Source organism: Pantherophis guttatus, chromosome 8 (assembly GCF_059756535.1).
Source record: "Pantherophis guttatus breed Tessera chromosome 8, ASM5975653v1, whole genome shotgun sequence".
NCBI lineage: Eukaryota > Metazoa > Chordata > Lepidosauria > Squamata > Colubridae > Pantherophis > Pantherophis guttatus.
In genome coordinates this window covers 39,920,720-40,209,077 of record NC_142070.1, presented here as the reverse complement: position 1 = coordinate 40,209,077, position 288,358 = coordinate 39,920,720, and the positions used below count along the sequence as shown (strand labels likewise).

The 288,358-nt window shown below is 37.0% G+C and overlaps 2 protein-coding genes, 2 long non-coding RNA genes and 1 other non-coding gene across 11 annotated transcripts in view; 3 read left to right on the top strand and 2 right to left on the bottom strand.

Moving 5' to 3' along the window:
• Positions 1 to 69,982, top strand: part of SGCZ (sarcoglycan zeta) — a 579,653-nt gene extending 509,671 nt beyond the window's left edge. Inside the window, exons 5-8 of the mRNA XM_034442790.3 lie at positions 29,171 to 29,293; positions 50,549 to 50,621; positions 66,971 to 67,094; positions 69,536 to 69,982. Of these exons, the coding sequence (XP_034298681.1) occupies positions 29,171 to 29,293; positions 50,549 to 50,621; positions 66,971 to 67,094; positions 69,536 to 69,733 (518 nt within the window). The 3' untranslated portion in view covers positions 69,734 to 69,982. The remainder of the gene's footprint in view (positions 1 to 29,170; positions 29,294 to 50,548; positions 50,622 to 66,970; positions 67,095 to 69,535) is intronic.
• Positions 69,983 to 151,157: 81,175 nt separating this feature from the next.
• On the bottom strand, positions 151,158 to 231,572 carry LOC148112599 (uncharacterized). Of its 6 annotated transcripts, XR_015729101.1 has the most exons (7): positions 231,491 to 231,572; positions 223,119 to 223,186; positions 194,158 to 194,312; positions 190,330 to 190,383; positions 154,736 to 154,851; positions 153,092 to 153,246; positions 152,046 to 152,436 (listed from the first exon to the last, which is right to left on the bottom strand). It is a non-coding gene; the product is annotated as an uncharacterized LOC148112599 (long non-coding RNA). The 6 variants fall into 6 exon arrangements; XR_015729102.1 differs by lacking the exons at positions 190,330 to 190,383; positions 194,158 to 194,312 and adding an exon at positions 151,158 to 151,379 and having other exon boundaries at positions 152,264 to 152,436; XR_015729099.1 differs by lacking the exon at positions 190,330 to 190,383.
• Positions 231,573 to 231,631: 59 nt separating this feature from the next.
• Positions 231,632 to 236,159, top strand: LOC117680220 (uncharacterized). The gene is made up of 2 exons (XR_004595575.3): positions 231,632 to 231,765; positions 234,233 to 236,159. It is a non-coding gene; the product is annotated as an uncharacterized LOC117680220 (long non-coding RNA).
• Positions 232,258 to 232,391, top strand: LOC117654695 (small nucleolar RNA SNORA24). The gene has a single exon (XR_004588371.2). It is a non-coding gene; the product is annotated as a small nucleolar RNA SNORA24 (small nucleolar RNA).
• Positions 236,160 to 237,397: 1,238 nt separating the features above from the next.
• Positions 237,398 to 282,666, bottom strand: PRSS12 (serine protease 12). Of its 2 annotated transcripts, none has more exons than XM_034442835.3 (13): positions 282,540 to 282,666; positions 268,205 to 268,343; positions 264,710 to 264,888; positions 262,219 to 262,369; positions 254,812 to 254,990; positions 253,699 to 253,840; positions 251,994 to 252,190; positions 248,251 to 248,392; positions 244,788 to 244,987; positions 244,535 to 244,613; positions 242,718 to 242,840; positions 240,581 to 240,858; positions 237,398 to 238,058 (listed from the first exon to the last, which is right to left on the bottom strand). In XM_034442835.3, exons 1-13 carry the CDS (start codon positions 282,649 to 282,651, stop codon positions 237,751 to 237,753), a joined length of 2,229 nt encoding a protein of 742 aa, XP_034298726.2. In that variant the 5' UTR covers positions 282,652 to 282,666; the 3' UTR covers positions 237,398 to 237,750. The 2 variants fall into 2 exon arrangements, with proteins under 2 accessions (XP_034298726.2, XP_034298725.2); XM_034442834.3 differs by lacking the exon at positions 282,540 to 282,666 and adding an exon at positions 277,224 to 277,732.
• Between the last annotated feature and the right edge of the window lie 5,692 nt (positions 282,667 to 288,358).

Here is a 288,358-nt window from a genome sequence, read left to right as displayed (position 1 = left end):
AAGAGGACAAGGAGCCTATAATCCTTAGATAACAGCTTCCCAAATCAGCATATGCCATACAACATGTTCAGTTCTATAACTATGTTCAGGGTCAGTTGCTGTGATTCCTAGCAATTTCTGTCATAAATCTTCCTTCATTGGTAGGCTTGTGTTGTTCTTTACAAATTAAAATTTGTGATTATCCTAGCTCAGCTGCCACTTTTTTAAAATGATAAAACCTTCCATAGAGATATTGTGATTTATTATATTTGATTTCCTGTGCTGAACAGATTGATATGTTAGTCGATTCAACTAAAACAGACCCGCCATTTTAAAAGGTGACTTTCTAATTGGGAAGTACTGTATATTTTTTGAAATATATTAATAGTTTTGAATTCAAGTGTTCACAAAATATCAGGGGGAGTAAACTTTTTCCAGACAGATCCTGTGTCCTCTGTGTGAAATAAGAAAGGTTTTCTTTAGAACAGTTATTTTGTTCAAATTTAAATCACAGTTACTTAAATATATAAAGAGATAATATAAAGAATTTCAGCTATGGACTTCCTGATGCTTTTTGAGATTGGTTGTTTACTTGCAGATACAGTATTTCATTACCCAGCTATGTAACATCTTCAGTGCTAGAAGTGAGTGGTGTTTGTTCTCTGTTTATGTACATGGGTATCCAGCAACAGTGACAGGAAACGCTAACAAATTGGCATTTGAAACAATTAAAGCAAAATGTAGTTAAAACCATGTTTCTCTTGTACCTTGTCTATCTGTTATCTATGAAATACAGCTTGAACCTACAACATTAACTGATTTTATAAAGAATTGTCCTGTTTACAGAACAAAGTAACTAGCTTGAATTCCTGTAGTAGAGAAGAAAATATATTTAGTTTAGGGTTGAACTGTGGGGTCCTTGGTGCTCTATGAACTTGGTTGTTTGCCTGCAGATTTCATTACTTTACTTGGTAACATCTTCAGTGCTAGAAGGGAGGGATGAAAATTCACTTAAGTTTAGGGTTAGACTCCCTTAAATTCAGAGAGGAAAACAAACATCACTGAGAGGTTTGCAGAGGCTAAATAGGCATGGAGGCTTCTTACATTTATAACCCCCCCTACTATTCAATTCCTAGAAAACTACATGGAAAAATCCTAATGGGATGGAAATCTACTCAGGGTTAGTGTTAGGATTGGGATTGCAATTAAGATTAGGATTACAATTAGGGTTAGCCTTCCTTGAATTATGAAGTAAAACAAACATGGCCAAGAGATTTGTAGAGGCTCATTATTCTTAGTAGGTGTGTTATATTTTCAATCCCCCTTATTTCCAACTGCTGGTAAACCACATGGAAAAATCCTGTTGGGATGGAAATTTGCTTAGAATTGGGGTTAAACTCCCATGAATTTTGGGAAGAAAAACATCACTGAGAGATTCAGAGAAGCTTGTTTTGCTTAGGAGGCCCCTTACTTTTATACTCCCACAAATTTTTGATTCCTGGTAAAGTACATGGAAAGATATTATTGGGATGTAAATATATTCAGGGTTAAAGTTAGTTTTAGCATTAGGCTTTCTTGAATTCTCAGAGAAAAACAAATATGAAGAAGAGGTTAATAGAAGCTCAATATGTTTCAGAGCCATTTTACATTTACAATGCTACTAATTTTCAATTCTTTGTAAAATACTTGGAAAAATCCCATTGAGTTGGAAATCTATTTGGCATTACTGTCAGGCTCCCATTAATATATAATGGAAAACAAATATCACTGAGCAATTCAGAGAGGCTTGTTATGTTTAGGAAGCCTCATACATTTACCAGGGATGGGATTCAGCCTATTCGGTCCGGTTTGGGCTAACCGGTTGCTCTGACAATCAGCTGAGAGTGAACCGATTTGCTCCAACCATCAGCTGGGCCCGGCCACCTGTCCCTGCGCTATACCTACCTTTATTTCGTTCATTTGAAGTCCAGCTGATTGGTGCAGCAGAGCGGATTGTTGCACCTCGGCTGTTTTTAGTGCTTTTAACACTGCTTGTAATGGTCTTTTCTAATGGACTGCGCGCACACTCAGTGAACCGGTTGTTACACTGGTTGAATCCTACCACTGACATTTACAATCCCCTAATTTTGAGTCCTGATAAAATACATGGAATAATTGTATTGGGATAGAAACCTACCCATGGTTAGAGTTAGGTAACCTGGAATTTGCAGAATAAAACCAACATGGTTTATAGATTTGTTGAGACTCATTTTTATTAGCAATCACCTTACATTTTATGTTTACAATCCCCCTAATTTACAATTCTTGTTAAAATACATGAAAAAATTCTAATCCTAAAAATACAAAACATTGGCCGCATCTACACAGAATGGTAAACTAGATTCTGTTGAATCTTTTTTATTTGATGGATAGATATGAATAGATAGATAGATAGATAGATAGATAGATAGATAGATAGATAGATCATAGATAAGAGAGAGAGAGAGTTCTCATAGGAAAGAACCATCTAATACAAATTGTCCTGATGTTATCGCCATGCAGCTGTAAGTCCAATTTCTATCTGTATTATTCCTTTGAGCAAGGTAGGTAAAGAAACAGCATTGTACAGATAAGATATGTGTTGATTGTTATGCATTAGTAATAAAAATTCTGAGAAGTATTTAAGAAGCCTTCAATTTGTATAATAAAAACCTGACTTTAGTTTATAAGCATTATAAAAGTCACAATACTGCAGAGATTAGTTGCAGCAATTGAACAGAATAGGCAGAGAGAGTGAATGGAAAATAACAATTCTCTTATGAGTGAGCCATTGATCTCTCTGTGGCTGAGTACATAAAAAGAAGGAAAAAGAATCATAATGTGGTTCCTGCCATTTTTTTATATTATTATTATTATTATTATTATTATTATTATTATTATTATTATTATACACAGGACCACTGAATTTAAAGATTTTCTATTGTGGTAGGCCTATTATCCCATAGCCTATTGTGGTAGGCGGTATTTCTCTTGTGGTAGGCTGTATTATCCCATAACAGGTAGTTAAAAATATCAAAATGACCCCAAAGACACATTTCTGCAGGTAATTTTTTAACAGAAGTGTGAGGGAGGAAAATCTGCCCTTTTCTATACATTTTCTGTTTACCTGTACATATTGTACATCACATGTGACAAGGTGCAGCTAAAAATATATTATGCATGCTGAGCATGTGGGCAGTGGTTTAATTACATCCAATTTGTTCTTGTTCCATCATTTTTGCATGTTGTAAGAGACCATATTAATACCTCCAATGTCAATAATGAGGACTAGAGACTTCCTGTCTATTTCACAATGCTCCAGACTGAGAACTGAAAAATTCCTAAGAATTCCATCGCAGGGTTTGAAGTACCATAAGCCAGAAAGCACATTGAATTCTTAAATACTTTTAAATGTGAATCATGTACAAGGAATTACGTTATTATGAGGCATGTGTTAGAATGCTCACACACATGTATGATTTTCATCTGTACTTTTCATTTTTTAAAAAACTAATAAAGGCTGACATTAGAAAAATGAGGTTGGCAAATGAGAAATGAAGTGAAATATAACTAAACCTCAGAAAACAAATGTTACCACAATCTTTTTTTTTCAAAAATGATCTAATACATTATTTCTTTTACTGTGTATTTTCTTCTAATATTTCACTGCTATAACAAATGCTCTGTGACTGTCGCGACATTCCCAAAGCTGCTGTTGGCTGCAAAGCACATTTATATTATTTGGAGCATCCGGCCTTATAACAAATCTCTCATAGGACATTAAATTTTTATCTTTGCTTTCTCCGTGCTCTTTCAGACATTCAGATATCTCATTTATTTTTTTCCCTCAAATTGTATCTTGCATGCAGATTGGATGGGAAGGTCACTAAGAAGGGCAAACAAATTTAGTGGTGTTTTATAACCTGGGTTATAGAAAAATAGGCTGACATTCTCACATTCCTTTGACATGAGCTTTAGCCATATCTGTATTGGCAAATTGTTCTGCATGATATTAAACTCGGAGAAAAGAAATATAAAAATAAAGCCTCCATCAGTTTTTGGAGCCTTGTGGATATATCAAGAAAGTTTTCATGGCAATAATATAAAAGTAGTTTGCAACTTTTTGAATTCCTAGTCTAGCCTAAAGCCCTGGTTTACTTGATAATCTCCCATCGAAGAACTAAACCAGGTCTCATTATCATGAGTCCTTAAGAGAGGCCAGACAAATTCAGAATGCAAGGTCATTCTTTGAACTGTATTAACTTTTTTCCTTTATTGTTAATGTAACAAGTGTGGCAAGACATCCGTTTCAGAATGATTTTATACTTATCCAACAGAATGCCGCTAAGGCATACAAACAGATCTTCTTTTCTTCCCTCTGCCTTCAAAGGCGGACTTAATCGTGTTTTCTTAATATCCTAAATATTATTTTGAGATTAAACAATCCCTCTACTAAAATGACAGTGTGCTTCTTCTACAATGCAGCTGTTTCTAAATTCCCCAAAGAGATAATCAAGGACTCTACAAGAATCGGGTCATTTCTCATAGTTTAGCAAAACCTGGATTGAACTTCTTGTGCCTTTAGATCTTCTTTCCCTTTAAATCAAGATCCAACATTGTGTTATCCTCCTCAGGAATTCCATGCTGACTCCTCTTTGGTGATCTTCGGTTATCTTAGAAGTTTGCCAGCACTACCTAATCCCTTTCTTTTCTTTCTCTCTTTATTCAACTTCCCATCTGCTACTTTGAGACTCTGTCTAATTTCAGAAGTTCCCAAACTTTCCAATTCACAGCACCCTAGTGGTTTGCAGACTGTGTGCCTGGTTTTCTGGGCACTGTACAAAACTCACTAACAGTTGCATTTATTAAGTAGTAGCATCAATTTGGTGTAGTAGTTATGGCACTGGGCTAGAAACCAGGGAACTATGAGTTCTAGTCTTTGCCTTTGGCTCAAAGCCGGCTGGCAAATTTTGGGCCAGTCACTCTCTTTCAGCCCATGGAAGAAGGCCATGGAAAACGATTTCTGATATCATGCCAAGAAAGGTGTAGAAACCTGTCTAGGCAGTTACTGAAAGTGGCTTCTTCTTCTCCTTCTCCTTCTCCTTCTCCTTCTCCTTCTCCTTCTCCTTCTCCTTCTCCTTCTCCTTATCTATCTATCTATCTATCTATCTATCTATCTATCTATCTATCTATCTATTGGTTCGATTTATATGCCGCCCTTTTCTGGAGACTTAGGGCGGCTTAAAATGCGTTAAGCAATAGCCTTCATATTTTTGTATATACCTGCTTAGTAGGGCTTTCGCCCCCCTCCCAAAGTGGTGTAGTTTTTTATACAAAGTCAGATTATTGCCCCCACAAACCGGGTCCTCATTTTACCTACCTTCGAAAGGATGGAAGGCTGAGTCAACTTTGAGCCTGGTGAGATTTGAACTTGCAATAATTGCAGGCAGCTGGTGTTATCTTAACAGTGCTTTAGTCTGCTGCGCCACCAAGGCTCCTCCTCCTCCTCCTCCTCCTCCTCCTCCTCCTCCTCCTCCTCCTCCTCCTCCTCCTCTTCTTCTTCTTCTTCTTCTTCTTCTTCTTCTTCTTCTTCTTCTTCTTCTTCTTCTTCTTCTTCTTCTTCTCTTCTCTTCTCTCTCTCTCTCTCTCTCTCTCTCTCACACACACACACACACCTTGCAGCACTCTTATGAGCTTGCTGCATGACTCAGGGCACCATGTCATAGTTTGGAACTGTTTATTTGGTTCTCTTCCCAGCCTCAGTTTATCACCCACAAATCTGATGTGTGTGTCTGGGTGAGGTTACTGTATATGATAAGAAAGAAGATGGTATAGGCTTCCCCCCTCCCCCCCCCCTTTATCTTGCCATCCTTAATGTCTGGCAAATTTGAGTGTTGCCACATAGAGACATACATCTGTCTGTCTGTCTGTCTGTCTGTCTGTCTGTCTGTCTGTCTGTCTGTCTATCTATCTATCTATCTACACACATACACACACACATTCTGGGACACCTGCAAGATTTGGTTAGTGCAATTTACAATAAAGTAGAATCAGTTCATCTTGGTGTGCTTCTTGTATGGACTACCTTGCAAGGCTGACATCAATCTTATAAGTCTGAAAGTACATCTCCCCCTCACATTTTTATGCCCCCAAATTAGGAAGAGTCTCTTCTGAGTCATTTGCCACACACACATTCCTGATGAGGGCCAGTTTGCCTCTTATCTGATTGTTGCCCTTAGCTGTAGCTCTTCTTCCTGTCTCCCAAGATAATTTCCATATACTATTACACCCATTGAGTTTGCTTCAAATTTAACCAAGAACAGATTTAAAAGGAAGAGATTGCAGGAAGATAAGAAAGGAAAGGTCTGTTGTCAGGAACAGAAGTGTGGTCTAACACAACTATAATTTCATATCTCTTATGCATTACTTATATTTACACTGGAAATGTACGGAGTAGCAGCCAAATATTGTAAAGTTGATTGTGTCTTTTGCATTTTTTAACTTTTATTTATTTATTTTTATTTATTTTATTTATTTGTTGAATACGTATTAGATAATATATATAAGTATAAGCATGAACTGAATACATAAAATGAATACAATTAAAGGGAACATTAGGACAGGGATGGTAGGCACGCTGGTGCTCTTATGCACACCCCTTACAGACCTCTTAGGAATGGGGTGAAGTCAACAGTAGCCAGTCTAAGGTTAAATTTTGGGGGTTTGGGGATGAAACCACAGAGTCAGGTAGTGCATTCCAGGCATTGACCACTCTGTTGTTGAACTCATATTTTCTGCAATCGAGTTTGGAGCGGTTCACTTTAAATTTGTATCTATTGTGTGCTTGTGTATTGTTGTGGTTGAAGCTGAAGTAATCACTGACAGATAGGACATTGTAGCAGATGATTTTATGAGCTACAGTATGCTTAGGTCATACCCAAGGCGGTGTAGTTCTAAATTTTCTAAGCCCAAAATTTCAAATCTGATGGCATAAGGTATTCTGTTGTGAACAAAGGAGTGGAGGACTCTTCTTGTGAAATATTTCTGGACATGTTTGATTGTATTAATGTCTGATATGCAGTGCGGGTTCCAGACAGATGAGCTGTTTTCGAGAATTGGTCTAGCAAATGTTTTGTATGCTCTGGTTAGTAGTGTAATATTTCTGGAGAAGAAGCTACGCAAGATTAGGTTTACAACCCTTAATGCCTTTTTGGCGATGTTGTTACAGTGGGCTTTGGCACTTAGATCATTAGATAAGAGTACTCCAAGATCCTTGACAGAGTGAGGGTCATCTAAAAGGTTGTGTCCACTCAGCTTGTATTTTGTGTTCTGGTTCTTTTTGCCAATGTGTAAGACAGAGCATTTGTTGGTTGAGATTTGGAGTTGCCAATTGTTTGACCATTCTGACACAAAGTCAAGGTCTTTTTGAAGGGTAGCAGTATTGTTGGTGGTGTTAAATAGTTTTACACCATCAGCGAAGAGAACGCAGTTACTTATAATATGATCACAAAGGTCATTTATGTATAGTATGAAGAGTGTTGGTCCTAGAATGCTGCCTTGGGGGACACCGCTATTAACTTTAATTTTATTCAGCTCAATAAAAATAATTGAGGAGGAGATCTTCAGAGGAGAAAATATGTTTGAGAAATTTCTTAGGTGAAGCAGAAAACTTGCACTTCTCCTAGTTCTTATAATAGGTGAGAATGTTCAGTTTGTAATTGTAACCAATCTACAACATGTCTGCCTTTTCATGTTTTAGTTAAAACCCACGAGAAGATATAACAGAAGTAGTCCTTCCATGCACTTATTTCAGATTAGGAATAGTGACCAGCCAGGAATAATGGGACACTAATATATTTTTTTTTAATCGGCTTGCAACAATAAAGGTTCAAGATAATTTTAATTCTGGGCTTGATTATCAATGGGATTATTTATACCAGTACTAACCTGTCCAAACATTACCAAATCTTAAAGATGTCTGTTAGCAATGCAAAAAAAAAAAGGAACTGAATTAAGCCAATTTGCTAATTTTTGCTAATTTCCTGACATTCACTGGCTCCCACTTTTAATGGGTAATCAAAGCTGTTTCAGAAAGTGGAAGCTTCTCTTGCTGTAATTATTTGCCCAACCTGGCACTCAGCTGACATTACAGATGATGTAAACAACTTACCTCTGTAAATTCATTAGCGTGCTGATGATAGTGGAAAGCTACATAGTGATGAGATTTATTTATAATTGAAATGCTGATTTCTGTCTGGATTTTTATGGGGTGGTTCAGACAAATCCAGCAATCTCTCCATAATTTCTTAGTGCTAACAATAACAAACTGAAGGGAGAAACTGACTCTAAAGGAGGTGTTACTGTGAAGTCTCGTGAAGCTTTTGTTTAAAAAAAAATCAATTCAATTCCGATTTGGAATATTTACTTTAAAAAACTAATTTCCTCTAATTTCTTCAAAGGTTTCATTCAACCTTAAGTTTAAAAATATTTACAGAGTCAATATTTTCATTTTATTACTTCCAACGTTGATTCATTGATAGGCTAGAAACCAGTCGTCTCTGACTTCTACTGCTGCCTTAGGCATGAAAGCCAGTTGGGTGACTTGGGGCCAGTAACTCACCCTTAGCCCCATTCACTTCATAGGGTTGTTATTGTGGGGAAAATAGGAGGAAGAAGTATTATGTATGTTGAATTACTTATAATGTAATAAAGGTGGGCTTTTTAAAAAAATCAAATAAATAACACAAAAATATCTAATTCTATGCATAATGAGTAAATAAATCTGTGTAACGTAATTGAATTTTGCGAGAAACTAAAAATAGCACCCATATTTAACTCATGCAAAACAAAAGAATTGACTCACACAACCGCTAATCGATTATGTAGCTTGTTCGGTTTTAGTTCTAAATGTTTTGTGAATACAACCATTTTTGCTTTGTTTACAATTGTACATACCACAGGTTACAATCAGTGGTGGGTTCCTCCCGGTTCGGCCCGGTTTGGCTGAGCCGGTAGCGGTGACAATATGACATCACCGAACCAGTTCTCTTTGTTTGGGAACTGGGCCCTCCCGCCCCCCCTGTTATTCTTACCTTTTATTTGGCCCCACCCCCAATCTATTCGCTGCCTCCCGAGTCCCAGCTGATCGGCTAGAAGGAAAAAAACTGTTTAAACTCTTGCTGCGGAGCTTCAAAGGGCCGCCCTACAGCTGATCAGTGTTAAAAGGCAGTGTGGTGGTAGACCAGTGCCTCCAAAAGCAAATGGGTAGACCGGTGCCTCCAAAAACAAATGGATAGACCAGTACCTCCAAAAACAAATTAGTAGACCGATGCCTCTAAAAACAAATGGGTAGACCAGAATGCTCCAAGAACAAATGGGTAGACTGGTACACCTCTGCAAGCAGTTAAAAGCCTGGTAGACCAGTACCTCTGCTAAATCCTAAAGAATTGGCATATGACCATCAAACCACGCCCCCAAAATAAGCCACACCCACAGAACCAGTAGTAAAAAATTTTAGAACCCACCCTTGGTTACAATGATCTATTATGTAATTTTAATTCCAGTTGTTGTTTCTTCCAATCTTATAGTAGAGTAATTGTGTAAAGTTAAATAAATGTGGGATAACCTGCACCCATATCTTACTTTCTTCTTATTCTGAAATACTCCAATTCTTAGAATAACTATTTATTCCTTGAAAGATTTTTTTTTCAGAAAAATAATCAGAGGTTCTGGTAACACCATTAACCTTACTGTGTTCCACATTCTGGGATGTGGAACATTCAGGCCTTGCTGCAGTCAAAGGAAGAAAGAGAAATCTACTTTTTCATTCCCTTAGGTGGTCCGCTGTTCATCTTTTCTTAGCTAACTGAATGTACGTCTTTCTTAAAACATTCCTTTTGCCATTTTTCTCTATATTCTTCATAGTAAGTTCTTCAGCAAAACTTTTATTGGGTGAGGAATGACTGCACTTCAGTGGTGGGTTCCTCCCGGTTCAGTCCGGTTCGGCCGAGCCGGTAGCGGTGACGATATGATGTCACCGAACCGGTTCTCCCCCTCCGTCCTCCCACCCCCCCACCCTCCCACGTTATTCTTACCTTTTATTTGGTCCCACCCCCAATCTATTGCTGCCTCCTGAGTCCCAGCTGATGACTAGAGGGAAAAAAACTGTTTAAACTCTTGCCGCAGGGCTTCAAAGGGCCACCCTACAGCTGATCAGTGTTAAAAGCAAACAAATGAGTCGGGTCATAAGTGCGAGGACTGGTCGTAAGTGCGAGGACCTTCCAGAAATGACTCTGACCAGCTAGCCACGCCCACCTAGTCACATGACCTCCAAGCCACACCCACAAAATAAGCCATGCCCACAGAACTGGTAGTAAAAAAATTTAGAACCCACCCCTGCTGCACTTGTTTGTGATTTTCTTGCATCTTCTTTTTTCTTTATTTGCAAACACAAATCTTTTCCAGTCTCTAGGACACTCAGCCTAATTCATATTTGCTGACACAGAGCTGTTAGCACTTCAACTGCGTTTTCTCATGCAGTTTTAAACAGGTCAATGGATATGTCATCTGCTCTGGTGCTTTTCTATTTCCTAGCTGGTCCATTGCCTACTGTGACGTTGGTTCCAGAATACATTTTACCTCCGCAGGTGCATCTGACATTATATAACCCATTTCAGTAAAGCCTTTTCATCTTCCTTTAATCTCTGTTGTCTCTATTACATCTCTTCTGTTATTCCTCTTGAGTATTGCTACTTGTAACATTTTCTGTGATTTCTTAAATCTTCTTTAAACAGCTTTCCTTTCTTTCCCTTTTCCCCTTTCCTGTGTTCCTTTTGATTTTACTCTGTTAATGACATTCTCGATTGATATTGTTTTCCTTATCCTTTTTGACTCGAGATGGAGAATAATATTAGTAAATCGTAATAAGTATTCTAAACTTCACCTTCATAAATGGCATATTTGCATACTGTTTGATGGTCTGCAATACAGCTAATTTATATGGAAGTATGCTTTGTAGAAGTTACTTTAAAATGTCTTTGTGTTGGATGCTGAGCTAGATGGCAGCATCTAGTGAAGTTTGGCCATGTCAAAAGAAAAGCTAAGAATGGTTAGATTAGCATTTGAATGGGAAACATCAGGAAATCTTAGACTGGAAAGATTTTTGAAAAATCTTGGAACAGGACAATAGTGTGCCACTTTCATACAGTTGCCCAGAAAAAATTCTACCATACATCAGTTTACCCACAAAGTCACCAGGAGTTGAACTCTACTTGAACAGATTTTTTGATGATGATGATGAGGAGGAGGAGGAGGAGGAGGAGGAGGAGGAGGAGGAGCAGGAGGAGGAGGAGGAGGAGGCACAGAATGAGAAAATCTCATATAAGGTCACTCAGAAACCTTCTTGAATTGAAGTCCTTCCTGCTACTTATAAAGAAATAGGAGGCTAACTATTTGAAGTATTGTGTATAGTCTGCAAATAGACAAGCAACTCTGATTAAGCAAAAAGCTTAATCAGACACCAGGAATGTTGCTTAAGGTAGATGACATCTCCCCATGTACTGTATATAATACTTGGAAGAGTAGTATTTATCAATAAGAGACAAATTCTCTGGGACATTTCGCATAATAGGGAAATAAGACAGATCCATGCATGCACATGCACAGACACACACACATACAGCGAGAGAGAGAGACTTACACTTGATCGGATCTTGTCTTCATTAGCCTCTTTTTCATCCCATAGCTGCGGTATGAAGACAAAGTTAAATAGAAACCTCTCAAAGACAACAAAACCTTTCAGAAAATTGGAAGACAGATTTTGACATGGTATTAATTCCTGCACATTTATCTATCTCTGTTTTCCCCACAAATATTAAACCCAGTGATGTGGTATTGTTATCAGCTTCAAGGATTTTTATCATTGTGAATGAATACCTGAACATCTGAAAACATGTAAAATGGTTTAAACAAAAGCATTCCGTACTCTTTTAGGTAAAACTAACCATGTCCAGGCCAACTAGGGCAAAATTAGATGATACGTGGATATGTACAATATATGCAGATGTGTCATTTGTTGCTGTAATGCAAATATAAGGAGCAGCAGATTAATAAAAATATTAAAATGCTTAACCAATTCTCTGCATTTCAGATGTTGCTTTGTTGATCACAGTTAGCTGCTTTCTCCAATTATTTTTGTTGCTGTAGAGGTAGATATATAAGGTTCATTGTCCCCACTTTTGTGGCATTTCCTTAATCTTTTGGGTGGGAAAGTCTTATGGAAACTTTCTCAGTGGAGAAAGAGTGAGATACATGGGTGGATAAGGTATATTTGAAGCATTCTTGTTCTCTACTTTTCCAGTTTTTATCTGTAACTTCCCTCTTCTTTGAAACCTGGTCATTTTGCAGTGTTTATAAACATTAAACCTCTTGTATTTCCCTTGATATGTATGGGAAGCATTCTAGTTTCAATTTTATTATAAGCATGGATCTCAATATATTCTGGGATTATACTTAGTAAAATGTTGTGATTTCATTTCAAATTTAATTTCTAAAATTTTCTAAATGTGCTAAATGTTACTTCAGGGATTTTTTTATATGTTAACCATGTGGTAAAATGTTATTTCTGTTTCATGGCATTTCCATTTGTTACTATATGTTTTGCCTACGCTGAAACTTATTAATGAAGTTATATACAATCTGTAAAACATTTTATACCAGTTTTCTTTAAGATTATAATTTGAATTAAATTTTATGCATTTATTCATTATTTCTTCCCATTGCTGTGTAGTGACTGTTTCTTTAAAGTTTTGTATTCATTTAATCATGCATTTATTTATTTGTTCTATATCATATCTAAGTAGGAGTGTGTGTGTGTGAAGATTGCTTAATCTACATTACCTGATTAAGGTTCAGTCTTTCCAGATAGAATTATTCAGTCTCACCAAAGTTTATTTAAGGCTGTGTAGTAATTTGGATTTTTTTTAGGAAATGGTCCTTTGAAAAATGCTACACAAATACAGCAATTGAAAGAAACTCATTAAAGCAGCTACATCTTTTTTCTGTGTGTTTTGAATAAACTCTTCCCTCTTGAAACACAAATCATTGCAATAATTTTATTATATTTATTGCATTTTAGCTGTACTGGGAGAAATGATTTAAATGTATTATTTTGTTGATTTTTTTCTATCCTGCTCTGTGGAGTGGAGAGTTGGGCTCTGATAGAAAGCCACTTGAAGAGTCCAGAAGCATTTGAAATGTGGATTTACCGGCGGCTGTTACATATAAATTGGGTTGACAAAATCAGAAATAAGGAGGTGATAAGCCACCTGGGAAAGCCAAGGGAAATCATTAAAACCATAAAAAAGTGAAAGTTAGAACATTTTGGACATGTGATGCAACAGCAGTAGTGGTTTTCAATTTAGTTTGCTACCAGTTCTCTCGTACACGCGTGCACTTGAGCAGAAGCATCCAGATGGGTGGGCGGAGCCTCCCTCTGGCACCACTACTGGTTCGCCTGATTCGGGGCACACCAATAGCCACCCACCACTGTGCGACACCCAGAAAAATATGGCATACTTCACTTAATCCTCCAAGGAAAGAGAAGGCAAACAAGATCCAGGCAGAAGAAGAAAATCATGGCTTCAAAATCTAAGGGACTGATTTGGACAAAATTCAACAGTACTTTTTCATGCGGCTGTTAATAAAAATAGGATCACCAACATAATCACCAAAGTCTGATGATGGATATGACACAAGAAGAAGATGATTTTGTTGATTAATAATGATGACCTAGTTTGCATTTAACAGAGTTAGAAGTGACTTTGGAGATCTTCTAAACCAATTTGCTCAAGCAGGAAACCATGTACCATTCTGGATAAATGGCTGTTCAATCTTTTCTTTAAAACGTCCAGTAATAGAGCACCCATATCTTCTGGAGACAAACCATTCCACTAATTATTTATTCTCAGGAATTTTCTCCTTAGTTCTAGGATGGATCTCTCCATGATAAGTTTCCATCTGTTATATCTTGTCCTGCACTCAGGTGATTTAGAGAATAGGTTGTCCCCTCCCCTCTTCTCTGTGACAACCTCTCAAATACTGGAAGGCTGCTATCATGTCACCCATAGTCCTTCTTTTTGTTAGACTAGTGATACCCAGATTCCTGCAAGCATTCGTCATATGTTTTAGTCTTCACTCCTTAATTGCTCTTCACTCTTTCTAGAGCCTCAACGTAGGGTTTTTTATTATGATGACCAAAACTGCATGCGCTATTCTAAGTGTCGTCTTACCAAAGCAGTATAAAGCAGTATTAATACTTCTATAATCTTGCTATTCCCTCTATTGAAGCAGCCTACGACTGCATTGGCATTTTGATAACTGCAGTATACAATAGTTCTCAGTGAAAGAAGGATAAGATACACAGACACACAATTAAACAATAATATAAAGTTCCAGATATAAAATATAGATAAAAAGATACAGCAAACAAGATGGAAAATCAGTGTTCAATCTGTTATATTTTACCAACTTATTCTACTATGTTATTATACTTGAATGTATCTTTCTTTTATCTATCTATCTATCTATCTATCTATCTATCTATCTATCTATCTTCTATCTATCCCATTTAAAAACAATTATTGAAATACATAAATATTTGCCCCATTGCAGGATTTTGCTTACAATTGGAAAAGTCAAAAGATAGAATTGGGAAAGCAACAGTTAAAACTGTTTCATATAAGCATATTTCAAATCCTCAGGCCCTATGGTGAAATTCATCTTCCAGTGTTAAAGCAGATAGGAGGAAAAGGGATTGGCACCATTAGCAATTATTTTTGAGAACTTGGATGACAGGTAAGGTCTCAGAGGACTGCAGCAGGTCAAACTCAATGCCTATTTTTAAGAAGAAAGGGAGGGAATCAAGAATCCAGGGATTTCATTCAAGTAAGTTTAATTTAACACCTGGGAAGTTTTTAGAGTAACTAATAGAGCAGTCAATCAGTAAACAGTACAGCCAAAGGAAAATAAGATAAAGAAAAGTAAGACAATGTGGCTGAGCTTTGTTAAAGAATGGGTATTATGGCTGATCATGAGAACGTTTTTTTTCCTAGTTTTTTCTTCAGTTTAAATAGCAAGGATACCAGCATGTACTGCTAGAATTGCATAGCTGTGACAGAAGTCTGAAAAACTGTCTGAAGGATTTGGATAATATGCCTAGTTCAGGAAATCTAGGGGCACAGGTTCAAGGGAGTGTAACAAAGTCAGCTTTTCTTTCTCCATTTTGATTTTAAAATAGTCTTTATTTTTCAGGCATGTCTATTAAAAATAGGTGGGGCAGATCAACATTTCCTGAGCTGTTTTATTGCAGGGGTCCCTAACCCCTGGGCCATGACCCATCACTGGGCCGTGTCCCATTCAGAACTGGGTCATGCACGAAACGGGTGAGTGCATGTGTGCAGCTCCACTTGTGAGAGGGGCGGGCACTTGCGTTCATACACAAAGTTCCACTTGCACAAAGCTCCATTCCACTCGCTCGAAGTGGGTATGTGCATGCCTGCCCCTCTGCCTCTCCATGCACCCGGCTGTCAAAGTGGAAAGGTTGGTGACCACTGTTTTATTGCACAGTTTTGCCAGTTTGCTACATTGTCCCTTGATGTGGGATGATGGCAGCTAACATTACAGAGTAGGAGAAAGGTGTTCAGACGGCAAAGAGGAGCCACATAAGTCTCTTAGAAAGACTTCATCTCTTCTTCCATCCATGTTAACATAAACTGATCTGCCAAGGTTTAGCATGGGAAATGAAACTTTAGGGAAGCCATAGCCAGGGTTGTGAGATATCTCACGTGTATCTGTGTATGCCTATAACAGAAACAAGTGTTCTAGTGCAGTGATTTATTTACAACTAATTATTAAATGCATATTACTTTTTAAACTTGTTAACAAGCTGTGTTTGCTACATGTACAGTTCCTTAAATACCACATTTTTTGAAGTATAAGACGCACTGGAGTATAAGACGCACCTTAGTTTTTGGGGAGGAAAATAAGAAAAAAGCTGATTGGCAGGTGGATCGGCCTCCCAGAATACCCCCAATCAGCTGTTCCCAGAGGTGAACTTTAGCAACAGGTTCCTTGGTTGTGAGCTCTATGCCTTGTTTTTTTTTCTGTCTCTGAAACTTCTGAAACTCTGTTTCAGAAAAAACTTTTTTTCTGCCTCTGAAAGCCTCCGAAACAGAGCTTCAGAAAAAAAGCCTCTGAAGCTCTGTTTGGGGGCTTCTTTTCTGAAGCTTTGTTTCTGATGCTTATTTCAGTCTCTGAAACCTCTGTTTGAGAAGCTAGGTGGGGCTACATTCAGAGTATAAGACCAACCAGATTTTCACCCTCTTTTTTGGGGGGAAAAGGTGTGTCTTATACTCCAAAAAATACAGTATGTACACTTACGTCTAATTTTTATGCATGTGTATATGTATACACACATGCCTACACACTCTATATGTATATTTGTCTTGTTGTCTTCCTTGATCATTCTTAAAAACGTTCCTACCCTCCATTTCCCCAAAGGGGAAATCTTGACAAATTGGTTTGTAGGCTTCTGTCCACAATGTATAGCACTGACTCTGTGTATTGTATAGGTTATTTTATTATTAGTTATGGGTGATAAAGGTTAATCTTGTTGATCATTTCAATAAGAAGCACATGACATTGTGTAGTGTGATAATTGTGCTAAAGGACCTGCAATCCTCTCTGAAAGATAATAATGCTTGAGCACTGACCTTATCTATACTACATAAACTAATGTACAAATAAGAATATAATTATCTTTTAAATACGTCATTTTCTCCTGATTTTGCAATGCTGTATTTGGATTAAATACATATTCAGATGCTTTTTCCCACTCATTTTTAGGAATTTAGAAGTTTAGCAATGATGGACCTTTGTCACTTTGTCTCAAAGGCCAGAGATCAGTCATTCTATATTATTCTAGTTAGGATAAGTGTGAAAGAATCCCATCATGATCTAAAATTATTTAAGTCTACTGGGAGATCTAACTTCTTACATTAGTGGAGAGGACCTGTTAAAGTGATTATTCTTGAAAGATGAAAAGTTGATGATCCTATGGAAACCCTAGTTAATCTGCAAAGGCAAGTGGCTGTCAAATTGATGTTGTTGTCAGTATCTGTTTCCTTCTTGGGTACGGAGTACTGGTTTCTTGATTTTCAAAGGGGATTATGCAGTAGACTATTTATAGCAGCAACCAGAGTAAAACTGGAAAAAAAACTTGGTCTAAATTACATTGATATCTTTTTCTTCCTGAGAAATAGAATTTTAAAATGGTCTTATACTTTTTAATCTGTTTGGATTTGGAGGCTGTTTGGATGCCCTCTTTTGCTAGGCTTTGGGAATTGAAGATCCTCAATAGATTTGCTCTTGGATTTTATATATTGATTTTATGTTGAAATGTTTTTTTAGAACTTTAGAATTATCTGATAATTAGATGGACCATTAATTAATTTTATACACACAGACACACATATGGATCATACTGTATTTATTTGATTTTATATGTATAGCATCTACGTTTTGGTGCTTATAATAGCAATGCTACTAGAATCTTTTTAGTATCTACTTAAATTTCTTAATTGTAACCAATTTCACTGAAGGGCTGTCTTCCAGATGCTCCGGCACTAGGAGGATGAATCTAACATCTATTAAAGACTGTAAGGCAAAATCTAATTGCAATGAATGGGAGTCAAAACAAGCTCAAGAATGCGTTTAGAAAATGCAGCCTATACTTTACAGATTCATAGAATATAGTAAGGTATTTGCTGTGATTTCACAATGCAATCTCAAGAGGATGTGTGTACTTGGCAGGGATGTTGCTGCATTCAGCACTTCTTATAAATGTACAAGTGATACCCTTCCTTAATTGTTCAGAATTCTTTCTGGGATTGTCTGTTCCTTACTCAGGCATTTGCAGTTGCCATATTCCAAATCTTGTTGAGTATATAACTAAATCATAAATGCTGTAACAAGAATGCAGTCATTCAAGGAGAGATTTGATGTGGAAATAACAGCACTATTTAATATCTTGCAGATGGTGCTGAGACTTTGAGATACATTTTTTAATAAATTCTTACTACTGGTTATTCTTATCTAATGCATTGCAGCTTGAGACTGATTATAACTTTTTTAAAAAAGTTAAAATTGGCCAGTAGAAATACAGAGTGGCCTTCCATTTACTAGTTCTTGATGTTATTGTTTTGGGGCACTCCTTAACATTTCCATTATATTGGCTCCATGGAAAATTGCCATATATTGATTTTTAAAAAATTGTTTACTATATTTTAGGATCTCTCTGTGTGTATACATGTCTTTCTTATTACATATAGAATTCTGGAGCATGAGTTTCAGTACATGCAAGATCAAGACCTAAACAAAGAATCACATATGCTTTAACTTCAGTTAAATATTAATGAGTACAGTAATTCTGGTTTAACCAAGATATGTTGCATGAATCGTCTGGATGATGAAATTGTTGAATTGTAAGCATTCATTTGTTCATTCATTCATTTCATTCATTTAATTTGTATCCATCTCAAACAACTGAGGTGGTGAACAATCATAAAATCAATTAAAATTACATATAAAAAAATATACTGTATATATTGCCAAGAAAAAAAAATAACCATAGACGTTAACATAACCAGGAAACTGGGCTTTAATACATTTGGGCCCCCAAGCCTGGGTCCATAACCAATTCTTCAAGACCTTATAAAAAACCAATAGGGTCATTGTCACAAGCTCTGGAGGCCAGGGCTAGAGAAGAGAAGATGTGCCTCCTAGTCTCATCAGACAGCATAACTTCACTGATGGGATCCTTGCCACATCCAACCTGTCAGACTGAATTGGACTTGTAGAAACAACTGGGAGGAGAAGTTGGTCCCAAGCCATGAAGGGTTTTAAAGGTGACCAGTACCTTGAATTGCACCTGAAAATGCACTGGCAACCCACTGTATCCCAAGAAATAGTGGTGTTATATGTGTTGAATATCCAGCACAATTTATTGTTTCTGAATGCTCCTCACAGGCAACCCCATGTGGAACACATTGCAGTACAGACAGGAGGTCTAGACAGGAGGTCACAAAGTCATGAGTGATTTAGAAGTATGCCCTTCTAACATTACCTGAGACCTCTGGTGCCTGACTATCAGAGACGTACAATGTTTGCATGGCCAAAAAAACACATTTTTCTTTTTAAAAAATCTATAACCAAACTGGATGCAGTAATGATAGAAAGACATTATGACAGCAACATAGGTATAACGTCAGAGCAGCCTACTTAAGAAAGTTGTGGGTTTTTTTAAAAAGAGAATCTACATCCACCTTTCTTGGCCACAGGGTTCTAAGCTCTTTTCAAATTTGTTCTATTTCCTGGATACTTCTTTGCTATTTACTTCTTTTATTGTTATGTTGTGATTTATCCAATATGCCAGCTTGAGCAGTTCATTGATTTAGGATGCTTTACCTATTCAATAAATAAATAAATGTATGGTTTAATTGATTTTCCTACATATTAAAGGCAATTGAACTACATGATCCTTTTGGTTCTTTCCAACTTTAGAGTTGTTTGCTTTTATGCTGTGCCAGCAGGCAGACAGGGGTTTAAAGTACAGTTTTGTTTGTTTAGAAAAGTGTGAAGATGCCATTTTTGTTTTCGTGGTTTGCTTTTCATTTTTGTTTGCAAGCTATGCCTATCACAAAAACTGATCCATCTTTTATCTTATCTTTTGACACACAACTGGAAAGTGTTGTTAGACTAAGGAGAAAAAGTCACAAAAATTTAACACTAAATGTTGCCTGTGGATATATGTTTGTTTGTTTATTAGTTTGTCAAACATGTACAAGATAGCAGGTACGAATATGAACATGGACATGGACATGGACATGAACGAAGGAAATGAATACAAATAAATGGGGACAGTAGAACAGGGACAGTAGGCACACTGGTGCGCTTATGCATGCCCCCTTTACAGACCTCTTTAGGAATGGGGTGAGGTCCATGGTAGACAGTTTAAGGATGAAGCTGTGGGGGTTAGAGGATGTAACAATGGAGTCAGGTAGAGGATTCCAGGCATTGACCACTCTGTTGCTGAAGTCATATTTTCTGCAGTCGAGTTTGGAGCCACCCACCCAAACTATATATGAGTGTTCTATTACAAAAGAACATCTAGTTCACCTATAACTTAAGCAAAGACTTGTCCATTTCTATCCACTAACTTACAACTCTACTCATACATATTCAGTTTATACAGTGTCTCTTGCACTATTACATTACCTTTCCATTGAGGAAAAAAATTGCACTAATTCTCTGATGGCCTGTAAAATTTGAAACTTCATCAGTGTTAATCTGAAAAAGATGTGTCTGTGTGTGTGTACACACACACTGTGATGGGTTATTGGTTTATTAAAATAGATGTATAGTTTCTGTCTGCAAAGAAACACAAGTTCTACTATAGGGGTTGGAAGCCTATTGAATTCCAGATGTTGCTGACCTATAACATCCAGCAGCCCTAGGAAATATGGCCAATAGGTAAGAATGCTGGGATTTGTAGTTCAACAACATCTGGAATAGCACATGTTGCCTACAGTTATTCTTTTAAGCTCATTTGGGAAGTACAGGAATACAAATTAAGTTTCATACTTACAGGAAGATCTCAGACATTTCCTTAAATCTATTGCTTTTAGAGCAGATGGCATTTACTTGCTTGATCTACTTTCTTTGCTTTAATTATATATTATAATTATATAATATATACATATACATATATATTCTAGTAATTCTACAAACAGTAGTGGGCAATAATATTTCTACACATTATTGCAAATCTTAAAGGACTGAAAAGTTTACTGATGAATGGTGCATTAATCATCTACCTCTATAAAAACGTCAGCTATATTCACAATCCAAAAAATGTTTTACTGTTTAAAGAGTATTCAGTTTTGAATTTCTTCTGTTCTAAAACTTTAGATGTATTTTACAGAACCTATTGCAAAATTCAGATAATTTTGTTTCTGTGCTAAAATGAAAGGAAAATAGTGTTCATCCATGCACTGTGTTTCAAGGTACTTAAATATGAATCAAATTAAATTCAAGACATATGCTTAGAAAATTACTAACCTATCCATAAACCAAAAAAACTAAGAATTACAACAATCCAAGTAGAAAAAGATAAATCTGAGATTAAATAAAATTGCTTAATCCCTTTGCTGCTCAAATGCTATCCTAATCTAATAGAACCATATGACCTACTTTTAAGTATGGTACACAATTCTGGTTTGGTTTTCTTGCAAACTCCATTAGACAAATTTGGATAAAGAAAGATTGAATACTAAATGATATCATTCCGATATATAGCTACCTTATTTAAAAAGAAAAAAAGCATGCTTAATTCATAGAAAGCTCTTATTTTTTTAATCTGAGTGGATGTTTTTATTTTTCAATATTTCAGTGTACAACTCAATTTTTCATACAGTTCTCCTAAATATCTGTGGCAATTCTTTATATTTTACTTCTTATCTTCACTTTGAAGATAGCATTTCTTTGAATATTTGATTATCATAGGGGAAGGATCTACTAATTAAATCATAATTAGAAGATTGTGCCTGAAAATTCATTTTGCTGTTCATTATGAAGCTTCAGGAACATTTTAAAAAAATCTGAATGGATGCCAATATTTGTGATATAGAGTTGGGTGAAATTCTTCATTTTATTTTATCTCATTGTCATTTTTTTCAGCCTGAGGCTTATTTCGTTTCTACCTCAGGTCTTAAAAATATGAAAATACCCCTTTATAACATTTCTTTAATATAATTTCCTAATATTTTGTAATCACTTAATTTTGTAAGTAAATTTCTCTAATTGTATGCCATTTATAGATTCATACATACACACATGCACACACATATATAATACATTTATACATACATACAAATAGACTGTATATAAATAAATTTCAGGATAAATCATTAATGATGTGAATTTAAGCTAGTGAAATAAATTTCCTTCATATACTTCTGTGTTTTCAACATGTATATATTCAACCGAGTAAAGACTCGTAATAATAAGATTTATCACTCTCTTCTATTTGCACTTCTCCCTTTGGTGAGATGTCACCATGGCCTGATGGCCTCTACGATCTGCTACACAGTTTGCATTTGGGTGCTACAAATCTGTCATTAATATCTATTAACTGTTGGTGTAGCAACTGTGTTCTAACCTTCTATTCCACATTAGCCACTGGTCATATGGATTAGAGCAGCGGAAATGACTGAATCATAGCTTCACCCATGCAGTGTATTGACTTTCACAATAGAAACTGCATGTTAGAAAACTCCAAATAGGAATGGCAATCCTTGGAAGAAGACTAAATCCACTGCACTGAAACCATATCAGTAAAGAAGTATGTAAATCATCCACTGCTAAATATCTAAGACTGCATTATTTGAATCTAAGGTAGCATCTCTTAACACTTTCAGGCAGAAGCCCTTTCCACCCCTATAGTATCAGATATTTTTACATTCAATGTTTTATGCTTCCAAACTATTATTTTTCCACTCCAGTGAGTCTTTTAAATTGTTTCCCTTCTTTGTTAATTGTTTTACTAAAACAAGGCCAGGATGCTGTCATATTCAGAAACAAACACTTAACCATGGATTAAATTCCAGTACCAGCTCTTTGACATTAAAGAAGAATTGTTTACACTGAGAAGGCAAATTGGTATACACTTATAGTATGAATGTGCACGTATGAAAATTTAACTAAAGCCCCATCTGAGGTAAATTCACAAAGCAATATCTGCTCTACCTCCCCCACTTCAAAACAAAGACTATTGTGTGAAGCATCTTGTTAAATTGAAGCATTTTGCCTCTGAAGTTTCAAGTGCCATTTTGAGCCACATTACACACACCTTGTATAGTTATAATCCATAATGTTGGTCCCTTACATTATCTGAAAATTGTATTACCTTATCTGGCAATTATCAATAAAGGTGTTCAAATATAGCTGAAAAGCTTGATTCTTGTCTGTTTGGAAAGGCAACATAATGGTCTTTGTAGAGTAAAACTCTTAAGCCCCAGTACAGAAACCCAGTTTGAGACTTTTTCTACCTTACTGAATATCTATTTATTCTCCTTGACTTCACATCATCATCAAAAGGTAACAAATGGCATATAAGTGAGAATGGAGAGCTATAACGTTACATGCATTTTCACAGTTCAATTACCTTTTATTGAAACACTGTCAAGGTGCAATAGGAAATTCAAAATATTTACGTAGGGTATTAAGTGAAAATATGTTGCCTTCTTCTCATTAGCTCTTTGGCGACATCAATAAAAATAAATAATATAATTGAAATTATTTCAGAGGGACCCAGGGAACATTGACTGATTTTATATGCAAATTATAGCTGCAATGGATTGCATCTACAAAAGGGGAGGTGATATGATGGACTATGTAAAACTATAGTTTCCTAGGAAGGAGGGAGCCAATTGCAAGAAAGGTGATGAGACAAGAGGCAACACAGCTTAGAACTGTGTCATAGAAAAAGGAAGACATTTAGGATAGCTACTCCTTAGAATCTCCCAGGGTGTACCATTGGGGTGAAAGTACCATAGGTGGAATCTGGCAAGATTCTGTCTATTGGTGTGAGCAAATAAAGAACTGAACTTTAACTGAATTGTTCTATGTCACTCTTGGGCTGCATCTGGCAACATCCTATCATCATTCATAGACTTCCACTTTAAAATAGAGAAAGGTTATGGATTTAATATATACAGCAGAATATTATCAAGAGCTATAAAGTAAATTATTCTAAAAGCCCTTATCTGTTGCTTTGTTTTTAGCCTTGCTTTGCAATCAGTAGATCTAAATGGAGAGAGAGCTAGGAAATCAATCCAAAAGAAAGCTTGGTAACACCATAAAACACTTACAAAACAATTACTATCAGAATTAATGGATTTACTGAGAGATGATGAACAGTCAGTATCTCATAGTGTAAATAAATGTTCAGTTGAAGCTTTCAAACAAAAATAATAATAATTGTAATTGTGTTTAATTTTCCCAAACTACTCCAAATGGCAATTGAGGTTCTGTGATCAAAGCCTGGCTCTTTATATGTGTGTGTGTCAATATTACACGTATGCAGTGGAGGGGTTTTGTTCATGTTGCCATGTCCATTATCTTGACTTTTTCACATACAAATCCCACAGACCCTAATGTTCTAGTTTTATAATTCCACAACATAAAAGGAGTCAGATATTAATTCCAACAATAAAAATTGCCAAACTCTTTCAGATCAATCTCCTGTTTCATAGAACTCAAACAGATCAGCAAAATTTTAGTAACAAGTGTACTTTGTCTTCTCTCCGCTCGTTTTAGCATTGTCAGTTCCTAAATCTTTTTTGGGTGGAATTATTTTCACAAAGTATCCTCAAAGTTCATAACTTTTGTGAAATTGGGGGAAGTCCTTACCAACTCCTCTTTTCCTTTTCAATTTTTAAAGAAAAGGGAAAAGAGATCTTAGAGAGAGGCAAGTAAATTGTGGGTCTCATGTCTAGGAGACTAGATTCAAGTCTACCCATCCATGGTCATGATTTATTGAGTGACTTGGCACATCAGGTTTTTTAGGTATAGGAATAAAATCAATCTTCACTTTGAACTCAATGATGAAAAGTAGGAGTGGAAAAGGAGGAGAAGGAAGAGATTAAAAGTAATAATTATTGATCCTGCTGTCTACCCAAACCTCTTAGCTGGATCTTGCATGACCTGGTGCTTTTCTTGCTGCAAAAGAAATATAGAGTTCCAGATCATTCCAAACTCCGTGAAATGAACCAAGATAAGAAGAACATTTTCTAAATCCTTTTCTGTAGTAGATTATCTGCTAAGCATTCACAAAAATATAAATGATTTTTCATCCTCTAGTGTTACTGAACACCACACAAGTTTCTTTACATGATTACACTTTAGAATAGAGAGGTAAAACGTTCCTCAATCCTACAGATTATTTCCTGGCTATCTGCATTGAAAAAATGATTTCCTTTTCATTCCTGTACAACTGGAGGGTGAGAAAGAAGCATTGTGAAGAAAGGAATCTAGCTAACATTTGGCAGGATTGGGGAGAATCTCCCAGGTTGTCTTGGTTCCATAGAATCAAGGTTCCCAATCTCTGTTTTAGAAAATAGGCTACAATTTTAGGAAAGGCTGGCCTGTGTGATGGTGAACTGGCACTGAGATAAGTCATGTTTAACATGCCTCAAACTTGGAATTACTTGACAGTTCTCAGTTCATTAAGCCTACAGAGAAATTTGTTGGTCTTTAAATAGAAATGGCAGTTTCTTGATTAGTGTGCTCTCACTTCCCCTTTTGTAACACACTTTCAGTTTTACATCTTCGTTTTTGATTTAAAGTTCCTATTACTTCTCTTTTATGTTCATTCTTTTAAATTGTGTCAAATTTAAATCTATTTCTCACTTCAGATAACAATGTCTAAGGAGATAATCTAAACATGCAAAAATCCCATCCCATCCTTTTTCTTGTCTTTTTTTTGGGGGGGGGAGATAGTATCTGGTGCAATGTTACTGTTGATTTGTTTTGCTAGCTTGTAATGCATTTGAAGCAATGGAGTTTGAAAGTTCTTTTTTGATTGATCTGTCATTTCATTTTCTTTCTTAGGTATATATTTATTAAAAATGGCTTGGCATTTTTTTTCCTCCTGATTATTGAATGCATGGATATACATGTTTACATTCACAGGTTTCTTTGTTTGTTTGAATTTTATCCCATCCTTATTTTATAAGTAACTCAAGGAGATGAACATATTTATTACTCTTTCTCCTCCTCTTTTTCGCCACAACAATCCCAGAGAAAGTGAACAATCCCAGAAAAAGTCACTGGCCCAAAGTCACCCAGCCAGTTTTCATGCCTAAAGTGGGGCTAGAAGTCACCATCTCCTGGCTCCTAGACCAGCACTTTAATCACTACATCAAACTGGCTGTAGGACATACACTACCTCTTATTTGTTTGCAAATAAACTCCTTTTTCCATGACTCCAGTTCTAACTGCAGTTGTGATCTGAAATGTTATCTAATAAGAGATGGAAATGAGAGGACTGTTTGTAGTCCATTCTCCAACAAGGAAAAATAAACTCTATATTCCTATTTCTGAATGCCATAGACAAAGAACTATCCCAGATTAGAGTTAATGAAATATAATTAGGTTACGTTAAAGAGGCAAAAATGTTTTTGTTTTATCAAGATAAAATTATTGCAGGATCCTCTTTGGAACCATTAGATGAAGTCCCATTTAGCACCTGCACACACATACTTATAGACAGAAATTGGTATCTCTTAATTTCACTGAATGGGATTCTTATCCCAAATAAATTGGATTATTTTTCTGGATTAGAAAGAAATTCTGTGAGGAGGTGATTCAAAGTATTTTCTGTTTGAAATTAAGCTCCTGTGTCTTTAATAGCAATTGCTGTCAGTCATGAACAATGAAACCCACATGTAAAGGTTCCAATTTAGCGGTTTATCACTCAAGCCTATACATAGGAAGCTTCACTAACTGTTTGCATCTGAGTAAAACTAGGTAAAGTTCAACCGCATTCATGAGGGTTGGACTTCATCATTTGTATGACAAAAAGAATTTAAATTAATTCCCCACTTGACTCTCTCCCTCACCAGTCTCTCACTGACATCTACATGGATTCTATAGGTCTGGCTTTTCTTCAGTGGATGCAGGGATACAAAATTTTGCTTGTTGCCTAAAAGCAATCAATATATACTGCTCAAAAAAATAAAGGGAACACAAGCAGAAGACATCCGAGATCTGAATGAATGAAATAGCCTTATTAAATACTTTGTTCTTTACATATAGTAGTTTATATACTGCTCAAACAACTAAAGGGAACACAAAACTACTGTATGTAACAAACAAAGTATTTAATAAGGCTATTTCATTCATTCAGATCTCGGATGTCTTCTGCTTGTGTTCCCTTTATTTATTTTTTGAGCAGTGTAGTTAAACAGTTATTTTTAAGTGATGGGGAGAAGGGGGTGCATCAGAAATCATAGTCTCCAACAGACAACATGGAGAGAAGTAACATTCTTCTTTGTGTTACTATGCCTTGCATTATCCTTGATGATATTCTCTTAGGGGGGAAAAAAACCTTAACACTTTTTTTTTTCATTCAATTGTGACTGATTCTCAGAGAATGCCTGGACAATTCCCTGCAGCTTTTTTAGCAAGGTTTTTCACAAGTAGATTGCCATTGCTTCATTTGTAGGGCTGAAAGTGAGCAGCCAAGGTCACCCAGCTAGCTTTGTGCCAATAAAACATTTACTTGCTTCAGTTTATTTTTGTGCAAATAAATTGTGCAAGTAAAACATTTACTTGTTCCAATTTATTAAAGCTTTAACCTTGGCTACAACCATTGTACAAAGAAATGCAACACAAGTGTTTGCGATAAATCAAATGACTAGAACCCTTATCCTTAGATTTCCTCAACTACATGAACTCACCTGGCAAGTGTGGTCTTACATGGATTTTATCAGCTATGTGGGATTTGGTAGCCTAATTTCCAAAACTAGAAATTTTTCCTATTTAAAAGCTCATAGGAGCAAACCAGGTGGTGTACTTTTCTTCATTAAAAGTTGATGAAAACATAACTTCTATCGTTCCTCAACTTTTAAATCCCAATTGATATCCATATTTCCCTTCCCCCTTCCACAACAAAACCCAGTCTAAACCAGTTGAGTGATTTTTTAATCCACTGGCTATTTCAGATGGAATACTATGCCTCTCTGCCCTTTTGATATGGATGTAGGATTATTGCTGAATGATTGTAATCCTTAGTCCATAAAGAATTTTTTTTAAATCCAAACTTTTTGGAATAATTATCTTAACAAATTTTTGTTCTGCTATGGCCCTGAATATTATTTCTCATTTATTTATATCGGTTTATTTGTATTTATAATTTTAAAACTTTAAAATAACGTCTTAGCAAATAAAAGGGCAACATTCCCACCTTTCCTTTATTTCCATTTAATAATGAATACTTCATTTTGAAAAAAACAGGAACATTTGTGTATTCTCCTTTCATAGAAATTATTTGCAAAATATTAAATCAATTAAAGGGTAAATTTTAAAAAGAGGCATATAAAATAAATTGTTAAAAAAATGGTTTAATAGCATGAAATAGAGAAATCTGATTTGTTAGTACTCAATATGTATAGTACAGGGTGGATGGGTTCTACTTACCTTTACTACTGGTTCACAACGGGACCACAGATCACCCAGGATGATGTCGTGGTGGGTGGGTGGAGCCTCCCACCGGTTTTACTACCAGTACTATAGATCTGGACTAAACCGGGAGCAACCCACCACTGGTTTATAGTAAATAAAAAATATTGTTGGCAACTTATCCAGATCATTGTCCTGCCCGCTAAAAGGTCCAGTGAGCACCCTCATTATTCAATGAGCAATTTATTAAAAGTAAACAATTTGACTTTGATTATAACTAGTATTTAACTTTCAACAACTAACATGCATTATTGAAACATAAATGTTTATTTGGGCCATTATATTAATTTTGTTCAGTATTTCTGTAGATTGAAAGGAGAAGTGTGTGTGTGTGTATGTGTGCATGTGTGTAGCAATTTAACAAAAAATAATAGTTAATAAGAACAGTACAGTTGATAATTTAATAATATTAGTAAATAATATTATTACAGTTCTTAAGCTTAACAGACAAACCTCTATACTATACTAATGTGTTGCAAGATGTTTAATATACATATTTTTGTTGTGCAATAATCCTGTGTTACAATTTTGGAATGAAATGTCATGTAGAAATAATTTTTAGTATTTGAAGTAGATGTAAAAACTGTAATTAATAAATTGGTATGACATATAGCTAAGTCACATATATCGAACAATGAATTTGGTTATCCCTGGAAGATCAAGTACAAGATAATTCTCAGCATGCACAATCTGTAAAAGATATTCATATAGAGAATTAATGTAAGTTGCCCCCCCCCCCCGCCCTCAAATTTGAATCTAAAAGAAATATTGGGAAAAATTATGAGAATGTGCTAAAGATCTGTTTTCTCTCTTTTAGGTGCTGAAAGTGTAGAAGCCCAGTGTAAAAGATTTGAAGTTAGCTCAAGTGAAGATGGTAGAGTGCTTTTCTCTGCTGATGAAGAAGAGATTGTCATTGGAGCAGACAGACTGAAGGTCACTGGTAGGTAGTAAGAGTGGGGTTGCTAACCCTGAATGCATTTCACTTGCAGGGGGAAAAATTGGGAAGATGAATTTATAATGTGTTTTATGTATTTGTATGTGTATGTGTATGTGTACATAAATTTTATGTGCAATGTATGTATATATGCACAAACACACATTTGTGTATGTGTGTATGCATATGTGTATATATATGTGTGTGTGTGTGTGTGTGTATATATATACATATACATACACATACATACACATACACACATCGGTATATGCATATATACAGATATTTATGTACATATATACATGCATACATATATACACATCATATATTGTATGCAAGTTCTATACATCTGTGGAATCTTTTAGAAAGAGGGTGAATGCTGTCCATCATTATTACATTCAAGATTTGTACCAATAGATATATTTCATGACTCTGAATTAAGAACTGTAATTTTCTTCTATTGTAGGAGTACAATTTTATCCTTCAAGTTACAATTTTCATTTCTTGTTCTTTTGGCCATTAAAAGTTAAGTTAGATAGTGCCCTTTGGCATCATAAAAGTTGTGATTATATAGTCAACTATATAATGTACTCTGAATGTCAGATCTAATTTCTCTGTGATTTAAGACTAATATAGTTATAGTACTCAGACAAAATTATTAACGAAGGAGCATTTTCAAACAGTAAAGTCAGAACTACTGAATTTCAGGAATGATTTTCTCTCATAATTTTAAATTATTTCTAATGAAAGATTATTTGTTCAGCATACTATTTTAATTCATTGATATATATTCATCAACTTGATAGTACAGATGGTGTACAATTTTTTTCTGCTGAAATCGATTGGATGCCTTTTGTTACAATAGTTTTTTACCTAGCAGGTCGTCATCAGAGTTCCACACCCATGATTGAGACATGGATGTTAAACCTCTTACCCAAAGTAGAGGGTTTAATAGGACCATAATTGTATCTTTTGGAAGTACAAAATCTCCACTGAACATTGCTCAATTCAGATTCCCACTTACAGAAACATTTCACTTAAATATACATAATGCTTCAAACTGTAATATACCTTCTATCCATATTGCTATATTTTTTTTCTGTATTTTTTAATAATTTTCAATAATTTTTTTTAAAAAAACCTAATATACCTACAAACTATTTCTGCATGGGATAGTCTGTTCATCTTTATAGGAAATAGTGTTGAGGGCTTGCCCGTAGCGGCTATAAAATATTTCTACAGGGCTGGTGCAGAGGAAGAATACAATTATTAATTATAATGTCATCTAGCAGAAAGGATTAAAAGATTAGATTGATTTACAATAAAATGAAGCGTACGTGTTTAGACATAATGAGAGTCTTTCCCATAATTTACAATTATATAGACTTCCATTAAATTAACAAAATATATAGATATTAAATATTTATTTTCCTTTTCATTAAAGAAATTGAGATTAAACATTTATAAAATCCAAGCAGCCAACCTGTCAGGCCTGGTCTAACTAAATAACTATTGTATGTTTTTCTGTATTATAAGCATATAAGATGTGTATCTAAAGAGATGGAAGTCTTTTTTTAAAAACTCAGTGATATTTTTTGACAGAATGTCATGTCACAGGACATATTATAGATGAACTGATGCAAGACATGGACATGTAATGTAATTTGAGGTCAATGCTCAAGGGCAAGTACAAAGACAGTTCTATCTGTCTTTTTGGCTTGGGGAATATAATGCCTTTTGGCAGTGTTCTAGTTATACCTTGCAATCGTAATTCATTCTTTTGTAACCCCAAGGCTACATGACATGGGTCATCCCTTGATGACCACTAGAGAACTGACACATTATAGAAAATGGAGGCCAACATCCAACATGGCCTATGTTTGGTCCCCTGTAGAAAACTACTTATTTTCTGTTGTCTATATATCCTTGGGCAGCTTGGCTTCTACGTATTTAAAAGAAGATTTTCCTATTTTAGTTCTGTCACAACCTTTGAAGTTAATCCATCTTCATCAGACTGTGAATTGACTTATATATTATCATTTTAATATCTTGCCTTCCATTAAAAATTCCAAGCAATTAAGAATGATCATTTAACATCAATGGGAGAAGAACTTTTAGTTATATAGCCTAGTTTCAATATATTCTGGGACACTTAAGCTAAGCAACATGACTGGAAAGATTTTACTCCCAAATCTAAGTAACAAAAAAAAGCTAACCTTTTTTAAACCTTAACTGTCAAAGAAAATACCCTTGTGCATTGTAAAAAGAAATGCTGTCCAACTATTCTGGTGATGCTAACATCAGACAAGAACAAAGCTTTCTAGTCAGATTTCCTTCTCGGTGGAATATGATTGAGATCATGAAAGAAGCTTTAATCAAAGTGTATGAAAAATTGTTTTGAGTTGGATAAGGAGATGGAGGTCTCCATGGCTTATATCCTGGCCAATTATTCAGACAAGATCAGGAGAAAAAGAAGGTGGTCTAAGAAGATCTAGAAATGCCTCACTTTCTTTTCTAACTTAGACTAAACCTCTTAGTTTCATCTTCCATCTGCAGTGGAAGCAGCTACACATGATCAGTGACTTCCAAATATTGTCCTCCAGCATCCAAAATAAGGCACCAATAAAATACTATTAAGATAAAATACAATTGCAAGCAATGTTTTCACCAGGAATATGTCAGTTTTAGAGCAAAATCGAAACTTGAAGAAACTCTAAAATACCCTTCAAGAGGGGGTAAAAAATCATGTAAGTCTCTTTTAACTAAAAAAGAGCAGGTACCACATTTGGGTAGCAAAACCTGTCCAAATCATCCACCAAATGAATTCTTCTTCATTTTAGCATTTTGTGGAAACTGTTCTCATAAAATATATATGTATATATAATTCATCTCTTGTAGGAATCCTTCCAAAAGTATAGACCAATTGGTTCAGTCCAGTAACAACACCAATTAGATGTATACTTCAGTTTACCTTGGACATCTAGAAAGCTAGATGAGAGTCCTTTCCAAGACCTTAAAAATTACTATGCAATTGGAACTCAATGGCTAACCTGGTTAGAACACTGGGTTGACAATCAGCAAGCCTGTGTTCAAGATCCGAATGCTGCTGGGTGAAAGGGTGAGCTCCCATCATTCATTCCAGCTCCTACTTGCAGTTCAAACATGTGCAAAAGTGAGTAGATAAATAGGTACAATTTTGGTGGGCTTATTATCAGGGACATGAAAGGAGCCTCGAACCCTTGCCCTTGCTGTGATGTCCCGTTGCCTGGAGGCCGTGCGGATCTGGATGGGGAGAAACAAGCTCAGATTCAACCCCTCCAAGACCGAGTGGCTGTGGCTTCTGGCATCCCAGTATAGTCAGCTGGTACCATCACTGACAATTGGGGATGAGATCTGGCTCCCCACAGAGAGGGCCCACAACTTGAGTGTCCTCCTGGATTCACGGCTATCTTTAGAAGATCATTTGATGGCCGTGGCCAGGGGTGCCTTTTATCAGGTTCGCCTGATCCGCCAGTTGCGTCCCTTTCTGGATCGGGACGCCTTGCGCACAGTCACTCATGCCCTAGTCACCTCCCATATGGACTACTGTAATGCTCTCTACATGGGGCTCCCCTTGAAAAGCACCCGGAGCTCCAAATGGTCCAGAATGTAGCCGCGCGGGTGATTATGGGCGCAGCTCGTTGCACCCATGTAACACCTCTTCTACGCGAGCTACGCTGGCTCCCGGTGGTCTTCCAGGTGCGATTCAAGGTGATAGTCATCACCTTTAAAGCGCTCCATGGCTTAGGACCTGGGTACCTACGAGACTGTCTTTTGCCACCAATAGCGTCCCACTGACCAGTTCGTTCTCACAGGGAGGGACTACTCAGGGTACCGTCAGTCAAATTATGCCGACTGGCGACTCCCAGGGGGAGGGCCTTCTCTGTGAGGGCTCCAACCCTTTGGAATGAACTGCCCCCTGAGATACGAAATATCCCTGATCTCCGTGCTTTCCACCGTGCCCTCAAAACCCTGATGTTCCAACAGGCGGGGCTAAACATATGAACATGTGAATGTTTTTAAAATGTTATCTAATTTTAAGTTCTATTTAATTGGGCCAAACTATGTTATAATAATAATTTTAATTAGCAATTTTATGATGTTTGTGTATCTATATTTTTCTTGACTGTACACCGCCTTCAGTCCTACGGGAGAAAGGCGGTATAGAAATATAATAATAAATAAATAAATAAATAAACCTGGAGTCCCCCAGGCAACAGTGATGCCACTACTAATTCTTTCAATCCAGAAGCACCTTGGTGCTTCCAACTCAAACAGACGAGATTATGCAATTGGAGCAAGGCAAAACCCCCAGGATTTAATCCCTGCAGATTAATGTCAAATGACAGGCTTCTATCTTGGCCAATTAGTTTACATTAAGGAGATTGCACTTTTCATATTCCATCAGAATGGAGCAAATCCATCAACCTTTCACTAAATATAAAGGAAAATAAAAATAGTCAATCAAATTATGACCCTATTACTTTGCTAATCTTTTTTTATACAAACTATATGCTATACATCTTAATGGGAACTGACTGATTAGCTGTCTCAGAACAGTATAATGATTGCAAAATAAAATGGCTTAACAGAGAATCTGGTTGTAGCCAGATGATAGGTAGGTAGGTAGGTAGGTAGGTAGCTAGGATAGATAGATACTGTAGATAGATGTATATGTATATGTATGTGTGTGTGTGTGTGTGTGTGTATGTATATGTATATGTATATGTATATGTATATGTATATGTATATGTATATGTATATGTATATGTATATGTATATATGTATATGTATATGTATATGTACAGTGCATTCAGAAAATATTCAGACCCCCTTCACTTTTGTCAATTTTGTTGTGCTGCAGCTTGATTCTACAGTTGTTGAAATTCATTTTTTTCTCATTAACCTAAATTCAGTACTCCATAATGACAAAGTGAAAACAGAATTTTAGAAATGTCTGTAAATTTATTAAAAATAAAAAACTGAAATATCACATTGGCATAAGTATTCAGACCCCTTGCAACAACACATGAAATTTAATTCTAGTGTCTCCCATTTCTTTTGATCATTGCTGACACATTTCTACACCTTAAATGGAGTTGACCTGTGGTAAATTAAATTGATTAGACATGATTTGGAAAAGCACATGCCTCTCTATAGAAAGCCTCATAGCTGACAATGCATACTGTAACAGAGCAAAAGCCATGAGGTCAAAGAAACTGCCTGCAGAGCTCACTGACAAGATTATTGCAAGGCACAGATCTGGGGAAGGCTACAATAAAATTTCTGCTGCACTGAAGGTTCCTAAGACACTGTGGCCTCCATAATTCCCAAATGGAAGAGGTTTGGTGCAATCAGCACTCTTCCAAGAACTGGTCACCCGGTCAAACTGAGCAATCAGGGAAGAAGGACCTTCGTAAGAGAAGTGTCCAAGAACCCAATGTTCACTCTGACTGAACTCCAGAGATCCTGTGTGAAGATGGGACAGAGTTCCAGAAGGACAACCATCACTGCAGCCATCCACCGATTTGGGCTTTATGGAAGAGTGACTAGATGGAAGCCTCTCCTCAGTGCAAAACACATAAAAGCCCACTTGGACTTTGTGCCTCACCGTCTGAGAGTCCTTCAGGTGCCTTATGCAAACTCCAAGTGAGCTCTGCTAGAACATAGAATAATGTTGGGGTTGGACTCTACTGTTTCCTGCTACCAGATTTGGATTAAAGCTGCATAAACGTGCATGTTATTGCATTACATACAAAGCATGTTAAAACAGTTACAATAGATGCCCCAAAGATACTTTTTCAAGAGGCAAACAGATTTTCTTGTTTTTCTTTGAAGATCTTTTGCTTCTCATCCAAGAAGCTTCTTCAGCTCTGATAGTAATATAATAGATGATAATATTAAATATTTTTATGGATTGGAAAAGTAATAAAAATGACAAAATAAGGAACATGTACAAGTTACAAATAAAGTTAGAAAAAGATAAATAAATCAATGGGAACATACTTAATAATATTCAGAATATAAATGATGAAGTGTGTTTGAGAAAAAATCACATACTTCCTGCAATGACTGACAACAGGGTTTATTGAAGATGTGTAAAGTGGTTTTTGTGTGCTGATTTATAAACCAGTTAAAATTGAAGATAGACAAAAACAATATTATATATCTAACTCATTCAGCAAATTTAAGCATAACATTTATAATGACCACATTGCTGATGGTTATTTAGTAAACTGTCATGCATAGTTTTCTGGAGCGGTGATGTCATTTGAGAATCCCAACCTGTCTTAATAGGCTTTTATACTGATTATGGAAAATTTTACATTCTTTACTCTTTCTTTCAATATGCCAGTACATTAGCAAATGTATTGCTAGAGACCAGATATGGCGACTTCAGTTCACACTAGTTGCTTATTCAGGGTGGCACAAACATTCATTTAAATGTAGGCTTGAGTACCTTTATCTGCATACCAAACTATCTATTCCCCTAATTCTTTTGCATGCACATATGTTCACACAAATCCTTTTTCCTGTAGCAATCTGTTAGCAGATTGTTGCATTTCCCATATAGTATTTCTATATAATATGAAAACAGTGGGTTTATGGATAATTGCTACGTGAGGCTGGGAAGCTTAAATCATTCTCTCTTCCATCAATTTTTCACTGTATTAGTATTATAGTCCATGAGAATAGATTGATTCAGTTATTTATCTGAAGTAAAAAGTAATTTGTATGTTCTATTGTTACCAATTACCCTGTTTCCCTGAAAATAAGACATCCCCTGATAATAAGCCCTCCCTGAAAATATTTAAACTCAGAGCTGGAAATCAGGTAAGAGGGCAAGAGGAGCCCCATCTTGCTCCATGCACCCCAAAATAATAAGACCTCCCCGAAAATAAAGCCAAGCACTTATTTTGGGGTTCAAAAAAATATAAGACAGGGTCTTATTTTCAGGAAAACACGGTAGAAGACTGTTAGGCATGGTGTAGTTAAGTATTATTATTATTATTATTTATTGAATTTCTATACCGCCCTACTCCCGAAGGACTCAGGGCGGTGCACAGCCATGAAATAAAACACATAGATATACAAAATTTAAAATCGAATAAAATGAATTAAATAAATTTGGCTGAATTAATACCCAATTTAAAAGTATGGGTTAATTATCCCAAAAGGGTCCCCTCTGACAATCCAAATGCAATTTTTCAATATTTTTCTATTTCTAGATGTTCAAGCCATTCTCCTTTAAAAAAAGTATCAAATGTAAATGTAAAATAAATTTTCTTATTTTCTGAATGCTGTAAACATTTATCTACTTTTCTTAAATGGCATCATTCTTAAGGATTATCTTATTCTGAAGATGCAGTGTAATGTCCAAGCAGCATAGAAGCAAGATACAATCTAATGTCCAAAAAGGATTTCTGTCACAGGATATGTGTTCTAGAATGGGTGGCTTTCTCATGCATAGCTCACTTTTATTGAGTTGAATAAACAAAATGACTTTATTCAACTTTGATGAACATATCAAATCAGATCTGATGTATAGGAGAATCAACAACTTTTTTACTGTCTTAAATAAAACTAATTTTAAGTCCAGAAAATATACAGTAAATGTGTATGCATGTCATGTACATTAGATATTATTCAGACAAGTTCAATTCACTTGTCATGCTTTTATTTAAGGACTGTGAAGAAGAGAACACAAGAAAAGTGATTTATTTATTTATCAAATTTGTATGGCCACCTATCTCACAAGAAGTGACTCTGGGAGGCATACAACAATTAAATAAGAACAACACTTACATAAATTGATTGCTATAAAAATATAAAGCAATCATTATTAAACATGTAAAATATACAATCACAGGAATGAAAAGAGTGAATATATCAACAGTAGAGGTATATTAAAGGGTTACTGGTTCCCTGGGACCCCAAGTCTACTGACATAGCAATAGCAACAGCACTTAGCCTTATATACCACTTTACAGTGCCTTACAGCCCTCTCTAAGTGGTTTACAGAATCAGCATATTGCCCCCAACAATTTGGGTCTCATTTTACCCACCTCAAAAGGATGTAAAGCTGAGTCAACCTTGAGCCTGGTGAGATTTGAACTGCCAAATTGCAGGTAGCCGGCAGTCAGCAGAAGTAGCCTGCAGTACTGCACTCTAATCACTGCACCACCATAACCAGTTCTTGAGTGAATTCAGAAACTTTAACAGGGATGGAGCAAACCTGACTTTGTGTATTGGGAAGTGGGGGTTGAGGGAGATTGACTTCCCTTTCAATCCACTGGAACTTTCACTCATAAGATCACATCTAGGGTTAATAAGGAGATATTATTCTATATATATTCTATATATAATATTTATAATATATAGAATATATTCTATATATTCTATATATATAATATAAATGCTATTCACTGGCTGCATCACTGCCAAAGACCATTATAACATTTTTTGCAAGAAGTCAAAAGAATCATCAAACTATACATACCGCTAATAACTCCCCAAACCAAGAAAAATATATTACCCATAACAGTAAGGAAGCTTCAGACAAAAAAAACCCCTCCTCTTGGCGCAAAAACAAAAACTGGCTACATAGCTAACTTTAAAAGTCGCTACAAAACCATATGCTGACAGATAAAGGCAGAATGCATCAGTTATCACAGCAAACAAGAGGAAAACCTAATACAAACTAAATCCACCTGGGCCTTCTACAATTATGTAAACAACAAATTTAAAGACTCAAGATCCATCCCACCACTAAAAGGAACAAACGGGAAAGACTGTAATGCTGAAACCGTTAAGGCCATGCCCCTCATTTCCCAATCATACCACAACTACTCACAACAATCTACTACATGTCGATTTCACAGAAGATGCCGTTGAAAAGGCATTACACAACCTAAAACCATCTCTATCAATTGGCCCTGATGGATTATGTGCCTACTTTCTAAAGAAGCTCTCACCACCATAGCAGAACCACTTAGCATAATCTACGAAATATCTTTCAGAACCAGCTCCTTACCTAACTTATGGTCACTAGCCACAGTCATCCCTATCTTCAAAAAGGGTGACCCCAGCCTAGTTGATAATTACAGACCAATCTCATTATGTTGTGTCACCTGCAAAGTCATGGAATCAATCATAAATCAATCCATTACCCTCTACTTAGAGACTAACAACCTACTCTCTAACAAGCAATTTGGCTTTAGAAACAAATTGTCCTGCAATCTGCAACTATTACACTGCAAAAACATATGAACTTCAAAACTCGACCAGGATAAATCAATAGATGCAATTTATATAGACTTCTGCCAATAGATGCAATTTATATAGACTTCTGCCTTTGATTCACTGGTACATGACAAGCTACTTCTAAAATTAAAATCTTATGGCGTTTCTGGATTCCTGCATAAGTGGATAGCTGGATAGTTCCTATCAAACATGCAACAAGTAGTCAAAATAGGGAATGCCTTATCTAACCCTGCATCTGTTAACAGCGGTGTCCCCCAAGGCAGAGTTTTAGGACCCACACTCTTTATACTTTATATAAATGACCTTTGAGATCATATTATAAGCAACTGCGTTCTCTTTGCGGATGATGTAAAACTATTCAACACCACTGACAATGCTGCTACTCTACAAAAAGACCTCGACTATGTGTCAGAATGGTCAAACAATTGCCAATTCCAAATCTCAAGCAACAAATGCTTTGTCTTACACATTGGCAAAAAAAATCAGAACACAAAATACAAGCTGATTGGATACGACCTAACAGATGACCCTCACTCTGTCAAAGACCTTGGTGTACTCATCTCAAATGATCTAAGTGCCAGAGCTCACTGTAACAGCATTGCTAAAAAAGCATTAAGAGTTGTTAACCTAATCTTGCGTAGTTTCCACTCCGGTAATATTGAACTGCAAACTAGGGCATACAAAACTTTTGCCAGACTAATTATTGAATACAGCTCATCTGCCTGGAACCCATACTGCATATCGGACATTAATACAATCGAACGAGTTCAGAGATATTTCACAAGAAGAGTCCTCCACTTCTCTGCTCGCAACAAAATACCTTATGCCACCAGACTTGAAATTTTGGGCTTAGACAACTTAGAACTTCGCCGTCTTCAGTCTGACCTAAGCATAGTACATAAAATCATCTGCTACAATGTCCTACCAGCCAATGAATACTTCAGCTTCAACCAAAACAATACAAGAGCACACAATAGATACAAACTCATGGTAAACTGATCCAAACTAGACTGCAGAAAATACGACTTCAGCAACAGAGTTGTCAGTGCCTGGAATGCACTACCTGACTCTGTGGTTTCTTCCCCAAATCCCCAAAACTTTAACCTTAGACTGTCTACTGTAGATCTCACCCCATTCCTAAGAGGTCTGTAAGGGGTGTGCATAAGCACACCATGTGCCTACCATCCCTGTCCTAATGTTTTCTTTTATTCATATCCTTTTCATGTATTTATAAATATGTTTACACTTGTATCTGTCATAAAATACATGCTTGATGAAATAAATAAATAAATAAATAAATAAATAAATAAATAAATAAATAAATATTTAATAATATCTCCATTTATATAGCTGTATCATAGGGCTGAATTTCTCCTTGATGAGGGATAATTATAGCATTATATTTTTCTGGTTAACTTCTGCAAATTCAGTCCAATGCAATCTAAACACAATAAGGTCCTTTTTAAATGTCTAAAGCCCTGGGATTTATATAAGGCCATGATGGCGAACCTATGGCATGCGTGCCACAGGTGGCACGTGGAGCCATATCTGTGAGCACACAAGCATTGCCCTAGCTCAGCTCCAGCACCCATGTGTGCACCGGCCAGCTGATTTTTGGGCCTTCTGAGGGGTGGGGAAGGCCGTTTTCACCCTCCCCAGGCTCCAAGAAAGCCTCTGGAGCCTGGCGAAAGCGAAAAACGGGCCTACTGGGTTCACTGTGCCATCATGTGCCAAAAGCAGGGGGAGTGTGGGAGGGTTGTGCACGCATGCGTGGGGGGGAGGGGTGCATTGAATTATGGGTGGGGGCACGTGCACACGTGACCCTCCCCCGCACTCCCCCACTTTTGGCACGTGACAGCAAAAAGGTTAAATAAATAAATAAATAAATAAATAAATAAATAAATAAATAAATAAATAAATAAATAAATAAATTTATTATTTCTATACTGCCCTTCTCCCGAAGGACTCAGGGAGGTATACAGCCTATTAAAAGCACAAAGATAGACATCAGTTAAAAATAATTAAAATTATTAAATAATTTCGGCTCAGATTTAAAACCCCAAAAATTTAAAACACCCAATTTAAAAATCCATGAATGATATAAGGTATCTGGGTTTTATTCTGTTTTATTTTTACATTTGGATTGTAAACAAGAAGCATGGAGATGGGCATGTATTGATAAGATTCCCAATTCACAAAAGATATTATAGCCATGTTTTAAAAACATTGTTTCTTAGAAAACTCTGCTTCCATCCCCAGGCCAAGATTTTTCCTCTTCTTCCTCCCTTCTGTTCCCACCATATATTTTTCTTGCTTGCATAAAGCCCTTTCAGCTATTTTACTTTCTGGGCTCCCTCATCACTGCAAAACATGAAAATACTGTACCATCCAACCAACAGCTGCTGTCATGTTTTTGCTCATTTCTGAGTATTGATAAAATATAGGAAACATTGTTAAAAGCATGCCAGCAAATACAAATATAATCTGGCCAATATAGCACTTTTTAAGATGGTCTGATCTCTGGACCTGAATTAATAGTCTGTCTCCAGTGGTGTAATTAATCCCAGCCTGTGTTTTTAAAGCTTATTCATTTCTTTATTTGTTTAGATTTTACTGTTTAATCACATACGCATCTGGAGGCTTCAAATTTTAAACAGAATACTAAAATAACTATAAAATTAACATTATTTTTTTAGAAAAAATAACATTAATTTCCTGCATTAAAAATTAAATGATGTCTTATAAAATCATTTAAAGTAATCAACTTTTGAAGCTTACCTCAACCATATAACAAGGGCCTAATGAATTCTCCAGTCTGGAGCACAGAATGAGCAGGACATATTTCTGTTTTTGGGTTTTCCTTCCATTAGTAATTCCAATCTATTAATTGGTCTATAAATTGCACTTTAAAAAAATAAAATAAAATCCTGGAAAATGATATTGGCATTCCTCTACAGTTAGCAAGACAACAGCATGAATATTTCCATAAAGCCATGTGTTTAACTTGATTAGCCAGCTGGAAGGGAGCTGTTCAGCTTGGGAATAGTAATAGTAAGGATAGTTCCAGACTGTTGGCTTTTGCTACATGGGGGAACTCTCATTGTGACTGTGTAGAAATGCCCAGTGGGATAGGCAGTAATGAACAACCAGTAATAATCAAAGGACTGAGAAGATAGTTTCACTTCTGTTTTTGTATGTTAGATAGCTGATATCTCCACATGAAAATGGAAAAAAATAGCTAATTTTCTAGAATTATAGTAGAACATAGCTAAGCAACAATTTAGATAAGTTCCAAAAAATCTATTCAGGTTGGATAATTTGAGGGGTCCTTGGTGCTCTCTGAGCTTGGTTGTAAAATGTGAGGAATACATGAAAGCTACATTCTTTGAAGGTAACTTGTTTTGCTCAGTCAAGGACAGTGCTCCATCAATGAGGTCTTAAATATAAAATCAAATCAGAAAAGTATCTAGTGGCAAAATCCACTTTCTGACAAAAGGAGGTAGAATTACAAAGGCATCATTTAGTTTTCACCAGTCACCCTGTTCTATAAATGGAATTAAATGAGAAAAATTTGAAGGAGCAACAAAAGCTGAATTCATCTCTTCTGACCTCTTAGCATGAGGTCAATTTTTCAAATGCTTTAGGAGCTACAGATGGATCACACTAAAGACTAGAGTTTGTCACAACGCTTCATGCTACCTTGCCATTTTATTTTAACGCCATTTTATTTCTTCATTGCTCCAGGATTATTTACAGAAAATTGATGTACAATAATAGAAGAAAAAACTTATTCAACGAAATAGAAGTACATTTCTTTTCTATAGGCTCATGTTATTGCACCAATAGTATAATAGTGTTATGAGAAGCACAAGTTCCTTCTCAAACAAATTTAGACATAATTGAATGTGATTGTCTTATAATATAAGCATTTTTATGAGTATATAGGTTGGTTCACAGTATTTTTATATATGTCCTACAGTATTAAATATAGAAATGTAATACTTAGAAGAGGAATACATGTGAGGGTTTCAGTGGCATTAGAAATAACTGAGGACAAGTCCTGAAAATAAATCAATATTTAGATTGCACTCATCTTTGTCATATTTAGCTTTATACCAAATGTTGAAAAATATTCCAGACCATCCATCTAACTCTTTTCATTGTATTAAAAATGGTAGCATTAAATTTATCAATTTAATCTTTTAACACTTCTGGAAATTCTTATGCCAACATCAGGGTGTCAAGACACAGCCTAAATTTCAAATCCTTAAAAGTTTTTGAATTTTAACTGTGAATTACAGCTAGGGAATAATAATTGTAATGTTTAAAGTAAAAGCCACTAGCTGTGAAATATTTGTAAAAGCCTTATTATAATAAAATAGGAGGTTAAAAATCTTCTGTCCACATGAGAATTGACAGGAACAAAAGTCTCCCCAAATTTCATAGATTAAATTTTAATGACAATTTTTTGAAGCAAGAAAATAAAAATTAGGAAGTTATTAGAAAGCAAACATTGTCATTAAAATTTGATCTATGAAATTTTCCCCAATGTATCTTTAGGGATGGGGGTGGGGTTTTTACATTTTTGTTGAAAAGAATTGCTGATTTATCTATCTGGAACCTGTATGAATGTTCCCATTTGAATCCTGAACATATAGTAGAGTAGAGTATTATATTGCTTTATTTGTTGAAGTCTAAAAGTCAATAATTTATTTTTTTCCCTTCTTCCTGATATTGTTGCCTTATGCAATGTAATACAAATTCTCCTTCTACAATTATAAAACGTTAATCTGGAAAAGGATAGGGTGCATAAAATAATAATTCTTTAACAGTCTCGTGTATATTTTAATCTTTAGGCAATTGTTGCTTCCTTTTAGTTAAAAAAATGTACAATAATGAATAAATGCTTCAGTGGGCTCCCATGCCAAAGACAGGCGGGTAACTGAGTCCCTACTCATACAATTTATCTCTATTACTCACTCTGTCATTCTCTTAAGAAAATCTTTATTATTCAACAAATATGTATTCAAAGGGCACTTAAAGAATATACATAATTTTTCATCAACTAGAACAGTGTAACATGGGAGCATGATCTGAGATTAATCTATCTCAAATCAAAGAATGAGAAATCAAGAAACAGTGGAGCCCAAAGAAATTGTGATAGAAAATAATCCAAATGTTTTACTAGTGCTTTGTAAGCAGTACTGTGGGATGCAGATCATCATTACAGGTAGTCCTCGACTTACAACCACAATTGAGCCCAAAATTTCGGTTGTTAAGTGAGACATTTGTTAAGTGAGTTTTGACCCAATTTGAGACCTTTCTTGCCACAGTTGTTAAATGAATCACTGCAATTGTGAACTTAATAACACAGTTGTTAAGCGAATCTGTCTTCCCTATTGACTTTAACTGTGTTATTAAGTTCATAATTGCAGTGATTCATTTAACAACTGTGGCAAGAATATTGTGAAAAGGCTTGTGAAAAGGTGATTTCACTGCAACTGTCATAAATATCAGTCAGTTGCCAAGCAACTGCAGTTTGATCACGTGACCATGAGGATGCTGCAATGGTTGTAAGTGTGAAAAGCAGTCATAAGCCACTTTTCTCAGTGCTCTTGTAACTTCGAACAGTCACTAAATGAAATGTTGTAAGCTGAGGACTACCTGTATTAGAAGTAACGCTTGCAGAATGAAGCTATGCCACTGAGTTTAAAGATTCCATTTTATGACAGCACTTAAATATGGCCCTTTTCATCTTTTTTATCTTCAAGAAAAACAATGCTTTTCACATACAAAATAAAACTATTAACCAGATCCAAAAATTAAAAGAAAATGGAAAAACAGAAGTGAACTTGCATCAGAAGGGGAACAAATAATATAAAACAAAAATCTTAGTTTTTAATAAAGTAAGCTTTGACCACATGGAATAATATTGTTCAGAGTTTCCACATCATTAGAAATCCAATTCATTTATACAAAGTGAACACATATCTTCTATCCAGAGTTAAGTCAGGTGTAAAATAGTCTAGCAACTATTTAACTGCAACCCACTCATAAAAAAGTTCTTAATAATTTGATAGATTCCAATCTTTGACATTTTTTCCCAGTATTCCAGCAACCTTATGAACACTAAACCAGAACAAGCCAGAAACATGAATCAAGGTCTCCTCAAAAATATACTTCTAACATAGAAGTATATTGAAACCAGAGGTGGGCTTCAAAACCTGTCGCTACTGGTTCGCTCGTGGGTGTGCGTGTGCTCACATGCACATGCAATGCTTCTGCACATGCACAGAAGTGTCCAGGTTGGTGGGCGGAGCCTCCTGCTGCCACCGCTACCGGTTCTCCCAATCCGGGTTGAACCGGTAGCAACCCACCACTGGTTGAAACCCGACCATTATCATAAGCCTTGGAATATCCAATAAAAATCCGTACTTGATCAGATATAATGAATTATTCTCTAAAACTTTATTGATTGCTTAAATAGAATATTCTTGCTCTTTCTTCTAAATTATTTCCCTATCTATCTCAGTTGTAGTTTTCAATTGTATGATAATACCTTGATCTTGCAAATTAATTAGAGTGGGGAAAGGGGAAGGTGTGTGATTCTCAAAAGTTTGTTAAATTGGAGAGGACTTCATTCACCGCAACATCATTATATAAGTTACATCACTTGTGCCATTTTACATCATTTGTGCAATTATGCAAATAACAGCATTTCATAAATGAAACAAGTGTTTTGCTCATTATATCTGCAGTCCACTAAATTGAGATTTGCAAAAATTGAGTGTAAATGTGGGACTCATAAACCTCTTTCAGACGCACTAATAGCATGGAAGTTTCAGATGCTGTTAATGCATCAAGACCAAATTGTCAGGTGAAGAGAAATGTTAATTAAATATATTCCCATTCAGTAGTTTTAGTCGATCCAAATTTATTTTGCAAAACATTGGATGTTGTAAAAGACTGGTTGATAGTGAGCAGCACAAAAAAAATGAAAAAGATTTTCCAGCTATTTCAGTTTATAATTATTCCATAATATTAATTTGTCATGGGACTTAAGATCATATTTAAATTTCCTTCTCTACATTATCCATATATTGTAGTGCAGGGGAGAAAAAATGACTTCCGGCTAAAATTGCCTGAAAGTATCATCCTAAATGAAGCATCTTATGGTTTTTATTTGTTTGTTCATTTTAATCAGTCTACCTCAGAGCTGTCAAACTCATGGCCCACAGGCCAGATGCATCACATGCTGGCTATACCTATCCCCAGTTTAGCGAAGGGGGAAAAGTCGCAATACGTCACATGACTCCGCGTGATGACACGAGTTTGACACCCCTAATCTACCTGATTAAACTGATTCAGTCAGTTTAGAATTTACCTAAAGGTAAATTTCACTCATTTCATTCCATAGTCATGTCTAACAATCTTTCATCAAAGACATGAACAACTAAAGTTTCTTTTGATTTTTTTTTTAGTTTCATATTTTTAGCTTTCATCTTAATTTTTATTTGTTTCACTGAGACCAATTCTTGCAAGATAAGAACCACTGTAATTCCCATCTGATTTGTGACTAAAATCCCTTCCATTTGCTTTTCCTGAGAAGCAAACCCACATGATTTCTAGGTTGTTGTAAATTAATTTCAGCAAACTCTGCAATCATTTTTTTAATTCCCTTATCTGAAATGAACAATACATTCCCCTAGAGCTGAGTTCATTTACTCTGGCCTCAAATGCTGTAATTAAATTAACAGTCTCTCTCTTAAATTGCATATACAGTTCTCTCAATAGAAGAACGTAATTACCTAATTTTGCCACTATTTGCTACTATTCTGTGTGTTTGTGTGCATGTGTGTGTTTTCCTTTTGAGAGCAAGATGCTATATAGAGAAACTCTTTCATTTGCTATTTATATAACAAGTATCCTCTTGCTCTGTTCATTCTCTGGATGCATAGCTACCAACATCTATCACCAAGCTTTCGACGCTGTAATTTATAATATATATTTCCAGTGATATTAATGAAACCATGTTCATTGTCATTTTCTAAAGGTTAGATCTCAGTAACTGGTAAATTGAGCAGAATAAGTAGTTTACCCCAGTCAGTGTCTGAGAGCGCTACATCTTTAGTTTCCATAGTTTCAAGGGAGGACAATTTGCAAATGCATGACTAGATGTGGTTTGTACTGAATTAGGATGAATGCCATGTACACAGAGCTCTGCATCAGATAAATATCTTTTAGAATCATGCCATTTAAACAGCTCCATTTATCCTGCAGGGCATTGCTTGCTTTATTGGAATGATATCTCTTGGAAGATTTTCAATGCTCTGTCTGCTCTAATCTCTAATCTCTTTATGGCTGATCCCTCCATCTTCAGGGTCAGGCAGCTTAAGAGAAAGTACTGCACCTTCATTTTTTGTTGTCTAATATGGGAGGCTAAAATTAAATTCAATTAGTTGGTTGTAATAATTTCAGTGATGCATATTTTGTACTCTGTATGTGTCTATCTGTCTGTGTGTTGTATGTGTATGCATGCAATTATATGAGAGAGGGGGGAGGGAGAGAGGAAGAGAGAGAGAGGAAGAGAGAGGGGGGGAGAGAGAGAGAGAACACACAAATCTCTTTTAAAGCCAATCACCAAATTTGGAAGGAGGAAAAATTGCCCCAGTCCTTAAATGCCCTTTCAAATTTTTACTTACTTTCACAGTATGTTCCCATCTTCTCTTTACTTACATTGCAAGAAGTATTGAAAACTGAAATATTGAATGGGCAAAAAGGAAGCAGATTTCTCTCTTTCCTTTCTTCCTTCTTTATGCATAATGATTGATGGATTAAGGAGCAAAACCCAATGTATTGGGAGACATGACAGTGCATTTAAAGTGCATGTAAAGACAGAAAAAGGAAAAAAGAAGGATGTCTGGTCCCTCACAGATTATGCTCCTGTCACTTGCAATATCAAATAAAGAGAAGAGGAAATGTATTTAGCAACTAGATGGGAGAATTGAATGGGAGGTTTTTTTTGTTTTTTTTTACCATGGTAAGAACTGGGGGCACAAACAGGTTCAATCTGGGGACTTTGGAAATTCATCTTTCACTGGAAGTTCTATGGTCATTTTAATGTTGTTATCCAAGTCTTGATCAGGAAATCTTTCTCAAAATCCCTACTCAAAATAACAAATTGATTCATTACTTTCATTGGGAAATGTGGTCAGTTAGCATTCAAGTAGTGGACTTGAACCTTACCTAACTAAAGCATAAACATACGTGGGTGACTTCTTTCTGCAACATGCCCAGTGTTTGAGTGAGATAAGCTTAAAACACTATTAATTATTTCAGTATTAATGAAGTTTTTCCCCTCTTTTTTCAAAGCCCTCAAGAGTAGCCTTTAGTATTCATTAGGTTTCTCTACCATTCCACTGGAATTTCCTTTCTCCTGATGTAATGGTGTGCAGGAATGACCTTGCCAGACAGTGGAAAGAGCCACAGCCAGGAAAACGATCAGATAAGAGGCAATTTAGCCTACATAAGGAATGTGGGCAGGGGTAAAATTCTCAGAAAGGATGCTCCATGGGTGAAATGCTACTGGTTTGCACCAGTTCGGGTGAACTGGTAGTAATAAAAGCTACCGGTTCGGGTGAATCGGTAGTAAAAAAAAAAACTACCGGTTCAGGTGAACCAGTTGTTAAAAAGCTACTGGTATTTCCAATGATTATTTATTTATTTATTTATTTTTCGTATTTCTATGCCACCTACTCTCCGAGGACTCTGGGCGGCTTATACCAAAGACAGTATACTAAATAGCATATTGCCCCCAACAATCTGGGTCCTCATTTTACCCACCTCAGAAGGATGGAAGGCTGAGTCAACCTTGAGCCGGTGAGATTCAATCTGCTGATCTGCTGAACTAGCAGTCAGCTGAAGTAGCTGCAGTACTGCACTCTAACCACTGTGCCACCTCGGCTCTTTAGGCCGAGGTGGCCGCGTGATTTATATTCACTAGAAAGCAGGAAATCCTGCTTTCTAGCAAACTTAAATCATGTGGCACAACTGTCCCCCCCCCTCGCTGTTCTACTTACCTTAAGCCTCCTTTTTCTGTGCGCAGTATGCACTGAGCATGTACACGCATTGTGCATTTGGTGTGCATTGCACATGCCCACGCATCATGTATTTGGAGTGCACTTTGCATGCATGCACAGCGTGCATTTGGCTGCACTGCACATACACACACATAGCATGTATTTGGTGTGCATTGCGCATGAGCGGGCAGTGAATGGGTGGCAAACCATGGAAGATTTCACCACTGGGATGCTCCCTAATGTGGGAGTGTGGCAAATATCTCAGAATGGACCTTCTCTAGTTTCTTGGGTTGTTATCAGTGACAGGGGAGAAATGTATTTCCAGACTTGCAAAATTCTGTCAATTTAATCTTACAATAAGATAGAATTAATTCATCTTGGTTTGTTTCCTGTCTACTTGGCAAGGCTATCAATCTTGCAAGTATTTTTCTCCTCTGTTTCCTGTATAACCCAAAACATTAGGCAGGGTCCTTTCTAAGATAGTTTGCTCTGCCCACATTCCTTCTATGGGTTAAGGTTAAGGGTTAAGCTGCTGCTTATTGGATCAAATGAGCTGTAGCTGAAGCTCATTTCACAAGGTCATTCTCACATGTCTTTATATCAGGTGAAAGGTTGACTTGTACCAGGCAACAGAGGCAGGATGTGGATTTATAATGGAGAGAGGAAAATTCATATTTACCAATGAAAAAGATAGTGGCTTTCAGCTCAGCCATGAGGAAAATCTAGCTCTGAGGAGCAGAAACAAGCTTTATGAATTGCTGGGCTTGTGGGATTTGTCTTCCCCTTTCATTGTATACATTGTATAAGAATCTTTCAGGTTTTTTAATGACCATTTGTTCTTGGTGTGGGTTCTTGGGTGAGAGAAAATTACTGTTAATGAGCACCACAACATGCTTTTTCTGAATAACAAGCAAAAAAAAGCTAACTCTAGTTTGCCACAAACATGAAAACAATGCTTCTAATCTGCTTTCTACCTGTTTGAAAATAGATGACTGTTGTTTTTCAGTGATTGGTTTTTAGCAATCTTCTAGAGCAGTGGTTCTCAATCTGGGGTCTGAAGATCCCCAGGGGGCAGCAATGTCATCACAGGGAGTCTGTGAAGGCATGAAGAAATTTCATGGTTTAAATCTTGAGTCTTGGGGGGGGGGTCCATGGCCATGGTCCATGGCCAAAAAAGTTATTTAAACAGGGACCGTGGTGAAGAAAAGATTGCGAACCACTGTTCTAAAGCACATTAAATGGTAACAAGAAAAAGTTAAGATTGTTAGAAAAGAAATAATTTAATAATGTAAGATAATAATTTTTATTGTAAGTCATTTAATCAATTTGTATTTTATGCCAAAAACATTTTCTTTAAGTTGTTTATCTTCACTTAAGTATTTTATAAGATATTGAAGATCTGAATATGAGCCAGGCTTGGGTGCAAGGGGGTTTTATACATTTTTAAACAAGTATAAATATTACACACCTATTACAAAGATAATTCAGTCATTGCTTTCAACAGCTGTATACTTTGTAGACTTATAGCTCCATGAAAGGAAAGGATTGTTTACAAAACTGCAGAGAAAGTAGATACCTTAGCAGGTCTTGTCATGGACCTCCTGCTTCTGTGGAAATAATGGAATAGGAAGAAGTGCCCATTAATTTTACCTATTTACAGGCTGTTACTTTTAGTGAGATTAATCAAAATGTTTTCATGTGTTGCACTGTCTTAAAATTCTTCTACAATAAATTTCATTAAAATAAATCTCATAAATATTAATTTACCTTATTAATATTAATTAAGCTTGTTTTTCAGAAAGGGGGCTTCATTACTTTTCAAATGAAATGTTGACATGGAATGTAACAATCCTGTATTCTATTCATGTGTTTTTTGTAGGCACAGAAGGAGCTGTATTTGAGCATTCTGTGGAAACCCCCCATATCAGAGCTGAACCTTCTCAAGACCTCAAGTAGGTGCCTTAAAAGCAGTTTTTGGGTTTTACTTTGCAAAATGATTAGGCAAGAGAAGTTTCAATTTGTATTATTTTGTTCACTAGAAAAGTTGAAACCTATTTGCATTCCTTGTACATAAATAAATATCCCTAGGATACTGGTCAAGTGGAGAACATTACTCGTTAGCTCCTTCAGTGCCCCATTTACAATGAGATCACGGCCAAACTGATGATGAAAAATGAGCTCAAGAACTCGGATCATAAAATTGAATTGTCTTATTCCAGATGTGTTTCCTACTTACAGTAGTCAAATTGCTATTTTTGCTTTGTTGCCATTAAAAAAAAAATAGATTCTCACCTGTAGTACTCATCTTGATCATCTTATATCTCCTATTCATTTTACTCTTTTTAAAATATTATTGTTACATAGTTTTATTATTTTTATGCTCTGTTGCATTGTTATGGAAACCAAGTTTGATCTAGTGGTGTTTTTTCACACAATTTTATTAAGCCTATCAAAGTATAAAATACAAATGTAAATAGTGGGGAAATGGGGAAAGGGAAAAAAGAGATAAAGGAGATAAAGACAATAGAATAAAAAGAATAACATTACAGCCTCCATTTTTTACTTTTGCATACTTAATATGTACTAGATTATTTCTTTAACCCCAAATGTGTCTAATCATAAAATCAAAGTTCCATTCTTTTTCTACCCCAAGCACAAAATCCAGAACTGATTTGCAAGTAGAAGTATGGATGTATACTTTTTTTTGTTTAATAAAGCAATTAATTTGGCCATCTCTGTCAATTTCATCAGTTTGTCCAGCCATTATTGTGGGAATTAGTGTATCTTTCCATTTTTGGATTCTCATGACTCTTAACATATATAACAAGGAAGTTCCAGAATTTTTCAAGTTCTTTGCCCATTAAACCTAAAGGAAAAGTCTCTGGTTTGATTTTTATATATATATTTTGAATCTCTTATGTATTAAAATATGAATCTTTTTCCAATATTTCTTTGCTTTGTCACAACTTCACCAAAGCTGATAAAAAGTTCCTTCTTTGCATTTATATTTCCAACATACTTTTGAAACACCTTTATATATCTTTGGGAATTTGTCAGGTGTTAAATACGATCAGTACATCATTTTATAAAAGTTTTTCTTTAAGTTTTAGTCAAAGTAAATTTTAAATCCTTCATCCATGTTTTCCGATTATTCAAGCATTAGATTATATCCAGAATTCTTTGCTCATTGAATCATACAATGCTTCACATATTAATTCTCCAAATTCAATTTCAATAGCAATTTAAAACATTTCAACTATATGCTCATCATTGCCACACAGTACAATTTCAAATGCCTTTTAGTCTAATAGTTATGGCATCAGGCTAGAAACTGGGAAACACTGAATTCTAGTCCGGCTTTGGGCACAAAGCAAGCTGGGTGACCTTGGGCCAGTCTTCTTCTCGGAGCCCTGGAAAAGAGGCAATGGCAGACCATGTCTGAAAATTTATTGCTAAAAAAACTGCAGGCAGTTTTTTGTCCAGGCAGTCTCTGAAAATCAGATCCAGTTGAATAGAAGAAGGAGAAGGAGAAGGAGAAGGAGAAGAAGAAACATTGTTATAACCTGTGGTTACAACTAAAGCTTTATTTTATTGTTCATCAAACTATTTTAAGTATTTAACGTACAAATGAAACTTCATTAATTGATCTAACACACACACTTTTCAGCAACAGGAACAAGAGAATGGCAAAGCTTAACTGGGTGAGTTAACTGAGACCTCAGAGTACAGGATGGCAAAGGCAACTGCATCTGGAACTGTGATGGGGTAGCTGTGACTTTGCACCATGCTGCTAAGATGGGATGGGTCTGGGCTTTGTATTGTAAAAGGCTTCAATGCACCAAGAAACCCCTGTACGCCATGTTGCTGGGCTGGGCTGGGCTGGGCTGGGCTTTGTGCTGGGCTGCAACTCAGCGGCTTCTTGCAGTCCCAAATCCAGGTGGGTTGCTGGAGCTAGTCTTCTGAAATTTTGGACTCATGCTGGAGCCCATCTTCAGGGAACTTCTCTCTGGCAGAGTGTGTGCTTTGTATGCGGTATTTATATGGTGCCATTGTGTGCGGCTTTTTAGAAATAGATTGGGGTGTTGATAGCTGCTATTAAGGCATTGGCTGTTATTTCCTTGTGCTGCCAAGCCCTCCCCTGCTAAGTACTTGATAAGCTGAAGGTAAACCAACTTTATATTTCTTCGTTTTGCTTCTAATAATCTAATCCTTCAAATAATGTCATAGAACTTGGTTTCATTTCATTTTTTTTCTTTGCCCCTTTTCACAACATTCTTCAAAACTTTAACAAGCCTCTTTTGTAAATCAAAGTTAAGAAAATGATTCAGGTTACTCTCTTGGTTTGTTATTTGTATATCCCATTTTAGGATTAAGACATAAACCAGTTTCTTTTGTATGCCCACTGTAACATCTATTTCCATGTCATTCTTGTAGTTTATTTTTTAATTCCATTTTCAAAACAGTCTCAATGTTGTCAGGTAAAACTTGTTTCTCTTTCATAGCATTTTTCAAACCCAGTGTATCTGCGGAGGCAGATTTACAATTAACTTTGGGTTTTTTTTTGTTCAAAAATATCCTTCAATATCTCCAGTTTTAAAAAAATTTGCTTCATTCTATAATTTTAAATTGAGTTTGAGAGTTCTTTTCCTTTCATTGTAATCTTTAGTTCCCTCTAATTCCTGGTAATGTCCAGTTTTTTTTAAATCTTAGATATTTGCATTTTAAAATACAAAACAAAAGCATTTTCCCACAGGAAGGATTATTTACAATTAATTCCAAAATCTTATTTCAAATTTATCTGGACACTTAGTCCAGCTGTAACTTTCTAAAATTAAGATTGTCATCACTCTTTTGCTGCTTATTCAGAAAAAAAGTTAAATCTTTAACTTTTATTTAGTATTTAAAACTTCTTTCTCTAATGATTGCATACAACTCATCATGTGCTATAAAACTTGCTCATCCAAAGGTTTCTAATAAGTGAAAAGCTCCCTTCCTAGAGTGACTAGAAAAGGAGGTATGTAAATCATCCTTTTAAAGACACCAACCCCAGTTTGAGCGTGATGGCTACTCCCACGTCTTCCAGAGTTCACAACCCATCAGATATTTCTATCTTGTGATCTCCTTGCGGGGGAAAATTGTCTGGAGGACTTGTGGCTGATCTCAAGTTCTTGCTGTGTCTGGAAAGAAATTCCAAAGAACCAATCTATTCACCATGGTCATCAGCTCCACTTTTCACACTTTTCTTCAGTTCATCATTTGTTCCTTGGAAGTCTACACATTTAAGAGCCATTTTAAAGGCTTCAGGAAAGTTCATATTATCTGTGCTGCTGTTGTTTTTATGGGGATTTTATGTGTTACATTTTGATTATTATTCCAGCCACAAATGTTTTCTTCTGCTGTTTTTATTATGTATGCTTTAACTGCACTGAATACCATTCAGATAACCAAGTAAGTGGGTGGTTTTAAAGCTAAATAAATAATGGAAGGAAAGGTTTTTGAGTTTATTGAGCATTGTTTGTGCCCTACAGAACAAAGGTCTTGTTCTTATTATGAGCTATTTCAGCTAAAAAATGTCAGTAGAAGGTTAGATATGTTGAGGCTTCTCCATGAAAAGAGAACTTGCTTTTCTATGTTGTTTTTTTCTTGAGCCATACTCATTATTCATTTGAATCGCCAAAGTTATTCAAAAGCCACAAATGAAAAACAACTCACTTTTGAAGTCCATGAAACAATATGCATTAAAAGTGTTTAGGACTACTACTGAGAGCAGTATGCTCTCCCCAAAATACAATAAATATGGGAATAAAGAATAAATATCATATCCAAAAAATTGATACAGTGCTCTAAGTCCAACTGAGATTTTAAACACAATCAGAGCCTTTTGTAAAGTATAGCTCTGACATTGCTGCAGAGTCTGAATTGATATTTTTCAAAAAAAAATATCAAAGATACTTGAACAAATGGTTACATCTCATTTTAAAGTTCCATATCAAATCCATCTCCAAAGACTTGGTAATCCAGTTTTCAGATTCTATATTTGATTCTCTCTTTCTTTGTTGGTGTTGTTTAGCATTCCTTACACATCACATCCAAGAATGTAATCGTGAAGAAAAATTCATTCAATTCAGTCAATAAGTGTGAACTTATTCATTTGTCTGTACTTTTTCCCATTTTTGCTTAGTAGCATTCATAAAAAAATAAAGGCACATAAAGATGGATATATTGGTAAAAAATAAAATGTTCTTTGAAATTGTTTGGTTAAAAAAAACATATATTAGGAAATTTATATAATTGCTTCCTGGGATTTTTCAAGAAAATTTGCAGACTAAATAGATAAGTAAAGTAAAACCATACATTAAGTATTTAGCTAAGAATGAAAGGTTTAGAATGTGAAACAATTGGACTATTCAGTTTTTTAAAGATTTTTCTTCCATTATAGAAATATACCATTGCTTGAAATGACATGAATCCACAGTATGAATATGTGACTACATTGTCCTAAAGCATATTAAATACAATCTAGCTGTTATAGGACACTATTTTTTACTTCTTACTAGAAATCAAAAGGGATCTAGGAAGACAGCCAAGAGCATAAGGAATGGGGAGATAACTAAAATAACAAGAACAGACATATAGCTTTAATTCCTTAATCCAGATGAATAACCATAAACCAAGAATAGGAACAGATACTATATATCACACCATATTCTACACACAGTGGCCCAGGACTAGTAAATTTACAATAAAATAGAATAAACCACTGGACATTATAAAAAAGGAACAGATGAACTCTAGAATATGATAATCTGGGGTGTAGTGACATTTCCAACAAAAAGAAAACTACAAAAAGATCCCCTATATTTATATTAATACTGCTCTGTGGCAGCTTGTATCACCTTCCTTTGATTTGTTTTTTTCAGAAAAGGCAATTTTACAACCTGATGAAAGCTAGTCCATTATTGTAGTTATTTTGTCAGTAAGTGTAGTGCACCGAGAAAATGGTCTTGAGGGGCATAAGGGAAAAATGTTACCAAGACAACAGTCAGAAAAAAGAAACCCAAGTCCAGGGCAGAACTGTAACCTGAGAAAACATCTTAGACAAGGCCTTCTGTAGTTCTCACAAAGATAAAGGGAGCAAGGGGGTAAGTGCATTCAGTTTTGCAAGATTCATCTGTCCTTCAAGGCCATTCCCATGTCCCACTACAATGATGCTGAGAAACTTATTTCTTGGTCTTGCAGTATACAATCAGAGAGCGAGGGAGGACCCCTTAAAAGGAAGCCCTGAGGACTTTGTACAATTTCTGCAAGACAAAGTCACTCAGATCCGGATGGGTTTAGACTCCGACTGGGCAGGATCTGATGAGGCGGTGGGAGCAAGTCTTGAAGGTAACATCTGGGTTGACTTTGACCCTGTTTCCATAGATGAAGTGGACAGGATTGGGGGCAGATTGGGGGCCTCCACATGTTTGTTGGACCCATGTCCCTCCTGGCTTGTTGCGGCAACCAGAGAGGTGACTGGAGACTGGATCCAAGTGATTATCAATGCTTCATTGAGGGATGGGATCTTCCCCGCCATACTTAAGGAGGCGGTGGTTCGTCCCCTTCTCAAGAAGCCTGCCCTGGATCCGGCCTCCCTGAACAACTTTCGTCCTGTCTCCAACCTTCGCTTTATAGCAAAGGTTGTTGAGTCTGTGGTGGCATACCAACTTCCACAATTCCTGGAGGAAACAGATTATCTAGACCCATACCAATCGTGTTTCAGGCGTGGACACAGCACGGAAACGGCATTGGTCACCCTGGTGAATGATCTCTGGCGGGTCTGGGATGGGGTTATTCCTCCATTCTGGTGCTACTTGACCTCTCAGTGACTTTCGATACCATCGACCATGGTATCCTACTGCGATGGCTCTGGGGATTGGGGGTGGGGGACACTGTTTTACAGTGGTTCTCCTCCTACCTCTCGGGCCGTACGCAGTTTGTTTGGGTGGGGGGTCAGAGATCCTCCCCGAGGCCCCTCACTTGTGGGGTGCCGCAAGGGTCGGTTCTCTCCCCCCGCTCTTTAACATCTACATGAAACCGCTGGGTGAGATTATTCGCAGCTTCGGGGTGAGGTATCATCAATATGCTGATGATACCCAACTGTACATCTCCACCCCGGATCAACCCAGAGATGCCCTCTCTGTGATGTCTAAGTGCCTGGAGGAGGTACAGGTCTGGATGGGCAGGAACAGGCTCAGACTCAATCCCTCCAAGACTGAGTGGCTGTGGCTACCGGCATCTCGTGATCTAGTATCCCCATCACTTTGGATGGGGAGGGAGTTGCTTACTCCCTCTGAAAGGGTTCGTAATCTTGGCATCCTCTTTGACTCACGTCTGTTCTTGGTAGATCATCTAATGGCTGTGACAAGGGGGGGGCTTTTGCACAGGTTCACCTGGTGCGCCAGTTACGCCCTTTCCTAGACAGGGATGCCCTCCGCACAGTCACTCATGCTTTCATCATTCCTCGGTTGGATTACTGCAATGCCCTCTACATGGGGCTGCCCTTGGAGTGCACCCGAAGGCTCCATCTGGTCCAGAATGCGGCCACGCGGGTTGTTACGGGAGCTTCCCGCTACTCCCATGTAACACCTCTCCAGCGCGAGCTGCACTGGCTGCCGGTGGCCCTTCGGATCCGCTTCAAGGTGCTGGTACTTACCTATAAAGCCCTTCATGGCATGGGCCCGGGGTACTTGCAGGACCATCTCCTACTGGCCTCCCACCGCCCAGTGCGCTCACATAGGACTGCCCTCCTCCGGGTGCCATCAGATAGACAATGTCGGCTGGCGGCCCCCAGGATGAGGACGTTCTCTGTGGCTGCACAGGCCCTCTGGAATGGGTTACCCACTGGGCTCCGGATGGCCTCATCCTAACCTCTGGATGGCCTCATCCTGACCTCCACACTTTCCACACCGAGCTGAAGACATGGCATTTTCAGCAAATTCCCTGATATGTTGCAAGGTTTTTTAATTGTCTGGGATTTTTAATTGACTAATTTTAGCACTTGGATTGTTGTGTTGTTTTTATTTTGTGAGCCGCCCCGAGTCCTACGGGAGAAGGGCGGCATATAAATTTGAAAAATAAATAAATAAATATACTACTGAGGTAAGCAGTAACATTTCCTTTTATGTGTACATGTCAAAAAATTGGCTAAACCATAAATGGGTTACCATTATAATGAGTGAAAATTTCACAATTTACTCATTTACTCTATGTAAACCTTGGGAATAGCATTTCTGTCAGGATGAGTGGTTATATAAATGTTTTAAAGAAAAAAAGAAATGGAACCAATTCTAATTAGCTTTGAATTAGTAGTACTCAAGTACTCAAAAAAGTACTTGAATTGATTTGGGCATGGCATTTCAGAAGGGACGGGAACTGAATTTGAGCTGATTCAGAATTCTAGATTCTAGGAGCCTTGGTAGTACAGTGGTCTAAAGCACCCTGTTATTAAGACCAGCTGCCTGCAATTACTGCAGGTTTGAATCTCACCAGGCTCAAGGTTGACTCAGCCTTCCATCCTTTCTAAGGTAGGTAAATTGAGGACCCAGTTGTCGGGGCAATAAGCTGACTTTGTATAAATATACAAAAGAATGAAGGCTATTGCTTAGCACATTGTAAGCCGCCCTGAGTCTCCGGAAAAGGGCGGCATAAAAATCAAATTAAAATTAAAAAAAAATTAAAAAAAATAGATAGGGATAAGATTTGTGCATAGGCTACAACAAATACAACACAAAATGCTCAAAGCTGGGATTTTGTCCCCGTAAGAAGACATTAACCTTGCAAAGCTCAGTTTCAATGGTTTTAGCCAATTTCTTTTCATTTTTTTAAAAAAAAGAATACTTACATACTTCTTCATTCAGTGCAGAGAGAATTGGTGGAGTCCTTGGTGCACTCTGAGTTTGGTTGTTTTGCTTGCAGACATTTCATCATCCAACTAGATATAATAATAATCATTGCTAGTTAGTGTGGGTTTGTTTCCTGTTTATATATAGTAACTTACCCTGCCAGTGTTGGTGGAGATGTGGTTTTCTCCTGGTTAGTTCTTTGATTAGGGTATTGTTTTCTGCTTGGTTCTTTATCTTAGTAGTTCCTTGATTGGGAACTTCACTATATGCTCCTTTGAATATATACAAACTTTTAAAACACCTGGTGCAAAATTTTCTCTCAAAATTTTGTACCAGGTGTTTTAAAAGTTTGTATATATTCAAAGGAGCATATAGTGAACTTCACTGAAACAATCTCAGGGGCTGCCACAAAGAAGAGGGAGTCCAACTATTCTCCAAAGCACCTGACTGTAGAACAAGAAGCAAGGGGTGGAAACTAATCAAGAAGAGAAGCAACTTAGAACTAAGGAGAAATTTCCTGACAGTTAGAACAATTAATCTGTGGAACAACTTGCCTCCAGAAGTTGTGAATGCTCCAACACTGGAAATGTTTAAGAAGATGTTGGATAACCATTTGTCTGAAGTGGTGTAGGGTTTCCTGCCTGGGCAGGGGGTTGGACTAGAAGACCTCCAAGGTCCCTTCCAACTCTGTTATTCTATTCTAATGCAGTATCCTACGCCAACTATTAAATACAAACTTTAAAAATTAAGTTCTTGTTTTTCTGGGGTATCAGGAGGGCTGGCCTAGCTGATTTGCAAGGATCCTGGACAAAATTCTCTTATCCTTATCCAGGCTTGATTGTAAACAGTATTGGTTTTCTGGCAATGTCCATGTTAGTTAATTAGCAAGGTCAACAGAAACAGACTCACACAGCAAGGAACACTGCTACAAAATCAGGCAGGCCACAGAGAAAGACTTTCATACTTCCATACTTCTGCTGCCATTACCACCACATTTTCTTTAAAAATATTCAATAGTACAATGCAAGCTTGGCATACATTCACTTACCATAAATATGAAGTTATTTCAATCTGCTGCAGATTATGAACGTAAGGTTTGAACCCAAAGTGTATTCTAGACTAGGGGTCTCCAACCTTGGCAACTTTAAGCCTGGCAGGCTTCAACTCCCAGAGTTCTGGAAGTTGAAGTCCTCCAGGGTTAAAGTTGCCAAGGTTGGAGACCCCTGTTCTAGACCAGTCACATATTCTTGACTCCTGAGTGGAATTCTTACTTGTGCTGACAGGGACAGAATAAAAGAAAATTAACCTTCTATTGGTACGAGAAAAAGCAAATGTTAAGGTACATGGCTGGCTGAATAAAAGAAGTTGAGAGTTGATAAAGTGAATGAAGCAACGTTAGCCTGCCCACCCAGTTCTGAAAGACAGAGAGTTTCATAAGGTGATAAGGCCTTTTGGCTGATGACTGCTCTGTGAATGTCAAGGAGCCCATCACACCATTCATTTTCATGATGAACTGAAAGAACAACAACATTGTGTATTTGTCTGGTAGGATCTCTGAAGCAGCAGAAATGCTATTGAATTTTCATTTCAGAAGGCTTCTAATAAATACCGATCCAACAAATTCCATTTGTCTTTTGAATCCAGGGCCCTTTTCAGTTCATGAATCTGTGTTAAATGGATGATTAATCAATGTTGATTGAACTGAATCTCCAAACTGAACCTTGCATGCCATGTTATTTGAATCATTATAAAATTTACTGCAATGCTGCATTCACAGCTGAGGTTTATTGTGCAATTATTTCAGAAGCATATAATAAACTACAGTCAAAATATGTCTTAAAATGACCAAAGAATTGCAACGATATTCTTTGCAAGTTTAACATCTTTGTCTATTGCTATTAGTTTTTCTATTAATTTTTTCTTAGCAAAATTGGTTGAACCTCTGGTATTTAATAGTGTGAATGACATTGTTTAAAAATAAAGGCTTAATTTATAATCTGAGCACTGACAGTTTATTTTATAAGGCTTTTATTGCCATCTTTATTTTAAAAAAAAACCTTACAGCTCAGTTGACTATACTCTAAGCTTCCAAAATACTGGTTTTAATGGTGGAAATGTACCATTAAAACCAATTTTTACCAACAGTTATTCAATATTCCCTTTTAAGTTACTTATTAAGGGACAATATGTTGAATATACATAAGGTACCCATTAAGATTCAATATGTTCTAAGGCATTTGTAGCTATGTGTGAAAATCTGTGCTATCAATCACCTTCCTAATAAGAAAGGTAAATTGCTTTGCTGTTGTTCTGTGCCTTTGGGAGAACTCAAGGATCAAATTTAATAGCTTTTTCCCCCTGTCATCGTCAAGGCTATTGTGCCATTAACTATAAACTAATGCTGAAAGCCAACACTCAGCATAATGAGATTTAAAAAAAAAATTGATCAGGCAGTGCAAAGTTGTAGGAAGTTTCATTCTCATTTGTCTCAAAAAATACAATAGTGAGTAGTAGTAATAACAGAAGTAGCAGTAGCAGCAATAATAATAGTAAAGTTGTAAATGTACAGCTCTAATAATAATTTTTCTTTACAAAAAAGGAAAAATAAGAAGGAATATTACTATAGCAAGTTACTTTTTCAAAGTTAGACTCAAAATGGCCAACTTTGGTTTTTCCACCCACTCAACCACCACCACCCTGCATCACATTAAAAGCATCTCAGGCTGGGAGGAACTATGAAAAGAGTCAACAAAATAATTTACATAGTGTATATTTGGGTTTTAAGTTAATATAAACTTATCAAGAACTTGTACTTTTCAATGTGACTGAAAAGAAATATGATTTACTACCTCATAGATGGCAAAATTGGGTAGTTAAACTACCCAAATGCCAATTGCTCCAAGTTAGCTGAAAATGATAAAAATCCTTGGAGTCTACTGTTCATTTGCTGAATGTTGCTTATAGTTGCTAAAGGGCTTGTGTCTCTTTTTGTTTCATCCTGGATCCCTAAAGTCCAGGAGAAGCTGCAGAGAAATTATCTATAGAGTCAGTTACTGATAGAAGAGTTACATCCTTAAGTTGGAAAGCTGAGAAGCAAGTTTAGAGTAAATTTGTCTAAAAATGTAGTTGCCAAAAAATGTAGTTAGCCTTGGGGGTGGCAGCTGTTGCAGGTTCTTACAATACCTCAGTGACAGTTCCATAAGTTTCTGAAATGCTCTTTTATCTTGAAATTCCATCCCTACTCGGAGGATTCAGGCATCATTGCTTGCCCCCACCCTTCATTTCACTGCCTATCTAGACCTGTTAGCATCAAATACTGGAGTTCATTACTTTTCTGTAGCTCCTACTAGGCTAAAATGAACAGGCTACACTAAAAGTAATAGCATGCTCTATTTAATTAAAGTTCGGCTTTCAGATGTCTCAGTTAATGAGAGCTTTAAGATTGATAATAAGCTGACTGTTACATCTTATTTCTCACATAATAAGGTGAGAAAAATATGTTCAGTAGCTAGATATTTGATGCCAAAATAACTTGGCATGGAGGCTGGGATGGCAAATACTTTTTGTGTTTTGTGAGAGGCAGAAAACGCGACATGTGGTGAGAGACTATACTCTGAAAAGGCAAAGCAGTCAAGAAAGATGCTCTTGACCCTTTTCCGAGGTCTTATTTCTCACCTGCAAGTTCTGCCATTGGTTGCTTTTCCCTGAGAAAACAGGCTCTAGTTCCCAGGAGAGGGGGGAAAATAGCTGCAAAAACTGAAGCAACAAGAAAATCATGCAACCTTTTTCTCCTTGATTAGATGTCTGAAGCAGAAAGATGAGTAGCATCTTTCACACTCAACAGTCAATTTTATTGCTATATTTTTATAGTTTGCAGATTTCCATCAGTATATCTGTTTTCTGCTAAACTCAGAAGGTAGGCAGGCAGGCAGGCAGGCAGGCAGGCAGGCAGGCAGGAATTTTAAAAATATGGAGAGAGAGATAATGCTCCTAAGTGAGTTTCCTCACCTCTCCAGGGATATGCCCATCCTTCAATCAGAAAAGAATGTTCCCCACCTTTTCCTTAACATTCATGTTGCTCTAATACAGAAATGGAGAAGCCCTTCTGGCTTGAGGGCAGAATTAGACACCGAAGTCATGCCCAAAATGGACAGAGCCTCCTCATTGCTGGTATGGAGACACAGACTGTAATTTTTTTTGATCTGTTCATTAACACATCCTATGTGCCTATGCACATCCCACACATATATTTTCATATATTGTCCTGCCATGTAGAACTCTTTTAGAGAACATGCAACTTGTCCAACAAGGCTTCCTCCCTCTGCTCTCGCGTGCAACAATAAAGCTCTATAAAACTTCCACCAGCCCTACTAGGGCCATATAAAAATTTGGTGAAAGACAAGCAGATTATATTTCCTTATGAGGAAATTGTGGGTAGAAGGGATTAAACTTCCTCTTCCTAGTTATGAACAACCAAAATGCTGTCTGATCAGCAAGTATGTTTTGAAAAGTTTCTGACATCAGTTAATTGGATTGTAATGCAATGCAGGAAAAATATCATATATCTCATCAGAGGCAGGTTTTCATGGATGAAACAAGCTTCCTCATTGCCTGGACATTTTCCATTCCTGTTCTAGCTTTTTAAATTTTCCAGCATAATTAAGAATATACCTAGCTTGAGTTCCCTTTCTAGGTCCAGTGATAAATTGACAATCTTGATTCTCTTTCTTATTATTCATGATTTATCTTTCCTTACATAGCTAAAACAGAGAGCCAAAATTAGGGATTTGTCCTGCTTTTTTAGCTTTGCTTGGATAGGCTCTCGGGATTCAAAATAGTCCTTTATATTGTTCAAGCTGCTTGCTTTGGACAGAATGCCAGGACCATTTTCTGTACTATTTATACTAAAAATATAAATATGAGTGGCATTTCTTTCTGTTGGCTTTCAATGCCTATGGATGTAAAAAGAATCAACCCACTATCATCTGGTATTTTGCAAGTCAAAGTGTCACTCCAACTTAATGAAATTTAATAATGAATGTAAAAGACTCCCTATTTTGGTTTCAGAAAAGAGTTGATGTTTCTTTTGAAGCTAAATTTGGCTCGTATATTTTTGCCAATGGAACTGTGATTGAGAAGGGCTTAACTTTTGCCCAAGCATTGACACTACCAGCACCCTTCTGTAGATGTGTGAATTAATGTTTCCTATTTTTGTTCATGTTCTAATTAATTGGAAGATTAGTAGATTCTTTTAAATGAAATATATCAAGATATTTTGCATCCTTACAGCCATCCTTCCATTTCTTTGGGGAAAAATAAAACAATATATTAATTTGCCAATCCTGAAATTGGCCATGCTAAGCCTTATTAAAAGGCATTCCAGAATTTTTGGGGAGGGAGGTTAGAGATCACAGCAGAGAGCATCAGAGGCATATCGGAGTTATCTAGGGGAGCCTGCACAAATTTTATCAGAGCATGTATAGAATTACAAAACAATTGAAACCCTGGTACAAGAGGAGACATCAGGAACTGCCTTTATTTGTGCAACAGTACAACATTTTGTGCAGCTTTCCAATCCAATCAGTTTAGAAATGACAGATTAAAGCATTAAAGAAACAGAATGTCAGTTTTCAATATTAATTTTGAAATGTGCTGAGTTCTTGAACCTCCAACTTCCTATACACTCTAATCTGATTTCCATGGGGGATTAGTTCCACATTATCAACCTACTATGGAGTTACTAGGAGCTGAGTTTGACTCAATGATATCTCTATATTTTATCTTGACCCAGCATCCCTTTTTAAATAGTTTTAATGTTTTCCTAAAATGTTTAACCATGAACACCTGTGTCAATCTTCATTCAAATCATAGGTGCATGAGTATTCAGCATGGGTTGCTATCTCTGGTTTAGTCTGGGAGGTTCTCTGAGAAGGATCCTGTTAGTAGGCTAATTTTGCCATATCCTCTCCTGTGATACAAGGCAAATTTCGTAACTGCACATCCAAATTAAACTAAGCCCCTGACCTGCAGATTTAACAAGGTACTACTCCTGTAATGCATGTTCTACCAACATAGCTCTACAACCACTGCAATGGTGTCTTCAGAACTGGAACATTGATTAATGTTTCAGTTTGACCTGCAGCACAGAAATAATAGCAAACGAAAATATGATTGGGCTGCAATATTTCTGAGTTTTCTTTTGATTGTTTCACTCAACTTCTTTAAAACCCTAGGTATGTCCATTAATTTGTAGACGTCTCATTTGCTTGCCTCCAGCTTCTTCATGCAGAATGCTACAGATGTCATATGCATTGACTTGGATTTTAAGACAATGTGATTTGCACTTCTGTGCATGTTCCCTGATATATTCTCTATCTGGCAATGCAACACAGCAAATAACTCAGTAGCTCTCTTTAAAGGAGCAACTACGGTATTCACCTGATCTTAAATACTTGGTCCTTTTTTGGAACGTTTTATAATTGTTGGTTACCTGGGGTTTGCAAGACAGGTAACATTAACAGGACTAATGTTATTACTGCTTAATTAAAATGATCTTCTCCACAAGATTGGAATCTGTGATCTATAACAAGCATGGGTCAATCAAATTTTAGTGCTTTCCCCATTGATTTCAGTAGAAAGTTAAGCATCTTCTTAAATCTTTGACTACAATCAATGCAATTTAAATGCCCAAAACAGTGGCTGGATGATATCCATCATATACCCTAATGTTTCTAACTTAGCATTAATAGCTTTGAATTCAAAATAAAACCCTTTACTTTTATAAGTAAAAGTCTTCCTTACCTATATAGCCAAGGGTAATTTTATTTTAAACCATATGTATATTAAATTTCACAAGGATTAGAAAAGCATACAAAAATATGGTCCATTTCATCATACCAGCATTTGCCTGAAGAAAATAAATAAACAAGTGGAGTTTGTAGAAGTGAACTAAAAATTAAGATGTCTAGAAATTTCCTTTTGAAAGAAAGGTGGTTCTTAAATAATATCTGTTAAAAATATAATTTTCCTGAAGTTTAAACTATATTCTTTCCTTAATAAGATGGCGCATCATTAAATAATTCACAGTTCTTCAAAGCAACCACATAAGATAAAGGGTCAATGTTCCTAAATTTTATTGATAACTATTTACATGATAGGCTATTTAAAACAGAGCTTTAAGAAGTTATTTGTGTTAAACCTAACTTGGAACATAGTTAAATAAACCAATAAATGACATATTTTTTAAATTATATTTTTCAGCTTTGGTTTAATATTTGCTGTTTCATAACTATGCCATGTATAAGCAAGAAAATAGGTCTACAACTACTCAGGTCCCCAGCTAGACATGATGGTATATAATAAAATAAATGTGCTAATGACAAATTACAAACTCTACCCTTTCCCACTTGTGTTGCAGAATCATTCACAATACATTAGTGGCAGGTTTGCATTGTAGCATTGCAACACATGCTTTGTCACTTATACCACTTCTGTAGACACCCCCAATCTACCATTGAGATGACAGACCATTTAGAAAGCTGGCCATAATAACAAAACACAAATTATTAGAAAGAAATCCAGTCATTAATTATTGTCAATATTTATGCAAATAGAGAAGTAAGCCTATAACAGATCTCGATAAAGAATCCTGAAAAACATGATATTGAAACATTTGGATAAGAAATCTTTAAATCAGGAAATATCAGGATATAATGTTTATTAATAATTTTTCCATTATTTATTTCTTGGAATCCATATTCATTGCCTTTCTGCCAATATTCAAAGCAGGCCTGTTGACAATAAACATGACAACCCTAAAGATTGATATCTATAGGACAGATTTTGTACTGTGGTTTCTGGCATGCCTATTGGCTGGATCTTTCAAATGCCTGAATTTTAAACCCCTCATTTGGAGTAAGCAAATATATTTCTAATAATACCCAAATTAGTTTCAGGACTTTCATAAGCTTCCCTTTTACTATGATAGTAATTATATATCAGCTGCTAAAACGTTGAAGAGTATACAAGGATCACCTTCATAAGCAACAACAAGCAGCAGGTGACACCTACACATGGATGTAAAACAGCACTCACCAGCTTCAACTTTTATATAAAATTATTAGTCATAGTTAAACATTGTATTCTGATAGACCATTCACAGCAAAATAACTGACTTGAGATAAAATAGACCTTGTTCTAGAAAAAATAACATTGTACTCTAGAAAATATGAATTGATATTCAAAAGAACTTTCAGTGTATTAAGAATGTTGTTGTTGGTATTTTATTTCTATTGTGTTGTAGAAAAAATACCTAGCGGATGAGCAATACATAGGGCATGTGGTATTTTATTTTATTTTATTTTATTTTTATAAATTTCCTCACTTTCCTCATTTCCACCCCACCCCCCATTTTCTAGGCTTGAATCGCCTACAAGATCTTTGATAATGGAAGCTCCAAAGGGAATACAAGTGAGTGCAGCTGCAGGGGACTTGAAAGCCACTTGTAGAAAAGAACTACATTTGCAGTCTACAGAAGGGGAGGTAAGCCTTATTAGAGAACCATATTCATTAGTGAAATCCAATGCATGTTTACTTGGACACTAGTCCATTATATGGTGTTTAGAACTGGAGCCTTAAATTAATTTTATTTCTCTCTATCTTGCAATAAAGTCCATCACATTTAATTGCATGTGCATATTAAAAAAATGTGTGCTTGATAGCATCTTTACCTTTGAGCAGCTGATGTTTGATCTGATTCTGGAGGACATTAGATTTATGGTCACATCAGTTCTTGCTCCAAATATTTGTTACTGTTTATTATCTCTGGAGGAAAGACAAACCCATTAAGATGTTCTGTTCCAGGTACCTAATGGGTCCAGATGGATACCAGATGGACACTGGAGGGAGTTTTGTTAAGAACTTAATGTATTACTGGAATTAAAAGGCAGGCATGATTTTTCTACGTTCCTTTCTGGGAAACATGTTGGTTTACTAAGAACCTCTGGAAAATGATGTTGGAGTTCACACTACTTGACATCTTCTATGGCTTACTTTGACATGATCGTTTCTGTTCCATTCTGATTTGACCTTATACCACTCAGATTCCAGAATCCTTTCTGGCTGCCGAGGCCTTTACCTCTTCCTTTCCTCTGTTATTTGGCCACACTGCACAGTGCACACTTGTGCACACACAAACATAACCTTCCCATGATTCCAGTTGCAGGATCTTTTCCCCTACATCTTCTTTGGGTGCCTTATTTCCTTACCTTTAACAACTGTTCTTCATCTTTCTCCTAACGACATTCTGAAATCTAGCTGCACTCCAGCAGTTTGACATGCAACCAAGACTCCTGCTCAAGGAAACTCTTTAAGGAAATGGCTTCATTTTGTCTTAGGTGAATAAAATTTAAACAAAAAAATCCTCCTACATTTTGGCTTCATTGTCATCCTCTCATGAAGGTCATTTTGTTGCAATGGTACCAACAAAATACATTTTAACCTCTTCTGGACTTGCGCCAACTTTACTATAACCACAAGGTTGTGTGCAGATGTTATGTATTCAATTTCTTGATCATTTTATGTTTCCGTAAGCTCATTGCAACTCTGTGAAGTAGTTAAGAAAAAGGATCTGGCCCATAGTTTTCCAGTTTATTTTCATGGCTTAAGATGAATGGAATATTAGATATAAATATAAAAACACTCCAAATCCTTACTCCACATGTCTCTGGGTTCTTGAACATTTAATTAGTGTATTTTAGCAGCTGTTTCTAGAATCATTTTGTAAAGAATATGTTGAATCCTTTAGGAGTAAATGGGATTCTGAAGCATTTTGGCTACTGTTATATATCAAGACAAAAAGTATTTTAACTGAAGATACTGGCAAATATTATATAAATTATAATTCTACAACTATCAAGATAACCATCATTTGTTCCTATTCCATATTCTAAGCTTCATACTCTTTATACAATTTTTGTTGGTTCTCCCACAAAGTTTTTTCTATTTCCAAATTTTGATTCCCCTAGAATATTAATTCATCACAATCATAAGAATCAAACAAAAGTTGAATTCCACATTACTGTATTAAAATAATCATTAGCTCTTCAGTTTAACTTTCCTAGCTTTCACCACAATGCTGATAGTTTTAGGGAAGGTGGGGCAGGTATTGCGGCTGTTGGATATGTTTTTATCTCTTCTCTATCATTAATTACCAACTAATCTCTTCCTAACTACCCAACAAAGGTCTTCAGCTAATAGATGGAAATCTACCTTTGCACGTTCTTTCAAATAAGCAGTTTTATTGACCAGCAATCTAAATCCATATCAGTAGCTCATAAATTACAACCCTTTCCAGACTGTTCTTTTCCTAGGTGATATTAACAACTGGGAGAATGAACAAATGAACAAATGAACAAGAAGAAAGGGAAACAGTTGCAGAATTGTGGGAATTACATATTGCCTTCTCACTTACAGTGCACTTTTCAAACTTCATTATGCTGATGGACACTAATGTAGGAGTATAATTGCTACATTAGTAATGGGAATATGCATAATCTCTTCTCTAAGTGGAACTGACGAATGGCTACAGTTAAATCAGAATCACCAAAGAGTACAGTGTTGTATGCTTTTTATTTTTCAGAGCTCAGACCCTTATGTCCTTATGCACTACTTCAGCCTTTTGCTCTATTTCAACACTTAAACACCGGGGAGGGGGGAGGAATTGTATGGTATCAAAAATAAGGACAGCTGGGATTGAACAAAGAAAGGCATTCCTGCCAGCCACTGGGTTGCCATGATGTCCAGTTAACCTGTAAAGAGCCTGATTCTGCTATTTTGTAATAACTGAATTTCATTCTGAAATACAGAGAAGGGCATCATCATCTCTATTTTAGTGGTCTGTTTTAGAGAATCCAAGAACATATCAATGAAGTCCTGCAGTAAAAGTAATTCATTTTCCTCTTTTCTTTCTTTTTTTCCCCTAGATATTTTTAAATGCAGACTCAATCCGGCTAGGAAATCTACCGCTGGGGTCTTTCCCCTCATCCTCCTCACCAAGTTCATCGGCAACAAGACAGACTATCTATGAAATCTGTGTTTGTCCCAATGGCAAACTCTACCTATCCCCTGCAGGAGTAGGATCCACATGTCAGTCCAGTGGCAACATCTGCTTGTGGAGCTGAAGACACCAGAATCCTTCTCCTCCTCCTCTTTCTCCTCCTCCTCCTCCTCACACCAGAATAGCCTTTTTGTTACTGTCCCTCTGCTTCACGGTTCTGCTTGATTTCCCTCGTTTGATCATGAAGCTCTACGCGGCCTCCTGGATCTCTTCCAGCCCAAGCAAGGAGCCAAATAGAGCCTTCTCTTCTGGCTTATGGAGCTCCATGATGGAAGATAGAAGGCCTAATAAAATGGTTGTCTTCACCAGGGAATCTGGATCTTCGTATCACTTTTTGTCCAAAAGGGAGAAATACACAGGTGCCTTGGCTATACATGAAGTGAAGCACATTGTTTTAGAATTTTTTTGAGCAGGAACTGTATACGAGAAACTGCACATATATACATAATTATATAGAGATAGATATACTACTATAGAAATTGGCCCAGAATCTAAAGTTGAGATAAATTGGTATGACAAATAACTCTACTGTCTGAAAGCACAATTTTCATACACCCATAACTTTTGGATGTAAACTTTTATCCCAGAATTTTAAGACTTCAAAGCATTGTGTAACATTTGCTTTACTAAACAAGTAAACTTCATATTTCATATTTTAAACAGCAAGAGACAGAATCCCTCTCTGAGTGATAATCTTTTTCCCCTCCCTTCAGGGCATTGTTATTATTTGTCTCCTTCATACAGGTTTTGTGAGTTAGATACACACTTTACAAGTCATCAGAATTGTTACCTATTCAAAACTTTTATTTCTGTGCTGATTTTGAATGATTTGTTTGTGCATGTGAAGTAACATTTAACAACAGTTTTCCTCTCAATCATTTGAATGCATCTAATGCAGCCACACTATTAAAGAAAAGGGAGTCTGTTGACCTGATGGCCCACAGAGCAAAATATACATATGATTAATACATTTTGCTTCTCAATGAACAAGAAAACCCTAATATATATAAATGTCTAGAGATGGAGAAAAGATGAGGTCACTGAGGGTGTTTTCTACAAAGAATATCTTAGATACTTTGCCCAAAATATAGTGACTTATAATGGGAACAAGAGCCATGTCCTGGTTTTAAATGAGAATTTCTTCATTTCTATTTCATTACAGCAAAGGAGGCAAATCTATGCACGCATAAATGTTCCTTTGATTGAAATAAACAAAAGAGTAATGCCAGAGTTCCTAAGGAACTAATGGACTGGACTGCAGTAGTTTCATATTAACAAAGCCATTAGATTACAAGGTTTGGTAATTAATACTATATAGAACAACTGCAGTGATAGCCAGTTGGAATGTTAATGTTGTCATTTTAAACAGTGATTATACTATTTGTAATGGCTAAGATAACTTAAGGTGGCTAAGATAACTTAAGATGTAATATAAAGGCTAAGATAACTTAAGGTAGTTCACAGTTCTAAAGTTCTTTACTTCTTCTTCCCTTCCTTCATCCCTAAACATCCCAAAAATCTTTCCAGGAAACTGTCCAGGTGGAATGTAAGTGGAATGTACAATAGGAGTGATGAGTGCAGCAGAACAGCTCCAGATTCATTAGCTGTTTTTAGGTCATTATCCCCCCCCCCCCACAAGCAGCTCTCATAATATATTTCACATTACTCAATGGTGATCACCAAACGTCTCTGAGAAACTTTGGTGGTAGTGAGGAAGTTTTTCCTTCTTTGAACTTCCCTACAAACATATTTAAACTAAATATTAAAAGAAAAAAGTAATAAACAGATTGATACTATGTATAGCCCCTCAAGTATATATTTACGGAATGTACACATTGGAATTTACAAAAAACAGTTAAAAGGTTTTATGGAAACTGAACCCTAAAAGCAGTGTCAATGAGATGGCAGTTGGAGATACATAAGCTACAATACAGGAGAGTAAAAATATAATAAGCATATATATTACCATGTAAGGAATAGAAGACTATTCCTAGTCTGTTTTCGGCTATTGATTAAAATGGAAAAAAAGAAAGGAAGGAAGGAAAGAAAGGAAGGAAGGAAGGAAGGAAGGAAGGAAGGAAGGAAGGAAGGAAGGAAGGAAAATAAATAAATAAATAAATCACAGTTTCAATAAAGCTATTTGAAAATAACAAGTAATCATCATATATGCAAGGAGTAATAGTCTACCATTGTATGAATGCGTTGTGACAATGCACTTCTCATTTTAAGCTCTCATTGAATAGGGAACTGTTTTGTTTTATTTATACTTTTAAGAACAAACCAGAATTTAAAATATTGTTGATCCAAATTTATTCTTACCATAGTTTAAACAAGCTACAGTATGTAGTACATTATTGGCAGGGGATGGGAGGAACAAATGTACCATGATTTTCTATCACATTAAGAATGACCCATCCTGTTTAAAACTAAGTACATATTCTAGTGCATTAAAAATGATGTGTAGTTACCATTCGGGGCTTGCCATCCATAAGCCTTGAAAAAAGCCATTTTGTGAGAATGCCGTCATGCTCTCCCAAAATGGGCAGCAGAGCAACAGTTGATTCCTGGGAAATAAAAGCTCACCCCTATATCCTCTATATACATACTGTATAGCCTTAATTTTATAATCATTTAAATGAAATGTTTAGGGTGCTCGGTTATTTCAGCTAAACTGTGAAAATTTTCTAAGTAAATGAAATGTCTTACATGGATTCTATTTAGCTCATATTGTTAATTTTAAACTGCCAAATGGACAACCCAAAAATAATGAATATGGGTATAAAATACTGTAAATCCCCCCTCCCGCCCCGCTCCTTTCCTCTTCTTTTCCTCAGGCAATCAAAACTAAGCTGGAAAGCAGAAAATTCCCCCTTCTTTTTCTCTTGTGCTCATAAACAGAAGAGCTTAAAATCAGAACCACATTATTTAAGAGAGCCATATGGCTTAGCCACCGAGCCAAGCTATCAGCTCTATAGTTGATAACCAACTTTCTTCATTTGGTTTGTGTAGCTCAGCACAATTTCATTCTGATGTATGAAATTCATACATCAATCATGAATCTAAAGATGTATGAATTTCAACTCTCAGAGTTCTTCAGCCAAACCAACTGAGGAATTTGGGGGGTTGAAGTCCACACATTTTCAAGCACTGGTAGAGCTGTTCCACCATTATATTCCACTTACATCAAACCCTTATAAACCTAGCAATTTGCTAGGTATGCACTTATGAAAATTGCACTTATGAATTTCCCACCACAGCTTCTGCAATATACCATTTACAATAATATTTTTATTTAAATCTGTCTCCACTGTGATTTATAAATAATTTCATTTTAACAAGAGTGCATCTTCCAGCAATGTCCAGCCATTAGATTGTAATTTTTTCAGCATCTACATGTCAACATGGGCCATCTACAACCTTTTGTCATAGGATATAATAATAATAATAATAATAATAATAATAATAATAATAATAACAACAACAACAACAACAACAACAACAATAATAATAATAATAATATAAATAAATAAATTTATTTCTATACCGCCCTTCTCCTGAAGGACTCAGGGCAGTGTACAGCCTATTAAAAACACAAAGACAGAGATCAGTTAAAAATAATTAAAATTATTACATAATTTCGGCTCAGATTTAAAACCCCAAAAATTTAAAACACCCAATTTACAACAATAATATTGATGATGATGATGATGTCTGTAACACCATCAAACAATCAGATCTCAGATCCAATAAGTAGACAAAAATGCCAAATTCAGTCTGAACATCTGGTTGACTCTGCAACTAACCATAATAATAACTTGATTTATGGACGTAAGTTTTAGTGGATCACATTACAACCATTACAGAAATACCAGTTTCTAAAATAAAAAGATAAAAGCATAAGATTGTTGATACTAGATAAAATTTTACATTACTCTTAGAGGATACAACAGAAAATAGAGGGAAATAATACAAACTATTGTTTTGACTTTTTTTTTTGTAGGATAATTCGGATTAATTAACTCATCTCTAAATCAAATTAGATTTTACATTTTGATTCAATGTGTTTGAGCAAAGACTTCCTTCCAGTGCCTGAATTGGATTTTGATCTGGTTTGGCAGCAAAATTAGATTTATTTTCTAGCTATGTAGAATTTATACAGATACTTATGAAATACAAACTACAATATTTGACAGCAATTTTTACAGGTGACATTTTAGATTTCCTGAGGGTTTTGGATGATATCAAGATTCCAACATTTTCTCATTAATATATTCTATCCCCCCTCCACTGCCAAACATCCCATGTGATGTTAAAAAAATAAACCATAATTATTTTTAATAACTGAATAATAACCAGAATATTATTCCTGAGGAATCACTGAACAAGTTCAGGAAAATCTTCCCTAACTGAATTGTCTTTCTTCTGTTTTCTTTTAAATAAGAGATTATAAAGACTTTTCTATGCTTAAAATGCAGTTGTGTTTCACTAAATAATTGATACATACTGCAGCAATATGTAATTCAAGTCATATAGCATCCAATGGATTTTCATGCAAAATCTTAGAAATTAGAACACAGTCTAATTTTAAAGTTTTAATTTTTCTGAAACCTTTTAATGCAGCTTCACTTTTTAAAACTTTGCGTGCCCACATCTTAGTCGTACATCATGAAAAAGAAATCTATTCTTTCATGCAAATCTTCTACCACTTTGCATGCATATAGCTTCTAATGCCTGTTTCTTATAAGGTTCTCAAACTCCTTCATTTCAGGCATGTATTAAGAATAATAATTTATTAAATTTATATGCTGCCTGAATCCAGTGACTCTGGAGTATTCCAGTCCACATGTAACTCACATTAAAGTAAAGGAATAACTAAGCATAACGCCTGTCATATTTTTAACCTGCAGTTTTTATAGGAGGAGAAACATGTTAGACTATGATAGCCTAATATCAGGGAAGTAATGACAGCTCATGCCTTTTAATAAAATATATTACTCTGAAAAATTGCCACCAGACTTCTTCTGATTTTACACTTCTGGTTGTATTCTTTTATGACCAGGAGCCTGAAAATTATGGTGTGGATTGGCTGAATGGTGCAAAAGAGAGATTATTGCTTTCCTGAGGTAACAGACAATATGAGGAATGAATTCAAATGCAAGGGGTTTCTAGAAGCCCACTGTAAACTAACAAGAAATTGGCTCTTCACATCTATTACATGGATTCTGGTCTTTCTCCTTCAAAGTGTGATCTAGACTACTAATCCTAGAGTCCCTGTGCAGCAAGCTCTCCTAGGGTATTTCAGCCTACCATTTGGTTATACTGATGCAAGACAAAATGAAATATGGTCTTCAACAGAAGTAAATAGAGAGACCCCAAAATTACTAGCTTAGAAAACAGTATGAAGTTGTCAAGCCAGGATTGTCTGCATGGCTCAAAAAAGTCAAGATGGCAAATGTAGCCCCATGATCCTGTTTTAGAGCCATGGCACATGGTGCATGCAAAAAAGGGGGGGCAGTAATTACCATCTTAACTTTCTGCCTTCTTTGGTGGATACCTCTGGTGGCATCTGGGAATAGCTAGACAAGGTAGGGGAAAATGGCTTTGATGGAAATATGCTTTAGACCTTTTTTCCTAGGCAACACAGCTTTCATATCTCCATCAAGGTCATCTTCCTACTCTTTGCAGATAGATGGTCACTTTGAATGAAACCATAGGTTGGAACATCTTTTTTTAGTTAAAGTTTACATTACATTCACATATAAGAGAAGGAATGCAAATTTGACATTAGATGCTATGATTACAAGTTTCAGTTAAGGCCATTTTAAAAATATTGCCCTGTAAGTGTGCAGAACACTATGGAAATGGTAGCTCACTTTTCCAGACTTCTTGGACTCTTCAGAATCATCCCAGCTACACTGTACACTCAAGACATACTTTAGTACATAGTTTTTTGTGTGTGTGGGAGAGAAAGAAAGAGAGAGTGTGGGAGGGTATGCACACACACACACACACACCTACCCCCCCCTCACACACATACACAGTGCAATCCAACAAGGTTAGTGGATACTGTCTCTTTCTTGTCTTTAAAGAAATAAATAAAACAATATAATGACCTCATTGAGCACTGTTACTTGTATGTTGGGTTGATACATTGTTAACTGTAGTTCATATATTGGTTTAATATTAAAGACCAAAGAGTGATATTTCTGTTATAATTAACATATTGACAATGCACCTTCATGGACTGAATTATGTGGTATAACTGGTGTATGAGGTAGAAATTAGATCTCTGAGAATTTCTGTGTACTTCAGAGTTTTTTTTCATTTTTACTAGTTTTGAAGAAAATGAGAGTTGGGTTCTTGGATCATCTATTTTGCATGCATCATAGATATTTCATTAGCATAAGGATTAGGTTTTGAAGTTTGGAAAATATGTTACCAAGTTGTTCATTTAAAGTCAATGTTATGAATATGATTTTGATTTTTATGCTTTTCTCCCCTATGAACAAAATGAGCTTCCATTAATGAATGGACTATTGCTTTCATGAAGGGTCTTTTGGCAAAGAAAAGTCTTGCAAGAATGGGAAATCTTTCAGTCTGTAGAGTAAAAATTTACAATCCCAACTTTTTTTTAAAAAAAAAATATCTGATTTCACAAGAATGAAAGAAAATAATCAAAATGGCAATAGGCAAATATGGATTGTATTATTTGGGATCAATCTATCAAGCAAATCAAGCAAATGGCTTGTAATACTGGAAAATGGTTTAATATTTAAATGTCCAATGATTTCATTGTCTTTTCAGAATCTGACTGCTCCCTTTTTGGCTGTTTTGTTTTCCTTTTTTTTTCATGTGAATGTTATTCTTCTGTATATAATTATATAAAAAAGATGAAACTATTTTCTTACACACACTATGCAATATATTTGTAAAGTTGCAATATTACCAAATTACAGAAGCTGTGCTTTTGTATTCTCTCTTGCTTTATGTGAAACAAAACTTTTTTCTATTTAAATGGATGGATTGTCTTATAAACTGTAGATAACCTATTAATTTCCATGCGGTATATGAATATCTTGGATTTTTTTGTTGCTATTCCACTTAAACTAATTAACAGCAAGGTTTTGGAAACAGGAATGTTTTCTCATCAGAACAGCAGAACTTTGGGTAATTTGATTATGATGTTGAGATTCTCTCATAATTGTGTTTGGTATATGATTTTCCCCTGATACGATACAGAAAAATGAGCCTTTCCATGCCATTTTTGATGTATTATTAACTTTCTGCCAGATCTTGCTGTTATTCAAAGAGATGTTTTTTCATAGGCTAAAGACAACTTACAAATGATCTGAGTTTTTAGAGGACAAATGAGTCTCTACTTTTGTTACCTGGCAACAAGGAACAAATAGCCACAGCATTTGCCAAGTATATATATCAATGTTCATACAACAGAGTGAGAAAGCCAACAGTTTCTACTATAATGTCACTGTATTGACCAGCAGTGTCCATGGGGCAAGTGTTTGTCTGTGTCAAAATTGGCAAGATGGTGGGCAGAGCACCCCATGCATATAGGAAAGGAATGGGATTTGCATCATGCTGGTCTGTCCACCATCTTGCTATAATCTTCCTTGTTGGTGCTGACACTGAGAATTCCACAATCTAGATTTCTAATTCAAGAATCTGGCACATTACACTACCCTTCTCAACTTGAGACTTTGTATTTCCAACACTTGTCCTGCCTGGGAATCTTGGAATTTGTAGTTTCATTTCCATCAAATCTGGGGGGCACAATGTTGAAGCTGCCTTAGTATTGTCTACAGCATTTGGGCTAAAAACCATCAAGTAGCCTAATAATTTATTGAGCCCAAAGAATATAAGAAGATATTTCTTCAATAGCAGCCTTTTTCCTTTCTCTCCCTCTCTTACCCACTTACCCTTGCACAAAAATAAATGACTGTCAAGAGAAATTAAAAATTTAGTCTGCCGTGATCATCTGTCTAAAAGAGCTCTTTATTGTAATCTGTGGTAAAATATTTTTCTGTATTTATATAAAAAGTTAAGTGTCCTTTCAGTTAACTTCAACCTTGGGCAACTTCATAAACATGCACATTGTGGTTTTCTTGGCAATAATGTGGAATTAGATTGCCATTACCTTCTTCCAAAATGTTTGCTAATTTCCCAGATTATATGGATGATGATTTCTGAATAGTTGCCCATTCAAGGATTTAGATGGAAATACGTATTTTAAAAGCCCACTGAATTTTAAAGGTCTTTACATTACATCAAAATCTGCAAAGGTGGGAGCTAATTGAGCTAGGAACAGGGCTGCAGAATTTTGATTATATAAATATATATACCTAAAAAACAGAGGTCTTTAAAGCAATTTTGTCCCATGACATTAAGGTTTTAATTAGTAAAACAAGCATTTTAAATTGGACTGAGAAATAAATCAGCAGCCAGTGCTGCTGCTGAAGAACAGGTCTTATTGCACTCAAAATATGCTTTCCAAAATTTTAGCTCTCTTCTGGGCCAAATGCAAGTCCCAAAGCATTTTTATAATTTTAAGAGCATCCTTACATATAATACATAATCTAAATTGTGCATAATGTGGATATCGTCAATCTTTGTTAAGTTAAAATTTCAGATGGGTTATCAACCAAAGTTCATCTTTTTCAGCCATAAAGTTATCTTTATAGCTTTTGTATTTCTCTACCCAGGCAGACTTGGAGTAATCACTGAACCCCATAATTATGTTCAATAGAGGTAAATGCAACAGAATGCACAACTTAGAAAAGCACCTGTAATATATTCTTAAAATTATGATTCAGGTGGCTTTGGATCAATGCATTGACTTCCTTTATTAGTGACCCAGCAAACCATCACCTTCCTGGTTTCCTTCTTCCAAATGCTTCCTAGTGGACACAACTTGGCCACTCATATGAAACATATTTTGGTTTCAACAATGTGCATCAGATTTATCCAGCTTTCTTAAAGTTCAGTTTATGTGATTTTTTAAAGTTTTCTGGGGTGGGAAGAATAAAGACAAATCACACAGTTTCCTTACAAAGCACTGTATGCTTAATTCCCCATTAAAATGACTGTTTTATCTGTTTCAGCATGAAGATGGGGCAAGAACAAGAAAATAGTGAAATTGAATTTTCCATCATTTTGGTTTCATACAAGATCTTCAGTATTTCAGCTCAAAGCTTAAGAATTTGTAAATATGAACTAACCAAATTAATGTGATTTTTCTCTCTTCTGTTTGCCCCATTTGCAAATAATACAGACCCTGGATTAATGTGCTGAACACTGAATTGTCTTTATTCTTTGACAAGAAAATTTTGCTACTATAATACATTTCACAGTCAGAGAACACCGTTAATAGTGTTTTTAACCCAGTGATCGCATGTTATCTGCTAGGTTCACAGTGGCTTGTAGACACCTGCTATAATGAAACTATTAAATTGCAAACTATGTAAGTGAATCAGTGGTGGGATTCAAATAATTTAACAACCGGTTCTCTGCCCTAATGATTTCTTCCAACAACCAGTTCACCAAACTGCTCAGAAAGTTAACAACCGGTTCTCCCGAAGTGGTGCGAACTGGCTGAATCCCACCACTGAAGTGAATGCTTCCTTTATCCAAAAGTTACCCTCTGTATGTGTTCTGGAACATATACAATAATGTTAGGATAACCATAACATTACACTGATCACAACCCAAGAGTGTGCATCTTTTGGGTTTAAATGTGGTAGTAAATGGTTGGATTTTAATGTTTTGTTATTGGCTATGACATTATTTCTGATGTATTACATCAGTGGAAGATTGTAGCCAATTGAAATATAAGTTCCTGGAGCAAATCACAAAAGAAATTGATTGAGACAGTTTCACCATGGATTGCATAATTTTTGAAATTATTGAGGAAGAAATATTTAAATATTTTTTGCAATTTATTGTGGCAGCAAGAACTGGACCATTTATTGTCCCAAGACTGAGTTCAGTCATTAGTATTTTAGAAAAAAAGCTTGCTCTGTGCACTATAATTTATTATGAATTTCCAAGAGCTATCTTAGGCCCTACTACACAAAGATTGGACATACAGCGGCTATAAAATGAGACACACCCAACAGTTTTCTACAATAGAATGTATACAGAAGAGGTTTACAATCTAATTCATGTAGGATATTTATATCTACAGAATACAGTCTCAAACTTTCAGACATTTAGCCAGTTATAAACATACAGATCAAAAACTTTCTGAAAATCATCTGTTTATTTCTTAGACATGATTCTTCTTTTGTCCTGGTCGTTATGATATGTTGGGATTAAGAACAAAAAGCCTTTGTTAAAATTTTCCAAAAAATGGGTGTTTTTTTTTTTTAAAGTATTCCGTCCCTTTAAGAATTTGTTCTATTTTGTTTTGTTTTAACAATGGACTTTTTTCTTTTAGTCCCATTCCTCATTAATGAACAAAAAAAAAAATCCATTAGGACCAGGGAAGAAAATGATAGAAACAGAAATAAGAGCACATCTTCTGAAACCACATGTACAGAGTTTAATATTACCCCAAGATACATCGCAACACACACAAGCCTGTTTGTTTGTCTTTTAAAATCAAACCCAAGAATGTGATGGTCTCTTACCCCAGGGCAGGCTATTAATATAAAGCTGCAATCATGCAGAGAACTCATTTGTTTCCTTGCATTCAAGGTAATATATCTGTTATTTTAAAATCTGATTTTATGCAGCATTGCACATTAAAAGCTTCTTCTGGATTCAACGCTGCAGAACAAGACCATTAGTCATTATACTATCTCTGTTTTCCAAAATCTTGCATGGATTTAACACATTAGATTTTTGACAGCGGGATGGGGAGATTAGTTTTTCAGTCTAGTACATTATATACTTTTTAGAAAGCTGAAATTATATATCTAAACAACAGAAATTTACTAGTGGCCATATATTTCTGATAACTGAAAGGGAAAAATACATTGAAATCCTGTTGCCTCGTTTGGCAAGGCAATGTAATTCATTCTTCCTATAAAGGCCTCCATAGAAGCCAATCTAAATTTGATACTGTATAGTCCATCGAACAAGTTTTACTTAGAACAATTGTGATATTTACATTCCAATGCAAAATTTCTAAATGGTGTATTATTCCCTTTTAGAAGAACAAAAGAATTGTTTATTACTAGAATTGATTTTAAAAAAAGGTATATCAATGTATGACCATGTTGTGAAGTATGAAGAGCTATGTTATATCAATTTTTAAATATATGTAAATAAAATTATTTATTATATACAGCGCTTATATGTGAAACTTTCTTTCATTAGCCAAGTCAGCTGATCCTTTGGCCAAGAATGAGTTTTTATTTATTTATGCATTTTTTTATTTGTTTGTTTGTTTATTAAATTTCTATAGCTGTCCACTCAGTGACTCTGGGTGATTTACAATTATAAAACAATGAAAACAATATTAAAACAATAAAATCATCCACAAAACAAATAAGTGTTAACATGTAACCATGATGGTTGATCAACTAATAGGAAAGTCAAGTAACAGAACCCTTCACAAATTCCGAGCCTCAGGCCTGGATACATAGCCAAATTTTTAAAGCATTGCAAAAAGCCAACAGGGTTGGGACCATTGTAATCTCTGAGGAGAAAATATTTCACAAGACAAGGGTTACAGCAGAAAAAGGCCTTCTTCTAGTTCCTGCTAGTTGAGATTTTGGATGATAGGATCTGCAGCATGCCCAATCTTTTGGATCGGATTTGATGGGTAGAAACTATTGGGAAAAGATGGTCCCTGTGGTAACTTGTTACCAAGCCATTTATAATAAAATCCATTATTCAGTGAATCAAAACCTATGTAGGAGAACTTTAATTTTATGTCTTTTCATATGTAAGAAAGGCCCTTTTTTTCAAGTTCTTTATTTTATAGCAAAGTCAGACAGAAAGTATGGAAATATCTTCCTTTACAATGCCATCAAAATTTGGGGTTATCTATTGAGCATGATTGTATATGCAGTTGCAGCATGCAACATGCTTTAATTTGTCACTATATGAGGAAACAATTAGAGAAGAGCATTTGTAAGTGATCATATATTAATCATAATCATCTAGTGGATTCTTTAAGCTTAGAATTAAGATACTTTTGAATGTCAACTGCTAGGGACCATTTACTTTATAGATAAATCTGATTTAATGGCTATCACAATTGCCGAAGCAGTACTGACGAAAGAACAATGGTACAATAGAACTAGATGAAAAATATTTTTTAAAAAACCACCACAACAAACTAAGAATAAGAAAGAAATATAAACATGTTGGGGAATGAACAGAGTAAGGATGCAGTATACAAACAAGCATCCCATATTGGGGGAGAGGCTGTTACAAAGCACCATCCATGGGGTCTGCTAAAAAGCGGCAGTGGTTACATCATTTGTCCTCAATGAACAAAATTAAACCTGCAAACTTCAGTTTAGATGCTCAAGTTTTAAGCAGGGTGTACATTCTGAATTCGGGTGGAAGTTAGAAAATGGTGGTATATGCCCTTTTTTTTCCTGATTGACCTAAACTGGTGCTGGCTGGTCATTTCTGGGAATTGAAGTCCACCCATCTTAAAGCTGCCAAGATTGAGAAACACCTAGACAATCGATATCTTTAGAAGAAAGGATAGAAAGCATAGGAGCAGAATAAAGCAGCAATTGTTTCTGATTGGATTCACACAGGAGAGCTCTTCAGGCAGAGAATGCCTTCAGGAGACAACCTTTTGACTATTCTCTGCAAGGCAGATTCATGGCCAGCCAGCCACCTGTATGGCCTGGGAGCAAGGTCACTAGCTCATGAGGAACTATTAAAAAATAAAAAGGCCCAGACTGTCTTTTATTTAGCAAATAGTCCCCTTATAGTTGCCCATCAAACTTTGTTGAAATATACTTCTAATGAGGTAGCAAATGTCCTGTACAAGAGATCAGCAAGCTTTTCTGCTTCTGTTTTTGCTTAAGTTTGTCATTGCTTTCCATTAGTCCCCCAGGGGGAGAGCCTTCTCTGTGGGGGCACCTACTATCTGGAATGAGCTCCCCCCGGAGATACGGAGGATCCCGGATCTGCGCACCTTCTGTCGCGCTCTCAAAACTTTTTTATTCCATCAAGCCGGCCTGGCCTAAATCTTTCCCCTTTAAAATGTAAATTTTAATTTGTTTTTAAAATTATTGGGTGTTTTAAATTTGTCTCAGCCAAATTGTTTAATTCAGTTTTATTCTGTTTTTAAATTTTGTATTTATGTGTTTTATTCTGTGGCTGTTCACTGCCCTGAGTGCTTCGGGAGTAGGGCGGTATATAAATCCAATAAATGAAACGAAATAAATGAAATGAATGAAAACAAGCACATCAACCTTTATTTATTCTATAGCCGAAGAAAATATATCTATCTACTAGGGAAAAACCATACACTGTAAATTCATAAGCACTCTTATTAATGTTACCTATTTTTTAATATTAACCATTACACTAGATTTTTCACTTTCCTTTTGACTTTCATAATGAACAATAGTAGGTTTTTCTTTCCTTTAACAAAGCTATCTCCATGTCTCTGTTGGTTAATGGTTTCACCTCCGGTTTTGATTCCAACCAAGAGGTCTTTAAGGGATCAAAAAGTCAAGTTGGCAACTTCAAGCCATCATCAAAGTCCTGCCCTTTTTTTACATCTTGACTTTTGAGTACTCACTGTGGACATCCCTGATAGTTATCATGCTAGAGCAGTTAGCACTTTAATTGCCTCTTTATCTGCTGCTAGAAGAATGCTTTCTGACCTGGAGATGTCTACATGAATACTTATACATAGAAGTTCTTTTAACATGCCCAAATCATTATTTTTTGCCATAATCATAATAGAACAGAATAGAATAGAATTCTTTATTGGCCAAGTGTGATTGGACACACAAGGAATTTGTCTTTGGTGCATATGCTCTCAGTGTAAATAAAAAGATAAGATAAACTCGTCAAGAAATTAAACATTGTGATAAAATTAAATAATTTAATTATATATGATGTTCTTTTTTTGTTCTGAACCTCTAGCAATATTGTTTCACTGGTTGATTTCACTGGATGTTACCTTCTCCATCTGGCTTCCTTTTTTTTTTAAACCTGTTTTTATCACATACCCCTTACCTTAAGTGTAGTATTTTACTGCATGAGTAACTTGATCAGATCATGGCAGCCTCTTATGGTTATTTATATGAATCAAAAGCATCACCAATAAAATCACAAAGATTTAATTATTAAAACATCTTCAAAATGTAGCATAAAACTCTTTTAAAAATGCATTTATTTATTATAAGAATCCAGGACTCCTGAATTAGGATCAAATAGTATATTACCATCAACTTAAAAATACAGGGAAGGGTCTTCAAACAAAATTCTGAATTACATTACATGTAACATTCATAACTTGAGGGTTACGTGTATAATGAAGGGGAGGGAGAGTCTCAAGGAAGTCCTGTCTTAGCACTTGGTCACCCCTGGTGCCCCCCCCCCATGAGTCCCATGCCACGCTCACCATGGCCATGCCCACTATGCTCACTCCCCCCTGGGCATGCCCCACACCTGGCCCTCTGAGGTCAAACACAACCCTTATGCGGTCTTCAAAGAAATTGAGTTTGACACCCATGGGATATAGCATTTCATAAAACAGTTTGTTGAAACTTGTCCAAACCACATTTGTTACTTATATCATAATTGCAGTTTTAAATGGAAATGAAGAAGCTAGAAACTTAATATTGTTCTCCAGATATTAGGCACCAACTGCTATTAATCCAAGATTCCCTGTTCAAAGTTCAATGAAGATGGGAGCAGTATTCCAGCAAAAATGTGTTTCACAGACCTCTGTCACCCATCATAAGTAATGCTTGGGTTTTTCGTGCACTCCCAACTTATCCCAACCGATAATTGAGAGTATTTCAGAATGCTTTTTGTCTTCTAATTCAGGGCAATGTTTTAGGAATCAAATATATTTAATTAGGAATAATATATCAGAATACATGGGAGAGGAAAATTGCTGGGGGTTTTTCTAGCAGAGATTGAAAACATAATGTGACCTAAATTCGCAATCTAAGAAATGAAGCTCTAAAAATCCTTGCAACTGACTATATATATAGTCTGTTTTATGAAAACTGTGTGTGTGTGTGTGTGTGTCTGAGTCTGTGTGTCTGTGTGTGTCAGAGAAAAAATGAATTCTGAAAATAGGATCTAGTTTTATGAGGAAATGAGACTGGCCAAACCCCAGGATTTGTATAGCTATTTATTTCCGGGGGGGGGGGGAGGCTACTAGGAACAGACATTGTCAGCAAATGAAGGCGATAAGAGATGACAATGAGATGAAAATTCTGTGTAAGACAAACTGGAAAAAAAGAACATATATTAAAAACATGTGCTGAAGGAGGAAATGGCAGAGTCCTTTGTGACAGAAGTGTTTTTATGCTGGCTGTGGAATTTTAATTTTATTTTGCATTCTATGCAAAAGCTTTATTAACAATGAGATGACTGTCTTGCCACCAGCTTATATGGAAATAAATGTCTCCTGGTGATTGTAGAGAAGAACCAAAGAATATGTAAAGTATAATTTCAGTTCAAACCTTCTGATCCTGTTTTGGTCCCTACTTTGAGGAAAACCTGCTTAAAAGTGCACCCCAGTCAGAACTTTCTTGCATATTGAAATCTAGCACACCAAAAAGAAAGTTTCTTGAGATAATCATTTTGATGTAGGACACTTCTAAAGGGAAAAATCATCATCATTTAAAATGAATAGGTTGGCTTTCCCCAAAAAATATAATATATGACCAAGGATATTTAGTAACCACAAGGGAGTGTGCTCTCCTCATGACAAAGTCAATGGTTTCAAAGTCACAATCATGGCCCATAATGCTTATTGATGGCCTTGAAAAGGTGACTGCAATGCTTAATGTAAAATTAAATCTAGGTAAATAATCTGTTCTACTCTGTTTTTACCTGCTTAGTCTGAACATTTAACCAAAGATCGTCTTTTGTTTCACCTGCAGAGAAATGATAACCTTTTAAATTGGGTTACTCAACATTGGACTGAGTTTCTCATTGGTGAATTGGAACATGCAACTGTACAACACAAATTAACTTTCATATAGAGTTTCTTTTTTTCCTATTTGGCAAAGGAAAAAGCAAGTGCTCAAATATCAGTGTGACAACCTTAGGAAAAAAAATGTTACTCACAAAAACTGCCTTTACAATTGTTCGTGCTGTCACTGAGTGTAAGTCGGCCAAGGAAAATTATTTTGGAAAACTGAAATGAGAGATGTTCTATGTCATACTACAGTGAAATCAAAAGGATTTGTAATTTTTACTCCAGATTGGAGTACCGATGAAAGAACAACAATATTTATTGCATGCTGAGAATTTTTTTCTTTTCCATCCACTATCTTATCATCTGATTTTTCCAACTTCAAAAGGAGTTAACTATTTAACCATTTTTTTTCTACTCATAATGCAAAGGGTAAATGTAGCTTATAGAAATAAGTTGTTTCAAAGATGGCTGAATTTCAATCTGTAGGAAATGCAGCTGCAGTCTAGCCCCATTATGAGAAATAGAGCTGAATAACCTGCTCCCATTGAGTAAATATGTGTGCCTGGAGAGCATTGTATGATGCTGGAGAATAAATAGGAATTAGGTTTTCCACCATATTACATGGGAAATATGAAGCCAGTGAGAAGAGATGGAAAGAGGAAATGGTAGAATAGGCACCTATGGAAGGAGGACCACTGGAGTATTAGCAGATTGTACTTTGATTTCAGTTAGTGTCCCAGAATATTTATCAAGAACAAGCCTCATTTTTCATGTCTGGACAGCAGCCAGTGCCTGATTGTCAGCAGAGGTTCTCAACATGATTAACGTTTCCCACAACAGATATTCACTACATAGGGACAATGAAATGAATCAATGGATTAGCTCACTTCTAATTGCTTCTCTAACAACCAAGTAACTAGTAGTGGCTTTTTATAACACCTGAAGACTAGAGTAGACATAATAAAACTGCTCCTAAGTAAACGATAATTATGGGTGTCTCCTATGCATGTTGACTTAACAATGATTCTGAATGAATGCAATGAGATTTCCTGCCAGATAAATACCTAACCTATCTTTTCAGCTGAACAGGAGGCGTAACAGCTAAAAAACACCTGCTTTGTATTTGCAGGAAGGAGATGGAATCAAGGGATTGAAACCTGATATTTGCCCCAGTTAGAATTCTAGTTGTGTTCTATTATTTACTGGGGGAAATCATTTCTGTTGAGACCCTGCCACCAGAAAGAAAAGTTGGTGCTGCATTAGATGAAGTTTGCCCTCCGGTAGATGAAAAGCACTGGAGCCCATAATAGCTTCACATAGGATGAGTGCATTATTTCTCATCTCCTTTCACATTGTTCTAATTGTATAAAGCCTTGAGGGCTACATGTATTGAAAAGTATTCTCAGAATATGCTACTAGCTGATAAGGACTGACTTACTATTAAGCAGAGCAAAGCCAGACCAAAGCTACCTTAGAGGTAGCTGATGACAGGCTTTCATCAACAGGTAAAATTCCTTACCTTGTTATTGTAATTTTATTGCCTGAGAGAAGCAGAGCTCCGTGTGCATTATTTTTGAATTACTCCTTCATGAGTCACAGTCATATAGATGGTCTTGAGTCTTATGAAGATTGTGGGTGGAGGACAGAGAGGAGAAGACTTGTTTGCTGTTTCAAACCATCTTGAGCCAGCCCTGCTGATTGCTCAGGTTGGTCAAAAAATGGTCACAACAAATAAACAAAAAAAAGGAGGGGAGGAGGATATATCTCTTAGTCAAGCTGGACAAAATTCATGTCTTTATTTCAGTTCTTCCAGTCCATAGCCTCCCTTTGGAAAGCAATGAGAAACTACTCATAACAACAATTTATCTCCCATTGGACCTTAGGTTTTATACCATTTTGTTTTCATTCAGACATTAAATTACTGCCTATATTTCAAATAACAGAGCAGGTAGCATAACCTCCCTGACCATGGTTGATCTTGAAAAAGCTAAGCAGTGTCAGAGCTAAAGATGGATAGCTTGAGAATGAATAGTGAGAGATGGGTAGCTAAAGATAGCTTGAGAATGCTAGGCTACAAGCTAGAATTAGAAATCATGAAAGCAATCTGAAAGCTGGTAATGGCAGCCCACTTCTATACTGTTGCAAAGAAAATGCCAGACAAATCTATGAAATTGCTAGAAGTTAGATTCCAGGAGATTTTCTGTTATTATAATTTTAGGGAAGAATATTTGGCTGACTGAGGAATTCTGGGCATTGAAGTCCATAAGTCTTAAAGCTACCCAGTTGAAGACCGCTGATCTGGAGTTTACTATTTTGATGTTCAACATATTGATGGCACTATATCTTTGGAGAAAATCTTTGTGGACATGAGTATTTCAGTATGAGTAGTGAAGAGAGGATGACAATGTAGATTAATTTGCTTCCTTCCACCTTCTTTATAATTGCTAAAGACTTCTTTATCGGGATTTGATGATAGGATTTAGTTTCACGGATTTAGGGACTAAATCTGAAAGAGTTACATAAATTACTTCACCAAAGCTAATGCCTTCTAAAATGAATTTGAAACTGGACTGCTTTTGTGCAAACTTGAATGGCAGAATTAATTCTAAGGTGTATTAATGATTTGATTTAGGGATGGGTGAGATGATAGTCTTTCTGTTACAATTAGGTAAGAAGAGTGAGGTGGGATTGTTTCACTTGTGCAATGTCAATCAAAGCAGGCAATTGTTGTGGCCCACTAGCAGCCTGCACAGATCATGGCTGATCCAGATGACGAGGAGGCTGGTGTGGTGTTGCAGCAGCAGCCGGCGCAGCCGGCACTCGCGTCGGACAGTGAGGAGGCTGAAGAGGATGTGGTGCCAGAGGCAGAGACTCAGCCAGGGCCTTCAGAACCCCCAGAGGCTCCTTCAAGTGGAGAGAGCGAAGTGGAGGAGCCTCTTCTCAATGCTCGAGCACGCAGGGCTGCCAAAAGGCAGGAGTGGCTACTCAGGAGGAGGAGGTCTCCTCAAGAATAAGGCTTGAGGATAATAGACCACTCCCTTAGCCTATTTAAGTCACACGCCGTTAGTAAGTTTTTTGCTGGAAACAACTTGTAATTATCATCAGAGCATTTTGGGAAAAGTCTTATCATATCTTGTTTTCTGGGCTGGTTGCCAACCTTTGCCGGACTTTGGTTTATTCTTGCTACTTAATAAATTTGATAAGGATCGTTGGTGTGTGTCAATATCCTCGGGAATCCGGAGCTGGGGCAAAACAGCAATTTGCCTAAAGGTTGTATATACAAGCCATTATTACTAATGATTTCCTTCCTGCTTTCTCATTACTGAGTCTGGATTAGTCAACTGCTCATTCTTCTGTTATATGGACCATGTGATTTCACCAAGTCTTCTGCTCCTGTATCACTTTTTGAGGCCTTAATTTCCCTTGATAAAAATCAATTTTGTTGAGTGACAACGAAAGTAATTAAACATTTCCGATTCATTGCTACCCAGTTTCTAAATATCCAACAAGTTGAAGGCAGCAACAACATCACTTGATTGTTCATCTTTTAAAATACAAATAATGGGGAAATAGGATCATTTCACTTGTCTCGGTTGATTGGGTTTTACATAATAATTTGAATTTAGAGCTTGCTATTGCTGCTATTATCAACCAAATGGAAGAAAATAGAGCATCAAAAGATATTTAAATTTCTGGAACCCAAGCAACATAGGCACACAAAATCAATACCTTTAAAGTCTCTTAGCCTTTAAAGGCAAAATATATATCATTTATCTACCATAGCAGACTAATCAGTAATGAATATTTGGCTATGGCATAAATGATCAAAGCCTAATTCCTAAAATAACATTTTGTCTAATAAATAGTCCATAATATAGATACAGATGTATGGAAGCCTCCAAAAACAGATCTACAAGTATATCATTTGTAAAAATTCAAATATGTCTTATAAGTTGGTATGGCAGGTTTGTGTAATCACAATTTTCTTCATTTTTCAAAAGAAAATGAATTCTGAGTCAAGGCTCCTACAATGGTCATTGCTGCTGTTTTTAACATTTGTCCAAACAAATGTAGAATCCAACTTATTTTCCACTTATAGAATGGAATGTAGAATCCACCAATGTAGAATCCACTTATTTTTGAACCGTAGTCACCTAGTTCTTACAGCAAGCAATCAACACATGGTGGTTTGTTTATCAGGTTTTGTTGTTGTTGTTGTTGTCTGGCACTGATTAAGCCTGAGAGAGATGGTGACTGATCCTGCTGGCTTCCATGCCTAAGGAAAAACTGAAGCCTGGGTCTCCCCACCTGTAGTCCAGTATTTTCACCACTGCATCATGCTGTACAGACTCCTACCGTAATTAGTGAAATTACCTTGTGAGTTTTAAGTAAAATTGTATATCATTTGATAATTTTTTTAAAAAAATACCACATGTAGCTGTGTATGCAATTTGAAAGACAACATGCTGATCTGCATTAGCCCAATTCCTCCTGCAACAAGTTTGAAAACAGATCTTAAGTTTTTCCAGTCTTAAATGTTTCTGAGTTCCGAATGCAACCCTAACGCTGCAGTAGAACGAGCCCTTTCCTTCTCTTCAGCTGAGGAATCTGCAGATTCAGTTACTGTATGGTGAGATCAGCAAAGCAGGACAACAGTCTAATATAGTTGTGCTGTATCCTTTTCTTTAGAGTGAGGAAGATGTTGGAGGTGCCCTAGGTATAAGCTAAGTTATATACTTCATGCCACAGTGGAACAGAGAAGGAAATGTGTTCATATACATATCTATGACACCAATTGTCAATACCGATAGCCCTCAATTTACAACCAGTCATTTATAGTGACTGTTCAAAGTTACGATGGTGCTGAAAAAAGTGACTTATTATTTATTAGTTTGATTTATATGCTACCCTTTTCCAGAGACTCAGGGCGGCTTACAATGCTTTTAAGCAATAGCCTTCATACTTTTGTATATACCTGCTTAGTAGGGCTTTCAGGGGGCCCCAAGCAGTGTTCTTTTTTATACAAAGTCAGCTTATTGCCCCCACAAACCGGGTCCTCATTTTACCTACCTCGGAAGGATGGAAGGCTGAGTCAACCTTGAGCCTGGTGAGATTTGAACTCGCAGTAATTGCAGGCAGCTGGCAGCTAAATACTACTTTAACAGTAGTTTAGTCCACTGCACTATCAGGCTCATTACAACCTGTAATGCTACTTACAACCATTTTTCACACTTACAACCATTGTAGCATCCCTGTGGCCCCATGATCAATATTTGGACACTTGGTAACTGGCATGTATTTATGACGATTGCAGTGTCCCAGGTCATGTGATCATCTTTTGCAACCTTCTGACAAGCAAACTCAGTGGGGAAACCAGATTCACTTAACAACCGAGTTACTCATTTAACAGCTGCAGTGATTCACTTAATAACTGGCAAGAAAGGTCATAAAATGGGACAAAGTTCACTTAATAGCCATCTTGCTCAGCAATGGAAATTTGGGGCTCAATTGTGGTCTTAAGTTGAGGACTACTTGTACACTAATGCAGCACCTGGGAGCTGCACTTCATCATTACCATTATCACCATCACCTAAACTTCCATGTTTAACTTTCATGAAGTAATCTAAAAATATTATAATGTCAGCTAAGGATAACCAAACTGTTTTTAATACATTAAGGTAGAATGACTAAGCGATCATCAGTGTGGTTTGCAATCTACTTAACTGTCTTCAAGTTTTGAAAAAGAAATCTCAAAAATCTTAAAATATATTTTGCTGGAAGAAATAAACCGTATAAATACTGTACTTCCCTAGTCAAATTAATTCTAACATAACTATTTCTGCTTCTTGAAGGTTTTTTCCCTTATTTGCCATTATACTTTTGTTAATCAGCTGTCATCTGTTTTCAAGGAACCGGATAAAGTGCAGATTCATTGACAGTTGAAATATTCTTTAACCTGTATAGCTGTCTGCTACTAAAGAACAGTAAATTATTATAGGATTTTGCTCTGTTTTTAGTTGAAATCTTTTACCCTCAAAAATTGCATTATCAAAATGCTATTATTTGCTCCAGCTGGGACATGGAATTTCATTCCATTGCGTTCACTTTAAATTCTCTACATATATTTCCTGCAGGCATAATATAACCAGATTGTTTCATTTGAACAGCCTTTATTATCACATTATTGGTGATTGATTGATTGATTGATTGAAAATAAAGGAGTCCCTGGAAATTTTACTCTGCAAGTCATTTCCAACTATAGAAGGCGGTGCTCATCTCCATTTTTATGTGGATTGATTATAGGTCATCAAATTGGTACTACTTCTTAGTAACCTTGTAGTTAGATTTTTTTCCAAGATTATTTGTCCTAACAACAGCACACCCATCACCACTGCATCTGCTGGTCAATCTACCTTGCTGGTCATTCTTTTCTTCTATTTCCTTCAACTTTTTTACACATTAGGGACTTCTCAAAAGAATTGGGTCTTTGCATAATGTGGCAGTAGTAGGCTAATTTCAACCTAGTCATGTGTGCCTCAAGGGAGAACTGATTTATTCAATGATCTATTTGTTGTTGTTGTTGTTTTCCCTTGGCTGTCTACATTGTTCTCAGAAGTCTTTTCCCATACCAAAAGCATCAATACTCTTTCCTATCCTGGTTCTTGAAAGTCTGACTTTTGCTTCCATAGAGTGTCAAAGGGAATAACTTACACCCATTTAAAATACTGGAGACTCCTTTCTGCTAAGGAAAACAATAATGCTGTTAAAATATATTTCATATGGAGTGATATTTGGATGAGAGAAAGAAGTTACTTTTCAATAAATCTAGAATCCAACATTTGTTACATGAAATGCTGTTTGTATTCATGTCTCTAAACATATAACAAAATAAAAATTTTCACTGGCAAGTCTAGAAAATCTTATCAGTTTAAGGAATACAATGATGATTGCTATGCACATTTTCCCATAGTGATCAGTTAATGTAATGTGCAGTTAATGTGCAGTTAAAGCTAGCTATCATCAAGTCAAGCTATCGATCATAGCTGTCTGTTTTGACTTGCAGGGGTTTTCCAGGGTTTTGAGGAAAAGTTCTAGAGATGTTGAAAGTATCTGAAATAATTAAATTAAAATTTTCTGCATGGATAGAGCATGTACTTATCTTTAAATCTCATTCCATGCCTGGAATTATGAACATGAAGTTTACAGTTGATATTTCAGCATTTATTTTAGCTAGGACAGGCATTCCAACATGATTATATAGTTATGTGTTAACTCTATGTTGCTCTTTGATGTATGTAATAGTAAAATGGAACTTTTTCACTAGAGGCTGTTCCTGCTGAACCTAACAAAACTAATTTAGACATCTCAGTAACTTGGGAGTATACAAATTAGGAATATTTATCCACTTTGACCAAAACCTGGTCTAAATCAAGATGATCCAAGCAGAACTAGTAGTGGGTTAGCAAATTACTGTTGCTGTCAGCTGCTCATCTTTGCTTGTTTTGAAGCTCGCTAGCAACTGCCATAGCCAGGGGTGGAGGGGGCATCTGGGAAGGGAAGCATGCTGGAGGTGTGAAAGAATGCTATAAGAAATTGGGGACTATGGCCACTAACAGGAAGCAGAGGTGCCAAACAGAGCCATCTGCCAAGTTTCAAGGACACCAGTCCTGGGAAAGGGAATTTACACTGGTACCTGAGGCATTGAGTTCCCAAAATATCAGAATGAGACCTGATCGCTCTGTTCTTCAAGGGGGGAAGGATTTGGACATTGGGGTTTGCTTTCAATATATGATTTTCACACGATTTTTCTCCAGAGCTTGCCTCATTCATGCTGCCCTCAGCATCTCTAGTAAAAATACCTTTTTTCTAAAACCTATGGAATCAAGGATCATTCTTTCCTAGGGAGAAGCTAGGAGCATTCTGACAGTTGCACTATTGGATATGGCTGAATAGTAAACTGGGCTGATTCTAACAATCAGTTCCTGTACTTTACTACAAAGAAAGCAACACTACTCACCTCCTTTCAAAGTGTGTACTTTACAACCAGTCACTAACAGGCAGTACTGGCATTCTTCTTTGTAGAAATGTACTACATGAAAAATACATAAGAGACACAACTGAATGATTACATAATTATTTTAACTTAGCTCAAATTCTAATGCAACGGACACTTGGCTAGATGTAACCCAATTAACCAAAAGAGATTATCTCTGCCACTTTAAAAGCTGTTTTCTGTGTAACTATATATACCTAACTACAACCAACGAAGGAACCTTTTGATGTTGTTTGCTTTTCTAAATGTCTTGTTGGCCTTGTTCAAGCAGCATGAGAGAGCACATAATTGTCTGAGGCTTGCCAAGATATACTAGGTATGAAGAATAACTTTCAGATGATAGGTGAATCCTGTTAAAATTATGCCCATATTTTTAATTACATTGCTGAGGCAAACAACCATCTTGCATGCTACATGTTAAAACAGAGCATTTTTCCTACTCTCTTTCCCTATTTTTTTAAAATAGCTATCAAAAACAGCACTAGTCTTTGAACTAAAAAAAACACACAGCTGCAAAATATACTGATGTAACAGAACTACCTCTCTGGCTTCAAAATCTTGGCATTCTCCACTAACAAGCAAAAAAATGAAGTCAGGACACAAAAGATCATCTTCAAACTCAGCTCTCACTTCTTCAAGGAAAAATCCTAAGGGAACCTGCTGAACCTCAAAAGACAACTAATTTTTGACAGTTCGAGCTAGTGTCAGGTTAAAGGAAAATAAAACAGGGACCCTGGAAAGTAATTCAGAATACTGCAATTGAATTCAGACAATAGGGTGCATTGAACCTACAGAACTAAGCAGATTTTAAGCAATCTCTACTGTTGATGTATATATGGGATAACAGGACAGTTAGGGGCCACTATATATGGGATAACAGGACAGTTAGGGGCCACTATGACAAAGAAGGTGATATCTTCCATGAAAATAAATTTGAAGAAATTGACACCGCTGTTTTAGCAGCAGGTGTGGTATGAATGTTTCATAGTTTGGGAAACATGGAAGTTCAGACTCAAAGGCATTAAGTCTTAGAAAAGGAACAAAGGGTGCTTGTCAACAGAAGCAAGTCCTTGTACTCTAAACAAAATATCTAGGGTCATTTAGTTCAGCATATACAGTCTACCACCACCTAGATGATTCTATTTACATCATGTCCTTTTCTCAAAAAAACCTGAAATCAATCCATAGGAAATACAAATACAATATGTCTCACAAGCTTTTTTCATGGACGCTTGCTACTAACATTGTCTTCAGATCACAGAATTTGGTTCAGGGAATGAACTTAAGAGTTTTGGAAATGGGCAAATTTGCTCTGACTGAAACACAAATCTGAACTGGTCTACTGCCTGAATCAGAAATATATGTCCTCATTTGGCCCCAGCACCCCTTGAATAGCCATGTTAAGACAATTCCTGTAATCTCTCCGTAGTCCAGTTATAGACTGAGTTTAACTCTGCAAGATTATCCAGGACTCAGCTTTAAGTTCCTTCTGACCCTATATTTATATTCTCTACCTATATTTGTTGTACAGACTATAGTGATTGTGATTCTGTGTATTAATATGAAAATGTCAATAATGTATGTGTATGTTCAGAATTGTTTATTTACTGATTATTACACATTTGAGCAGATATAATCAGAAAAAATATGAACTATGTTACTTTATTTTAAAAGTAGAAATGTATTCTTCAGTGAATCAAATCCCTGGTCAATTGTTGTTTTAACTCATTGTATATTTTGCATTATATATGCATGGATATTTACACATCCTCCTTCCAGCAAGACCTCAAAAATCAATTATGAATAGTCCCTGTTTGTGCTTGTAGATAGTCTATACTAACCTTAGTTGAAGAAGTGCAAATATATTTTTAGCATTTGAGACTGAGCCACTTTAATGTTTGAGGCAGTTGTGTCAAACTGAGTCAGACAAAAAAAAATCTCTAAGATTTTAAATGGGATATTAAAAGCCTTTTATCCTCAGAAAATAAAATTTAATCAGATTGTGCCAAGATTGTGCTTAAGCAGTGGTGATAGCCAATACTATTTATTGACAGAAAATTCTCATTAATGGAAAGTACCAGTACAATCTAATGTTATATAATATGACATTTTTAGCATGGTTTGTGAAGAACTGTTTCCTAATAATTTGGAATACAGCAGTGTTTGATTTAAAAAATAAAACTTGATTGCACTGTTTTTATCAAACGATTTGTAGTATGGCACAATTTACCATCTCATTTGGGGAGATATTTGGAAGTAAAGGGAGAGTTGTTTTGATCTGTTGAGTCTTGCCATTTGTACTGCTCATGTCTATAACTCTTCGTGATAAATGAGGGAATAATAAGATAGAAAACCAACTTCTCACTACATTCTCTCATCTTTCAACACTGACATTTGAAATAGTTCAAATATTTCTTCCAGGTTTCTGCATGAATGTATTGGAATGAGCAGTTTCATTTCACCAATCAAGGTTTGAGGCTTGTTATTCTCAGACTCAGGATGATATGGCTGTTGTGCCCACATAATCATTAGACTGAGAATAATAATTGATCTATATAAGGGATAAGGGACTTTTGGGATCTTTCTGACCCACTGGTCTGTAGAACCTCACTGGCAATCTTTCTCATCTCCTAAGTCTATCTCTCCTCAATGCAGAGAACATCAGGAAAAGAGGATTTATCAGTCTGTCCCAGTCCAGACCTTTTCCTCAAAATTGGTGGGGAAAGGCATGCTCTACCAAGATTGCATATATTTTTATATGTAACTACCCCTAAGTACTTATTTAAAATGCAGTATTTGAGATACCCAGTTCATCATAAAATTCAGTGAAGTCCAGAATATGAAGGATGCTCTGTTTTGTGTAGAAGTTGAGAAATATGAAATGAAGTCACTTCATTCAAATGCCATTCTCTGTCCCAATTATTAACAGTCAAGGGCTGTGAAATTAGAGAAAGCCTGAGGATAACCCATAAGAAAAGGGTTGGCCATCATCCTTTATATGATAGAACAGTGATATAGGCTTGTCACTCTCCTGCCATTTTGCTTTGCTAACATGGTGTTATAAAATCAATACGGTTTAATAATGTGGATACTCTCTTTAATGCTATACCCAAACATCAGTACTTATTACTATGTGAAGGGTTACAGCATTAACAATCAGGACAAAAAAATATTTCAAGACTGGAAAGACAGTGTGACCCAAATTTGTAACCTATCCTCACAGTGATATTATCTTTATGGTTATTATCTTTGGGGACGGTACTACAGTTTTGAAATTTTATCTGTATTATCAAACTTTAAAATATTTTATACTGCTGTTTGATGACTAATTGGATTAGAGCCAACTGGATTAAAACACTAGGGGAGAATTTTAGTGCAGATAATTATCGTACCAGCCTGCAGTGAATCAGAGAGAAGCTCTGATATGTGTAATCACCAAAACCTCCTTCTCCTTCCACATGTCCTGAGACATTCTCACTCGAGAATCCTAATACTGTATCATTTTGAGCTTGTACAGAAGAAAGACTGTTTCTGAAAAAAGGCACAGGTTACCCCAAGGTCATCCTCAGAAATCTTTCTTATTTCCTCTCTGCTTGAAATATATAAAATGTATTTTGCTCTGGTTTAATGCTTATATTGCTTGTAGAGATAAAATTGTGAGGAGATGGAGTAAACCCATAGGTATCTTGTTGAAAGACTGATTTTGTTACAAATCACATCAGTGCTGATCACTTTGAATACATTAGAAAAGAAATATTTTATTCAGAACTGGGAAGGCTTTAGGAACATATCTTCTAGGAAAAGGGCAATATGAATAGCCAATATTGGGTAGATCTATAATGAAAGCTCTATTCTTTCTGGCCAAAAGTGTACATCATTCAAAATCTTTTTTTCCATTGAAAATGGGAACTGCAAAGTAATATGATTCACTCAGTTCCCACAAGTCTCTATTTATTCCAGAGAGAAATCTCTTCAAGCCAATTAACAAAAAGTAGTTTTGATGAACTCTTTGTCAGAGTTCAGATGTGGGTACCAAGATATAACCTTTTCCATAGAAGAGAATATATATAGTTCAGGATTGAAATGTGGAGTTCTTGGTGCTCTCTGAGCTTGATTGTTTGCTTGAAGATGTTTCATTACTCAAATTGGTAACATAATCAGTACATCACCTAGTACCTGATGATGTTACTTAGTCAGATAATGAAACAGCTTCAAGTAAACAACCAAGCTCAAAGAGCACCAAGGATTCCTCACCTTCATTTGCTTGATATACATTGTCTCTAAGGAAACAGCCACTAATCTTTAAAACCTATGCTACCCATATTGTTTTAAAGTAAGACAGTTGAGGGAAGCAACTGTAGATTTCTTGGATTCATCTCCCTTCCCAGGTTAGATAAACCTGCTGCTGGATAAGCCATGCAGATTATTGTTCCTTACCTGAATAGATGGCAAGGTTGGGTAAGTATAGGCAAATTTTGAATAGCATATTTAGCCATCTACCTCAGTCTGATTACATGACAAACAGGTTGTGGATATGGAAATGTTTCTGAACATGGATCCAGAACTCTTCTTTTAAAAAGCACTAAACAAATATAGATTGATTGATTGATTGATTGATTGATTGATTTATTAATAAAATTTATATGCCGCCCTATCTCCGAAGACTCAGGGCAGTTCACAACAATAAAACTATCAGTTAAAATTATAAAATACATAATGTACGTATATAAGTTATATTAAAAACCCCAAACTCTAAAAATCCTCTCAATCCAGATTGGACGATGTAAACAACCATGTTTTTAATTCACAGCAGAAGGTGCGAAGGTCAGGGGCCAACCGGAGCCCCAGGGGGAGTTGATTCCAGAGGGTGGGTGCGCCCACAGAGAAAGCTCTACCCCTAGGTGTCACCAGCCGACACTGTCTAGCCGACGGCACCCGGAGCAGGCCCTCCCTGTGAGAAAGCACCGGGCGATGGGCAGCTGTTGCTGGCAGCAGATGGTCTGCCAAATATCCTGGGCCTAAGCCATTAGGGCTTTATAGGTCATCACCAGCATCTTGAATTTCACCCGGAGGGCAACCGGCAACCAATGCAAGTCGCGCAGGAGGGGTGTAACATGGGAGTATCGGGACTCTCCCATCACAATCCGCGTGGCCGCATTCTGTACCAGTTGAAGCCTCCGAGTGGTCCTCAAGGGCAGCCCCATGTAGAGAGCATTACAGTAGATTAACTGACATATTTCAGATATGGAGGAAAACAAAGAAATACTGGGGTAAGATTCATATTTTAGAACAGAAGATTCTTAAAGTGAATATAAAAATTAAGCCAGAGACTTTTCTTTTAAGCTTAATAGATAAAAAAAAAACTTAACAACAATATCTGAAACCTTGCTGTTATATAAGTTAACAGCAGCAAGAATGCTTTATGCATAAAAATGGAAAGATATTTTGATTCCTACAATGGATGAATGATTGGAAAAACTGATGGAACTAGCAGAGGTGTCTAAATTAACTGTTCTAATCAAATAAAATAACGCATCCAACTTTGTTTCTACAAAGTTTGGAAACCACTTCTGGATTTTGTGCTTGAGGTGGAAAAAAAAATGAAACCTTGTCTTCAGGATTTGCTGATTAGATAAATTTGTTATTATAGAAATGGCTAGTAAATATTAAGTATCTAAAAGTGAAAGATTGAGGCTGTGATATTATGACTTTATTACTTTATTCTACTGCAATAAAAATAGCTGTAAGTCAGTGCTTTTCTTTTTTTTCCCCTTTACACTTCTTTCTTTCCCCTTTTCATTTCCCATTTTCCCACTCTTTTCATCTTCATTTGTGTTTCATATTTTGATAAGTTTAATAAAATTACTTTTTAAAAAGGCATGGAGGACAACTTATAGTGAAGCAGAAAAGAATGGTCAATAATGGAGTTTTACCCTGACTAGTTATATAAGGAAATAACAGCTTTGGCACCAAATCCAATGTTGTCCAGGTGCCAGCAGCAATGAAAAGCAGCAGAATGGGGTAAGCAAAATTGTGCCTTATTGAAATATTAAAAGCAGTAAAAAGAATTGTCCCACATGCTGGTAGAAGCAGCAGAAACGCTGAAATTCACCCAGAAATTATAGAAACAGCAGTGCAGAGTTGGCAAAGCCAATCTCTCTTTTTACAAGTATTTTCAGGACCAGTTTGGAAGGTATATATTTCAAGTTTGTCCTATAGCCAAAACCAAAATGACAAAGAAAGGTCACTTGAACTAGCCTAAGACAACCACTTGGAACTGAGCAGATTCCACCCCTAACTATATCAGCAATCATTTTGTCTGAAATTGCTAGTGAGATAGTTAAGGTGCTTCAGCTGTGTAACAATAACAACAATAACAAGTTGGAAGGGATGCTTGAAGTCTTCTAATACAACCACCTGCTCAAGCAGGAGACCCTATACTATTTTAGACAAGTGGCTGTCCGTTCTCTTCTTAAAACTTCCAGTGTTGGGGCACCCACAATTTCTGAAGGCAAGGCATTCGACTGTTTAATAGTTCTCACCATTAGGAAATTTCTCCTTAGGTCTAGGTTGCTTCTTTCCTTGATTAGTTTCCGTCCATTGTTTCTTGCCTTGCCTTCTGGTGCTTTGGAAAATGGGTTTACCCGCTCATCTTCGTGGTAGCCCCTCAAATATTGAAACACTGCTATGTCTCCTGTAGTTCTTCTTTTCACTAAACTAGACATACCCAATTCCTGCAATCATTCTTCATAAATTTTAGCCTCCAGCCCCCTAAACATCCTTGTTGCCATTTTCTGCACTCTTTCCAGAGTCTTACCGTCATTTTTTATATTGTGACAAAATTGGATGCAGTATTCCAAGTGTGGTCTTATTAAGGCTTGATTCTCTTTTCCAATCTCTTCCCAGATATTGCTGTCAGGCTGATTCTGGTAGCTGGCTTGGGGTCCTAACAGGAGAGCATCACAGTGGAGGTAGTTGATGAACTAAGAGAAAATCCCACCTCAAACCCTCCCCTCCCCAATGCATCCTGCTCCTTCCCTCCCAATCTTTTAACTGTAATTTTACTTTAGAGTGGAATTCTATTTTTATTGCTTTTAGAAATATTTATCTTTTAAGGTTTCACTGCTTTTAATATTTTGAACCACCTCAGTTGCCTCTAAATGAGAAGGGCAGCAAATACATTTAATAAATAAATATGCTACAGTGCTATTTTTTCTTCTTTCCGTGATCAAAAATAACAAATTACGTATTTTATTGTTATTTGGTGACACAACTTCTAAAAGAAAACAGCAATGTAAATGTGCTCTATTACAAGTAATAAGTGGAACTGTTGCCAGCATTTTTTCACTTACATTTGTTGGCTTAAACTGCATTGCAATACCCTGGCAAAGGGAAGAATTAGCCTTTGTATTTCCATCAGCATTGGCTGGAGGTTTATAACTTCTTGATTGCTCTTGACAATGAAATAAAATATAATCAGCAGAAACCATCTCAGTGGTGGTGTTTTTCATAGCTAACAAACTCCTGCCACCATTCCAATAAGTTTTTTAATTAACACACTTTATTGAGGTCACCAAAAACATCTGACACTTTTGCTCTTCAGTGACACAGGACTCTCATTTCAAATCTTTCATTGGCCTTGTGATCCCTGGTTAGTGAATTCTTGTTTTACTTCTGTCCCTTCCTGATTCTGATGCCTATCTGAACTTTTTCATTTAGCAGGGTAGCAGATATCCTCACTAAACTTTTTTTTTTATTCTTTCGAGAGGGTGAAAAGAACAAATAGTTCTTGAATAGGATGGAGATGGATTCTTTGCTGTTTCATTTCTGATTTGTTCAAAATTGCTTGAATTATATAGATCTTGACTTTCAGATATACATTCTCAGTGTTCTCCATGAAGCTACCAAGTTGAACTTGGTAGACTATAGGTTTTTGCTACTTACATTAAATATCAATTCCTTTTCAGGAGCCATAATAGCTGAAGAGCACAGTAAACTTCTTTTGGCTATAATACCGCTCAGCTTTCAAAGATTAGGTAATGCGTATTGGCCACATCACACACATCTGACCCAAATGACATAATTCTAGTGCTTCCCAACAGAATTCGCTTTTAAAACCTGGAAAACCACAAGACAGAGAGAAAAGCTACCACCTAATCGCCCTTTGGAGTTCTTGCTACAAACTCCTGGAAATATAAATCATAAGCAGAATAGGTCCCATAATGGATGAACATTTGTTTGTGGAGCAAGCCAGCTTCCAACATAACTGGAGCTGCGTAGATCAGGTATTAAACCTAATAGCCCATCCTGAAGCTGGATTCTAATGAGGCCTAAAAAACATGGCCGTGTTTGTGGATCTAAGTGCAGCACATGACACAGTCTGAAAAGATGGATTTATTATATAAACTGTGACATATCATCCCCTGTTAAAATCTTTAATAACATGCTGAGCGATAGATCTTTTCAGATAATAATGGGGGCTAATGTAAGTAAGGTAAGAAGATAGAACAATGGCCTCCCGCAAGGCTTTGTAATGGCACCCAAATTATTATACTTATATATATTAGATATGCCAGTGAGAAAGGGATGTAAATTTGGAAATGCTGATGATTTGTCCATCGTAGTGCAAGAAAAACAGATGAAGGTGATAGATAACCTCCTCTCCAAAGATCTTAAGATCTTGGGGAAATTCTTCACTGACTGAAGTGAAGAATTTACTCCTAGCGTCAGCAAAATGGTAAGCATATGCTCCCATTTTAATAACAAACTAGCAAACGAAGCCCCAAAAATGTATTTAAACAATAACTTACTCCCCTACAGCTTTCATCCCAAGTACCTTGGAGTAACATTAGCCTAGACTCTCTCCTATTAGACACATCTAGAGAACACAGTGGCAAAATCAATACTAGGACAACTTACTCCAGAAATTATGCAGAATTAAATGGGGAGCTTCAGCTGCCACCCTCAAAATATCAGCACTAGGACTGATCTACTTCCCAGCAGAATACTGTGCCCCTGAATGGTTTAACAGTGCCAAATAAAAACAGAAAATTCTTTTTTAAAAAAAAAGAACTATCAACTCTACAAAGACAAGTGAAAGAATACAGAAAAATTCAACAACTCTCTCCTACCGGACTTTCCCTATTTATCAATTGGAAAGCTCAAATTTAGGAAGCCTTCACTTGCACTTGTACACCATCTGCTTAAGAACTTTAACTTCAATTCCCAATGCAAAGCCAAATGGGTTGCTGAACACCCAGACACAGGAAGATATATAGATGATCCTGTGCAAAAGGTGCCAAGCTTTAAATTATCTCGGCAGCAGTAGACAATCCTGAGTAGGATTCACACCTACCCAGGTGGATGCCTATTCACACGACATCTGCTGGGATTCACTGAATAAATGGGGCATAGCATCCTCCTCTCAGTATGACATCATAACTGGCTGTAAGCAGAGGGCATATACTGGCCCAGCAACTGATTTTTTTCATATAAATCAGGGGTGTCAAATTCAAGGCCCCGGGCCAGATCCAGCCCATGGGGTGCTTAGATCTGGCCCATTGGGCCACCCTGGAAACAGCAAAGGACCAGCCCGCAGTGCCTCTGCCAGTGAAAACTACCATTCCAAACTCCGGTTTCGCTGGCAGAGGATTGCAGGAGGTTGTGGCAGCTGAAAACGGAGCTTGGGAGCCCCTATTCACTGGCAGAGTGCTCAGGCCACCACAGGCGCCCCTGACATGAGTGATGTCGAGTTGGCCACGCCCATCACTGTCACACCCACCCTGGCCCCCTTAGGTCAAAAACAACGCTGATGCGGCTCTCAATGAAATCAAGTTTGACTTCCCTGATATAAATTGTGATGCACTTCAGTGATTAGATGGCCTAGACATTGGTATCTGAATATATATATATATATATATATTAACAATCATATTTTACTATGTTTTTAATTTAGGTGAAATGCTAATATACATTGTAAGTCCATGTATGTTATACCATATGCTAAATAAATAGATACTAATCAGTATGTTTCACATGATATCATGATGTACATGTCACTTCTCTCCATGCCTATGGGAGAGTTCACCCTTATCCATGTTTTACACCCAATACATGACACTGGAAAAACATAGTTCTGTCTTTGAAAATTGTATGTCAGGACAACCCTTGGCAGGTAACTGAAGAAAATTTTCCCTCTGAATATTAATCATTGTACCAATATCAGCAAATAACCAATTGCTAGGAGGTTGCTCAGTCTTCCACTGTTCAAAATATGCTACTGTTGGAGGAACCCAGGTGTGCAATCACTGCCTAGCTATACAGGCAGATAAAAGCAAGAAGCATGATGCAAACTTATGCACAAGGCTTAAGTAGAAACAAAGAAACTAGAACTCCCTTCCTCTCCAAAGGGTAAGGAAACGTCTCTCTGCTGTTTACAAGCTTCAGACTCTAAAGAAAAGAGAAGGGGAAAAACAAAGAAAAGTGGAATTATCCCTGGGATTTTCACTAATCTAACTGAAGTGTGTTTCATTTATTGAAGTCACTGAATGCCAAAATGATGCTCAAGAGGCAGCTAAGAAAAAGAATCTAAAGATAATAAGCAATAATAACAACAACAAGCCATTAAAATTGCTCTCCCAAATTTTCCCAACAGGCAAACAGGATTAAACGCTAAAAGCAGCTTTAACAGATATTTAAACTTGGCCACCTTCTTAGCATTCTCCCACAAGAAGATCTTATATTTTTCAGAGTTTTGAAGCTAGATACAGTGCTAATATTGTTAAGAAAATGCATCTTTCTTCCCTGAAATATTTCAAAATTTAATAGCCTTGGATTGTCAGGGTTGCTTTTATTCCAATCCAATGATGAAGGAGAAGGAGAAAGAGGAGGAGGAGGAGGAGGAGGAGGAGGAGGAGGAGGAGGAGGAGGAGGAGGAGGAGGAGGAGGAGGAGGAGGAGGAGAAGAAGAAGAAGAAGAAGAAGAAGAAGAAGAAGAAGAAGAAGAAGAAGAAGAAGAAGAAGAAGAAGAAGAAGAAGAAGAAATAATAATAATAATAATAATAATAATAATAATAATAATAATAATAATAATAATCATCATCCATTCAGTCAAGTCCAACTTTTGACAATTCTACTTGCCAGGTCTCTCCATATCTTCTGATTTTTCACTATTATTTTGGGTTTTTCTATGCTTTGGCTGGTGTCAGCTTTGGTAGTGTCCAGCACCATGTTCTTTGATGGCCTGGTTTCCTTTTACCACTAATTCTTCCAAACATAATTACTTTTTCCAGTGAATTCTCCCACTTGACATGTCCAAAGTAAGTGAGATGCTGTTTCGTGATTTTGCCTTCTAGTGACAACATGTCTCAGAGTCTTGAATATGGTGGAGAAAAATTAAAACAATAAATAAACTTCCTCCTGCTTGCTTCATTAACAGTTTGCTTAGGACAGAAGTCCTCAGTCTCCAGTCCCCAGTCTGGTACCAGGCCTTGGCCTATTGGGAACCAGGCCAAGCAAGCAGCAGGCAAACACATGAAGCTGCATTTGCATAAGTGGCACACACATACACAAAACCATCCCTACCCCCCCACACCATCACCACCATCAGTCCACAGAGCTGGAAAGGTTGGGGACTACTGGTCTAGGAACAGGTGAATCCAAGTGTTTCAACCATCCCTGGCCCACTAGGAAGGCAACCCCACCATCTTCTCCTGGTGTACAGTCAAATGATTTCAAGGATGACTTCAGCTTCTGCCGCATTCCAACCAGGATAGCATTGTTGAAATGCTCTAAGATAAATTTGAGTGCAGAGACCTACCCTTCTCCTCGTAACTATTTAAGCTTATTGGAATCTCTGTTCTCTGGTCTTTCAGAACTATTTGCCTAACTTCTGTTGCCAATCCATGGATGACAGGAAAACTGAAAAGGGAGAGAGGTCAATTTAGTGCCAGATGTTCCTGCATCAAAAAGCCCTGCTTCCCCCCAATGAAAAGATGGTTTCCCACAAGAGCGATGCCTGCAGAGGAATTTTCCTCTAGAATATATCAAAACATCACCTTCCTGACTTGTAGGATGCAACCCCCAAGCTGCATGGGGAGCCTGAGGTGTTGTGGGAAAGGTGAAAAAATTGTTTCCCACCTTATTTTTCCCTCTTCATCTGCCACCTAAGACAAGAAAAAGTGGAGGGGGGAAGGAGAGAGAGGGAGATGGTTTTCCCCTTCCTACACATAGAGGAAGGAAAATTAATTTGATATGCATCTTCTGCTACCAACAACATCCATCAAGGGCTTCTCCAACTCTATCTTCTCCCATTCATGCATGGTGATCAGAATATTTACTGCTTCACTCCCAAATCAAAAGACAAGGTCAAAGACTGGTTTGCACTCTTTTGAGTTGGAACATTTCTGTCCTTTCTGTGAAGAGCAGTACTTTAATGCTGCTATGCAAAAAGTCCTATTTCTTAAATTTAGGTTGCAAATGTACTGGTGTATCTTTATTTATTTTTTTTCTTTCTGAGACAACTCCTAATCAGAAGTCTCCCAATTCAAAGTTGGATAGAATAGGATAGAATAGAATTCTTTATTGGCCAAGTGTGGACACACAAGGAATTTGTCTTTGGTGCATATGTTCTCAGTGTACATAAGGAGAATAAAATGCATTCATCAAGAATAAAAAGATACAACACAGTGATAGTCAAGGTTACTAATAAGCTATCAAATTGTACTAGGAAACAAAAACAATATAAATTGAAAGATACAAGCGACATGGTTATAGTAATAAGTGGGAAGAGACAGATACTAGTTAGGAAGAGAAGAATAATAGTAATATAGTCTTAGATATTTTCACAGCCCTCTTTTTGACTCGTGCAGTATACAGATCCTCAATGGAAGGCAGTTTAGTAGCAATTGTTTTTTCTGCAGTTCTAATTATCCGTTGAAGTCTGCGTTTGTCTTGTTTGGTTGCAGAGCCAAACCAGACAGTTACAGTATGGAGGTACAGATGACAGACTCAATAATTCCTCTATAGAATCAGCAGCTCTTTGTGCAGTTTCAGCTTCCTGAGTTGACACAGAAAGAACATTCTTTGTTGTGCTTTTTTGAAGGCATTTTTGATGTTAGGTGTCCATCTTAACATTGGTAACATTGGTAAAGTTGTCCTAGTAAATAATTCACCAACAGCAAGTGAACATATGCTGTTGTTACAGCATTCGTTTGGAATGAATATTTCATGGTCAGACTACATTCTTCCAATAGAAAGATATATGATATAGCATCTTAACTGCTTTTCATTGTATAAGATCTGAATCAGGAATGTACATAAATGGCATTCTTTGTTGGGAAGAGAAGAGCCCTCCCCTTTGTTATACTGAAGGGAGGGAGGGAGGGAGGGAGGGAGGAAGGGATGGAAAGAGGGAGAGGACAAATCACAGCAACTCAGCCTTTATTATCTCTTGTCTTATATTAACTGTCCTTTTTAATTTTTCAATATTAACTACATAGGTTTTTTTTACCATTAACCGTGCATCCTTTCAAGGATTACAATTGAGAAATGAATCTTGTAATGAATTTTGCAAATGATTTTTTTTCTCCAACCATACTGTACATGCTGAATATTATAAAGATTATAATCGCTGAACTGAATTTAGATGAATTCAACGATCCCGAATGAACTGGATATGAATATTTATGTATTGAGTGATTCTGAGAAAACTGAATGATCATTTATTCAAGACTTTGTTTACACTATAAGGTTCTATTTACACTATAGTTTCTCTGGCTATTATAAAGCAAGGCTTGTTTAGACTAACCACAAAGCAAGAGTGTAAATTTATGAGGACTGTAAACTGATTTACAAGGATTATAAAACTGCTCTAAACTGCAATAAAACATGGCAAATTCTATTTATCTGCAATTATCACTCTACCTTCTTCTGTGGATTACAAGCTATAAAGGCTGCAGCATTTTTAAAAGAACGAGCATCTTCAATATTAATACAAACAACTATTTTTCTATAATCTTTTACACTAACTGCTAGCTGATATTTCATTTTTTACTCTAAGAGCTAAGATACAATTTTTTTCTTTTCAGCTGACATTTTATTTCTTTTTTTATCTTTTTATTTATCTGTCATTTTTTAACATATATCTGAGGATTACAATCTATATCTGGAGGGCAAACTCACTTGCTGTCCTGTCCTGCTCATACTTGCACACACCTCAAAGGGTGAAATCTTTATTGAGGTTTCATCAACCCCAAATAGTATTCCCCAGGATTCACCCTGCACAGGAACCAGCAGAAATTCAAGGAGTCCAATTCTCAAGTTTGGGAACAGAGAACAAGTTCATAAAGTTCCCAAGTTCAACGTCAAAACAAAGTCAAAATGTGCATTCACATTTTCGGAGTTAGAGCGAACCGGTTGTTAAATTATGTGAGGCCCGCCTCTGCTGGGAGGGTGTGATTGTTTTTCCACATACCACAACTCTGATGTGCAATATTTGCATTTTGAATTTTAAAAAGACATAAAGAGCTTCATGCCATGACGTATTTTATAAAGCATCTCCCTGTTCAGCTGATACATCCTACCAAGATATGAATAATTGTTGAATGAGGTGGGAGGATTAGCTGCAGTGTGCTACAAGATATTGGCTCTGGCTCTGTTTAAATAGATAAGAGACTGTATCTGTTCAGACTTTTTTTTAAAAAAAATCTTTTTTTTCAAAACACAAAGAAGCATAGTCTGAGAAACACCAGATCGTTTAAGAAATCAGCAGACTGCTCGTATATCTGGGGAGCAATAGAGATATGATCAGAGCCCTTACAAGTGCAGGTTTGACTGAGAAACTATACGAATTTCAATATTTATTTGCACAAAGCAGTCCTACAAATAGAAATGAGAAAAGAATGTTAAGACGGCTGCCAGCCCAAGAAATGAAGGGATAATTGACTCCTGAAAAAGTAAAAGAAGAGTGAATTATATTTGGAAAAGGGGGGGTAGAGGAAACACATGGGAATTGGTACCATCAGATCAAAAAGTAGTATAAGGAAGAGTCGTTTCTTGGTCATGGCACGGTAAAGTCAGTAGAAATTTTTGTTTAAAAAAAGAGCATTCAAAGCTACCTTTGTCACTGCAAAATCATTTTCTGGACTCCTTTGAAATATGCAGCAACAGGCAACCCAGCTAAAAAACTTCTTCAGCAAATTGACTGTCAGTACGTCTATGAAAGACACAGTTGAAACACTCTGGGGACGCTTCTTGAGTTCAGAGGCAGTGTCATCAAATGAGGCAGTGGGTGTGAAAAAGAGCAATTTCATTAACACAAGACAGAGTTGTGCCTGCTTAACAAAGGAGAGACAGTCCCGAGCAAGGTAGGGCTCTGCTGTGGTTCCATGCAAAGTCCAAACCCAGCAAAAAGTCGGAAATATATTTTGAGATGATTTCTACCTCAGCTTCTAACTTGAGGGATGGAGGCATCAAACAAATATTCTCTGTCCTTGATTTAAAATCCTCTGTGGAGCTTCACCTCCAATAGATTCTTCATGAGTCAATGAGTTATTGCCTTTTTCAATGCCATGGATCCAATTTAAAAGGCTTTTGGTGCTTGCTCAAGAAAAAAAAAAAGCCACGGGAGAGAGAAGGGGGCAAGTTTCTGCACATTAGAGAGAAAAAACATACTTATATAATTGGTATTACTACAATCACACTTCATTGTCACCCAAATGAAATGGGTGGTTGCATATTTGATGACACAGTTGCAAACAACCATTGATTTATTTCTTTTGATTCTTTTCTTATTCCTATTTTTGCTTGGCTCCAGTAATCTCCAGTAACCTTTAAAGTAATCTCAATTCATAATTGCTACAGTCAAACGATCAGGTGTGCTGAAAACTCTTGCACTGATTTATACTGAATTTGGCTGTTTCATCATCTCACTATTTTCTAACTGTCTTTTAAAAATTCATCATGGTCTGAGAGATATAGGCATTTTCACAATGGTTGATCATGAGACATAATGGGTAATCAGGGTTTCATGTTTCCTGATTCATACTCCAGTTCAAATAGATGGGACCGATTCATGCTTAGGGTATTTCCAAAGCTATCCATGTGGCTGCAAAATGGGTTTAGTTTCTTCTCTTTCCCTAATCCAATATACTTCTGGTAAAAGAAGATCTAAAATCTCAGGGTTCCTTCTTGCCATTCAATATGCAATTAAGGATTGAATTTAGACAGAAACCCTCTTGCCTGGTGACACAGTAGTTAGAATGCAGTATTGCAGGTTACTCTGCCCACAGGATGAAGTTCAATCACGATGGGCTCATGATTGACTCAGCCTTCCATCCTTCCAAGGTCAGTAAAATCAGGATCCAAATTGCTGGGGGCAATATGTTGACATTGTAAACTGCCCAGAGAGGGTAAGTGCTATTACTATTGCCATTGCCATTGCCATCACTATTACCTTTTTCAATACAAAATTTAGGCCTTCAGTTTCAATAATACTTAATCTTTACCCTACTCTGGTAAACCTCTTTCAAGCCTACCTTTCAAACAAGCTTTATTTAGAGCAAAGATAATAATAAAAGACCAGTTAAAAACGGAGGTAAAATAGTGTTTCCAAATCAGACTGCCTGAACTTTTAAGAGTTGTATGGAAGAAGAAACATAAAGACAGCTGGCTCTCAAGGAGGTAAAACAAGATATCTGCTCAGTTTCCTATTCTACCAAATATTAAAGATGTCAGGATACCTTGTCCTTTTTTCCGTGCCATCTGGTCACCCAGCAAGGATGTTGGACTAGACATGACTGTTGTCAGCTTGAAGCCCAGAAAAAGAATAAAACCACTATGTTGCGTTATGTCCTAGACTTTTTTATATCCTAGGTGGATTTCATTAATAAAATAAGAGGAAGTGTCATAGTTAATGTAATTACTATCAATTATACTTTTTGTAATGATTGTGATAATTAAATTACAGGGTCATTTATCATTCTGCAAGTTACTATTCCACCATACATTTCCCAAAACTATAAGACCTAATACTTGAGAGGAGATTGAAAGAAACTTTTTCTTTTAATTGTAAAAAGAGAAATATTATTAAGGAAAGTTTTACCTTATTCAGAAAACATACCTATCCACTAGAATGGATATGGCTCTTTTTCAATACAAAGGTCTAATTTCTGTGAGCAGGGGGTTGGACTAGAAGATCTCCAAGGTCGCTTCCAGCTCTATTCTTGTTAATTAAATGTGGCCCTCAACTGAAACAAAAACCTGGATGGTATGAACCCACTTAAATCCCCAAAGTATCTTTAGAAATAAAAATAGTGACTCACTGCAACTTAGTTCTTTTAATCTATGCCCATCTCATGAGGGTGGATGGGGATTGTGTGTGTGTACATATGTACACGGACATCTTTGTTGGTGCAAATTAAATGGTTGTAAATCTTTGAAAGTTGTTTGAAACTGATATGAAAAATGCATAAGTCAAATGAGAAAATAAATGAGATATTGCAACATTTGTCCCCAAAGTCCTGTGTTCAGGGAATTCTGATGAACTTCCTTACTCATTCTTTCATTTATTAGATTTATTATAATGTCAACCATCAATGATTTTTTACCATTTTCAGTCAACCTGTCTATTCACCTGCCCCTACTCTGACAGATTATGTGGAAACAGATTCTAAAAGTAACATATTTGCAAAAACATGTGCCGGTTTTCTGCAGTGCTCTGATATATCAAATCATCCATGAAGCCTCATTTCATTGCATCAGAAGCTCAGTTTAGCTCTGTTCCCTTGAGAAAGATTCCACTTCACCTCATGGAGACATAGAATCAGTCCAAAGTTGCCTAACCAAATTGGAATTTGGTTTGAAACTGGTACCTTCTCCTCTAGACCAAAGCTTTCCAAACTTGGCAAGTTGTGGACTTCAACTCCCAGAATTCCTTAGCAGCAGAGGTGGGTTTCAGCAGGTTCTGACCAGTTCTGGAGAACCGGTAGTGGAAATTTTGAGTAGTTCAGAGAACCGGTAGTAAAAATTCTGACTGGCCCCACCCCCATCTATTCTCTGCCTCCCAAGTCTCAGCTGATCGGGAGGAAATGGTGTTCTGCCCCAACTACGGACCCCAAAGAACGCAGCACACACAAAGTCTGTACAAACCTTAGTTTACTAAATTAAATCAGTTCTTTTTCAAACAAAGGCTGTTAATTAACTTTCTTAACAGCCTACAAGAATCCAAAGAATAAATAATTGTAATCTTACCATGATTGGCAGAAAGCCCAGAAGCAATTTGCAGGAACTGATAAAAGAACTAAGATCAAGACGCGAAGGAGAGTGAACGTCGTCCGTCCTTAAATAGGCTAAGGGAGTGGCCAATTAGCTCCAAGCTTTACTCTCAAGGAGACCTCCTCCTGAGGAGCCACTTGTGCCTTTTGGCAGCTCTGCGCGCCCGTGCATTGAGAAGAGGCTCCTTCTCTTCTTCCTCTTCACCCATGGAAGCTTCTGAATGTTCTGAATAGTGGGTTGGACTAGAAAATCTCTGAGATCTTTCAAAATCTTATTCTATGTTTTATGTTCTATGTTTTGCTGCTTCACCATTGCAGCCCCATCTGAGGCAAGACCATTTGCAGATATGGGAAAACTTGTAATGGGAGAAGGCAGAGAATACAATTTTGCCATCAGTCCTGATCAAGATAAAGTTAGCGGAGCTTAATGTTGCACTAGGAATGTGAAAAAATTGCATAGTGATGTTATCTCTTTCAAAGAATAGCTATGGAAGCATATCCATTAGTTGAGGAGATGTATGGATGAACCTTTTGTTGCCCCCAGAAGATGCTTTGATTAATATCTTGTTGCTATGTTAGAAAATTTTAGCTAGCAAAGTTCAATCTTAATCCAGAAAAAACACTATTATAGGAACCCCTCAAATATTAGAAAAGTGATATCATGTCTCCCCAGTCCTTCTTTTCCTTAGACTAGACATACCAAATTTCTGTAACTGTTCTTTTTATGTTTTAGCCTCCAGCCCCCTAATCACTTTTTGCTCATCTCTATAGTCTTTCCAGAATTTCAATATCTTTTGTATATTGTGTTGACCAGAACTAATGCAGTCTAGGATGGCATTTTTGTCTCCTGCCAGACATCGTTGGCTCATATTTAAGTGATTGTCTGAATCCCTATCTCTGGCACCACATCTTCTCCAGCTTCCTCATTGTCCGACTCGAGTGCCAGCTGCACAGCTGCTGGCGCAGCACCACACCAGCCTCCTCGCTGTCGGAATCAGCTACTAGCTGCACAGGCTGCTGATGGGCCACAACAAATGGGGATTTTGTAGTAACCTTCCCCTGGAGTGGGGTGGGAATGGAGATTTTACAGTATCCTTCCCCTGCCACACCCACCAAGCCATGCCGACCAAGCCACACCCACAGAACCAGTAGTAAAAAAAATTGAAACCCACCACTCCTTAGCCAGCATGTCAAGTTTGGACACCCCTGCTCTAACCTATCAGGGAGGCTTATTCTCTTACACTATGAGTGTAATTCAAATGGAAATTCAATTCTGCATTTTCTTAGGAAGGAGTATTTAGAATCAACTTTAAGCACACTTTCATTAAAACTTAAACGGGTCCAACAGCCTTAAGGGCAACCCATTCTTCCAAAATTCCTTTAGTGAACATGAACACCTTAATATTTACAGAGCTTGGGCAACAGTCTTTAAAAGCTTTCTATTAAATTAATGTAACTTTGTTAGGCACATCCTCTAAGCAGATACATTTTTATACATCCATTATTGCCAGATAATATCACTATTTTTTCACAGGTCAAAAGCTTCAAGTCTTCCATTTTGATGTGGCTATACTTCCCCAATCCAGCCACCACTGTATAAGCATTTAGCAGCTCCATCAATAGAGAATGCACCATGAAAAGATTAAATGACAGACTCATACGCAATACAAGAAAGGCTTTCATGTTGCCCGTCAGGAACTAGAATAAAATGTCAGGCACACTTGAATGTCCTTCCAAAGGAAAAGCATGTTGCCCCTTACACACCACGCAACTAGAAAAACAAAGGGTTTGTGTGGTTTGCCATTATTTTCTACAGATAACTCATATAAGATAAGACAGCACAACTCCTACAAAACTGATGAAAGCTTGTAAAGAAAAAAAAAGTGAAGAGAAGAAATTACAGAACTGTTGCTGAAAACCAGTTTTTTTAATAAATAAATAAAAGCAAAGGCACCACAGTAACTCGAGCATGAAATTTGCAACCAGGCAAATTTCAATTGCATAATAGTAATTCATTTTGAAAAGTGATTGATAGGCCAGTGGACATAATGATGACTAGAGACTGGGGTAATGGTGGAGTCTTAAAAATGCATAATTATTAAAACTGGAATAGCTATTTTTTTAAAAAAATATTCCTTCGTAGCATCCCCAGGTTTCAGGAAGATATGATCTGTAAATCTGGAAATGTTTCCATTAGGTAATGGCCAAGCTGCTGAACTGCAGCTGAAAGGTTCAGCCTCCATGGCACATGGTAGTTTCCCACAATACATCTGTTCTTGCTATCTTCACATCTGGGACTTCTAAATTAGCCACCACAGTACTAGTTAAGGCCAAATAACTTTCAGAAGTCAGAAAGCTGCTGACAGGCTAAGATGCTTTCTTGCTCTCTCTGCTGATAAAGTTGGCAAAAGAGAAAAATGTCTGCTTTTTTTTCCTGTATCACAAACAATTGTCGGTACCGCAGAGACCAATACATGAAAGGAATAACGGTGTGGGAATGGAAGGACGTTCCGCCAAGTCAGCTTCCTTACTTGCAGAGATGTTCCTGTTTAGCAGAAATGCTGTTTCTTAGTGGCTGCCTCATTAACCCCTGGTGACAATGAGAGAACAAGAAATATTGGTGCAATAATATCGCATCTCTCATCTTCTTTAGCCCTGTAATGTACAGAAAAAATAGAATGTTGTCAAGTTAATACAGGTTTTTGGTAGAAGAACAGTACACGTCTTGTTTTCTAAAAACGGTTTTCTGCTATGGAGAAAACTAGTGAACACCGTTTTTCAGAGGGCTATCAGATTTGAGCTGCAAAAATCCAGAAGTCTGGTTAAATGGAGGTGAAAACACACTGAAAACTCTACTTTCCTGCAAGCTAATGATTCGCCAGTTTTTTGCAAATATTCTTTGCAAATATTTAACCTATGTTTTCCTCAAACATACTGTCAGATGTAAATGCCTTATTCTCTAATGTGTAAATAATATATGAACGGGATATCAGGGGTTAACTTATTCTTCACTTCTTAATGTATTCATAATTCACCACTCCCACTTATAGCTCCACCCATTGTATATATAAGGAGCCACCTACACCCTTTTCCTGGCTTCTATCTGTGAATATTCAGTGAATATAGAATGCCTATTGTAAATAAAAGGAAATATATTTAAACCTTTAACTCTTACTAATATTATTGAGTCTGATCCTGAAAATATTGCAACAAGCTGGTAGCAGAGGATGGTTAATTGACTCAATAAAAAAAAACTTAAAAATGTCTAAGAAAGATAGGCCCAACACCAGGGCCTACAGCAAAGAAATGGAAACAGAACAAGAAATAATCAACGAATCCACAAACGCAATTTCGAGAGAATCCGAAGAATACACCACTGAAGACGAAGAAATAATAGATGAAATTGATGACCAGAAGGAAATCGAAATAGAGAATAACGAACTCAGGTCAGAGATATTAAAACTATTAAAGAGCCAGAAGAATGATGAAAGCCTCATCGCGAAACTCCAAGATATGCTGAAGAACAGCGGAGCAGCGAGAGAGAAAAACATCACTAATGAAAAGTCTAAAGACCCAAAAATAGTGAGTGATATGACTGCAGAGAAAGTCATTACGAAGAAGAAAAACGGTGATCCCGCGCGAAATTTTGAATGGCAGCCATCTTGGTTTCAACAGGCCTCCAGGGTGAGCGAAGCAGAGCCAATCAAAATGCTCAATTCAAAATTTCTGGCGCGAAAAACGTTACCAAACAACGAAAATGAAAAAGAAGATTCAAACTCCTCAGAAGAATCAGAATCAGAAAGTGAAGATGATTCAACAAACTCCCAAATAAAATCAGCAATGAAAACGCTTTTTGCTGCATTTGGGCCAAAACTAAAAATTAACAAACAGCTACCGAAGAAGCGAGCGAGCAAGCCGATGCCTCAAGACCTGCCCGCTTCCATCCTGACTACGAGAACGCCGACGCCCGAACCCAGAGAGCCCTGCCGGTACCGCCCTACGCCACAAACCGAAGCAAGCACCAAAGCCCTCAGGGGAAGAGGAAGAGCAGCCGCCGTCGTCAAGACTCCCAAAATTGAACCAGAGACCGATTCATCTGAAGAGGAGCAGAACGAGCGAGCCACAATGGAGAGAACCTTCCACGACGACTCCAAAGAAGAAATGGACAACGCACATGCGCAAAACTATGCAGACAGTCCGGGAAGACATGAACTGGCGAGGAGACCATGCAGACTCGTTGCGAGCATCCCCATGCCGTTTTGCAATTTTCTACACTTGCGAGACCACGGACTACCTCAGGTTGTAAGTAATGGACACAATAATGTCGGAAATTTACCCAGTGACTTCCCAAAGCTAAGGGTTGATGGCGTTAATTTGCAAGAATGGTATCAACAGCTCCAGGTTGTCTTTATGAAGGAAAACTTATTATTTTTTATCACTAGTCCCCCAAAAAGACCTTGGACTCTAAAAATAGATTGTTTACACCATAGAGCATTTTTCTTAATAATATCTAGTGTGTCTCCTGCAATGTATCATAGCATTAAGCCAAATCTGACTGTTTCAGAAATCATTCAATGCATGTTTAATTTATTTCACAGTGACAGTGTAGCTACCACCACAAGGATGTCTAAAGATTTCTTTTCATCTAGGGTAAAACCAGGGGTTTCCATAAGTGAGCATTTAATATATTTAAACAAAATAAGAGCTGAGCTGCATTTGAGGGGGGAGGTGATTTCAGACCAAACAATGAAAAGTGTTATTATCAACTCACTTGATTTATCATGGGACAATTTTATGTCACATTTAGACACTATCAATCTAGGATATTTATCCATAGAAAGTCTATACAATAAACTGATAGCAGAAGACAATTCAAGAAGGAATCGTTCTAGCAATCACACAGAACACAAACCATATAGGAAAGTAGCTTTCCAAGAAAAATATAATGAAACATTTAAATGCCACAATTGTGGATCCAGGGAACACAATAGAAGAGACTGTCCCAAAATTTCAAGAGAAAGGCATAGGTCAGAATATAGAAACAAATACAATTATAGACAGTCTTCCATAGATAGACATAGATATAGGAGCCCACCAAATTACAAAGAGAATAGAGGGGGCAGAGATAATTCAAAGGATAGAAAATCTGGCTCACTGAACGGGCTAAATAAACAAGACAACACTAACATACAGCAAAATGAGAACAATAATTGGCTTATTGATTCTGGAGCAACTAATCACACCACTAATAACAAAAATATATTGTCTTCATTTGCAGAAGATAAATTTGTAATAAAGGTAGCTAACCAAGAAAAGGTGCAAGTATTAGGTAGAGGGAATGTAACCTTGCCTGGTCTAGGAAAAATAGAGGGGGTATTGCTAATACCTGAGATACCTCATAACATACTAAGTGCTATAAAACTAAGTAGAGATTCTGACATTAACATTGTTTTTTCAAAAGGAAAAGCGATTTTGGAGAAGAATAAAATAAATATAGGCACAGTGATGATTAAAGGAGGCCTACCTTATCTGATAACTAAGGAAAAATGGTTGCATAACATTGACTCAAATATGGAAGATTGTATTGAAGTAGATGATGAAAATATTAGCAATAGTGACAATGATGAGTGTAAAACATCTCATGATCACAAAGATGCACACAATGAAAAAAAACCAAAAATAGGTAAGCCAATTCATGATGAGTGTGCTCACATCTTACATAGGAAGTTAGGACATGCCAGTTTTCCTGTAGTACAAAAAATGACTGAACACGCAGAAGGTGTTAAAATAAAAAATTGTGAAAACTATTTGGAATGCTCAGTATGTAAATCTACAAAACTAAAAACTAGCCCCAGACCAAGAAAATCTACTAGATCAACTAACAAAATTTTTGATTTAGTACACATGGACTTAGTTGGTCCATTAACTCCATCAATCACTTATAGAAAACGTTACTTCCTGACAATAGTGGACGATTATAGCCGCTATGGGTTTGTTTATACATTAAAACACAAAGATGAAACATTTCAAAAATTTAAAGAATTTTACAAACGCATAGAAACACAACACAACATCAAAATAAAACAAATTATGACAGATAGGGGATGCGAATTCATGTCTAAAGAATTCTCCCAATGGTTAAAAGACAAAGGAATGTTACATTACACATCTAGTCCATTTTCTGCGTTCCAGAACGGGATTGCAGAGAGGAAAAATTCCACATTACAAACCATGATTAGATGCACATTGGAAGATGCTGGCTTAAGCAAACAATTCTGGTCAGAAGCCTTACATTATTCAAATTACACACAAAATAGAACATGGTCCAGCATTGTAAATAAGACACCATATGAAGTGATGTATAATAGAAAACCAAAATTAGCACACATGCATATATTTGGAGTCACTGCAGACGTACACATACCTAAACAATTAAGAAGAAAGGGAGAAAACGTATCCAGAAGACTCAGATTTATGGGATATGAAACCGGTACTAAAGGGTACAGATTCATTGATAACAATAACAAATTTATAGTCTCCAGAACAGCTGTGTTCCATGAACAGGCTAACTGGTCTAAATTACATCTTAATGAAATATTTCCAAATAAATATAAAGGTACAAAATCTCATGAAGAAGGGATCATAGAAAAGCAAAATATCAACAAAAATAAGAACAAAACCAAAATTTGGACAAATAGCCAACACAAAATTAAGACAGACACATTAACAAAAAAGGAAGCAAGATATTTGCATGATAACGATAGTAAACCTGAAAAAACCATTAGAAACACCAGAAATCAAATGCCAAATAAATACAAAGATTACGTAATGCATATGGATGGTGAGCCAACAACACCCAATACATATGAGGAAGTGTTAAAACTCCCTCGTGAAGAAAAGGAAAAATGGGAATTAGCGATGAAAAAAGAGATGGAAAGTTTACAAGGATTAAATGTATTTACACCTGCAATTGCACCTAAGGATAAAACAATTATTGGTACCAGGTGGATATATAAAATTAAGAACTTAGAGGGAGGCAATACTCTATACAAAGCTAGACTAGTTGCACAAGGTTATGCACAGAAATATCCGGAGGACTATACTGACACGTATTCCCCCACAGTAAGAACAGAGAGTGTCAAAACAGCTCTAGTGGTAGCATCAGCACTCAACCTTGATGTATTTCAATACGACATACAGACTGCGTATCTACACGCTAAACTAGATAAAGAAATATACGTAAGAGCACCTCACAGTCAATACACAAACAAAAATGAAATTTGGTTGTTAAACAAGAGTTTATACGGGTTAAAACAATCTGGTAAACGATGGTATGATTGTTTAGTGAAAGTACTTAGAACCATGGACTTCAACGCTACTACTGCTGATAACTGCTTTTTTGTCAAAAAGGATGATGATTACATTGAATTTGTATTGATTTATGTGGATGACATTTTATACATAGGAAAACATAAAGAGAGAAGAGAAACCTTTGTAACCAAACTAAATGAACATTTCTCGTTAAAATCTCTAGGTAAAGTAAACAAATATCTTGGTGTCCAAATTAATAAGACTAGAAGGGGATTCAAACTTACTCAGAGAGATAAGATTGTAGAACTTTTAAATAAATGCAATTTAAACAATGCCAAACCTTGTGATACTCCTATGCAAACTGATTTTCTAAGAAATACTGATGAATCTTCCCCCGAATTCAAGGATAACACGTTTTATAGATCAATCATAGGTTCACTTCTTTATATATCTAATTGGACTAGACCAGATATCGCCTTACCACTCAATCTATTATCCAGACATGTCAGCAAACCAACAATGTATCACTGGGAAGCTGTTAAAAGAATTTTAAGATATCTGAAAAGTACACTAGACTTTTGCTTAATATTAGAACCTAAAGACAATAAAGAACCAAAGCTTACATGTTATGCAGATGCAGATTGGGCTGGAGACACCTCATGTAGAAAAAGTACATCTGGTTATATATTTCTCTTAAATGACTGTCCAGTTTACTGGTACACTGGTAAACAAGAACTAGTGGCCACTTCAACGACAGAAGCGGAATATGTTTGTTTATCCAAAGCTGCAAATAACCTTGTATGGTTTAATGATTTAATTTCAGATGTTTGGAAAAAACCTGTTTTGCCTTTTGTTATGCATGAAGATAATAAAGCAGCCATTGAAATATCTAGATCTGATGCCATTGGACAAAGGTCCAGACATATAGATATAAAATTTAAACATGTGAGACAATTATCTCAGGATGGATTTATTAAAGCAGTGCATTGTGATACCTCAGAACAGTTAGCTGACATATTGACAAAGCCTTTACCTTCTAAGCAACACAAATATTTAACTTCTAAGTTGTATGTATTGTATTGTCCTGAATCTGAGTGTAATTGGTGTTGTATAACGAATCGGCATTTAGAGGGGGATTTGTCAGATGTAAATGCCTTATTCTCTAATGTGTAAATAATATATGAACGGGATATCAGGGGTTAACTTATTCTTCACTTCTTAATGTATTCATAATTCACCACTCCCACTTATAGCTCCACCCATTGTATATATAAGGAGCCACCTACACCCTTTTCCTGGCTTCTATCTGTGAATATTCAGTGAATATAGAATGCCTATTGTAAATAAAAGGAAATATATTTAAACCTTTAACTCTTACTAATATTATTGAGTCTGATCCTGAAAATATTGCAACACATACCGTATTTTTCAGAGTATAAAATGCACTGGAGTATAAGACGCAGCTTAGTTTTTGGGGAGGAAAATAAGGGGGGGGATTTGTCTACCAGGTATTCATCTGGCTAGCCTCCTTAGTCTGGTCAGCTTCAGCACATTAGTTTGCTGGTTTTTTATCCCCTGCTTGCACAGCTGAGAGGAAGCAGCAGTGAGAAAAGCAGGCAAAGCAGGGGGGGGAGATCCCTTCACTCGGCTAGCGCCTAGTTAGGGCTGAAAAAAAGTTTCTAAAGAATAGCTGAGAGTTGGAGCAAAGCATGGAGATTGCTTCACTCACTAGCGTCTCATTAAAGCACAGCGGAGCAGGCAAAGCTGGGAAGATCGCTCACTAGTGCCTCGTTAGTGCCTTGTTAGGGCTGAAAAAAAGCTTCGAAAAAGCTACATTCGGAGTATAAGATGCACCCAAATTTTCAGGGTGGGGGGAGTGCATCTTATACTCTGAAAAATATGGTAGGTTTAATATTTGCCCTGGAGGTATTGGTATTCTAACTGGGAAAAAGGTGAGGAAAGCTACTCTGTGTTTTTAATATCTTAGACAAGACACAAGCCTTTCAATTATCTCCTTCTGGAAGATAGGGAATCCTGGCAGCAAATTTATGTTTTTAACTCCCTTTGTAAGCTGCCTTTAGTTGTTTGTCAATTCAATGGGCTATAAATTAAGTAGTAAATAAAATAGTAAATTAATTTATCAGATCCTCAAGTGGTCACTTTAAAGATGTTGTAAAATAAACCTAACATTCTAAATTTATGGTGTCTGAACCCATAAATAATTTTGCAAATAGCCAGAAATTTGACTGTTTCTCTCTCTTCCTGATTTTTTAAAGGCTCGCCTAAATATTTCATCCTTTTCTTCCTGGTTGGTTACAAAAAAATAAAATAAGTGGAAGGAAGGAAGGAAATAAGTCATCACTGCCATCAATATAAAGAGTGAAAAAAGGCTAACAGAACCATTTGAAAAGGTTATTCTAGATCTTTACATGGAACTTGGATAGGAATAAACTATTTTAATAGTTTGAAACCATCCTTCTTTAATACTCATTAAAAGATCATCTTACGATTATTGCAACTGAGGAACATCTAAACAAACATTACGAAGAAAACTTCATGTTTTCATCCACTCACTATGACACCAGTGATCCCTGTATGATCTACATAATGCATTTTTGCCCTACATTATTTCTTGGGTGGTACTTTTTACAGATAAATTTTACATTTATTTTGTAAATATAAAATTTATTATTAGTTCCAGATAGTTCCAGATAGACACTGATAGAGAAATACTGGAATTCAACATAATGCAGGCACAAGTAATTGAACAAAGTCAAACTAATGTTCTAGACTTTAAGAGAGTTGACTTCAATACATCTAATGAGAGTTTATTCCATGGTTTATTCTAGAAGGATTCCATGGTTAGAAATCCTAAAGAGGGAAACAGCTCAAGTTGCTTGGGAGTCTCTGAAATATGAGTTTATAAAAGCCCAGTCTAACACAATACCCTAGAGCAGGGGTAGGCAAAGACAGCTTGGCTGACTCAGGAATTCTGGGAGTCGAAGTCCACAAGGTGTAAAAGAGCCAAGTTTGCCTACCCCTGCCCTAGAGAAATACAGGAGATCCCAGATGAAACCAGCATGGTTGCATAAAGAACTGTCTGATAAACTGAGAGACAAAAAGGACACATATAAAAATGGAAAAGGGGACACATAATTAAAACAGAATACCAGCAAATATCCTGAATCTGCAAAAACAAAGTCAGGAAAATTAAAGCTCAGAATGAAATAAGACTTGTAATAAATGCCAAAATTAATTTTTTTAAAAAAAAACTTTCGACATGTAAAAAACAAGGAAACAATTGGCCCACTAAGGAGAGAAGATGGCAAGGAGGTGACAGGTAACGGAAAAAGTGAAACTCCTTAATTCATTCTTTACAACTGTATTTACAAAAAAGGAAAAAATAGTCCAATGTGTCAAAAGCAGTACAGTAGAAGACAGAATAGGAACACAAGTCAAAATAGGCAAAAAAAGTGGTGACTATCCAATCTGAATGAGTTCAAATCCTCAGGATCAGATGGTTTGCACCCCAGGGTTCTGAAGGACCTGGCAGATGTGATTTCAGAACAAAATCTTTCAAAGCTCCAGGAACTGCCAGAGCTGATGTGGTTCCAATCTTCAAACAAGGGGAAAAAATAGATCCAGGAAAGTACAGAATAATCAATACTTGGGAAAATTCTGGAAAAATAATCAAGCAGCAGATTTGCAAGCACCTAACAATGAGCAAGGTGATTACTAGAAGCCAACATGGGTTTTTTAAAAACAGATCATGCCAGACAAAATTTACTGCCTTCTTTACAGAGACTAAATTAGCGGATTGGAAAAATTATATGGACATAGTTTACTTAGACTTCAATAGCAATAGCCTTAAACTTATATACCGCTTCACAGTGCTTTATAACTCTCTCTAAGCAGTTTACAGAGTCAGCATATTGCCCCCAACAATCTGGGCCCTCATTTTATTTATTGATTGATTGATTGATTGATTGATTGATTGATTGATTGATTGATTGTTTAAATTTGTATACCACCCTTCTCCCGAAGGACTCAGGGCGGTGAACAGCCAAAATTAAAATACATACAATATAAAATTTAAAATAATTTAAAACAAAATTAAATCGAATTGGCTTCCCAAAAATTAAAACCCATTACCCTTAAAATAACCCATTAAAATTTTAAGCCAGCCCAGCTGGCTGTAAAGCCCAGCTGGCTTTATGACCTCAGAAGGATGGATGGCTGAGTCAACCTTGAGCCAGTGAAACCCTAACTGTCAAACTGCTGGCAGCCAGTGATCAGTAGAAGTAACCTGTAGTACTGCATTCTGACCACTGTGCCACCGTGACTTCTGCCATTTGATAAAGTAAACCATAGCCTATCTCTTGGTAAAATAAAACGATGTGGCATAAAGAAGCATCACCACCAAATGGATTCATAAGTGGTTGACCAACCACATTTAATGGAACTACATTTACATAGAGGGAAGCATGCCTCAACGGTCTGTTTTAGGCCTAGTACTCTTCAACATCTTTATAAATGATTTAGATGAGGGGACAGAAGGAAACATATCAAGGAATTGCCAACACTTTAGAAGATACTTAAGATTCAAAAGGATTGAGACAGACTTGAACATTGGGCCCTATCCAACAAGATGCAGTTCATTGGTAAGAAAAGTAAAATCCAGCACCTAACCAGAAAAGAAGATATAGGATAGGTGGGATCTGGATCAACAGTAGCAACTGTGAGAGAGATCTAGGAGTTCTAGTTGACCGCCATTTAAATATCTGATGCAGCTGCCATGAAAGCCAAAGCAGACCTAGGCTGCATCAAAAGATGAACAGCTTCAACATCACAGGAAGTGATAGTATTACTCCATACTGCAATAGTGAGGCATCACTTAGAATACTGCATCTAATTGTCATCACCACAATACAAAAAAGATGCTGGGGCCCTAGAAACAATGCAGAGAATAGCAATAAAGATAATAAGTCATTTGGAGGCTAAACTCCAGATAATGAACAGTTAAAGAAACTAGGTAAGTCTAGTCTGTTGAACAAAAGGATTAGGGGTGACATGATAACGGTTTTCCAAAAGACCTATCACAGAGAAGAGAGGGTCAACTTATTAACCAATGCACCTGAGGGCAGGATAAGCGGGGGGCGGGGTCTATGCATGGGGATGTGGCACATGCACAGGGGTGAATGTGAGGGGCACTCGCATTGCATTTTGGGGGTTTGCATGTGCCCTCGTGCCCCATTTTGGGCCTGGAAGGCCTCCTGCACCAACCTGGAAGCCAAAATGGGGTATGGGGGGCTGGGATGCATGCATGGGGGCACTTGCATTTCATTTTGAGGGTTCGGACACATGTGCATGCATTCTCGCGCACACACTTTGGGCACTCAGCACCAAAAAGGTTAATCATCACTGGTATAGAGTCTCCTTCTCAAACAGAGGGTTGAACTAGAAGACCTCCAAGGTCCCTTCCAAATCTGTTATTCTTATTATATCATGGTTTTGAGGAACCACTACCATGAATGATTCTGAGAAACTGAGTTAACTTGATGAGTCAAAGGTGTTAGTCAATATAGGTGTGAATTATATTGTATGTCCAAGACAACAAAAATAACCAACAGTAACCTACTATGTGAGATCTGGTAACCCCATATCCCACCTTGTTCAGATTACTCTCCTGACAGACAAAATATTGCTATTCTATCCAACCATTCTCCAGATTTCACTTAGGAAGACACATATGCCACGCTAAAGAGCTGTATGTCTTGGAGATGATAAAGTAGATGCTCTATTAGAAGTAATAATAGGGCCCTGATCCCAATTTATTCTGACTGGTACAGTTTGAAGCTTGGAGCCAATGTCCCAAATTATAGAATTTGTGCTAGGAGAAGGAGATTCACCTACTTGAGTGGTTGTCCATGAGCCATAATCTCCAGCCTGCTTTTCACAGTATGAACTCTTGAAAACATTATCACTCAACTCAGTCTTTACTGGTAAAGGGTTTCCCAGTTTGGCTCCTGACCAAATTCAACTTAATCCAAATGTCCCACTATGTCAGCCAAGGGGACTGTGAATCAGAAGAAAAGTTGAGCCATCCTACAAAAAAGTCATACTTAACCATCCCCGGAAAAAATTGCAATGTATTATGAGGTTTGAAATGCAATTAGTTGAAAGAGTTCATTAAACTGCAAAACTGAATAGAAATTAAACATTCCAGCATCTCAGAGCTGTTTCAACTACGAGGATTATAAAGTTAAAAAAGGCTTAGATTCCCAAATATTTCAGCTGGCTAGAAATAATTCTAAAACTTGGCACATAAAATCTTTAATTCATTTATTTAAGATCAGCAGACGAAAACCTTATCTACAGTGTAGTAATAGACATATTGCCAAGAAGCCCATTCAATGCAAAAAGTTATAATGAGAATAATAACGGTGACAGTTTTATTTGAAAAAAATGGAACAGCATCCCTTTAATCTGCTGGATTGATTTGCTTCTTTAAAAACCATAAAATTATATTTTGCAAGACTAAGAAATATTCATACGGCAGTAATGTAATTCAGTTGAAATTGGGAAGAACTGTTGTATTTTATAGAACCCAGTCATACTTTACAACTCTTACAGAATTTTCCCCAATCGTACCACAAGTAATAAAGCAGTCCTTAAAGGTGGGGTGGGGTAGGGTGGGGCGGGAAGGGAAGGGAAAGGAAAGGAAAGGAAAGGAAAGGAAAGGAAAGGAAAGGAAAGGAAAGGAAAGGAAAGGAAAGGAAAGGAAAGGAAAGGAAAGGAAAGAAAAGGAAAGGAAAGATTGTAAAAAATATTTTGCTGCCTAATAAATTGTGTTTTTAAAGTCTAGCTTAAAAAAGAAACATAAGCCTTGAGAAAATAGGTGGGACAGTTTATAAAATGAACAGTTCACTCATTTTCTCCCATTTTATGGTGCTTCCCCCCCCCACACACACACCCCATTTTATATGTATGTATGTACCCACTGGTGGGATTCAAATAATTTAACAACTGGTTCTCTGCCTTAATGATTTCTTCCAACAACCAGTTTGTCAAACTGCTCAGAAAGTTAACAGTTCTCTCGAAGTGGGATGAAGTGGTTGAATCCCACCACTGTATGTACTGTATGTAAGTACATGTATACAAACACACATAATGACTAGACCAGAGACATCTAGTTGCCAAGATAAAGATTTGGAATACATACACTACAAGCCATCAGGCCAGAGAGGAAATAAAGGCTTCCTGCCCCACTTTGGTATTTTCAAAATGTCTTAAACCAACTTTTCTAGTTTCCCACTAGCACAAACTCCAGTGTGCAACTGAGATCCTAGGATGAAGTAAAAGTTTAAACATGAATAGACGATTTTTTCTCTATTATTTAGAGAGAATAATAGGGCAGCCTCACTTTGCTGGAAAATGCCTGCAAGTAATTTCCAGTTTAGTTGCCATCTAGCATTCCGTCAGTCAATCCCTGCATTCAGATCAAAGCAACCATACACCCCTCTCGGTAGAACTAGCAAAAAATAGAGTTTGATGTTTGTTTATTTATTGAACATCAGCAAAGATCAGAAACATTTAACTGGTAAAGTGGGTCAAAAAAAAAAAAGCCAAAGCAGAGAAAAAGAAACATGAAAAACAAAGAAAAATTGACATTATCTACTATATGTATCTCTATCTTCCGTATCAAAACTATAACAAAACTTTGTATTGGTCTTCATGCAAAAAGAAAAAAATAGTTCCACCTTTCAAAAACAGCACCATAGGAGATGGTGGTATAGGAATGCAGAATAGGAGCTGTAGTGGTGCAGTAGTTAGAATGCATTATTGCAGGCTAACTCGGCCCATAGTCTGGAATTCGATCCTTACAGACTCATGGAGGACTCAGCCTTCCATCCTTCCTTGGTAAATGAGGACCCAGATTGTTGTGGGCAATATGCTGACATTTGTAAACTGCTCAGAAAGTACTATAAAACACTATGGCATGGTACATAAGTCTAAATGCTATTTTTATTGCTAAAGCAAGTAAAAACAGGAAAGAAGAAGGTAAGAGAACACCTAGGCTCTAGATTAGAGGTGTCAAACGTGCAGCATCACATTGTCATCACGTGATGTATTGTGACTCTTTTCCCCTTCACTAAACCAGGGGTGGGCATGGCCAGTGTGTGATGCATCTGGCTCACGGGCTGCGAGTTTGATACCTCTGCTCTACATGAACACTTGTGAATCTAGATGAGTTCAAATTACCAAGACCAGATGGATTACATCACAGGGTTATGAAGGAGCTGGAGATGTGATCTTAGAACCACTAACCAAAATATTTCAAAGCTCCTGGGACATTAGGGAAATAGCAGAGTACTGGAAAAGAGCTGATGTGGTTCCAATCTACAAAAAGGGGGGGGGTGGATCCAGAAAACTGTAGACCAATCATTCTGATATCAATACCATGGAACATCTTGGAAAAGATAATCAACCAACACTTAGAAATGAGCAAAACAATTATTAGAAGCCAACATGGGTTTGTCAAAAACTGATCATGTCAGACAATCCTTATTGCCTTCTTTGACAAAGTAACTAAATTAGCAAATTGGGGAAATCCTATGGACATAGTTTACTTAGGCTTTAGAAAGGCATTTGACAAAGTAAACCACAACCTACTTCTTGATAAGTAGAATATGGGGCAGACAGTACCACCACCAGAGGATTTGCAAGTGGCTGACAAACTACACTTAGTGTATGGTCCTCAATTGAATTATATCTACATTGAGGAAGTAAACAGTGGGGTACCACAAAGTTCTGTCTTAGCTCCAATACTCTTCAGCATCTTCATAAATGATTTAGGTGAGGGGGTAGAAGGGGAACTGATCAAATTTGCGGATGACATCAAGCTGGGGGGAATAGCAACCGGTAACACTTTAGAAGATAGACTCAAGATTCAGAAGGATCTTGACAGACTTAATACTGGATACTGCAATCAAGTGGTGAGTAAAGTAAGGTTCTACACATAGACACAAAAAACCAAATACACAGGTATAGAATAGATGGTACCTGGCCCAACAGTAGCAGCTGTGAGATGGATCTATGTATCCTACCAGTAGTAGAGAGCCAGCAGTGTGGTACACCTGCATTCCTATACTATACCATACTATACTATACTATACTATACTATACTATACTATACTATACTACACTACACTACACTACACTACACTACACTACACTACACTACACTACACTACACTACACTACCCTACCCTACACTAATCTATAATGTATTGCTAGGCTGCATCAACACAGGGATAGTTTCAACATCACATGAAGTGATAGTATATTGCACTGACAAGACCGCACTTGGAATACTGCATTCAGTTCTAATCACTAAAATACAAAAAACAATGTTGAGATCCTAGAAAGAGTGCAGAGAAGAGCAGCAGAGATAATAAAGTGTCTAGAGGTTAAACCATATGATGAACAATTAAGAGAAGTAGGTGTCTAGTCTAATGAAGAGAATGACTGAGGAGATATGAAAGCAGTCTTCCAGTATTTGAGGAGCTATCACAGAGAAGAGGATGTGAATCTATTCTCCAATGTATTCTTTTCCAAAGGGCAGGACAAGAAGTAACTGGAGGAAGATCATGAAAGAGAGATCCAACGTAGAACGAAGGAGAAATTTCCTGACAGTGAGTAAAATTAATCAGTGGCTCACCTCTGAAAGTTGTAGTTGCTCTATTACTGCAGGTTTTTGAGAAAAGACTGGACAAACATTTGTCTGGAATTGTATAGTCTCCTATACAAGGAGAAGACCTCAGGGACCCTTCCTACCATATTATTTTATATTGTATGTTCTAAAAGTTCCAAAGCCACTGGAAAGAAAATTGTGAGCAATTAGTTGGACACTTCCAAAAGATTGGTCTGTCCATAAGCCTTTTATGGACATATCAGGAGCAAAAGAGTGATGGAAAGTAGGCCACCAAGTGATTCTTCCTGTATTTTGCACCATAAAAGAAGTAATTTGGTAGATAGGAATGATTTAGCCAACATACTTCACACTTACTACTAAAAAGTCAGTAATCTATGAGGTGCCAATGGCATGTGTGGATTACTATACATCTGCATTTTGCTGTTCTCAAAATGACTGCCCTGAAGGAAAGTATATTTACATAAAATGTGTCCATGGTGGGATGATAAATCATACAATATCCAAGAAGTATCAGAACTGACTACCGTATTTTTCAGAATATAAGACACACCTTTTTCCCCCCAAAAAGAGGGTGAAAATCTGGGTGTGTCTCATACTCCGAATATAGCCCCTCCCAGCCTCATAAACAGATATTTCAGAGGCTGAAAGAAGCCTCTGAAAGAAGCTTCAGAAAAAAAGCCTCTGAAAGGCTTTTATCTAAAATAATATGGCAAGCAACAAAAGAAGAATCAGTAAAGGTTCTGTAGGAAGTTAGCACCCACCCCTTTCCTGGAAGAGTGAAATATTTTAGGAAATATGAAAAAGGCAGAATATTATACTTCCCTGGATGAGAAATATGAGAAGCATATTTTACAGACAAAGCAGCTCCCACCTTCCTGCCCCCCACCCTTTGTCAATGGGCCATTAAGGCCTGGGCCAGTCTATTCTACATAACAAAGATCTACCTCCTTCAGGCAGAGCCATAGTAGGAATTGCCAAAGATCCATCAAAGATAGGATTAGCTCTCTACACAATATCAGCAGAAACTCACCACATGTGACCATCGGCTAGCTAAGACCCCCCCACCCCCTAGGAGTCTGACAACCAATCAGAGTACTCTTTCTGGGCCCCAGGAAGTTCAAAGCCAGAGAGAGCATAAAACCTGAAAAACTTGCTGTATCTGCCCTTTTCTGTTCCGGAACTCAAGCCATGTGATCCTGTCCACCATTAAACCATCTTTCCAAGCAGTCTCCATGTCTCCAGTGTCTTTTTCCCCACTTGGAGCAGAACCCAGAAGGATGTTTCTTCCAACAGTTCTAACCAAACTATGTTAACAAATCTGGAGAATAGCTCAGTAACCAACAGATGGAAGAGGTTAATCTACATACCAATACCAAAGAAAGGAGATTGAACAGAGTACAGATACTCCTTCAGAATAAAAGCCTCTGAAAGAAGCTTCAGGAAAAAAAGCCTTTTTTTCCTGAAGCCTTTCAGAAGTTTCAGAGGCAGAAAAAAAAAACAAGGCACAGAACTCGCAACCAACGAACCTGTTGCTAAAATTCACCTATGGAAATAGCTGATTGGGGGGTATTCCGAGAGGCCGATCCACCCACCAATCAGCTTTTTTCTTATTTTCCTCTGCAAAAACTAAGGTGCGTCTTATACTCCAGTGTGTCTTATACTCTGAAAAATACAGTAATTATTAAAGTTACCCAATTTAGCTTCATTTTTTTAAAAAAAAAAAAATTCTCCATAAAATGAATGTCATACATATAGGTTGGGATGTATTACAGAACATTTAACAACTGAGTAAAGCGCAGCCCTCTTACACCTGAGGTGGTCTCCCACAATTTTTTCTGGCAGACCCAAAGATTTCCCTCCCACTATATCTTAGATGGTTTCTTGCCTCTCAAACACATTCTTTCCATTGGGCCTTTGCTTATTCACAAAACCTACTGTGTACAGCTTTAAGTGCTACATTTTCAGGCTTCCAGATTTGGTCTTTATTCCTATTATTTTCTGCAGTAGATGCTTACAGACCTAATAAATGCTGAGTTGATAAAAATTACCGGGTTAACTAGGATGATTAATATTCCAAATTTCAGTACACGAATCCCATTTATCTGCACAATATTCCTCTTTTGTACCTATAGCTGGATTTCTTCTAAGACTAATTAATCCTTGTATCTTCAAAACAGCAGGTTGACAAGAATCACATCACCTTTGGTATCCAAACCTGAATGAGAGTTCATCATTTCACAGATTATAAATTAGACCTTGAGAGGCAGTATCACTAAGTTTCTTCATTCAGGTAAAAATAATTCTTATACAGAAAATAGCTGTAAAATATTAAAAACTGTTGTTACTGTAGGAAGTTAGCACCCACCCCTTTCCTGGAAGAGTGAAATATTTTAGGAAATATGAAAAAGGCAGAAATATGAGAAGCATATTTTACAGACAAAGCAGCTCCCACCTTCCTGCCCCCCACCCTTTGTCAATGGGCCATTAAGGCCTGGGCCAGTCTACTCTACATAACAAAGATCTACCTCCTTCAGGCAGAGCCATAGTAGGAATTGCGAAAGATAGGATTAGCCTCTACACAATAGCAGTAGAAACTCACCACATGTGACCTGGGAAACACATCTGACCATCAGCCAGCAAGACCCCCACCCCCTGGGAGTCTGACAACCAATCAGGATACTCTTTCTGGGCCCCAAGGAATGCAGAGCCAGAGAGAGCATAAAAACCCGAGGACTTTACTGTATCAGCCCCTTTTTCTGTTCAGGAACTCAAGCCATGTGATCCTGTCCACCATTAAACCATCTTTCCAAGCAGTCTCCATGTTTCCAGTGTCTGTTTTCCCCACTTGGAGCAGAACCCAGAAGGATGTTTCTTCCAACATTACCTCACAGCATTCATCAGAGGACAAATTATTTTATCCTTCCCAAATAATTACCTGTGAATTGGTTTGGTAGGGTTCTTCCATTCATTAAGACCCCATCCTGTGGAACATTCTACCACCAGAGGTGAGAACTTCCCTCTCCCTTTTGACTTTCTGGAAGGGTATCCAACCTGACTTTGCCAGCTAGCCTGGGACCCGGGGTGGGGGGGTACTCACCACTAAAGGTGGCTGACAGGATAAGAAGACCTCATCACTATTCCATCCAATTCTTAGCTCTCTTATTTTGGTTTCAGTATAGCTTCTTAACAATAATTTAATTCTGTGTTGCTTTAATCTTTTAACTATTCTTACTTGTTTTATATGCTGCCAATCTTATAGGGAAGATGGGAGGCATAAAAAATTGTTAAATATGTTTTTAAAAAAACAGTCAAGGTTTTCTGTCTGCTGTCTCCTCTCCCCTGCCTTGTTTCTATACACATTTCTCTTTCTGACATTAAAGCTACTCTTTCCTCTTACTCTTTACTCCAACCTAGTTTTTATTTTCCTTTTGCTGTTTACACTAAAAGGGGGAGTTGTGTTTATAATGCTTATGTATCATTGTCTGACAGTCTGTGACACAGAATTATTGTTCAAACTATGTGCAAGTGGATATCCATTAATTTAAAAATTGGAGTACTTAATTTTTTATAGTAATTAAAATTAATTAATATTGTAACTACTCACATCATTAATGTTATTATTTTATTATTTTGTCCTGGCCCAGCCTCATTACTGAAGTATGTTTCTAGTAGATACATACTGATATTGTTTGATTGATTATATGCCATCAAGTCATTGTTGACTCTAAGTAACCATATAAATACATTTTCTCCATGACAATCTACTTGGTCCTTCAGGTCTTCCAATCATCACTGTAACTGACCACCAAGATGGCCACCTTACTGCTGGTCATTTTCTTCTCTTTCTGTCCATCTTTCTGGCATTAGAGCAGTGTTTCTCAACCTTGGCCACTGGACGATGTGTGGACTTCAACTCCCAGAGTTGGCTGGGGAAATCTGAATAGATTTCTTTGATGATTCATTTGTTTTCTGGTAATCTCAAAAATCTCTTCCAACACCAAAGTTTAAAAGTGTCAATATTCTTTTTATCCTCTTTCTTCAAAGCCCAACCTTCAGAGTGTGTCACATATATATTTGCACACTTGTCTGTCAGGATATTTTATCTAGACTGCCAAACTGAGGAAGAGCCTTGGTACTACAGTAGTTTAAAGCACCCTGTTATTAACACAGCTGCCTGCAATTTACTGCTGGTTCGAATCTCTCCAAGGCTCAAGGTTGACTCAGCCTTCCATCCTTTCTAAGGTAGGTTAAATGAGGACCCAGTTTGTGGGGGCAATAAGCTGACTTTGTATAAATATACAAAAGTATGAAGGCTATTGCTTAACGCACTGTAAGCCGCCCTGAGTCTCCGGAGAAGGGCGGCATATAAATCAAATTAAAAAAAAAAAAAAGTTGGTAATTGCACAAGATATCTCTCTCTCTCTCTCTTTCTTTCTTTCTTTCTCTCCCTCTCTCTCTCCCTCCCTCCCTCTTTCTCTCTCCCTCCCTCCCCCCCTCACTCTCTCATACACACACACACACACACACACACACAAATCATACATTTTTCCCAGAACATGGTTTACTTTAAATTCACTTTCCTTTGAGGAAGTATGAAGTGTGTGTCTTAAGGCAATATATCATTTCCATAAATTTATGATTGCGATTTTCAGAATCTTTCTTCATTGCCTACACTGGTTGAGGTTTATTGGGGTTGTAGTCCAGTGCATCCGGTGGAAATTATGTATTTCTCTCATTCAAGCTTCATTTTTACTTTTAGTTGAAAAGAACCACGTGATTAACTTCCCCTGTTGAATTACAAGTTAAAATACAAACAGAGATTCTTTAACCCACTAATATTTGAGAACCAAAACAGGACTTCTGATAATACATCCTTTCCAAAGGTTTGTTACTCATTCTGGGCCAAGGGCAAAGAAGATGCTTTCAGTTTCCCATTATGTAGCTCAGCTTGTCTGAGCTGTTGAAAGAAATTATCTAAAGAGTTTTGGTTCACACCAGGAGACAATGGCATGACAGCTTTGATTTATGAAGGAGATGATAGCTTGGGGAATAGTTGAGAGCTACATCCTTAATTTCAAGGGTTTTCTGTGGGCCACATAAGAAACCAATACATCAGAATGATATTTTGACAGCCAGTGAGCACTGATGGTGTATATGAATTTCTTCACAAATAATACGGAGTAGTGTTGACGTGTATGGTCTCTGCCCAACAAAATAATGTGTGGAAACCTATTTGAAACTTTCTGTGATTTTTGTGAATTAACATTTTTAAATAAATACCCTGAGAGAGAAAAAAATAAAATTCAAATATCGTAACTCTTGCTTATCAACCATTTGATATGCATGTATGTATATACTGTATGTACTGTATGTTTGTTTATTTGTTTATTTGTTTGTTTGTTGAATTCCTATGCTATCCATAAAGGATGCGGTGGCTCAGTGGCTAAGAGGCTGAGCTTGTCAATCGAAAGGTCAGCAGAGGTGAACTCCTGTTACTTGCCCCAGCTTCTGCCAACCTAGCAGTTCGAAAGCACGTAAAAAATGCAAGTAGAAAAATAGGGACCATCTTTGGTGGGTTGGTAACAGTGTTCCATGTGCTTTGGCATTTAGTCATGCCGGCCAAATGACCACGGAGACGTCTTCGGACAGCACTGGCTCTTCAGCTTTGAAACAGAGATGAGCACCACCCCCTAGAGTCGGGAACAACTAACACATATGTGCGAGGGGAACTTTTACCTTTATGCTACCCATCTCACTAATAAAACAACTGTGGGTAATAACAAGAGCACAAGGAGGTAATATGAATGAGATATTTGAGGAAGACAGTAGATTAGATTATAAAAGTGATTGACTTCTGTTTTTCACATGCACTATAGAAATAAAACATTCTGTCTCAATTCCATAGTTACACAACAAAACAAATTCAGGAAAAAGAAACTGCAGCTTTTGTGTATTCATGATAATAGCAGATTGGTTAAAAAGAGAAAGACTCCCTTGAGTCAAGCTCAGATCCTGGTGATGCAGTTTTCTTTTTTTTTTTTTTTTTATTGAAAAAGTTTTCAAATACAAATTTTTCCCCCTTTTTTTCCCCCTCTCCCTCCCCCTCCCTAACCCCCCCTCCCCACCCATCCCCCCCTGTGACTTCTTCATAACAAAAAAAAACCTAATTCATAACAGATTACTTACTCCCTCCTCTAAATATTGACCTTTACTTACTAAAAATATTATTAATATTATAACATCCCCCTTTATCCATACATTTCAGAAAAGAGAAAAGAAAGGAAAAAAAAAAGACATTATACTATAACATTATAGAATAACTTCTCCACTTTAAAACTATACGATAAGTCCTACTTTAACATTTAATCTTCTATATATATTACTATAACATTTCAAAGCGGCCTTCCCCATAAAATCTAGTTTAACATTTATTCCACTCTATCCATTTCCTCCACTCCCCTAAATATATCACTTAAAAATCCCTTTTCTTAGATTAATCAATCTACTAACTAGCTTATTCACCCACTATCATGCACAATTACCATACACAACATTTCTTAATATCTTTGATTCACTGCCCACACTACTTAAAAATATATGTCTATATTTTCCATTATATCTAAATAAAAAAAAAAAGACAATGACTTTAAATTTATAATCCATATAGTATCTTCTTTGAGGTCTTTCCACTGGATTGGTAGAACCAACATCCATAATCGGGTAACATAGCTTGCTGGTGCAACAGTTTATTCAGGATCTTCAATCATATCTGCCCCCATCAGTAGTAAATATCTTCTTATATGTATAAAAGTAAAAACAACCACCCGAGTGACATTATAATTATATTCCATATAGTAATAATTGTGGGTTTCATCAGGATTATTAATTCCCATCATCGTAGTGGGTAACAACCCGATCTTCTGCATGCCCCAGCATAATTCTCTTGCCTTGTGATTCAAGATAATATGTTTATCAACACAAAAAGAAATTCCAAAGTGGATAATTCAAATCCATCAGTTTAAGGCTCGTTTCACGTCCCCAGATTACGGCCATGCAGAGATCTGCCACAATCCTCAGGATGATATTAACCAATACGTCGCCTCTTCTGTGTTTACACATAATCATTCATATTTTAAAGTCACTGGCTTCACTGTTGCCTGATTTAGAAATTTCTATTTTTATGCCACCTATTTCTTTTTTTCTTTTCTTTTTGTGGGTTTGGTTTCCATCCTGGTTTCCTTTCTACAAATTGGGACTTCCGGTTTGGGACTTCCGGTTTGCTGTTCGTCGCTGCCAGACGCTGGTGATGCAGTTTTCTTGACAACAGTATGGAAGCAGATGGTCATTGTCTTCTTCCAAAATGTTACTTTCCCTTCCTGCCAATCTAGTCTACAGTTTGGGATTATCTAGTGTTCTCTATCCAAGTATACTCAGGTTAGCTTAGACTTTGTTATATAATGTTGTATATCATGATATATCATGATTGATATATCATTAAAAGGGCTGGAGGAATTCAAAGAAACACAGTGGCTCCAGTAGGAAAGGTGTCTATAGTTCTGAAAATAAGATCAAGTAAGGCAAGCATGTTAAACAAACCACAAAGTAAGTGGTTGCCTCTTTATTGAGATTTTATATCAGAAATATCCTAAATGTCTTCATTCCATTGAAATGACATTAGTATTCTATCTGTTTTAGCTACCGTATGATGGATTATGTATTGTATGTGTAATAATTAAAGGCACTGGACTAGAAACTTAGAAACTCTGAATTCTAGTATGCATTGGGCACATAGCCATCTGGACATTGTGCCTCTCAGTCCTAGGAAAAAGGCCATGGCAAACCAATTCTGAAAATGTTGCCAAGAAAACTGCACAGGTCGTCAGGAGCCAACAATAAGTTGAAGGCACAAATATATATTAGTGTCTATACAGTTGTGTACAGGCAAAGAATGATGTGATTGGGGCAGTATAAAAATTATATTATTGCTAAAATATTACCTAATTTGCATTGAGCACTATAGCAAAATTGCAACCCCAGTTTTGCTCAAGTAAGAAGATATGCCAAGTTGTCAATCTTTTTTTTAATCCTCCCTGTTCTTTCTTTCTAGGCATTTATTTTCTCAAATCATTAATTTTCTCAGTACGCTTGAATTGTTTGGCATCTGCTTGTTTGTCACAGTAAAGCAGATTTTATCTACTATAATCTACAGTTGAAAGATGCTGAATTTGGAAGCTATATTTGTCATCTAGAAATCATTAAAAATAGCAGCAAATAATAGCATGCCTGTTTCTTTGCACTGGAAAAAGACTGAATTTTGAAAAGAGATTGCTCTTTGTATTCCCCCCCCCCCCCCGAATGTTGCTTTCCCCATAAACAAGTTTGTCTTTAAAGATACTACTCTACTAAAATCAATATATTTTAAAGCAGGATTCACAGACAGTAAGATCATTTTAATGCTATTAATTTGAGTAGAATTACTCAATATACTTTTAGGTTGATGCAAAATTCTTTCCTTAACTTTTTCCACGTTCTCATTGGTTGGTAAATTTAATTTTTAAAATTGTACACATGACAACATAAAGGCTTCTCGGGTAAAAAACCTGCCAAATTACTGAAGAATAGGCACAGGAACATCTGTGTTAAAGTATCAAATGACTTTGGAACTTGAAGGGTTTCTTTCCATTGCCCCCCTTTCTACAACTAGTTCAGGGAAAAGGTTGAGAGACTAAGCCTCTCAGTCACTGAATTCTTCTTCCTTTTCCTTCTCTTCATCTTGGAATTTTTTGATAACTCATCTTCTCAAAGAACTTTTTTTCAAAAACTCTAGATTTGGTGACTGTTAGCTCATGTTGTGATGAACGATGGCTAATAACTGCATAGAAAATTTCAGGAGTGACAGCTGAGCAACTGTTAATAAGAATCATTATTATACTTATGAACTGTTATGCAGAAACTATTTGAAACTATTACTTCTATGTACTTCTGGGAAGAGGTAAAGAAAGGGAAGCAGCTTGGCAAAGAATCTTGAAATAGGACAGTCACAACTGAAATGCAAGCCAAATTCAAGGTCTTTTTAAAAAATCCCATAAATTTAGAATTCCTGGAAAGGTTGCAGAGAAATCATAAAATAATTAATCTGTATGCACCATGAGAACAATATGATAATTACCAAAATCTCTTCTCTTTCTCTTCATTTTTTCAGTCAGATCTGCCTTTCAGAGTTTATACTTTCTCCCTTCTTATTAGTGTTTTATTACTGTATATAAAATTTCTAGTCTAAACCATTAATTTTGTTGATGTTACAGTATCTATCTTTCTTGGCTAGCCTTGTTTTCTAGCATCTCTAACTTTTCCTAGCATACGTGATTTTTGTAAGGAATTTGACACATGACATAATCAAAATAGTTGTAGCTTGCTAATATTAATTTCCAGTGATATTTCTGTCTTAATGCATTCTAAAATCTTACTGTTTTTGCCTTCCATAGTATGTGTGGTAGACATAAAATCATAACTTGAAGAAGTCTATTTTCTATCTGGTTTTTTATTATTATCCAGCTTTCACAATCATAGCTGCTTACACAAAAACAATTTTGTACTATTCTCTACCTGGTATTAAAATGTATGTCCTTGCTTTTCTAGATCTTCTGTATAGTAGTAATTACTATGCACCCAAGGGATATTCAGCATTTAGCTTCAAGTCCAATTTCTTGTACGTAGAGACATTATTTCAAGGAAAATAAAGTCATGGACCAATTCAATTTCTTAATTGTTATTTTTCATCTTAATGTCATCATTTCCAGCTGTTTTAGTCTTCTTGATATTTAGATGCAATTCAGCTTCTTTATTTTATGTCTTTATTTTTAAGAAAAAGTGTTTTATATCCTTTTCATTTTTTGTAGTAGACTGGTGTCACTGCAGATCTTAGAAAGGTAATATTCCTACCACCAATTTTTATTTCTCTTTCTGATTCATTTCAGTTAATATCCCTCAAAACTGCCTTTACTAAATTAATGTAATTTATTTTACACTAAATTTAAGTAGTGACAGAATACTATCTTGTTGTACATTTTTTCTAATCTTGAACCAAATTAAAAAAAAAATCAAATTAAATTTGATTTAATATAAATCAAATTTAAAAAAAAAAAAGAACCAGTCTGTGTCTCAGAATTTAAGCTCTGTGGTGAGAAGTTGAAGAAGCTGGGTGAATTTACAGAAGCACTGAAAAAAGTTATGAAACTGAGCAGATATGACAATGCTCTTCATATTCTCATAGGGAAGTCCCATAGAAGAAGGTACAGCCTGTTCAATCTTGTTCCAAGGTGCAGAATAGATAATAATGGCTTTAGAAAAGCACTTTTTAACTAAATGCCAGAAAGCACTTCCTTGCAGAAAGTGCAATGGAACCAGTTAGCCAGAAAAGTAATGGACACACACATTAAATATGCTGCATCAAAGCTTCAAGAGCAATCAGGAATGTTTTAAATTGGATTATTGCCCTGAGCAGGAAGCTGGACCCAATAATTTAAATGTTCACATCCAACTCTATGAGTTTATATCAAGACTTGTCCACAATACTCTTAAGACTTCTTTCTTTTGTTCAAACATGTCAGCTTTCAGAGGCTATCTAGATAAATTCCTGAATTTTTCTTGGCAAGATTAGCCTGAAGTGGTTTGCCATTGCCTCTTTCTTAGGCTTGAGAAAGTGACTGGCCCAAGGTCAACCAGCTGGCTTTTTGTCCAAGGTGTGACTAAAACTCATAATCTCCTGGTTTCTAGCCTAATCCTTAACCACTACACCAAACTATCAATTTTTAAAATAATTTTACTTAATCTGTATACAGATTAATGTAAAAATAGTTGAAAGATGAAGACCTTGGGATTTCAGGAAAAAATAAGCTCATGTAATTTGTCTAAGAATATCTCCCCAGATGTGAAATAGAAATAATCAAAAAGTTGGGCTGGAAATATCTAACACATTTGCCTGTCCACTGAAGTAGCTCAGTTCCTCTTGAGTGACTCAGATACAGCAGCTGTAGTGTATTGATATATCCATTTAGAAATGTATTACTGTAACTATGACTATGTGTATACTATGTTATGCTGACCTACCCATGTAATCTTTAATATTGATTCTATTACAGATAGCTTTGATTCAGTACAATATTTGTGCTTTTAGTAGAAACATGATTTAATGTTCAATTATTTTAAGAATGAAATCATTCCTCAGTAATTTAACAAAAATACTATATGACTAAGATCCATGAGACACATATTACAGAGATGTCTGAAACTGTAGTTCAAAAACCTAAATATAGTTCTATAACAGGTTTAGTTTTTGACTATGCCTTCTGAAACACCTGATAAAGGTGAGCTGAGGTGAGCTGAGACAAGTAAAGAAATGAATTTCATCTTTCGTTTCTCTCATATTTTCAAACTTATGCAGAGATACAACAGGTGGAAACCAAACTATCCCTTTATAATTCCATCAAGGAAGGTGGACAAAAAAATGAAACCTTAAAATAGTTAACTGAAGAATACTATCATCTCATCTCTTCCAGGGAAGAGTCAAGGTGGTGCAGTGGTTAGAGTGCAGTACTGCAGGCTACTTCAGCTGACTGCTAGCTACAGTTTGGCAGTTCAAATCTCACCAGCTCAAGATTGAGTCAGCCTTCCATCCTTCCGAAGTGGGTAAAATGAGGATCCAGATTGTTGGGGGCAATATGCTGACTCTGTAAATCACTTAGAGAGGCAGTAAAAGCACTATGAAGCGGAATATACGTCTATTAGCAATAAGTGCTATTGCTATTGCTATTAGCTTTCACCTTCTGTAAATTAAGATAAGTGTTTAGGAGATGGGCAGAAAAGAACAGGCCAGATGAGTCCAGCTGTCTTTTCTTCAATGCTCATGTGGTACAACCCTAAAGGAGAAAATCAGTAAATAACAGCCTTAGGATGATGTCTATGATTGATGCCTGCCCTTTTCCATATATTTAGTTTAGTTTAGTTTAGTTTATTTGATTTGTATACCGCCCTACTCCCGAAGGACTCAGGGCGGTGAACAGCCAACAATAAAATACATAAATACACAAAATTTAAAAAACCCGATAAAATCAAATTAAACTTTTTGGCCCAGACAAATTAAAATACCCCAATAATTTAAAAACAGATTAAAATTTACATATTTAAAAAGGGAAGAGATCAGGCCAAGCCCGCTTGATGAAATAAAAAGGTCTTCACAGCACGGCAGAAGGAGCGCAGATCTGGGATCCTCCGTATCTCCGGGGGGAGCTCATTCCAGATGGTAGGTGCCCCCACAGTTTATTTTCCCAATAAACTCTCTGTATACATAGAGATCTGGCTTCATTGGTTTTAGAAGGAAATGTTTCATTTCAATCTACCTTATGAACAAGATGGCAAAGTTGCCCCAGTAGTTGACTGTAACTCTGGACTTTGTGTCAGACAGCCAAACTACCTTCCATCCTATTCTCCTATTTTCTTTCTAAGAAGAATCTCCTAAGAACAAAGAACTTTAAAGCAGAATAAACTAGAGTATGCAGGTAGAATATGTTGGTAGTTCAGCTTTATTAGTGAGTAATAATTATAAATAAATAAATAAATAAATAAATAAATAAATAAATAAATAAATAAATAAATAATTTTATTTCTATATCGCCCTTCTCCCGAAGGACTCAGGGCAGTGTACAGCCTATTAAAAACACAAAGACAGACATCAGTTAAAATTAATTAAAATTATTACATAATTTCAGCTCAGATTTAAAACCCCAAAAATTTAAAACCCAATTTAAAAATCATTACATTGATAGCCCGGCTTGGCGAAACAGCAGGGTCTTGAGGGCACAGCGAAATACACGGAGGTCGGAGATCTTACGCATTTCCGGGGGCAGTTCATTCCACAGGGCAGGGGCTCCCATAGCGAAGACCCTTCCCCTGGGTGTCGCCAGCCGACATAACTTGGCTGATGGCACCATGAGGAGACCCTCTCTGTGGGAGCGAACTGGCCAGTGGGAGGCTGTTGGTGGCAGAAGTCGGTCTCAAAGATACCTGGGTCCTATGCCATGGAGCGCTTTAAAGGTGGTGACCAACACCTTGAATCGCATCCGGAAGACCACTGGGAGGCAGTGCAGCTTGCGCAGGAGGGGTATCACGTGGGCACAATGGAATGCGGCCGCATTCTGGACCAGCTGGAGCCTCCGAGTGCTCTTCAAGGGGAGCCCCATGTAGAGAGCATTGCAATAGTCCAGGTGGGAAGTGACGAGTACCTGAGTGACTGTGCGTAAGGAATCCCGATCCAGAGAGGGACGCAACTGGAGAATCAGGCGGACCTGATAAAAAGCCCCCCTGGCCACGGCCATCATATGCTCTTCTAAAGACAACCATGCATCCAGGAGGACGCCCAGATTGCGAGCCCTCGCTGTGGGGGGCAGAGATTCACCCCCAATAGTCAGCGATGGCACCAGCTGATTATATCGGGACGCCGGAAGCCACAGCCACTCAGTCTTGGAAGGGTTGAGTCTGAGCCTATTTCGCCCCATCCAGACCCGCACGGCCTCCAGGCAGCGAGACATCACATCAAGGGCATCGTTGGGGTGGTCTGGGGTGGAGATGTACAGCTGAGTGTCATCAGTGTACTGATGGACTCTCACCCCAAAACCACAGATGATCTCCCCCAGCGGCTTCACATAAATGTTGAACAGAAGGGGCGAGAGGACTGACCCTTGCAGCACTCCCCAAGCGAGGCGCCTCGAGGTTGACCTCTGCCCCCCTGCCAACACAAACTGCAAATGGTCAGAGAGGAAGGAGGAGAACCACAGCAGAACGGTGCCCCCTATTCCTAACCCCCTCAACTGCTGTAGCATGATACCATGGTCGATGGTATCAAAAGCCGCTGAGAGATCTAATAGGACCAGGACAGAGGAGCAACCCCTGTCCCAAGCCCTCCAGAGATCATCCACCAACGCGACCAATGCCGTTTCTGATAAAATTATCTTTTACTGGGGATCCCTTGAGAAAATGGTGTTGCCAGGGAGGTGCTAAATTGCTAAACTAATAACTACAGTTAATGACTTAACTGTAGCCGGATTGGTTTAAAAGATTTATTAAAACTAGAAAAATAGCTACATGGAAAAGCCTTCTTTGCTTCAAAGACCAATAAAATCTCTCTGACCTCAGGATTTGGGCTAATCTGGTAACCAGCATATAGTGTTTTAAAATACAGGCGTTTCTCACTATCCAAAACAGCTTGCATACTGTCAAAAATCAAGATCTGATAACACCCACTCTCCAAAATTGCATGTAAAGGAAGGGAAACATTGAAAGAAGGCAGCAAGATGTAATCTGAAAGGGAACCAACAGTGTCGTCATCTCCATCGTCAGAGGCATTATTTTACTCAGTAATGTAGATTCATGGCCTCTGTTTTAAACATCCACTGAATACATTGCAGAGGGAAGAAAAAAGCATATTGCTGGACTTATGTTTAATATTCTTTCTTTATTTGTTCTTCCAGGGAAGCAGTGGTGAGGAGAGATGAAACAATTCCACTTGCATCTCTGTAAGACTTGGCAAGAATTCCTGCCTACAAAGCATTTGGCAAAATCCACCCATGATGTGTTTGTTTAACATGGTTTTGTGTCAAATCCTGCAGCGTGATGGTTTGCATGGTGTGCCTCTTCTTCATGTAATGTAATAGTGAAGCTTGTGCATTCTCATCTGTTTCCTATCAGAACAGCAAAGGCTTTTGTTTTCTTGGGAACTCAGCCAGAGAGGCATTTTGACTTTATATTATTAGCCAGTCATTCTAGGATTTCCTTAGGCACAGATGCAACAGCAGCAGAGGCATACAATTACATGTCTTGTTTCTCCATCAATCAAGTTGCACATCTGCAATTATTAATAAGCAATGAAACACAAAATGGATGATGCCTGCTAAAGAAAGAGTTTGGGATCATGGTTTAGTGGCAAGACATGTTGATAGATGTTATACTTCTAGGATAATACTAGATACACACACCAGAAGTAGAAAGAATTTGTCAATTTGAAAAATTTGCATATGTGTGAAAGGGAGAGATCCTAATGATGTTGAAAGGACACAGCTGCGTCAGTGTTCAAAAACATTAATCCAAAGAATGTCAATAATATCATTAACATCAAAATGCACACTGGGAATTAACTGAAATTTCTTTGGAATAGGTAAGTCCTCTGCATCTTATCCGTTGGCATTTATCTGAAGATGCCTGGGCAATTATGAAGATGAAGATATACTCCTGTCCCAATTGACTTAATGTTATTGCATAGTACGTTCAGGCTCAGTGCTATCATGGGTCAGATTCATAACTATTACATAACACCTCATTACAGTAGTGTTAACCTAAAATGTGCATGGAAACATGAGGTCCTAAGAAGGTTCTAAAATCACAAGTTCACTGCTGCTAAATAGAAATAATTGGGATGCAGTTGCTATAATTCAATTGCCATGCCTCTCATAAAAATATCTACTTTGTACATTCTTTTTGCTCAGTGGTTAACTTCCTATTGTATTTTGCCCCATTGTTTCAACAGGGACTTTTCTTCATGGAGAGATAATGTTCTATTTCACTCACAAGTTCATGATTCCAAGCTATGATCCTATGTTTTGATTGGAATTAGATTATAGAAAACATTTCAACTTCTGTGTATTATCCTTTATAATGGATATGGCCTTTGTAACAAGAACTCTGGCCTAAAGGGTTTAGAAAGGAGTTGATACATCTGCTTTGGAATACAGATATAGTACATATTCTCCTAGCAGTCTATTTCTAGAAATGGAAACTATCCAGGAGTTGCAACATGGCTCATTTATTCATTTATTCCTCTGATTTTACACTTTTTAGGATGTAATTCTCAGCTCATATCAAAATCTGCTTTCAGCTGTATAGTTTAGGATATATATATATATATATATATATATATATATATATATATATATATATATATACACACACACACACACACACACACACATATAAACACACACACAGTATCATATATATATATATATATGTGTGTGTGTGTGTGTGTGTGTGTAAGTGTGTATGTATGTATGTATGTATGTATGTATAAAATGTAATGTAACATTTTAAAGTGCAGGTTTCTTTAAAAGTCAAAATATTGTGAAAATGGAAGATAGAAACTAATGATTACTTATAAAACCCTAAAATTTGATGCAACATAATGTTTATTAAGGGGAACTAAATTTCTGAAAGGTTGGAGAATTCAGCAAGGTGAAAATGTGGAAAATCACTTCAAACTGATCCTCTGGTAAAAAAAAATATTATTCTGGTTTTTTATTGGTGATTCCAGTTTGTTCTTGTAACTAGAAATGGCAGGAAAAATCAATTGAAAAATAGGTGGTTTTGATATAGTCAAATGACTCAGGGTGTTCACTTCATTGTAATTAAAGGCTGAGACACACATCCAATACTATTGATTGATGATGACAAGAGTATGATAGAATTTCCTGTTTATATCAAGGGCATATGGAACAGAATCTTTGTATTCAGCTGCAAATTGTCAAGTTGTGCAATCAGGTGGCATTCATATTTGTTTAAATCAACAGAAGAAAGTGGGACATTTATCTTTCACTCCTGATCATTTGAAGGTGCATCCTTTCCTGAGCCAAGATGGTCTGGCTAATTATCTCAGTTTGTCCATCATATATGTAACTGACTTTGAAGATGAAATGAGGATTTACCTGGTTCGGAATTCTACCAGCCAGATATTGACTAAAATTTATTCTCCATAATTTGTACTGCTTGCTGATTTCTTCTCAAACTTACTTGAAGATCTGGATTTTGAGGAGATAAACAATTTGAAGACAATTCTTTTATTCCAATGCCTCTCATCTCTGAAAATAGCCCTTCTCATAGCCCTGGACTTTGGGCAATGCTAGAGTGACAAGAAGAGGCATGAAATAAATACGTGTTATTAATTTAAGAGGCCATTTTGGATCAACCTTTGAGATGGCAGTGAAATATAACACTTTAATCACTATCACAACTCGTCAGGACTAAATTGATATTGCATGAATGGCAAAAGAAACATATTTTTCCCAACCAACATAGGAAACCTATCGTATCTGGTGGATATGAATCTTACTGATATATGAAAATCTATGACTACTGCTCCCAATCCACCCAGTTTGTTTTTTAATCTTCTTTTCTAATGGGAAAATAACACTTCATTTTGTACATGATAAATGAGGATGGGGTCACCTTGAAAGTTGTTGAAGTACAATTCTGAAAATATAAATAACTTCATCACTAATGCAGCTGTTTTTCAGCAATCAATATATATATATAAAAGACACGTTAACACTGTTTCAAACTCAACCATTTCTATAACTATTCTTCAGTGATCCCCATAATGGGCTGTTATTCTTCATTAAAACCAACACTAGAATCCTTACAGTTCATTCTTAGGCATATTGAAATACTCTGCAGTCATTTTCTCTGCTTAATAGCCTATAATTTTGAATTGCCAATATATCAGTTCATCACCAGACTAAAATATATATACTGTAAGAGACATCTAAATGCTGAAGGATGTTAAGTATGACTTGAGGGAAAACATTCCCTGCCAGAACTTTAGAGTAATGGATCTTTCATCTTATGCTCAAGGACTTTATTAGGTAAAATATATATTTGCAACTTGCTTCTCGTGATTTGATTCTCAGTGCATGCTCTTTGCTCATGATTGCAGATTCAAATGATTTCCTGCTTCAATGGATGAGTGGACAAACTGAACACTGCCTCTTATATCACAGCACAACAATGTTACATTGGTAACATTTTCCACCAAAGTCTGATTCATGCTATCAGGGCTGGTCTTTCACTGAAGAGAAATCAAGTGGGATATAAATGCATGAATAAAACAGCCCACTGCTTCACAGTATCCAATTTAATTAAAGTTCCATAAGACTGAGTTCCCAGTGCTAAGAGAAAAATGTCTGGATATGGTTTGGACTCTTGAGTTTTACTGGCAACTCATTAACTGCATTAATACTGTTGTCTCCAATCTCATTTCCAGGAAGTTAGTATTCTGGTCTCTTTCATGGGTTTAGAATTCAGATGTCTTGTTTTTCTTGGCCATGAAAATGAATCCCTTTCTGTATGTCATATTTGTGTATAAACCATTCCATTGTGGTCGTCTTTCCAGCACAAATAAGTCCTCCGAGTGCAACATTAAACAAAAAAATGAATGAAAATCTCCAAGAAAAGATGCAAAGTAAATTTAATTTTACCTTAGCTGTAAAGAAAACAAAACAGATCAGCCTCCATTTCACCACACTTAGAAAAAGTGTTTCTATTATTCATGTAAAAGATCTCCCAAATAAGACAAATTGCAGTAATAATCATGTACAAAAGGTCAGGTGGGAAAAAATGCTGCTTGATTAATCTTTGAGGACAAGGCATTATTGCATTGTTATTTATTTAACCAACTGTTATGCTGTTTTTTAGCAAAAATTTAAACTATGAAAGAAAATCCAAATGCAATGAAGTACCATTTTTAAACCCAGACAATTGAGGATGTACACATTAATCTAAGAGCTGAAATAGGAAATACAGAGCTAGAGTAAAGAATACTTTATGGCTATTAACCAAAAACATAGAATTAGGAAAGACAAATTGATATGGCTTCTGTAGGATTGATTTTTTTGCTTTGCTAAATTTTGGATCAGTTGTCTTTGGAAAAGCCATTGGGAAATTATATGTACATTAATTCACACAATGTATTGCTGTAATTCAGTAGTGGCTTAGAGGAATGACAAATTCTATCTTTTTCAAAGAAGGATGTAGCTGGCTTATCAGCCAAAGTCAAAAGAACACTATCAGAAAAGGAAAAAAAAGGCTTGTTCAAGTCACATAGCTGGTCTTTTGGGAACAACACCATAGCTCAGATATAAAAAGGTGTGGTTTACTGGCATTTTCAGTAGGCTGAGGGAAAAAAATTATGGCCCAAAGTATAGAAAGATGCTACTAATCAGTGGAGAAGGCTAATAGTCGAATAGTTCAAATCCATATATCTCATTTCCCAAAGAGACATTATCAGGAAGAACATTGCTACAAGTTGTTTTCAGGGAAGTAGAAGTCATTAATATGTCATCAGCAAGCTAATTATAAATCACCCAGAAATGCTAATCTACTCCCATATATTTCATTAAAAAACCCAGGAGATGAGATTAATCCTTGTGAAAAACATCTTCAAGACAGAACATTCTGAAGAAAACTATGAAATTTTCTCTGGCTGCATAAATAAAATAATCACAATATTGCTTCCAACCCACCCAATTCTAATGAGATTTCACCGCTACCACTATGTCTTAATAGACTGCTAAAACGCAACAGTGGAAGCAGAAATGATTCCTCCTGTACAGAAAATGTTGTATCCAGCCTATGATTTATCTGTTACAGATGAGGAGCCAAGCAGGAAAAGAAGATGGTGTCTTTAATTCAGCATATGAACTATGTCTGAATACACAGAGATTGATCAGCAGACTTTATTTTTCAAAATCTAATAAAAAGGTGGACCCATCAGTTTTGCTTCCCCTTATAAATAAATAACTTTATTGTCATTGTATGTGTATACACAGTATACCCATACAACGAAATTCACCTAACACCCAAAGACCAGGTCCAACATACATAACAATCCCCAAACACACTCCCACCCACCACAATTCTCCACCCCTAAACATTATATGTGATCTTTAAAAGCAAGTTATTCCATCTTCCTTATGGAAAAAAAAAACCTTTGAATTTTACTAAATAACTTATTATTAACAATAACTAAGCCAGATTTAAAATATTGCCCAATACAAATGGAAGGAAAACATATAATTTCTTTTGGATATATGCTTCCTGGGGCTTTACCTTCTTTCTTAATGTTAAAATTAGCTTCTGTTTCATTTTTAAGAAGAAAAAAAGGAATAAGACACTCTGTGTGGATATAAATGATCCAAGATGGTAACATAAGCTTTAATGATATATGGATCTTTTGCCAACCTTCAAATCACTAAAACAATTTCTTTCTATAGACTTGTGTCATTTTCCTAATTGTTTTGGAGAATTCTTATTGAAACTGTTTGAGAAAGGACACTTTTTGTACTAGGTTGAAAAGCTTTTAACATCTTCTGCACTATTTAAGCTTTGCTAATGGATTACAGAATTAGCTCTGAAAAACTTTTAAGAGCGCACGCACTGCTTTGAATATCAGGACACATCAACAAGGAGGAAGTGAGGAAAAGTGACATATGCATTGATAATTTCATGCTTAAGTGGTCTTTCTTCTACGGAAGAGTGTGGGGACCACAGCCAAAGGAGTGGAGAGCCACAGAATGCAGAGGGTGTCCATGAAAAGAGAGAAACAATTCAAAACTAGGAGGATCTTCAATTATTCATAGGATGAGATGAAGAGGGAAGGATGTAAATGGTCAAATGCACCTTCTTTGCTTTTGTTTTCCCTGGTCATCTCCTTTAACTATTCTTCATAAGATTTGATTTGGACTCTTCCAGAATGATCACTCCACAGCTTGACCTGGAAGCCTGGATGCTTGTATGTGCAAAACTTTTCTCTACGTTACTATTGCTTCCCTGTTCTCCCAGATGACAACCTAAGTTTCCCAGATGAGCCCAGGTAATGAAAAGATTTACTTCAATTTTGCAGAGAAAAAAACCCTCTAAGGATCTTCTTTGCAGACAGTATATGAATAGAATAGAATATTCTATTGGATCTTTCTGCTCAGGCAGGAAACCCTATACCATTTCAGACAAATGGTTGTTCAATCTCTTCTTAAAAATTTCCAGTGTTGGAACATTCACAACTTTTGGAGGCAAGTTGTTCCACTGTCTGTCAGGAATTTTTTTCTTAGTTCTAGGTTGCTTCTCTCCTTGGTTAGTTTCCATCCATTGCTTCTTGTCCTGCCCTTCTCCAAGCTATTTGGAGAATAGCTTGGCTCCCTCTTCTTTATGGCAATCCCTCAGATATTGGAACACTGGTATCATGTCACCCCTAGTCCTTCTTTTCATTAAACTAGACATACTCAATTCTTTATATGTTTTGCCTCCTGTCCCCTAATCATTTTTGTTGCTTTTCTCTGCATTCCTTCAAGAGTCTCAACATCTTTTTTACAATGTGGTGACCAAAACTGGATGAAATATTCCAAGTGTGGCCTTACTAAGGCATTATATAGTAGTATTAACACTTCATGTGATCTTGATTCTATCCCTCTGTTAATGCAGCCAAGAACGGTGTTGGCTTTTTTGGTAGCTACAGCACACTGCTGGCTCATATTTAAATGATTGTCCACTAGGACTCCAAGATCCCTCTCACAGTTACTACTATTGAGCGGGGTACCACCTATACTTGTACCTGTGTTTGGTTTTTCTTGCCTAAATGTAGAACCTTACTTTTCTCACCATTGAATTTCATTTTGTTAGATAGCACTCAATGTTCAAGTCTGTCAAGATCCTTCTACATCACTTTCTCAGTAGGGACTATAGGAATAGCAACCCAAGTCATATCCCTTGAGAGAACACCTGCTCCACTTGTGCCCTGCAAGAACAAGCTGTTCCTTCTGTTGCTTTTCCCTTTTCAGTAGTATAATTGCTTCAGGCCTGGTGCAGGTGATAGTTACATAAGCAAAGCAGGCAGAACTAATTTATTAGGTACACTGGTATTCTAACATAGGTCCTTTCACAAAACTCTGTTGCTCACAATACTCTAAATTTACTTTTTCCTATATAGTTACACTAAGAAACACTCAGTAAAGAAAAGTTGCTGAAACTAATTATGACTTGTTTGTAAGAGTCATGAACATAATATTCAATGTGAAGTGCCTGTTGCAATTTTACTCTCTGTTGTTAATTTTTTAAGGGAACTGCAAGGGGAGCGGCAAGGTGTTAATGTCTATATTGCCCCATACATAACAATTAAGATTGTGCTCTTGCCTTTAGTGATGTTGGAAAGAAGGCTATTAAAACTGGGTATTTTCATTTATTTAATCTGATGGTGAAACAAGTTTTTAATAACATTTCATTTTGTTACAGATATTAAAGTCAGGCCTGTGAAAATCAGTCATTAGTTGAATCAGAAGGGGAATATAAGATGTGGAGAGACCATGATTTGATTCAAACAGCTTCCAGATTGAGTTGGGGGGAAAAAGAATAATCCACAGGCTGTTGTAGGAAGTTAGCACCCACTCCTTTCCTAGAAGAATGAAATATTTTGGGAAACATTAAAAAGACAGAATATTATGGTTCCCTATATGAGAAATGGAGAAGCATGTTTTTAAAGACAAATCAGCTACCACCTTCCTGCTCCCACCCTTTTGTTAATGGGCCAGAGGCAAAAACTCAATCTTTGTCAATGGACCATCATCTGCAACACAAAAGCAACAGAAACTAACACAATGGGACCCATCTAGGACAGAAACTCACCACATGGCACCTGGGAAGATTACATCAGCCAGCAAGGCTAGCTAAGACCCCCACCCCTTGGGAGTCTGACAACCAATCAGGATACTCTTTCGGGGCCCCAGGAAGTTCAAAGCCAGAGAAAGCGTAAAACCCTGGGACTCGCTGTATCTCGTCCCCTTTTCTGTTCAGGAACTCAAGCCATGTGATCCTGTCCACCATTAAACCATATTTCCAAGCAGTCTCCATGTTTCCAGTGTCTTTTTCCCCACTTGGAGCAGAACCCAGATGGATATTTCTTCCAACACTGTAATAGAAACCATTCCAAACACCTGAAGCTACTTCCTTTCTGGAAAATGGGGTAAAAACAGCAGGGATGATAGACATTTAAAAGACAGTAATCCTGCCAAATTTTCAGTGGAATAGCTTCAAGGATTGAGCACAATAAATCACTGAAATATCCCAGGCTTCTCTATCTTTATTTAGGACAAAAATAACAGGATGAAGAAAAGACAACACAATAACTCCGGATTGTCTAACAAGCTGCCTAGTGAGAAATTGGCTGAACCATTGCAGAACATTATCTTCCCCTTATTTTAAAAATTAAAAATAAATAAATCCACATGCTATTTTAAAAAGTACATTGTTACTTTTCTATTTGTTTCTCTAGTTACAGACTTGGTATGCAACTGAAGAACAATTGTTGTCTTTCCACTGGGGAAAAGAATCCTGTGAAGTATCTCATCATTAGGTTTTCATAAGGTCCCAGGAGGACTGGCATAGTTGGTTGACCCTTCTGGGAAGCATCTCCTCATTGATGGTATTGTAGAAAGTTGTCACCCACTCCTCTCCTAAAAGAATGAAATATTTTAGGAAATATTAATAAGGCAGAATATTATAGTTCCCTAAAGGAGAAATGGAGAAACATGCTCTTGGAGTCAGAAAGCAGCCCCCATGTTCCTTAATAGCCCTCAGCAGATGTCAGCACTTAAGAGATAAAGAGCTTATTGAAAGAAGCCAAGTATCTAGGTAACTCTATTCATAAGCAAATACCCTCGCCCAAGAGCCAGAACAGGAAGCCACAATAGGAATTACCCAACACCCTTTCAGAACACAAACCCCTTCATTGCATCACCCCCAGCAAACTTCAACCAAACCTGGGAGTTCAGACAACCTATAGAGACAGCTATGATCCTTACAACAGCCAATAGAATACATATTCTTGCACAGGAAGCTCAAGTGCAAAGCTCAAGAGAAGGTATAAACGGGCCCCCCTCTCAACTCCATATGGTCAGCTGCACCAGAACCCATGTAATTCTGCTTCATCATTAAACCATCTTTCCAGTCAGCCTCCAGCCTCCATTTTGTCTCCAGTGCCTATCTCCCAGCTTGCAACTGAACTAGATGGATAGTTCTTCCCATAGTATCAAATGGGGTGCTGGGCTGGACAGGGAAACATGGGGAAACATGGGGGGGAAGAATTCAGAAAAATGATGATCGACTTACCCTTATGAGGCCATGTAGCTTTGCTGCTTTTATCACTAATTTTCTGAGATTCCAGCATGGCCTATCTTGGAAAGGACCCTTTGATTACTAATACAACTTGATAACATCAGATGGGATTGCTGGGATTAGTCAGCAGAGGCAGAAGAAACAAGCTGCTGCAAGAAGATATAATATCATCGAGGCCACAGGTTACCACAGAACAAATGGCCTTGATCATTCAAATGAAGAGCTGAGGAAGGAATCATCAGCTTTGCAGTCAAACTCTATTTGCAGCCTTACTATGTAATACAATTTGGATTACTTGGGGCAGTGTCAGGCAATTGCTAAATGCTATTCCTAATGGCAATCCCATCATTTGAACATCACCAACCACCTACTTACAGCCTAATCCTTAACCCCAATACATGTTTATGAAAAGCCCTGTTGTGTGCCTGCCCATTTGGTTGATTCTGAATTAAACTCACCCAAACCCATGGGATTAATTCTGGATTGGATCAGTGCCTTGTGCATCCAGAAAAATACCTTTGCATGGTTTATTTTTATGATACAATGCCCAGTGCATCTAAACCCTGAATTTTATAGCCAGGAGTCCAATCTTCTACCCTCTTCCCTTTTTCTCTTGCTTTGGCTTGTCTTTCCTTAGTGGAATGATCCAGAAGATTTCAAATAATGTATATTTAATTATCAGGTTTTAACTTGGCAGCAATTTCTGGATTAATGATTTAAAAGATTGTCCTTTTGAGAGACAGGTAAATATATTTCAGGACACAAAGTAAATGTATTTTATTGACAAGAAGTAAAAGTGTCAGCCCATAGAGTTAGGAGGGTTATTACCCCCTTGCTATAAACTTTATTGAACTCCAACAACAACATAGCACACTATGAAAAACAGAGCCTTTGTCCTCTTCCATTAATTACATTGACACTGGCATTGAAAGGCCATTCTCAGCTTGGTCAGTTTCCTTCCTGACAACAGCTGTACACATTTGCAGCCAGGCTGTTCACTCAGCATCAAGATTTAACTTTGTATCTGCTCTGGGGAAACTCAAGAAACATCTAATGCTAATTACTAGCCCCTGATCTCAGAAGGAGTAAAATAAATTGTTGAGGTCCAGTGACAGCTGTAACAGCCCTCTCTATTCTGAATTAATAACTTCTATCTTTTTAGCTGTAGTTCAAATCTAACCCATTATCTGGCCAAGCCCTAAGCATTCTTGGACAAACTTGATCTCTCTACCACTGAAAAAACCTATGCTTTGGCATTAGAAATTAAGGGTCTAATCCTTTTCCTGTTCAGCCACAGCAATATTACTCAGCAGTAATACTTAATGTTACATGTTCCCTAAAGAAAGATTATTTGGAAAAATCAGAATTGCACAGCTGACAATAGTATATCTCCAAGTTGTTTAACAAAAAAAGTAATAATGCAAAAAAAAAATGCAAAAAAAAATCCAACATTAGTCTGCCCCATTCCCACCCCATTTCAGAGGAGTGAAACTGATGGACTGATCTGGTTCCCATGTGCCAATAATTAAGACTGAAACATTGTTGATGGGACCTAACCCGAGTTTTGAACCTGGAATTGATACATATGAGTTCAAGTACAGACAATTGCCTTAAAGAAAGGATGGTTTGCAAACTCACATTTGTGCAATAACAAAATAAAATTGATGGTGATGATGATGATGATGAAGCTTCCTGGATGAGAAGTGAAAGGTCTTCAAGGAAAAGAAAACTCCAGTTGCCTCTTGAAAAAGCACCTTTGGGATAAGGAAGCAATAGATACACTAAATATATCCAATGACATTTATGATTGAACAAGGATTTAGCATAAATTATCTTAAGCTAAACTTTACATTCGACTATATTGTTTCCAGTGAATTCAGGGCTAATGTTCCTTGAGAAAGGATGTTTGGAAAGTAATCTCATGATGATTTTTCCCAACACCTGTAACTTTAACAGGTTTGTTTATAGATTGCTGTTAGCCTTAGTTTGTTTGATCTCAAAATGAAACTAAATGGTAGTATCTGCTAAGATATGGAGGTTTAAACATATTTTAAATATGTCTTGGGCATTTATCCCAACCTTTAAATTTCCAGGCACCAACTAGTAGAAGCTTTTAAAACTGGCAACACTGTACAGGAAATCTAACTTCTTTGTCTGGACTCCAGTTAAATATTGTCTGCCAAAACTAAATTGGCAGCTCCCACATATTTTATTTGAATAGATAGAATAAATAAAACAATAACAGTGACCATTTATTCAAATATTTGAAATACGTTGTATATGATTCCAAAATATAAACTTTAAAAGATTAGTGTGAAGCATCAACATTCCAAGGGAAATCAGCTGTTCAAGCATTTTGCTGATTTTGATTATTCTCAACATATAAAGATTCATTCATAGGAATCACAGTCACAGAACTATTTGAAATTAGTAACATTTGTAATCCGGCCCATTGTCCATGACTGAGATGACAAATCTTCAGTTTACAGCTGTACAGCTTCATGATCCCCAAACCTATTTTTATAGATTCCAGAGCATCTTTACATCATACTGCTAATTCTCAACTGAGAAAATGTTGATTTTCAATGATATGATATTTATGAGTATTTAATCTAAAATTAAAAAGTCTCATTTTTCCACTTAATTACCCTAATCCAAGCCTTTCTCTGATGTCACCACATCCTTGGCTATGGATCTTTAGAAGATAAAATGTGAAGAGGAGACATTTTTGAAAGAAAAGTATACCTTCACAAACACTTAAGGGAGACAGAAAAGACACTGAACAAGAAAGTGGAAGGAAAAATACATGTTGTGGCCTGTCTGCTGCCGGCCCTGAATTAGATGAGGAGGAGGCGTGGGAGTCAGGGTCAGCATCAAGGCAACCTGAGAACTCTGAGGGGGAAGAGGGAATGGAGCTGTCAGAAAGGGAGACAGAAGCAGAGCCTGGGCCATCTGTCAGCCCTCAGACAGAGTCAACAGCCCCCAGGTGGCTGATGAGGAAGAGGAGGAACAGCTCGGCCCAGTGCCTGAAGCACAGATGCACAGAAGGCAGAGGAGAGGAGAGCAATGGAAATCTGTGGGCCGATCCTTGGGACGGAAGAGACACCGCTGCTAGTGAAGCCCCACCCTAGCTCTGGGGATAAAAGGCAGGGGGCAGAGATGAATAGGTGTGTCAGAAAACTATTCATCTCCCTGCCAGACATACTTGTTAGCCTGCATTGTGAGAGAAACTTTTTGCCGGGGCTTCTGGCGCTCCTAATAAAGGAATCATTGATTTAAATACAGAGAGTTTGTCATGTTTGGGGAGCTGGGTCAGAACAATACATTTAACTATTCATTTAATAGTCACTCAATTCACTTGGTTATGGTTATGATTGGTTATGATTACTTGCTACCTGTTGTGGTCCGCCAGCAGTCTGTGGACCTGGCAGCAGAGTCGGACGGTGAGGAGGCTGAGGAGGACAATGGGCCAGTCCTGGAGTCAGGGGAAGGCCCAGACGAGGGCTCTGCATTGGAGGCAGAGATGGGGCCAGGGCCATCTGGGAGTGATATGTGGACTCCGGAGCCTCCAGAGGCAGAGGAACATGAGGAGCTGCCAGAAGGCAAGAGCAGCTGAAGCAAAAAGGGCAACTTGGGAGTAAAGCCAGAAGATGATTGGCCACTCCCATAAGGCTTAAAAGAGCAGCAACGAGCCATTGGGTTCTTTGTAGAAAAGCAACATTGATTCCAGTGCTTCTTATCAGCGTCTCTTGAACTTTGTGGGGGTTTTGCCAAGAAAAGCCTTTGGCAGGTTGCCAATGACATCAAAGGTTTGTGATAAGGTTTGGACTAAAGCTGAGAATGAATTAATTCTCAGCTGTTTTAATAAAATAAATTTGTTCAGCACTAAATTGTGTTTGGTAATCACTACGTGGGCCTTGGTCACAACACTACCAGTATCCCATTACATCTGCCCAGCCAATTCAATTCTGCAGGGTTGGTACAGTCCAGGCTCCTTTATTTAAACAATGTTATCACTCAGGATTTTCTCTCCTCTTTGTAGTTGTGTCTTCCCTCTGGAATGAGGGGTTCCTCCTACAATCTGGATGACACACATACATCCTTCTGCTGTTGTTTAGAAAAGCTGTGAAGACCTGGCTCTTCACCCAAGCCATTGGCATGGGAGAGTGAGACCCCTCATTTCATTGCACTTGCCATCTTTTATCTTTATTTTTTGTGTTTTGTTTTATTGTAATTTCTTTGTTATGGGCCATCCAGCGTCTTTGAGAGTTGGGCAGCATACTAGTTTAGTAAATTATTATTATGTGGCAGTGGTATGTAGCAACTGAAAATAATGAATTAGTGATGTCTTGACCATCATTCTGTTCTCTTCCTAGGCATTTGCAGAATGCTGCTACATCATTTTGCTAGTACAGCTGCTTCCAGTAGTTTCTAATGGCACCAGCTGCAAATTTTTATACCCAAGCAATTTTATCAGTTTGGATTGCCCCAAACTGACAGTCTAATCTTCTGTAGTACACATTCTGTGCACAATATTCCTATGATATTGTGAATTTGAGTGGCCTATAACTGTGATTTAAAAGCAAATAAGCAAATAAATAAATGCATGTATGCATGTATTTTTTGCAAACCCATCTATAGTAAGATGAGTAGCAAGCATTTTGCATGCTCCTACCCTGAAAATGTCATTACATTTTTGTTATCCTTTCAGCCTTCCTAATGAAAACAGGCTATTTCAAGTCACACTCAGTGAGATGGGGGGAAAAAACTGCAGAAGGAACCTTCTCCATAGCAGTAGTTCCTTTACTGATTATTCCTTTGGAGTTGAAAGCATGGAAACTAGTACAGTAATAACGATAGAAACAGGTAAAAATAAATGCAACAAAATGAGGCATTAAAATGATATGCCGCCATGATATTTTATATAATGGTCTCTCTCTTAATAAATCTACTAAAGCTGGAGAAACAGCAAGCTGTGCTTTTACTTTCAAACATTTTCAATATATCCAATTCAAAATGCAACTTTGTACCTGAAGTTACAAATTACCCATCTGACCTCAGAAGTTGAGTAGTGAACATTTATTTATTTATTTATTTATTTATTTATTTATTTGTTTGTTTGTTTGCTTGTTTGCTTGTTTGTTTGTTTATTTACATGTTTGTATTTGCATTATGCATTATAATATATACATGTATGTATTATGGAACTCAGAGCAATTAAAAATCTATCATCCCAGATTATGAATAATTCTAATTTACTTTATTGATTCAGAACTGGAGACCAAATAAACAATATATAAAACAGCACAGCAATGCATATATAAAATAAATAGCAAGGCTAGTTAATGACAGGATGCTAAGTCAGCTATAGGTAAACCTATGCAGACTGTGCCTGGGTTCAGTACTTCCTGAGGACATAGCAATGGAGCAGAATTTAGCTATCTTCCTGGAGATTCCAAGAAATAGGTCTGCCAGTAAGTAAGTAATTTCTAAATTTGACCAAGCAATGCACAAGGACATAAGCAGAGTAAGTTGTACTGCTGACTCAGTGGCAGGATCAAAACAAATACAAAATTGTTCTGTGTAAAAGTTAATTAAATCTTCCCTCTATCAAGATTAAGGAAAGGCATTAAATCTTGCAAGTGTGAGCATTTTGCTTATGAGCAGCAGATGGAATGTTGTAATGAACTTGGTGGACCAGAAAGGGCTATGGAGGAAAATGTCTTGGCCTTCTGATTAAGATCAAAAGGGATTTTTGTTGTTTTTGGTATTCTTTACCTTTCAAAGGTACCTACCAAGAATACCTGGTATTCTTTACCAGATTCTTTACCTTTCAAGGGCTAACTAAGGCTCCTGAAATTTAGAACATGCATGCCACAACTCTAAATAAATTGCATGATGATAAATCATATTCTTCATGCATTAAATATCTCAAGTTCAACTTTCAATATCAGGTAGGATAAACAATTTTGGTGGCCACAAAACTGCTCTTAATCATTTGGGGAATAGAAAGGTGCTGGTGCAAAGAGATGGATGGTTTTGTGATTCAAAATCATTCAGTAGCTTTTAGTTACTGCTGTGTTGTAATAGTTTTAGAGTTAAGTAAAGACATCGTCAACTATGAGTCTGGTTTTCTTGACAACCATGCAACCATTTTTTCCCCCTATCTTTCTCCAGAATGCTTTTTCTGCTTAATCTAGTTTGCAGCCCAGGGGGTTTCTTGTGGTCTTCCATACACATACTAGGTATAAGTCTTGATAGCTAGGCGCTCTCAAGAGCTCCCACATTTAGCTTAATGCTGCAGTTTTCTGGTGTTTCTCAGTTTAATATGTGAGTTTGGGTTGCGTGTGACCCTGAGAAAGATCTCTGTTTCAGAGCTGCTAACCATCAGAGGATAACAGTGGAGCTGATAAATCACTGGACAACTAGGTAAATAATAAAAGCAGAAATATCCTACAAAATACTTTCCATCATTTTTACCACTGTGTCAAATTATATGCACATTAAGACACTAGAATAAGATCCAATTGATCCAAGCAAGATAATAGATGTATGAAACTTTTTTACTCTAGTCTGACCTTGACCTGTATTATTTTGCATTTTATGTTTACTCTATTTCTTGATGTGATGTACCTGCTGCCTGAAACTTGTAACAGGCAGCTTAATAAATCAAATGCAATACAAGACAACTCCGGTGATTAAAGTAAATAAATAATATAAACCGTCATCTGATTCACAGTTTAAATAGTAAGAATAATGACTTAAAATGAGTTGATATTTAATATGTGACTCTGCATACATAATTTACTAGAATTTGGAAAAGACTGGACTCATTCTTAGATCTCCTAGACTGACTATGAATTTTCCCTTCCATTCATGGTACAGCCTTTTATATTTTCCTTTTTTTCATCAATTTTTGGAAGTAACCACTGAAGCATGGAGTTCTCTTCATAAGCACAAACATAACTGATTTTATACAAGATTACTATCTAGGTGATATGTGGATCAACAGCAGTAACTGTGAGAGGGATTTAGTATGAGCCAGTAGTGTGCTGCAGTTGCCAAAAAACCAATGCACTCCTAGATTGCATTAACAAAGGAAAAGTATCAAGATCTCATGAAGTGCTAGTACCACTTTATACTGCACCTAGTAAAACCACACTTGTAATATTGCATCCGGTTTTTGTCACTACAATACAAAAAAGATGTTAAGACTTAGTGCAGAGAAGAGCAACAAAGATGAGAAGGAGTCTAGAGGCTAAAAGATATGATCAATGCAGGGGTGGGTTGTAAAATTTTTTACTACTGGTTCTAGTGGGTGTAGCTTATTTTGTGGGCGTGGCTTGGGGGTAATGTGACTGGGTGGGCATGGTCAACTTTTTTTTTTTAACTTTTAAAAGCATTATTTCTACAACCTTAAGAGGTTGCAGAAAAAATGCTTTTAGAAGCCTCTGACGATCAGGCAAGTCATCTTGGATTGCCAGAGGCTTTTAAAAGGATTTTTTTTTCCTACAACCTCTTTGGCTGAAGAGGTTGCAGGAAAACATGCTTTTAGAAGCTTCTGGCAATCAGGCAAGTCATCTGGGATTGCCAGAGGCTTTTAAAGGGATTTTTTTTCCTACAACCTCTTCAGCTGAAGAGGTTTCAGGAAAACATGCTTTTAGAAGCTTCTGAAGATCTCAGCTGAGCCGTGCGATCATCAGAGGCTTTTTTTTATTATTATTTTTAAAAGCATTTTTTCAGCCGAAGAGGTTGTAGAAAAAATGCTTTTAAAAGTTTTTTTTTTAAAAGCCTCTGATGAGGTGGGCGGGGTAAGCAAGCGGCGACCGGGCTGGGGACCAGTTCGGGGGTGTGGCCAGCCAATGTTATTACCGGTTCTCCAAACTACTAAAATTTTTAACTACCGATTCTTGCAAACCGGAAGCACCCACCACTGGATCAATGGTTGCAGGAACTGGTTATGTCTAGTCTAACAAAGAGAAAAACTAGGAGAGACATTATAGCAGTGTTCCAATATTTGAGGGGCTGTCACAGAGAAGAGGGGGTCAATTTATTCTCCAACACACCTGAGGGCTGGAAAAAAAAAATAAGGGATCATTAAAGAGAGATCCAACTAGAACTAAGGAGAAATTTCCTGACAGAAAGAACAATTAATCTTAGAGGCTTACCTCTAAGTATTTCATCATTGGAGGTTTTCAAGAAGAGATTGGACAGCCATTTGTGTAGGGTTTCTCACTTGATTAGAAAGTTGGAAAGGAAGACCTCCAAAGTCCCTTCCAACTCTGTTATTTTGTATTCTGTAAAGAAAATATCTCTAAAGAAATCTGGAAGAATATTCAAATGTTCTATGTGAGATCTTGGTAGGAAAGTGTAATTCACAATTCCCTTAAGAAAGAAAATTCATTCTATATTCTATAGCAAAATGATACTGCAAGAAGTGGCTGTATATTTGGTATCATCCATTAAGTTTACTACACCTTTAAGAATTTACACATAGTTTTATGAATCATTTACCAAGGCCCTCTTTCTGTGGCCTTATTACAAGATACAAAATACTGAGGCAAATTAGATGCTGTGTTTTAGATCTATGTAAATATAAAATATATTGAAAATGCCATAAGTATACATGTTTTCATTATTTTTAATCCATTTCTTGGGAAGAATAGATGTGATTTGAATTGGTTTCCACTCAATCCAATATTTAACAGAATAACAGAGTAATGGAGTTGGAAGGGACCTTGGACATCTTCTAATCCAATGCCATGGTCAAGCATGAAACCCTATATCATTCCAGACAAATGATTGTCCAATCCAGGGGAGGGTTCTACTTACCTTTACTACCGATTCGCGATAGGATTTTGTCCTCAAATGGGTCAGTTACCAATTTCTGTAAAGGATAATAATATACCTCTGACTTTTTAATGGACTTGGATATAAATTGATTCTGACCACTTGCTAACCAGTCATATACTTTCTTTATAAGCATTCATTTCAATATATTCTCCCAAAATACTCCATCAAGCCACTTACTTCAACAGATCTGAGCTTAAAAAGTGAAAGTATAAACAATTGCACAATTTTTTTTTTGTAATGTAAGATTGACAGATTGTGGGTGCAAAGGTGCCATTTTAGGAGCTCTTGTGCATGAGGAAATTACACTTCTCTTTCTCTGATGAAATTACACAAGAGGGGAAAGTTTTCATCAGCCTTTCTCTTGAGAGGAAGTAATGCACAGGATTCATTAATTTTTCTCAGTTATACAAAAGAACATCCACTTAACAGCAAGTCTGTTTTCCTGCATTCATTATTATAATAAAGTACTTATTGGTGAAATACTAAGACTATGTATTCAGTGGGTGGTGAACGTTGGGCAATTAATACCAGCATTCCTATAATCTTGATGAGAAGAATCCCCTTCACTCACATCAGTCGTGGATCTTTGTAGGGACAACAGACAGAAACCCAATATTTCACCTGCCCCAAATCTATACAGGTAGTCTTTCATTTACAACCACAGTTGGGACCACAATTGCCATTGCTAAACAAAATGGCTGTTCGGTGAGTTTTGCCTGATTTTTTTGCCCTTTTTGCCACAATTCTTAAGCAAACCACTGCAGCTAAGTGAATCACATGGTAGTTAAGGAAATCTGGTTTTCTGCATTGACTTTGCTTGTCGGAAACCAGCCGGGAAGGTTGTAAATGGAGATCAAAAGACCTCCCCCCCAGGACATTGCAACCATTGTAAGTACATGCCAGTTGCCAAGCATCCAAATTTTGATTACATGACCATGGGAATGCTGCAACGATCATACATATGAGTACTGGTCATAAGTCACCTTTTCAGTGCCACTACAACTTCAAACAGTCTCTAAATGAATGGTTGTAAGTCAAGGACTACCAATACATCGTTTTACTAGCCTTGGCTAAACAGGAGATTCTAGAGTTCTCAACTTTATAATCATTAAAGAGTTTTATCTGTTAAATTCAGGATTGCAACTGAGAGCTTTCATACGAATACTTGTAAAACTTACTGTATTTTTATTCAGTGTTATCCATTATGTTTTTATATACCGTATTTTTCGGAATATAAGACATACTTTTTCCCCCTAAAAGAGGGTGAAAATTTGGGTACGTCTTATACACCGAATGTAGCCCCGCCCACCTCCTGGCCCTCACCCTTTGGCCTCTGCCTCCCAGAAATTTACCTCCTTGCAGCAAGCAGCAAACAGCCCATTTCAGCTTCAGCACAGCCTGATTAGCACAAGCAGTTGATTGCCAGATTGGCCTCCCGACCCCCAGCAGTTTCAGGCTGCAGGGATTGCCATTGTCTATTGCTGTGTGGGCCTCCGCTGTTTGCTGCAAGGAGGCAAATTGCTGGGAGGCAGATTTTTTTTTCTTGTGCTAATCAGGCTGTGCTGAAAATGAAAAAACTAAAGCAGGCTGTTTGCTGTTTGCTGCAATGAGGCAAATTGCTGGGAGGCAGAGGCAGATTATTTTTTTCTTGTTTTCCTCCCCCAAAAAGATAGGTGCGTCCTATAGTCCGGAGCATTTTAAACTCTGAAAAATACGGTATGTACTTTTGTGGTTCACATACTTGGTTAAGGGTTCTTGGGCAATAGAACTATAGGAAAGGCCAGTGGGTGTAATCTTGCTCATACTTCTGCATGATAATTTTCTCCTTTAGAAGTAAATATGCCAAAATGTTTATTGCAGAGGAAATGCCTTAAGACATTGTGCATTTGCTCAAAATGATATTAATCTAAGGCACAGTCATTCCTCTGAATAGTACAACTGTGGTAATCAGAATCTGCTTATTTTTAGATATATATCTTGGACATTTCTAATAAAGGAAACTTAATGTCATTACTTAAATGCATTCCAATTTTACCAGCAAAGAATCCAGAGGCTATATAGCAATAAAGGTGCAATATAATAATGGTGATTATTCAAAATTTGACTTCAAAAATCCATATGATGGCTAGTGGCAGCAAAAATTAAGACTTCTGTGTAACTGTTGATACTCTTTAGTGGCCAGTCACTATATAACAAAGAATATTTTATTTATATTTTGCAATATATTCTTATATTTATTACTGTGAAATTAAACAAAGATGAAATACAAAATGATTTAAATTTTAAAAATGCTATTAAAAGTTATGGAGCATTTTTAATCACTTTATAAACTCCATAATTTTCAAAATTATGGTGAATTTATTTAATCCCTCGATTCTCTCAAATTTGTAAACATAGAATGAAGAATGAAGCCAACTTTCTCTTGTGATTACAAGCTTTAAATTAAAATATTAAACATTCAAATCAACACATATGTGAAACAGTGTTGTGCATTATTTAAATTAGTTGCAGAAATAAGTAAGGTGATTTGTTTCACCTTTCTTTCATATTATATTTTACTGGCTGACAGAACCCAAGGTCAGGCCAAATGAGAGACTATATTGTAGCCGATAAAAGTTGACAGAAAATGTAGGAAAAGTAAATAATAATCTGCAACTGCTGATAATGGAAATGTCATTGAACTAGGAAATACTGTCTATATGAAGAATTGCCCTCCCCCCATCTCCAATTCCAAACCTTCTACAAAAATAAAACAATATAGCATGGTGAAATGATAGATTTCATAAAGACTATAGAAAGAATGAAATCCTATTGTGGGCTGGGAAAATATCACAGCCATTAACTGCACCAATGATTACATCAATGGGCCTATCCATTTTCAATATTAGAAGAGAACTGCTATTGTCATTTTCAGTAATAAGACAGTTATGTTTCAGAGGCCATTAAAACTTCAATATTTCCATTATGATGCACAGGAATCTAACAAAACATTGCATTTTTAAAATCATTCTCTTAATCAATTATTTTACTTCTGGAACAACAAAAAACTTTAAGCTTTTGTTTTCTTTGTTATGAAAACAATTGTGTGTGATACTGTCTCTAATGCAGAGGGGTATTAAAATATAATTGATTTTGGTGTACAGCAAGCAATCCAGAGAAACATATTCCTCTCCAAGCCTTGGGCCCAGCACAAGAATTCCTTCAAGTTCCCTCTGAACTGTAATACTTAATGTGAAATGAAAAGAAAAGCAACTGAATACTGAAAGACAATTATATATATATGTTATTCATCTAAATCTAATTAAGTCAAGTTCCACTTTTTTTCCTGGCTCCACTTAGTTCTTTGTCCAGTTAGAATTTCACTGTAGCCTCTGACAGTTCAAAAACTGAATGCATCTCCCTGCTTGACCCTGGATTACATATATGGTTCTACCTCTTTACCGTAGAATTGCTTTTGCTTATCATGGCTTTTGCTTATATTTTAAGCTGCCCTTCAGGTCTATGGTCCCTCCTATGATCTGTCATAATCTTCTTTGTTTTCTACGCAGAGAATGACCCATGAATACAAAGAGGAACATTCCTCTTTTTGGGAATCAAGCCCTCCATCACACTTGCTGTTCTAATAAAAGGGAGAGGTGCCAGGAAGATTTGAATTTGGCAGCTCCAAAGCCTTTCTATGTCTCTTACATTTAATGTCTATCTCTTTACATGTCAACAGATGACTGGGATGATGGGAAAGGTGTGCCATAATCCCTTGATTTCTAGCTCCTCTCTTCTATCCCTTTCCTTTCTGGTGTAGACAAAGACATATAGACACATACACAGAATGTGGTGTAGTAATTTAGTAGTTAAAGTGTTGTATTAAGAGCAGATAGGCATTACTGGATTAATATGATAGAGTACATTAATCTTTCATTAATCTTCAGTGAAGAGGCCTTCATTCTGCAGTAGATTGATTTGGGCTGATAATCATAATAATGAACATGCCAACTTAAATTCAATATATATTTACAAGGCTAACGCATCAAGGTTTTCACCCCTGCCTCAAATATCTCATAGCTGTCCTATTTGAAAGCTGAGAGTGACTGAAAAAAAATCAGTGAATGGTGAAACTGCACTTATTAGGAAAAGAAAAAAAAATGGGTACACTTAAATAAGTCATTGTTTACCTGTTGCAAAGCACCCAATAAACTGTTAACGTTAGGCTGCAGCCAACTGAAAGCACACTAGCCCAAATAGACAGGATCAATCAAGATGCTGTAGGAAGGAAAAGTGATCCCAAGCAGGAAAACATGGGTGGGGGTTGCTTTCAGAGTGAGTGAACAATGGAAATAGTTAACAGACAGTTCTGATGAAGAAGATACAAGAGGTAAATCCAGATCTGCTTTCAGAGAAGCAAAGGACCAGTACAGGATCTCATGTACAAAATAGACCTGGGACAGCTTTTGAAGCAGCCACACAAGACACAAGACCACAAACAAAAGACACAAACAACAAGGAAAACAATACAGAGAGGAGCTTTGATCAGATTAATAATGTGTTGCTAATACTTTGTACAGCCCATGAACACACCTGGTAATATACCACTTCTATCCTCACTCTATAATTGTCTGTTCACAAACTACAGTAACATGTTTGAACTGAAGCTAATTTGGCTGGCTGGAGGGAGGAGGGAGGGAGGGAAGGAAGGAGTGATATGGAGGGATATGGAGAGACGGATGGCTGGACATATAGACAGATATACCAGGCAGCTAATTTATAATTTCAAGTGTGAGATTATTTTATCTAATGGTATGAGTGATTAAAAGAGATGCTTAAGATCATGTACATTAGGTTACTAATAGTTGGTCCTGTGAGTACAAAATTATTTTATTTTTGAACTCGAGGCAGCAAATCCCATAATTACAAAATCAAATGAAAGCACAGTGTATATGGAATGTAAAGAAGAACTTTGAATGATGTGCAATTATGATATGGAATATAGAGGACTTCTGGGTAAATAAATAAGTGTGCCAAGCTCACAGATTTGTCTCCATAGGAGTAAAATATTGAAGAGTTTAATTGCATGATGCCAGAATTTTAAATAAAAGATCTGACTAAAATGCTTCTTTATATCCACATGCTAAAATTCTCCTGGTGTGGAATGCCTAAGATTAAAATCCTCACTGCAAATATCAGATTGGGTCCAAAATTCAAGTTTGAATATTGGCATTGTAAATGGAATCTCCTTCCCAGGAAGAAAAATGAAGAGTGACAAGTGAAAATTCCCTTAGTATCACTTTCACTTAGATATAATTATGTTAATTTATGTATTTTGTCTTCCTGCCATTTGCATTTAAGATTAGCAAGGAAAAAAAAACGCGGAAGTATCAGTACTGCAGTATCAATTTCAGTGGATTTTCTTTGATATGTCAGTTGGTCCCAGATTTCTCTGCTTTTGAATGAATGAATGGATGCTTACATACATATAAACATAAATATATACAATATAACTTTTCTAACATATCTAAAATTTGATTGCAATTCCATCTTGAATTCAGTGGTGTCATTAATTTAGCACTCTGCTGCCCTGCGATGTTAAGAGCTGATCTATAAAAATCTGGCCAATCACTAGAGGGCAGTAAGAAGTTACAAAAAACAGACTCTTGGTGACCATCTGATGGTTCTCTTTAATCAAAAGTTAAGGGGGACATATCTCTCTGTCTTCTTCATGTGTGCTTACTTGATTTAAAATGATGTAAACAAAGGGCCATGGTGGCTCAGTGGCTAAGATGCTGAGCTTGTCGATTAAAAGGTTGGCAGTTCAACAGTTCAAATCCCTAGTGCCGCGTAATGGGGTGAGCTCCTGTTACTTGTCCCAGCTTCTCCCAACCTAGCAATTCGAAAAGCATGTAAAAAATGCAAGTAGAAAAATAGGGTCCACCGTTGGTGGGAAGGTAACAGCATTCCGTGCATCTTTGGTGTTTAGTCATGCCGGCCACATGACCACAGAGACGTCTTCGGACAGTGCTGGCTCTTTGGCTTTGAAACGGAGATGAGCACCCCTAAAGTCGGGAACGTAGCACATATGTATGAGGGGAACCTTTACCTTTAAACAAAGAGAACTATAACTAAAGGACCTTGAAAGGTCATTTAATACTGGATTTCTGTTTGTAGTGTTAGCATCAATTTGCACATCAAACATCAGCAAAGCGGGAATTTGAGGCAAAAAGAGTTGTGTAATCACCTGTATAACCCTAGTTTCACTCAAAGATTAAAAACAAACAAATCTTTGTACAATCCAATACTTCCAGACTTTCCATATTCATTGAATCTGGAATAAAAATAGATTTTGAATCAGCAGGTAGTCAGGAAGGGATGAATATAAACTTGCTAGAGAATGACATTGCCCTATGAACAGTTCAGAGACACTAACAGATTCATTGCTTATCATGTTTGCTAAAAAAATAATAAAACAAAAGAGCTTAAGTGTGAGACTCTGCTTTTTTCAATTCCATCTAATTCACTTTTGCAGAGAAAACCCAGATAATAAAAAGCTAAAGTATGAATGCAAAGAAAGGTATATTGATCCAATTTAATATTTCCTTATCGAAGACCCTTTGTTTTAAAACAAAAGCATTCTGGGTATTTAAATTATAAATAGCTCATGTGCTAAAATGAAGTATGCAAAATAAAATGCCAACATATTTGGAAGCCATAGCTGCTTGGTACTCTCATCAATGAATGAGAGTTTTCTTAATGATGTGCAACAACTGGGATAATAGGTATATAAAATCTGCCAAATTAATATCAAAAAAGACACACTGTGCTTCGTTTAGACAATTCTCTATCTGTATTATATGAGAGAAAGAGAGACAGAAAAGATAACAGATCCATTTATAGGAAATAGAGCATATTAATTGTTTGCTTGGGTCCATTTGTTCTCTTAAGTGTTGACTTTATGAATATAGTCAGATTTTGCCAATATAATTTGGGCACTGAGGTTTGAAAGCTTCATCTCCACATATTTTAAGTAAAATCTGTTCTCAAAACAGTTAAACTTGTTTATTTCAATGAAGCATATACACACCTTTGTTTTCCCTGAAAACAGCATTACCAATTACTTTTGCAATAAGAATACAATTATAAGAATGTTTAACAATATAGATTTTTATTCCAAAATTTTTTCAGTTTTTTTTAGTCCATTTGTAATTTTCTAAAGTCAAAGTTTTAATCATGTTTTTGCTGTTGTTTTAAACAAAAATTAAGTCCTTAAACTTACATTTAAAACTTGTTCTACTAATGACTGAAGTAAACTTACCTGACATAAAAAAAAAGAGTCCTAATAACTGAAAAGCAGTTGACAAGCTATTTCTTAAAGGGATTTTAAAAGTATACAAACCCATTGTCCTTTCAGAGGCACAAATTACAGTTTGAATGAAATGGTTATTCCCTTCTCCTCAACCTCTAAACCTGTCAAAGACCACTGTCTTCCAGTCTCCTTGTGAGAAGCAACTGTCTGGAGCACTTGTGGGTAATCTCAAGTCCTTTCCTTGTCTAGGCAGGAATTATGAAGAGACTGTCTATTTGTCAGCTCTTCATTTCAACAATATTGAGACAAACATTTGGATTTCAGAATATAAACTTACTCTAAAAGAGCATTTGTCAACCTGAAAAGAAAAATGTCACTAAGGAGTTTTTCTTGTCACAGAATCTCATTTGGGAAAAGACTGCCTGATTAACAAGACATTATTTTGCATCAACAGATGTAGGAATTACAGTTGTGTTCTGATGGGATAAAAGTCCAGACGGTTGCCTGTCTCAGTGAAATGACTTAAGGCATAATGAACTTGATTTAAAAAGCCATTCTTACCTATACAATATTGTTTTATGTTTGCAAATGATATTACATAAAATACCTCCAAGTGTATTATGAGATCCATAAACAGGAGAAATATGTGGAGAAGCACGCAACTATAGACACATTTTCTTCCATCCACTAAAATAGGTGTGTTAACTATGTTTCTTTGCTTGCAGAATCTCATGCGTGTGAACTTGTTCCTGGTAACTTTAGGATACAATAAGTGCAAATTGGTACTACTGAGCTCTGGAGACAACTGGTAAATTGTCCCTCATGGCAAACAATAACCAATTCTAACATTCAAATATGATGCAAGTTGTATGCCAATGTTTACCATCTTCTCTGATGAATCTAAAGCAGTTTATTTAGTATATTTACTTTAGAAAAATCCATTTCCTGTTTTATTTTTCTATGAAAAGGGTTGAACAATAAAATAGAAAACAATAAAAACAGAAAACAGTAGCATCAATGCATTGTATTAAGATGAACAAATGGAAGCAGACTAGACAAACTGGTAAATTTCCAAGCTATGCAGAAATATGTGGATGTGTCAGCCTCACTAGATAAACCAAATCCGTCCAGAAAATCAGCTCCGCAGGCAAGCTAAACTAAGACTACTTTTGCAGAGATTGGTTGTATTAAAATATCTCCTCTAACATCTCATAGTCCTGTGAATCTGCCAAGTAGGGGCTGCTAAAAAAGAAATAGCGATCCACTTTCCATTCTCACTTGAAAAGTAAGGAGAAGGATCTTGCATTATTTTAAAATGTTGGTGAAAATAAGATTGATTCAAGTGTCTTGCTCATGTTGATATTCATAATATTTGCTAACTTAAGATCTGCATGTTTTAACATGTCAGCATTTCTAAACAGGGAGATTTATATGACTGTACTCTAGTATCCAGAGAAGATTATTGTAAATGATTAAAAGATTAATCTAAATATCGGCCGTGGTTGAACTCCATCATATCATACACCATAAATTAATCAAGCCTTGGAACAACAGAATAGGGAAAGTGTAGAAGAAATCTAAAGGGATAATTATTATCATTATATCAATGTCTCAGACTTGCTCATTGTGCTGCCTATTAGGCACAAACATGAAGCATTTAAACCTGCCCCATCAATAAATATAAATCCAATGTCTTATTTAGCACATTGTACTGCTAAATTAAGGAAAGAGATCTCAAGACATGAAATTTATTAGTGTTCAATTGTATTATATGTCTTAATCCTATTGCTGTAATCTCAGATTACCCCCCCTCTTCCATACGCATGGGGAACAAGCCTGGATATCAGCACTATTCTACATGTATTGTTTGGGATGTTCTTAATGCAAAGCTCCATAATCTTGCTGTAGTGTAAAACCTATTGCCTGGAACAAGGATACTCTGGATGAAACATACTATTTCACCCAATTAAAGTATAGTAATAAATAGAGTAATAATGATCTCCAGATCTGTTGCACAGGAATCAGAAGCCAGTATCTTAATGAACATAACTTTTAATGAGCTTTTATACTAGTGCAATACAAGCAGGTTCTGACTGGCAAAAGTAATCACAATATGTGGAACTCAGGAATCTAAACAAATTACAAGCAAAACATTACACACTAATCTCTCCTTTGTTCTTTGTTCCACTCATTTCTTTGTCCTTACCTTACATAGTTAGTTCATTTAACTATAGCATTGCTCCAGAGGTGAAATCCAATTTTTTTTTACTACCAGTTCTGTGGACATGGCTTGGTGGGCATGGTGTGGCTTGGTGGGTATGGCAGGGAAAGGATACTGCAAAATCCCCATTCCCTCCCCACTCCTGGGGGAAGGATATTGCAAAATCTCCATTCCCACCCCTCTCTGGGGCCAGCCAGAGGTGGTATTTACCAGTTCTCTGAATTCCCCTACCGGTTCTCCGAACTGCTCAAAATTTCCGCTACCGGTTCTCCAGAACCTGTCAGAACCTGCTGGATTTCATTCCTGTGTTACTTGGTCTATTTTCTATCAATGCGGACATTTTTTCCATAACAGTGTCTAATTTGAGGAGAAATGTAACTGAATTGACTTGGATTCCAGTGTAAAAACCATGAAATTTAGTCTGTTTTATGCAGTAGTTACACTTAATGCAGCATTTCTATCATAGAAAACTATAGAAAACTCTCAAATTTTGTGCAAACACTTCAAAAATGGGAATGCTCCCATTTGGGAACTATTGTAAATATGACATATTGCAGCAATATAATTGCTCAAGAAAAATATATGATTATAAGATATTTGCGGGGGTTCTTGCAGCCAGGCTTAGCTGCTTCCTTAACCAATTCATTCATTCAGACCAAAACGGCTTCCTTCCTAATAGATATCTACGAGATAATCTTAGAATTATCATGAATACACTAGAATTTTTCGAAAATCGCCTGGATAAACAATTAGCTTTAATTTTTGTTGACGCCCAAAAGGCGTTTGACAGAATCAGTTGGGAATTTATGATTTCTCAATTGGAATATATGGAGTTTGGTGGGAATTTTATTCGGACAATTCGAGCTATCTACCGGGAGCAGACTGCAAGAGTTCTCATAGATGGAGAGGAGACAGAGAGAATTCAAATTCGTAGAGGTACAAGACAGGGATGTCCCCTTTCCCCATTGTTATTTGTATTAACTTTAGAACCCCTGCTTAGAGAAGTGAGAGGAAACACGGAAGTAAGAGGAATGAAGATTAGGCAGGAGGAAGTTAAAGTCCAGGCTTATGCAGACGATCTTGTATTTATCTTGGATCAACCACTGGACTCAGGCCTGAAATTATTATGCTTGATTAGAGAGTATGGGAAGGTAGCGGGATTACTGATGAATGAAGAAAAAACTAAAATCCTAGCGAAATCCTAGCATCTGACTCAGATGCAAAGGCAATAGCTAGAGCAGTTAATGGGTTTAAAAATAACAAATAAAATTAAGTATCTGGGTATATGGTTGACCGCCAGATGCTCCTCCATAAAGGAGGATAACTATCTTCCTCTTTACAGCCAGATGCTCAGACTTAGAAAGATGGAAAAATCTCCAGCTATCAATTTTGGGAAGGGTGGCAACCATTAAGATGTGTGTGTTACCCAAATGGTTATTTCTATTCCACACAGCCCCGGTAAGGTTGAATAAAGAGTTTTTTACAAATTTGGATAGGAGTATATCTAAATTTATCTGGCAGGGAAAGAGGCCGTGGATTAGACTTAAAATGTTACAAGAACCCAAAAATAGAGGAGGATTTGGACTCCCAAATTGGGAGCTCTATCACCAAGCAGCGAACTTGATTTGGGTGAAAGAATGGATGATCCTACAAAAGAGACAACTTCTGACATTTGAGGGAGCCGGTCTTCAACATGGCTGGCACTATTTTCTATGGCCGGGAGCATCCGGCCGCCCTAGACACTTTGATGATCACTATTTACGTAGGACGCTTGGGTACACTTGGGAAAAGGTTAGAAGAAGAGTATATTCAAAAGTTCCATGTTGGATTTCGGCGCAGGAAGCTCAGATTTACCCGACATTGTATAAAGGGGAGAAAACCTTGACGTATGAAGGTGTCTTGGAAGTTCAGGGTAATCCGAAGTCACGAGAATTATTAACTCTTCAAGGATATAAGATAGACTGGTGGTCTTATTCTCAAGTGCACTCCAGGTATAAAAAAGATTTATATAGTGAAGGAACCTACCGTAAAAGACAAGAATTGGATAAGATCTTATTAGAAGGACGGAAAGGGATACTATCTAAATGTTATGCATATTTATTGTCTCTGCAGATAGGACAGGATGTAGTGAAGGATTGTATGATAGCATGGGGGCGAAATTTTGGATATCCCCTTGACTTCCAGCAATGGGAACAGATTTGGTTGAAAAATATGAAATTAACCATGGCCTCCTCATATAAAGAAAACATATATAAAATGGTCTACCGGTGGCATCTTCCCCCGGCAAGGTTAGCTAAAATGTTTCCCGGGACATCTGCCTGCTGTTGGAAGTGCGGTTACAGTAATGGAACTTATTTTCACCAATGGTGGACCTGTCCGGCGGTTAAATATTGGAAAAAAATACGGCAATGGATTTTGGAAATTACACAGATTAATTTGGAATTAAGGCCTGAGATTTTCCTATTGGGGGAAAAACCTTTGAATGTTAAATCAAGTATATGGTTCTTGTTGATTCACATTATTACTGCAGCAAGATTAGCGTATGCGCAGGAGTGGAAAAATCAATACTTATCGATAGATTTGAAAATAATATATAAAATTAATGAGTGTGCGGAATCAGATAGATTAACTAGATTGATCAATGGTAAAAAAGATTCAGAATTTTATAACAGTTGGAAAGTATGGTACGATTGGGTCCAGAAAAGGTGGGATAGAATAGATATATGATGATGTATATATATGATGGCAAATATGTATGTATAAAGGAATGACTTTATACTTATGGACAATGTAATCACATTATACCATGGTGGCAGGATTGTATATTTTATTTGTGTATTGGTGTATAGAATATATTAATAAAAATTATAAAAAAAAAAGAAAAATGTATGATTGATAGATTCATGGAGGAACAAAAATTGATTGAATATTATCTATATTATAGTAATATTATAACATTACTACTTCAAACAAAATAAAATTATAGGTACAGAGATATGAATCAACTGCATTCCTATTATAAGAATACATAGGATTGCTAATATTTTTCCGGTAAATAGCTTGCTCATCCCCACCCATTTCCTATCTTCACCTCTTTCTGGTATCCAAAGTCCTGAGTTATTCAAAAGGATTCGGTTTCTTCATATGAAAGAAACACCAAGATCACTCCTACCAACACTGACTGGGAAAGCCACTAATATATATAATATAATGAAAGCAAACCTTACTCCCTACTAGCACTGATGATGTTATCTAATTTGGTAATGAAATAAACAAGCTCAGAAAATCGACGACCCCACAGTTCAACTCTGAGCTACAAATATTCTCTTCTATCAGTTTCTTCATAGTACACCAGGGATTCTCGGAGTTGAAGTCCATACATCTCAAAGTTGTATTAAAGTTTGAAAAACTTTGTGTAGGTCATGACCTCCCCGGTAGTGAACTGCAAATTTCAGGAAGGTTGTCTCTGCTAGAAATGGTGTCAGCCACCCAAGTAGACCAGACAGTAAACATGATGTGCTGAACTATTTCTACTTGTAAGGCTACATTAACAGAATCTGGCAAATCTGAAAGTACAAACCATGTCTTTTCACAGCCTGATAAATTAGGGCAGATCCTTTCTAAGTTTATTTCTCTGCCCATTGTTCAGTTATGGGCTCATGTGCCTTTTTTGGATTATTCCCTAGCCATCATCTCTTCCCCCCAAATCTTCCAAAGCCATTCTCATAATCCATTACACATATTCCATGTTAGAGTTTGCAGCAATCCAACCAGCACACAAGTAAATAATTCAGCAGGATTCATTTATAGAAGAAACTTGTTTATATACAATAATATAAAGCATGATGCATGTATGCAATACCCATGCAGCAGAAGCCAGATCCAGAACAACCAGAACTCAGAATCCAGAATCCAGAAGCACAGAATCACAGAAGCTATAAGGCAAGGACAAACCAACTCTTATATATATATACAGATCAGTCAAGCTAAGCCAAGCCCAGGCTCCAAGCTGTCCCCCATGGCTCACAATGGATCCTGTTTCTTGGTCACCAAACAGTTCCCATTGGCTGACTTGCTGTTATGGCTATCCCAGCTCATAATTTCTTATACACTGACATTCCATTACCCATATTCTATTACACATGGAAAGCTTTTGCTGAGCTTCTAGTGCTGGATGCTTGCAATTCATTTGTTATTCTGGAGAATCATAGTGCCACAAGTTTGAAAAGCTTTACATTAAACAGAAATTACTACAAAAATAACTGCAATGTATAAACATTAGGCATGCTACTGATTTGATCGTGTGTTTATATATTTGTGTATGTGTTCCTTTTAACTTACCTGAAATATAGTTCATTTCTTAAAAATGTATGTGTTGTACTTCAAAACCACAGCCACCTGCCACCTTAAGAAGCTTTAAAAATAGCCGTTCATCTTTTAAAATAAAAATCTATATTCTTTAAAGCTGAGATATACTATTTTTTTCATTGTCTGGACTCCCCTAATTTTAGTATGGCTTTAGAATTTACAACTAGAATGTTTCCTACGTCATTAATTTTTTATATAAGAAAGTAGCATCTCAGAAGGCAAAAGGTAACTACACTAACCCATAATCTGTTTTAACTACTGGTATGATTTGTCAAACAAGCCAAAGTGATCTGGTTCAGTTATAACACCAGGCTATAGCTCATAGTTTGTAAAGCACAATTAATGTGTTTGGAGAATCCAAAAAGAGAAATACTGACTGATATATCAGTCATATGAAATGGTAATTATGAAAAAGGTAAATAAGAGACCAAAAAATTTATTGCACTCTATCGTAGCCTTACTATACCAAAAGTGTAATGTTGAAATGTTATGACTCCTAAGAAGTCTTATTAAATGGGTATTATACCAGATAAATACTATACAAACTGATCCCCCTTTCCTAAATGTAGTGCCCTATAACTTTATATTAAAACAATAATTTAATTTTTTTGTCAAAATTATTCTTATTTGTATATTATCTGCGCTACAATCTTATACCAGGTTGCAAGGATACAAGACCATTCATTAGGATTTACATCTGTAGAAATACATTGCAAAAGTGAAGAAGTTGTAGCTATCCCAAGTACAACTCCTAGCAGACCAGGCCATTGGCTGAGCTAGCTGAGAATGCTGAGTTATAACTGTGGATAGCCACACAGTGATACATAGGATTTTGTAGTTGGCTTTCTAACAAATAGATCACTTCTAACAGCATCCACAGTGTGTATGGATAGGTGCGAGTGTCAAAAAAATGACAAATATAAAAAGAGACATGGCTTTGATCATCTGGCAATGGCTACCATCTTTGTAAATTTACCATGGAAACTACAGAGAATAGTCCAGGCAGTTGTTAGGAGTCAAAAACTGGAGTCAAAAACTGACTCGAAGGCACACACGCACACACATAAATGCAATTTAGTTGCATGCATTTTGTTTATTAACTCACCATATTAAATATTTCTGATGTCTAATAATTTAGATGACTAACCTCATGAATTTGTCTAGTCACCTTTAATAGACTGAATGACCTGCCAGTTTTATTGGACAACTTCAAATTCTACTATTTTGAGTGGAGGGCTGTTTCTTCTACTGCTTCCTGCTCTCATGCTTCATTTTTAAAAAACTTGATTGTGAATCCTCTTTAGCAGGAGAGTTAGGTGTTGTTTGGTGAAAACAACTCTGCAAAGCCAATGAATTTTCCTTTTTCGTATGCAAGGAGAATAGAGGACAAGATCCAATCATTCTTCTAGCCATTCTTCAGGTAGCAAATAACATCCCTCAGACTAATTCCTGAAATAAGAAGCACTGGAAGTTTTATTTCTTGCTGTCCAGCAGCTACAATAAATTTCTGAAGGAAGCAATAACATTAACTGCAATTTTTACTTGCCTGGCAGTAGCAAAACTGGTCAAGAACATGGTGGGCTTGTTTGAGTTCAAGTAATTGCTTAAATAGCACATGTTCATTTTTAGGTAAAGCCTTTCAATTGAAGATGATGATTGCTAGGAACGAAAATACTGTTGGTATTTCTACTGCCATGTAAATGCCATGCCTTTCTGAGGGCATCATTAGCATTTCTTTAGATTTTGAAAAGTAAAATGTAATAATAATATTTTGACTTACGAAGACTATGACTTAAAGGAAAGCAGGCTACACTTAATGTTGTGAGAAGAAAAAATAACATTAGGAATCAGGGCAACTTCCCCAAAATCTTAACATTGGAGGGCACTTTATCTATTTAAAATATTTTTATTTTGCTTCTCAGTTGTAAAGCATTCAAATGATACAATTAAAAAAAGCAAGCTGTCTCTTTTCAGTCAAGTTTTAAAAGATCCAATAAATATATTTAACTACAGGTAGTCCTGACTTAACAACCAGATTGAAGTTATGATGATCCCTCCGAAAGATACTTACAATCCAACTTTGAAGTTCCAATGCAATCTCCACCTATGATAACATTATCTCATTTTGGGCACTTGGCTCATCTTTATGACTGTTTGTATCATCCCTTAGTCATATGACCTTTTTTTGTGGTTTCTGGGGTTTCCTTCTGATTTCTGGCAAAACATGCCCGTTGAAAAACCTGATTTGCTTAACAACTGCTATCTTTACTTAATGACCACTACATTCACTTACCAACCATCACAGAAAAAGTCATAAAATTGGACAAAATCTCTTGGGGATCTGCTTAATGACCACAATGATTTATGACCAGTGGTGGGATTCAGCCGGTTCACACTGGTTCAGCTGAACCTGTTGTTACTTTTTTGCGTAGTTCGGCGAACTGGTTGTTTCCACCACTGGTAGGCCCTGTCCCGCCCACCGGGATTGCCATTCAGGGTGGGGAGGCTGCAGGGACATGACTGGGAGTCACGTTGATCAGCTAGGAGGTGGCAATGGACTACTGCCCCGATCAGCTGAGAGGCTGATCAGTCAGTTCAGTCAGACCTTCCAACTTTGCAACTATTTTTCCCTGAGAAGTTGGAAGGTCTGACTGAACTTTTTTTAAATTGGTAGTCACATGGTCTTCTTTTGTTGCCCTGCATGCAGGAGAACGGAGCTGGAAAGCAGATTAGTGAGGGAATGGTGGTTGCTCTGGAATGGGGTGGAAATGAGGATTTTTCATTATCTTTGCTCTTGGATGTGGTGAAAGTGAAGATTTTGCATTATCTTTGCTCTGAGATGAGGTGGAAATGAGGATTTTGCATTATCTTTGCTCTGAGATGGGGTGGAAGTGAGGATTTTGCATTATGATTGCTTATAAGTAAGTAAGAACCAGTAAAAGAAGAATGGAAAAGTCCCTATCTGTATATCAGCATTTTTCAGTTTTGTTAAGTTTAAGATGGGCAAACTTCATGCTGCCTTGGGAATTCTGGGAATTGATGCCCCTAAAGTTGCTAAAATTGAGACGCATGGGTCTACACTAGAGCTTAGAATTTTCCATTCCTGTTTTATTTAGAGTTTGATGCAATTAAATAAATCAGTTGTGGTTTCCTTAACAAATGGGATTCTTCAGATAGTCCTTGATTTAGGATTTTGTTTTTATATATGATATCTGCAGTAAGATTATTATGTAAACAAAACTGGAAAGACTTGACATTGTTGGGCAATTAAGGAGTTTTCATCATGACTTCTGATTTCTAGTTCGTATTCTTGGATGTGCTCTGCTAGTCTTCTCCCTGTTTGTCTTACATAGCTGTTACACTCCTCACATTCAGTGGGGGGTTCCTCCCGGTTCGGTCCAGTTCGGCCAAGCCGGTAGCAGTGACAATATGACGTCACCGAACCGGTTCTCCTTCCCCCGGCCCTCCCACCCACCCACGTTATTCTTACCTTTTATTTGGTCCCACCCCCAATCTATTGCTGCCTCCTGAGTCCCAGTTGATGATTAGAGGGAAAAAAACTGTTTAAACTCTTGCTGCGGGGCTTCAAAGGGCCATCCTACAGCTGATCAGTGTTAAAAGCAAACAAATGAGTTGGGTCGTAAGTGCGAGGACTGGTCGTAAGTGTGAGGACCTTCCAGAAATGACTCTGACCAGCTAGCCATGCCCACCTAGTCACATGACCTCCAAGCCACACCCACAAAATAAGCCATGCCCACAGAACCGGTAGTAAAAAAATTTAGAACCCACCCCTGCTCACATTGTATGGCCCAACATATGGACAGACTTCACCATAATTTCAACTGGGAAACTGTAAGTATCCTAGACCAAACTAATGCAAAAATTCTACAGAATTCCTAGAAGCCAGGTATTTACAGTATATAAATCAGCCATCAATGGGCACATGGAGATAAACAACATCTACATACCATTCAAAAGGGACAATCAAAAAGCTGGGGTGGGGGGACCCTGAACCAATTTACCAGCAATTAACACCCATATGATTAACACGAATCTCTTTGTAGAACAAGAGGGGGACCTACAAAGTAAAAAAAAAAGTGTCTGTGTAATCAAAATCCGACTCCACTTGTGTGTAGCATACATAGAAAGCTACAATCTTTGCATTGTCTGACTGCCATCTTGAAGGTTTTTTTTAAACTTCCCTCTCTCATCATAGATGCCCATCTCCAAAAATGATCTGGCTGCCAATAAGGTGGGAAGCCTTTTTTTATGTTATTACAGACAAAGTCAGTACAATGTCAAACCCACTATATTGACCTTTGAAATGTTAATATTCAAAAATATCTTTTTTGCTTTCTTCTACCTTTTGGGCTTCTAAAGAATACATATACAGTATTCATTTTTTTCAAATTACCATGCTTAAAATATAGTACATGGCAAAAATTGTAATAAGGGTAATCATTCCATTTTACTATAGGATTAGGATAATTTTATGTCAGCATATTATGATTTGCTATATTTCTTGCTGTTATTTAATTGGATAATAAATTAATTGCTGACATTTTCCCCAATATGTGCCTTCCTATGGTGATCAGCAAATCTTCATTTTAAATTACAAAGACTTCTACAGAAAGAAACGAAGATATTTAAAAAATAATAACATAACCAGGGACAGGTTATATTCAGGAACAGACAGCGAAAAAAAGCTTTTCCAAAATGAATAGATGCTCAGAGCTGATATAAAATAGGGCAGAGAGCCAATAATGGTAGTGACAGAAAAGAAAACTAGTTTCACAGCCTTTGACAGCTTGAATATTTGATATTTTTTTAAAAAGGGATAGAAGGGAGGAAAGAAGAAAAGGGATGCAAAATTTATGTTGTCTTCTATTTATGATCATTGGTATACATAAGCTAGTGAATTGGGTTATAAATGAAGTATTTTCATAAACAAATAGAATATTGTAGTTTTTAAAAAATGATTTGGCATCTACTCAAAGAAGAAGTCATAGCTATTGATCAACAAAAAAAGAGCAAGGAACAAAATCTTTTGCTTCAGTCTGAAACAGGTTTATTTTCTTTGTTGTGCCTTCCAGTCAGACTTGACTCTGGTCAACCGTATGGCCAAGTTCATACAGTTTTCTTCTAAATATTTTTGGAATATAGCTTGTCACTGGCTTATTCTAGGACTTCAAGTTACCAAACTGGCTTTGTGTCTAAGGAGGGACTTTTCACAATTCACAGCCTCCCATTTTGTAGCCTGGTATCTTTAAGTACTACATCAAACTGGCTCTAAGACAATTTAGTGAATGAAAATTTAACAAAATGACTTTCAGATCAGATATGCTTTAGCAATCCCCTTTGGATTCTGAGTAAACATTGCAGGCAATGCTACCGTAGTTGTAGGATTTTTGTAATGTGTTCATTAGAATTAGGAGACTTTTGTAACTGAACATTGATTGCCTTCCTTTGGTTACTTAGAGCAGGCTCTGACATAAGATGTGAGAATTGTGGGAGAATCTCACAGAGATTTTTGATCTCCTATGCCATAAAACAACAGTCTTAGCTTGCCTTTGAGTTACCATGCTATAAAAGGCATGTTAAAGAACAAAAATAAAGTTAGTAGTAAGCATTTATTTATTCAGTCAATGGTCAGCAAAAATCAAAGATAAATAAAAAGCAATAATAAAAAAAATTAGAGGGCTGGAATAACATCCTATGAGAAAAACAATGTTTTAATGTCATGAAAAAAATGGGCTAATGGCTGACATGAACGTGGCACATTCATTTATTTTTGGTGATGAGAAGTGGGTAAGAATCATTGTCTCAGGAACTGGGTTTCACCTGTAAGTCAGTAATTTCAACCTTGGGAACTTTAAGATATGTGGACTTTGATTCCCAGAATTTCTCAGTCAGCATGTACAGTATGTGTGGACCAGATGGGAATTCTGGAAGTTGAAGTCCATATATCTTAAAGTTCCCAAGGCTGACAAAGACTGCTGTAATGCGCCTGCGTGAATTTACAGGTTACAAACCCAAACAACAAATATATTTAACTCCTTAGTAATATTACCATAGTTCCAGTCTGTTCCTGTGAAACAGTATAGGACAGGACAGGAAAGGGGGAATAGGAAGAAAGGAGAAAAGCAGCACAGAGGAAGAAAAAGATTGCCTGCCCGTAATGTAAATGAAAATTTCTGCAGAGAAAGCTGATTTTAAAGGTTAAAAAGCAGGCTAAGCCATTTGTTTCCTCATCAGTTAGCAACCTCAATAAAAACATCACTGCACTCTGATAAGGTTAACAAAGGAACCTGACACAAAAGATTCTTTGCTAGATACTTAAAACTGTAAAGGCTTGACATATTAAAAATAGGGCCAAGAGGGCCAGTGGAGGGCAGTATTTTGTGATATTTATGTCCTTGTTCTTAAAATGAAGTGCATAAACAACTCCATCCTTGAAGGTGACTTTCTAAGGAGGGAAAGACACTTTACTAAAGTGGCAAAGGGGAGACTTCTGACAAGCACGCTAAGAAAATCATTTTGCATTGCATATTATTAATAGAGCCAAGTTGCATTTTGACCAAGAACCTGTACTTTTTCTCCTGTACATAGTTCTCCATAGGCTTGCTTCATTTTTCCCCATATCGATCAACATTTTTTAAAGTTAAAATCAAAATTAAAATTTCATATCTTTGTCTCAAAAGTAAAAATCCAGTTGATATCTGTATAAACAGGGAAGCAATAAAAAGCCCAGGTTTTTCCAGTAGTGAGCTCAGAGTAAATACAAAGGCTTAACAAAAGAACAATATTGGGTGTTTTTTTTTTTTTTTGCCAAGGTATAATTTTCTCTGAAATATTAAACAAATATCTAATACTTTTATTATCACTAGCAGAGTGTCTCATATCTTCCAGGGTTGATGGGTACATGAAACTTTCTCTGGGACCATTCCCACAGTTCTTAACAAAAACAGTGTGCTCTTCTGGAAGTTGAATGAATGCATGGAGGAAGTGAAAGAATAGAATTATGAGGGGAAATGTTTTCTTTTAACTGTTAGTCATCCAGAGTCATGAATCTGAGATGGATGGCCATATAAATGTGATAATAATTAAATGTCATCTAAACTATTGTGGGTGTGTAGGACAGTCGGAATCCAGGAAACTGATAACAGCATGTTACACTCCAGTGAACAGTAATAATTGGAAGAACGAGATACAAGTTTGCAAATAAATTATGCAGTTTCTGAATGAATATGATGCAGGATAAAATTATGCTATTTGGTGGCGTGAATGACTAAGTGGGAAAAAAGAGAGAGAGAAGTGATTGTGTCATTTAGAGACCTAATAATGAGAAAGAATGGTAGCATTTGTCAAAGAAAGAAAGAAAGAAAGAAAGAAAGAAAGAAAGAAAGAAAGAAAGAAAGAAAGAAAGAAAGAAAGAAAGAAAGAAAGAAAGAAAGATAGATAGAGGTATTTTTCTTCAACCGGGTATTTTCCTACGTAACCAAGTCTGCAGCATAGCCCAGTGAAATCACATCCACTATCCTAGGCTTCTTCAGACATCAAGCAAGCATTTTGCTGCCTATTGGGAGACTAATATAGATCTATTTCAGACTGATTGGTCCTCATCAGTTAGCCACACCCTTACCATATATTCCCTCCCCGTAGAGGCTAAGTATTTGCTTTCTTCTTTTGTCGTAGGTTTTGTGTGTATTTTTCTTCAACCGGGTATTTTCCTACACAACCAAGTTTGCAGCCATAGTGAAATCACATCCACTATCCTAGGCTTCTTCAGACAGCAAGCAAGCATTTTGCTGCCTATTGGGAGACTAATATAAATCTATTTCAGACTGATCAATCCGAAATAGATCTATATTAGTCTCCCAATAGGCAGCAAAATGCTTGCTTGCAATATTTAGCCTCTACGGGAAGGGAATATATGGTAAGGGTGTGGTTAACTGATGAGGACCAATCAGTCCAAAATAGATCTATATTAGTCTCCCAATAGGCAACAAAATGCTTGCTTGCTGTCTGAAGAAGCCAGTTCTTAATTTAGGACAGATCATTTTTAGGTACTGTAGAGCAGGGCTCTCTGACCTTGACAACTTTAAGATTTGTGGACTTCAATTCCCAGAGTTGGCTGAGGAATTCTGGGAGTTGAAGTCCACAAGTCTTAAAGTTGCCAAGGTTGGAGACTGCAGAGTATCTGAATATGGCAAAAAAGAAAAGCAATCTAAAAAATGAAAATGAAAGTAGAACATGAAGGGGAAGTACAAGTATTGTGTGAAAAAGCATTAGAAGATAGAATAATGTTCCAGAGAATTAATAATTAAATATAAAAAAGACTATTTGGTGGAATTGTGATGTGAGTCAGTAGTGGGTTCCAATCCCGTCGCTACTGGTTCACTCATGGGTGTGCACACGATGCTTATGTGCATGCACAGAAGCATCTGGGTGGGGGGAGGTGTAGACTTCCGCCGCCACCGGTTTGCCCGATCCAGGGTGAACTGATAGCAACCCACCACTGATGTGAATGATGTAGTGTATAAGAAAAAGTGCATATAAGAAAAACTGTTGGAAAAATGAAAATAAAATACAATATGTACATAGAGGAAAGATTAGTTGCAAAGAATGCACTCAGTCAGGAAGAATAATTAAGAATAAAAGGATCAGAAAAAAATACACAACTTTTTTGTAAAAATATTAAATGGTTTAAAATGGATGAGGAGGACTAAAGGACGTATCTCCTATTGAATGAATGGTATTCAAAATAAAAGTGATGGAATAATTTAGCATTAAACTGAAAGGACGGAATGCTGAAAGCCCCATTTTAGAAATTCATACAGAAATTATAGTTTGTTAAAGAATAGCTTTGAAACAAACACTATATATGTTCATATATAAGAAAAAAATATAAAAAGGAAGTAATAAATGCGGGAAAAGTTAAAAATGTGAGGCTGAAAGTTTAATGGAGTAACCAGAGATGTGGCTTGCTTATGAAGTGGCTGTGTGATGTTTAATGTATTTGTAAAGACTGTGCCTTGCACTCAGAGGAATGTAGTTATTGTTTGCCTTATATAAAAACCTGGGAAGTATTGATCAGAATTCTGAAAGACTTTCAGTCTCAGAATTCAGAAATATCTGAGAGACGACAATGAATAAACTGCGGTTGTTGTTTTAGTTTAGGCTGAGGATGTACAAACCATGCTTATAGTCTTTGGCAGACTATTTAGAAAGTTATGAATGTGAGATTTAGATAAAGCATTTGATAAAGTAATTAGGTTTAAATTATAACATTATTATTATTATTAATAAACCAATGTTTAATTGTGGAATGTTTTACATGAATATGAAGTTTAGTTGCTGAAAGCAATCAGTCGTAAGAGACAGAAGTACCAGTAAATAATATGTGAAAATCAGTGGAATGCTTAGTGAACAGAGCAAGTAAAAATGTTAATATGTTCTTTGTTTAATGTATTTATTCATAAATGAACAAGGAATGTTTGTGGTTATCTCAGAGATGTGTCAATTGGGAATATCAGTGTACCTTTTCATGTTCTTGGCTACTTTGCAGTAAACGTTAGATTTTATGAGCAATGAGTAGCAGTTATCTGAAAATTAATATGTCAAACATCAAAGTAGCTATATTTGACAAGGAAAATTTAACTGATTGAAATTTATTAATAAATGGCAGAAAAAATAGATGAAGTAGAATAATTTGTATGCCTTGGTAGAATGTTTATGAAATAATTGGACAAATATTAAGATGTGTAGTCCTTGACTATCATAAAATATAAAGTAGAAAAAAAACAAATTTAGATGCACACACATTAAAAAAAGGTAGTGGGCAGTATTTTGTGAGGAATGAAAGTTTGTTGAAAGTCATAAAAATGGTTATGTGTAAGAGTGTTACCCTTACTATTTTGTTAGATGTAGATGAGATCTAGTTGTCTCAGGTAAAACAAAGAATAAGTTGAATGTTGTGATGACAGGATACTCAGTAACACAAGAAGAAACTCAGTACAAAAATGAATAGGTGCTTAATGAATATGGTCTGAATAGAAAATGTGAGTTATCATTGTGAAATAAATACTGTCAGGTTATTTAATCATATAGCAATAGCACATATATTGTCCCATAGTTTTTACAGCACTCTCTGGGCAGTTTACAACATCAGCATATTGCTCCCAATAATCTGGATCCTAATTTTATCAACTTTGAGCCCCATCAAGATCAAACTCCAGGTTTTGGAAAGAGTTTGCCTGAAATACTGCATTCTAACCACTTTGCCACCAGATAAAATAAATGAAGATCAAATTGCAAAGCAGATATATTTATATATTAGCTATGTAGATAAAAGAAATTGATCAAGAGGATGACTGAGAAAAGTTTTGGCTGGGGGTGTTGATGACATCTTAACAGCAATAAGAAAGTTAAAAGCTATGGAACAACCTTTCCCTGGAGATCATAAATGGCCCTGACTACATTTGTCTTTTGAAAGGCATTTGTTTGTTTGTTTGGTTGGTTGGTTGGTTGGTTGGTTGGTTGGTTGGTTGATTGATTGGTTGGTTGGTTTGTAAAGAAAGTAAGTCATGGTTTTCTGGATTGGAAAGCTTGTTGCGTTGTTCACCATCCAGATTTTCATTTGCCAAAAGACATATAAATTTGAGAAAGGCAGGCATGCAAGCAATGTATGAAGTCATATATGAAACAACGATTTACAAAGAAAGAAAAGTTGAATGTGCAGTTGAAAATATCAACTACCCATATATTACTTTCTTTCTCTTATCCCTCCTGTAATTTAGAAAATAGAAATAAAATCATGGGCTGAAAGGGATCTTGGAGTTCTTTTAGTCCAACCTCCTGTCCAAGGCAAGAGTCCTTGTTCCATCCCAGACAAATGGTTGTCCAGCCTTTTCTTTAAAACTTCGAACAATGGAGCACCCAAACTCCAATAGGCAATTGATTAATTGTTCTCACTTTCAGGAACTTTCTCCTTAGTTCCAAGTTGGATCTCTCTTTAACAAGCTCCTGTCCATTGTTTCTTGTCCTGCCTTCAGATGCTTGGGGGAATAAATTGACCCATTCTTCCCTGTGACTGCCCTTCAGATATTGGAAGATACAATATTACATATATTACATCACTCCTAAGTCTTCTCTTCATTAGTCTAGACATATCTAGTTCCCTTAGCTGTTCCTTGTATGCTTTAGCCTCCAGACCACTAATCATCTTTGTTGCTCTTCTCTGCACTCTTTCTAGGACCTCAGCATTTTTATTTTTTATTTTTATTTTGTATTGTGATGAATACTGGATACAGTATTCCAAATGTGGCTTCACTAGTGCAGTATAGGGGACACTATCATTATCACACCTACCTGCATATTTGGTTTTTCCTTCCTAAATGCAGGACCTTACTTTTCTCACAACTGAGCTGCATGTTGTTGGATAGTGCCCAATGCTCATGTCTGTCAAGATTATGAATGTCAGAGTCATCTGCAAATTTGATGTGCGCCCCTTCAGTCCCCTCATCTAAGTCATTTATAAGTTACTTCTTTTCTGTACTCCATATTGTTTTGCAATCTATCTAGATATATGTGCTAGCAATTAAATTCCCTCCCATCTCGCATTTGTGCCTTATTTGTACCTAACCCGGCCTATCACCAGAGTGTGATATGAAGTTGTGAGGCTTTGCCATAATACTGACGGCTAGACTAAGATAATTGCCTAACTTGGATAAAAATGCACAAAAGAAATAAACTGCTGTAATATTAGCTTTTTTAAAATATGTGTTTGAAGGCTTCACATTTACAGTCAGGAGGTACATTTCAAATATTGCTTGATAAGATGCATAATTTCTTTAATTGGGGGTTTAGATCCACTATAAATTCCCCTTCTTCCCACATATCTCTGATTGATATGTTAACACAGTTTAGTAGAGGTTTTTTTTTTAAGGCAGCAGGGAAAACTCACTTCATTTTTTTTAAAAAAAAATGTAATTCGTGTTCCTTCTAATAACCTTGGAATGGCACTTTTAAACCCTTCCACTAATTTATTGGCAGGAATGCTACTCTGCCAGCCTTGATAGAGTTTTCGCTCCTCTGTTTTCTCTGCTGTTAGAAGCAGCTAAAACACTGCGGGCCCTGAAAAAATGTCATCCAGGGAGAACTCTTAATCTTTGCTGCTGCAGTATTCTAGTTATAAGAAGGGATGCTGGACAGGCTGTAAAAAGTCTCTTCCTACCAGGAAAGCAGAAAACAAATTTCTTATCCTGTTCATCTAGTGTTTAAGTAGGATTGCTACATCTAAACTATGAAACCTAAGCAACCAGCTTGGTTGCAAAAAGCTAGTTTCTTTTTGCTGCCATCTAATGGTTTGCCAGAGTTTTTTAAGCATTAGTTATCCATAGACACTCCCAAAATATATATTTCAACTAAGGAATTCAAAAGTTTGAGATAGTGTTTCTGTCCCAATGTTGCTTATCTTCCTGAAACTGTTTTATCTTTTTTTAATTGCTTCCCTCTTTCATAACTCTCTTGATCAGAACAAACTTTTTTTTTCTCCTGCTGTGCAGTTCCCTTGCAGGAGTTCACACTGAGTTCTCAGGATGAGATAGGATAAAAGCAAGCAGAAGAATGCTGCAAAGCCCAAAATAAGATAATATCTTTTTTGTTCCTTTCTAATACGCCTGCTCTCACTCTCAGCTGGTGACTTGCATATGAAAAATGTAATACAATTAATGAAAATAGGCTGATGGACTCATTCAATTAGGCTAAACTTTGCAGATTGCCTTAGAGCAGGGGTCTTCAAACTTGGACTTGTAGACTTCAACTCCCAGAATTCTGCCACAAGTTTGAAGACCTCCGCCTTAGAGCGTTAGATTCCTGTTTTAAGTTGAGGTGGTCAGTCTTTTGGGACATAGGGACATGCTTAAAGTAGGAGAAGAGCTATGAACAGTGGTGGGTTGCCCCCAGTTCGCACTGGTTCTATAGAACCGTGTTGTGGCCCCGCCCTCCGAGCCTATCTCATCGGAGGAAGAAGGCTCCGAACATGAAGAAGAGGAGTCGGCCAGGCCTCCCTCTCCAGGCCCCTCCCCTCTGGCACTGCCTCAAGTGCCGGCCGAGGAAGAGGAGATTAGTCAGGAGCCAGGTGTCTCAGATGAAAGCGAGGGAGGTGATCTGTCGTTCCTGGATCCACGTCAACGAAGGCGTGATAAATGGTTGCAGCAGTTAAGGAGGCGTGCCAGGGATTATAACTGAGTCACTGGACCACACCCAGAGACTATATAAGAGAGTGTGGTGGCCATTTAAGATTCTGTGACGGACAAAAACTAACTCTGGCTAGTCACTTGAACAACGCTTAAAGCTGCCAACAGGTTTCTTGCTTTGGAACTGGATTATCTGCAATTTGTATGTATTTTTCTGTTTATCTGATGAAGTAAAGCCCTTGGCAGCCAATGCTCGTATAGCTGCCAAGTTTTAGATAACAACCTGTGTGCATGCCAAGTGCTTTCTTAACCCTCGGCTGACTGTGTTTGTGTGTGTGTGTGGAGACGGGGACAGAACAGAACCGGTAGTAAAACCGGTGGGACGCTCCGCCTACCGAGCCCAACCTCACCAAAACACTTCTGCGCATACGCGAGCGAAGCAAGAGGCCCCGCTGTGAACCGGTAGTAAAAGTAAGTTGAACTCACCCCTGGCTATGAACCATATTATATGGGGATAAGAGCCGATTGTTTTGGAGGAAAAGAATTTGAGCAGTGGGCTTCTTCATATCTTAAAAGTAATGTTCTTTGATTAAGACTTTGTTGGGTTTTTTTTTAGTTTTCATCTGTTACCCAAATAAAAGTAAACAAGAAACTTGTTTTCAACAATCATAAACAAAACAGACTGCAATAAGGACTCATAGATCACACATCAGTAGCGGGTTTCAATTCCGGTTGCTACCGGTTCACTCGTGGGCGTGCGTGCACTCGCCTCACATGTTTCTAAGCCCCATGGGTCCTCCGTCCATTTAACCAAGTGACAGTATGCTTCCTTCTGCTTGGAACAGCAACAGGAAAAGCACACTTTTATAAGCCATGACTTTACATCAATAATGAAGTTTTGGTATACAAAGCCATGAACAGTTTCACCATGAAAAATTTACAGGCCCTGAAACTCAGCCAGACAAAGCACAGGCTCTTTGTGGAGGAAAGCATTGTGGATAATATTTATGTTTAATAATATCTCTCCTGAATAGGTCAAATTAAAAGTTACCACTTTTTACTTTCTCCAATGTTTAAAATATGCAGAAAGAACAGTCCACGCATGGTGTTAGTGTGCCACCTGCAGGGGAAATTGGGCTCATGTTGAATTTTATATTTTGTCCAAAAACAAAAGAGTAATTCTGTCCTTTGAAGCTACATAGATTTTGAAACAGGCTGTTGTTGTCTTAATAAGCAGTTTGCAAATATTTTTATCAAGTCTGCAGGGAAGCAAAAAGAATTCTCAAAAACTGCTACTCACATGCAGGCAAATTTAACTGATGATTGAGCAAAGTATTTTAACTCAGATCTCCCCCTTGAGATAAGAAGAAAGAAAACGTACACATTTTGGTTACATTTTGTCGCCAGCAAGTTATAATGTCATCTATTATTCATTACAATTTATAAAGCAGCAGCAGAATTCCATGTTAGTTTATGAAAGGTAAAAAAGGATAAAAGATAGATAAGAGACATGCTTTCTCAACCCGGTACTCTCCATATGGGTCAAGCTTTTCTATAAATACAGTAACCTGACAATATTCACTCTCTTCTTTTCATTTAAAAAAAAAGTGTTCACTTTTTGCCTGCATGTTGATTTAATGTAACTAATTCCCTGCCTTTCAATTCAGTAAAAACTGTGTTAAAGGCTTCCAGTTTAAACATATTTTATATATTTGAAAGAAAAGTAAAATAAGGAAACGAGTAATGAACAAATGAACAAAAAAACCCATAGGAAAAGAACATTTTTTAAAAAAAGGATTGGGAAGAATTTAATAAGAATTTAATAACAGAAAAACAAACTTCAATGCATTACAAACTTGAGAGAAAATACATGGTTTAGCTTGGCGTTACTTGCCAGAGTTGGCATCATATTTTTCTGGGAATATATATCTAAGGCAATGCCCCCACCTCCAACACTTATCCCCCTCTCCTGCATCATTAATTGATTATCAGAGGCTGGATCAATAAGAAAATTATCTTCTTTATAACTTATGTGATAGCAGAAGTTCTGACAGATACCAAGGGCCAGGCAATAATGGGAAATTTGAAATGGAAAAAAAAGTCTTTAAACTGTATTCATTAAACCATAGAGGAGTCACAATAGTGCTTATTAGATTTCCATTAGTTATCTGGTTGGCCACTATGAGAATAGAAATGCTGAATGTGATAGATTTTTGATCAGATATAAATTGGTTGTTCTGAACTATTCTAACATCGTAACAGGGGTATATTTCAAGTTGTTAATTCCAGTTAATTATCAAGACCCTCTTTTATATCTCTTGTAATCTGTGAATTAATAGAATTTATTAAAGATGTTCACTCCAGTCAAATGCAGCAACAAGGAAACGGGAAGAGAGATAATAAACTTGAAAGGATTTGGTTCAGATTGGAGATTGATGATTTGAAGAGGGCATGAGTTAGTTCAAGTTTAGTGAACTGATTTAATTCAAGCTGCTGTGAAAGTCCATTAAAAGAAGATTTGTCCATACGCTACAATGCGAGAAATATCAAATAGTCTGAAGCTGCCCCATTGTTTGGGGCACAATAGGATGAAAATTACAGGGATGACAAACCATTTTGCAAGTATTCACCCTGCTGTGTTTCAAATAATGCTTTAAAAAAGTAAGGTCCTACTTTGCCACTTGCTTTTATGGAAGCCAAGAATGAACATGCTATTAAAAAAATGATTGCTGCGTTTCCATCACAGAGTGCTAGGCTGCCTCTGATTGCTTGCTTTTTGGGGGTGCCAGGAGAGTAGCCAACCAACATCACTGGTTGTGCCAAACTTTATAGGCCACACATTAGCAAAGCTTGACATTTCCTTGGCAGGACTTTGAATAATGACTGTTATTGACTTTTCCTTATAGGGAGTGTTTTGCTTCTTCTAATTGCTGAATTTGGGGGATGCCTAAAGGCATGTCTGGTTTGGTAAGCCTCCTGAAAAGAATTTCATCAGTACTGGCAGAACTCAGTGGCCATCAAAGTTGGACCATATGGCCACTACTATATACCAATTGGTTAAATTAGCAGGTGCAGAAGAAGCATGTTAGCAGAGTGAGATTCACTACCACAAAGACAGGTAGAGCACAGAGAAAGCGGCATTAGTCGTTTGTCCACATACACAACATAATACATTTTTGGAGCAATGTGTGTCAGTTTGGGCTTTGCACCATTCATTTTTACTTTTTTATTTTATTTATTTTGTCGAATACTTATTAGATAATATATATAAGTATAAGCATGAATTGAATACATAAAATTAATACAATTAAAGGAAACATTAGGACAGGGATGGTAGGCACACTGGTGCTCTTATGCATGCCCCTTACAGACCTCTTAGGAATGGGGTGAGGTCAACAATAGGCAGTCTCATTGTAAAGAGCTTTAAACATGGCCTTTGAATTTAACTTGACTCCTAGTGAATGAATTTGTATAGTATTTCTGGCAGCATTATGAAAACACCTTGCTTGGAAGAGCTTTCTTCCAAGTTTTTTTTTTACACTTCCCAGTCTAGCCAACACCTATTCAAACACGAATCACGGCTGAGATAGCTTAAGCTCCGAGAACAGTCAAGGTCAGCTGAGAACAGCCATGCTGAGGCATCAAAACCCTGAAATCTGTTCAAATTGATGTAGAACTCAAAAGTACGGCTTGATCCAAATGGGTGTCCTGGAATTGAACTTTTCTTCAGAATACCGAGAACTGACGTGCACCTCCAGGAGCATCATAGAAATGTAATATCCCATTAGCACAAGAGAAAGCAGAATGAAAACTTGCAGATGACCCCATTAAAGAAAATCAGAGCAAGGAAGGGATTGAAGTTAAAATGGTATTCACCTTTTTGCCATGCCATTCACAACCTTGCTTTGCAATAAAAGTAAGGAAGAACAAGATTGCTTCCTAAATTAAAACAATTGGCAAATGCCATTCTCTAATGTGAAGAGAGCATCCATTTGCAAACCTGTTCTCTAACTCTAATAGGCTTTGAGAAAGGTCATGTGCTTAGCCATGTGGGCTTGCCCAATTCGAATGATGTGAACCTGAATGTTAAAACTAACCTTACAAATGTCCTGGATTCAACCTCCTGGGGTCAGTGCCTTGAATGGACAGGAAAGCAATTTTGCACACCTGGTTGAAATGAGAAGTCTCTCAGGATTTTCCAAAATTAATATTTTAAAATTAGAAATCTACTCCTCCACATTTTACCGTCTTGGCTGTCGGATTAGCCATGTCTTCTTTAAATAGTTCTATATCAGGGGTGTCAAACCCGCGTCATCATGGCATTGTCACATGACATATCATGACTTTTTTTCCCCTTCACTAAACTGGGCATGGGCATGGCTTGTGTGATGCATCCAGCCAACGGCCCACACGTTTGACAGCCCTTTCTATATGAAAAAGACTAAAACGGATGGTCAGGGACATGTTTCAGCCTTTAAGTTCAACTACCAAAGTTGTGACTTGCTGGCAGTATTCAGTGTTAGTGATGTAAAGGGTTGCCATTCAGAGGACTGCTCCACCTAATAAAACTTATTGCAGATAGAGGCAATGTGGCAGGCTGGCAGGCTTTGGCAAGGTAGGCAATCTGAGAAGAGTAACGGATAAGAGTTGTGGAAAAATTGAAAGTTTTTACAGGCTGTGGTAATTGGCAGGCAGTTAGCTTGTGACAAAGGTCAGTTAGTGGAGGATTACCGACACAAGGGAAAAAGGACCTTGGGGCCAAAACAGGCTGGCTGGCATAGGAGGAGCAGGAAATTTGCTATTAACTGCATTCCTGTACAGTATGTACTGTATAGTTGTATTGCACAATTATGGTCAACGACCCAGTTAGGCAAACATGCCATAATGATCACAGAAAGGGGATCTAGCAGGGGTGGCTTCAATGTACTAATTAACAACATGGCTTTATGGTAGTCAGAACTATTAACTAAGCCAGGTTTCCTCACCCAACCCATCAACTTTTATATTTCTAAGTAGTAATTAATTTCCTAAAAGTGGTCTACATTTGATAAAACCACTTTGCATACTTTGCATGTAAAGAATCAACAGCCATAGTCTTCTAATAGTAATAATTAAGGGTTATTCCCACCTGTTTCCATGTCTCTCCATTAACAGCATCAGTGGACGTTCAGGGTCAATCCCTTTATTCCATGTTGAGATTTAATTTTATATCTTTAGTAGAAATCAAAGAAAAATCAAATGCTAATTGCCAGGTCCCTTGTTCCCAGAAGGAATGAAGCAAACCTGTGGGATCAGGCATAATGTTAGCTGTGACCTATTATTTTTAGAAACTGTATAACAAACTAGCTCAATCTTAATTATGTTCCCTATTCCCAAAAGGTATAAAACAAGCCATAGTTCCTTATTCCAAAACAGTAACTTTGACTTTTTAAAATCAATGTTCACTTGTCAAGACTCATTATCATACACGCCCCCCCCCAAAAAAAAAAACCTCTTAAATGAGTGCACTAGCAACCAAGGGCCAATCCATTTATTCAGGGTTCATTTAATACCTGCCATGGGTCCTTTGTAGATTCTGTTCTATTTTTAATTTTTAAAAAATGTACAGCTGCAGTGAGCCTCTAAAGACAGACAATCAAAATAGCATGGATGATGAAAGTGCATTTTCAAGTGATTTGGAAAGAAAACCATAATACTAGAAGCCAAGATATGAATAACAGAACAAGGTCCAGGACACATGCCTGTTAAATTAAGAAACAAGCTTGCATAATGAAGAATTGCAAGACTGCACTGCGCCTTCATTTTAGAACCATCCGCTGCATCCAACCTACTAAGTATGGACATTTTAGCTTTCTATAGATTTAGGGTCAGGTGCCCTTGAGGTCAGAGTTTTTATTTCAAGAGCATCAAGCCTCAGCCAGATATTTTTCCCTAGGAAAATATCTGAATGTTTTTTCAGGCAACAGTGGCCTCATCTCTACCAAGCCATTTCTCCAAGGGAAAAAACAGACTTCTCATTTGTACATTGTTGTTAAAATTGCGTTTTCACAGTTCTAGAAACTTTCAGACAATAATGACCCCAGCTTCTTCCAAGCCTCCCCAAAAATAGTTGAAACAAGACAAGTATTTGCATACAAAACCACAAATAGAATAACATTCCTCCTCTCCCCCACATGCACACATTTTTCTCCAGCTCAGACAAGAATGATGGTACCATCTGAAAGGTATCCCTATATGAGAGGGAATAGGCTGATCGCCCAAATATAGAGAAAATTAAGATGAAGATGCTTGAATTGTATTTCTAGTGTGCTCAAATGAGGTCATGGTGGTGAATAATTTAAGACTAAAGTTAGAACAAACACCACCTCTTCTAGAAGCATCATATTCACAACCCATACAACATCTATAAATTACAATAAAAACTCAAACCACTAGATAGCAGTTTTCTGACTCTTTTTGCTATCTTCAGGTAGTGAAGGTATGAATTCAGACTTTTTCTATCTAGATATGGTAGCCTAAAACCTGTGTTCAGCAGCAGTATATTTAAGTTTACCAATTGCTGGAAGTAAGCCATATAGAAAAGCTGTTTTATTCTAGTTCAATGTTTTGCAACTTGGCAACTTTAAAATGTGGAATTCAGTTTCTAGAATATCCCAATCTCACATCTTAAAGTTGACAAGTCTGAAAAACTTTGCCCTAAGCTTTCAGAAATTTCATACTGTACCCTCTCTGACACCTAGAATAATTTATTAGATAGTCAGTATATAATCCACTCTGGGGCCCTTTTGACTGTTCTTCTTCTGTACCCCTTTATTTCCCAGCTTCAAACTGCAAAATTTGATTTGTCTTTAAGTTTGGCTTTTGCTGTGATTATTTTTAAGGTTTTCTGTTCTGATCTCAAAGGCCTAGATCTATAATTAGTTCATTATCTATTTGTCAGAAGAGATTATTTTTGGTGAGTCAAGAAACATGCAATTGACTTTTTATAGTTCTGTGCTCTTTGATGAAAGGCAACTATTTTATGGTAGAAGAGTTTTAAAAATGTAATTTTACTACATGTATAGGCATATAATTGTAGTAATTATTTTATCTATATAACCCAAAGTAATTCCAAATGGCTTTTGAATTGAAAAGAAATGTCTTACTAGTGTTAATTGTTGCAGTCAGAATGAACAAAATTCACAATAAATAAATAATATCAAGGCGCATCCAGGGTGAAAAGAGTTCCATCAACCATTCTTAGAACAAAAGAAGAAAAAGATTAAAGCTTTTAGAAATCCTTGCAAGTTAGCCTTGTAAATGCATTAGCTGGCATGCAGATTACACAGCAGTCTGAAAATATTGGACTTAATTATTGGAACATCTGAACTGGATCACTTTTTCATATTTTAGGTGGTTATTATGGCCGGTCAAATTCAAATCATATCCATTTGGTATATGAATGCAAGAATTATTTTAGATAATAAATCTGAATCTGAATGCTTTTCATTGCTGGATCTGATAGTGCTTTCACTTAAATGAAAATGTCCGATCTGGCTTCATAAAACTGAAATTAGAAAAAGAGTTTCTCAATAGAATACATTATTTGCTAAAAGCAGTTGGATTTTTATATCAAGACAACAAGACACATTAACCAGGTATCAGCAGGTAGCATCACATGGCCAACCTTATGTAGATTTGTAAGCTGGATCAAAGTTGGGAATACTTAGGAACCATCTGGGCATCCCAGAGCTATAAACTAGAATAAGATCAAAAAGCATTCCAGAATAGGATAGGTTAGGATATGATAGGATAGGATAGGATAGGATAGGATAGGATAGGATAGGATAGGATAGGATAGGATAGAATAGAATAGAATAGAATAGAATAGAATAGAATAGAATAGAATAGAATAGAATAGAATAGAATTCTTTATTGGCCAAATATGATTGGACAGACAAGGAATTTGTCTTGGTGCATATGCTCTCAGTGTAGATAAAAGAAAAGATACATTCGTCAAGAATCATAAGGTACAACACTTAATGATAGTCATAAGCAATCAAATCATATTAAGAAGCAGTCAGTATAAATCATAAGGATACCAGCAACAAGGTTAGAGTCATAAGTGGGAGGAGATGGGTGATAGGAACGATGAGAAGATTAATAGTAATGCAGACTTGGTAAATAATTTGACAGTGTTGAGGGAAATATTTGTTTAGCAGAGTGATGGCGTTCAAGAACTGTTCTTGTGTCTAGTTGTTCTGGTGTACAGTGCTCTATAGCGTCGTTTTGAGGATAGGAGTTGAAACAGTTTATGTCCAGGATGCGAGGGGTCTGTAAATATTTTCATAGCCCTCTTTTTGACTCGTGCAGTATACAGGTCCTCAATGGAAGGCAGGTTGGTAGTAATTGTTTTTTCTGCAGTTCTAATTATGCTCTGAAGTCTGTGTCTGTCTTGTTGGGTTGCAGAACCAAATCAGAAGACAATGGCAGACTACTGTTATATGATTGACAACAACACTGCTTGGGCAGGGAGTTAAATATGGTTTATATATGTGCCTTCACTTGTATATGTTAAATAGGTTAATAGAACATTCCTTTGACTTAAAAAAAATGGAATCAATTTATGTTTTTATTCTCAGACAGTCTGGAGAGCAGTTATGGCAGATTCCCAGCTTTTCCTGATCTCCATTCTGCCAATTTCCTCTCTTGGGCCTCTTAAACTTCTTCAGTGTGTCCAGTCCCTGATGTTGAAGAAATACAGTTCAGTGGTAGCTTTGTATGGAATAAAGAGAAAAATCAAGTTGCCCTTTGGGAGAAATTATATTGGGATGATTTTGTCTTTTCTTGATATCATTGATGATAATGCTGAGCTGAATTATAATGGGATTAGTTGGAGAATAGGCAATAGGACAACTGTCCTGAATTAAGACTAACTGAGCTCCAAAGTCAGCAGGACTTGCCCAAATAATGCTGAGCTGAATTATAATGGGATTAGTTGGAGAATAGGCAATAGGCCAACTGTCCTGAATTAAGACTAACTGAGCTCCAAAGTCAGCAGGACTTGCCCAAAACAGTAGAGACGCAAATGGCCATTGCATTTGAGTCCATAGTTGACTCCAGTTCTTTCCAAAGGAATTGTTTATTTCAAATAATCCCAGACACCATTAAAAATATTAAAATCTTCCTTATATTGAATTGGGGTACTAGATATCTGGATGTTCATTAGCTAAAACAAGAATAAGAAATAAGAAATGCTACACTAAAATCATCAGCTAGTGTAGCCAGCAAAGGTGATTCAGCAACTACAGGAAAACTCAGAGGCATTTTCCAGAACGCTGCTACTACACTCCAGCATTGGGAAAATCCTCTTCTCTGACAGCAACTGAGAGAACTTTTTTTTCCTACTTATCTCCCACTCTGTGCTCTCTCCACGCCCCCTTTTGCACCCGAATCCCCAGTCTTTCTCTCAGTTGCTGACACACTGGGAGGATTTTCTCTGTGCTCTGAGTGTTGCGTTAGGCCTTTTGGTTATTTTTGATTAGCCCCCTTTTTATTTTTACTTCTCCTTTTTCGGTTGAGTTAGTTTTCTTTGATTCCTGGAGGCAATCAGCTGCTCGCCGGTTTCGTGCCCAGGGAACTGGGTCGTGCCGGCTTTCGCGCTTCTGCGCCTGCTGCTGCCGGCTTCTGTCCCTGCGGGGCGGATCCGGTAAGGTATTTCTAGCGCCGGGGAGATCGGGGCTGAGCGGATCGATCCCCGACTCCCGTGTGGAACAGCAAGCCGGAACGGAGGTCTTTCAAGTGCGGCTACCGGCTCGCGGTGTTTAGTGGCGTGATTCTCCAGCGGCCGTCCCGTCAGGCTTCTGCGGGCGGCGCTGTGACTGGCGGCGTCTCTCTACAGCCTCGAGAATTCAGCCGTAAGTGTTTGCTGGGGGGGGTGGCGTGGCCGTCGGGGCTCGCTACCCTCCCGTCGCACCCAAGCCGCCCGGTTTCCAGCCCTGATTGGCGTCCGCGTGTGAGCGGCGCCAAGGGGAAAGCGCTCCGCCATCCTTCAAAGCTCGGGCGGGCCGCCATTTTACAACTACGCCACCAACTTGCGGCCGCCATTTTGAACCATTAGGGCGGCCGCCATTTTGAAATCTCCTCGTGGCAGGGCGGACCCTAATTAGAGGGCCGCAGCCTTACTCCGAGGTCTGGCTGACTGAGTCTCTGTCCCCTACTGGGCATTGACTCGGAGGAGAAAAAAGAGGGGGGGAGCATTGCCAGTTTATCGCTCACCCCTTTGTTTGCAGCCTCTAGTGCACGGCTTTCCCTCTACCTGGGCAGAGACAGGGGTGCCCTTGTGCTTAGCGTGGCAGAAGTGCCAGCTCTGCTTGTTGGGGCATTGTGCATTGCCCAGGGCAGTAGCCAGAATATTAATTCATCTGTCTTTAATCAATTAAGCAATCACTCAATTAATTATTCTCAAGCAGATATCTATTAATTACGCAATCAAAGCAGCCAGTCATTCTTTCAACCAATTAATTAATCAAACAAGCATTCATCCAATCAATTAATCAATTAATCAAGCAAACTGATTTCTGTCAATCAATCAATCATTATTTATTATTATTACAACTTTGTCTGTCAATCAACTGTTTAATAATTCTATTCTGCTTGGGGCATTCTCACCATGGCGGACTGCTCGTTCTCCTCAGACAGTGATCAGGAGGTCAGTCCTGTCAGATCTAAGTCCCGCAAGAAACAATCGGGCAAACGCTCTGCGTCTGGCGGTCACAAGTCCCGCCACTCTAAGACCTCCTCTGCCGCTGAAAAGGATGCTCTCAGGCGTCATAAGGCTTTGGAGAAACGATGTGAGAAGGCCAAGCAGGCGTCAGCTTCTTTAGTCCGTGATGATGTGGGATCCACCCAACAGTCTGTTCCTGTTCCTGACCTTTCGGAGCGGAGAGCGGTCCAATCCAGTTCTTTGGCTTGGCAGAAGGGTGCGTCCCAGTCGATGCCTGATGTTTCCTCAGCGGGGTTGGAGGCCTTTCCGCCACCTCGGCGCCAACCTTCGGCCACTTTCACGCCTACAGCAGCGGGACTCCGTGAGGTGGACAATCCTCCGCCTCCGTCTCAGTTCGATTTCCAGACGATGTTATCAACAGCGTTGGCCTCTATTATGGCGGCCGGAGCGCAGACAGCGGCCTGGACATCGGCGGCGGGGACTTCAAGCACATTGGCCTCTTCAAGGTCTCGCAGGGCTCGATCCCCCTCGCCTCGTGAGTCTGTTTCGTCTGAGGACTCGTGCCATGACGAGGAAGGCCCCGACGACCTCGAATTCTCTGAGGATGAAGCGCTGGCACCTGACACTCCAGCCTTCACGGGCTTGTTTCGTCCCTCACTATTTAAATCCCTCCTTCACAAGGCTCGCTTGACTACTAATTTGGGTTCGGTGGGAGCACAACCACCGACAACCCCGTCTGAGACCGGTCCTCATGATGCCCTGTTTAAGCAAGTCAAGCAGGAGAAGGACTTTATTCCGTGCCCTCAACTGTTCGCGGATGTTCTGCAAGCGCCTTGGGCCCAACCAGGGTCGTCCACTGCTCCAAGCAATTTAGATAAGAAACTGGTCTGTGCGGCGCCCGAACTTGATGCCATGTTGGATGTGCCTACAGTGGATGCACCAGTGGCGTCTCTCACTTCGCATTCGATGGTCTCTTCTGATCCGCTGAAAGGGCTCAAGTCGGAGGACAGGCGCACTGAATTGGCCTTTCGTAGGTCTCATCAAGCCGTGGCCTGGACTGTTAGAACTGCCACGGCTACTTCATTCTTCAATAGGGCCTCTTTGATCTGGTTGCGCCAACTTCAGGAACGACTCCCTCCAGAGGATACCCGCTTACGTCACAATATTAACAAGATTATTGCAGCCACAGAGTATTTGGCGGATGCTTCGTTGAACTCTGTCAAGTTTGCATCGCGGGCGTTAGCGACTTCTGTCACATTGCGACGCCTTTTCTGGCTACGGCCGTGGAAAGCTGATGTGAAAACCAAATGGAAGTTGGCGGCGGCCCCGTATAAAGCCCCGAACCTGTTTGGCACGGCATTGGAGCCGATTCTTGTGGAGGACAAAGACAAACGCAAAATTATGCCCTCGTCCTTTCGCAGACAAGACAGGCGTTACACCCCTTACACGCAACGTCAGCCATTTCGTTCCTACTCGGGGCAGGGAGGCCCCTCGACTTACCGGCAGTCGTTCCAGACTCCAGAACGCTTCTCGGACAGACAGCGTTTCAGAGAGCGTGGCAGGTCACAGTCCTCCTCCAAGCGCCCCTATCGTGGGTCTACTTCTAGGCCCTTCAGACGGGGCAAATGACTCACCGACTCCGGGGCCAGTGGGAGGACGTCTCCGGTCATTTCGTCATCGGTGGGCCCGGTCCACTCCGGACGAGTGGGTGCGTCGCACTATTTCGGAGGGTCTCGCAATCGAATTCACGGATCGGCCCCCACGTCGGTTCATCCGGTGTCCAGTTCCACTGTCCACAGACTCTCGCAGCCTGATGGTGAAAGAGATAGCACACCTGCTGGAGATCCGTGCGATAGAACCAGTTCCGTTGGACCAGCAGGGGACCGGCTTCTATTCGATACTGTTTTTGGTTCCCAAAAGTTTGGGAGGGGTCAGAGGCATTCTCAACCTCAAGGAGTTGAATCGGGCGGTACGTTACCGTCGTTTCAAGATGCATTCTCTTCGGTCCATTCTGGCTTCTATTCGCCAAGGGGACCTGATGCAGTCGGTGGATTTGCGAGAGGCTTACCTGCATGTTCCAGTGCTTCCTTCGCATCGACAGTTTCTGCGATTCGAGTATGCGGGCAGGCATTACCAGTACTGTGCGATGCCGTTCGGTCTTTCCTCGGCCCCCAGGACTTTCACCAAGCTGGTGGCGGTAGTGGCCGCGTCTCTCAGTACCGTTCCGGTGAGGGTGTTATGTTACCTGGACGACATTCTAATCCTGTCCTCGTCCAGGGCACAAGCGGCGCAAGACAGGGGCAGGGTGCTTTCGGCCTTCCGAGAGCACGGATTCTCCATCAACTTGGACAAGAGCCAGCTCATCCCCACGACCGCAATTCTACACCTCGGGACCCTGATAGACTCCCAGAAGGGTCAGGTTTTCCTGTCTTCAGAGCGGGCGAAAAACATCAAGTCGCTTGTGGGCCAAGTACTAACCCGGAGGAAGGCTCCTCTATTGACGCTGTCACGTTTGTTGGGGAAGATGGTCTCGTGCTTCCGCATTGTTCCGTGGGCATGCAGACATTCTCGTCCACTACAATGGCTTCTTCTTCCGTTCCAGAGAACAGGCAGTTCCAACTCCACAAGGACAGTGTTAGTGCCTCCGCGAGTCAGACTGTCACTGAGTTGGTGGAAGTCGTCGGCCATCCTGCAAGGTTGCAGTTTCCTGGAACTAGACCGGGTCGTGATCACCACCGATGCCAGTCTCCATGGCTGGGGAGCTCACCTGGGGGCCCAGGTGGGCCAAGGACAATGGTCTCCAGAGGAACGTGCACAGAGCATCAACCTATTGGAACTTCGAGCCATTCACCTCGCCCTTCTGCATTTCCGGACGCTGGTTCGGGGTCGTCATGTCTTGATTCTCACGGACAATACATCTGCCAAAGCGCACATAAACTGGGAAGGGGGGACGAAGTCACAGACGTTGATGCTCGAGTCGACACGTCTGTTCAACTGGGCGGAGAGGAATCTGGAGTCCATCCTCGCAGACCACATTTCCGGGAAAGCCAACACACGAGCGGATTGGCTCAGCAGGGAAGTGATAGACCAGGCCGAATGGCAGTTGCTTCCCAGTCTATTTCAGGAGATTTGTCTTCGCTTCGGACGGCCTCTGGTGGACTTGTTCGCCAGTCCGGCCAACGCCCAGCTTTCCCGGTTCATCACTCGGTATCCGACTCCAGCGGCAGAAGACACAAACGCTCTGCGGTGTCGTTGGCCAGCGGGTCTACTGTATGCCTTCCCGCCCGTCACACTGATTCAGCAGGTGGTTCGCAAGATGATAGCGGAGAGGGCGGAGATGTTACTGGTAGCTCCACATTGGCCCCGCAGGCCGTGGTTCGCGGATCTTGTGGAGTTTTCGGTGACAGACCCGTGGGTGATTCCTCCACATCGGATCGTGCTGTGTCAGGGGGCCATTCGTCATCCCGAGCCCCAGTGGCTGCAGTTGGCCGTCTGGCGTTTGAGCGCGTCCTCTTGAAGAAAGGCCGTTTGCCGGATACGGTGATTGGTACGATTCAGTCGGCCCGTCGACCATCCATGACGAGGATCTACGAAGCCTCGTGGAAAGCCTTTTGCCGTTAGTGTGCGACTGCTCACGTGGATCCTACGTCTGCAACGGTTCAGGATGTCCTCATTTTTCTACAGGCGGGTTTGGAACGGGGTTTGTCTCCCGCCACTCTCAGACGCCAGGTGGCGGCCCTGGCCACTGTGTTATCCTGTCCACCGTATACTTCCTTGGCTCATCATCCGTGGGTGAAGGGGTTCCTTCATGGAGCTACGAACCTGAGACCGCCTACGGTTCATCGTTATCCTTCTTGGGATTTGTCTTTGGTTTTGCAGGCTCTCACCTTGTCTCCGTTTGAGCCACTGGGTTCCGTTTCACTTAAGTTTCTGTCGTTCAAAGTTGCTTTTCTCCTGGCGATCACATCGGCTCGACGCATTTCTGAGCTCGCTGCTTTATCTGTCAGGAAGGACTTGTGCATTTTTCATGCTAATACTGTGGTCCTGAGGATGGATCCTGCGTTTTTGCCCAAAGTTAATTCGTGGTTTCACCGGGCGCAGGAATTAGTGCTTCTGGATTTCTGCCCGTCGCCGAGACATCATCGAGAGGTTCTTTGGCACACTCTGGATGTGCGCAGGGCGTTGAGACGTTACATACGTAGGACGGCCGAGTTTCGGAAGACAGAAGCCCTGTTTGTTTCGTTCCATCCTGCAACCATGGGTCAGAAAGTGTCGTCGACCACGATTGGTCGTTGGATTAAGGCCTGTATTGCTGCTGCTTATGAGAATCAGCGTCGCCCTGTTCCTGGGAACATTTTGCCTCATTCTACGCGGAGTGCGGCTACTTCAGCAGCCTGGGCTACCCAGGCTTCTGTGTTGGACATCTGTAGGGCGGCTACTTGGACTTCTTTGTCGCCTTTCATAAGACATTACCGGATTGATGCCTATGCTTCGGCTGAGGCATCTTTTGGGCGACGAGTTTTGCAAGCAGTGGTGGCTGGGGCTCCTGAGTTGAATAGTGTTTTGCCCGGCCCTGAAAGTTAGGCTTGGGTATGTCCCAATGCTGGAGTGTAGTAGCAGCGTTCTGGAAAATGGACATTGACTTACCTGAATGTCCTTTTTCGGAACGCTGCGTATACACTCCATTTCCCTCCCTTTCTTTGGTTGTTTACTTATGGTGGTTTTGTGTTAATAAAATTTGTTGTAGTTCACCTGTGGTGTCTTCGTTCAAGACTGGGGATTCGGGTGCAAAAGGGGGCGTGGAGAGAGCACAGAGTGGGAGATAAGTAGGAAAAAAAAGTTCTCTCAGTTGCTGTCAGAGAAGAGGATTTTCCCAATGCTGGAGTGTATACGCAGCGTTCCGAAAAAGGACATTCAGGTAAGTCAATGTCCATTCTGAGTGTTAAGATGGAATTTTTTTTAATCTACTTACCAATGTTGAGAATTGAACATGGAATCTTTAATGAAGTGTAGGCGCAACCAATTTGTCATTCCAAGCAAAATTGATGAGATGTAGCATAATATCCAAGATGTTGCTTCTACATATACAGTATTTATTTTGTCCCTAAGACAACAACTTTTAGTAGGAGGATTCCTGCTGACATCTCAGGGATATTCATAAGCATCAGTTTGAGCATGGCTGATGCCTGATAATTCAGGGTTACAGGAAAGTTAGCAATGCAGTTGATTAAACTGTGAGCTGAAGGAATTTGGCATTTGGTAGAGTAAAGCCTTTAGGTGGGTTTTAAATTGGACTGGCAGAAATTGTTGCCTTTAGTGAATAAAAAATCAATATGGGAAGAAGGAGCTTTATTTGCTATATCCTAGGAGTGATGCCACAGGATGCTAAATGTTAGGGAGAAAAAGTCATTTTTTTTAGTTTAAGATTACCTCACAGATACAGAACTGCACTGAATGTTAACTTCACTTTAGATGCTAATATTAACAGTATGTATTGAAAGCAAATTAGATCAGAACATAAGGTGGAGCATGGTCATTCAGCAAAGCTTTTTATTTACTAATGCAGAATAAACATGAAGCTACTGCTTTTCTAACCCTGGGCTTCTAACAGGTTTGCTTCCAGCTTTGTTTCTTGGACCTCCAATATGCTTTAAAGCAGCCTTAGCCCTTCTGCAGCCCTAAAATTGTTTGTCTGCAGCCCTTTGAGACCCTTCTGATCTGATTACAGTAGATCAGAACTGACAATTGTTTTCAACAATTTTGCTTGTTCAGTTGTTAACTATTGTCATATTGTGGCTATGAAAACTACATCAAGAGTTCCATGAATTTATTAGGGTGGTGGTGAAATTCAAATTTTTTTACTACTGGTTCTGTGCGTTTGGTGGGCATGGTGTGGCTTGGTAGGCGTGGCTTGATGAGCATGGCAGGGGAAGGATACTGCAAAATCTCCATTCCCTCCCCACTCCTGGGGGAAGGATATTGCAACATCTCCATTCCCACTCCACTCTGGGGCCAGCCAGAGGTGGTATTTGCTGGTTCTCCGAACTACTCAAAATTTCCGCTACCAGTTCTCCAGAACCTGTCAGAACCTGCTGGATTTCACCCCTGATTAGGTGGCAACATTGATGGAGATCTCATCTTTGAAGAACACTTAATTACTTAAAATAGACTTCCTAAACTGAGGAATGTGACCGACTACCCTGTTTCCCCCAAAATAAGACATCCCCTATAATAAGCCCAATCGTGCTTTTGAGCGCGTGGCAATAAGACCAAGTGCTTATTTCAGGGTTCAAAAAAATATAAGACAGGGTCTTATTTTGGGGGAACACAGTAGGTAGTTGCAAGCAAATTTGATAACTCTTGATTTAAGAGTTAACCAAGGAAAATGGCAAAAGGTAATATTTTGAATAGGTACTTATTAAAGTTTATTTTGTTTAAACATTTTATATATGCATTTCATTCAATCCAGCCACTCCCTACAAAAATTATGTGGACCTGAGTACTATATGTATGGATCAAGAGAGAAAGCCATATATGCTCAACTGAAATATCAATTTGTTTGAAGTGAGAATAAACCCAGGCTAGATTTATTGCTGCAGCTTTAATTTATTTTGGTTGGTACTTGAACAAATTATCTATTTAACTTCAAATCCCCTGATATTAAAAATCCTTATTGGGAACTCATAGGAAATCGCTTAAGTCTCTGGGAATGTTATGTAAGAATGCCTGTTGCATTTACATTCCCTTTTTCAAACATAAAAGAGTATTTGGAGACTGATAAGGACAGGTATCATAACCAAATATATCTGGAAGTATGAAGTTAGAGAAACCTTTTGTAAATAATCTAATCTCTTTTAATACATATCTGTGAGATTCAAGTCATCCAGGTCATGTTTGTCCCCAAAGTGCTTTTTTATTGAAAAAGTTTTCAAATACAAATTTTCCCCCCTTTTTTCCTTCCCCCCCTCCTCCCTAACCCCCCCTCGCCACCCATCCCCCCCATGACTTCTTCACACCAAAAACCTAATTCATAACAGATTACATAATATTTTACCATCGCCTTACTCCCTCCTCTATATACTGACCCTTACTTACTAAAAATATTATTAATATTGTTACTTTCCCCTTTTACCATACATTTCAAAAAAAAAAGCACTGCTATAACATTGTATGATAACTTCTAGTTTAGCATAATATTATTATAACTCCCAATTTAGCAATAATCTGCCCTTTTTGTCCTCCCCAAAACTTATATCTATATATTATTACAACATTTCAAAGCAACCTTCCACTTTAAGACTGTATAATAGATCCTACTTTAACGTTTATTCTTTGTGTATATTAATATAACATTTCAAAGCAGCCTTCCCCATAAATCCTAATTTAACATTTATTCAACTCTATCCATTTCCTCCACTACCCTAAATATATCACTTAAACATCCCTTTTCTTAAGCTAATCCATCAGTAGACTAACATATTTCCACCCACTTTCCTACAAAATTACCATGCACAACAATTCTTAATATCTTTAATCCACTGCCCACTCTGCTAATATATATATATATATATATATATATATATATATATATATATATATATATATATATATATATTCCGTTATTTAAAAAAAAAAGACAATAACTTTAAATTTATAATCCATATAATATCTTCTTTGATGTCTTTCCACTGGATTGTTGAGTCCCTCATCCATAATTGGGTAACGTAGCATCCTGGTGCAACAGTTTGTTCAAAGTCTTCAGTCATCATCTGCCCCCATCAGTAATGAATATCCTCATATATATATAAAAGTAAAAACAACCACCCGAGTGACATTATGATTATATTCCATATAGTTGTAATTGTGGCTTTCATCAGGATTATTAATTCCCATCATCGTAATGGGTAACAACCAGATCTTCTGCATGCCCCAACGTAGCTCTCTTGCCTTGTAGCTCAGAATAGTTATAATATATTTATCAATACAAGAAAGAAATCCAAAATAGATAATTCAAATCCAACAGTTTAAGGCTCTTTTCACATCCCAAAATTACGGCATTGCAGAGGTCTGTCACTGTCCTCAGGATGATATTAACCAATACTTCGCCTCCACTATCTTTTCACATATTCATTCATTTTTTTAAAATCACTGGCTTCACCGTTGCTTAATTTAGAAATTTCTGTTTTTATGAGACCTATTTCTTTTTTTCTTTTCTTTTTGTGGGTTTAATTTCCATCCTGTTTTCCTTTCTACAAGTTGTATATCAACTGATCGGTTTTCATTCTGCTTTATAAGTTGATCTTGTTGGTTTTGTTTTTGTATCTCATATTTCTTTTTTGCCAATTGTATATCAGCTAATTGATTTCCATACTTGTCTTTAACTTGGTGAATCATCACGTTGAAATCAGATGCCGCTTCTCTCATATTTGTAGATAATCCAGCTGGGGTATCGAGAGAATCCAAAGGCAATTTGTCTACCGCAACCTCTGTAATTCGATGTTTTCCCTTTATTTCCAACTCCTTCTGCTTATCCTGTATTGTGCCTATAGATGTTAAGTTCATTTTCAAAATTTTTTGATAAAATTCTTCCGCTTTTTCAACAGTATCTAATTGGTATCTTTCTCCTTGATATCTCAATATTATGCCAACTGGGGCATCCCACCTAAATGGAATATTTCTGTATTTTAACTCAGTCACCAGAAAACCAAATTTCTTCCTTTCCGTTAACATCTTGGGGGGGAGCTCTTTGTAGATCCATATCTTTCTTCCATACAATTGCAAAGTAGAATTGAAGGAATTTTGCACAATATTATTCCTAATTTCTTTATCTGTAAAATAAATCACCACATCTCTAGGCAATTGCCTTTGCTTTGCAATCCAGGAGTTTATTCTGTACACTCTGTCAATCCTACAAAACACTTCCTCAGGTTGAACCTTTAAAATCCCAGCCAGAATTTCAGAAGATATTTTCCTTAAATCATCTCTGTTATTTTCCTGCAAACCTCTGAGTCTGATCGCATATTCTGTAAAATTGTAATGCACCATTAGGACCTCTCTTTCAATCCGTTGTTGTAAATTTTCTGCATTACAAGACTTTTGTTCAACCTCCATTTTAGGTTTTTCTTCTGAGCTATTGTCTTGAATGTTTGTCAAATCATTTTCAATTTTTTGTATTTTATTATCCAAATTGTCCTCAATTTCTTCCACTTTAGACTCTAATAAGTTAGTATTTTCATCCAACTTAATCATAAATTCTACAAAGCCATTAGCCATTTTTATAATCTTTCGATCCAGAATATCAAACTTTAATTGCACTAATTCTTTAATTTCCTGCTTAAATTTTTCAAAGTTCTGATTCACAATCTCATCCCTTCTTACAATCTCCTCCAAAAGAAATTCAATTATATTAAAATCAGTTTTCTGAGACTGGAGCTTTAAAACTTGGTCACGTAATTTGTTAATGGGGGAATCCCCCCCCCCATTGCTTGTTTGTCCGGCTTTAATGCCATATTTCAACACAGACAAACTATTTTTTTTAAAAAAAAGAAAAGAGAGGCAGCAGAGAAAAAAAAAAAACTTCTTTCCAACCAAGATCAATATCAAATCTCCAGGAAGAGAAAAAACACAAAAGTAGAGCTTTATTTTCAAGTGTAGCCAAAAATATTTATTCAGCTACTTTGTATCTCAATAGGAAACGGAAGGACTCTCCCTTTCAGCCCCTTCTCAAGCCTCGGCAATCGCCCTTTTTAAAGATTCTTTTTTCCTTTTCCTTTTCCTTCTTCAATAATTGTTATAAAATAAGTGAGATACTTGCAATTCAGGGCCACAGGTCCAGCTCATATCCCTTCAAATGTAACCAGGAGCATTTATTCTGCTACTTTGTAACTTAATAAGAAACGGAAGGACTTTCTCTTTTCAGCTTCCCTGCTCCAGTTTCGGCAATCGCCATTTTAAAAGGTCTTTTTTACTTTGTTGAATATCCTTTGCGAAATAAGTATTAATACTTGCAATTTAGGGTCACAGGTCCAGATCCAAATCTCATCATCTTTAGTTAATCTGTTAAATATCTTAAGAAGCTTGTCTTCGTAGCCTTGTTCTGCAAAAAGGCAGAAGTCTCCCAACGCCCGGAGCGGGCGGCGAGTGCTATAGGGAGCTTCCTCCGCCCGCCCCCAAGAGTAAAAAAAAAAAACCCTGGGGGCTACGGAGAGCTCTACCTACACTCACCTGCTCTATCCCACATTTCCTCCTGGAAATGGGGTTTTTAGAGCCGCCTTTGCGCTGTACAGGCGGCTCTTTACAGGCGAAGGGGCTGGCGGTCCCGAGAGACCGTCTGGTGGCTACGAAGAGCAAACCGGAAGCCCTCCCAAAAGTGCTTTTTCAAGAAGCAACTTTTGGGTCTTTTATTACATATTCTCTTTCCATTCCTATCACAACACATAGAATGTGTCTTTTCAAGGTAATTAAAACACATGATCCTATGTAACTAATAAGCATAAATAAGTAGTAGTCATGATGATAGTAATGAATTTAATCCTTCCTTCATTGTGTAATCCTCAGGAAAAACAGCAAGCTGAAAATGTTATCGTGAGAAAGAGCTAAAAGTTTGTTTGTTAATTAGTTCGTTTGTTTAGCATATGGCATATCATACATGGACTAGCAATATATATTACCATTTTAACTAGATTAGTAGAATCCAATAAAATATAAACGTTAAAAAGATCTATGTTCAAATATCAATATCTAGATCATCTAACCACTGAAGCACAACATTGTTTATATAGTTTAAAATTAGTTCTAGTTTTGACATAATTAAATATTCAAGGTATCTTTGAAAAAACTTCTTTTGAGGAAACTTTGAAGGATTTCAAGAAATGAAGAAGATGTTATTGGTGGAAGTTCTCAAACTGTCACAAAGCTAAAAGAAGAATTAGCATATGTTCGTTTGAGAGTCATGGTAACCATCATGTATTGTGTCTTAGACCCTATGTAAAAAAAAAAAAAGAAACTAAGCAAAGTGAAGAAATGTCGCATTCTTAGAAAGATGAGTCGTTAATTCCAGAAGCCTGTAATCTTTAATTTTTCTTTCATCTCCTTCAATGTTTTTTATATGTGCAATATATGCTATTGCCATAAGATGTCTCTATTTCTTCAGTCATTTCTTTTTGTCGGCTAGTGTTTGGAATCAAAGGTTTATTTGGTTCAGGGGATTTAAAACTGACTATAAAAAACAAAAACTGTGGATGAAACATCTTAACTTTTTTGAGCTTTTTTGAGTGGTTCATTTCCAAAACATACATTTCTCTTCCATAACTTTCCTGGCAATTGCCTATTATTCCAGACCACACAATAGCTTCTCCGTTTGTGTTCTGATTGTTGCAACAGATAGTAATCATATAATTGCTATAAAAACTTATAAAATATTCCCATAAATGTGATTAATGTCAAGCAATAAAAACCTAAGGACCATCATGCCTACCTGATACCCGTATTTTGCTTTTAGAAACTAAAAAGAATACCATCCTCTGGTAGCATGGGCACCAGCATTGCCTGTGCAAACTGATGGTAATAAACTAAAGCAGTAGCTTCCCCATTTTGGCAAAGACTGTCCTATGGCATGATGAAAATAAAAAAGAGATTTAAGCTTTGGAATGAAAGATGGGATATATATTTAATAGATAATTAAGTCCTCCATTAAAAACGAAGAGGTTATAGAGCTTTGCTTTAGAGTAACCTTTTGACTTGGTTTCTACATGAAGCAGAAGAAATAAATAACATGCAGAAGTCATACTAGTTGGGATAAGGAAAGTTATCTGGAGGTAACCAGATTGGGAAAAGAGAATGGAGTTTCTTTTATGTCTCTTTTCACTAAAAACAAAACAGGAAAGTGTTGCCGATAATTTTTGTTGTAGAAAAAAATGATGCAAAAAGAATACACGTGACAAAAACAACAATTAATGTAGAGCCTTTCCTTCATATGATTTGGTCTTACCGCCTTGTAATTGTTTCAAAATTCAATACAATTTGGGAAGAAATATTATACTTAAGTAGCTGTGATGTTTATCCTAAAACTCAACAACAGCTTTGAATTTTTAAACATGTAGAATGAAAAAAATACCATAAGTGGACATTAAGCACCTGTACATTAATTCAGCCTTCCAGGTATTTTCTGGCCCAGATGGTGAGGATAGAATTCATCTCTGAACATACATAAAAAAATAATAATCAGTGGTGGGATTCAAATTTTTTTACTACCGGTTCTGTGGGCGAGGCCTGTAAAATCTCCATTCCCCCCCCCCCACTACTCCAGGGGAAGGTTACTGCAAAATCCCCATTTCCTCCCGATCAGCTGGGACTTGGGAGGCAGAGAATAGATGGGGGCAGGGCCAGTCAGAGGTGATATTTATCGGTTCTCCGAACTACTCAAAATTTCCGCTACCGGTTCTCCAGAACTGGTCAGAACCTGCTGAATACTACCTCTGATAATAATTCTATTACTCTAGAATTTGAGAGACTTTGTACCCTGGATTTATATCTATGAAAGCAGTGCATTATTTCACCCAATTTGGAACTCAAACTGAGAGAGACATTGCTTTTCTTCATAATGATTATGGACTTCAGCAGAACAGAACACTGGGTATATTTCTTTCCATGAACAATTCACCCCTAACTTCGGGGCTCACAGTAGCTATATTTCGGATCTTTTCTAACAAAAATCATGGTGGCTACAGCTGGTCCTCAGTTTGCGAAAACAATTGGGACCAGAATTCCCATTGCTAAGCAAGATGGTTGTTAATTGAGTCATGCCTGATTTTATAACCTTTTTTGCATGGCTGTTAAGCGAATCATTCCAGCTGTTAAAGTCATGCAGCCGTTAAGTGAATACAGCTTCATTCATTGACTTTGTTTGCTGGAAGCCAGCTGGGAAGCTTGCCAACAGTGATCACATGACCCTGGGACACTGCAACCCATCATAAATGCATGCTGGGTTGCCAAAAGCCTGAATTTTGAATATGTGATCACGGGGATGTTGCAACAGTTGTAAGTGGGACAACCAGTCAGAAGTCACTTTTTCACCGCTGTTGTAACTATGAACAGTCGCTCAATGAAAGTTTGTAAGTCAAGGGCTGCCTTTAATGCTACCAATGCTCTCTCTCTAATAGCTCTGAACAGAATGCTTCTATATGCCCACTGTTAGAGATCAACAAAAAGATCTGATTGGGCATTTAAGGAAATTAATCTTATGGAACAAGACTTCTTTATCAGAGCTTGCTTCAGAGTGTGTATCAGTCAGAAATGTCAATTGGAGACTGCTTGTGGTGAAGTACACTATGCCTAACGAAATCCCAACTCCTACCCCTCAAAACATCATTTCTAATAGAAATGTTAATACCCCTTAAAAACATCAGCATTATATTTAATCAACATTTACAGCCATTCAAAATCCAGCACTAATGTATTAACATGGCTTTTATCTTGGAAATCTCTTGTTTTCCCTCATCTCTTTAACAATTACCGTATTTTCCGGCGTATAAGACAACTGGGTGTATAAGACGACCCCCGACTTTTCCTGTTAAAATATAGGGTTTGGGCTATTCTCGCCATATAAGACTACCCCTCTTCCAACGCACACCAAATAAAAATTTAAAAACATCAGCTGGCTCACCCACAATGTAAAAGCAGCTGTGCTAGACCCAAAATGGCCCCTGCAACAAGCAGGAACTTCACACAGCCACAAAAAGCCCAAAAAAACAACTTTCACACTTTACACACACAAAATTCCACATACAGCTTTGTGAGATTTTGTGTGTTTGTGTAATTAGAGTGAAATACTACAAAAACACACTAAATCTCAGAAAGCTGCACAAATATTATTTTATTTTATTTTTATATGAAAGCTAAATTTAAAACTTCCTAAACTTTAAATGGCTATGTCTAAAAAAGAACAACTAAAAAAAAACCCAGTTAACTATTTTTTTTAAAGATCCCAAAGGGGAAAAAACCTTACCCAATAGAACAGGGGTCTCCAACCTTGGCAACTTTAAGACTTGTAGACTTCAACTCCCAGAATTCCTCAGCCAGCTTTGTTTTGCTGGCTGAGGAATTCTGGGAGTTGAAGTCCACAACTCCCTGCTTGCTTGATTGCAGGCAGGGAGTTGCTTGCTGATGGAATGGATTCAGGCAAGCGAAGCAAGGCAAGCATTGCGACTAGCAGCTAAGGTAAGCAAGCTGGAGGGGGAAAACTTTTTTTCTTCTCCATGGCTCTGGCGATCCCAGCTGAGTTGCCTGATTAGCAGATCGTCAGAGCTTGGATCACCAGAGCCATTTAAGGCTCATCAGAGCCTTTCGGGCTGGTCTGCCTGGTTACAGGAGAACGACACCCGGCGTATAAGACGACCCCCGACTTTTGAGAAGATTTTCATGTGTTAAAAAGTCGTCTTATATGCCGGAAAATACGGTAGCATTTTACAGATCCTAGGAAATACTTTCAAGCTTTTCTCAGAGCATTTTAATATTTCTTAAATTCAACTATATATCTGAAAAACTGCCAAAAGCAAAATATGATGCATGCTTGCTCATACCATCTGGCAGAAAGAATAGAGAATTGAAGAAATCTAGTGTCTTATGTGAAAATCAATTTGGCATACACAACCACAAATAAAAAGGCAAAATTAAAATAGCAGATGAATGGACAAATTCCAGATGTCTGCTCATGGCATAACTATGCTTTAACATCTGTTGCTACACAAATCTTATAAACCTTGATTATAAGCCTAACATAAATATTACACACTTCTTTCTGAAATATAGAATTATCCATTGTTTTATGTCTTTGGTGAGATTGTGGGTTTATACATACACATGCATCTATATATTCACAACCCTTTCCTTTCAGATCTACTTCAAGCATATGGTAAATTTAATCATCAACTGCTCAACTATACATCATATATAGCATTCATAATTCACTCTATTCAGCAGTAAGTCCAACACATTCAATGGAAAGGATTCCTAAATATGAGTAAATAGAATGTTTCTTAACTTTGGCAACTTTAAGACATCTGGACTTCAATTCCCAGAATTCTGGGAGTTGAACTCTAGATGTCTTAAGGTTGCCAAGTTTGAGAAACATTGGTACAGAGATTGTAGCCAAAGATACAAAAGTGGGGGGGGGAGCATCAATCTGGAAAGCTACTTTTAGAAACAGAGAAAGTAAATCAACTTGTAAATATAGTAAGAATCTGGACTTCTTCTCAAAGTTATCCTAAATTGCCATACATTATAGGAATGGACTTTGCATGGATATTTATTTTCCTACCAAGAATCTTTCATTAAAATCATTAAGAAGTCAACACACTTTTTAAATCTTGTGCCCTGAAATTGTGTTCCTCTAGTTTTCTGCAAAGAGTAGAAATCCTGCTTTGTGTGTATAAGTCCTTTCCCAAAGTAAAACTCCACCATATTTGCTGTAGATTCCCCCCTCACACACACACACACACATACGCATGCACATAGGTTCAACACACTTAGTCTAGATTCATAAGGAGGGCCTAGGCTAACTCAGAAATCTTCATGAAAAAATCCTTTTTTCTACATGTAATTAATCTGCCACTTCTATTCAAGTCAAGATCGTATAAAGCATAATCCTCATTGCATTAAGAATCTTTCTCATTTGCATTTCACAATGAGACAAACATGCCAGAAACTGTTTAAATATCGATATACCAATAAAAACACACTCTTGATATTGCTCTAGCCCTTATCTAAGACAGCTTTTTGCAGCCTCCTCAGCTATAAAAGAAAAGTTTTCCTTTAATTCTCAATGTTTCTTACAGGATAAATTGTCCTGATTCAATTTGAGCTTGGATCAATTTGAAGAATTCTATTTCTATACATGCAGAAACATCATCCAAATTGAGAGAGAGAGAGAGAGAGAGAGAGAGAGAGAGAGAGAGAGAGAGAGAGAGAGAGATAAGAAGCATTAGACTCAATGATTGTAACAGAACTATTGTTTTGATTCAGAAGTTCAATCGGATTTAGAAATTCACTATTCATGTTTTGTCAGCTGTACGGATGAAAACCAAGACATTTTGCCATAGGATTTCGCACTCATATTTCCTGTATATAAAGTTCAAGCTCTCTTCTCCTTTGTTCAGGAGATCGAACATGCCAAGAGTAACTCATCATCTTGAAGATCAAGGTTGTTTTATATATATTGTTTCATTTGAACTGTTACAGTTTTATAAAACTACAAAGGCACCAGATGCTTAATTAGGTTTGACACATCACATCAATTCATGAAGTAATCTAGGATAGTTTTAGGTTTATAACAATTGTCTGATGATGTGATTTTTGAGGGTGGGTTATTTTTCTATTTCTTGGTGTCTTAATACTGGAACTTTCTTTTAAGCATACAATGCTGTTCTTGCTTTTTTTAAAGACTTTGTTAATTGACTGTTTTTGTAAATTTTATTGAGAAAAATAAACTCTGTTCTTTAGGTTAGCTCAGTTTAACGTCTTTTGTTCTGTTATTGTTACATATCAAGGCAGTGGTTTGAAAGGCATGTGAGAGATGAGTCTTGGAGTATCAGTGCTATAATCAAGTGTCATCTCAGAATCAAAATAATAAGTATCATGACATCACACACTTTTCTCCATAAATAGTATAGAAAGTGATAGTACAATACAAGAGCAAAAGAGGTGGAGCTTAAATTACAATGCATAACTCATTTCATCATTTGTCCCTTCCTAACATACGCCTACAGTTATCATTGCCAAATTTCCACATTATACATTTATCCTTTAGAAGGAACTTGGCATATTTCTAATTTTCGGCCACAAACTCTGTAATTCATTTTTATTTTAGAACTTTTCATTTTAAAATCAGTACACCCAAAAATGTATAGACTGACTAAAGTTAACTAGTCAGTAACTAACCTGAACTGCTTTTAAATGAGAAAGAAGAAACTGACAGCAAGTTCAGTGTCTTTTCAGAGTAATTAGGAATGGAACAGTCTGTAACAGATTTAATATAGGAAAAATGATCTCTAGCTGTAATGTTGTTATCTCTTACAGCAATCTGGAAAGTAGAAAGAAGTCAAAGGGACAGCTAGACAATAATTTAATACAAGTGCAACCAATATATCACGGATAAAGCTATTTACTACCATTTAGGAGAACAGTAAAATAAAATCTTACATTAGAATTGTACAGTTGATTTTTAAAACTTAGATTATTGGAACTGATCTTTTTAATGGTTTGAGGTGCTGAAAGTAAAGCTCATTAACCTGCCTGAATAATTTGAGAGGGGGTTTTTTTGCCCAGAGTAATACAAAGATTATAAAGGTAAAGTTAATATATCTATTCCAGCTATAATAGTCTCATTTAACTTTCAATAGCTAGAGAGATATCATGTTGCTCAGGTGATACCTTACTATTCTGGAATTGGCATTGTATAGGAACATATGAGACATGTTTAGCGTGCAGAAGGGGGATTCTGCAATGACCAGAAGATCAAGATGGCAGGTGCCACAACATGATTGAAGACTTGTCTTTTGTATGAAATGGCAGGACAGGGCTTTGATCAAGTATTTGTGCCCATCATCTTGGCTGCTTCCTGCCATGATGGGCAATGAAAAGGACAAGGGCCCTGTTTTGGCAGCTCTTGGAGACACCACTGGCCACAATTCTTGAAAGTGGCTAGTGTAGTTTCCTGTTATTTTGAGCTAGGGAATATATTGACACCTGGAAGTAGAATATAAACTGAGGATTCTCATACACTGTGATGTCATAACCCTCCCATTGACTCCATATAAGAGTGAGCATGATGGGGTTGAGAGATAGGGACAGGGATTATTATAGCATAAAATTGTAGCAGATGAAAGGACATGGGCATTTTGATTTAGGGGTTGTTGAGGGATGTTATTCAGTGCACCTATTTGTTGTTGTTTAGTCACAAGTTATGTCCAAGTCTTTGAGATCCCATGGACCATAACACACCAGACTCCCTGTCCTCCACTATCTCCCTGAGCCTTCCCAAACTCACACCCACTGCATTGATGACACTATCTAACCATCTCATCCTCTTCTGTCCTCTTCGCCTTTTGTGTTCAATAAGTGCATCTATAGAAAGATTGATATTGAGGTTATGGTTTTGGAGTCTGTTAGGGAAGATATGATTAGCTTTGAAATGTGCTCTACTAGTAATGGGATGCAGGGAATGGAAAGGAAGCAAGCAGAATTAAGATGATGACAGATAATGGGAAGCATGCAATGAGGCTTTACAAGGAACACAAAAGGTTGGTTATTTGAGGACCATCTCCTTTCTGGGTCAGTGCTTAATCTCAGGATCCAGAAAGCTGGTCATCAAATTCTGGCTCATGATACAGTATGCCAAGTCTATCTGTAATTGTGGTTAAGAGGATAGACATGCCTTGTATTACCAAAATCTAAGCGGTTGAAATGTTCTCCTTTCTAAAACACATTCATCTGGGTTCTGAAATTTAAACCAGCAATGACCCCAGATCAAGGAAATATATATTTGGGAAGTTTTATAGGCAGTTAAAAGTAGTTTTCCACTACCAGACATGTAACCTTAGATGAGTGGGTGGCTAGTATAGCCTTTGCACAGTTCCAGTTGTGCTCCAATTTCTTCTGCTTTTGGAGGAAAAGGTTTTATTGACAGTTTCTCATGCCCTTTATACCTCCTATCTTAGTTCTCTGGGAGTTACAACTGATTCAAAATTCAGCAATTTGTGCTGACAGATTCTATTTTATATTTTATACAGGTAATACCTTAGATGTGGGAGCTTCCTTGCCAGTTGGCTTCCAAGTACAATTTAAGGCACTGGTTATTATCTTAAATCTTTATATGATGTGAATCCTAGGTTTCTATCACACATCATTTTCCAAATTTATTTTCTAACTTAATTTATGTCACCTGTCAAAAACAGCAATTTATTTCACTTTAATTAATCTGATTTCCGTATTAAAACTGCAATTATCTAAACAGTCAAGTTTATAATTTTCCACCTTTGAGGTGAACTGAAAATGCTGTAGCTAAAATATACTTTTATGCAATTATTCAGTTTAATACACTAATTGGTAATTTATAATCTCACTGTCACAGTCAAAGTTAAACTCCAACAATAAGTTTATTCCTACTAAAATCAACAGGACACAGAAAGATGTTCTTAATGTTGGTTTGATTGTGCACACTGTTATTTAATCATTTCACCATTTATTTAATATGACACTATGTTGTAGAATAAAATATATTTCCTAGATCTTCAGTTTTATATTCTGCTAAAAAAAAGTCATGCTGTTTCTCTCTTGCTAATTTGCATAAAAGGTATTTTTTTTACCCAGAGGCCTTGTGCATACTGATGTCCATACCAGGAGCTTTAGAAATCAGATAGTATGGAAGAAAATAGTACACTTTTAATAACAATGTCTATAGCTGGAATTTTCTCCCTAGTATCTTTGTTCCTTCCTGCTGAGCTAGAAGCAAGAGCCTTCTTATATTAAAGAATTATTGACAGTTCCTCACATAAATTGAAGCCTATCTCTCTTTTTGACCTAGAGGCTCTGATGGACTAGAAGAGAGCTGGCAAATTAAACTTCAATTCAAATACAATAGTGATAGAAGATTGCCCAGCCTAAGAATTAGGACTTGCTTTGAAAGTTAGAATGCTATCTCTGGAGGAATCGATATATAACTTAAGGGGTCTCCCTAACTCCATAGTATGATAAGGAGGCCCATTCTCCATTCTCATCTACAACTCTAGCCTAGCCTGAAGAGTATGTATCTTAATAACATTACAAGTGGATTACTTCAATCAGTCTTCACATGCTGTAATTTATGCATTTATATCTGGCAAGATATAAGACAAGAACACCATCATAGAATTTCTGTGATTATCATCATTGGGCATCATTTAAATTTGCTGAAGATGTCACTAACTCTATGGAAGGCTATCCTTGAAAATGTTTTGTAAACATTTACAGAATATTGTTATCTTGTTGTTAATCAGGATAGCCAACCAATAAGCCCACTCCTAAAAGCACTACATGGTGCTTTTGTTATGAACTGCTAGGCCCAATTCAAGGAGTTTACACTAACCAATAAACTCTGACATGGATTTGACCCAAGTACTTAACAGAAAGCTTTCTCAAAGTCTTTCAACTCATGCACTAAGGTCAGCTGGAGAAATTCTATCTATGGTTTAGCTCACAATGTAGTGACCCCCACTGTCTTCTCTCAGATCATTGTTTAGAACAGGGGCGTCAAACTCGCATCGTCATGGCATCATCACATGATGTATCATGAATTTTTTCCCCTGAGCTAAACCGGGCGTGGTTGTGGCCAGCATGTGGCACATTCGGTCCATGGGCTGCAAGTTTGACAACCGTTTTAGAACATTTTTTTCTGACCAGTCAAGCTCCTTTTTACAAACCAGTGAGATACTTACACATACCATTTAGTGTACATGTAGAATGCTTCAATTCTCTTCAACAATAGTTTTGGAGGACTAATACCATGTTTCTCCAAAAAGATGACCCACCTTGAAAAGAAGCCCTATCACGTTTTTGAGCGCATGGATTCAAATTAAGCCCCACCCACAAAATTAGCCCTAATTAAGACCCCGCCCACCCTGGCGTGCAGGGGGTGGGGCAAGGCACACAGGTAAAAAATAAGCTAGGGTGGGGATGGGGGGGTGGAGCTGCCCTACTTACACCCCGACACCTGCCTCGCCTTCTTCTGCAGCCACTTCTTTTGTGGCTGCTTGCCACCACTCATTCGCATCGCCTGCCCTCCATTTTGTCTTTAGATGCCTGCTGGAAGGCATCTGCAGCCGATAACAGAGCTCCAGATTGATCTGGAGAAGAAGAAGTGAGCCAGCAGAAGAAGTGGGCCAGCAGTGGGCTCCTGCTGGGCGGGGCTGTCAGTGCCACCACCACAAGGTGAGTCAATAATTAGAACCCTCCAAAAAGAAGGCGTAGGCATTTTTGGGGGGGATCAAAAGAAAATAAGACCCGGCCTTCTTTTTGGAGAAACAAGGTATAAAAATGTCCCCTATGAACTGAGAACATGTTTCTGTGGACAAGGGGCTGTTGAAACTGCAGCTCATGTTCTGCTATACTGTACCCTCTATAAGGATTTAAGAATCCATCTTATAACTCTTTGCATGGTAAAATACCCAGGAAATTCTGAACATTTTTTGGTACAGTTTTTGTTATCTGGTCAATGATTTAGACTCCCTGATTGTAGCTAAATATTGTTACTCTATCTGTAAAATTAAGCAGAGATTAATTATCCACTGACAAAAATACCACCAATTGTAATATTTTATCTTGTTTTGTTTTTACTTTATTTTTATGTTTGATGTCTTTTTCTTTGCAATTCTGGTCAGTGATCATTAAAAAAGAATATTATTTAGATCAGTGCTTTCCAAACTTAGCAGCTTTAAGATGAGTGAATTCCCAGAATTCCCCAACCATTTCTGAGGAATTCTGTTCGCACTGCTGTTCATTTCTCATTAGAGTCTATACTTATATAGTGAAAGAAAGGCAGTTTACATAACTTCATTGTCCAAACTTTATCAGTGTCACTGGTGTCTTTGGGTCCTGACATCTCTAAGTATATTTCATATTAAAGTCTGCAGGGGGAAGTTGGAAATCTGTTTTGCTGAATACATCTGCAAGCTATCAGACAGGTTTCTAGTTGTGACTTTTACATGAATTCCCTTTTTATTCTCAGTGGGTAGGATTGTTCCACTGATTTGGAAGAAATGTTTCAGAATTTGCAGGAATGGCACCTCTCTGCTATTTATTAAAGAGTAGTAATTTTAACTAGTTTTATTATATGTGTGTATGATTTGAAATAAAATGGTTTGAGTTTGTATGTTTTATGGCAAATATGGTTATTACAAAAGTGATCTATTCTTCAAAATTGCCTATTCCAGAGATCCCGAAACTCTGGGCCACAGATGTGTCTTGGGCCATGAGTTGTCTGCAATTGGGCTGTGGAAATGGGGGTGAGGATGTGTGTGTGTACATGCATCCCTATTTGCGTGAACAGTGATCAAGCACTTGCATACAGATTTCATTTATGTGAGGGGGCCACGCATGCATGCCATTCGTGCAAATGGAGCTGCATGCAAAACCATCCCCTCTCCCTGCCCCCCACGCCAGTCTGCAAAGCCGGAATGTTTGGGGAACTCTGTCCTATTCCAAATATCAATGAATATTATGTAATTTGTATGTAATTTTCAACTGGCTAACCTTTTCAGAATTCTAGTTTGAGGTGTTTAAAAATATTTTTTGATTGTCAGTTAAGTAATGGACTGAGCATCCAGTTTCTTTCTAAGAAAGTAAATGAGTTAAGTTTAATGAGCTAATGGCATAGCAGCATTTGCAAAATTGAGACCCACCTAATCAGCAAAGTGACAAATGAATAAACTGTAATCTTCAGAATAAAAAGTTAAGTGATTGAGCAGACTTCTTTTTATATCTGCTCCTACATTCCTAATAGATACCTTCATTTCAATCTTCTTTAAAGCAATAGATACTCATTGTTAATTTAAAGTTACTATGTTTTTCAACCATTTTCTTTTAGCTGGGGCAAAGGTCTCAGGTGTTTATATTTTGGAGATTAGAATGGTCAATATGATGCATAAAGCATATATTTATAACTGTAAATATACTTACTAACCTGTACTTGGAATTGCAATGATATTCATGAACTAGAAACATTAACTAAAATTCAAGAACAAGTTGAACAGCATTTTTAGTTCCATTTTTAAATTTTCAATATTCCTTATGTACAGTAAAAATGAAGCACTAAAAACAGCCAGATAGCTTCTTTCAAAGAACAAAAATATGGCATTGTTTCACATTAATGAAATGGTAACATTTTGAAGTTGAGGTTAGGAACACTCGTATTCAAAAATCTCCTCAGTTGATTTTTGATTAGATGAACTATCTCTCCAGAATATTATAAAGATAAAGTATCTATAAAAAGTATATCACCATAAGCACATTATACTTAAGAAACAAAAGAAGGGCATAAATGTAATAATACTTACTATAAAAGGCATCTAAAGTTAAATATTTCTACATTCTATTTATTTCAGTGAATGAAAAATTCTGGTATTGAAATCAGCAAGTTTGGTTTTAGCTCATTCAATGAATTATCCTTTAATCCCTCACCATTTTAAGGATATAATAAAAGTCTGACACATATACAATATAGCACTACCTTTGATCTAACAGCTGGGACTGAAATGTAAGGGACTGAAGTCCCTTAATACAACAATGAACAGTATGGAGACTTAGTCTATAGGCCAGACAGACATAATAATGCTGGGATGATAAAATGGACCAACCTTCTACTAAGGATCCAGATCTGAAATCATTACCATCAGCAGAATTCCTATTTCCATTAATCAATTTCCTGCAATGATACCATGAAGAAGAAGAAAAGACAAATAAATGGAGGTAATTTGAAACAAATTTCATTTCCCCAGGATGGATGAGCTAGTTTGCTAGAAAGCTATTCTTTTCTGATGCTCCGTGAAAATCCATTCCTAATACGCTTCACCAGAGCTCTGCCTGTAAGACTAAAACCAGAAAAATGGTTTATGCAAACCGGCTCTTTCCGCCGTGACCTTAAAACATGGTTATTTCGCCTGGCTGGTTTGGACTGAAGGGGTTTTAAAGGGGATTTTCATGGTCTTTTTATAATCTTATTGGGTATTTTTAACATTGATTTTGTTTGTTTTTATTGTTGTGAACCGCCCTGAGTCCTTTTGGAGATAGGGTGGCATACAAGTTTAAAAAATAAATAAATAAATAAATAAATAAATAAATAAATAAATAAATAAATAAATAAATAAATAAATAAATCACATCCCAATTACAGTATTGGGAAGGGCAAGGAAAGTAGTAAAACAGATAGGTATTTGGGATGGAGAGAAATACTTACTTTTTTAATACTGTATCATCACTTACTATCTTGTTCTAATAGATGTATGATATTAATTTGTTAGTTGCTTTACCCAGCTATTCTAGCCTTGAAACTCCTTTATTTCATAGAGAACTTTAAATTGTATTTCTATTTCAATCCCAACACTTAGAAAAGGAATGCCATCATTTTTACAAACATCCATTCCACAAAAATCTTTTAACCTATATATCAGAAGTTAGTCCTGGTGTTTGTGTATGTGTAAATATATAAAATACATGCATACAAACATATACATATGGTATATACATATACATCACCTAAAAAGAAAAAAAGTGTGTTTTCCAGTGACTTTGCCATCACATGTGTTCAAGATATTGAAGCTTTCGCTTCTGTCAGACTTGCCTCAGCTTGAACCGCTAAGTAAGACTGATCCTTAACTCCATTTATCAAGAAAGGTGCAGTTTACTAGAAGTCAAGTGAATTACAATAATGCATAGCCAGAACTGGCAAACACATGCCAAAATCTCCAAGTCTAACTTTTTTCTCTCTTAGTTGCCTCCCATCACTGAGACCCCACGTCCAATTAAATTCAAACAAGATGTTTTCAGAACAGTCGTTTTGGGTGTATGTTTTGTATGCAGCTGCATTCCATTCCCAGCTTCTTGTCCTTGAAACCTATCTTGGAGAGATACGTTTTAGTGCTTCCATGAATAGTGTGGTTTTACTTCATTTTCATCTAATCTTGGAATGTATTTACCTTTGGCATTCATGTATTAAAACCATTTCTGATCCAAATTTTCCTTTTAGTTGTGTAAAGAAATATTAAGGGCATGTTTTTGTCTTTCTTCTACTAAAAGGAAAACCAATTTGTTTGATAAGTCTGTATCTCACGTCCCGCTCCACCCAAAAGTTAAGATAGTTTGGCACAAACCCAAGGAAGCCGTTGCCCAAGAATTCCTGGGATAATTCTTCCTGGAATTATCGGTATGAGGTTTTTTTCCCCTGCTTCTCACATCAACAACAAAGAAAGTTGTTACCTAGATACAACTTTTAATTATTAATAAATTCAATATTCAATACTTGGAGCTAACCTAACCTTCTAAGAATTGCACAGATACACGGTTTATTATGAAAATGCTAGACAAGTATTCATGGCAAGCTTCCAGAAATTCTGATCTCTCTGTGCCAAATATTTTTTGTTTCCCACTGAATCCAGTTTAAAAAAATGTTCTATGTCAGTTTTATTTTGGTATCTAGGATTTCAAGGAATAACTGCTTAAGAGAAAAAAAAATATCCCAGAACAATTAAAAACAACATTTTGAGCAAGGAGGACATGGAATTCATTGTGCCTAATCTATTGGATATGAGGAATAGAACTGTTTTATAGTTTGTTATATGTTTATCTGAAACTTATTGTTCCAAGTAAAGAGAGAAGGTTGGAAATGTGTTGAAACTGAGTTTTAAACCAGTTGAAATTAATGGAATATAAATATAGCCAATATTCTTTGAAAAAAGTCCATGTTATCTAAAATTTCGACATGGTAATAAACAATAGCTGGACTGATTTTGACAGTCTAATCAGCTTTTTTTATAAATATAAGATGAAGATTACCATTTTCTCTGAAATGTGAATGAAACATCAAATTGAAGCACTATTTTAAAAAATCACTGCATTGGATGATCCAAAATAGTTGCTTTACTTTTTGGTTCAATAGCCTTTCGGGAACAGCACATTTCTTCAATAAAGAAAGTGACACAAATGCATTATACATGTGTCCCCTAACATAAATATTCATTATTGGGACATACAGTAGGAACTTAAAGGTAAAGGTTCCCCTTGCACATATGTGCTAGTCGTTCCCAACTCTAGGGGGCGGTGCTCATCTCCGTTTCAAAGCTGAAGAGCCAGCGCTGTCCAAAGACATCTCTGTGGTCATGTGGCTGGCATAACTAAATGCCAAGGGTGCACGGAACGCTGTTACCGTCCCACCAAAGGTGGTCCCTATTTTTCTACTTGCATTTTTACATGCTTTCGAACTGCTAGGTTGGCAGAAGCTGGGACAAGTAACAGGACCTCACTGTTACGTGGCGCTAGGGATTCAAACCGCTGAACTGCCGACCTTTCTGATCAACAGTGGCTTAGCCACTGAGCCACCGCGTCCCTACAGTAGGAACTTACAGCAAGCCAAACTGAACAGTGTTTTAAATTCCAGAGTGGAATCCCAAAGCTTTAATTAGGGATCTTCTTCTTCCAAAACTGATTGGTTAGTGCTAAATCTGTATAGGCAACTATACAGACTTAGACCTTTGTGCAGGTTAAGAGACTTATATTGTAATGAAAAACAATATAAGTCTCTTATGCAGTGTAAAGAATTTACACTACCAAGATGTAAGTGCTTTGCACCAAAAGCTTTATGCAGATGAATCGGATTGGATTAGGATTACAGGGTGAACAGAATTGTTCATCCATATCTGTTGTTGCATTCACACACCCACATAGAAATACATTGGTTATGTATGCAAATGCACAGCCATTTAATTTATTAGAATCATTTTCAATGAAAAGCAAATAGGTAATGGGATGAAAGAAACCCTAGAAGGTGTCACATCTGTAATGTTAAAACTGAAAACCTATTGTTGCCATATAAGACCACTTTGCCTACATTAGTTCTACCAGATACAAAAGCTATGAATGATTTTTTTACTTAAATCTCCACCATATTATTTTTCAAATATGCAGCTGCTGTGAAACTCCCAACATTCTTGGTAGTCAGCATAAAAAATGTTGGGGTAGGAAGGTGGAGGGGAGGGGGTCATGTGAAAGAGAGAAAAAAAACTTGGTAAGCAAAATATGAGGGAAGCTATTCCATTTAAAAATACCAAATGAAGACTAAGGATTGCCAAGAAAAATATTATTTTTTTTCATTAGAGAAAGAACACTGCTAAGCAATGAGTAGGAGGTTTATTCTTCAATTGTAGGTAGCAGAGTTGTTTGAGATGAGAAGCCACATTTGATCCTCTTTTCAACATAAAATTTCAGCAAAGAAATTTTATTTTGGAGAGCACAGCATTATTTCGATAAAATAACACCAGCAAATAACTAGGTCTTTGTTCCTCAATATTTTTCTCTTCATTTGCTAATATAAACTTCCTTTTATTACTCTAGCTGCTACCTGGGAGGGGTCAAGAAAAGTTTAAGAGCATAACAACACAAAAAAGTTTTGCTAGATATACCATAGGGGAAGATTTTGTGTCACATAATGGCCATCTTCCATCTGGATTGGAAGATGACAAATCCCTTCCATTGTTAGTTCTCAGAAATCAGAATAGAATGCATATGGCTTGTGATTCAAGAGATGGAAAACAGCCAATAATATAAGTAGCCACTGATAACCTCATTCTCAATGACCCTCTACAATCTCTTTTTAAAAACAATCCAAGTTTGTGGCCATTACCACCATTCTACTGTTATGCACCATGGGGGGGAGGGACGGATTTCCTTATCCTGGTCCTGAATCCCCCCACATTTAGTTCCAAAAAATGACTTAATTGTACAAGTGTGAGTTGAGAAGAAAAACTATCTCCTGGTATCTATGATGTGCATAGTTTTATATACCTTTTTATGCCTCCTCCTTTGTTTTAAGCTAAAAAAATCATTCATATGCTGTAAACTCACTGTCTCCTAATTTTGGTTTCTCGTATTTTGATATCTTTCCCATCAGAACATTACACAACACTCCAAATGTAATCTTAACCATAGATTAACATAAGTATGTCGTTATATCAACAATTTAGTTCTGAATTGCTTTCCTAATGATTAGCAAATTTGTTTCTTCGACAGTTAGATTGCTTTTACTAGAATTTATTTGCAACTCAATAAACTGCTGATACATCTAATCTGTATTTGCACTAACACAGAATTGCTGTCCTCTTTATACCATATAACAATTTAAATGAAATGTATCTATTTATACTTATTATATCCTGTTTTTTTGGCACACTCTAGAGTAATGGATTGGTAACTTTAGTAGGCATCAGATAAACTAATATTTTTAACCTTTCATAGATAATATACCAAGCAAACTGAAATAAATAAAAATAGAAATAAGGGGATAGTGAAGCATTGTATTGTGCCTACCTTCTTGTACCAAGGGGGAAAATATCTATAATCTTTGTTTGCATGTTTTTATTTTATTTCTTTATTTTTTGTATTTTTTAACCAGCCATCTCTCTTGGGGAGGGGGTCTGAGCCATATACAAAACTATATATATTATCCATCCTCAAAAAGTGGACAGGATCCTGGGGCTTGCTAACCCAGTCAGCTGTTTATTAGATCCTACCGGTATTACCACTTTATAATACCACATTTGGAATACTGCATCCAGTTTTGTTCACACAACTCAAAAAAAATGTGTTGAATTTAAGAGTGCAGAGAAGAGTAATGAAGATGATTAGGGTTCTGGAGGCTATGTCATATGATGAATGACTGCAGGAACTAGGTATGACTAGTCTAAGAGAAAAACTAGTAATGACATTATAGCACTCTTCCAATATTTGAGAGGCTGTCATAGAGAAGAGGGGGTCAACCTATTCTCCAAAGTACCTGAGGGCAGGATAAAAAGTAATGGAGAGAAATTTATCAAGGAGAGATCCAACTTAGAACAAAGGAGGCTTGCTTCCAGAAGTTGTGAGTGCTCCATCACTGGACATTTTTATGAAGAGATTGGATAGCCATTTATCCAGAATGTTATAAGGTGTCCTGCTTGAGCAGGGGGTTGGACTAGAAGATCTCTAAGGTCTCTTCCAATTCTGTTATTCTGTATTCTGTAAAGGAGTTAACACTAAAGAAATCTGGGGGGGGAAATTCAAATTTTCTCTATGAGATCTTGATAGAGAACTGCAACTCTCAAAATTCCCTAGAGAAAATGAATTCACATTTTCACAATGATATTGCAAGAAGCAGATAGATATTTGGCACCCTATGTTAACTTCACTATACCTTTAAGAATCTACATATAGTCTTAGGAATCATCTACTCATTCTGTGACTTTATTACAAGACACAAAATATTCATGCAAATCAGATGGTGTGTTTTTCATCTGTGCAAGTGTAAAATATGTTGAAAATGTTTTAAATATACTCACTCTCATTATATTTAACCCATTTCTTGGGATGAGTAGATGTTGTGATTTGAATCAGTTTCCATAGCCTTTAATACTTTTGATTCTTTTTAAAACTATTTAAACCATTTTTTTAAAAAATCAGATTTTAATATGAAATACTTACCGTATTTTTCGGAGTATAAAACACACTTTTTTCCCACCTAAAAGAGGATGAAAATTTGGGTACGTCTTATACACCAAATGTAGCCCCGCCCACCCACCTCTCAAGCAGATTTTTTTTTTCTTATTTTCTTCCCCCCAAAATAAGGTGCGTCTTATACTCCGGAGCATTTTATACTCCAAAAAATATGTTAGATACTTTATAACACTATACTTAGTGAAATAACAGTTAAATATATGTCAGTTAATCCCACTAAATCATTAATGTTTATGTATAGCCGATTCTATTTATTTGATTGAAGCTGTACCAAATTAATAATATTTTGTTCTCAAATGGGTCGGCTACCAATTTCAGTAAACGATAATATATCTCTGACTTTTTAATGATCTTGGATATAAATTGCTAACTAGTCATATACTTCCTTTATAAACACTCATCTCAATATATTCTCCCAAAATACTCCATCAAACCACTAACTTCAACAGATCTGAGCTTAAAAAGTAAAATTATAAACAATTTTTTGCAATGTAAGATTGACAGACTATGGATGCAAAAGTGCCATTTTAGGAGCCCTTATGCATGAGAATTTACGCTTCTCTTTCTCTGAGGAAAAGGGGGAAAAGTTGTCCTCAGCCTTTCCCTTGAGAGGACCTAATGCACAGGATCCATGAATTTTTCTGAGTTTATACAAAAGAACATCCACTTAACAGCAAGTCTGTTTACATGCATTCATTATTATAGTAAAGACTTATTGGTGATATACTAAGACTATGTTTTCAGTGGATGGTGAACCTGTGGCAATTAATCCCAGCACTACTATAATCTTTATGAGAAGAATGCCCTTCATTCACATAAGTCATGGATCCTTCTAGGGGCAGCAGACAGAAACCCAACATTTCATCTGTCCCAAATCTGTACAGGTAGCCCTTGACTTATAGCCACAGTTGGGACCACAATTGTTATTACATGCGAGATGGCTGTTCAATTATTTTTAACCCTTTTTGCTACAATTCTTAAGTGAATCACTGCAGTTAAGTGAATCACTAAGTGGTTAAGCAATCACAAGGGTTAAGGTTAAGGTTAAACTTCCTCATTAATTTTGCTTGTCAAAAACCAGCATTTTATCAGCTTTAAGTATATGCAATTAATGTATGAAGGCTATTGCTTAACGCATTGTAAGTCGCCCTGAGTCTCCGGAGAAGGGCTGCATATAAATCAAACCAAAAAAACAAAAACGTTGCAAATGGAAATCACAAGGTCCCTGGGACATTGCAACCATTGTAAATACATGCCGGTTGTCAAGCACCCAAATTTTGATCATGTGGAAATACTACTATGGTCATACATATGGGGACTTGTCATAAATCACTTTTTTCAGTGCCACTGCAACTTTAAACAGTCTCTAAACAAATGGTTGTAAATCAAGGATTACCTGTAAATCCTTGAGATTCTAGAGTTCTCAACTTTATAATCTATATAAAAGAGCTTAACCTGTTAAATTCAGGATTTAAATTAAGAGCTTTCATATGAAGATTTTTTTAAAACTACATTTTTTTCAATGTTATGCATCATGTTTTCATGTATGTACTTTTCTGGTTCATATAATTGGTTAAGGGTTCTTGGGCAACTGAACTATAGGAAAGGCCAGTGGGTGTAATCTTGCTCATCCTTCTGCATGATAAATTTCTCCTTTAGAAGTAAATATACCTAAATGTTTATTGTTGATGAGGAGGTGCCTAAGAACATAACTGCCTTTTCTCAACATGGTACTAATCTTAGGCACAGTCAATCAGCAGAATAGTACAACTGTGGTAATCAGGATCTTCTTACTCCTAGATATATGTCTTGGACATTTATAAAAAAATGAAACTTAATGTCATTACTGAAGGCATTTCAATTATAACTGCAAAGAATCCAGAGGCTGTACTGCAATAAAGGCTGAAATAAAGGCAGAAATATGATGAGACAAAATTTGACTTCAAAAATCCATAATGGCTAGTGGTAGCAAAAACTAAGTAAAAAACTGTGTAATTGTTAATGCCCCTTAGTGGTCAGTCACTATACAACACTGAATATTTTATTTACACGTTGCAATATATTTTTATTGTATATTAATGTGAAATATAACAAAGCTAAAAATGTAAGTGGTTTAAATTAATAAATATAATAAAAAATATGAAATACTTTGAATCACTTCTTAAATTCAATAATTGTCAAAATTTGATTATTTAATATCTCATTCCTGGCAACTTTATAAACATTACAGAATGAAAATCAAGGCCAAGTGATAACTTTGTGTATGAAGCCAACTTCCTCTTGTGATCAAAAGTTTTAAATTCAATTGTTAAACATTTGAATCAACGAATTTGAAGCAGTGTTGTGGATCATTTAAATTAGTTAGGAGCGTATGTAAAGCTGAGAAGGAGAGAGAAAAGGAATACCAGGAGGATTTGCAATAGTACAATAAATAAGAGGAAAAATGGCAGGGTACTAAACCAAGAATTACCAGCTTTGGGAAAGAAAGAGCAGAAACCAACTGCCGTACCGCAAAGGGGACGCATAGAATGGTAGTTGGAGCAAGTCACGTGGTCGCAGTTAGAACGCTAGCAAGCACCTGCAGCGCCGCCCTCTTTCCGCCGCGCCCTTTGATGGGCGTGGCTTCTCTTCAAGGATAAAAGGGCGAGGACAGCGGTTAGCGCGTTCTTTTCGATCGTAGGAAGAGCTTGGCGTGTGGTTGCTGTTGGGGGGGATGAAGGCACAGGAGGAGTAAGTTTTACACTGGTAAGGTTGTTAGTTTCAGCATTTGAATAAGTGGCGCGCGCCGTAGTAACATACCAGCCATTTGCTGGAACTTTTTAGAGTTGTTACTAAGGCGGGGAAAGCTGAACTGTTGCGGCGCATGCGCCCTGCCGGTTCTTGAATTTCTGAGGTTGAGCTTCAGCGAGGAAAGCGGGTTGGAGTGGGAGAAGGCGGCGAAATCCTTGGTAAAATGGCGGACGATTATGAAGAACCCCTTGCCAACGGACGGATGAGGAAGGGTAAAGTGAAGAATGGAGAGGCCCCCGAGGACGGTCACGAGAGAGCGGAGACGGGGGGCTGGAGGACGGTGAAGGAATTGGGAGGAGCCGCTTGATTTTGTACTGGCAAAGCAGATTAACGGTCCGGTTCCTCAGGAAGCAGCGAAGGCCGCACGTGTCCCCGTACGTTGTGAAGAGCGGGAGTCTCCGCTTCCTTCCTCCCCCCCCCCCGCTTTTGCGGGCGCGTGTCTCGGGACGCCATGCTTCCATGGGACCTGCCAGAGTGGCAGCTTCCCTTCCTAGTCATGGCAGAGCAACCGGCGCCTTGCTTTTTGGCATAGCTCCCCTCATTTCATTGGCGGGAGACTCTGACTTGGGCAAGTCACATTCTTGCGTGTCATCCTGTGCAGCTTCGCTCTGTGTTCACACGCGCTTTGGAAACGACGTGGTGGCCTGCATGAGAGGTTGCCTCTGGAGAGACGGGAGATGGTCGTTGCAAATACCTTACAAAGCTGCCTTTTCTGTTCTTTTAAAGTTGAAAAGTGGTGGTAAAAATACCATTAAACCGTATGAGGTTAAACTTGGCCAAAGGGGAGTTTAATGTTTCTAGAGGCCTGCAGATCTGTAATACGATACTGATCTTTTAAAACGAGTTTTGGGAATTTTAAATGGGCAGTTTGTCAAGAGTTTGGCATTTGAAAAGCAGTTTAACCATTGAGAAAGGTACTTGGAGAGTGTGCTACACCTTTTGCTACTTAGCATCTTGAGTTTATGAAAAATAATTTTAATCTGTAAATTAAACAGATTACATCACTGTAAAAGTGATTTTTCCCCCCCATTTTGCGGGATAGGTATACGTGCTGCTCTGATTCTGAAGGTACCAATTTTTATGAGGGATTCCCAGTAATGATTCCTAGAAATAAGAGCTTGCTGTATATAGTTAAAGTAATGTATCAGAGCCCAGTTAGGCATGATTAATCATCTTATGCTTGAGTGGTTTTTTGTTTGTTTTTTGCTTTTCCCAGCATAATAGATTTATCAAGGGAGCTGATTCATTTGTTCAGCAATCTATTTGTTCTTTGGCTCTAGGGTACTCAAGAATAAGAGAGTAACCTAGAGCCATAAGAACAAGATTCTATATGATTTTGTTACAAGATGCGCTGTTATATAAATGTTACAAATAAATGGATGACAACATTGACATTTTGAGTATCAATTGAAATTACTGGAACTGTTTCAGCCTTGATTATACTATTAATCGGGATGTAAAAAATATAGCTAAGTTGGTATTTGGGTTCAGTGCACCCAGTAACTAGTATCAGTTAGACTTCTTGGACAACCTGTTATTACTTTACAGGTGGTACTTGACCTATGACCACAATTGAGCCCAAAATTTATATTGTTAAGCAAGACATTTGTTAAGTGAGTTTTGCTCCATTTTACGACCTTTCTTGCCACAATTGTTAAGTGAATCATTGCAGTTAAGCAAATCTGTTTATCCATTGATTCTGCTTGTCAGAAGGTTGCAAAAGATGAGCACATGATCCCAGGATACTGCAACCATCTTAAATGTGAGTTGATTGCCAACTGTCCAAATTTTGATCACGTCACCATGGGGATGCTACAATAATCAGAAGTGTGAAAAATGATCATAAGACACTTTTTTCAGTGATGGTGTAACTTTGAAAGATCACTAAATGAACTGTTGTAAATTGAGGACTTATCTGTTAGATCAAGTCTACCACAACCACTGATGCACATTGAATATATCATTGGTAGACAATGAAGAAATCTATCTCAATAGCAAAGTAAAGTTGGGGGGACCCCATATATATCCTTTAGGGTGGTTTCATTTCTCATCTAATCTGAATAGGTTTGTTCAGTGTGGGCAAAGAGTGGAGAATTATTCCTAAACCTTTTCTCCTAGATAGGTAGTGGGACCTCCCAGGTGAACCTGTAAAGTTGTCTTGATCTTTCTGGGAACTGTATACAGAAAATAAAATCCAGTATTCCAATAGATCATGTTATGAGGGACTTGTGAAGAGAAAGTAATAATTTTGCTAAAGGTATGTATGGGTTTGATGCCTACCAGATTTTTTTAGGGCATGTCAAAATTTTCAACTTTCAATTTGTAAAGGTATTTTTGTTACTTTAATATAATTTAGATGTTCTTGGTAAATAACTACATAAATATAATAACTTTTTAACATTTTATTTGTTTCATTTCACAGGTTCAGCTGCTTTCTCTTTTTGTTAAACGTTATTTTGTGAGTTAATACTGCTGTCCTTGTTTCCTATGAGTGTGATAACTGATCTGTAATGGCATCTAAAAAAAGAACAAGACTGGGAACATTCACTCATATGAGCAACCTAATTGGGACTGGCAGAGACTTGTTGCCATCTGAACTCCCAACACTGCGAGACATTCTCAGATATGGCCTACTGTTAAGAGAACAAAGTAGTGATGATGCTAGAAACTACCCAGCAGCCAGTCTTGCAAGAGACATATATTCAAAAGTGCTTGAAAAGTGGGAATAAGCAAACAGTTCTTTTGTGACCTCTGTTGTAAATTCACGAGTGACAATCTTGAACAAGATTCGAGAAAGCTGAGATCGAACCAAAAATATGTCTTGGTAGGGGAAAGCTAGATGTTAAAGAGACTTTCATTGTGAAACTTGACAAACTGTTTGACATCCTCAACTGCAAGTGTCAAATTGTTGTGTGTGCCAAATTTGGCTGCCCTGCTGACTGTAAAAAAGAAGCTCACATTAACTGTACTTGCCCTAAGGAGATAAAGATATCATTGAAGGAACTTGCTTTCATTAAAGGTCAGAGAGACAAGATTGGTTCTTTGGATCACACAAGATTGGTTTGCCAGATGTGCCTGAGCAGAAACAACTAGTCAAGGCAAAAGCGGCAAGACAATGAGAGACAAAGGCTTGCTAAATATAAGCAGAGAAGTATTCCAGACATTTGAATTCTTGGTAGAAAACATATTTTTAGAACTGAAAATTTTTTTGCAAAAATTAATTTTCACCTCAGTGTCTCCTTGTAGGGGAGATAAAAAAAAAAGATTTAATGTTGAGCCAAAATTTTGCAAGTCTTAATGAATTAGAAAAGTCTCAGATGTTTTCAAATAGCTGAAAACAAAGGAAAGCTACTGATGGCATAAGTAAAATGAGAAGCTGTAAATTTCTTTGCATTGTTACATTCTTTATCACAATGTATTAATATGGAAGCTCCATTTGGCAGCATCTAGCCAACACTGGCTAATTGTGAAAAATTAGAGAATGAGAAAAAGACAGGAAATCCAAAATAAATGCCAGAAGTAGATGAGGAAGCACTTGGTTTGTTGCCAAAAAAAACCATGGTATTTTTTCAGTGAAATTAAACAAATTTGAGTTTTTCAAAGATTACACTTCATTAATGCTAGAAATATTACTGTAATTTACAAACTCATTAAGGAAAGAGATTAACATTTTAATTTTTAATAATATTTAATTTTTCTAAATATTTAGAGGGTATTAAATTGAAGTTTTGTCTGCCCATATTTTTATCTGACAAGCAGAAAATGGGTTACCCTGATACAATCTGAATTGGTCTTCACACGTCATCCTTAGTAAAGTGTGTAAACCAGCATCTGCATTTCCTGCATCGGATAAGAACACATCTTTTTCCTTTTATCCTGCCTATTTTTTACAGAGCTATTGAGAGCATTTTGATAAACTGCATCACTGGTTTGATGGCAGCAGTGCCTCAGATTCAGAGTCCATTCAGAGTGGTAAGGACAGCTGAAAAGATTATAGGAAACTCGCTTCCTGTTATTCAGGATACTGCTTATAAGCACTATGTGCTTGGAGCTCAAAGCATACCCATTTTACGGTCTGTTTTGGTAGCTCCCCTTTGGGAGGAGGTTTCAAAGTATTTCTGTAGCAGTTTCTGTAACAGCATTGTTCCCTATGCCATTCATCTGGTAAACTAGCAAGATTCATATACTTTTATTTATTTATTTATTTATTTATTTAATTTATTATGTCATGTTTATGTAGTGTATATTGGAGGTGGTGGCCCTTTGAGAGCTGTATGCAATGAAATTTCATTTTATAATGTATGCCAATTAGTGTACATTCAAAGTGACAATAAAGTTATTTTATTTTATTCTATGCCTAATGTTTCTCAATGAAAAAGATAGGAAAAGTCCCTTAAATCAAAATGCATGCTATAGTCACCCTGTTTTCTGCTTATCAATATTGATACATTTCAAGACAAAAAAATTTGAATCGTCTAAGACCAGATTTTAGTATAAAGTAAAACTGAAAAATTAATTATAAATTGTCTTCTACTATGAATAGATTTCTGTATATAAAAGCTGTGTAATAGAACAGTTAAACTGTTAAAAGAAATATGTCCTTGGTTTTATTATGTACGTCTTATAAATACATAAATTCTGACTTAGTTAAGTTCACAAATTGTCTCAACTATTTTCATGAACATCTACTGAAAAACTATCTCCCTACCATTGCACTGATTTCCTTGTTGCATATAGCATTAAGATAATTCAGTAATATTGAGATACAGAAAACTCAGTTTCTACAGAAAACTGACAAAGAACTCAAAAAATCCATAAATAGCACATTTCATTACATTGAATATTTTATATCTTAACCAAATAATATAAACAAACAATTCTGTCAGCAAATAGAAAAAAATTGAAATTCGTTTTGAAATCCCTCTATGGTATATTACATTCAGTAGTAGTATAAACTAAATATCATTTGGGGTATTTACCGTAAGTCAAAACTGTTAACAGCTTTTTCCTAACTGCAGCATATGGATGGCAAACTTTCATAATACTATCATGTACTTATTGAAGTACTTCCTACCTTAGCAGAAATTACTTTTTGCTATCTAGTTTTTTTTAAGGCCTTATTTAGTTTAGACAATATTTGACAAATTAATCATACTTGCACAAAATAATGAAAAGAGTCCATGAACTGCAAGGTTAAATGTACTTTCTAAAATTAATTTGTAGATACGTTAAATACCTGATACATCTAATTTGGGCATAGTTCTGGTCATTAAAAATTTGCCAAGTAATTTACAACAATTGCAAAAAGTTGAGGTAGTGGAATGCCACTATTAATAAAACTTAACCATGTATTTGTTAGCATATTGAGAAAACTAGAAAGAGTGGCTGAAAAGTCTAGGATTTTTATTCCAGCAGCAGAGAACAAGTTATGGAAAGCTATAGGATGACAGCATAAAAATAAAGTCTGCTATATGATAATAAAATTTTAGTAGATACTTTAAAATGAATTGTCAAAGAGGACATATTTAGGACTGTTTACCTTTACCCATCGCATTAAAAACTATAATACATAAAATATTACACAATCTTGACATTTTACAGGATATTTTATTCAACTGTTTCATGTACAATGAAATGAGGGCAGGATAACTTCACCATAAAGATAAAACACAGTATAAAGTCAGTTAAAAAAATCATTATTTGAAACTAGTACAGGATACAATGCATTGTAGAAAATTTGTCACAATACAAAAAGATAAAAATATTACATGAGAGGATCTTATATATAGAATGAGCTGATTTGTGCAGCTGTAATCAGTACTGTTTTGTCTTGGTAGATTACATGTTCGATCAAAATTACTTCTAGGATGAACTATTTCAATGTCCAAAAAGTTTTACATCCATGAAAAAAATGTATTTTCCTAGTGCAACAAGGGACATTCATAGTTTGGTTATGCTTTTTATCCAAGGTATAAAAAAGGAAACTTTGGTATAGACACCTGGAGAGTCTTTGACTCCACACCCATACCCCCAGGAAGTCACACCATACACAACCCAAATATTTCCTGGCCGTTCACACATTAATGGTCCACCACTGTCTCCCTGACAGCTGTCTACCTGTTTTTGTCCATGGAGGCTACCAGCACAAAGCATTCTCCCTGTGAATTTTGTGTGATACCGTTCTTCACAAATTCTTTTAGGAATAAGGGGAATAGCAGCTTGTTGTAGTGTTCTTGAATAGGCTCTACCTGATGGGAAAATATTGAAATTAAAATACCAAGTATTAAGCAAATTCTTAAAACTTTGTTTTATCAAATAACTGAAATATTAGCAAAACAGATCAGATATCAGTCATTCAGTAAGGTCTTTGTTTATATCAAGAACATAGTAATATACAATCCTGCAAAAAGAAATCAATGTTTACTGAACATTTAAAAATGGCTTGAAAGATGAAGTTTTTCTGGTGTTCCTTATTTGCTACAATAACAAATAAACTTCATAGGAAGTTGTACTTCTATAGTCTTGTATTCAAACTTAGCATGCCTTTTGAGTAGGTACGGGTATCTTCACAATTTAGGAAATATTTCCATTTGCAGTTTCTTAAGTAGGTTACTTCGATTCTGATTCAGTTTGAGTTGGAATTCTGCAATTGAGGGTGAGGTGATTCAAGTTTCTGATTCAGTGTTCAATGGAAATGTTCCATTTCAAGTGTTAATTTGAAGAATTCATGGATTATAAAGAAGTTTCAAAATATATGATGATGTTTAACTTTGTGGCAGAATGCAATGAAGCAGAGGTGGTAGAGAAAAATAGGTAATTTTAAGCTAGCCAGGTTTCAGTTTGACCATACAGGAAATCATTGATTAATGACAGTAATTCAGACTGGAATTTCTATCACTATGCAATGTCATAAAGTGTGGTGTTATATGAACACATTGCTTAGCAACTACAATCTTACCAGTTCTTCATTAACCAAATCCCAACTGTCATTAAGTGAGGACTTGTTCCGATCCAAACCATTCCAACTTTGTCCTTCCCAGCTCTGAGCTTGCAAGGCAAGGGACTGCCTCCTCTGCAACTCACTCCACCTGCTTATCCCCCTTCTGTCTCTGCCCTTTTGTCTGCCCTGAACTACACTGGCCCTGCTGTTCCCCCTTTCACAAGTCTTTCAAATCGGACAAGGGGCCCATGTGGCCTTGGGAAGGCGACCTGTTAGCAGCCGCCTTGCAAAGTGCAAGATTAAATGTATCTCATCAACTCAGGAGGAAGAAGATGATGGTCAGCTGGGGATGGCAGGGACTGCAGAAGCGGCCAAAAAAGCAGAATTGAAGCTGGCAATAGGTGGATGGAGTTGGTTCTCTTGTAGTAGTAAATGCAGGAAGGCTGCTAAGAATTGTTGACCATTGGGATGCTGCAACAGCAGTAACTTCAAGAATCTGGCAGAACTACCATTAAATCAGCACTGTCATAATTTCAAACAGTTGCTGAACAAATGATTGTTAAGCAAGGATTATCTGTAATAAATTTTTAGTTATCCTATGGATGTCAACCCTGAAGCTGACCTGGCCGAAGCCATCTTGGAGCTGCAGTGTTGCCACACTGGAGTGAGGGATAGGGAGGGGGAATTAGAGATACCTGGGGTTATGTAGTCAAAATACTTTCTTGGGAACCAAGGAACCTCACACCTGGCCAGAGGAAGGAGTTATGTCACCAGACCAGCGGACGCTGACTTGATTGGATCATGTGACTGACTGGTTAGGGTTGAGAGAAAAACTTTTTAATTAGGTGAAAACCAAGGGGCCCCTCAGAGTTGGGTTTTATCAGATATGTGCCAATTTGATATTTCCAATAAAGTTATCCTCGGAGTTTTTCCTTGCAATGGATCTATTACTTGGAACCCTGACATCAGAATTATTTGAGACAGCAACAATGAAGAAATGGCAGCAGAACAATTTCAAAGTAGTTTAGCAACTCACCCATGAAGACTTTGGATGAACCAATTTATAACTATTGTCTTCCATTTTAAGTTTTCAAAAACTATTATTTCTTATACAGCCTTGCTGCCTAGGATTGCTAGATGTTAGAGATTCCAGGAGATCCTGTACAAAGTTTGATTTCGTACAAGGAAGGATCTCATACCTGGCTTTAGTAGGGGGCTAGGCTAGGTAGATAAAAATGTGATTCAGCAGAACAACCACTCTCCTGCCCTGCCTCCTTTAAATCACTTTTTTCCAGGGTACCAGAAATCTTATATATTTATTGAGCCGAGGTGGTGCAGTGGTTAGAGTGCAGTACTGCAGCTACTTCAGCTGACTGCTAGTTCAGCAGATCAGTGGATCAAATCTCACCAGCTCAAGGCTGACTCAGCCTTCCATCCTTCCGAGGTGGGTAAAATGAGGATCCAGATTGTTGGGGGCAATATGCTATTTAGTATATTGTCTTTGGTGTAAGCCGCCCAGAGTCCTCGGAGAGTGGGAGGCATAGAAATATGAATAATAAATAAATAAATTGTACTTAGCATATCACCTAGTACAGGGGTCACCAACCTTTCGGATCTCAGGGACCACTAAATTCATAATTTTAAATCCTGTGGACCACTAATATGAATTTTTTAAAAAGATAAATAGTATTTACTGCAATATAAAAAATGCAAATAATTTTTCTGCGGACCACCAAAATATTCTCATGGATCACCGAGAGACCACTAGCTGACCACTGACCTACTGCACTAAGCAATTAAAAGTAAAAAAAACAAAAACCATGATCTTACCTGTATCACCCCAACCAGTGATGTAACAATTAGAAGCTTTCTGCGGCCTCTCCCGCCTGAATGGCAAACAGGCAGGTAAAACATGAGCACTAAAGCGAGTACACTGTTTGTGAGGCCCTTGCAATCTCACTAGTGCAATGTCATAGTCGCTGTTATCAGGCCTATATTCTGGGTGTTGCACAATTTCTTGTACTCCAATTTCTTCTTCATACTCCTCAGGTACCAATGTGTGGTAGTCTCCAACACGTACCACATAGTTTCGACTATTGTTGCCATACCTAAAAGAAAGGGGAATAATTGATGTAGGGTTCTGCTTTTATTATAACACTGGTGAAAGAACACTGGAAAATGAACAAGCGAGAAAGTTTTAGATTTCCAGTTCAGTTACAAATCAGGAACTCAGTAAAATATAATGGTGCTTAAATGTTTATAAATATTTTTGAATTTTCAATGTTTTGGCAAAAATATGGCCTAAATGCGATATGTTCTTCACACAAATTCTAAGAGTAAAGACAACTCAATTAAATGAATTAAGATATAATACTTGTCGATTTACTTATTCAGGAAAATATTGTAGTGTATCAATGATAGACTAAGACAATTGATCACTGAAAAAAGCAGGGGTGCAATATATAAAAGGAGACTTAGTTTTCTGATTCCTTGTTTGGCTTTATTGCCATTCATTTCTGGATTTTTGCCCTAATTTTGGAAAGCTTTTCATTATTTGTTCTCAGTATTCCCTCTGATCAGGCCCAAATTAAATTTGATATTAAAAGCCTCTCATGATCTATTACATGTCTTCTGTGTTATTTGGTGACTAAGATGAAGGATGTGAAACTAATACATATTCTGCTAAATATTAGCATGTTCAAATTGCTTCAGCCTGACCATCCTACAATATGGTAGAGAGATACTATCTAGGTAGAATTAGCATGTGGAATGTTAACACTTTGAAAAGGGAGATATGCCTGTAGCAGTAAAGGGGGGGAAAAGCACACATAAACATATTCTTTCTCTGAGTTTTTGGAATAAAGGTAAAAATAAACATTTCAATAACTTACATTTTAAAAATGTCCTTATATAGTATGAATATATGCAATCCATATTAAATAGTATCTTCCTTTTTAATTACGGTATGTTGAAATATCATAAACAGATCCTCATACTAATGAAGAAGTCATGAATTTAACAAAAAAAGCAATGTCAGTGTAATAAATTAAATTGGCTGTTTACAGCTGTTTAATGGACAGATTTTTTTTCATAATACTTGTTCCACATTTCTTCATAAAGAAAGCATCTTCCCATAAAATAAAATTATTTTACACATAGGCTAGACTACAGCATCATGTGGGAAAGATCTCAAAAACTGACCATTTGTGCTGGACAATTATTCAATACAGTATATCCGATACAATTATTTCTTTAACACCTGCTTGTCACATGTAGAAAGTGTCAGGTTCATTTGCCTTTTGCTAACAGTTCTTAGATCCAACTGATTAAATGGAAGCATAATTTTGCAAGGGATCATCAATGGCTTGACTATATATATTCAGTTTTTGGAAACTTAAATGTATGTTTAGAAATAAAAGCCACTGCAGCACTAAGCAACATATTGTCCTTCAGGTTCAGGAACAAGTAACATAGCTTGGGAAAGCTTGGGTGCTTCTCTTTTTTCTGCTTGTTTACAAATTGATCCTATATACTGACTTAGTTATAGATTTGTATATCATATATTTGTTCATTCCAGGCTAGGTCTTCCTTTACACATCTTCCTTTAAAAGTTTTCTATTAAATTCTGGGAGTTGTATTCCCAAGACATCCAGAGAGTGCCTAGATGGGGAAAGCTGATTTATATCTAAGGACAAACTTATTGATTTGCCTTTCAATTTCCATTCCTTCGTTTTCATATATTTAAGTCAATCCAAGCTTTTCAGAATAATGAAGGCCTTCCAGATTACAGAAGCAATGTAAAAAATATGTGAAATACTAATAAATTGTGTGTGTTTTAAGAATGCAGCTGTTGTTTCTTACAGTACAGTTTCAGAGCAAATCCAGAATCATCCATATATTTTATTATCTTTTGTCTTTCTGCATTATTATGCTATAACACACTCCTCTGTAAATTTTGCATCAATACCTCTTAAAACAATGTGCTGCAGTAAGCACCCAGCAACTGCTGATAAGAGTGGCACCACATAGAAGTCTTCCATCTCCATGGGATGATTTAATGCGCAATGCTACTTGCCAGGGCCAACCACCCCTAGACAACATATATATATATATATATCATTAGTATGAAAGTTCCAAAGTTAAAAATAAAAATATGTCTATGTATTTGTCTGAGTGCAAAAAAATAAGTGTTGTAGGGCATCTCTTGGCAAACAGGACAAACTTGTTCAAACACTTTATTCTGAATTTATCCAAGAATTCTTTCTACGCATCCATACTTATTGAAAAAGAAAGAAAAAGAAAAAAGCATTTTAGCAAATTAGGTTTGCAATGTTATGGACATTTGGGGATTTAGATCTGTGGAAATAATGAGTGATAGATACTGAGGCATATGAGAAAACTCTTGCTAATTTAACAAATAAATTAAAATATTATTTTTAATATATGACACATTCATTTAATTTTTTTTAGAATAGAATATAATAGAATTCTTTATTGGTCAAGTGTGATTGTTCACAAAAGGAATTTGCGAACGATCCACATAGAAAAGTGACAGCTATACAGGTTTCCATCATCATTAATATAATGTATAAGAATAGACATTGATAAGCACAGCTGTCATCATATTCAAGGTAAACCTTGTTAATTTTAGCTTCTTCTCTGTGCCCCACCTTTTTGTTTTTATCAAAGATGTACTGAAGGATTTGCATTTTTAAAAAACCAAAAATACTTTATTGAATACTCTGCTTACACAACAGAGACTTCATATCTGTTTTGCCTCTGCAATTCTTCCATTGCACTTAATGTTTTATCAAAAATTGGGGAGTCTCTGCAGTCATGTGTTAGAGAAATTGCAACCCAACATACAATTGCAAAATTAAATTAAGACACTACATACATGACTGTTTCTTCCAAATATAAAAATTTCATTTTTAGCTATTATAAAAGATGCCTAGTAATTTTAAGTATTTAGTATTTAGCAATGGTATGTTCTGACTCCACAGACTCAGATTTTCACATATAAGCCAGGTGCATCTTCTATTAATGAATTAGATTCTTCTTTTATATTTGATTGATTTTGTATCACCAAGTTGGTGTCAACACATCACATAGATTTTCTCTGGGATCATCTGTCCCTAACCTGATCCTTCTGGTCTCCCAACAGTGCATCCATCACTGATGTACATGTAGTCTTTGAGTTTCAATTGGTTGTTTAACAACTATTCGAAGTTATGGCCACCTCAGAAACATTTCTTATGGCTTATAAGCACTTTTGGCCATTGCAAAATGTAAAGCCACACACACTTGTGGTCATTTAGGAGCATTGCAACCTGTTCATGTTTAAGACTTATTCCCAAGTGCCCTGCAATCATATGATAGACATTTACAACCTACTCTGCTGACTTCTCCAGAAAGTCAGTGAGACCAGAAACCAGCAAGAAAGATTATACTGTGCCGCTACCTGCTGAGAGGATTGTCTCTCATCTCTAGGGACAGGCTGAAAAGAATTGTCTCTTGAGGGGGGAGATGCACTCTTTCAACTGGGTAGAGAAACAGAGCTCAAATCCTGATGGTTTCAACACATTTTCTGCACTCCATGGAAAGCATGCCGTTTAACCAGGCAACTATGAAATGCCATGGGAATCTGCCATAGGCAGGCCTGGTGCAATCGGTGTACAAGCGAAGGGAAGCAGGGGAAAACATAGTGTGGTGCTACACAAATGCAGCAGAGCCAGGGGAAGGGAAGCATGGCCTTGTGATTTTAAATTTGTATCTGTAATTTACCTTAAGGAGTTTTTTCCACCAATAATCCTTTTTTGGCGACGGTGCAATATTCTTAAACCACATACAGAAGAAAGAGAATCTGAACAGGGCTCAAAGCAGAGAAGTTAAATTTTCCAACCAGTAGATACAAAGAGTACTTCAAATGGCAAGCAAAGTGATCAAACAATTCCCTCCTAAAAACAACCCAAATACTCCCTGATATTTCTTTACAATTTACAGAAAAGAGAATTATTGAACTTTATATTCATTTCACCTTTACTACTGGATGCTTTCTTGATAAGGTAGTCACAGATGACACCGGCATCTTCACTGTGACGACAATTATGTTTACCAATATCCTGTTTAATGCAATCAGCAAGGGATCTTTCATTTCCTGTGCATTTCACATTATCCACATGAATGGGACCTTTTCCTTCCCCAAAGTATGCCATAGTCCTTGCTCGTGATAAACCTCTGGAGGGAAAAGAATTGAGCAACTTTTAAAATAAATCATAATGGCAACAACAGATACGGAATTCTTATTTCACATGAATCAATAAACATTTGTAATTTTCTTCCACCGTCTCTGCTAGCACTGTCCATTAGATGGAGAAAGGTTTATTACAGCATTGTTTTTCAAATGGTTATTTTATTTAGTATATTAATCACTTTCAAAGACTATAGGTAACCATATAATGTTTCTATAAATAATTTTTTCACCAGATTGATTTAATACTAGAGAATAATATAATGATTTCTTTTGTTATTTGGGTGATAAAACAAAGTTTTACTTAATAGTTAATTTTTAATAATTTTGTTGCTAATAACTTCATTTTAAAAATAATCTAAGACTATCAAAATTAGTCATTGACTAATTTTCACTGAGAGCAATCAGTTATTTCCATCCATCAGAAATAAAGCAAACCATACTATATACTAACCCAAACAAAACTTCAGAATTCTTCAACTGACAAAATCAGGGAGAAACCTGACAGATATAATAATTAATAAATATATCTTCTATATGTCCCATCTCAAGACTCAGTTTGTATTATATACCTCAAAACTCTGATCTAATAAGGGTAGATGAATGGGAAAGAGAAAGAAGCGAATCCTTGCACTTTCCCATTCATTTATTTATTCAATAATATCAAGTCAGTAATACTACTTGTAAAAGAAGGATATGTGGCATAACTGGAAAGATAATAAGGCCTGCTTTATCACTAGTTTCTCAGGTACTATTATGAAATAATACTACCTATCTTTTACAAACTAAGCACATCTCATGAGACAGATTGTATAAATGTATAAAGCATTTTAATTGCGGATTTTTCAAAGAAACCTTTTAAGCATATAGCTGCAGCATGCAAAGTACATTATTAAAATAAAAAGGAATTAAGCATCCCATAGCTTTAGCCCTTCTATTGTGCCTTAACACCAGTGAAGGAAATGAAGATGCCATAGTAAAATAGAAAGTAAAAGTAATTAGTAACCTAAGTATTATAATGTTAACATTTTAGGCACTAAAATGTTTTATCATTCAAATATTTTTACTAATATGGATATTTTTTGCAATTTAGTCAACTATGTTTATTTAAGGCTGTTGTTATAGAAGCAATGAAGAAAAAAGTAAAATTCTAGTAGTCCAGTGCCCAGGACTAAATTGCCCACAAGTGTTGATCTGTATGATCTGCATTTATAGACTAAGACAGATACACAGCAGATCTTTTCTTGTTTGGAAAATTCTCCCTTCACATTTAACCTATTTGCAGATATTTGAAGAATTGTATAATTGAATACAACTGTATAATTCCCCTACAACTGTTCAAGTTATTTTTTAAATTTTGTATATAAAATAGATTTTAAAAAGATGTTGATGAAATACAGGCATCAATGTAAAAGTTTGTGTGTGTTTGTGTTAAAGTAAATAATTTTATTATGCATTTATAAGCTTCAATTACTCAGTTTTCTAAAGGGAGGTTATTCATTCTGAACAGGCATTGGTTATGTTACTTTTAAATACTTACTATAAGCAAAATAGATTCACAGGTCCCCCACTTTCCTTTCTTTCATTCATTGCTTCAATATTTTTCAATAAGCAACAAACAAATGATACAAAAATCTATCTTTTAAAGTTAATTTTCTTGAACTTCCACCTAGTTTCTCATGTGGCTTAGTTAATATGCAACAGAAATCTCTTACTTGGCCATATGCCTCAATCCGCTATTTCTCCAAAAATTTCAAAATCACAAACTCTGCAATATATCTTTAATTCTAAAAATTATGGTTAGTAAGCTATGTGAATTTTCATGAATAGAATTATCATATACACAACATCCCTGAAGGAAGTACATTCTGTTTAGACATTATGTATATTTCTTCTGTCTCTGTTATTGGATCATATAAGGCTAATTTTTCCTACTTGTAACTAAACATTTTTCTCATGACACACTGCCCCCTTTTCCAATTGTCTGAACATAGTTACCTCAAAGGCCTAATGCACTGAGAAGCAAAGCTTTCAGCAGGTTATGTGACCAGGGTTAGCTTCTATATAAAATATTTATCTATCCTGGCCATCTGGCTCAATTTGTCTAAAACTCAACTGTGATTGCAAAACCATGTGCAATTATTGTTGCCTGCTAGCAATAAATGGTTCTTCTTTAGCCAGCTGGACATACAACAAAAAGTCTGCAAATAAAATATTTTTGTTTTATTTCAACATAGATTATACTATGTTGACAATAATGTCTTGAAATTAAATGACACTTTTAGAAACAGGAGAAGCTATTGTTTTAAAAAATGATTAAAACACTTTGGGAAGAAAGCTGGATTCAGTTTTGAGTCAGCCCAATCACATTTAAGAAATCATTACAGTGTGAAATTAGTACAGTAAGAAATTAATTTTACAGATCAACAACAGAAACCAAGCAACATTATTGTTGCTTAATGCAACAATAATGTTTGCTTAACGCATTGTAAGCCGCCCTGAGTCTCCGGAGAAGGGCGGCATATAAATCAAATTAAAAATTAAAAAAAAAACCATAATTTGGAAGAAGTCTTTTTTTAAAAAAATAGACGTTTATTTGCATAATTGCTTTTGTCTTGTTTAATTTAGATATCTTTTCTACTTTCTTAGTAGAAAGAACCTTTAACACAAAGAAATATTATTTATTAATTTAATTTATATGCTGTCCATCTCTCTATCAAACCATCTATTATAGGAGCTTATAAAAATATTCAGAGGGTTAAATAACATTGATATGGTGTGTGGGTGTGTAAACCTTGCTGTAGCAATCCCTTTAAAATAACATTTTCATGAAATTAATGCATAATATATCAGATAAAGAAATTACAAATTGATAGATTAGAAGCCATTTGGACCACACTCTTTGGGAATACCAATTGACCGAACTGTAATTAAGTTCCTCTGTGTGTATGGATGTTCTTGCTAACTTCATTTAATTCTGGACACACACACATACTAAATGTATGTATGTACAAATGTGAAGGGCATAAATGGGTGAGAGATAAAAGGATTGCTGATGATAGGCAGAGTAGACATACATACATACATTTAAGCAATTTCTATTTCTTATTATTAAAACAATATTAAAATGACAAAACAGTAAAGGGGAAACACAGCAGTTATCTTAATATATGAAAATATCAATATGTTAAGCTATTAATGTGGCACAAATAATAGATTATACTCTGATCTCTGAAAACTGATCTCTTACTTGTAGCCTAATTGTCGACATACCACAGCTGCATCCTTATCAGACCATCCATCATCACAAATTGTACCCCATTGGCCATTAATATAGATCTCAACTCGGCCCTCTTTCTTATCCTCACCATCCATCAATCTGATAGGAGGCCCTGGGAATAAATTAAAAGCTATTGACATAGCAGCACCAGTAGCAACACTCTCAAAACATTCAAGGAAAGTTGTTAACTAGGAATAAACATTCCAATTTATACAGCCATATGGGAAAAATATGTTCTCTGAATCTGTGGGAAAAAAACTTGAAATCTGTTGTGGCCCGCCAGCAGCCTGCACAGATTGTGGCTGATCTTGACGACAAGGAGGCTGGTGTGGTTCACGCCAGCAGCCTGTGCAGCCGGTGCTCGGGTCGGACAGCGAGGAGGCTAAAGAGGATGTGGTGCCAGAGGCAGAGATTCAGTCAGGGCCTTCAAAACCTCCAGAAGCTCCTTCAAGTGAAGAGAGTGAAGTGGAGGAGCCTCTTCTCAATGCTCGAGCATGCAGGGCTGCCAAAAGGCAGGAGTGGCTACTCAGGAGGAGGTGTCCTCGAGAGTAAGGCTTGGGGCTACTTGGCCACTCCCTTAGCCTATTTAAGTTTGCTCACAGATAGCACACGCTGCTGGAAACAATGTTTAATTACTATACAGAGCATTTTGAGAGTGAGTTTCTTGTACATCTTGGTTTCTGGGCTGGTTGCCAACCCTTGTCGGACTTTGTTTATTCTCTGTAATTCATAGCAGGCTGATAAGGACATTTGCACTGGAAGCCTGCATTTTGTATTAAACTGAGTTTTTGGAGCTTTGTGTGTGTCACACTCCTTGGGATCCGGAGCTGGGGCAGAACAAAATCTGACAAATGAATTAATGTTCATTTTTTTTAAAAAAAAACATCAAGGTTGCAAACTAGAGTGCACAAAGAAAACATTTTAAATGTAAAGGCTTGGGAAACCTAAACAAAAAAAATCATAATATATGATCAGCAATTGCACAGATAAAATTTATTTTTCAGATAACACATATCAAAACTTTGTTCCCAGTTAATCACAATGTCAGGCAAATATGAGCATGTTGTGATCATTTACTCTAACCAGAAACTTTCATATCTATGATTTGGTGAAGTTGTTTTATTTTGCACTTTGCCTCATCATATAAGTGACCTTGAACATTCACTCACAAAGGTTTTCAACGTTCAATGGAAATTTTACAAAATGGGCTCCATTATATTTTCTCTTTCAGAAATTTATTACTTCTTTACTATTCTTTCAGAGAACTTTAATAGTCAAAGTTATCAACGTTATACAAGGACCTATTAAACATAATGAATGCATTAAACTATACTATACTTTTCCTCCAAAATCTAGCCGAAGTATTATAGGAAAGACTTCCACTACTAAGATTTTATTATATTTAGAAAATTAAAAATTCAACTTTTTAAACAGAACATTAGCAAACGAAACAACCAAGATTTTTCTATTTACAGGGTTTCCAAGCATATACAGTTCTCACCTTTTAATGTTTTCTTTTTCTCTGAAACCTGTTACATATATTTTATAATTGTATACACATCTACTAAAAATGATTCCTAGTGAGTATTCTCTGATAAATACATATAGCCAAGACTGTAAATACATTTCAGAGGCTGCTGGATTTCAGCTCTCCTGACCATTATTTCTAATTTTGATCATGATCCTGCTGACCAATTTGATATTTGGACTCCAATAATCTTTGAGTGTCCAAGCTCCTCACTTCCGGAATATTAAAATGTCTCTACTGACTGCTCATGATGCTACTACACTGTTTATAGTGTAGTATTACTATGTTGTTGATATAAACAACATATGGCACCATGAAGTGAATGTGGTCTCAGTTATGGTTATACATAACTTTTTAATGCAAAAATATACTTGCAATCATAACATACTAAAGTGACCATGTTAATCAGTTCTAATAAGTAAGTAACTGTTTATGTAGTTCATAAGTGTTAAGCCAGAGCAAAACTGACCAGCCTTTATGGAAGAGTGAAGTAGTGGGTGAATATTCTCAATTTAATTCTGCTCTTATAAATGTTTTATTTACTTTTACCCAACTGAATTCTGTTTAATGGGGCTATTTCTAGAAAACCTGATTCAGAAAAAGAAACAATGTGACAATATATGTCAAGGTTTAATTCATTTAAAACATTTGTAATAAAAATCAAATTAAATGATCCTCTGATTTCTGCAAACTTTGTTAATTTGTTTGCACATCAATAAAAGGCTCGCTTTAGGAAAATCTTGCTATATAATGTAAATATAAGTTCATATTTCTTGTTAAACCACACAGGGCATAAAATATAGAAAAGTTCATTTTTAGTGAACTTACTTTTACTACTTGGAATATTGTTTGAGAACTATAAAAGTAGTATAAGCCTCAGTACTGAAAAAGGAATTTTACCATATGGATCTATTTAACCAAAAGATAACATGCCATTTTGATTTCCAGACAGATTCAGTTTTATGTATTATGAACACTGCAACACAAATCCATGTGTTTATGTAAACTGGCACCAAAATGTGAATTCCTGTATTCTGAGTTTAAATTTTCCATTTCTAGAAATATAGTTTGTCTCTCCTACATAGACATGCTATTGGATAATAACACATTTGGGATATTAGAAAGTTTAAAAAGAAAGCAGCAAAGAGATTCAGGAACAGACAAAGAAACACAGCTATGGAAATGAATTGGAAGCTTTAGTTCAGGTTTTTAATCTTATAGTAGACTTAATTCTTTAACAATATGCTTGAAGATATTAGCTGTGGGATTAAGAAATATCCAACAGATGTTTTGTTAGGATAAGAGATGCTCACACTAAATTGCCCTAACTGTTTAAAAATGTTTGTGTACATTTTTAAATTCTAGTCTTTTGCTACATTTCAGGGTAGTTAAAATAAACTAGAAAACCTACTCTGTATTGTATTTGATTCATATCAGATGTTTCATTCAGGAGTTCAATATCCAATACACAGTAATCTCTCCTCATTTTTCCCAATATAACTACCCTGAGACATAGGCTGGGTTCAGTTACAATGACTGCTTAAAGTCATCAAGATAATATATATTGCAATGCCTGGCCATTGAAGTTTGTCAGGTCCCATTACTGCCAGCTTTTTAAAAAGATTAAAAATAAACATTTTTATGGAAATGTTTCTCTAATAGAGTAATTGTTCTGTCCAGAAGTCATGTTAGGATTAGAGCTTCGTATTTTGAAGGGACATTCTGCTGTTTTTGCTTGCATGTAATATTTTTTTAATACCTCCTAATGCAAGGACAACATATATTCTTTTTATCAAACCCAGGCTGTTGAATCCATTCTGCCCCGGATTATTTTATCAAATAATATCTCCAATGAACTAGATAAGGACTCTCTTGTTTAACTGGAAAATCCAGCAATAGAAATGGAGATCTCTACTTGCTAATCATTTGCTTCTCCAACTAGTGCTCTCCAAATGCAATAGGACAAGAAACTCTGCGATGAATGAGAATTCCAAGGCCAATAATTTAAATACAATTGGGGGATATCTGATTTTCAGACTAATTTTCCAGTCTCTCCTTGCAACCATTACAAAACGCCCTTTAATGTTTTGGAACCAGACGTCCATGTAAAAAAAAATTCCTTTCTTGTGAGATGGGCAGCTCTACATATATGATGAATAAATAAATACAATAAAAGGTAATTTACCTAACAAGGCTTTGTGGCTGTCATTGTCTCGATAGCAATTTATACTAATATCTTCCTGGTGGCTGCAATCATGTTGTCCCCAGTCCCCCTTAGAACATTGTAGAATGTTAAGCTCTTTTCCAGAGCAGGTAATGTCATCCAGCCAGATGGGTCTTGTATTTTCTTCTAAGAAATGTTCTGAAACAATTTTCCCATTCCTGTTTACATAGACATTAGCACTTACAGAGTTATAATACTTACTATAAATATATTCCATGATTAGTCTTGATTTCATTGAAATCTATTGTATTTTGAATAAATATTTTTTCTTTTCCCCCCCCGCCCCAACTTTTAAATTAGGCTTGTTGGTAGAATCCATGGCTATATTTATTAAGGCTCAAAATCAATATATTATTCTGACATATTTCACTATTGATATCTTCTATAAATGTAATGCTTAACTACTCCTTTAAACTATGTTCATAAATGTAATACATTAACCCCATATATATTCTCTCCTCATTCCTTTCTTCTGCACTGTGAATTTTCTCTGCAGGTTCTAATAAGACACAAGCATTAAATCAGTGACCTTAGCTAGCCAGAAGTCAAACTGCTAACAACAATCTATTGAATAAACTGCAGTTGGCTGGGATCATACATCATGCAAAGCCATAAACCAGGACTTTCAAATGAAAATAGCTGGGACTGCACACTATGCTTTTAAGCCAAAATGAAATAAATCAAATTATGCTTTAGAGCAATGTATGAATACAGTGACTGGGTGAATGAGAGTTCAACATTTTGGAATATATTTAATATGAAGTCTGGATTGTAGGAATTTTATTTCCAGGTTCAAGTCAAGGTGCTGGTATTGACCTTTAAAGACTTACATGGCATGGGACCAGGTTATTCGAAGTTATTTGTCTCTTTTTGATTCAATCTGCCCAGTCCACCAGATCCAATAGAATGGGCATGTTAGGGGTTCCAAGCTTCATTTGGCAATGGGCCTTTTCTGCTATGGTGCCCACACTGTGGAATCTTTTCCCCGCAAAGTCGGCCTCATCACTGTGGATGATCATTTTGAAGATCAAGACCTGGTTATGCCAGCAGGCCTGGGAACCCCAAGGGATGGGTGAATTATTGAGGTAGCTCCTTTATTGTTAATATTCCTCTGCCTATTAATTTCTTTCTTGGTTTTGTCCTTATTGGTTTTTAATGGTTTTAGATGACTGTTTTATTTTTCTACTGTTCACTGGATTGCTGTAGGCCACCCAGAGTCACTTTCTGTGAAATGGATTGCCATATAAAATTGATTAATAATTACATAAAAATAATATGATCTTATAAATGTTCAGGCATAGCAGTCCTCAGCTCTGTATTTCCTCAATTATGGTCTCAATTTCTGTGTTAATATTAGAATCTGAGTATTCTCATAACAAATTGTTCATTAATTACAATTCCCAATACAGAAAAAGTCAAGTTGAATTATAGTTCATGCTGCAAAAATAAGTAAATAAAGATAATAATTCTTGCCCTTTTTCCCAACCAGGGTTAGCATTTTTTAAAAATTAATTTTCGCTCTTCTTCGTTGTATCATTCCAAGGCCACAGTATTAAACAAATAGATTTTGATTAGAAAGCAAAGAAGCAAAGCAGGTGCAATTCACTGAACTGTTATCAGCATTGCCCTGCATAATCATTAGTAGCTTCACATAAATGGAGCTTACTTAAAGCCCAGTTGTCGACAAACCACCTGCGTATTCCATTCAGTCCATCCATCATCACAGACTGTGCCCCATTGTCCATTATAAAGCACCTCCAGCCGTCCCTCATGATTGCTTTTTCCAGCAACTAGTCGAACTGCACCATCTGTGGCATTCAAAATAAGAGTGTGTTTTAGTATGTAGCTATTGCAGAAAAGAAACTGCACTACAAAATAGAACAATTATAGGCTAGATAATAACTTTTTGCATCATTTAAATGGAAAACAGAATGTTAGAGGAACACTGATATTGAATTTCCTGCTATAAATATTTTAATAAAATTGGAGTGAATTGGTTTTATTTGTATTGTGTCTACCCAAGCACTTCTGCATGCTGTTGCTATTGTTGTTGTTGTTGTTGTTGTTGTTGTTGTTGTATAAAATGTGTAATTTATGGGACAAAACTGTATAGACAAAAGTAAAAGAGAGGATAAGTTATATCCTTAACTTGTGCCTTTCTGTTAAATCCCACACAAACAAATGTCCTTTCACTCCCTAATCTACACTGCCTAAGGACTGTAGTTGGTTTAAATAAGACACAAAACAGTCAGGGAAAACCAGAATATTTTTAGAATAAATGGCAGGAACATCTTCATGTGGAATCTGGACTTTCTGAATTGTTGACATTCTTCATAGTTCACAGAACCAGAACTACTCTATTACTAAGTCATTTCAATTTTCAAGTCATGCAAACCTTCTAGGGAAGCAAATCATCCTTTTAAAAAAATCAACAGGTACTTGAAAATGTTTAGGTTAAATACAGGATATGCTAAAGAGAAAATAAACAGAAGTTGCACAGCTGTTTATAGATGTTGATACTTAACTTCCATTCGTCTTCCCTGCAGTTATGTTGCATGGCAAGTTCTTCCCTCATCAGTCATAGGCATTTCCTTTCACCCTTGTTTTTAAATGTGACCAATACATTCTGGAAGCCAGAATGTGGCCTTTGGTCTACATCAAGAAATGTTATCTTTTTTATTGTTGAAAGATGTCAAAAAAATATTCAACCACTTTGTGTCAATTAATCATAACCCATGCAGTGATTCTGGTTCAGAAAAGTGATTCCTTTGTTGCATACCTGCCAGAGGTGTGCATGAAACCCCTGCATCTTCTTTATGGCCACAATTGTGTTCTTGCCAGGAACTCTTTAGGCACTGTTCTATAGACAATTCATTTCCTGTACAACGTACTTCATCCAGTAGCACAGGGCCCAAGCCCTCTCCAAAATAAGCCTGGCTCCATGACTTGGCAATTCCACTGTCCAAACATAATAAACAGAGGAAAACTGATGGCAAGACAAGCACTCTGCAATTTAACTGTGTAAATGATCTATACTACTTGTGCAAATCCTACCATTCAAAACGATATTAAGGCCATACATCAATGAGGAGACCTTCTGCTGATTTTCTATAGCCTTTTAAGTAAATATATTTCATCTGGGAAATACAATATATAATCCTTAAACTAGAAAACCTGTTATTTTTTATTTAAATGAACATATTAAAATAGCTCAGGAGAGAAAAATATAAATTGAAATGCTATTTGTTTTCAAAATGAAATAAACTGGCACAAGAGATATGGGGGGGGAAACCCTCAAAAGAAAATAGAAATATAAGTAGAAGGAAGGGGGAGTAAAATTTGAAACAAGAGCCCATTTTGGATACAAAGCCAGACAGTTATAGTATATACAATTGAAAAATCCAGGCTTACATTTAAAATGATTTATGCATCCTGGTTTATTTTCAACACATTTTCCCAAGATAAATCTCAGTGTCCTTCATGACTAATAAAATATTTTTTTAAAAAAATGTTTCTTTGTCTAGAGCAGTGTGAATTTATATCTGAATCTTATAATCAGGATGGCTGCCGGCTATGAAGAAACAGAACCAGTGAAAGAGAAATATATTATAGACTAGGGTGAGAAAGGAATGCTTTTCCTATGAGGGTTACTTATAAATATTATTTAAAAGTCTCTTGACAATTGACCAAGAAGAAATGATAGAAGCATGGACTAGTGTTTTAGGACATGATTTCTTTAAGAAATCAATCAAATGCAGGAATATTTGTCTTTTTTTGTCACCCAAGACATCATCAGGAATAAATAGCCTTTATCAGCAAAGAGATAAATTGGCATTTAGACACACATATCAGGGACATATCCCAGCAGGGAACATTGTGGGCATTCAACTGCCTGTTGCTGAGGTACATACTTACTGGTCACTCAGGCAGTCAGCTATGTTTTCACGCTATGTTCCACCTTAGAACCATCTTTCCATGAACCCTAGCCCTCTGCCCCTGTGTTCAACAATTCATTCAACTGATTAAAAATTCAATTTAGCAAAGGAAAAAGTGACCTTGAGGAAATAAAGACAGTGGACTGGATTTGGTTTACAGAAGGTGATTCTTCATGCTTGTTCTGTTTCACATTGTGTTCTGTGCAAATCTCCACATGCAATACCAGTCACCAGCCAATTCTTATGGCTGTCTAACTGGTTTTAAGTCTAATCATGGAAAACAGAATTTTCAGTTAAACTTGTTGGAACTATGTAAATGGTTACATAGTTCATATGTAACCATATGTTTTATATGGTTTAATATGCATATGTTTAATATACAATTTTAATAGCTGTTGGGGTTGGGAGTTAATAATCATCAGGAGAATGGCAAGTAGAAAGTAAAATATAAACCTTTCCTTTTTGTCGGTTATAATTGTTCTCCTAAGGTGCTATTTATACCATTGTTATTTTTTCAATACAAAGAGCAATCTAGTGAGTTTGGATTGCTTCAAGACTAAGGACTGCAAAAATCAAATGGCAGCAAAAAGGCACAAAACACTCATTCTTTGTTGCTGTCCATTGGGGGTTTGGATTTCTGTCACTCTATTTTATTCATTGCTGAAGCTAGTGGGGGGGGATTAAACTCTTTTCCATACATACTCAGATTCACAAAAGCATAAATATACATTAAATGATTATATATCAAATGCAAATCCATGTTTAATGATGTATCCATTTTTTGCCCTAGCTATATTCTTTGAACTAGTTACCAAGAAGCTTTCTTGAGGGTTTGGAAGAGATTATACATGAGGGATGCTATTTAAAACTAGAAGTGTCACTCCATTCATACTTTTCATTTCTAATTTATACACTTTTCTAAAATATGTTTCATAACATTAATATCATTCACATCACTGAATTTTTAAGCAAGCACAATTCATAATAAACACAACATTTTTTTAAAAAATGTTCCTAATCCCTTGATAATCCTTTTATTCATTACCCAGTAAGTAAAAGAGGAACAAAAATGGCAAGGAAATAAATTGGTTTGCAAAAGAGTAATTATACTGCAAAGAATTATATGAAAAGCTCTCTTATAGCTATATTTAGGCTCACAGTGCTGAGACTGCATTTCAAATGCCTGGAGGTTAGGAATTCAAATAAAATAAGACTTTATTTGAAGTCTTGAACGGGCACTTCATGTTCTCTGTTTGTGAATCCTGGAAAGCATATTGCATAGTAATACCAAAGACAATCTATGACAAGCAGGAAGGTTATTGCCAAGAGGTTTTAGTTTACAATCTGCAATTGGATTAACTGAGAAGATCCACATAGCTAAGTATCTCTTTCTCACGTCATCCCATGCCCAGCTACTATATCTCTTATCTCTCCTTTCTTGGTAGATTTCAGTTCTTAGAAAATGAGTCTATTTGCCAAAGCATCGTTCTATGCTTTTTTACATTACAGCTTTGCATATTTTTTTATTAAAAAATGAGTAATAATATGAGTTTAAGGCAAATGGAACTTCCTTTCAACTTGTGGAATATTTTTGAAACTGCAAATTTAAGTTGCAATTCAAATTGCAGTTTGCAATTGGGATCAAAAAGATATTTGTATTCCATACAAGTGCTTGCATCTATACTAAGCTTGCATTCCACACCTAGCTTCTACGAGAGATCCATTCACAACACTGAAACCACTCCCAGTCTCATCCAATATTTGGAGTAACATGCTGAGCAGCAAATTAATAAGAAAGGCTTAGAAAGGAGATGCAGAAACTTCAGTGAGTTAACCAAAGTTCATAGCCCAGTCTATGACATTCTGTTTGGACATAAGCTTGGGTTGAAATCCCCAGAATTGAAGAGTTTGAAATACTTAGTTTTGGTTCTCATGAGATATGAATATTATAAATGCAAGGAGGAGTAGCATACATATTTTGAATGCACACACATTAAGATTACTGCAAAGGAAACACCTAGACCAATTTAGTTAAAAACTAATCTCTGAGCATTCATTCTTCAATCTGTGTTTTCTTTTTAACATTATTTGCATGTGTTTCCAATAGCCCAAAATAGTAGCTATATATATATTCTCCTTTGTAATGCTTGCTTGCTTGTTTGTTCATTCATTCATTCATTCGATTAATTTGTTTATAACCTGTTAGCTGAATATTTTAGAAAGCCAGTTTGATGTAGTGTAGGAACTAGGTTAGAAACCAGAAAAACATGACTTTCAGTTCTGCCTTAGCTAACAAATTAAACCAGCCAAATGACTCTGGGGCTGGGCCATTCATTCTCTCTCAGCCCTTGGGAAGAGGCATTGGCAAAACACTTCTGGAAGTGAGCTCTCAAGAATGGAAGGAAATTCCTCATTAGAAATAAATCCCCAAAGAAGAATAAGAAATACTCCATAAGAATAAAAGAAAACCCCCTTCCTGAATTTCTCATCTCTGGTTTTAGCCTGGGACAAGCTGATTATGCAAAGAACTGAAATAGACAGAAGCTGATCGCGCAAGCCGAAACAAATTAAAAAGACAAAAACACTTATGCCCACATTTCCTACACCCCTAAGGGGCAACTACAAAATCTATATGTATAACAAAAAGAGAATTTACAGGTATAGAAAATAAGAATTACAATGTTTCCTCTAGACATGGAAGCAGCAGTCACACACACAGACATACACACACATCTCTACTCCACACATTTACCATAAAGGGCTCAAAATCCTATAAAAACTTGACCAATGTACCATCTAATTGCTGCCACCAAGAACAAACCTCTTTGTTGTGGGGAAATAAACAGATCAACCTTCTTTCTACAGCAGCCTGCCTTGTGTCTTATTTGCCTGACTTTCTCCCAATTCTGAGAAAGGGACCTGGAAAATTCTTTTTAACACACTACTAAAGTCAAGATTGATTCAACGCCTCTCTCCCTAGCATGTAAATATTTCCTCTCGCAGGTCTACAAAGCAGCTTCCACTAAAAACAATGTTGAGAGTTAAAGCAAAGTGACTTAAGCAGCCTATTAACCTTATCCTATTTATTACCAATACTCAAGGTTAGTACAGAGAATGCACAACTATCAGACAGAACAGAAAGAACAAAATTGAGATCAACATTCTCCAACAGTTTTGGGAAACAATGAAAGTAGAACTAGTTTTCTAGTGAGGCCCGTCAAAACTTTTCAAATTTACTGTACATATTTTGATGTTAATGCCACTAATATTTCCTATACTGTATGAAGACAATACTATTTACAGGTGTGGCCTTTCCATAAATTGTTTTTTTTTTAATTAAATCTTAAATTGGTTACTTTTATACTGGTATTTTTACTCTTCAACTGCTGGATTGCAATTTCAAATACAAACTCAGATTAGACCATTTAAATAATGCTGTCAGGTTTTCATAAGCCAAGACCCTTAATTAGACAAGTGACCCAAGGGTCATGAGGTAAGGCAGACACCTTCAAAAATGTATTCAGATTGCTAGCTAAAAATCATTCAAGAAAAATGAATACTAGCAAGAAATAATAGATGTTTATCACTTCAAGACCTATAAAATCTGTGATGAAATAAATCTTAGTCACTTTATCTACCAGGGGCATCCCAAGTATTTGATTGGTAAAAAGATGATTTCCTGTTACCACAACAATTTGTGTTAACTGAATGGGTCATATATTAGCTCAACTCACGAGGACACATTGTCGTCACGTGATGTATTGCAACTTTTTTCCCCTTCACTAAAATGGGGGTGGGGTGGCCAGCATGTGACACATCCGGTCCACAGGCCATGAATTTGACACCCATGTATTAGCTGATCAGAATAGAAGAAACTTTTGAAAATAAAGGAATGGGAGTAATTTAGGTGCTGGCTGATTCCAAACTGATACATCTACTGAAAGAATTTTAGGATTAATTTTAAGTTTAACCATGCTTGAAATCTTACTGAGTGAGATTAACCCACTCTGAAAGACATAATCAGAACCATGTCTTTTCTTTTCCTTATCATCTATCTCTGGCTCTTTGCCCATTTTGTTGTTTCTACTGCAAAGAGGAAAGGGTGAATGTGTATATTTGTATACTCATGTGTTTCCATGTGAGTATGTAGTGTGAAAATAAGACCTCAGGATGATTCAATGATGTAATCATATTTGACTTATGCAAGTATAGCATTACACATATGTTTATTTCTACTTTCTTTATTGTGTAGCTCGAGAGTCTAGTAGCATACTTAGGAATGGAATTCTTGTACCAGCCTGTGCCTGATAGTGACTAATTGGTTGAGGAGTTCATGGCTTGAGAGGAGGAATGATTCAAAGATACATTCTACCATGACTCTTTAACTCTCTCTTCTTCCATTATCAGCTTCTGGAGCAGCCGTTAGCTCAAGCCTTCTGTGTTTCCTTTCTAGTAGTGATTTCGCACTATGAAGCGAAACCTCCATCTACCTTTGTGATGATCTTGCTTCTTTATCAGTGTAAAGCAATTTTGTCTGCATTTGGGACTTTTTGCTAATGGACATGCGTGTTCAAGCTGTCTATGATGAATGTCCTATATGGGAACTGTGTGACCTTGGAACTCTTGCTCTGACTTGTCTGAGTGCAAGAACCAAGTGACTCACTGTAACATGCTATGAAATGATTTGGATCTTCTCCAGATTTAGCGGGGGGACTTTTCCACCACAGTTTATCTAAATGAGAATGATGATTTGAACATTGGGGTAGGAATGTTCTTGTCAAGTAATTTTTATTTGGTCAATGACTAGCACAGTAAACAAAAAACATTAATTTTATAAATTCTGTACCTTATTTTATAAGTAATTAATTTGAATTGGCAGTTATTCAATCTTTTGTTCTGAACCTTTTTCTTTATAGTGCAGCTTCTGGCAGAGATGTGTGAGAGGGGGTGGGGGGAGAGAGAGGCAGGCAGGCAGGCAGAGACACTGACAGAGAGGGCTAAATCTACATTTTTATTCAGGAGGAGGAAATACCTGGATTGGTCAACCCTCTGTTGACAGCATGAAAGATCTGGACATTGTGCAGGACTTCATATCTGTGTTTATATTGGGTTGAGTTGGGGAGGTTTCTTTTGTTTTTGGTTTGTTCTTCCTTTTTGTGAAAATTAGCTTCCAGTAAATTCAGGCTCAGCTTCCTTTGTGACAAATACAAGTCACAAGGAGCTTCTGAACTTCCCTGGTTCTAATACGAATGCCTCCAGATCTACTGAGACTATAACTAGCTTGGATTTTTTAAAGCAATGATCTCATAAATTTGGAGAGCACCACTTGGAGAAGAATGACTTATGGACACTTATGGATACTTACGCAACAAAAATGATGTTCATGGTCCAATAACTGTTTTAAAACAGTTTATAACCAAATTGATTATATTCTGCTATATTCAATAATAAACAATAAAATTGTTCCCATTTGAGCACTTTATGTTACATAAAGAAGAAAGCAAAGTCCTTTTCCACTTAAGCATTTCCCAAACTACTGACCCATTTCTAAAACCGTGTTTCTGAAGCTTTGGTATATGTACCAAGTATACAGAAGTAGACAAAGTGGGTTTGACTTTCCTCCTCAAATCAGGCAGAAAATCCACAATAGAAAGAGAGAGGAACAAAGAGGAAGTGCAAAGCCACCAGTCTCCCACCAAGTGTGTTTTGCCAAGGGAGCTAATTATCTGGCGGGGGATAGAAGCTTCTCAAAGCCAAAATAAAATACCTAACATGGCATTTTACAATAGTCAATTCTCTCTATTGTTATTTGAATGCAGTTATTGATTTGGATATATGGAAAACTATTCTCAAAGTGGCAAGTAACACTTGACCTCTAATTAGCTTTAATTTGAAATAGTGTCATCAATGTTACTGACCTTTTTATTACTTTAAATATATTGCAACTAACAAATACTATAACAAAATGTCTGAAAAGATATATTCATCCTTCTAAAGAAAAAACCTGCCTTTTGTTTCTATTTTTGGGAAAGCAGATTATTTAACAAAGTGACTGATGAGAGTCAAGATATGGAAGACTGAGAACCAATCCTCCAAAATTTTCAGGAAGTTTATTTTTAAAAATAATATTATTGGATTTCAAAACTGATTAGCTCTATTCCATGAAGGACAACAAACATTTTGAAGTTTCTTAAGCATTTGGGATGCTTTTAGTTTTTTGAATGAAAATAACATATCTAGTACAAACTAACCCAAAGCCAAGCTGCCTGCAGACTACCTCAGCATCAGCATCATCCCACTGGTCATCACAGATGGTTCCCCATTGGCCAGCATGGTAGATTTCAACTCTTCCTTCATAAGTGCTCCTCCCATCCACCAGCCGGATTGGAATAAAATCAGAGGCTGAAAATAAAAATATGAAGAGAAAAATCAGTTTCCATTACCAAATCATGGAACAGAATAGGAAAAAGGTGTTATTAATTAATTAACATGTTGCTTTTATCAATCTAATAACTATTACATTAGGGAGCCCTAATGGCAAGTGGTTAAAATGCAGTATTTTAGACAAATTCTGCCCAGAGCCTGAAGTTCATTCCTAACGGGGCTCAAGGTTGACTCAGCCTTCCATCCTTCTGAGGTCAGTAAAATGAAGACCCAGATTGTTGATGGCATACCCTGACATTGTAAACTGCCCAGAGAGTGCTGTAAAGCACTTTGGGGCAGTATATAAGTCTAAGTACTATTGCTATTACTATTACTGCAATGATCCTACTTCCTGGCTTGTACTGATCACATCTTAAATAAAATTCTCTTGCCCAGACAAGCTTATCTAGCTGTGTTCAATGTTGGCCAAGAATTAGAATGCAAATGGGTAAGGACTGCAATACATAGTGTTCCCAGTTGCCACGGCCAATGACAAGCCCAATAAATTGAGAGGGAAAGGTTGGATTAAAATATATACAAGAACATTGTAATTTAGACATTAGTAATACTGCCATGTACCAAACTATTTTCATGCAATTCCCTCTTCTCACATGCGAGCAGCTCTAATCTCTAATGGGACCCTGTTTTAATATGATGGAATTCATTGCTAGCTACATCTGAGAACAAGCAAGATTTTAAGATAGCTAACAGGTTGGAAAAAACAACTGAATAAACTTGTCTATAGGGCTCTATCTTTCACTCTAGCCCTCCTCAAGTGACCTTTTAATTCCACTCTATTAAAGGAGCCCTCTTAAAAAGAACAATGAGGCCATTTTGAAATATGTTTTCCCAGCTCTAGATACACATAAAAGGAACTTTTTTAAAAAGAGCCTTTGTAGCATTATTTTATTAAAAAGGAAAGGAATACAAGCAAAGCCATAACATTCCTAATCTCTGTGCAGCTTCTGTACAAAAATATGATTTAAGCATGAGGGTAATGAAAAGTCGAACTGGGTATTTTAAATATTAATGATCAACTAGCAGACAAAACATGCTCCATTTGGGAGCTAGGAAGAAGCATGGCATGCACTTTTGCAAAAGGTGACAAATTACCACACTAGCAAGTATTTTTGGCCTACGCAAATATATATACATACATACCATATTACATGCCTTGACTATCAAGGCATCACTCTCCAATAGTAGGCATGCCTTTCTAGCAGCTGCTCAGGGAAACATGATCTCATACTTTAATCAGCTTCACAAGAATTCCACCTTCTATTGAATAATAGTGAGTAAATTCAGAATTCTGTGGGAAACCCTACTTCTTTGTAAGTTCTAGGTTTTGTTTCTAACAGATCCCATAGAATTCTGATTTGAACTTCTTTCCTTTAGATATCAAAAAAGAAAAACCAGTAGTAATCACAATTTATTTTTCTTAGTGAAATCCATGGGTAATTAGGAGGTTCATTGTGATCTATACTGAATCACTGTACCTAAGCAATGTCAACTAGTGAGACATTTTTCCCCTAATATGTCATGATAAAAATGTGAGGGAGGAATGCAGGCAATCAAATATGTTGATGGACAGAAAGTGAAAAGCACCAACATCTGCACAATAAGAGGAGGAGTTTTTCAGTAACAATAATAATAAAGTACAAAATTCTCCAGATGGGGAAAACATTAAAAGTAAAAACCATACAAAACATAAAGCCCATTATATTTTAATAGAGTGGGCACTCAAAATCAAACTGAATACTGAAGTATAAAAATTACTGGGAGAGGAAGCCTGCCTTGAATTTCAAAAACAAGACCACTCCCAAAGAAAATGTTCTTATTCCTTAACCTTTTGCATAAATCCAATGGGAAGTCTTCAAAACCAGTCTGAAGGAGAAAATTTGAGGTAATTCTCCTTGAGGTAAAAAAAAAAAATTTTTTTTTAAAGAGCGAAGAAAGATATGAGGCAAGAGACAGTAATTCTCAATTCGCTGCTCTTGGAATGCAATTCACAGACAAGGTAAGAATTTCTGATTCCCGAATCACTGTTTATATCACTGTGTAGCAGAACTGTGTTTTAGTATGGAGTGATACCTAGGGTATCATTCAGAATTAACTTATTTTAGACTTTCCTGGTGTAGCATTCTCCAAAATTCCATAATTATTAACCCCAAAATATCTAGAGGGCACCATACTCAAGAAGACTGACTTAATCATTTTATTATCAATAATTTTCTACTAAGTAATCCTCAATCGCATCTTCTTGTATGAAACTGCTGTTTGCATGGTGTAAGACTAAATGATGTTTCTTTTTTCTTTTACCATGGGAAAAGCTGCATGTGACAGCAGCTGCCATATTCTGGGGACACATTCGACCTTGCCAAATAGTTTTTTCACACAGCATGATGTTTTCTTCATTGCCATGGCAATGCACATTGCTCCAGTGTACAGGAATAAGGCCTGATCCAGAAAATAGGGTGTGTCTTGCTGTACCTCTCTGCCTATGGAAAGAACAACAAATACAGATAATGAAGAAGAAAGCCAAGATAATTACAAACTCTGTTAGTATTTTATTCCATGCTACATATGATATGTTTTTCCCTGATCCACAAAATATCAGAGAAACATCAAGTAGCTATGGGACCAATGCAAAATGCAGGATCAAAGTGCAACTAAATTGTTTTCAGAATTTCACCAAACAGTAATTTCTTTAGTGAGCTCCAAAACTGTTGGTGAAGACCACTATGAAAACCATTGACAGCTGAGAAGACAATCAAATGTATTATTGAACAAACAAATCAAGAATTCTCACTGAAGGCACAAATGATTACACTCAAATTATCCTATTTTGGATACATTATGGTTCTAATGAGTAATGGATACATTATGGTTTCTCTGCGTAGGTTCTAACACAGAGAAAGATGGAAGAAAAGAGATATCACCACAGCAAGGTGGATAGACCCGGCGACAATCTACAACTAATTGCTTTAGAGCCGAGGTGGTGCAGTAGTTAGAGTGCAGCACTGCAAGCTACTTCAGCTGATTGCTAGCTGCAGTCTGGCAGTTCAAATCTCACCGGCTCAAGGTTGACTCAGCCTTCCATCCTTCCGAGGTGGGTAAAATGAGGACCCAGATTGTTGGGGGCAATATGCTGACTCTGTAAACTGCTTAGAGGGGGCTCTAAAGCACTGTAAAGCACTGTAAAGCAAAAGTCTAAGTGCTGCTGCTATTGCTATTTAGAGAATTATACAAGAGCAGTAGACCTATCCTCATAACATACTATACATACAAGCATCTGCCTATTACATCCAGCAGTTGTATACTCTTCAAAACTTGCTTTTTGGTAAGCATCTATAACACTAGGATAACAGTGTTTATCTTTTTTTTTTTAATGCTACAAATTAATTCAGTTTTTAATGTTAAGTAATTGTCTAAAAATTTAAATAGAATTATTCAAAAATGATGGTAGCTAAATATATAAATATAAAAAAATTATGTGAGGAAAAAATAATAAATTTGCTACATAATTGAGGAAGGCTTTAAAACATTCGTAAGTTAAACTAACAAGATTGTGTAACAAAACTGTTACAGGTTAGGTGGATGACAGTAGCTAAATTTCAGTAACAGGAAGTATCTTCATAGAGATTGGATCTGGACTGAGCTTGGCAAGTATTGACACATTCCTTTTAAACAACAGTCCTTAAGAAGTCTAAACATATTTTATTTAATATCCCCTGTGAGATTTTTTGTTCTATTTCATTTCAAAGATTTATAATACACTTTGGTCTTAAGTTTTCTTGTTCTCAAAGCACTGGACTTCTTGATTAAAACAGACATTCTCTATGCAGATAAGGCAAGAATTAGAATTATTCTTGAGATAAGTAGTTTGGCTTTATAACACACAAGCTGTTCAAGATAATAAAGGAAAAATTACAGAACTGTGTTTATACTGTTTTGCCTTATTTTATCTCTGACTAGTAACATGAATTAAAATGGGATCTATATATGAACTGTTTTATTTACGAAATTACAAAATTCTTACATGGTAATCATACCCATGCAGAAAATGGCAAGTATATATTGCTGTGCGTCATATAGAACAACATATTTAACTTCATGTGTGTGGACCAAAAAATATTCTGTTGAAGATTAGTTTGTACAGGATTCATACTATTTCTTAAATAGAAATTTGCACATGTGGGAAATTAGCCAGGCATGCATGATTGCACCTTTTCCCTAACTCCTAAGATCCAGATAAACATTTCAATATTTTTGCTTTAAGCATAATCTATCTTAAAGGGAAATAAAATCAGTGCAATGTAGATAATATGAAAAAGAAATGTGCCAGCATGAAGATCCAGAAAAAAGGAAGGATATTTACAAAGTTCTGAAGATAATTCAAGCATTTGTTTCATCAAAATGCAGAATTCCTTGGCATTCAGTTCCAAATCACCTCAAGATTGGATTACTATAATGTGCTCTACATGGAGCTATCCTTAAAGAGCATTCAGAAGCTACACCTGGTGCAGAGTGCAGCAGCGTGGGTAATTTTGGGGCCCCCAAAATGTCCCTTGTAATACCACTGCTCGTGCTGATTGGTTACCAGTCTGCTTACTGGTATAATTCAAGGTCTTGGTGAAACCTTTAAAGCCCTTCAAGGAATGGGTCCAGGTTACTTGAGGAGCCATCTCACCCCTCTGGGATTGGCCTGTACCACATGTGCTGGCAGAGGAGATATACTGCGGGCCCTTGTCAGCCTGATTATTTTCACTGGCAGGGTCCAGTAGGAGGGTCTTCTCTGCTGTTACTCCTGCCATCTGGAACATCTTGCCCCCCGATGTGATGTTGGCCCCAACCCTCCTATCCTTTGATAAGAACCTAAAGACGTAGCTTGAGGCCCTAGTGGGGAAACAGCACAATGGAGGTGGTTGATTCAGTAATAAAAGATCCCACTCCCCCCCATTCCACCTCGATCCTCCCCATGTGTCTTTGGATTTAATGTTTGATTTTAACTTTTTATGTTTTAACTTAGATGTAACTGTAAGCTGCCAGGGTTACCCTATAGTAACATGGGCAGCCAATAAATTTAATTAATTAATTAATGTTGAACTTCATATATGACCAGGTTCCTATTGAATTCATTATAGCAGGAAATTTACAATATTGTACTTTCTATAGAATAGCCACAGAAATAGTCTGCATCCTGGATTTCACTGCATCAAATCAATACCTCTCTGTAAATCTTACCAGAACTGGGCTCCAAAAATCTGGAATACCATTTGATGAAAACAAATAGATACAGAAAATGTTAATTTTCTACTTTCATCTAGATAAATATTCCCTTGCCATTCAGGATTAAAATTTAAGCAGTTTATCCCCTTTACCAAAGAAAAAGAAAAGAAGATTAAAAACTATAAAGCATGCTTGCAATCATACTCATTATCTTTAGTAGAACTGCACAGACTAATCTTAACTAAAAAAAGATCATACCTGTTCAAATTAACATTCTGTTTCTAAAGAAATACTAAATCACATTTTAACCTTTCTTTGTAACAATAGTATATAGCATATTATTTTGTTAAAAGTACAGTAATGATTACTTTTAATGAATTTAAAGTAATCAATGTAATTTTAGTCATTAGCATTCTAGAAAAGAAGTAATCCATTTATCCATTAATCCATTTATTTAAAATAATGAAGCAAGCTATATTTCAAGCACTGTAACATGAGAAATTTGGAAGTAACTGCCACTGTATTTACGAATGATATGAAAAACTTCCAAGAATAATGTTATTTAGTCAACATTAATTTACTTACCCAAGTTCAAGTTGTTGACATATCACTGAAGCATCAGCATTATCCCAGTGGTCACTGCAGATTGCTCCCCATTTTCCATTTAGATATATTTCAACTGTGCCTTCAAATTCATTTCTGCCACCTTTAAGTCTTACTGATCCTGTTTATTTTTGTCAAAAACGATAAATTTATTTCAGGGATTATATAATGGCAATATAATCATTACAAACTACGAAGAAAAAATTATGCCATATTTTCCATTAGAAAGTAATAGCTTCTGTGTGACATTTATTTTGGGAATGATCTGAAAGAGGCATGTTGAACCAAGGTATATAAACAATATAAGCCATTCCCTTGCTCTAGAATGGTTTTTGTCACTTTTTGATATGGTCAAACTAGGTTCCTTTTCTGGTCCAGTGGTGTCATTAGAACTGCTTGAGCATCAAAGGTTAAGTTAAGTTCATCAAGATTCTTCTAGTCCAGGGGGTGTCAAACTGGCGGCTCAAGGGCCAGATGCGTCACGCACAGGCCATGCCCCCCAGTTCCACAAAGGCAAAAAAGTCACAATAAGTCACATGACGACTCAATCGAGTTTGACACCCATGTTCTAGTCCATTTCAAAAAAGCACTTTTAACATTTCCTTGTCAGGCCATTGGAATGATACAATCACTTATGGTATGTTGTATAAGCAATCTATCCAATAGAAATATTTTAATACAACTGGAGTTAATGTGTTCACTATGGACAGATTTTTTTCCAAATTTGGGGAGCAGTAACAGTTAGTACCACATCATTGTTATAGGCACTACCAAAAAAATTATTATTATTATTATTATTATGAAATTTGCCTATTCCACAAATGGATGTCAAGATGAGTAGGTCAATCAAATAATACCAATTTATCAGAAAGCAAACTGATGACACTCCTATACTGATTACCCTTCTAGACTCAAAATTTCCTCTTATTTCTTTCATTCTTTTGAGCAGATGGATATATTCCTAAGAATATAGCACAAGAATATAGCACAGAGCAAAAACTCCAGAAGCATCCTAAAATGCAGATGATGGTATTTTTCATTATTATATATCAATTTCTATTTTTTGTTCATTAAGCAGAACCTTTTAAAAAGGTAAAATCAGCTGCAGGAAATAGCTGAGACTGCCAAGGATAGTTCTAAGATTACAAACATCTGACAGGCACAACACTACCTTTCCTAGCGAATCAATTACTTCCTAAAAGCTCAAAATATTCATTACAGTCACTTACACATAAAAACAGCATAACAAAATTACAAGAGACAATACTTAATAAAATTATTAAATGTCTTATGGAATAAAAATATTATATAGTTTTTCCATAAATTAGGTTAATCACTATTGAAATATGGATTTATTGCAGAAAATGTATTGTTTATAATCTAGCTACTTTATTGCTTCCATTAGCTGGACTGAAGTTCAGAAGACTGTAGCCTAGGGATTTCAAGTAGTAACGGAGTTATCTTGATGGCATTTCTCTCTAGTCCCTGTCTAGTAATTGTTGTGATTAAGGTGTACAGGCAAAGAAATAACAACTTCATAAAATTATTCCTTTCTTATAAACATTTTTAAAGTCTGACTGTGTATGATTACTTTGCCTCTCATTTGTTTCCCTTAGATTACAAAGAATTAGAAAACAGTTTACAAAACTTTTTCAGTGACTCAAAATTATACATAACAGATACTAGCAAAACAATGTATTTATTCATATCTGACCACAAGCAATCACCACTTTACTCAGATCATGTGAATTTATGGAATTTATAAATTCTTGGAATGAAGCAAACAAGTGCTTAACAATGGAAGATTTATATTACTGAATAAACAATTGTCAAATATGGAAAGCTCCAAATACAGTACATTCAAGTAAGAAGTTCTTAATATTTCAGTCTGACATAATGGAATATTTTCTAAATTAACATTTTTTAATTTGTGTTTTAAATATGCTTTTCTTGTCAAGATTTTGTCCAGCATAGGCCAGTGTTGTCCACCAGTCTCATTTGGAATGGGCATAACTATTATTTTTCAGAATATTGTATGGCAGATAAAATATGAATACCTCATCTTTAGAAGTTTTAGCTTTATATATCTCTTATCAACGTTAAAAATTATCAGAGTGAACTGAGAAAAAGGCTGAAGACATTTAGCCTTCTCCCTTTTTATGATAGCTACAACCTGGACACATATAATTGGCTAATGTCATGGCCCAGGACTTAGACTATGACTCTGAAGAAGCTGCTCCAATTGAACAAATAAAATGTCAGACTCAGGAGACGCCCAGTCAGCAGTCAAACTGGCTGATCAGACACAGGCACTTATTAGAACAGTTGAACTAGTCAGATTATGATGTATGGGTTCCAAGCTCTCCTGTGAATACAGTGGAGAGCAAAGCAAGAGCAAAGATGTTTCGTGCTGCTCCTTGCCGAGCAAGGAAGTAAATCTACAGTTGGTGGTAGCCTGCTTTAAGAGGCAGCCCCGACTCATGTTCCTCAATTGGATTTTCTAAATTTCCTGCTCTGGTGTGTTATTTTCGTGAATCATGCTCATGAAACTCTGACCTTGGATTGGCTAAGAAACCTGAGTTATCTCTCTGAATTTTGGCATGGATTTTGACTACTTTTCTGTATGCTTCTGTTGACAGCAAAACCACCCAGGCAAGCTTTCTTTCCAAGAAACTTTACATTTCTTCCCTTGTCTATTATTTGCTCAGCCTTGATTAAATTGTTTTCCTCACCTAGCAACTGTGTGTGAGAGTGTGAGATCTGAAACAGGACAACTACAGTTTATGTGACTTATGGTTTTCATTAAGATCTTCCTAGCCTTGGGCTATCATAATTGGCACCAATAGAATTATTTTTTTATACCTAAAACATCAAGTATCTCATAGCTAGTACATTTCATTAGCTTTGTTTCTTTTTTGATCCGAAACTAGTACTTTTTTTTCTTTTAAGTCCTACACCCATCAATCTATGGCCACGTTTAACTTTTAGCTCTGTTTTGCTCATAATATGCTAATTAGAGGTAGAAGGTGTTTCTAGAAGCAGCATTTTCCTACAGTTGAAAGATGGACCAATGTTGTATTTCCTTTATATAAAATATAGACAAGATGTAGCCTTTCAGATGTTACTAGACAACTGCATTATTTTCATCATTAATACTGGCTGTGTTGACTAGTACTGGTGCTATCTGATGTGTTTTTAAAAAAAGCCATGCTGACTTTCAGAATTCGAAGAAAGATACAAATATGATTAAATTGCAACACAAAAAATTCCAGACTATTTTATTCTAGCCTTTAGGCTTTGCTTGTACAATGAAGATTTAGAGATTATTTTAGGTCATTAGATTAAACTGATTTAACAAGTTCCTAACTATGCAAACAAGAAATTTCAGAATACTTTTTACTACATTGCCTTCCTGACTATGTAAAGAATGTAAGTATACCATATGCAATTGTACATTCTATTCACAACAGATAATTTGTGGATAATATAATCCCTTGATGCCATACTGAAAGTTAGGTAAATAAAAAAATCCTTATCAAAATGTTAATTATTTTTCAGTTGATTTTCAGCTCCATTTTATCTTTCTTAAATGTATAGTTGTGGCAAAATAAGTTTTAAAATATACTCAATTTTACAACTGTGCACTGGACTTGAAGAGGAAAAGGTACTTTGGTGCCTGAAGGCCTGAATTTTGCCTTGACTGCAATTTCTTACACACAAAATGACTTTTAGCTGGGACAGCTGCATGTTCCGTACACAAGATACAGAATGGTACATTCACAGCCCTGCCTGCTGCAATTTACACTTGCCTTCAACTCTTTAAAGGAATTGCACCTTTTGTAAATAGTGCAAAGCATACTTCTATGTGTGCAACCATTTCAAAGCAAAGAATCTATATGTAATATATTGACATGATTTAGAAACATCAGATTTCAGAAGGAACAATGAAATTGCTCAGTGAAATACTTATCAAACTGAACAAAGTTCTATATTTACCATTTACTTCTATCCACAGTATCACCTGAGCATAAGAGACCATTTAACACTAGCACTTTGATTTTCTGATCCACTCATTCCTATTTTCATGTTTTCGTGATACTTTCTTTCTTTGAACTCAGTAGTGATCATGTCTAATCCAGGAACATCCCTCTTGTCTGTGAGAATGGTTTCAAATGTATAGTTTCTGCTTTCCAAAGGCAAAAAAAAAAAAAAAAAAAGTCTACAGACGAGAGAGGGTAACAAGAAAATCTAGGTTCTTAATCATGGAAACTCACTGAGTGATGTTGCTCGGCCCAGCCTACCTCATTAGAGTGTGGTGATTAGAAAAAAAAGTAGAAAATATCATGTTCTTTGGCAAAAGCATAGCCTAGAAATAAAATGCCATTTGGAAGGAAATATGCATAACAGTAGTGAAAATTGTTATTATTGTTACTTACATGATACATAGCCACGAATGACCAAGCAATATAGTTTTGAATAATTGAAGTTACCAGTTTTAAAATGAAACTGCAAAGCTATCTCCCACACTTCTACTGCTATGTTGCCACTTGCAGCATTATGTTGATTCTGCAACCCGATTATAGAACACATGTCAACTCTATGAATATGTGAACACATATTCCTTAATTATATTACGCATTATAAGCAAATAAAATATTGTACTATATATATGCATGCTCACCAAGCAGCAGTTATGTTTGAAAAAAATACTGAAAAAGAGCTGATGCAAAACAAAGGAAGCCCAGTGAAAATCCTACATAGATCTGACGGAGTTTTTACTTATCTGGTTAATATTCACACAAAATGGGGAAAAAAACATGAAAAACAAAATGAAGAGGAACAGAATGGATGGGAGGGGACTGAACTAGCTTAGGAAAGAAATGACTTCTGCTTCAGTTTTCTTTCAGCAGAATATTGGAAAAAAGTTGTGTTTGTGGAAAGAAATTGCTACAGAAGCTACTTCAAGTAACCATGCTTCTATATATCTGATTTGCATGTGTCTTTCTCTGGACTGCACCCAAACTGAAACTTGAAGTGATTAAGAGCCAATTCATGCAGTATATATATTCAGCCTTGCAATAAGAGCTCCTTTGGATCAATCCCAAATAGAAGCATCTGATGCCTTCTGTTACCTTTTGGAGAAGCTCTTATTACACTTTCCAATGAAAGCTGGAAGGGGAATTCAGACTAGCATAAATGAGATTTATTCTGTTAACACTTAAGTGCCAAGTGTTCTGGATGAGGCAAGATGAGATATTATGTATAGGAAAGAGAAGATATACAAGAAGAAACTTGCAGACGGTTCTGATATTTTCTAAGTATGCTGAAACCATTGGTGTTTATTTATGACATAGCTATTGATTCCCTCCAGAATGAAAACATCAGAATTATTACACATTCATTTCTTCTAAAACACAGAAACGTCCAAGCATTACAGATTTCAATTATACCCTTATTTTAAATGGCATCTTCATAGTATTCACAGGTCATACTTTTGTTGATCAATGAGATTTCTTTGAAATCACAACACATAGACAGACTCAACCATAATTTCAAGTGGGAAACTGAGCATCCTTTCCAAGGTAAAATAATAAAGGCAAGATATAAATCCAGAAAACTAGAAAATCCCAAAAGCTTGACATTCAGACAAACCAGCCCTCAATAGAACAGAGTGATAAACCACATTTACGTACCACTCAAGAGAGGGGGGAAAGACAAAAAGAAAACACATCCTTTCCAGTAGTCAACACTCAGAAAAGTAGGGATTAACACCAGATAAACAAGCAGAAAACAATACCCTAATCAAGGAACTACCAAGGAGAAAACCACATCCCTACCAAAACTGGCAAGGCAAGCTACTATGTATAAACAGAAAGTTAACTCCATGCTAATTAGCACTGATAATGTTACCTAATTGGATAGGTCTGCAAGCAAAGAAGAAGTTCAGAAAGCACCAAGGACACCACTGTTTAATACTGAGCTACATATATTCTTTTTTATTGGAAATGTGTTTGTAAAATATCAGAGATAAGTGATATGAGACCAATAACCTTAGCATTTACTTATGATGTACAATGGAGGTTTACAGGTTTATATCAAAATGCATATGGAGACGCACTTTTCTTCAACCTTGTAAAGAATGAAATGGTCAAGTTTATTAAAAATAATTGAGATGGCACTGAACACAATTCAGCTGACAAAATGTAGAGCTAGTCTATTTGTGTTGAACTCTAAATGCTTAAAGAACTGGCTTTATATGGCAACAGATCACCAGCTGACCATAATAACTAAAACCAAATAACCATTGTCCCTCCTGCTCACTCATCCTCCCTCTGGTATCTTATTGTACCAGACGTAATAAATAAACAAGTCTCAACAAGCAATAATTTCAGGGTTTGTTGGTGCTGTTGAAAGACCAAATGAAACCAGATGCTGCCAAGAAGAGGATGGGGGAATAAGCAAATAGTCATTTACATCTTTCAGATATTTCTTGATGCATGGAACATCATATAAAAGTCTCAATCTGGAATGGGCTTTTTAATCAACAAAGTGTTGATTAGGACCTAGAAGACAAATGTAGAGTGTGGCAAATGACAGATGTGGGCACAACTAGACATCTTGATATTGAACAGAAGGGATCTAACAAACCTGCTGGCTAAAGGAAGAAAGATTTTGGGGTTTCCCAAAGGCCCTATCTAACAAAATGAAATTCAATGTAGAGAAAAGTAAAGTCCTACACTTAGGTAAGAAAAACCAAAAGTAGGCATATAAACTGAGTGAAACCAGGCTTAATAGCAGTGACTGTGAGAGGGATCTAAGAATCTTAGTGGACAACCAACTAAATATGAGCCAGCAGTGTGCAGCGGCAGCCAAAAAAGCCAATACAATCCTAAATTGCATTAACAGAGGGATACAATCAAGATCACGTGAGGTACTAATACCACTCTAAAAGCCACTCTATAGAGTACTGCATCCAGTTTTGGTCACCACACTATAAAAAAGATGTTGACACTCTAGAAAAAGTGCAGAGGAAAGCAACCAGGATGATTAGGGGACTGGAGATTAAAACATATGAAGAACTGTTATAGGAACTGGGCATGGCTAGTCTAGTGAAGAGAAGGACCAGGGGAGACATGATAGCAGTGTTCCAGTATTTGAGGGGCTGCCACAGAGAGGAAGGGGTCAAGCCATTTTCCAAAGCACTTGAGGGCCAGACAAAGAATAATAGATGGAAACTGATCAAGGAAAGATTCAACCTGGAAATAAGGAGGAACTTTCTGACAGTGAGAACAATCAACCAATGGAACAGCTTCCTTTCGGAAGCTTCACCACTTGAGACTTTCAAGAAAAGATTGGACTGCCGTTTGTCAGAAATGGCGTAGGGTCTCCTGCTTAGGAGGAGGTTGGACTAGATGGCCTATAAGGTCCCTTCCAACTTTGTTAATCTGTTACCTGTTATTTTTACTCCATCCCAGGCTTCACAGTTTAAAAAATATGGTTGTGTCTATGTGGAATGGCTAATGTTCAACCCATCTTCAAGCTGTGAAATTTTAAACAGATCTACATTGCATCACATAATCTTTGGAAGAATTGGATTCAAACAAGATATATACTCTTGACCCTAGGTAATTAAATACTTTTAAAAAAAATTGTCCCCCAATTTTAGTGACTAAATGGAACTGAAGCAACTGGGAGGGGGGTGTTGGTCACTAGCAGATATGTATCTTCTTCCACTATGCAGGAACCAACCAGTTCTCTATTCTCTAGTTTGCATCTTGTGGCATGTTTTAAAGGTTCACAATCTAGCAGCCTTTCTGAAGGAGAGCGAGACTGATTCTAATCATTCCCTGGACAGAGAGTTACTTGATACCGAGAGGAAATTTGTATGTATATCCAAATAACTAAACTGTATAGCCTTATTCTGTGAACACTTAAGTTTGAAATGGGCCATTGAAACTTATATACGCAAACTTTATATGCAAACTCACACATTTTCATACATGCAAGTGGCACTGAACTATAAAATAGTAAACAACTGACATATGAAATAGACAAAAATGTTACTCATATTTACCAAAATACATGATAGTAGAATGTATAACAAGCAAACACTGCCTGTAATAGTCAAATATTGTAAATCAGAGGCCAATTCTACAGATACTGATAAAGCAAGTTACAGATATCTCTCACTAATGCCAATCTGGCTGGGAAAACTGTGAGTTATAGTTAAACATTATTTGGCAGGCCATAGTTTCTTTATCCCTGAGATACATAATTCATCAGCACAAAGGACATTTCAGAGTCTATGAACAGAGCTTTATATCTTTATATTCGCTCATTAGCCAACATACACATGACAGCCAGCGAGATTAAACAGAAGCACATTCACATTCATACAGGAAATAAGCAAAAAATTGAAGGAATTACTGTCCTATCCTGGAAATCTTTCCTTGCAGTTTAAATTATTCTAACCCAAGTGTTCTAAACATATTCTTGCACTATTAAGATGGCAAGCAAGTATGATTCTGCTCCTGATAAAACTCATAATCCTGCAACGTGTTACAAATGAAAAGGAGAACATTCCTATGGACTATTGCAGCAAACTTCTGTTTTCACCTCAATGATCAGATAGGGGCTTTAAAACAGTCACGCACACTAAGAGGGTGTCCTCATTTAACGGTTAGGTTTGTGACTGCGTGATTTCTCTTACTTCGTTTATTTCTAACTTTATTTTTTTTTTTTTTATAAAGTCTGCAGAATTAATTGCAAGCGTTAACTTTAGACGTGCTAACCTGATAGGTATGGATCACGCCGTATAAAATACATTCGGTAAAATATATCAGGGACAAAGTACGGGGAGGGGAAGCGTGTGGAAATATCGCTTCGCCTGAGCGTCCCTTCGGCGCCCAGATACGTTTGGGCAAGGGCAATTCACACAGGCGCGTTAACACTCGTCCGAACCCGGCAAGAAATGACAGCAGGCGCTCAGATCCCGCCTCACCTTGTCTGCAGTCACAGTAGCCCCAGTCAACCCTGCCGCGGTTGTTTCGGTAGAAGCACCAGGGCCTGCTCCTGCCGTCCGGATTTCTGCAAAAGTTGCGCTGCCCGCGCAGTCCTTTGCCCTGCGGCGTCCGGTCCAGGAAAGTGGGCACCTCCACCCAGGGCAAACACCCCGCGCCGAACTCCGTCACGTTGACGAAGCGCCCGCCGTTTCTCGGGCAGCCGCCCCCGCCGGCGGACTGGTGAGGGTGGAAAGGCGGGGAACGCGGCGGCGGCGGCGGCGCCGGGCCCCGAGAGGCGGCCGACAAATAAGGCGTAGAAGCGGAGCGGCTGGCCGCGGAGCTGCCGGCTTCGGGAAGCGGCCCGAGTAGAAGCAGAAGCGCCGCGCCCAGAAAGAGACGGGCGAAAGACATGCTGCCAGCCGCGCGCGGTTTGCTCCATCGCCCCTCAAGTGCGGAGCCCGGCCGGGAAGGCGAAGGGCGGAGCCGCGCGCGGCGCCCGCCAAACCTTTCCCACCTCCCGCCGGGTGAACGCGCAGCTCCTCGCCCCCGCCTTCGCTCCCCCCACCACACTCTCCTCACTCGCAGAGCTCCCTTTCCCCCCCCCCCCCGCCGCCCTCTTTTGACTCTGGCTTTTTCGCTGCAGCCGAAAAAGAGGTCGCACTTCGCTTTCAGCGCACGGGGCTCTCCGTCCTGAGGCGGCAGCGCTTGAGGGGCGTAAGCAGCGCTTCCCCCATCACACCCAGGCTTGTGCTCCGGCCAAGCTGACACACGCGGCGGGGGGGGGGTACTTTTTAATCAGATTTTCCGGACTGCTTTAGGACTAAGTTAAATGAACTGTGGGCGAGTTTATCCGGTGAGCTCGGCTTACATTTTTGCTGCCTTTCTCCCCCGCTCTTTCCGTTCTCTTTCGCAGCCCAGTTGAGAAGGAGCTCTTCGCAGCCGCTCAAGACCGGTAGAAATTCGGCTGGCACAGCTGTTGTTTCTCTGTAACTACTCCTTTGAGCTCAGGGAGGGAAAAAAACCACCAAACCCCGCACATTCACCCGTATCGGGGAAACTCGCATCCTACCGTTCCTCTTAAAATCATACGCGGTTTGGAAATGCGATTGGGGAGAGTTTGTCTGTGGAGATTCTCAGTCCTCCAAATCATGGTTGTCCCAAAGTCCAGAGGCAACTGGACTTTTCTGATTTTTTCTTTGAAGACGTTTCGTTTCTCATTCGCACAAGAAGCGGAAGAAGCGGAAGATGTCTTCAAAGAAAAAACCAGAAAGTCCAGTTGCCTCTTGAAAAAAAGCACCTTTGGGACATTGGGAAGCTTGTTTACGGAGCGTACCTAAGAGGAAGCAAATGCATTGCACACGCTCACTGACTAGGCGCCGTGAGCCCCGCAGCGGAGCAGGAATGAGGTCTTTCTGAGGACTGTGGAGGGTGAAAGACAACAAACACAGAACCCGAGGGGAGGATTTGCGTGGCCTCCGGGGATACCAGCTGGCGCCACACGAACTTCGAATTGGAGCGCTAGCGCGCCGCGAACCGGCAGAAGCAGCGCGTGTTTCAGTTCCTCAGAAGCTGCATTTTTGGCACAGGGCAGGGTTAATTCTCTGCTGCACAGAGAGCTTTTTTTTAGTGAGGGCTTACGGAGGACCGTGCGCCAGTTTCCTTTTCGCGGCAACCGACTTAAGAGCGCTGCGGGTTTTTGCGAGCGGGGCGCCCGAGGAGCGATACTCGTCCGACGCTTGTCCCAAAGGTGTTTGGTTTTTTTTTCAAGAGGTAACTCGACTTTCTAGTTTTTCTTTGAAGGCGTTTCCCTTCTCATCCAAGAAGCTTCTTCTGCTCTGACTGGATATTGTGGAATGGAAGGATTTATATTCCTTGCAGACAGCTGGTCATTTGCATTCTTTTTAGAGAGCTGTTGAGGCCACTTGTGGGTTTGTCTGTTTCCTCAGGGTCACCTGAGTAGTGCAAATGGGTGTGGGTTCCTTCTTGGAACTGTTGAAAGGACTGTGTTGTAGACTGGAGACAGGTGGTGTCTATCCCTCCCACTCTGTTGAGACAGGGATGTTCAATTTTGACATAGATGGCCTTTTTGACACCACCTCCTTTCAAACCAGCGGTCCTCTCTGTCTCAAATATGGACTTTTCTGTCTTCAAAAGTGTGGCCTTTGTCTTTTAAAAGCAGATGGACTGCAGAATCTTGTCCTGATAGGTTTGTTCTCCTATGTTGTGCTATGCATTTATGAAGTGGTTGTGCTTGTCACTTACACTCCAACAAGGGAAGACTCGAGTCGCCGGCCGTTCATAAGAAACTGCTGAACCAAGATTTTGAAAGAAGAACTGTTCTGCTTTTGTCTTTCTGTGGCTGCATTCACAGACCTTGACCCACAAAGCCAGTCAGTGAAGGATGTTGGAGGCACCATCTGGTGAATCGGGTTTAGTGTGCCCTGGGAACTCAGAACAAAGTTGATTCAATAAAATATGGGTACTGATCAGGTGTGGGTTCTACTTACTTTTACTACTGGTTCGCAACGGGGCCACACAGGCGCGTTTCTGCGCAGAAGCTTCCTGATGACATCAGGATCGGTGGGTGGAGCCTCCCGCCAGTTTTACTACTGGTTCTATAGAACCAGTCTGAACCAGGCAACCCACCACTGGTACGGATGAAGTTGGGGAAGTTCATCCATCCAGTCTCCAGGAACTAGAAATAGACAACTTGATCTAAGAGGAGTTAAGTAGCAAAGCTACTGCAATTAATGAAATAGTGCCATCTTTCCTCCAAGACTGAATCAGCAGAAAACAACTGGCCTGACATATGCTGTCTGCACAGCGCTTTGATCCTGCTTCTGTTCACTCTGTTCCCGGTCACATGACTTTCCTCCAGGGTAATGGGTGACATGCCTAATAGATTCATAAGCTGGGTATGTGAGAGGAAAGCTACATTGTGAGGACAAAGCAGAAAGATGTTGCCTGGGCATGTTTCTACTGTGTGTAGGTTGAAGTGGGGAAATTCCAGAGTTTCATAGCTTTTGCTTTATTCGTGGCTACTTTCACTGGACCAGCAATTACAAAAAAATTAAGTATTCATTTATAGGCTTTTAATTTTTTTTTCTCCATAGAGGAAGTCCTCATTTAGCAACTGTCTCTTTAGCAACTGATCAGTTATGATAGAGATTAAACATAACTTTAATCACAGTTAATGACCTTCATAGGTCCATTAAGCACAGGGAAGCTAAAGTAAAATTATAAGCATAATCATGATTTCACTTAGCAACCTTTTTGCTTCACAATCAAGTTGTCATCCCAATTGTGGTCACTAAACAAGGATTACCTGTACTTTCAAACATATTTTCTAACTGTGGTAAAGTGGTTATTGCTACTGTCTGCCTCAGTAGTGGGTTTCAAATCCTGTCGCTACCAGTTCGCTCATGAGCGCGCTTGTGCAACACTTCTGCGCATGCACAGAAGCTTCTGAGCATGGGCAGATATCCGGATGGGTGGGTGGAGCCTCCCTACCGATTTGCCCAATTCAGGACAAATCAGTAGCAACCCACCACTAGTCTGCTTCCATACTCTTGACAGACATTGCAGCAGAAAAGGCTGCCCAAGTAAATGTTCCTTGTTGTTTCTTCTGTGTCTTTCCTTACATGCTGCTGCAAACTTTCTCTTGTTCCTTGATCATATAGTCCCTAATGGTGTACCGAGAACTGATGCCTTAGAAATCTCAGATTTTCCTGTTTTAACCCTGAAGGCACAGTAAATCACCATGATGTTAACTCATTTATATCATGAAGAATCTAGTTGACTTCTTGAGGACCGTTATCTTTAATTCAGATTGTTTCATATACACATTCATGAATTATCAATATTTAATTACCTTTTATTTTCACTGCATAAAATATTAATATAATGTCCAGCGGCATCCGGGTCATGCCAGTAGTCTTCCAAATATTTGTTTATGTGTTTGTTCACCTTAAGTTAGTATTTACTTCTGGCGACTGCCAGGACAAGTCCCTACAGTTTTCTTGGCAATATTTTTCAGAAATGCCATTTTCTCCTTCCTAGACTGAGACAAAGTGATTGGCCTAATGTCACCAAGCTGTCTTTGTGCTTAAGAACTCAGTCTCCCAGGTTCCAGCCTGGTGCCTTAACTACTGTATCATATTTTCTGAATAAGACCATGATTGATTAGTTGATTTACCAATTTATTTTGAAGATCATACCCAAAATCTCAAGAATTTATACTCTAAAATATTTAAAATGTGCAACAATTCCAGATTTCTATATGGAAATGAAACTGTCTTAACAAAATCAGATGTGCCAAAAAATGAAAGTAAATCCAGTATATCAGTTTTTAGTCCACAATACCGTTAGTGCACAAAGTCAGGAATAATTTTACAATTAAAAAAACCCTCTGAAGATACTGTAGTTATTCCAAAGATAAGAATAGGTTCTAAGAATGGGTTCTTCTGTAGATGGAGCCATCTGAGTTTCTTTTAAGGATTTGTGATAGTTCAAGTATTCAAGTATTGGCATGTCAGGTACGTTTCCCTAGGTCAGTAGAGATTGCAATCATTAAAGATTGAAGAACATCTACTGGTATGCAACCTCCATTCCCTTCCTTTCCTTTCTTCTCTTCAAGGAGAAAAATCATAGCGCACCAAAAATGGCAGGACAATTTACTATATACATATAAATAGGCAGCAAGTCCCACCCTGATGTTATTTACAGTAGTTATATACTGAAATCTGCAAGCAGATAACAGAGCACCAATAACTGTATGCTTTCACCCACATGCTAACATTCATTTATGCAAAATTATAACTGATCTATAAAGCTAATTATGAACCAAAAATGCTACAGACATGAGGAAAAATTGCAATCTATACTAAGTATGTACATTGAATTTATAATGAGAAATGCTTTTTCTGAATATGTTTTTGCAGACACGTGTAGGTAAAACATTTTCCTCTTGTGCATGCGGAGCACATTTGTTTTCAAATACTTAAAATGAAACAACTATGCTGACCATACTTGGAATATTGCATCCAGTGTTGGTCACCACGATATAAAAAAGATGTTGAGACTCTAGAAAGAGTGCAGAGAAGAGCAACAAAGATGATTAGGGGACTGGAGGCTAAAACATATGAGGAACGGTTGCTGGAATTGGGTATATGTAGTGAAAGAAGATTTAGGGTGACATGATAGTGTCCCAATATCTGAAGGGCTGCCACAAAGAAAAGGGGATCAACCTTTTCTTCAAAGCATCTGAAAGTAGAACAAGAAGCAATGGATGAAAACTAATCAAAGAAAGAACCTACCTAGCACTTGGAGAATCTCCTCACTGTTAGAACAATTAGTGAGTGGAACGATTTGCCTCCAAAAGTTGTGCTCCAACACTGGTGTTTTTTTAAGAAGAAATTGGTTAACCATTTGTCCAATCTTGAGCAGGGATTTGGACTAGAAGACCTTCAAGGTCCCTTCCAACTCTGTTATTCTGTTAAATAATTATGTACATGTTAGTGTCTGGATTATATGGGAAGAAAGTTCACTTAAACTAGCATTGCCAAATGCCACAGAACACTTTAAATCCGTGATGACGAACCTATGGCACACATGCCACAAATGGCACGTGGAGCCATATCAGTGGGCACGCAAGCTCAGCTCCAGCTGATATTTGAGCCTTCTGGGCCCACTGGAAGTCAGGAGACAGGCTGTTTCCAGCCTCTGGAGGGCCTGGGGGGTGGGGAAGGTCCATTTTTCACTCTTCCCCAGGCTCCATAGCCTTTCTAGGAGTCTGGAGAGAGTGAAAATAGCCTTCTCCACCCCCCTGGAGGCCCTCCAGAGGCCGGAAGTGGCCCATTTGCCAACTTCCGGTGGGACCGGAAGGCACGTTTTTCACTCTCCCCAGGCTCCAGAGCCTTTCTAGGGCCTGGGGAGGGCGAAAACAGCCTTCCCCACCCCCCCAGAAACGTGCCATTTCTGGCCTCCAGGGGGTGAGGAAGGCCATTTTCGCCCTCCCCAGGCTCCTAGAAAGGCTCTGGAACCTGGGGAGAGTGAAAAACAGGCCTACCGGGCCCACCGCGAAGGGGTCATGCGTGCGCATGTGCAGGGGGCGGGCCGCATAGATTATGGGTGTGGGCACGCATGCACGTGACCCCCCACATTCCCCACGCTTTTGGCATGCAATGGCAAAAAGGTTAGCCATCACTGTTTTAAATATTCACAGGGTTAAAAAAGTGAAAAATGAACTATCACTGTTGTAAGTTTAAAACATAATGATTGTTCAATTTTTCTTATTTTCCAAGCAATCTCTTTTTGTGCTTTAACTTGCTGACTCCTAACATAGGTCATATAGCTCTAAGTAAAGCCAGTGTCAGTGAACACAATGTACTTCTTACAGTTCTTTTTTTAAAAAATGAGACTGTAATCTTCATCAAACAATTCTGTTTTTCATTTAGCAATGATTCCATGTTCCTTTGAAAGCCGCTTCAAAGATCAATTGATCTTTGAATGGAATAAATGGAATCTCTTCTGCCTTTGCAAGCTATCATCATCCATAAAGAAATTTTCACAACTTGCAAGGAACTTTTATGTAGATCTTTTAAGCTGTTCATGTTCATTCAGATATGCTTTCAAAACTCTCCAGTCCATCTCCATTTATTTTTTAATAAAAAGAACCAACTGTAATAGGTCATCACCATCTTGTGGTCTGAATGGAGCATTGCAGTTCCTCCCCCTTTTGAATGTTTGTATTCTTGGTCTTAGTATTTTTTTCTTTTGTAAAATAAAATTTGATTTTGGTAATCACTAAATGAGATTGCTCTATATACCAAGAAAAGTTTGAAGCTATACTATATTAATTTTCATTTTCTAAAGTTTTATGCTTTTATCTATCAGAAGGGAAGTACAAATTTTGGGAGCTGTCTCTTACAGACAGGAATTAGGAAAAAGGTGACAGATGAAACACCTCCTGTAACAGATGGTAGCAAACAGGCAAGGCTAGGCCCACAGAACCAGAGACCTCTGGGAGAAGAGACACAACCTTTCTTATTAGACTTGCCATAAAACAAATTTCCATCCTGATAAATGCCAGTTTCTTTTTTTAATAATAATTTTATTAAGCATTACAATCAAAATGATAAAACTAATGCAAATGAAAAAAGTAAAAGTGTACAAGAAAAATAGAAAAGAAAGCAAGCAACATAGTAAATAAAAAATATACAAAATAATTTACCCCTATCATCACAAATATAAACAATTTTAGTAACATATTACAGTCTCTTAAAATAAATGATCTTCCCATACCTTTTATCTATAAACAAATACCCTGTTTCCCCCAAAATAAGACATCCCCTGATAATAAGCCCAAACGGGCTTTTGAGTGCATGGCAATAAGGCCAAGCGCTTATTTCAGGGTTCAAAAAAATAGAAGACAGAGTCTTATTTTCAGGGAAACACGGTAGATAAGAATTCTCTATAAGAATAGATTTGAAACTTCATTGTTCAGTCTTGATCAGCAAAAGACCATTAAGGGTTACCAGAGACAACCTATCTATTTTAATCTTAATCAAATAAACCAACTTCATATTCTTTTTCACTTTTAAACATTTTTATCTTTAATCCCTTCAAATAATGTCTTAGAACTTAATTTTTCATTTTTTTTCTTTGTCCTTTGTTACAAAGTTCTTCAAAACTTTAAGAAATCTCTTTTATAAATCCAATATAGGAAAGCTAGTCAGATCACTTTTTTATTATTTGTATATTCCCTTAATAATTAAAACATTAGCTGGTTTCATTTGTATAACTAGTATAGCATCTTTTTTCCTTTTTTTTTTATTGCAAAAGTTTTATAATTACATTTTCACCCCTTTCCCCCCCCCGCCTCCCCCCCAGACTTCCCAACCTCCCTAACCCTCCCTAACCCTCCCCTCCCCCCAGACTTCCCTATAATATACTCATACTCATAAAAAACCCTTAATATAACACTTATATATAAACTTGAACCCCTCCCTCCCCTGTATAATTTTTTTCTTTACCTCATTACATTAAAATATTTCCAATACATTATTTTCAAATAAAAGCTATTTGATACTTTCTAGTTTGATATTTGTTCTGAACATATTCTATCCACTTTTTCCATTCCCATTCATAAGTCTCTTGTGAACAATCTTTTAAATATGCTGAAATCTTCGCCATCTCTGCAAAACTGGCCATCTTCAAAGTCCATTCCTCGATAGTGGGCAAAGCTTCATTCTTCCAGTATTTACCTATCAACAATCTTGCTGCTGTTATCATATACAATATCAATTTTGTTTCACCCAATGTAAAACCCTTAACTATACCCAATAAAAACAGTTGTGGAGAAAATTGAATTTTTTTCTTCAAAACATTCTGCATGACCCACCAAATTTTTATCCAAAAAGCCTTAACTTTCCTACAGGTCCACCAAACATGATAATACGTAGCATCCAAACATTCACATCTCCAACATTTTGGCTGAACATTAGGGTACATACATGACAACTTTTTGGGATCTAAATGCCATCTATAAAACATTTTATAGAAATTTTCCCTCAGGTTCTGTGACTGTGTAAATTTAACATTCTGAACCCAAATTTTTTCCCATGTTTCCAACATCACTGGTTCTTCAAAATTTTGTGCCCACTTAATCATACAATCTTTAACTAATTCAGTTTCTGAATCCCTTTCTAGCAAAACATTATAAAGCCTTTTGATATGCATTGGACCTTTCTCTCTTACATGTCTAACCAATTCTTCCTCATGCAACATAATACCAGTTTTTTGGTCCTCTTTCCATCTCTTTTTTTTTTTTAAGTTTTATTAACATAAACAAACATAAAACACAAATACATGTAAACACTTATACATTAACAAAGAGTCAATCGACTAACTTCTAGAAAACCTTCGCATCGGTGATTAATGTCCATTTAACCAATTTTCCTTAATCATACTATTTACAAATTCACTTGCTTATACCTTAATATATTCATTGAAGTTCAGCAGTATCTTTCTACAAACATATTAACCATTTATTTATACAATCCTACGGCTCATCTCATGTATCTATTTCTGCGATTCTTGAGTTATGTTCTCCTAATGTCCTATGTTGTTGGCCCTATCTTTCTTTCTAACCATGTGTACCATTTTTGCCAAACTAAATAAAAGTCAGTGTTCTCTTTATCTTGGAGCTCTTTTGTGAGCCTATCCATCTCTGCGCATTCATTTATTTTTGTTATTATTTTTTCTTCTGTTGGTATTATCTCGGATTTCCAATTCTGAGCGTACACTATACGTGCCGCTGTCAATATGTGGATGGTAAGATATTTTATCTCCTTGGTACACTGTGGTGTAGTCATTCCAAATAGAAAGAGTTCTGGTTTCATTTCTACACTTTGCCTCGTTGTTTCTTCGATTATTCTCTTAATCTCTTGCCAGTAGCGTTGTGCCTTCCTGCAAGACCACCAGAGATGGTAATATGTCCCCATTTGTGTCTTGCACTTCCAACACATTGGTGATGTGTTTGGAAACATTTTAGCCAAACGTGCCGGAGGAAGGTGCCATCTATAAAATATCTTGTATAAATTTTCTTTGTATGGAATCGACAGTGTCATCTTATAATTTTCTGCCCATAGCTTGTCCCATCTATCCAACTCTATATTGTGACCTATATTTCTTGCCCAGCTTACCATGTTTTCTTTCACTGTTTCCTCCTCTAATTTATACCTTATTAAATATCCATAAATTTTAGATATTATTTTCTCATCTGTGTCTTTTAAAATTTTATCTAGTTCACTTGGTTGGCTTTGAAAATCATAATGTCTCCGGTCTGCTGTATATTTTGACTCAATTTGAAGATATGGCCACCAATCAATCATAATGCCTCGTCTTTCCAGTTCTTGTCTCGTAAGTAGGTCTCCCTCACTACTCAACAATTCTTGATATTTCCGCATCTTTCCTATTTCTATAGTGTTTGGATAAATTAGCGCCTCCATAGGCGACAACCATCGTGGGATTTTACTATAGTGTTGCCTTCTGATATCTTGCCATGTTTTATATAGTGCACCTCTTATTACATGTCTCTGGAAGTACGGATGTTGCTTGTCTGTGCCTTCCCACAGAAAGGCATGCCAACCTCGACTCAGATCAAATCCCTCCAAGTATAGCGTTCTCCTATTTGATAGATCTATCCATTCTCTGATCCAATTCAACGCCGCCGCCTTGTAATATAGCTCCCAGTCTGGTAGACCTAGGCCTCCCTTCTCCTTTGTGTCCTGTAAGCATCTTATTTTAATTCTAGCTTTCTTTCCTTGCCAGATGTATTTCATTATTGTCTTATTGAGATCCTTAAAGAAATCTTTTCCCGGACCAATTGGTATCACTTGGAAGAGATATAAGAGTCTTGGTAATATGTTCATCTTTACAGACGCTATTCTGCCAAGAAATGATAGTTGTACCTTATTCCATCTTTCCAAGTCTTTTCTAATTTGCTTCATCAATTTAATGTAATTGTCCTCTCTAATAGTTGTTGCTTTTGTGGTAAGCCAAATTCCCAAATATTTTACTTTCTTCGCAATTTGCATTCCTAATTCTTCTTCTAATTTTTCCTCTTGTGTCATTGTCATATTTTTGGTCAAGACTTTGGTTTTTTGTTTATTGATCTTAAGCCCCGCCACTTTGCCATACTCCTCTATCTTCTCTAATAATTTGACTCCCGCTACTTCCGGTTGTTCCACTATGAAGACCACATCATCCGCGAAAGCCTGTAGTTTATACTCCTCATTCCTTATCTTCAGTCCTTTTATTTCTTCTTCCTTTCTTACTTCCTTTAAAAGGACTTCCAGTGAGATTATAAACAGTAGAGGCGATATCGGGCATCCTTGTCTTACCCCATATTGATGCCGAACTTAGTGCGGACACCCGATCGGCATAGCCCACTGCAGCCCAGAACTCCTGAGCTCAAGCGATCCGCCAGCCTCAGCCTCCGGAGTAGCTGGATTACAGGCAATGTCTTCAGCTGCCATCTGCCCGCATCTGTAAAAAGAACCTCTTTGTATAAAAACCCCCCGAGTGACATTATATTTGTATTCCACAAAGTATGACCAAGATCCAGCCATAG

Excerpts from the sequence above, each read along its gene's own strand:
- PRSS12 (XM_034442834.3), bottom strand. The coding sequence starts at position 277,635 with ATGTCTTTCGCCCGTCTCTTTCTGGGCGCGGCGCTTCTGCTTCTACTC. Across the intron at positions 254,991-262,218 it reads TGCAGGCAGCTTGGCTTTGG|TGGAATTGCCAAGTCATGGA; the intron begins GTTAGTTTGTAC and ends ATGTTTGGACAG. Across the intron at positions 248,393-251,993 it reads CAGCCACAAAGCCTTGTTAG|GGCCTCCTATCAGATTGATG; the intron begins GTAAATTACCTT and ends ATTTATTCCCAG.